At 57.2% G+C, this 282,389-nt stretch overlaps 2 protein-coding genes, 2 long non-coding RNA genes and 1 other non-coding gene across 8 annotated transcripts; 3 read left to right on the forward strand and 2 right to left on the reverse strand.

Annotated features, from left to right (window-relative positions):
- Positions 1-8,724: 8,724 nt before the first annotated feature.
- GPR143 (G protein-coupled receptor 143) lies at positions 8,725-27,974 on the forward strand. Its single transcript, XM_045855802.1, has 9 exons — positions 8,725-9,007; positions 13,274-13,389; positions 13,948-14,042; positions 18,911-19,003; positions 19,932-20,041; positions 21,871-21,979; positions 23,299-23,416; positions 24,578-24,824; positions 27,542-27,974. The coding sequence occupies exons 1-9, from the start codon at positions 8,740-8,742 to the stop codon at positions 27,634-27,636; spliced, it is 1,251 nt and encodes a 416-aa protein (XP_045711758.1). The 5' UTR covers positions 8,725-8,739; the 3' UTR covers positions 27,637-27,974.
- Positions 27,975-57,896: 29,922 nt separating this feature from the next.
- TBL1X (transducin beta like 1 X-linked) lies at positions 57,897-166,630 on the reverse strand. 4 transcript variants are annotated; one of them, XM_045855875.1, is made up of 18 exons: positions 164,725-165,021; positions 145,272-145,384; positions 122,031-122,112; positions 91,151-91,228; positions 88,222-88,329; positions 71,602-71,747; positions 70,987-71,245; positions 69,612-69,744; positions 69,039-69,180; positions 68,443-68,506; positions 68,233-68,330; positions 66,092-66,152; positions 65,512-65,633; positions 62,142-62,216; positions 61,694-61,821; positions 60,458-60,623; positions 59,333-59,434; positions 57,897-58,882 (listed from the first exon to the last, which is right to left on the reverse strand). In XM_045855875.1, the coding sequence occupies exons 5-18, from the start codon at positions 88,277-88,279 to the stop codon at positions 58,856-58,858; spliced, it is 1,581 nt and encodes a 526-aa protein (XP_045711831.1). In that variant the 5' UTR covers positions 88,280-88,329; positions 91,151-91,228; positions 122,031-122,112; positions 145,272-145,384; positions 164,725-165,021; the 3' UTR covers positions 57,897-58,855. The 4 variants fall into 4 exon arrangements, with proteins under 4 accessions (XP_045711831.1, XP_045711832.1, XP_045711830.1 ...); XM_045855876.1 differs by lacking the exons at positions 145,272-145,384; positions 164,725-165,021 and adding an exon at positions 166,499-166,630; XM_045855874.1 differs by lacking the exon at positions 145,272-145,384.
- LOC123830163 lies at positions 69,262-69,395 on the reverse strand. The gene has a single exon (XR_006787721.1). It is a non-coding gene; the product is annotated as a small nucleolar RNA SNORA42/SNORA80 family (small nucleolar RNA).
- Positions 163,775-169,480, forward strand: LOC123829976. Its single transcript, XR_006787674.1, has 3 exons — positions 163,775-164,030; positions 167,116-167,193; positions 168,312-169,480. It is a non-coding gene; the product is annotated as an uncharacterized LOC123829976 (long non-coding RNA).
- A 46,111-nt stretch (positions 169,481-215,591) lies between these two features.
- LOC123829871 lies at positions 215,592-251,451 on the forward strand. Its single transcript, XR_006787671.1, has 3 exons — positions 215,592-215,698; positions 250,577-250,880; positions 251,367-251,451. It is a non-coding gene; the product is annotated as an uncharacterized LOC123829871 (long non-coding RNA).
- The last annotated feature ends 30,938 nt before the right edge of the window (positions 251,452-282,389 follow it).

Raw genomic sequence — 282,389 nt, forward strand, 5'->3', positions numbered from 1 at the left:
AAAGGGACCCGGCCAGCGGACCCTGCTGATGGCGGGCGCTCAGTAAAAGCTCTTTCTTTCCTTCCTTGTCACCCCACAAACCAACCACGGCCCCACACGCCCAGGAGAAGGGACGGTCGGTGCGCCGTCCTGAGAGCTGAAATAATTCAGGGGCTGCAGCAAGGAGGGGCCCTGAGACCCACCGCTTCTGGGCCGCCTGCTGATTTGAATTCAGGAAATTCCTCCCCTGGCCTCTGGCCAAAATATGTGTTTCAATGGATCTATTGGCCTGAACTTCAAGGAATGTAGGAGTGTTTGGCTAGCGGGAGAAATGTCAGGAAGTAGCGGAGGACAACTTTGAAAGGGGGCACAATTTTTACTCCAGGGAACAGATGGCTTCCGGGCACACGTACGAAGTTTGCACAGCCTTCATTGATTGGGATAATTGTTTCTTAAAAAAAATAAAAGATTTTAGTAATGTATTTCTACGGGGGGGCGGGAGGGAAAAAGAGAGGGAGAAAAACATCCATTGGTGGTTGCCTCTCGCACGCCCCCTACTGGGGACCATGGCCCACAACCCAGGCCTGTGGCCTGACTGGGAATCGAACCTGCGACCCTTCGGTTTGCAGGCCTGCACTCCATCCACTGAGCCATGCCAACCCAGGACTGATTGTGAACATTCTTTACTTTTGCAAAATTATACACTGCAGGAAGGGCCATGGCCAATATTGCATGACTGACTTTTTTTTTTTAAATAATCATTAAGTGTTATTTGGGGATTCTTTGAGATTTCCAGGAACGTTGCCAAGGAAATAGAGAGGGGACGTGTATTCCCTTTACCCAGTCTCCCCGAGTGGAAGGTGAACATCTTTCAAAGCTCCGGCGTTTTTTTTTTTGGAAACTAAGAAAGCAACATGAACACGTCGCTAGGAATTAAACTCGCCAGTTCACGTGGACCTGCTCACATTGGGACCCCTGGACGCAGAGGTGTCTGGCGGTCTCGTCTCCTCAGCCTCTTGGCGCTGGGCGTTTCTGTGTCTTACTTTGCCCTTCGTGACCTGGACACTTCGGAAGAGGACCGGCCGGGTCGTGTGTAGAACGGATCCCCCGTCGGGCTCGTCTGGGTCTTTTCCCAGGACGGGACTCGGCCACGGGCTTGAGAAATGGACACACAGACGTGGTGTTAGTGCCTCCCCCCATCATGCGGGAGGCAGTCCCCACACACACAGCCTGTCCGTGGTGACGGACACCTTGATCACCGGAGGAAGGAGTGCGGCCAGGCCCCTCTCTGTGCAGTGACAGGGGAGGTGTCCCCTTTCCGGACTGGCTCTTCTCACCCCGTGGCTTTCACCGTGCACAGGTGTTCTTACGCCACTCACCTGGATTCAGGGGTACCAGCCACGGTGCTAACCGGGCAGGGTATCACTGAGACTGAGTAAGGATGCCGATGCCCGCATCACAGTGTGGATTGTGGCCGGGGGGGGGGGAGTTATGGGGAGACAGGGGGATGCCTGTAGCCCAGGATGCCGGCCGGGGGAAGGGGCCACAGGGCCTCAGGCTCGGATTGCATCACGGGCCTGTCCCCTCGCTCCGTCTCTCTGTCCCACGCTCCCTGCCTTTTCGGAGGATTCCAGTGCCCGCGTCTTCTGGGTGCGTCTCCACAGTCTTTCCGAGACGCGCGCTCCAGCTCGGGTCAGATCGATATTTCTGCCGTGGGCGCTCCCACGCCAGCGTCTGGGTGGGTCCTCTCCCGGCCCGCGGGCGTTCCAACCACGAGCCCAGCCCCTGAGCTCAGCGTGGGTTTCTTTGTCCCTTCCCACGGCCACCCGAGGACCGGCGAAGCGCTCATTTCAAAATTACCCCCCCACCACGTCTGGGGTTCACGAGCGGCGGGCTCTGATGGTTTTCATTAGATGTGATGTGTGTGATTGGTTAGGTGCGTCCGGCGTCGCTGAGCGCTGCCGAGCGCAGAGCCGCCCCAGAAATAGCCTTCATTGCGTTCCCCTGTAGGAGTCCAGGGCGCTGCAGAAGCAGAACAACTGTGAGCCAAGTTCAAAGTCTGTAATACACACACACACACACACACACACACACACACACACACACAATGTGCATCCTAGTCACTTCCCTTCACCCTTCATCCGACACCCTGTCCCCTTCCTGGAACGTACGGTTCCAGTTCCACGCGGCCTCCGACTTCTGCAAACTGGCCGCCTTGTGGCCTCAAGACCCCGGGGGCAGGAAGGCGCATTTCCTCCATCTGACTAGCTACGAATCTCAGGTTCCCCCCTAGGGGAAGTGCTCACGGAGTCCCGGAATCCCGCGCCTGGCCAGCCGCCCCGTGTCCTTGGGCAGGTTTCTGCCCCTCTCGCCCCGCCTCGTGCGTAAACGAGACGCGAAACCATGAGCCACAGGGTGGCGGTGAGACTTACGCAAGACGCGAGCCCCCCCCCCCCCCGAGGCGCTGCCTGCCGTGAGGAGAGTCACGTTGGTTTAGTTTTCTTCCTCCTCTCGGGGCGCACTCCACCCCTCTCCTTCCCACGCCGCGTCTTGTCTTGCCTCCCTCCCGTCTGCCCAGGCGGAGAAGCCTTAGCTCACGGCCCTGGCTGTCTGAAGTGGCCCAGCCGACGTTACCCTCTCCAGCGCGCGGTCTCCATGCCGGAGCTCCTGTTGTTTTTCCCCCGGGAAGGGCGAGGCTGCTTCAGAATCCGCGCGCTCCTGGTTCAGGTGGAGTCAAGGCCAAACACGAGCCCGAATCAGGCTTCTGGGGCCCCTGCTAAGCCTGGATGCCAAACCTGTTCATCCTGGGGAATGTCTGGTGCTCAACTCCCTGGGGGCGGCGGGCACAGAAAGGGGGTCAAGGCCGAACTAGGATGCACAGACCTTCTTCCCCTTTGAAAGGTTTGGCGATGGCCCTGGGCACATGTATACATTTCCTGCGGTCAGGGGAAGCCATCTCTTTGGTCTCCCTCTCCCGGTCACGCTCCTCCACCCTTCCTGGCTCTCCCTGGGAACTTCCACGTAAATGCTTCCCTGGGAATCCCCACGTCTGGTTCTGATGTGGGGGTGGGGGGGGGCAGCCGGCCCCTCGCAGCCGCGCTGAGGACGACTTCAAGTCTTCCTCTGCATCTCGCCCACCCCGTTAGTCCCCGCGCGCCACGATCCACTTCACAAGTGGCGCTTGTTTTTGTGGGTTTTTTTAAAATATTTTATTTATTTATTTTTTAGAGAGGGAAGGGAGGGAGAAAGAAAGAGAGAGAGAGAGAAACATCCATGTGCGGTTGCTGGGGGCCGTGGCCTGCAACCCAGGCATGTGCCCTGACTGGGAATCGCACCTGCGACACTTTAGTTCGCAGCCCGCGCTCCATCCACTGAGCTACGCCAGCCAGGGGTCATGGCCCTCGTTTGAAAGAATAACAGAGCGATGTCTTTAGACATGTCAGTGGAGACGTGATTGCTCCCTACCGCGAAGGAATGTGGAACGACACCAGAAAAGGCACAAAACGTGCATTTACCTGCACAGGTAAATGAAAACACCTTCCTTGACCTGATTTAACTCCTCAGCGAGCTGTACCCTTCACAGGTCATGCTCGCCCATGTATTTGCAGCTTCATTCTCTTGCTCCTTAAATATTTATGCGTTTATATTTTTTTCTCCTCACCCGAGAACACGCTATTTGATTTTAGAGAGAGGGGGACAGAGAGCGAGGGGGAAAGAAACACTGACAGGTTACCTCCCACACAAGCCCCAATAGGCGAATCAAATACACAACTTGGGTATGTGTCTGGAGCAGGAATCGAACCTGTGACCTTTCAGTTTACAGGACCACGTTCCAACCCACTTAGCCACACCGACCAAGTGGAATCAGCTCCCATGATTTACCAAACCTGCGGAAGGTGGCATGGAAGACTCAATTTTCTTACATAAAATATTTAATAGTTTATTTTATTTTATTTTTTAAAGAATGGCATATTTTTCTAAGATTTTATTTATTTATTTTTAAAGAGGGGAAGGGAGGGAGAGAGAGAGAGAGAGAGAGAGAGAGAGAGAAACATCCATGTGTGCTTGCCTCTGCTATGGCCCCCACTGGGGGCCGTGGCCTGCAACCCAGGCATGTGCCCTGACTGGGAATCGAACCTGCGATGCTTTGGTTCGCAGCCCGCGCTCAATCCACTGAGCTACGCCAGCCAGGGCAAATATTTAAAATGTTAAATTAAATATTTAAAAATATTTAAAAAATATTTTATGGAGGAAAACACGTTTTATTTAAACATTAGCACGTGCTCCTCATCTCACAAGGGGCCTTTAGAGAATCTTCAGCTTCCTTTCATGTCCCTGGGTCTGTACCCCATCACCCAGGTCTGTCACAACTTTCTGAGCGGCAGTCTTTGCTACGCCTCCTTCTTCGGCCCGCGCGCTCGGGGTTGCGCTTTACGGGATGGTGCGTTGGGCCGCGATGCCAACCGCGTCTCTGTCCCGCACACCCCGACTAGCCCTCCACTGGAGCCTTATTTCCGCAAGGGCGGTCAGAGAGAAGGCACTGGAAATGGCGCACGAGGAGGTAAGGCGTTGGGGACCAGACGGGCCCATTAGAGGGAACTGAACCGCTCGCCTGTGCGGAGTCCCGGCCTCTGCTTCTAGCTCCACCCAGCGCACTTTCCTTCAAGTGTCCTCCGAGGACTTTGTCAGGACACGCCCTCTTTCTCCACACAGACCCCTTGTTTGTCTGTCCCAGCCCGTATCTGGCTGCTTCTTCTTCCCCCCGCGCTTCCTTTTCCTCCCAGCATCCTGTCCCCAGCGGGTCCCCAGCCTTTCTCCCGGACGCGGCTTCCCACTCAGGAGGATGTTACTCATCTCTGCCGACCTCCCGCCGCCACGCCCTGGCTCGTCCTGTGCGTTTGGAACCCTCTTTGGCCTAGTTGGCCGTTGACCAATTTGTCAGCCTCTTTTTTTGAAAAAAAATGTTTTCAGGATTTTATGCATTTATTTTTATTTATTTCATTTTTTAAAAGATTTTATTTATTTGTTTTTAGAGAGGGAAGGGAGGAAGAAAGAGAGAGAGAGACATCAATGTGCAGTTCCTGGGGGCCGTGGCCTGCAACCCAGGCATGTGCCCTGACTGGGAATCGAACCTGCGATGCTTTGTTTCGCATCCCGCTCTCAGTCCACTGAGCTACACTAGCCGGGGCTCTTTTTTTTTTTTTTTTTAAAGGAGGGAGAGAAACATTAGTGTGTGGTTGCCTCTCGCACGCCCCCTACTGGGGACCTGTCCTGCAACCCAGGCATGTGCCCTGACTGGGAATTGAACCCACAACTCCTTGACTCACAAGCTGGCACTCAACCACCAAGCCACAGCAGCCAGAGCTATTTATTAATTTTTAGAGAGGGGAAGGGAGGGAGAAAGAGAGGGAGAGAAACATCAGTGTGTGGTTGCTTCTTGCACACCCCCTACTGGGGACCTGGCCCACAACCCAGGCATGTGCCCTGACTGGGAATCGAACCTGCGATGCTTTGGTTCGCAGCCCACGCTCCATCCACTGAGCTACGCCAGCCAGGGCTGCAGTTGAATTTTAAATGATACTCAACCCCTAACTCTTCCCACGCTCCCTCCCCGAGGATGAAGAACCCCTTTCCTGGGTGCTGGCCCTGCCGTGGCCTTCCTGTGGACTGCAGTGCACGCCCGAGGCTCTGAACGTGAACTCCAGTTTTGCCGTGGAGACATCTGGATGGCAGGGGACGTCACCCCCTGGGCCTGTCCCAGAGGCTGGTGTCTGTGACCATGTGGGCACGGCAGGCAAACCGTGGGTCGTGGAGCGAAGGGAAACGCAGGATGGAGCCCAGGGGCCCACGTGGGAGGGCGGGTGCGGCAGGGGGTGGATGCAGCAACGGCCCCATGTACCTCAAGCCTCCGACTGTCACTGCGCAGGTATCTCCGCCTGGTGCTCAGCGGCGGCTCTGCAGCGCCGTCTCGTATTGGGCGCCGTGGCCGCAGTACTTCCGGATGGTTCTGCCTGGGCGTGGGTGCTTGCGCGAGCCTGCGTGTGCCTGCGTGTGCCTCCCCTGCCCACCTTGCTGCGTGTGGCCCTTGCACGGAGTCACGAGAAAGTTCCTGTCCTCTCAGCCTTATTGCCCATCCTAATTCCAAGTCCCCTCTTCCTGGTGTGACATTTCGGAAATCTGTTCTTGCTCTTAATTCTTTTTTTTTAAAATATTTTATTTATTTATTTTTAGAGAGGGAAGGGAGGGAGAAAGAGAGAGAGAGAGAAACATCAATGTGCAGTTGCTGGGGGCCGTGGCCTGCAACCCAGGCATGTGCCCTGACTGGGAATCGAACCTGCAATGCTTTGGTTCGCAGCCTGCACTCAATCCACTGAGCTATGCCAGCCAGGGCCTTGCTGTTAATTCTTAAAATCCGATGAGAGAGAGAGAGAGAGAGAGAGAGAGAGAGAGAGAGAGAGAGGATGGCAGTGAGAGGGTGTAAAATTGATGTGTGTGGTTCCACTGACTGATGCATTCATTGGTTGATTCTTGATATGCCCTGCCCGGGGATTGAACCCTGCACCTTGGTGTATATCAGGATGGTGCTCTAACCAACTGACCTACCTGGCCAGAGCTCCAGAAGTCTAGCCTTGTATTCATCCATCGTTCCGCAGCTTTGCTCTGAGGTCCATCTGCACCTTCACCATGTCAGCCGATTCCACCTAGGGCGCTCGTTGGCAAGCCCAGGCGTGGAAAGCTGGGCAGGGGGGCCACGCAGAGCACGCAGCCTGGCCCGTGGGACGCACAGAGGTGGGCACGTGCACCCTGGACATAACGCACAGGCTGCAACGCAGACACTTCGCCATGGGCCGGCCACCCCCGACCCTCCGCAGGAGGGCAGCGGCACAGGAGATCGGTCGCTTTTCACTTTTGTTTCAAAGCGCATTCCACGCGCTCCCCTCCAGAAGCAACCTCGGGCTCTCCGGGAGCGCAGGCCAGAGGAGACGGGCGGGCTGAAGCAGATGGCAGGACTTTGTAAAGATCAAGGCTCGGACAGCACGTCTGCGCGAAAGCAGCCAGGCCTTGGACAAGGTCGGCCTGCCCCGGGCTCCAGCTGCCCGGCTCCCGACGTGCGGGGGCGGACGCTTTTGAAGTGGTGGCCCTCGCAGCCCTTTGTTCCGGGCTCTGCTTCCCATCTGGCCGCGCGAGCCGGTCTGCCGTCCCCGGGGGCCGACAGGAAGCCCGGGGTCGGGGTCTGCAGGAAGCAGGCGCAGCTCTGTGCGCGCGCGCGCGCTGCGCCTCCGCGCTCCAAGCTTGCAAAGCCGGGGCGCCAATGGGGGAGGGGAGCCGCCGGGGTGGGGGCCGCCGCACCCTAAGGCTTTGCATTTGTCTTCGGCGACAGAAGACGGAGGAAAACTCTCGGGACCCTTTACCTTTAGCTGATCCGAGGAAAACCTAGAAAGGGGCCCCTTTCCTGGGGGGAGAGGTGGAAGGGGATCTGCTTCGCGGTTACCAATGCGCCTACTAGGTTTATGGATGGTGAAAAATCGAATAGTTTTTTTCTCTTTTGTAAATAAAGCTTTGGTCACTACAGCAGTCACCCGGAGGTGGTTCTTTTATTTCCAACCAGCTTTTAACTCCTTTCAACCTCACTCCGTATGCTTTCGTATCATGAGTACCGATATGCTTTGGAAACTTGAAAGCATGAAGAATGAAGTAGGAGGCCTGGCTGGTGTGGCTCAGTGGATTGAGCGCTGGCCTGTGAACCAAAGGGTTGCAGGTTCGATTCCCAGTCAGGGCACATACCTGGGTTGCGGGCCAGGCCCCCAGTAGGGGGCCTATGAGAGGCAACCACACACTGATGTTTCTCTCCCTCTCTCTCTCTCCCTTCCACTCTGTAAAAACAAATAAATAAAATATTAAAAAAAAAAGAATCAAGTACGATTTTCTGTGCACAGTGGAATATGTAGAACAATGAGAGCCGTTAAGGAAATCTGAAGAAACTTCAGTAATATATATATATTTTTTTCCTAAACGGAATCTTGAAATGTCATCGGGAACGTTAAAAATGTTGCCCTAGCTCGTTGAGCCGATTGAAACAATGGAACAGGGCTGGACCTTAGGGCACAGTGTGTGTGTGTGTGTGTGTGTGTCTGCCTGGTTAGGCCAACTAGTGTCCCCTTCGTTTAGGATTTGTTGTTGTCGTTGTTGTTGTTGTTGTTGATTTCAAGTGAAAGTCCTGCTTCCGCCGGATCGTTTCCTGGAGGGACAGAGGCCGTAAAAAAACCCACTCTTTTCACCCCGAGCCCACCAGCCACCGCTGACAAACGCGTTCTGGCGCCTGTGACGAGGCATCAGCCTGGGGATGCCCGAGTCCCGCTCGGGAAAGACCTGGCGCGCGAGGCAGGCGTTTCTGGGAGGTCGGTCTGCGCGGGGCTGCGGATTCTGGAGAGATTCTGGAGAGCGAGGCCCCTGGGGAGGCTGGCTGAAGCGGGAGAGAGCTGACCCGCCGGCCTCTGGCGCTTCCCCTCCCCCTCCTCCACCCCCTCCCACCTCCGCTCCCAGCCAGGCATCGCCCTCGTGAGGCCTCGTGGCGTTGCAAAGGGCGCACAGCCCCCGCCGAGCGCGGCGCCTTTGCTGCCAGCTCGGGGCCTGGGGCAGGGGGTGGAGGGAGAGGCCCCGAGCACATGACGCCCCCCCGCCCGGCCCGCCCAGCGCATGACCCAGGCCCGCCCGCGGGGTCCCGGCAGACCTGGGCCCCGTCCTCGAACACAGGTTCTTATGGCCTCCCCGCGCCTCGGGACTTTTTGCTGCCCCACGCGGGACGCCGCCACGCAGCTCATGCTGAGCTTCCAGCCGCGGGCGTTCCACGCGCTGTGCCTGGGCAGCGGGGCGCTCCGCCTGGTGCTCGGCCTCCTGCAGCTGCTGCCGGGGCCTCGGCGCGCAGGCTCCGCGGCGCCCTTGGCCTCCCCGCCCGCTTCGGCCCGCGCCCCGGCGTCCACCCGGATCCTGCGCGTCGCCATCGCCTGCGACGTGCTCGGCTGCCTGGGTAAGAGCGCACGGCCCCGCGCACAGTTAGGGGCGCGCGGCCGGTGTTTGGAGACCTGCTAAGAGCTGCCTCAGGAGGCGCGGCCCGCGGGTGGCGATGTGCTCGGTGCGTGGGTGCGGGCGCGCGGCCCGCGGGTGGGCAGGGCGTCTGGGCGCTCGCAGAACCGAGAAGGGAGCGCCGGTTTCCCAGGGAGTGGGCTGGAGGACTAGGAAGCAGAGTCTGCCAAACGAAAGGTCGATACAAGTGGTGCCCGAGGGACCTTTGTCTCTAAGAAACCAGTTGAGTGTGCGGGTTATCGGAAGTTCACTAGAGAAACTTTGGGGCAGTGAAGGCAAACCCAGACAACAGAATGGATGCGTCATTACATGCCACCGGGGAGAGACGAACCCGTTCCTCGTGTGTGGACTTTTTCCTGTCCCAGGTTTGGGTTTTAGACGCCCTCCCGGGGCAGATGCAGGACAAAATTCTGCCTGCCACCTCTCCTCTCTGGACCTTAAACTGAGAATGGCTTTACACTTTTCAATGCTTTTTAAAAATAGAAAATAAAAAAAAAGAATACTATTTCTCGGCATGTCACTATGCCATGAAATCCCGATGCCAGTGGCCATAAGGGAACTTTCACGGGAATATACCCGGGTGGGCGTGGGCATTGCCCGTGGTCCAGGGCCCTCCTAGGGTCCTACTAGGGCGGAGGTCAAGGTTGACGGAGAAAGTGTAGCCCCCAGACCCTCAAACATGTACGGACTGGCCCGTCCAGACGCCGAACCAATGCTGCTTTAACCTTGGCCTGCGCCTTTATAACACGGCACTTTCTAGAGGCCGTAGGCTGGATGTTGCTGGCTGTTTGGTTTAATTTCTGTTCTTGGGAAATTTCCAGTGGATAGAAACGTGGGGAGACCGTATAATGAACCTCCCCGCATCCTGCTCCCCACTGCGTTGATTGGAAGCAAATCCCAAAATGTCTATCATTTCATTCACACAAATCTCCGAACACCGCTCTAGAAGATAAGATTCCACAAACATAGACAACACGAATATCGTTATCTCCTTAAAATAATCAAAAGCAATTACTTAATACCATTGGTGCATGTTCAGTGGTCTTATAAATGTTGGGGGTTTTTTTAGTTGTTTTTTTAAAAGATTTTATTTATTTATTTTTAGAGAGGGAAGGGAGGCAGAAAGAGAGAGAGAAACATCAATGTGCAGTTGCTGGGGGCCGTGGTCTGCAACCCAGGCATGTGCCCTGACTGGGAATCGAACTTTCGACACTAGTTGTTTTATAAATGTAATTTTACAGTGGACTTGTTTGAATTGGGATTCATATACTTGTCCACCCTTTGCAATTTGGCTCATGGGTCCTGACCATTTTGGAATCGTATTTTTTCAGTCATGTTTGCTCTTAAAAAAAAGTATTTATCTATTTTTAGAGAGAGGGGAAGAGAGGGAGAAAGAGAGGGAGAGAGACATCGATGTGCCACAGAAACATCCATCAGTTGCCTCTTGTACGCCCCGATCGGGGACCGAACCTGCATCCCAGGCATGTGCCCTGACTGGGAATCGAACTGGTGGTCTTTTGGCTTTGCAGGATGACACCACCCAAGTGAGCTATACCGGTCAGGGCAGTCATGTTTATATTAAACTTTTTTTTTAATTGGTTGATTGATTTCAGAGAGAGAGAGGAAGCTGGAGAAAGAGAAACACAGATTTGTTGTTCCACTTATTTTTTGCATTCACTGCTTGAGTCTTGCACGTGTCCTGACTAAGAGTCAAACCCACAACCTTGGCACAGTGGGGTGGCACCGAAACCAACGGAGCTACGTGGCCACAGCTAGTAATGTTTGCTCTTTTTTTTTTTTAAAGATTTTATTTGTTTATTTTTAGAGAGGGAAGGGAGGGAGATAGGGAGAGAGAGAGAAACATCCATGTGCGGTTGCTGGGGGTCATGGCCTGCGACCCAGGCCTGTGCCGTGACTGGAAATCAAACCTGCAACACTTTGGTTCGCAGCCCACGCTCAATCCACTGAGCTATGCCAGCCAGGGCGATGTTTGCTCTTGAAGCAAAGGCGATGGAGGGTATTTGAACTGGCCCCCACCTCCAGGACCTGAGGTGAGGGCCGGGGCTTGTTCTACGCCTTGAAGAGGTACCTGGGCACAGGTGTGCTCATGCCCCAGGCCCCAGGTCCCCCATTCTTGCCCCGGTGATGGGAGGCACTCAAGAATCTGGACCACAAACACGCATCACTTTCTGAGACTAGAAGGAGCAGGACAGGGGGCAACAGTGACTTCCTATTGCAGTCGGTTTGCTGTGGGGATTACATCCCAAATTGGTTTCCTGCCCCATTCTATCTACTAAGCCACTTTGGAAACCTTTCTTACTGGTGATGTCATCCCTGTAATTGGAACCCCATAGAAACCAAGATGCACTCCAAGTTCTTCCGAGGGCCGGCGAAGTGATATTTGCATATTCCTTCATCTCCAGAAAGAACATGTGCGTAGTCTTTCACCCTCCAGAAGGGAGGTGGGAAATGTGGGCGCACGAGCAGAGGCGGCAGTCACAGAAGCTGGGTGACCGGAAGCCGCCACTGAAAAACAAGAAATGTGGACGCCTGTCTCCCAGGGCGTTCACTGGGCGCCGAGGGGCGTTACATGCCGAAAGCACTCTCTTTTTTCCTAGAGAACGCAAGCTTTGTTTTTGGGGAGCAATGTGTTGATCATGAGAAGACCCATTGCCCTTGGGTGTTGGTAGTTGTGCAGTTCACATTTAGCGGTGTGTCCTGTAGGGTGTGTTTAGTGCGTTGCACGATATACGTGCACTAGTGTACTACACCGTCTACTGGTGTTCACGAGTCCCTGGTGTATGCCTTTGTGCCGTGTGACAGTTCCCTTGCAGCAGACTCTCACCGGGTGCATGCCTAAAACCAGGTTTTGTAACCCGTGTATGCGTGAACAAAATACTGTACCTGCCGTAGGCTTTAAGGCAGGTATTGTAGCTAGCGCCTGCTTTAACACATAGTATTGTACCCTCAGTATACTTTAATACAAAGAATTGTAGCTAGCGTCTCCTTTAACCCAAAGAATTTTAGCTAGGGCATGCTTTAACACAAAATATTGTAACTAGCACCCACTTTAACACATAGTATTGTGCCCACTGCATACTTTAATCAAGGAATTGTAGCTAGCACCTCCTTTAACACAAAGAGTTGTAGCTAGGGCATGGTTTAACACGAAGTATTGTAACTAGCACCTGCTTTAACAGAAAGTATTGTAGCTAGGGTATACTTTACCATGATTATTACACCTAGTGTATACTGTAACACAAGTATTATACCTAGTTTATACTTGAACACAAAGTACTGTAGGGCATGTATGCTTAAACACAAGTGTCGTGTTACTGAACCAAGAACCTTGCTCTGTACTTTAAGGGTGTACAGTGTTTTGAGGAGAATTTGAGATCTGGGTTTAACAGGGAAAAAAACTCACAAAAAACAAGCGTCAGAAGGAAATTTTCAACCGCTAATGTGTGAAAAAATCTTAAATGTGTTTTTTCAAAGGACAAATCAAGTGTCTTTTTCAACGTCAAAAGTGTGCTTTTTCACTCATTCTTTTGTGTGTGAATATGAGTTAACGTGGCCCTGGCCAGATGGCTCATCAGTGGGAGGGAGTATCATGCCGCACACTAAAAGGTTGTGGGTTCGATTCCTGGTCAGAGCCTTTACTTGGGTTGCGGGTTCGATCACCTGTCAGAGCACAAATGGAAGGGGACCAACCAAACCTTCTCTCTCACACTGGCGTTTCTCTCTTTCTCCCCACCCCCCTCCTGTCTCTCTCTCTCTCTCTAAAAATCAATGAGCACATCCTCGCTGAGGAGTGAAAGCACTGAGCTAACATGGACACTGAAAATGTCGCTGAGAAGTGCTGGTTGTTCTTTACATAATCACCGCGGAAGGCCCAGCAAACACACAATATCAGGACCCAGTTATGGCCGGTGACGGCTGTACTGCAGATCCCAGTGATGGGCACAGCTTTGCCAGTACACGGGTCATTTTCTGAGTAACTCCCTCTCATTTTTCTCTTTCTGCGCACAGAACAACAAGTGTGTTGCTTCTCCCCCCTCCCTTTTTTCTGTCTCCCTACTAACCAATCCGTTAATCAATCAATGTATCTATGCATCCATGCGTCCTTTTTTTTTACTGAGTAAGAAGTCAGCTTTGGACGTGACTTAGGACCAGATACCAAGGAATTCCCCCGCACCGAATTCTCGCCCAGGTATCGTGGTGCGGGCTGCCGTGTGGTTAGGGTTCCCCGACTTCGTGGGAAACATCTCCAGAGAAAACGGAAACGGGACGGACATTTGGCCAGCCGTCTTCTGCGTGGGGAGCGCGGTGAGTGAGCCCCCCCCAGTGGTTTGCTGGGTCCCCCCTCCCTGTGCGCCTGCTGGGCTCCTCCCAGAGGGGTCCCTCCCATTCCCCATCACAGCCACCAACCACAACCGACGCGCTGGAGTTTGTTAAAAACGCAAATCCCAGACCCAGCTGCCTCTGTAGAACTGAGCATCCGGAGCCCTGGGCGGGGGGCGGGGGCGAAGGCTGGGGGCAATAGTGTGGTTTGTCCCTCCCGCCCTACAGTCCTTACCTTGGAACCAGCCACCCTCAGAAGCAGCTGGCACAAAAAAAAGTATTGGTTTATTGGGTATATTACGCTGTGTGGAACACCCCCTCCCCCCCACGAGCGTGTGCGTAGGGCCCGGACGGACGGACTCACCTGTCTGTCACGGCCACGTGCAGCCCCAGGTCCCGCGGGGCCCACCTGGGTGCGAGGCTGCCGCCCGCGGCCCCCTGACGTCGGAGGGAGGGCCACCCCCAGCGCATCTCACACGGTGGCGTCGGGGCCACCTGCGGCGCGGTCCCAGGAGCTCTGACGCAGCCGCCCCGTGCCCACAGGTGTGGATCCAGGTGCTCTACAGCGCCTGCTTCTGGTGGCTGTTCTGCTACGCGGTGGACGCCTATCTGGTGATCCGGAGGTCGTCGGGGCTGAGGTAGGCACGCGCCGGCGGGGCCTGCTGCTGCCTGGGCTGGCGCCCTGCTCTGTGGGGCCCCGGACACCCCTGTCCGCGGGCCCCTGACCCCAGCGCGGCCAACGCTGTTTAGAAAAGGCCGAAGGCAGAATCCAAATCGTGAGGCTCTTAAACATCCTGAACACACAGGATCCAGTACACGACGTGTTTGGAACTGGACAAATACTGGAAAAGAATGGGCATGAGGGTAGCAAAATGTTGACGGACTCTGAAGGCTCCAGGAAAACAGTGTTTATGCCCAGGATGGACCCCGAGAATGCCGGGGTGCGGGGGCAGCCTGGGGCGGGGCCTCACGGTGGGTAGCGCCTCCCTGCGGGTGGTTGGAGGCCGTGCGCGCTCCCCGCGCGCCGCGGATTCCTATACTCCCTGGGCTGCGTGGCTCTCCGTGGTGAAACTGCGCCCACCTCAGGAGGGTGCCGTGGAGGGAACGTAGTGATGGGGGTGGGGGCCAGTGGTCAATAACGGGGTGCCTGGCAGGCAGCAGGCTCTGGGTAGCCAGGAGCTGTGACCATGGCTGGGGCGCACAAGGGATGATAAGACACAATCGTACACAACAGTGGGGGGTGGAGGGGGGGCGCGTGCAGGTGAGTGTCCGGGGCCTGGTTGCCTGTCCGGGATGCTTTTGACCCTCACCACCTTCACGGCCCATTTCAGTCCCCTTGGTTCAGCCCTGCTTGCCAATATAGCTTTGTAAGGTCCAGCCATCTAAATGTGTAAGATCCATCGCCTTTTCCTGCATACGCAGAATCGTGTGACCACCACTGCCCATGCTCCCCCCTCCTCCGCCTGCGCCGACTATCCCCAGGTTTGCCCATAAATAGAATCCAGCTTCTTAAAGCTTAGCCTCAGTTTCCGAGGTTTACCCGTGGCGTTGCAGCTGTCAGGACTCCATTCCTGTTCATTGCTGAGTAATATTCCACGGAAGGGAATACGGCACATTCTCCATGTGTCAGCTGATGGGCATTTAGGATGTTCCCGCTGTTGGCTCTGAGGGACAAGGCTGCAACAAACATTTGTAACCAAGAGGTTTCATCACAGACTCAGGGATGTGCAGGGGGGACCGGAAGTTCCCGGTCTCACAGTAACTATGTATCACCTTGTAACGTGTGGCCGAACGGCTCTCCAAAGAGCTGTACGACTTCACATTCTCATCAGCAACGTGTGCAGGTTCCACTTTCTCCACACCTGTGCCAACAACGCTTGTTACTTTCTGGGTATTTGTTGGGTGGTGACCATGTTTAACCATCCTGGTGTCCGTGAAGTGGCATCTCATCGTGGTTTTGATTTCCCAGCAGCTAATGACGCTGAGCACCTGCTCATGCCCCGATGGCCACCAGGGGGCCTCCTCTGGAGAAATGTCTGCTCACTTCCTCTGCCCCCTTTCAATCGGGCCGTTGATCTTTTTATTACTGAGTTGTAGAACTACTTTATATATATTCTAGATTCAAGTACCTTATTATACATATGATGCACAAATATTTTCTCTTCTTCAGTGAGGTGTCTTTCTACTTAGTTGATGGTGTCCTTGGAAGCACAAAAGGTTTTAATTTTGATAAGATCCCATTTTGTGTGTGTGTGTGTGATTTTGCTGTCATCGAAGAAACCCAAGGTCCCAAAGATCGATACCTATGTTTCCTTCTAAGGGTTTTATGGTTGGAGCACTTGGAATGAGGCCTGTGACCCATTTTGAATTGATTTTCGTGTGTCGGTGAGGAAGAGTTCACCTTGACTCTTTTTGTGTGTAGCTATCCAGTTGTCTGAGCACAGTTTGTTGAATTCACTTTTTTAAAATATTCTTTTTTAAAATATTTTATTTATTTATTTTTAGAGAGGGAAGGGAGGTAGAAAGAGAGAGAGAAAGAGAAACATCAATGTGTGGTTGCTGGGGGCCATGGCCTGCAACCCAGGTGTGTGCCCTGACTGGGAATCGAACCTGCAATGCTTTGGTTTGCAGCCCACGCTCAATCCACTGAGCTATGCCAGCCAGGGCTTGAATTCACTTTTAAGGTCGATACAGTAATCCGGTACCGGTATGGTCAGGCTACAGGACACACTGGGCAGTCTCAGTGGGTCCCTGCTCTAAGACCTCTGGTCTTCCTTACGTATATGCCATCATTAAGGCGGCCTCACTCGTCTGAAGTTCAAGGCTTACTTCCTTTGTGTGGCTGTTCTTCCTACCTTTTTACTTTAATACTCAAACTGTTCCTCATCTGTGGAGAACCCACCTATCTCTGCTTGTAAAAATTCTCTAGGGAAGACCGTTAAAGGTAACTCACCTGATGGATCTGTGGGGATTAGTTTTTGCTATAGAAAACGATCATGAGTTAGACAAGACAGGAGTTTCTCTATCATGCTAAAAGAGGCCAGAGGTAAGCAGTCCAGGCCTCGTGATGGACATCAGGGACCCAAGCTCCTTCTGTATCCCTGCTCCACCATCCCATTACATGATTTCCATCCTCCACCTCTCATGGCCCAAGATGGCTGCTGAAGCTCCAGCCATCGCATCTGCATTCCAGGCAACAAGAAGGGGGAAGCGAGCAATGCGAAAGGGACCTCCCTCGAGGCAGCCTCCCTGGGAGTGTCACACGCTTCCACTTTCACATCATTGACCAGAACTTAGTGTCATGGTCACACTTCCCTGCCAGAGATAGCGAGAGCAGTTGGTTAGCCAAGTAGGCTGGTGCCCTGGGTGCCATGCAGGCTCTATCACTGAGAGGAGAAGGGAGAATGTTTGTGGGCAGGCAGCTAGCAGCCTGCAAAGTCCTTGTCCCTGAAGCCCCATGAGAGTGTGTGTCTGGTGGCTCTCCCTCACTCCGTTTGTGTGTGGGAGGGGGGATCAGAGCTGTGACACACTAGCGAGCTACAGACCACCAGGTGTGGAGACCAGAGCAGTCTCTGAGCACCGAAAGGAAGCTGGAAGAGGTGTCTGCTCCCTGCTGTTACCGTAGTAACCGTAGTAACCGTAGTTACCGTTGGGGGCACGGCCTCACTCCCGCCCCTGGGGGGAGGGGCTGGGGTCGCACAGGGCAGCCTGGCGCTGTCTGGACCTGCCCAGGGCTTGCCCATCATCATCACGCAGGAGGCAACTATCCAAGGCTGCAAAATGCAAAACCCGCCCGTGCCTCCCAAGGGCAGGAGCGAGGGGGGGGGCAGGGCAGGGCGGAGTCCCCCCTGCAGGTGGCCATTAGGAGCCGGCAGCTGGTGGGGAGGGCTCCCTGAGGAATCCCGGGGCAGGGGGCCAGGCTGCTCGGGGATGGCTGGACTCAAGTCCACACGCCCTTCCAGAGTCTTCCATTCCTTCGCTGTTTTCTTTGGCATGCGACCGTTGGAAGGATTGCTTCTTATAGCCCGGATGCTAGGAAAGGTCGTTAGAAGTTAACGTTTAAACTGCTGCCTTGGTTCCCTGCCTGGGACAGGCAGGTGTAACAACGGAAGGCACTGGAGCCCTGGCCAGGGAGCTCAGGGGGGCTAGAGCGTGGGTCCCCACGCACCAAGGTAGTGAGTTCGATCCCCAGTCAGGGCGCAGGCAAGAGTCAACCGATGAATGCGTCAGTAAGTGGAACCACGGACAGGCCGGGCCCCTGGCTCCGCCCTGCCTGCTGAGGACGCCGTGCAGCGCGCCCGAGGTTCGAGTCTGGGGTGGGGGGAGATGGAGGGCGCTGTGTCGACGCAATTCAGCCCCGGCGGAAAGCCGCCCGCTTTTCTGAGCTGCGCGCAACAGCGACGGGCTTCTGGCCACCCCCCACTCCCAAGCCACGGGCATTTCCAGGCTGCCCCGGAGCTGGTTCCAGCGTGCAGGCAGCATGCGCTGCAGCGTCTCCCGGCGCAGCTCGCCCCCCGAGTGCCGTCTGTGCGTCCCTCCCCTCCCGTCCCCTGGTCGAGGGGGCGCCCTTTCTCTCTGCTCCCTGACCGCTCCCCCGCGTCTCCACGGCTGGCCTTCCGAGGTAACACCCCGAGGAGGCGGGGGCCGCACCCTGGGCCGGCAGCCCGGCCCCCAGAGCCCGTGGTCGCCCGCGGGAGGCGGAGGGGCGGCTGCGTCGGAACCGTTGGGATGCTCCTCCCGGCCCCACCGGGACCAGGCTGGCCGCCTGGACTCCCTGTGGGGGAGCAGGGCGGGGTGGGCGGGGGCACGGAGACGAAGGGTAGGGCCTGCCCCAGAATGCGAGCTATGCGGGGCGGCTGGGGCGCGGTCGGCAGCCCCGGGAGCTCCCTGCGCTCTGGCTGCATCCTCGCCGCCCACTTCTCCGGGGACCTTGTCGGCTGGCCGCTGGGAGCCGGCTTGCAGACACGCGGGCAGGTACGGGGGTGACCCGGGGAGGCCGCGGAGGGGGGCGCCACGCTCCGAGGGCGCGCCAGGTACGCAGGAGGCGCTGACCCCCGCCCCCCGGAAAGGCTCGTTTCAGCCAAAGGAGCCAGACCCAGAGGGACATGCTATGTGACCTCGCTCAGGTGAAATGTCAGAACCGGCAGAGAAACGCGCAGGGACGGAGAGGGGGGTGCGCGCGTGGCCACAGGCTGGGGACGGGGCGGGGAGAGGGGAATGGGGGTGAGAGCTCCGTGTGTCCGGGGCTTCCTGTGGGGCGCGGGGACCACGGTTCGGGGCCGGGTTGAGGTGGCCCCACGTGGCGCCTATACTGGATGCCACGGACTCGCCCACTGTGCCGTGCTCGGTTTTGAGTTCGATGAATTGCACCTCAAAAAACAAACAAACAAAACCCAACAAGAACTCAGAGGCACAAGGAGGCAGCTCTCAGGCTGCCCTCCGACCGTGTCCCGCGCCCCCGCCCCGCGCCCCCTCTCAGCCGGCGCCCTCTGCTGCCCCCCTGTAGCATCTTGGTGCTGTACCACATCCTGGCCTGGGGGCTGGCCGCCCTGCTCTGCGCCGAGGGGCTGCTCGTGCTGTACCACCCGTCCCTGTCCAGGTAAGCCAGCGCCCACCGGCCGGCTCGCCGGGGCCCTGCCCCGCCGGGGGCAGGGGCGGGGGAGGGAATGTCCCGGCTCAGGGGCCGTGGCAGTCGGTGGTCTCCGGCGGTGCCGCGGAGCCCCAGTACCCGGCCCCCTGCGTGCACTGCCCTGCCTTTGCCTTCCTCATCCTTCTCCTCGGCGCGGGTGGCCGCCCGCCCGCGCGGTGTGCCTTGCATTCTCTCTTCCCTTCGCGGTTTCCCCCTCTGGGTTTCTGCACGTCTCACCTAACCAGCTCCCACCTGGGTGCCACGCCTGCGCGCGGCGCTGCAGCAGGTCCCCGTGGCGACCGGCGACGCCCCGGACCCATCTGTGCAAAGCCGGGTCCCTCTGCCTGCCAAGAGCCGGTGGGGTCATGGTGCTCCCTCTAACCAGGAGACACGGTGCCCACCGAAATACAAAGCTGGGGGTCCGTCCCAGTCGCTCCAGGACAGCACCTGCCTCCTCCACGCGTGGGTCGGTCGGGCAAGCCAGGCTCAGCGCAGGGGAGACGCTCAAAACCCACCTCGTCCGTGGGGTCCCTTTCTCTTACCCGAACTGCGGGTCTTTTCCTTGCGCGGAGCCCGTGGGGGAGTCCCCCACGCGGGGCGTCTTTTCCTCTCTCTGCCGCTTCGCAGCGGGGAATTGTCCCCCCAGTCCAGCCCCACAGGTGCCCCCCCACCCCCGGACGAGACACACAGAAGCCAGAGGGGGCTCCCCCTGGCTCTTCCGGGACGCACTGCGCGTGGCGAGGCCGTGCGCTACGACTCACGTGTCCTCGGGCAGAGTCCGCAGCAGCCGACGTGTGCGCGCGTGCACGCCTTCCGCTTTCGTCCTCTGGCCTCGGCCCCCCCGGGGAGTGGGGGGGGCGCAGGCCCTTTCCAGACTCGCCCGGTTGTCCTCCTCCAGGTGCGAGCGGGGCCTGGAGCACGCCGTCCCGCACTACGTCACCACGTACCTGCCGCTGCTGCTCGTCCTGGTGGCCAACCCCATCCTGTTCCGCAAGACCGTGACGGCAGGTGAGCTGGGGGGGGGAGCATGCCCCCCGCGCGCGGCCCCCGCTGTGGCCGTGGGTTCAGACACTGGCGCGCGTTGTCCTTCCGCGGTTCCTGAGGTCCACTCGACGTCCTGCAGCGACAGAAGCCGCGTGCCCTTGCAGAGAGGGAGCGGCTTGCGTCCGTGGCAGTGAGCACGCCGGCTGAGCGGGGGAGCTGCCCGAGTTCACTGGCCGTGGGAGCTCAAGGCCAGCACGCGTGGACTGCTCCGTCCCGGCTGGGCTCCGCCCGGGTGCGCCCGAGGTGTGACGTGGAGGGGCCCAGGAGGGGCTGGCTCTGCAGCACGGTGGAGGTGATACAGGGACAGAAGGAGGACAGGGGTGGGGGAGGGCGTGCAGGGCCGCCTGAGGCGTCGCGGGCCTGGCTGCTCCCAGGGTGTACCTGGCCTCGGTCTCCTGTCTGCCCAGCAGGAAGAGAAAGTAATCCCAGGACACGAGTAAGAACCAGGGAGGGCAATCATGTAACTCAGCAGCATTCAGCGGCAAGACGTCTGGGCCGAGACCCGGGACTTGCGTTGCAGGCAGCCCCTGCCCCGCTCCAGCGGCCGGCATCTCTCCGGTGCGGAATGAGGAGGAGGAGGAGGAAGGCCGCTGAGGGTCTGAGATGGCTGGCGAGCTGTAGCATGTGGGATGCACGCTACCGCTGGGCGCAGGAACTTATTGCGGGAGGTTCTTTGCGTCAGTTTTTTCGTATCTCCATGTACAAAGCGTGTATTAGACATAGCCTTTTTTTTTTAAACAAAGTTGCACGAAAGTAGTGATTCGGTTATATCGCACAAATGAAAATGACAGAATAAGGGAAAGGGATACACTACGACGCTAACAGTGGTGATGGCTAGGTAGGCCTCGGGGCATTCATTCTGGACACTGTTTCATTCTCCCACTTGTCTCTACAAGGAAACACATTCCATCTTTCCACGTCGTAAAATAGCGAGCGTGCGTCGTTTTTATAATAGAAAATAGAAATCTTTAAAAAATAAAATTCCCTGCCCTGGCTGGTGTGGCTCAGTGGACTGAGTGCCAGCCTGTGAACCGAAAGGCCATTGGTTCGATTCCCAGTCAGGGCACATGCCTGGGTTGTGGGCCTGGTCCCCAGTAGGGGGCGCACAAGAGGCAACCGATACAATGTATCTCTTGCACATTGATGTTTCCCTCCCTCTCTTTCTCCGTGTGTCCCCCTCTTTCTAAAAGTAGATACATAAAATATTTTTAAAAGAATGAAGTTCCTGAACTAGTAAAGTCCAAATACCAGTCCAGAGGTTAGCAAATAGCACTGCACCCATGCCATTTCCTTGTGACAGAAGGAACCATGGTCACATAAGCTGTCAGCCCTGGGGGAAGCTGAGTCCAACTGAACAGAAACTTTCTGTGTTACGTGTGCAAATCTTATGTAAATCTAAACTTGTTTCACCGTAAATGCTTTATTATTTTTTTAAAGATTTTATTTATTTATTTTTACAGAGAGGGGACGGGAGGGAGAAAGAGAGGGAGAGACACATCCATGTGTGGTTGCCTCTCACACGCCCCCTACTGGGCACCTGGCCCACAACCCAGGCATGTGCCCTGACTGGGAATCCAACCGGTGACCCTTTGGTTCACAGGCCGGCACTCCATCCACTGAGCCACACCAGCCGGGGCCACAGCAAACGTTTTAAATATCATAGACCCTCATAGACCCTCCCTCGAGTGTATGAGAAGGGCAATGCAGGGGCTGCGAGCAGGCCGAAGCAGTGCCTGCCTCGCTCTCCTCCTGGGCTCATTCGGACCTGGCTTCGCCCCCCCTGTCCCTCCCAGTGTCCTCCTTGCTGAAAGGAAGACAAGGCGTTTACACGGAGAAGGAGCGACGCCTGGCGGCCAGGATCGAGACCCGGTTTTTCAAGATGATGCTGGTTTTCGTCGTTTGGTGGGTGCTCTTCCTCCAGTTCCCCCTCGCTGCCGCTGGGGGGCGGGGCACACGGGTCCCCTGGCTGTACTGCTTCTCTTCGTGGGAACGGAACGCCCCCAAGGGCAGGGTCTTTGGGAAAGCAAGCTTTGAACCAGTGCCAGGGGCCCCCGAGTCGGGTGGGGGGGCAAGCCCCCCAACCTGCGAATCTTCGCAGAGAGTCCAATCTACTGAACTTAGATATAAAGCGCCAGCCGGACGCCTCCGGTGTGGCGCCCCCTGGTGGGGTTAATAAGGAAGCACAGACCCGGCCGCACCTTCTAAACCCGCCCACCTGCGTGTGCCTTGACCCCCCGGATGCCCGAGTCTAGGAAGATCCAAGGGTAAGGGCGCATCCTCGGGGGGGGATGACTCCCAGCTGAGGCCGGCAGGGTGGAGAGCCATTCTGGCCTCCCCAGTCTCCCCACCGCGGGCATTCTGCCTGACCCCCGCGCTCTGCAAGTGAACCCTCCCCGCCCCCCCAGAATCCACCTGGGACCCGTGCAGGGCAGCCCGGGTGCAGAGAACGGTCAGCTGCCACCCTCTGGTAGGGCGACGTCTGGACGGGCTCCCCGGAGAGGCGGAAACCAGCTCGTAACGACGCCGCCAGGGCCTGTTCGGCCTTCCGGGTCCGCCTGCAAGGACCCCCGAGAATTCGGGCCTAACCCCGTGCACACAGGGTTTGCCTTGGGCTCTGTCCAGAGGCTGTGCCCGTCTTCCGAGGAAGGATGGGTTCTGGGCGGTTGCATAGAGGCTGCGTCTGCGTCTGCGTCTGCGCGCGACTGAGAAGCCCTGATCGCTCTCGGTCAGATTCTGCCCACGCCTCGGTGGCCCATCACTGTTTCCCGAGAAGGGGGCACAGGCCTGCAATAGCGTGAAGACAGTCCCTTTAGGAAACGGCGTTGGAAAATATCAGCTATCACACACATGGAGACGTGTCATCAGCCCTGGCTGGCGTAGCTCAGTGGATGGAGCTCGGGCTGCGAACCAAAGTGTCGCAGGTTCGATTCCCAGTCAGGGCACATGCCTGGGTTGCAGGCCACAGCCCCCAGCAATCGCACATTGGTGTTTCTCTCTCTCTCTCTCTCTCTCTCTCTCTCTCCCTTCCCTCTCTAAAAATAAATAAATAAAATCTTTAAAAAAATGTGATCAAATTCTGATGCGCTGGCTCCTTCCTGCTGCCCCCCCCCACCTGCCCCACTCCCCAGGGCTGTTCTGGGCCGACCCCTTCCCGGACGCCCCGCCTTAAAACACATTCCTCGGCCTGTTATCTTATCCGAGGGCCACTTTTTCCCCGACAGCTGGCTGTCCAACATCATCAACGAAAGCCTTTTGTTCTACCTGGAGATGCAGGCAGACATCCACGGAGCCTCCTTGAAATACGTCAGAAACGCGGCAAAGACCACGTGGTTTATAATGGTAGGTCCATCTTCTTTTTACACTTTCTTCTTGGGGGAAAAAAAAAAACAACCCACCGCACTCGGAAGTATGATGTGTTGTGATGGAAACACGCAGGTGGGACAGGTTCCTGGGACGGTGCTCGGTGGGTACGGCTCTCTCCGGGGAGGTCTGTTTGGCCCAGTGCATCGGAGCTCTCTGGGCAGACTGGGGCCTCAGGGGATTTATCTGGAAGAAATGCCCCAGGCTACCAGTGTCACTGGTTTGATTCCCGGTCAGGGCACATGCCTGGGTTGCGGGGTCAGTCTCCCCCAGCCAGGTGTGTGTGGGAGGCAACCAACGGATGCTTCCCTCTCACCTGCAGGTTCCTCTCCCTCTCTTCCTCCCTCCCTCCCCCTCCCTGTAAAAATAAATCAATAAAATCTTTATTTTTTTAAGAGAATAAATTTCTATTTTTTTTTTACTTTTTAAAAAAGATTTTATGTATTTATTTTTAGAGAGGGAAGGGAGGGAGAAAGAGAGAGAGAGAGAGAAACATCCATGTGCGGTTGCTGGGGGCCATGGCCTGCAACCCAGGCATGTGCCCTGGCTGGGAATCGAACCTGCGATGCCTTGGTTCGCAGCCCACGCTCCATCCACTGAGCTACGCCAGCCGGGGCTAAATAAAATCTTCAAAAGCTTAGACTAAACACAACCACGTAATAACACGGCCATGAAAAAAAATAGTGAACAGTGGCCAGAAACACAGGAGGTGATAAGGCGGAAACACCGTGGGCCAGTGCCCCTTCCCTGCGTGTCCACGACGCTGCATTTACAACAAACGCACTGGAGTTGCTCCCGGAGGCAGGCAGGCTGCATGCACATTCAGGTCACTTTGGAGCCGGAGGAACTCGGATTCGCAGGCTTGAAAGTGAGCCCCGTGTTCACGGCTTCCCTCCCTGCGGAGTGTCTGGTGCCTCCCTTGGCTCACGTGACACGCACTCAGCCCACGCCAGTGAGGAGTGCTTCCCGCAGCCGCTGGTTGCCTCAGGAGCCTCTGCTCCGTGCAAACCAGCTGGTCCTGGTGAGGCCGGCCAGCGGGCGGCCCGGGTGGCACCTGTCCCTCACTCCGCTCACGCCCGGGGCTTAGGGAAGCCCGCCCGGGCCCGCTCTCACCGCCGGCCCTTCCTGCGCCCCTCCCAGAGCATGCTGAACCCCGCCCAGGGCTTCCTCCTGTCTCTGGCCTTCTACGGCTGGACCGGCTGCAGCCTGCCCCTGCGCTCTCCCAGGAGCGAGGTCCAGTGGGAGCCCATGATGCCCTCGACCGCGGAGCGGGCCTTCCCCACCCACCAGCACCCCTGCGCGCCCTGCAGCGACAGTGCCACTCCCTGGAAGCTGGTGCGTGTCAACGGGCACACTTCTGACGAGGCCCTGAGCATGCTGTCTGCAGGTAAGGCCCCGCTGCCGGGGCGGGCAGTCCCCGGGGGAACGGCCTGGGGCTCCCCCAAAGTCCTTTCGCAAACACGGTGACGTGGGTCGTCACGCACTTCAGGGTGTGCACGGAACGTTAGGGTGGCTGTGACCCTGATCTTGCATTTCTTCACCCGCCGCACCTTTCACTCTTCTAATGGAGCCATCTGTGCAGTTAATTAAGCACTGCAGCTTTGTATTCATTATAAACGCTCCCCCCTCTGCCCCGGAATGGAAGGCATTTTGAATAGGAGGTACATTGCCCCTTGGGGCCTGCCACTCACACTTGCTGTGCTTCGTAGCAGCAGCAGCAGCAGCACGACCTCTGGAGATTGGAGGGGATTTCACTGAGCGAGGTCACGTGGCGGGGGGCAGGCATTGAAGAAGAGAATCCAGTGGGTTAGTGGGGGCTCTTGGAGTCTGTTCTTTGCACTTAAAGACCAGCGCTGTGATCCTGAAAGTGTGCCCTGCGGAACCCTAGCGTGGTCCTCCCGGTGTGCAGGCAACGATTCCCGTCCCGTCCCAAACTTCCCACGCAGCTCTGAGGAAAAGCCTGCATTTCTCCAACGCCTCGGCAGCCAAACACCAGCTCCCCGGGCCCACCCACCTGCTGACGCGTCCGACCGGGCTGGCTTAGCTAGTGTTCGGAGCTCAGACTAACGCCCGCCCGCCGGCCCTCTCCGGGGAAGTGGGCCGCCCCGGGGTGGCGCGGCCAGCTGCCTCAGACCGCTCTGTGTCAGCTCCTTGGCCACTGAAAACCGCATCTTCTTCGTGTGCTGCCGTCCAATGAAAACCACAGGAAGTGAGGGGGTTCAGACGCGGCAGACTGTTGGGGACCCCCAGGGTTGGGTTGTAGGGTGGCGTGTTGAGTGAAGTCACCGTGATCGCTAGACTTACTATTGTAGTCTCACACTGCAGTCCTCATTGTAACATAAAAGTTGCCAATGGACCCTTCCCTCCTCTCTGTGTAAGAGTTCCTTGTGGGGTTCCGTTGTGGCAGAAACACGTCTTGTGATGAAAACGGGTTTGAAAGGCGCCCCTCGGACGCCCACGAGGTTTTAACGGATGTGGCGACCCGGCGACGGTGAGCAACGTAGAGGCAAGTGGCCCCGCGAGCGAGCAGGTCTTTGGAAGCTCCGGTTCCGTGGTCGCCCACCGGTTATCTAAACAGGAGTGTGGGAGGCCGAGCGTTAGAAGGTTGGAGGACGTCCAGTGGGTCCTGGGTCTCCAGCCTGCTCTTGTTTACTGAGCTGGCGCCGGGGGTTGGGCAGCGATGGCCCTGAGTTCTCTGCTCAACCCCTCGCCTTCAGAGCGGGGTGGCCCCCTCAGCACCGCGGCCACGGAGAGTTGCGGGACGCTCTGTGGTGGGGCTTCCTGGGCGCGGCAGGCTGTGGAGCAGCGCCCCGCCCCGGTAGCCCCACCCACCGGATGCCAGGAGCTCCGTTCCCAGTCTCCCCACGTGCTCCCCACGCGCTCCCCACGCGCCCTCGTGCGTGTCGTATGCCGCGTTCCGTGTGCTTGGCAAGAGCGCCTCCTTCTCCCGGCACTCGGGCGCCCGCACACATTTCCAAGCACGTGCATCTATCACCACAATGTATCTTTCCACGCCTCTCTCCCGTGTCTCTCTTCCCCCTGAAGTGTCCTCCCAAAGCCTGCTGGTTTCTTTTCGAATTCTGCTTGTCCTGCCTTCCTGTATTACTCGTCCGTCTCCATGCTGCAAGGTTGCAGATTAAGGCTGCGTCTCGTGGACGTGAGTCCACCTACCCGACTGTACCGATCCACTCAATATGTGTTTCTTGGGCCCCTACTGTGTGCTGAGTGTCGCTTGAGGCACTCCTGGTAGGACTGTGACGGGCACTGAGATGCTCCATTCTACCGGAATGGACAGAAAAGAAAAAACACAACTGTATTGTATTCCAGGCACTGAGAAGGCCATGAAGAGAAGTGGTCAGGAGGGTGGGTGGCTTTAGGCAGGGTGGCCTGGCCGTGTCACCCTGAGAATGAAGTAACACGGGACGTGAGACCCGAGTCAAGTGTAGGGCAGAGCCATGAGAACATCTGGGGAAGAGTTTTGCAGGCAGAAAACGAGACGTGTAATGGCCCGCGGCAGGGGTCAGCGTGGGGCGGAAGACAGAACAAGGCCAGGGTGCCCAAGGGACACAAGGGGAGGCGGCTGCGGGCAGCCAGGCCCCTGGGTGCAGGGCGTGGGGATGCTGGCGATTTCCACGAAGGGCAGTCACTTGCCCCGGGAGCAGCTGAAAAAGCCACCGTGCATTGTGGCCTGCATCTCTGTGTTCCCAGGCACAGCCCAGGACCTGGCTCCCAGCTGGGTACTTGCGGAATGGAGGAGGAGTCCCCCAGCTTCTGAAGGAGGGTGTGCTCCCGGAGCGATCACACAGCCCTCCAGGATGACTCTTAGCAGGAAGAGCATTTCCTTTTAACCCCCTGATATCCCACGCCCCACCCCCAACTCCTGAAACCATGTGCCATCGTCCTCGAAAAGATGACTGGGAGGTGTCTCACTTCACCAGGGGGCGGTCTTTCTCTCTCTGGGTGTCTCCTGGAGTTGCACGCAGGTGGCCAAACAGCCACGAATGTGCACCATGGTCGCCCTCATGAGTGTGACACTTGGGAGGCGTGTGAAACACCTTCCACACCATGGACACCAGCACAACCCTCTTCTCATTCCCCTTCCAGGTTCCGATGCCAGCACAATTGAAATCCATATTGCCAGTGGATCCCGCAACGTGAATGAGGCCGAATCCGTTCCCCAGATCCAGGGAGACCTGTGAGAGGGGTGTGGCCTGCAAGAGGGGGCCAACCCCGTGTCCTCCAGTCTACATTTTGTATGCTTCAGAATTGTGTCCTCACTTTCCCATCTTTGCTCTCTCGGCACGAAGTTAGAGCATCTCCCCAAGGATCCTCTTTGTGATGAGAAATGACCCAGGAGCGCGCACTTGGGAATGCGAGAATTCCTTCTAGACCAGTGATTTCCAACTGGTGGTGTGCCACGATAATTTTTTTAGCACATGCAATACTTGACTCTTCAGCAAGGGGCACTGACCCCTTTTCCCTTAGACTGTTAAAAAAGAAAGAAAAAAGAAAACAGCCAACACAATAGCTATCTAGTATGAATGAATCAAAATTATGCCTATTTTTGGTCAAATCAGCAAAAATTATATTTTTTGGAGTGCTGCAGAATTTTAGTAATTAGTTTATGGCTGTCATGAGATGAAAAATGTTCAAAATCACTGTTCTGTGGCAAATGCTCAGCAGCTTCCGTAGATGCTGTACTGTAATGCCAGGTCCAGGTCCTTGGGAAAGTTAATAAAGTCGTTGTATCCAAGTTGCGAGTCTGAATTCTGTCTGAACAGCACTCACAGCAAATAATCTCCAGTAAAGTTATTGATGATGCCAAAAGGCAGCAAAGTGTGCTGCATGTTCTGTGTGCACCACTGGAGGGCGCCAAAGAGGCAGCTCCCATCAGGAATTCAGCTTTTGGTTCCCACAGGTGCTGCATGTTATTTGTGAACCACAGGAGGGCGCAAAAGAGGCAGCTTTGACCTGGAATTCAGTGTTTGGTCCCCCGGGCGCTGCATGTTCTTAGTGAACCACTGGAGGGCGCCAAAGAGGCAGCTTTGACCTAGAAATCAGTGTTTGGTCCCCACGGGCGCTGCATGTTCTTAGTGAACCACTGGAGGGCGCCAAAGAGGCAGCTTTGACCTAGAAATCAGAGTTTGGTCCCTATGGGTGCTGCATGTTCTTAGTGAACCACAGGAGGGCGCCAAAGAGGCAGCTTTGACCTGGAATTCAGTGTTTGGTCCCCACAGGTGCTGCATGTTCTTAGTGAACCACTGGAGAGCGACAAAGAAGCAGCTTTGACCTAGAATTCAGCATTTGGTCCCCATGGGCGCTGCATGTTCATCGTCAATGACTGGAAGGCACCAAAGAGGCAGCTCCCATCAGGAATTCAGCCTTTGATCCCCACAGATGCTGCATATTCTTAGTGAAACACTGGAGGGCACCAAAGAGGCAGCTCCCATCAGGAATTCAGCCTTTGGTCCTCACAGATGCTGCATATTCTTGGTGAAACACTGGAGGGCGCCAAAGAGGCAGCTTTGACCTGGAATTCAGTGTTTGGTCCCCACGGGCACTGCATGTTCTTAGTGAACCACAGGACGGCGCCAAAGAGGCGGCTTTGACCTGGAATTCAGCATTTGGTCCCCATGGGTGCTGCATGTTCTTAGTGAACCACAGGGAAGTGTGCCAAAGAGGCAGCTTTCACTTTAGGAATTCAGCCTTTGGTCCCCATGCTGCTGCATATTCTTAGTGAAACCACAGGAGGGCGCCAAAGAGGCAGCTTTGACCTGGAATTTCAGTGTTTGGTCCCCACAGGTGGCTGCATGTTCTCAGTGAACCACTGGAGGGCGACAAAGAGGCGGCTTTGACCTGGAATTCAGCATTTGGTCCCCATGGGCGCTGCATGTTCATAGTCAATGACTGGAAGGCACCAAAGAGGCAGCTCCCATCAGGAATTCAGCCTTTGATCCCCACAGGTGCTGCATATTCTTAGTGAATCACTGGAGGGCGCCAAAGAGGCGGCTTTGACGTGGAATTCAGTGTTTGGTCCCTATGGGTGCTGCATGTTCTTAGTGAACCACAGGGTGGCGCCAAAGAGGCAGCTTTCACTTGGAATTCAGCCTTTGGTCCCCACAGGCGCTGCATATTCTTAGTGAACCACTGGAGGGCACTGAAGAAGCATCTTTGACCTGGAATTCAGCATTTGATCCCCATGGGTGCTGCATGTTCTTAGTGAACCACATGAGGGCGCCAAAGAGGCAGCTTTGACCTGGAATTTAGTGTTTGGTTCCCATGGGCGCTGCATGTTCATAATCAACGACTGAAGGCACCAAAGAGGCAGCTCGCATCAGGAATTCAGCCTTTGGTCCCCACAGGGGCTGCATGTTCTTAGTGAACCACAGGAGGGCGCCAAAGAGGCAGGTTTGACCTGGAATTCAGCATTTGGTCCCCATGGGCGCTGCATGTTTATAGTGAATGACTGGAAGGCCACAAAGAGGCAGCTCCCATCAGGAATTCAGCCTTTGGTCCCCACACGTGCTGCATGTTCTTAGTGAACCACAGGAGGGCGCCAGAGAGGCAGCTTTGACCTGGAATTCAGTGTTTGGTCCCCACGGGCGCTGCATGTTCTTAGTGAACCACAGCGGGCGCCAAAGAGGCGGCTTTGACCTGGAATTCAGCGTTTGGTCCCTATGGGTGCTGCATGTTCGTAGTGAACCACAGGAGGGGGCCAAAGAGGCAGCTTTGACCTGGAATTCAGTGTTTGGTCCCCATGGGTGCTGCATGTTCTTAGTGAACCACAGGAGGGTGCGAAAGGCGGCTTTGACCTGGAATTCATCATTTGGTCCCCATGGGCACTGCATGTTCATAGTCAATGACTGGAAGGCACCAAAGAGGCAGCTCCCATCAGGAATTCAGCCTTTGGTCCCCACAGGTGCTGCATGTTCTTAGTGAACCACTGGAGGGCGCCAAAGAGGCAGCTTTCACCTGGAATTCAGTATTTGGTCCCCACAGGTGCTGCATGTTCTTAGTGAACCACTGGAGGGCGCCAAAGAAGCAGCTTTGAGCTAGAATTCAGCGTTTGGTCCGCATGGGTGCTGCATGTTCTTAGTGAACCACAGGAGGGCGCCAAAGAGGCAGCTTTCACCTGGAATTCAGTGTTTGGTCCCCATGGGTGCTGCATGTTCTTAGTGAACCACAGGAGGGCGCCAAAGAGGCGGCTTTGACCTGGAATTCAGCATTTGGTCCCTATGGGTGCTGCATGTTCTTAGTGAACCACAGGAGTGTGTCAAAGACGCAGCTTTCACTTGGAATTCAGCCTTTGGTCCCCATGCTCGCTGCATATTCTTAATGAACCACAGGAGGGCGCCAAAGAGGCGGCTTTGACCTGAAATTCAGCATTTGGTCCCTATGGGTGCTGCATGTTCTTAGTGAACCACAGGAGGGCGCCAAGGAGGCGGCTTTGACCTGGAATTCAGCATTTGGTCCCCATGGGCGCTGCATGTTCATAGTCAACGACTGGAAGGCACCAAAGAAGCAGCTCCCATCAGGAATTCAGCCTTTGATCCCCACAGGTGCTGCATATTCTTAGTGAAACACTGGAGGGCACCAAAGAGGAAGCTCCCATCAGGAATTCAGCTTTTGTTCCCCACAGATGCTGCATATTCTTGGTGAACCACTGGAGGGCGCCAAAGGGGCAGCTTTGATCTGGAATTCAGCATTTGGTCCCTATGGGTGCTGCATGTTCTTAGTGAACCACAGGAGTGTGCCAAAGAGGCAGCTTTCACTTGGAATTCAGCGTTTGGTCCCCATGCTCGCTGCATATTCTTAATGAACCCCTGGAGGGCGCCAAAGAGGCAGCTTTGACCTGGAATTCAGTGTTTGGTCCCCACAGGTGCTGCATGTTCTTAGTGAACCACTGGAGGGCGCCAAAGAAGCAGCTATTGACCTAGAATTCAGCATTTGGTCCCCATGGAGGCTGCATATTCTTAGTGAACCACAGGAGGGCGCCAAAGAGGCAGCTTTGACCTGGAAATCAGTGTTTGGTCCCCATGGGTGCTGCATGTTCTTAGTGAACCACAGGAGGGCGCCAAAGAGGCGGCTTTCACTTTGGAATTCAGCCTTTGGTCCCCATGGGCGCTGCATATTCTTAGTGAACCGCAGGAGGGCGCCAAAGAGGCAGCTCCCATCAGGAATGCAGCCTTTGATCCCTACAGGTGCTGCATATTCTTAGTGAGCCACTCGAGGGGGCCAAAGAGGCGGCTTTGACCTGGAATTCAGTGTTTGGTCCCTATGGGTGCTGCATGTTCTTAGTGAACCACAGGGTGGCGCCAAAGAGGCAGCTTTCACTTGGAATTCAGCCTTTGGTCCCCACGGGCGCTGCATATTCTTAGTGAACCACCGGAGGGCGCCAAAGAGGCAGCTTTGACCTGAAATTCAGCATTTGGTCCCTATGGGTGCTGCATGTTCTTAGTGAACCACAGGAGGGCGCCAAAGAGGCAGCTTTGACCTGGAATTCAGTGTTTGGTCCCCACAGGTGCTGCATGTTCTTAGTGAACCACAGGAGGGCGCCAAAGAGGCAGCTTTGAACTGGAATTCAGTGTTTGGTCCCCATGGGTGCTGCATGTTCTTAGTGAACCACAGGAGGGCGCCAAAGAGGCGGCTTTGAACGGGAATTGAGCATTTGGTCCCCATGGGCGCTGCATGTTCATAGTCAATGACTGGAAGCCACCAAAGACGCAGCTCCCATTAGGAAATCACCCTTTGATCCCCACAGGTCCTGCATATTCTTGGTGAACCACTGGATGGCGCCAAAGAGACAGCTTTGATCTGGAATTCAGTGTTTGGTCCCCACGGGCGCTGCATGTGCTTCGTGAAGCACAGGAGGGCGCCAAAGAGGCGGCTTTGACCTGGAATTCAGCATTTGGTCCCTATGGGTGCTGCATGTTCTTAGTGAACCACATGAGGGCGCCAAAGAGGCAACTTTGACCTGGAATTCGGGATTTGGTCCCCATGGGCGCTGCATGTTCATAGTCGATGACTGGAAGGCACCAAAGAAGCAGCTCCCATCAGGAATTCAGCCTTTGATCCCCACAGGTGCTGCATATTCTTAGTGAACCACTGGAGGGCGCCAAAGAGGCGGCTTTGACCTGCAATTCAGTGTTTGGTCCCTATGGGGGCTGCATGTTCTTAGTGAACCACAGGGTGGCGCCAAAGAGGCAGCTTTCACTTGCAATTCAGCCTTTGGTCCCCACAGATGCTGCATATTCTTGGTGAACCACTGGAGGGCGCCAAAGAGGCAGCTTTGATCTGGAATTCAGCCTTTGGTCCCTATGGGTGCTGCATGTTCTTAGTGAACCACAGGAGTGTGCCAAAGAGGAAGCTTTCACTGGAATTCAGCCTTTGGTCCCCATGCTCGCTGCATATTCATAATGAACCACTGGAGGGCCCCAAAGAGGCAGCTTTGACCTGGAATTCAGTGTTTAGTCCCCACAGGTGCTGCATGTTCTTAGTGAACCACTGGAGGGCGCCAAAGAAGCAGCTTTGACCTAGAATTCAGCATTTGGTCCCCATGGGTGCTGCTTGTTCTTCGTGAACCACAGGGTGGCGCCAAAGAGGCAGCTTTAACCTGGAAATCAGTGTTTGGTCCCTATGGGTGCTGCATGTTCTTAGTGAACCACAGGAGGGCGCCAAAGAGGCCGCTTTGACCTGGAATTCAGCATTTGGTCCCCATGGGTGCTGCATGTTCTTAGTGAACCACAGGAGGGCGCCAAAGAGGCGGCTCCCATCAGGAATTCAGCCTTTGGTCCCCACAGATGCTGCATATTCTTGGTGAACCACTGGATGGCGCCAAAGAGACAGCTTTGATCTGGAATTCAGTGTTTGGTCCCCACGGGCGCTGCAAGTGCTTCGTGAAGCACAGGAGGGCGCCAAAGAGGCGGCTTTGACCTGCAATTCAGCATTTGGTCCCCATGGGCGCTGCATGTTCATAGTCAATGACTGGAAGGCACCAAAGAGGCAGCTCCCATCAGGAATTCAGCCTTTGGTCCCCACAGGTGCTGCATGTTCTTAGTGAAACACTGGAGGGCACCAAAGAGGCAGCTCCCATCAGGAATTCAGCCTTTGGTCCCCACGGGAGCTGCATATTCTTGGTGAACCACTGGAGGGCGCCAAAGAGGCAACTTTGATCTGGAAAACAGTGTTTGGTCCCCATGGGTGCTGCATGTTCTTAGTGAACCACAGGAGGGCGCCAAAGAGGCGGCTTTGACCTGGAATTCAGCATTTGGTCCCCATGGGCGCTCCATGTTCATAGCCAATGACTGGAAGGCACCAAAGAGGCAGCTCCCATCAGGAAATCACCCTTTGATCCCCACAGGTGCTGCATATTCTTAGTGAACCAGTGGAGGGCGCCAAAGAGGCGGCTTTACTAGGACTTCAGCCTTTGGTCCCCATGGGCGCTGCATATTCTTGGTGAACCACTGGAGGGCGCGAAAGAGGCAGCTTTGATCTGGAATTCAGCATTTGGTCCCTATGGGTGCTGCATGTTCTTAGTGAACCACAGGAGTGTGCCAAAGAGGCAGCTTTCACTTGGAATTCAGCCTTTGGTCCCCATGCTCGCTGCATATTCTTAATGAACCACTGGAGGGCCCCAAAGAGGCAGCTTTGACCTGGAATTCAGTGTTTGGTCCCCACAGGTGCTGCATGTTCTTAGTGAACCACTGGAGGGCGCCAAAGAAGCAGCTTTGACCTAGAATTCAGCATTTGGTCCCCATGGGTGCTGCATGTTCTTCAGTGAACCACAGGAGTGGAGCCAAAGAGGCAGCTTTGACCTGGAAATCAGTCTTTGGTCCCCTATGGGTGCTGCATGTTCTTAGTGAACCACAGGAGTGTGCCAAAGAGGCAGCTTTCACATGGAATTCAGCCTTTGGTTCCCATGCTCGCTGCATATTCTTAATGAACCACAGGAGGGCGCGAAAGAGGCAGCTTTGACCTGGAATTCAGTGTTCGGTCCCCACAGGCGCTGCATGTTCTCAGTGAAACGCTGGAGGGCGACAAAGAGGCGGCTTTGACCTGGAATTCAGCATTTGGTCCCCATGGGCGCTGCATGTTCATAGTCAATGACTGGAAGGCACCAAAGAGGCATTTCCCATCAGGAATTCAGCCTTTGATCCCCACAGGTGCTGCATATTCTTAGTGAGCCACTGGAGGGCGCCAAAGAGGCGGCTTTGACCTGGAATTCAGCATTTGGTCCCTATGGGTGCTGCATGTTCTTAGTGAACCACATGAGGGCGCCAAAGAGGCAGCTTTGACCTGGAATTCGGGATTTGGTCCCCATGGGCGCTGAATGTTCATAGTCAACGACTGGAAGGCACCAAAGAAGCAGCTCCCATCAGGAATTCAGCCTTTGATCCCCACAGGTGCTGCATATTCTTAGTGAACCACTGGAGGGCGCCAAAGAGGCGGCTGTGACCTGCAATTCAGTATTTGGTCCCTATGGGGGCTGCATGTTCTTAGTGAACCACACGGTGGCACCAAAGAGGCAGCTTTCACTTGGAATTCAGCCTTTGGTCCCCACAGATGCTGCATATTCTTGGTGAACCACTGGAGGGCGCCAAAGAGGCAGCTTTGATCTGGAATTCAGCCTTTGGTCCCTATGGGTGCTGCATGTTCTTAGTGAACCACAGGAGTGTGCCAAAGAGGAAGCTTTCACTGGAATTCAGCCTTTGGTCCCCATGCTCGCTGCATATTCATAATGAACCACTGGAGGGCCCCAAAGAGGCAGCTTTGACCTGGAATTCAGTGTTTAGTCCCCACAGGTGCTGCATGTTCTTAGTGAACCACTGGAGGGCGCCAAAGAAGCAGCTTTGACCTAGAATTCAGCATTTGGTCCCCATGGGTGCTGCTTGTTCTTAGTGAACCACAGGAGTGGCGCCAAAGAGGCAGCTTTAACCTGGAAATCAGTGTTTGGTCCCATGGGCGCTGCATGTTCTTAGTGAACCACAGGAGGGCGCCAAAGAGGCAGCTTTGACCTGGAATTCAGCATTTGGCCCCCATGGGTGCTGCATGTTCTTAGTGAACCACAGGAGGGCGCCAAAGAGGCGGCTCCCATCAGGAATTCAGCCTTTGGTCCCCACAGATGCTGCATATTCTTGGTGAACCACTGGATGGCGCCAAAGAGACAGCTTTGATCTGCAATTCAGTGTTTGGTCCCCACGGGCGCTGCATGTGCTTCAGTGAAGCACAGGAGGGCGCCAAAGAGGCGGCTTTGACCTGCAATTCAGCATTTGGTCCCCATGGGCGCTGCATGTTCATAGTCAATGACTGGAAGGCACCAAAGAGGCAGCTCCCATCAGGAATTCAGCCTTTGGTCCCCACAGGTGCTGCACGTTCTTAGTGAACCAGAGGAGGGCGCCAAAGAGGCAGCTTTGACCTGGAATTCAGTGTTTGGTCCCCACAGGTGCTGCATGTTCTCAGTGAACCACAGGAGGGCGCCAAAGAGGCAGCTTTGACCTGGAATTCAGCATTTGGTCCCTATGGGTGCTGCATGTTCTCAGTGAACCACAGGAGGGCGCCAAAGAGGCAGCTTTCACGTGGAATTCAGCCTTTGGTCCCCATGCTCGCTGCATATTGTTAATGAACCACAGGAGGGCGCCAAAGAGGCACCTTTGACCCGGAATTCAGTGTTTGGTCCCCACAGGCACTGCATGTTCTCAGTGAACCACTGGAGGGCGACAAAGAGGCGGCTTTGACCTGCAATTCAGCATTTGGTCCCCATGGGCGCTGCATGTTCATAGTCAATGACTGGAAGGCACGAAAGAGGCAGCTCCCATCAGGAATTCAGCCTTTGATCCCCACAGGTGCTGCATATTCTTAGTGAGCCACTCGAGGGCGCCAAAGAGACGGCTTTCACCTGGAATTCAGTGTTGGTCCCCACAGGTGCTGCATGTTCTTAGTGAACCACTGGAGGGCGCGAAAGAAGCAGCTTGGACCTAGAATTCAGCATTTGGTCCCCACGGGAGCTACATGTTCTTAGTGAAGCACAGGAGGGCGCCAAAGAAGCAGCTTGGACCTAGAATTCAGCATTTGGTCCCCACAGGTGCTGCATGTTCTTAGTGAACCACTGGAGGGCGCCAAAGAAGCACCTTTGACCTAGAATGCAGCCTTTGGTCCCCATGTTCGCTGCATATTCTTAATGAAACACTGGAGGGCGCCAAAGGGGCAGCTTTGACCTGGAATTCAGTGTTTGGTACCCCACAGGTGCTGCATGTTCTCAGTGAACCACTGGAGGGCGCCAAATGAGGCGGCTCTGACCTGCAATTCAGTGTTTGGTCCCAATGGGCGCTACATGTTCATCGTCAATGACTGGAAGGCACCAAAGAGGCAGCTCCCATCAGGAATTCAGCCTTTGATCCCCACAGGTGCTGCATATACTTAGTGAAACACTGGAGGGCACCAAAGAGGCAGCTCCCATCAGGAATTCAGCCTTTGGTCCCCACAGATGCTGCATATTCTTGGTGAACCACTGGAGGGCGCCAAAGACGCAGCTTTGACCTGGAATTCAGTGTTTGGTCCCCACAGGTGCTGCATGTTCTCAGTGAACCACAGGAGGGCGCCAAAGAGGCTGCCCTGACCTGGAATTCAGCATTTGGTCCCTTTGGGTGCTCCATGTTGTAAGTGAACCACAGGAGTGTGTCAAAGAGGCAGCTTTCACTTGGAATTCAGCCTTTGGTCCCCATGCTCGCTGCATATTGTTAATGAACCACAGGAGGGCGCCAAAGAGGCAGTTTTGACCTGGAATTCAGTGTTTGGTCCCCACAGGCGCTGCATGTTCTCAGTGAACCACTGGAGGGCGACAAAGAGGCAGCTTTGACCTGGAATTCAGCATTTGGTCCCCATGGGCGCTGCATGTTCATAGTCAATGACTGGAAGGCACGAAAGAGGCAGCTCCCATCAGGAATTCAGCCTTTGATCCCCACAGGTGCTGCACATTCTAAGTGAGCCACTGAGGGCGCCAAAGAGGCGGCTTTAAATCTGGAATTCAGTGTTTGGTCCCCTATGGGTGCTGCATATTCTTAGTGAACCACCGGAGGGCGCCAAAGAGGCAGCTTTCACCTGAAATTCAGCATTTGGTCCCTATGGGTGCTGCATGTTCTTAGTGAACCACAGGAGGGCGCCAAAGAGGCAGCTTTGACCTGGAATTCAGTGTTTGGTCCCCACAGGTGCTGCATGTTCTTAGTGAACCACTGGAGGGCGCGAAAGAAGCAGCTTTGGACCTAGAATTCAGCATTTGGTCCCCATGGAGCTGCATGTTCTTAGTGAAGCACAGGAGGGCGCCAAAGAGGCAGCTTTGACCTGGAATTCAGTGTTTGGTCCCCACGGGCGCTGCATGTTCTTAGTGAACCACAGGAGGGCGCCAAAGAGGCAGCTTTGACCTGGAATTCAGCATTTGGTCCCCATGGGCGCTACATGTTCATCGTCAATGACTGGAAGGCACCAAAGAGGCAGCTCCCATCAGGAATTCAGCCTTTGATCCCCACAGGTGCTGCATATTCTTAGTGAAACACTGGAGGGCACCAAAGAGGCGGCTGTGACCTGCAATTCAGTGTTTGGTCCCTATGGGGGCTGCATGTTCTTAGTGAACCACACGGTGGCGCCAAAGAGGCAGCTTTCACTTGCAATTCAGCCTTTGGTCCCCACAGATGCTGCATATTCTTGGTGAACCACTGGAGGGCGCCAAAGAGGCAGCTTTGATCTGGAATTCAGCCTTTGGTCCCTATGGGTGCTGCATGTTCTTAGTGAACCACAGGAGTGTGCCAAAGAGGAAGCTTTCACTGGAATTCAGCCTTTGGTCCCCATGCTCGCTGCATATTCATAATGAACCACTGGAGGGCCCCAAAGAGGCAGCTTTGACCTGGAATTCAGTGTTTGGTCCCCACAGGTGCTGCATGTTCTTAGTGAACCACTGGAGGGCGCCAAAGAAGCAGCTTTGACCTAGAATTCAGCATTTGGTCCCCATGGGTGCTGCATGTTCTTAGTGAACCACAGGGTGGCGCCAAAGAGGCAGCTTTGACCTGGAAATCAGTGTTTGGTCCCCTATGGGTGCTGCATGTTCTTAGTGAACCACAGGAGGGCGCCAAAGAGGCAGCTTTGACCTGGAATTCAGCATTTGGTCCCTATGGGTGCTGCATGTTCTCAGTGAACCACAGGAGGGCGCCAAAGAGGCGGCTCCCATCAGGAATTCAGCCTTTGGTCCCCACAGATGCTGCATATTCTTGGTGAACCACTGGATGGCGCCAAAGAGACAGCTTTGATCTGCAATTCAGTGTTTGGTCCCCACGGGCGCTGCATGTGCTTCGTGAAGCACAGGAGGGCGCCAAAGAGGCGGCTTTGACCTGCAATTCAGCATTTGGTCCCCATGGGCGCTGCATGTTCATAGTCAATGACTGGAAGGCACCAAAGAGGCAGCTCCCATCAGGAATTCAGCCTTTGGTCCCCACAGGTGCTGCATGTTCTTAGTGAACCAGAGGAGGGCGCCAAAGAGGCAGCTTTGATCTGGAATTCAGTGTTTGGTCCCCACAGGTGCTGCATGTTCTCAGTGAACCACAGGAGGGCGCCAAAGAGGCGGCTTTGACCTGGAATTCAGCATTTGGTCCCTATGGGTGCTCCATGTTCTTAGTGAACCACAGGAGTGTGTCAAAGAGGCAGCTTTCACTTGGAATTCAGCCTTTGGTCCCCATGCTCGCTGCATATTGTTAATGAACCACAGGAGGGCGCCAAAGAGGCACCTTTGACCCGGAATTCAGTGTTTGGTCCCCACAGGCTGCTGCATGTTCTCAGTGAACCACTGGAGGGCGACAAAGAGGCGGCTTTGACCTGCAATTCAGCATTTGGTCCCCATGGGCGCTGCATGTTCATAGTCAATGACTGGAAGGCACGAAAGAGGCAGCTCCCATCAGGAATTCAGCCTTTGATCCCCACAGGTGCTGCATATTCTTAGTGAGCCACTCGAGGGCGCCAAAGAGACGGCTTTCACCTGGAATTCAGTGTTGGTCCCCACAGGTGCTGCATGTTCTTAGTGAACCACTGGAGGGCGCGAAAGAAGCAGCTTGGACCTAGAATTCAGCATTTGGTCCCCACGGGAGCTACATGTTCTTAGTGAAGCACAGGAGGGCGCCAAAGAAGCAGCTTGGACCTAGAATTCAGCATTTGGTCCCCACAGGTGCTGCATGTTCTTAGTGAACCACTGGAGGGCGCCAAAGAAGCACCTTTGACCTAGAATGCAGCCTTTGGTCCCCATGTTCGCTGCATATTCTTAATGAAACACTGGAGGGCGCCAAAGGGGCAGCTTTGACCTGGAATTCAGTGTTTGGTACCCACAGGTGCTGCATGTTCTCAGTGAACCACTGGAGGGCGACAAAGAGGCGGCTTTGACCTGGAATTCAGCATTTGGTCCCCATGGGCGCTACATGTTCATCGTCAATGACTGGAAGGCACCAAAGAGGCAGCTCCCATCAGGAATTCAGCCTTTGATCCCCAAAGGTGCTGCATATACTTAGTGAAACACTGGAGGGCACCAAAGAGGCAGCTCCCATCAGGAATTCAGCCTTTGGTCCCCACAGATGCTGCATATTCTTGGTGAACCACTGGAGGGCGCCAAAGAGGCAGCTTTGACCTGGAATTCAGTGTTTGGTCCCTCACAGGTGCTGCATGTTCTCAGTGAACCACAGGAGGGCGCCAAAGAGGCTGCCCTGACCTGGAATTCAGCATTTGGTCCCTTTGGGTGCTCCATGTTGTAAGTGAACCACAGGAGGGTGTCAAAGAGGCAGCTTTCACTTGGAATTCAGCCTTTGGTCCCCATGCTCGCTGCATATTGTTAATGAACCACAGGAGGGCGCCAAAGAGGCAGCTTTGACCTGGAATTCAGTGTTTGGTCCCCACAGGGTGCTGCATGTTCTCAGTGAACCACTAGAGGGCGCCAAAGTGGCAGCTTTGACCTGGAATTCAGCATTTGGTCCCCATGGGCGCTGCATGTTCATAGTCAATGACTGGAAGGCACCAAAGAGGCAGCTCCCATCAGGAATTCAGCCTTTGATCCCCACAGGTGCTGCACATTCTAAGTGAGCCACTCGAGGGCGCCAAAGAGGCGGCTTTAATCTGGAATTCAGTGTTTGGTCCCTATGGGCGCTGCATATTCTTAGTGAACCACCGGAGGGCGCCAAAGAGGCGGCTTTCACCTGAAATTCAGCATTTGGTCCCTATGGGTGCTGCATGTTCTTAGTGAACCACAGGAGGGCGCCAAAGAGGCAGCTTTGACCTGGAATTCAGTGTTTGGTCCCCACAGGTGCTGCATGTTCTTAGTGAACCACTGGAGGGCGCGAAAGAAGCAGCTTTGACCTAGAATTCAGCATTTGGTCCCCACGGGAGCTGCATGTTCTTAGTGAAGCACAGGAGGGCGCCAAAGAGGCAGCTTTGACCTGGAATTCAGTGTTTGGTTCCCACGGGCGCTGCATGTTCTTAGTGAACCTCAGGAAGGCGCCAAAGAGGCAGCTTTGACCTGGAATTCAGCATTTGCTCCCCATGGGCGCTACATGTTCATCGTCAATATCTGGAAGGCACCAAAGAGGCAGCTCCCATCAGGAATTCAGCCTTTGATCCCCACAGGTGCTGCATATACTTAGTGAAACACTGGAGGGCACCAAAGAGGCAGCTCCCATCAGGAATTCAGCGTTTGGTCCCCACAGGTGCTGCATGTTCTTAGTGAACCACTGGAGGGCGCAAAAGAAGCAGCTTTGACCTAGAATTCAGCATTTGGTCCCCACGGGAGCTGCATGTTCTTAGTGAAGCTCAGGAGGGCGCCAAAGAGGCAGCTTTCACCTGGAATTCAGTGTTTGGTCCCCACAGGTGCTGCATGTTCTTACTGAACCACAGGAGGGCGCCAAAGAGGCAGCTTTGACCTGGAGTTCAGCGTTTGGTCCCTATGAGTGCTGCATGTTCTTAGTGAACCACAGGAGGGCGACAAAGAGGCAGCTTTGACCTGGAATTCAGGGTTTGGTCCCCACAGGCACTGCATGTTCTCAGTGAACCACTGGAGGGCGACAAAGAGGCGGCTTTGACCTGCAATTCAGCATTTGGTCCCCATGGGCGCTGCATGTTCATAGTCAATGACTGGAAGGCACGCAAAGAGGCAGCTCCCATCTGGAATTCAGCCTTTGATCCCCACAGGTGCTGCATATTCTTAGTGAGCCACTCGAGGGCGCCAAAGAGGCGGCTTTCACCTGGAATTCAGTGTTTGGTCCCCACAGGTGCTGCATGTTCTTAGTGAACCACTGGAGGGCGCGAAAGAAGCAGCTTGGACCTAGAATTCAGCATTTGGTCCCCACGGGAGCTGCATGTTCTTAGTGAAGCACAGGAGGGCGCCAAAGAGGCAGCTTTGACCTGGATTTCAGTGTTTGGTCCCCACGGGCGCTGCATGTTCTTAATGAACCACAGGAAGGCGCCAAAGAGGCAGCTTTGACCTGGAATTCAGCATTTGCTCCCCATGGGCGGTACATGTTCATCGTCAATGACTGGAAGGCACCAAAGAGGCAGCTCCCATCAGGAATTCAGCCTTTGATCCCCACAGATGCTGCATGTACTTAGTGAAACACTGGAGGGCACCAAAGAGGCAGCTCCCATCAGGAATTCAGCCTTTGGTCCCCACAGATGCTGCATATTCTTGGTGAACCACTGGAGGGCGCCAAAGAAGCAGCTTTGATCTGGAATTCAGTGTTTGGTCCCCATGGGTGCTGCATGTTCTTAGTGAACCACAGGAGGGCGCCAAAGAGGCGGCTTTGACCTGGAATTCAGCATTTGGTCCCCATGGGCGCTCCATGTTCATAGCCAATGACTGGAAGGCACCAAAGAGGCAGCTCCCATCAGGAAATCACCCTTTGATCCCCCACAGGTGCTGCATATTCTTAGTGAACCAGTGGAGGGCGCCAAAGAGGCGGCTTTACTAGGACTTCAGCCTTTGGTCCCCATGGGCGCTGCATATTCTTGGTGAACCACTGGAGGGCGCGAAAGAGGCAGCTTTGATCTGGAATTCAGCATTTGGTCCCTATGGGTGCTGCATGTTCTTAGTTAACCACAGGAGTGTGCCAAAGAGGCAGCTTTCACTTGGAATTCAGCCTTTGGTCCCCATGCTCGCTGCATATTCTTAATGAACCACTGGAGGGCCCCAAAGAGGCAGCTTTGACCTGGAATTCAGTGTTTGGTCCCCCACAGGTGCTGCATGTTCTTTAGTGAACCACTGGAGGGCGCCAAAGAAGCAGCTTTGACCTAGAATTCAGCATTTGGTCCCCATGGGTGCTGCATGTTCTTAGTGAACCACAGGGTGGAGCCAAAGAGGCAGCTTTGACCTGGAAATCAGTCTTTGGTCCCCTATGGGTGCTGCATGTTCTTAGTGAACCACAGGAGTGTGTCAAAGAGGCAGCTTTCACTTGGAATTCAGCCTTTGGTTCCCATGCTCGCTGCATATTCTTAATGAACCACAGGAGGGCGCCAAAGAGGCAGCTTTGACCTGGAATTCAGTGTTTCGGTCCCCACAGGCGCTGCATGTTCTCAGTGAAACCGCTGGAGGGCGACAAAGAGGCGGCTTTGACCTGGAATTCAGCATTTGGTCCCCATGGGCGCTGCATGTTCATAGTCAATGACTGGAAGGCACCAAAGAGGCAGCTCCCATCAGGAATTCAGCCTTTGATCCCCACAGGTGCTGCATATTCTTAGTGAGCCACTGGAGGGCGCCAAAGAGGCGGCTTTGACCTGCAATTCAGTGTTTGGTCCCTATGGGTGCTGCATGTTCTTAGTGAACCACAGGGTGGCGCCAAAGAGGCAGCTTTCACGTGGAATTCAGCCTTTGGTCCCCTCGGACGCTGCATATTCTTAGTGAACCACAGGAGGGCGCCAAAGAGGCAGCTTTGACCTGAAATTCAGCATTTGGTCCCTATGGGTGCTGCATGTTCTTAGTGAACCACAGGAGGGCGCCAAAGAGGCAGCTTTGACCTGGAATTCAGTGTTTGGTCCCCACAGGTGCTGCATGTTCTTAGTGAACCACTGGAGGGCGCGAAAGAAGCAGCTTTGACCTAGAATTCAGCATTTGGTCCCCACGGGAGCTGCATGTTCTTAGTGAAGCACAGGAGGGCGCCAAAGAGGCAGCTTTGACCTGGAATTCAGCATTTGGTCCCCATGGGCGCTACATGTTCATCGTCAATGACTGGAAGGCACCAAAGAGGCAGCTCCCATCAGGAATTCAGCCTTTGATCCCCACAGGTGCTGCATATACTTAGTGAAACACTGGAGGGCACCAAAGAGGCAGCTCCCATCAGGAATTCAGCCTTTGGTCCCCACAGATGCTGCATATTCTTGGTGAAACACTGGAGGGCGCCAAAGAGGCAGCTTTGATCTGGAATTCAGTGTTTGGTCCCCACAGGCGCTGCATGTTCTTTGTGAAGCACAGGCGGGCGCCAAAGAGGGGGCTTTGACCTGGAATTCAGCTTTTGGTCCCTATGGCTGCTCCATGTTCTTAGTGAACCACAGGAGGGCGCCAAAGAGGCAGCTTTGAACTGGAATTCAGTGTTTGGTCCCCATGGGTGCTGCATGTTCTTAGTGAACCACAGGAGGGCGCCAAAGAGGCGGCCCCATCAGGAATTCAGCCTTTGGTCCCCACAGATGCTGCTAATTCTTGGTGAACCACTGGAGGGCGCCAAAGAGGCAGCTTTGATCTGGAATTCAGTGTTTGGTCCCCACGGGCGGTGCATGTGCTTCGTGAAGCACAGGAGGGCGCAAAAGAGGCGGCTTTGACCTGGAATTCAGCGTTTGGTCCCGATGGGTGCTGCATGTCCTTAGTGAACCACAGGAGGGCGCCAAAGAGGCGGCTTTGACCTGGAATTCAGCATTTGGTCCCCATGGGCGCTGCATGTTCATAGTCAATGACTGGAAGGCACCAAAGAGGCAGCTCCCATCAGAAATTCAGCCTTTTGTCCCCACAGTTGCTGCATGTTCTTAGTGAACCAGAGGAGTGCGCCAAAGAGGCAGCTTCGACCTGGAATTCAGTGTTTGGTCCCGGCAGGTGCTGCATGTTCTCAGTGAACCACAGGAGGGTGCCAAAGAGGCGTTTTGACCTGGAATTCAGCATTTGGTCCCTATGTGTGCTCCATGTTCTTAGTGACCCACAGGGTGGCGCCAAAGAGGCAGCTTTCACTTGGAATTCTGCCTTTGGTCCCCACGGGCGCTGCATATTCTTAGTGACCCACCGGAGGGCGCCAAAGAGGCGGCTTTCACTGAAATTCAGCATTTGGTCCCCATGGGTGCTGCATGTTCTTAGTGAACCACAGGAGGACGCCAAAGAGGCAGCTTTGACCTGGAATTCAGCGTTTGGTCCCCACAGGTGCTGCATGTTCTTAGTGAACCACTGGAGGGCGCGAAAGAAGCAGCTTTGACCTAGAATTCAGCATTTGGTCCCCACGGGAGCTGCATGTTCTTAGTGAAGCACAGGAGGGCGCCAAAGAGGCAGCTTTCACCTGGAATTCAGTGTTTGGTCCCCACAGGCGCTGCATGTTCTCAGTCAACCACAGGAGGGCGCTAAAGAGGCAGCTTTGACCTGTAATTCAGCGTTTGGTCCCCATGGGCGCTGCATGCTCATCGTCAATGACTGGAAGGCACCAAAGAGGCAGCTCCCATCAGGAATTCAGCCTTTGATCCCCACAGGTGCTGCATATTCTTAGTGAAACACTGGACGGCACCAAAGAGGCAGCTCCCATCCGGCATTCAGCCTTTTGTCCCCACAGATGCTGCATATTCTTGGTGAACCACTGGAGGGCGCCAAAGAGGCAGCTTTGATCTGGAATTCAGTGTTTGGTCCCCACGTGTGCTGCATGTGCTTCGTGAAGCACAGGAGGGCGCCAAAGAGGCGGCTTTGACCTGGAATTCAGCATTTGGTCCCTATGGGTGCTGCATGTTGTTAGTGAACCACAGGAGGGCACCAAAGAGGCGGCTTTGACCTGGAATTCAGCATTTGGTCCCCATGGGCGCTGTATGTTCATAGTCAATGACTGGAAGGCACCAAAGAGGCAGCTCCCATGAGGAATTCAGCCTTTGGTCCCAACAGGTGCTGCACGTTCTTATTGAACCAGAGGAGGGCGCCAAAGAGGCAGCTTTGACCTGGAATTCAGTGTTTGGTCCCCACAGGTGCTGCATGTTCTCAGTGAACCACAGGAGGGCGCCAAAGAGGCTGCTTTGACCTGGAATTCAGCATTTGGTCCCTATGGGTGCTGCATGTTCTTAGTGAACCACAGGAGTGTGTCAAAGAGGCAACTTTTACTTGGATTTCAGCCTTTGGTCCCCATGCTCACTGCATATTGTTCAGTGAACCACAGGAGGGCGCCAAAGAGGCAGCTTTGACCTGGAATTCAGTGTTTGGTCCCCCACAGGCGCTGCATGTTCTCAGTGAACCACTGGAGGGCGACAAAGAGGCGGCCTTGCCCTGGAATTCAGCATTTGGTCCCCATGGGCGCTGCATGTTTATAGTCAATGACTGGAAGGCACGAAAGAGGCAGCTCCCATCAGGAATTCAGCCTTTTATCCCCACAGGTGCTGCATATTCTTAGTGAGCCACTCGAGGGCACCAAAGAGGCGGCTTTGACCTGGAATTCAGTGTTTGGTCCCCACAGGTGCTGCATGGTCTTAGTGAACCACTGGAGGGCGCCAAAGAAGCAGCTTTGACCTAGAATTCAGCCTTTGGTCCCCATGCTCGCTGCATATTCTTAATGAACCACTGGAGGGCGCCAAAGAGGCAGCTTTGACCTGGAATTCAGTGTTTGGTCCCCACAGGCGCTGCATGTTCTTAGTGAACCACAGGAGGGCGCCAAAGAGGCAGCTTTGACCTGGAATTCAGCATTTGGTCCCCATGGGCGCTACATGTTCATCGTCAATGACTGGAAGGCACCAAAGAGGCAGCTCCCATCAGGAATTCAGCCTTTGATCCCCACAGGTGCTGCATATACTTAGTGAAACACTGGAGGGCACCAAAGAGGCAGCTCCCATCAGGAATTCAGCCTTTGGTCCCCACAGATGCTGCATATTCTTGGTGAAACCACTGGAGGGCGCCAAAGAGGCAGCTTTGACCAGGAATTCAGTGTTTGGTCCCCACAGGTGCTGCATGTTCTCAGTGAACCACAGGAGGGCGCCAAAGAGGGCAGCTTTGACCTGGAATTCAGCATTTGGTCCCTATGGGTGCTGCATGTTCTTAGTGAACCACAGGAGTGTGTCAAAGAGGCAGCTTTCACTTGGAATTCAGCCTTTGGTCCCCATGCTCGCTGCATATTCTTAATGAACCACAGGAGGGCGCCAAAGAGGCAGCTTTGACCTGGAATTCAGTGTTTGGTCCCCACAGGGTGCTGCATGTTCTTAGTGAACCACAGGAGGGCGCCAAAGAGGCGGCTTTGACCTGGAATTCAGCATTTGGTCCCCATGGGCGCTGCATGTTCATAGTCAATGACTGGAAGGCACGAAAGAGGCAGCTCCCATCAGGAATTCAGCCTTTGATCCCCACAGGTGCTGCACATTCCTAGTGAGCCACTCGAGGGCGCCAAAGAGGCGGCTTTAATCTGGAATTCAGTGTTTGGTCCCTATGGGTGCTGCATGTTCTTAGTGAACCACAGGGTGGCGCCAAAGAGGCAGCTTTCACTTGGAATTCAGCCTTTGGTCCCCACGGGCGCTGCATATTCTTAGTGAACCACCGGAGGGCGCCAAAGAGGCGGCTTTGACCTGGAATTCAGCATTTGGTCCCTATGGGTGCTGCATGTTCTTAGTGAACCACAGGAGGGCGCCAAAGAGGCAGCTTTGACCTGGAATTCAGTGTTTGGTCCCCATGGGTGCTGCATGTTCTTAGTGAACCACTGGAGGGCGCCAAAGAAGCAGCTTTGACCTAGAATTCAGCATTTGGTCCCCACGGGAGCTGCATGTTCTTAGTGAAGCACAGGAGGGCGCCAAAGAGGCAGCTTTGACCTGGAATTCAGTGTTTGGTCCCCACGGGTGCTGCATGTTCTTAGTGAACCACAGGAGGGCGCCAAAGAGGCAGCTTTGACCTGGAATTCAGCATTTGGTCCCCATGGGCGCTACATGTTCATCGTCAATGACTGGAAGGCACCAAAGAGGCAGCTCCCATCAGGAATTCAGCCTTTGATCCCCACAGGTGCTGCATATACTTAGTGAAACACTGGAGGGCACCAAAGAGGCAGCTCCCATCAGGAATTCAGCCTTTGGTCCCCACAGATGCTGCATATTCTTAGTGAACCACTGGAGGGCGCCAAAGAGGCAGCTTTGATCTGGAATTCAGTGTTTGGTCCCCATGGGTGCTGCATGTTCTTAGTGAACTACAGGAGGGCGCCAAAGAGGCGGCTTTGATTTGGAATTCAGCATTTGGTCCCCATGGGCGCTCCATGTTCATACCCAATGACTGGAAGGCACCAAAGAAGCAGCTCCCATCAGGAATTCAGCCTTTGATCCCCACAGGTGCTGCATATTCTTAGTGAGCCAGTGGAGGGCGCCAAAGAGGCAGCTTTGATCTGGAATTCAGCATTTGGTCCCTATGGGTGCTGCATGTTCTTAGTGAACCACAGGAGTGTGCCAAAGAGGCAGCTTTCACTTGGAATTCAGCCTTTGGTCCCCATGCTCGCTGCATATTCTTAATGAACCACTGGAGGGCGCCCAAAGAGGCAGCTTTGACCTGGAATTCAGTGTTTGGTCCCCACAGGTGCTGCATGTTCTTTAGTGAACCACTGGAGGGCGCCAAAGAAGCAGCTTTGACCTAGAATTCAGCATTTGGTCCCCATGGGTGCTGCATGTTCTTAGTGAACCACAGGGTGGAGCCAAAGAGGCAGCTTTGACCTGGAAATCAGTCTTTGGTCCCCTATGGGTGCTGCATGTTCTTAGTGAACCACAGGAGTGTGCCAAAGAGGCAGCTTTCACTTGGAATTCAGCCTTTGGTCCCCATGCTCGCTGCATATTCTTAATGAACCACAGGAGGGCGCCAAAGAGGCAGCTTTGACCTGGAATTCAGTGTTTGGTCCCCACAGGCGCTGCATGTTCTCAGTGAACCGCTGGAGGGCGACAAAGAGGCGGCTTTGACCTGGAATTCAGCATTTGGTCCCCATGGGCGCTGCATGTTCATAGTCAATGACTGGAAGGCACCAAAGAGGCAGCTCCCATCAGGAATTCAGCCTTTGATCCCCACAGGTGCTGCATATTCTTAGTGAGCCACTGGAGGGCGCCAAAGAGGCGGCTTTAATCTGGAATTCAGTGTTTGGTCTCTATGGGTGCTGCATGTTCTTAGTGAACCACAGGGTGGCGCCAAAGAGGCAGCTTTCACTTGGAATTCAGCCTTTGGTCCCCATGCTCGCTGCATATTCTTAGTGAACCACTGGAGCGCGCCAAAGAGGCGGCTTTGACCTGAAATTCAGCAGTTGGTCCCTATGGGTGCTGCATGTTCTTAGTGACCCACAGGAGGGCGCCAAAGAGGCAGCTTTGACCTGGAATTCAGTGTTTGGTCCACACAGGTGCTGCATGTTCTTAGTGAACCACTGGAGGGCGCGAAAAGAAGCAGCTTTGACCTAGAATTCAGCATTTGGTCCCTCACAGGGAGCTGCATGTTCTTAGTGAAGCACAGGAAGGGCGCCAAAGAGGCAGCTTTGACCTGGAATTCAGCATTTGGTGCCCATGGGCGCTACATGTTCATCGTCAATGACTGGAAGGCACCAAAGAGGCAGCTCCCATCAGGAATTCAGCCTTTGGTCCTCACAGATGCTGCATATTCTTGGTGAACCACTGGAGGGCGCCAAAGACGCAGCTTTGATCTGGAATTCAGTGTTTGGTCCCCACAGGCGCTGCATGTTCTTTGTGAAGCACAGGCGGGCGCCAAAGAGGGGGCTTTGACCTGGAATTCAGCGTTTGGTCCCTATGGGTGCTGCATATTCTTAGTGAACCACAGGAGGGCGCCAAAGAGGCAGCTTTGACCTGGAATTCAGTGTTTGGTCCCCATGGGTGCTGCATGTTCTTAGTGAACCACAGGAGGGCGCCAAAGAGGCGGCTCCCATCAGGAATTCAGCCTTTGGTCCCCACAGATGCTGCATATTCTTGGTGAACCACTGGAGGGCGCCAAAGAGGCAGCTTTGATCTGGAATTCAGTGTTTGGTCCCCACGGGCGCTGCATGTGCTTCGTGAAGCACAGGAGGGCACCAAAGAGGCGGCTTTGACCTGGAATTCAGCGTTTGGTCCCTATGGGTGCTGCATGTTCTTAGTGAACCACAGGAGGGCGCCAAAGAGGCGGCTTTGACCTGGAATTCAGCATTTGGTCCCCATGGGCGCTGCATGTTCATAGTCAATGACTGGAAGGCACCAAAGAGGCAGCTCCCATCAGAAATTCAGCCTTTGGTCCCCACAGTTGCTGCATGTTCTTAGTGAACCAGAGGAGTGCGCCAAAGAGGCAGCTTTGACCTGGAATTCAATGTTTGGTCCCCACAGGTGCTGCATGTTCTCAGTGAACTACAGGAGGGTGCCAAAGAGGCGTTTTGACCTGGAATTCAGCATTTGGTCCCTATGTGTGCTCCATGTTCTTAGTGAACCACAGAGTGGCGCCAAAGAGGCAGCTTTCACTTGGAATTCAGCCTTTGGTCCCCACGGGCGCTGCATATTCTTAGTGAACCACCGGAGGGCGCCAAAGAGGCGGCTTTCACCTGAAATTCAGCATTTGGTCCCTATGGGTGCTGCATGTTCTTAGTGAACCACAGGAGGACGCCAAAGAGGCAGCTTTGACCTGGAATTCAGCGTTTGGTCCCCACAGGTGCTGCATGTTCTTAGTGAACCACTGGAGGGTGCGAAAGAAGCAGCTTGGACCTAGAATTCAGCATTTGGTCCCCACGGGTGCTGCATGTTCTTAGTGAAGCACAGGAGGGCGCCAAAGAGGCAGCTTTCACCTGGAATTCAGTGTTTGGTCCCTACGGGCGCTGCATGTTCTTAGTGAACCACAGGAGGGTGCCAAAGTGGTGGCTTTGAGCTGGAATTCAGCGTTTGGTCCCTATGGGTGCTGCATGTTCTTAGTGAACCACAGGAGGGCGCCAAAGAGGCAGCTTTCACTTGGAATTCAGCCTTTGGTCCCTATGAGTGCTGCATGTTCTCAGTGAACCACAGGAGGGCGCCAAAGAGGCAGCTTTGACCTGGAATTCAGTGTTTGGTCCCTATGTGTGCTGCATGTTCTTAGTGAACCACAGGAGGGCGCCAAAGAGGCGGCTTTGACCTGGAATTCAGCATTTTGTCCCCATGGGCGCTGCATGTTCATAGTCAATGACTGGAAGGCACCAAAGAGGCAGCTCCCATCAGGAATTCAGCCTTTGGTCCCCACAGGTGCTGCATGTTCTTACTGAACCACAGGAGGGCGCCAAAGAGGCAGCTTTGACCTGGAATTCAGCATTTGGTCCCCATGGGGGTACATGTTCATCGTCAATGACTGGAAGGCACCAAAGAGGCAGCTCCCATCAGGAATTCAGCCTTTGATCCCCACAGGTGCTGCATATTCTTAGTGAAACACTGGAGGGCACCAAAGAGGCAGCTCCCATCAGGAATTCAGCCTTTGGTCCCGACAGATGCTGCATATTCTTGGTGAACCCTGGAGGGCGCCAAAGTGGCAGCTTTGACCTGGAATTCAGTGTTTGGTCCCTATGGGTGCTGCATGTTCTTAGTGAACCACCGGAGGGCGCCAAAGAAGCAGCTTTGACCTGGAATTGAGCATTTGGTCCCTATGGGTGCTGCATGTTCTTAGTGAACCACAGGAGTGAGTCAAAGAGGCAACTTTCACTTGGAATTCAGCCTTTGGTCCCCATGCTCACTGCATATTCTTAATGAACCACAGGAGGGCCCCAAAGAGGCAGCTTTGACCTGAAATTCAGTGTTTGGTCCCCACAGGCGCTGCATGTTCTCAGTGAACCACTGAAGGGCGCCAAAGAGGCAGCTTTGATCTGGAATTCAGTGTTTGGTCCCCATGGGCGCTGCATGTTCTCAGTGAACCACAGGAGGGTGCCAAAGAGTCGGCTTTGAGCTGGAATTCAGCATTTGGTCCCTATGGGTGCTGCATGTTCTTAGTGAACCACTGGAGGGCACCAAAGAGGTAGCTCCCATCAGAAATTCTGCCTTTGATTTCCACAGGTGCTGCATATTCTTGGTGAACCACAGGAGGGCACCAAAGAGGCAGCTTGGATCTGGAATTTAGTGTTTTGTCCCCACAGGCGCTGCATGTTCTTAGTGAACCACAGGAGGGCACCAAAGAGGCAGTTTTGACCCTGAATTCAGCATTTGGTCCCCATGGGCGCTGCATGTTCTTAGCAAGCCACACGAGGGCGCCAAAGATGCAGCTTTGATCTGGAATTCAGCATTTGGTCCCCATGGGTGATGCATTTTCTTAGTGAACCACAGGAGGGCGCCAAAGATGCAGTCTCGACCTGGAATTTAGTGTTTGGTCCCATGGGCGCTGCATGTTCTTAGTGAACCACAGGAGGGCAGCAAAGAGGCAGCTTTGACCTGGAATTCAGCATTTGGCCCCCATGGATGCTGCATGTTCTTAGTGAGCCACAGGAGGGCGCCAAAGAGGCAGCTCCCATCAGGAATTAAGCCTTTGGTCTCCAGGGGTGCTGCATGTTCTTAGTGAACCACAAGAGGGCGCCAAAGTGGCAGCTTGGACCTGGAATTAAGTGTTTGGTCCCCATGGGCGCTGCATGTTCTTAGTCAACGACTGGAAGGCGCCAAAGAGGCAGCTCCCATCAGGAATTCAGCCTTTGATCCCCACAGGTGCTGCATGTTCTTCGTGAACCACTGGAAGGCGCCAGAGAGGAAGCTTTTACCTGGAATTCAGCATTTGGTCCCCATGGGCGCTGCATGTTCATAGTGAACCACTGGAGGGCACCAAAGAGGCAGCTCCCATCAGGAATTCAGCCTTTGGTCCCCTCAGATGCTGCATATTCTTGGTGAACCACTGGAGGGCGCCAAAGAGGCAGCTTTGAGTTGGAATTCAGTGTTTCGTCCCCACGGGCGCTGCATGTTTTTAGTGAACCACAGGAGGGCGCCAAAGTGGCGGCTTTGACCTGGAATTCAGCCTTTGGTCCCCATAGGTGCTGCATGTTCTTAGCAAACCACAGGAGGGCGCCAAAGAGGCAATTCTGACCTGGAATTCAGCATTTGGTCTCCATGGGCCCTGCATGTTGTTAGCAAACCACAGGAGGGTTCCAAAGAGGCATCTTTGACCTGGAATTCAGCATTTGGTCCCCATGGGTGCTGCATGTTCTTAGTGAACCACTGGATTGCGCCAAAGAGGCAGCTTTGACTTGGAGTTTAGTGTTTGGTCCCCACGGGCGCTGCATGTTCTCAGGGAACCACAGGAGGGCGTTAAAGAGGCAGCTTTGATCTGGAATTGAGCGTTCCATCCCCATGCTGTGTAGAGCAAAGACAATCTCAGGAATCCTTGGAATCTGGTTTATGCTCACATCGTTGTCTAGGTTTCCATATTTCCATCGGTTGAAAAAATATATATGTCTTGGCAGAGATACTGTACTATGCATTAGAGTTGTAAGCCAGCCCGGCGTCCATAGCAAAGCGGGATACTATTTTCTGAGGATGCTGAAGAAAGCTCCCCCAAGGGACACCTTTTAAGTCAAGGTTAGGACTTCCTTTCCCTCTAGAACGGCTCTGCAGGATGTGTCGGCTTTGTATTTTTGGGGTCCCGCAGCCACAGATGGATCCAGGGCCCTGGGCCTGGGCCTTGTATCTTTGTAAGCTCGGAGCTGATCCCAAAGGGACACGGGTGAGTGCAGGACCATCCTTTTTGCTGCGTGACTTCGGTGTTCTTTATCTCTGGGCTGCCACGCTGTCTGCCTCCAGCATGCAAAGCCCCTGCTCTTTCAGGACTCCCGCTGGCCTCGCCCCCACTCACGAGGCAAAGACTCCAGCTGCATGCTTTCCCAGTGTCCCTTGCAGCTGAAGGCAGGCCCAGAAACTGGCAAAGCCAATCAGATGCGTCCCAAGTCTTTTTAACTTAGAAGCCTTTGCGCAGAGGTGTGCGCCTCGGAGATGCGCCTGTGCAGAGGGCGTGGCCATGGGCGCGTCCCTTTGGATGCAGGGCCACTGTGCTCCAGGGACGCTCAGGGGCCCGGAACCAAGGTGTGGGCGGTGCCCAGTGCTGCCTGTACCCTGTGTGGTCTGCAGGGGGCCCCTCCCGCGGCCTGAGGTTGGCTGCTCCTGTCTGCGTGGCCTGCAATCGTGGGTCTTCAGTTTCCTAACATCCTCGTGAGTCCTCTTAGGCTGCTGCCCGCCAGCGCCAGGTTCGGAAGCTTGCAAACAAGAGCGCTGACCCATGTGGCTGTCAGCTCACACGCCCCCTCCTAGAGGGTGCCAACCACCAGCCAGCTGAGGGCGGGGCTTGGATAAGGGGTGAGCTGAGCGAGAGGGTGAGACAACGACGTTGTCACGGTTGCTCCGTGGGTGGAGCCATCCCCAAGCTCTGCGCATGCCCTGGGGCCTCCCCCGAGCATCAGGAGTGTGGGCCATCCAGTTCACCTGGGGAACAAGAGAGACATAATTGAGCGAACAAACGATTAACTGAGGACGACTGACTTTAGGAGATTTCCGCTGTGCTGCAGGCAGGTTCCCAGTAAGGCTGTCTGCGCGGGCACGTGGAGGGCCAGGGAAACAGCGATGATGGTGGTGATGGCTCGGGGAGAAGGTAACGACGTGGGGAGCCCTTGAAGAGCCGAGGGAACTGTCCCGCACACAGGAGTTGGGTCGGCGGGGTGGGGAGCGGCGTCTCGGGCCGTAGTTCTGGGAGAAAGGGGCTCCTACTGCACAGCGCCCACTGCATTGGAACCCACTGGTCCGTTCCACAGCGTCAGAGACCTCTGAGGGGGTCTGGTCTCGAACTCTCTTGCAAACACAGCCGCCCCGTCGAGCTGGGTTGTGTAGCGAGGGCAGGGCAGTGCCCTGGCCCTTCCCCACCCTCCCCTGCACTTGCCTTCTGTGTGGCGCCGACTGCTGCTCTGAATCCGCCGTTCAGGGCGGGCACTTCAGGCGTCCGTGCCCGCAGCTCTGGGAGGCACCTTGCCCGTGCAACCCCGTCCTCCTGCTGGGCTGACCCTGGTCATGGATGGGACGCTTCAGAGCACAAGGGGCCAGGCGCTGGGGTGGGGCAGGGTGGGGGGGAGCCGCTCGGCCACTTTCCGAGTGCTCCGTGGGAGCATGCCTCAGCCCCTCCTCCCGCCCCCCCCCCCCCCGCTTGCAGCTCGGAGTGACGCCCGGGTTCACCAACGGCCAGCCCCGCGGGTGGGAAGTCCCGGTGAACGGGAGGAGCGTCCCAGCCTCCGTCAGGCCCAGCACGGACGGGTGCAGGGCACGCACGGAAGCTCAGTGCGGGCACAGCGCCCCCAAAGACGGCAGACTAGGCCGAGCTCCGGGGCCCGAGGGCCACGTGTCCGATCGCCGCAGAGAAGGGTGCCAGGTGACGTGAACGTGGAAGCCACGCGGCCCCGGGACACTGTGTGCCCCCCCATCTGCTCTCCCCTGCGGCACACAGAGCAGCCCGCGAACGTCTGTCCACGGGTTCCCAGCGTGGCCGCTGAAGCCACGAGAGCCGCGGCCACACACGCCTCCACGCCCGGGAGCCGTGGGGGTGCGGTCTCCCGGCTGCCCGTGGAGAGCTTGCCCCCCACTCCTCCCGGGGCCTCCCTGCGGCCGTGGCAGCAGGGGCCGGCTGCTCTGAACGTCACCCCACGTCCACCTCGTGGGGAGCGGGCTGGGCCACGTGGGGAGCCACTGGAGGAAGACGGAAGCCCGCAGGCTGCGCCCCAGACAACGCGGGGGCCCCAGGCAGGCAGGGAGGGGGAGCCCTCTCCATGCTCCTGTCCGACCTGAGCGGGAGGGCCCCGGTAGCCCACGGAACGACGGACCCCGCCCCCTGCAGTGACGACCGCGGCGTGGGTGACAGCACCCCGCACAGTGCAGGCCCAGGCAGATGCGGTGCGTGTGCGCCGAACCGGAGTCTGCGTCACGGAGCGGAAGTCGCTGTCCACGGCCCCCGGGTGCTGGGACTGCACGGCCTGCAGACCACGCCGGGGGTCCCCGAGCCCCAAGCCCCAGCCCGACCCCAGCACGGACGGCAGCCTTTCATAACACCCGGCTGCCGCGCCCGCCCCACGGCCATCAGTCCCCAAGGTGGCGGCAGCCGCCTGGGAAGGCGCACTTGCACGGGCCCCCGTGCTCGTGAGAGAACGCGCCGTTTCCACTCCGGGGGTGGGGGAGGGACCCCACGGGCCCGCGCAGGACGAAGGAAGCACGCCCACCACGTCGTCTAATATCAAAATAGAGCAATTTATTCAAGACACGGAATATGATGTGTGGATTCTCTCTGGGAATGAATGAGCTACGACACACGAGGTGGTTCTTTGCGTCCGCGTGTGTGCGCGCGGGGCGTGAGGGGAACGGAACGGGACCTGCGTGGCCGGGGCGGCGTCGGAGGCGGGGACGGGCGAGGACACCTGGCCGGCGCGTCTGACACAGACAATAAAAACCGCAGGAGCCAGGACTCAACGCCTCGGTGAGCGGCGGGAGGGGCATCGTTGCCCTGCACACGGAACACGACTCCAAAAAAAAAGGGGGTGGGGAGAGGCGTGGAACGGGTTTCACATGAGGAACGTAACCGGGACGAAGCAGACCCTTGCGTGGGGCAAAGTGCACTTCTCGCCGCTCCGGGACCTGGGACGGACGGGGGGTCGAGGCCCTGGGGGCGCGCGGGTCGCCTCCCCATGGCCGCCCGCCGCCGGGTGCAGGGCGCGCTCCAGCCGAACCCACGGCGCTGGGAGGCTCGGCCCGCGGCGTCTGCTCCCCGCGTCCAGCGTCTGTTTGGTCGCGTGAGCGCCGGGCACGCAGCGGAGGCGCCGGACACGAGGGCCGTCCCAGTACCCGCGGGCGGCCGCGGGACACAGGCGAGCTGGCTTTCTGGAGACGAGCGTCCCTGGCGCGGCAGGCGGTCCGTGCGCCCGGAACAGGGTCGGCCCGAGTGGCGCGGGCGCGTTCTCCCCCTCGGTCCCCCTGGGGCCAGGCCGGGCTGTCCTCCGGTGGCCAGGCGGTGCGAAAGCTGGGGACGTGGGCCAACATCTGGAGCGCGTGCGCTCGGGGGCCTCCTGCCCTCGGCCCCGCCAGGCCACACGTCTGCAAGGCCCTGGCCCCGGCCTTCACGTGAGGATTGTCCGGTCCTGGCCGCCCCCGCAGCGTGCCGTCCACGGCGGACCGCCGACAGCGGATGCCCCGCGCAGGGGAGCACGTCTCTATCTGGGGAGAGGCCGGGGCGCCGTTCACCCGCTCCTCCGCAGACTGGGTCCCGAACCCACGGTTTCCCGGGGCACGAAATGATCGCCGCAGCCGCAGGGGCGCCTCCAGCTGCCCTTCCAGGTGGGCGTGGCGAGCGCATGGAACCAGGACCTTCGCCGCGAGCCGGGACACGGCCTGCGCACACGTCCGCAGGGTGGGCTCCAGTCCCATCGGGCTAGGGCTCCAGGAACGCGCGTGTGCAAGGGGAGCCCGCAGACGGCTGGTCCCGGCACACCCCACACCGCCAGGCACGCGGACCCACCCCACCATGGGATCTTGCGTGGACAGACGCCGCCCTCTGAGCGACATCCCGTCCGCAGGCTGGGGCGGAGGCCTCTGCGCCCTGCGCCCGGACAGGCCCCCTTCCGGCCCCTTGCTGCGGCCGCAGGACACCGCGGGTCCTTCCCCCACGGCTCGGTGCGGGGCTCTTGACCGGACCGAGGTCCCCTGACCCAAGGAAAGGAACCTCCCGTGGGAACAAAGCCACGTTTAATTGTTTAAAAACAGTAAAAAGATCGTTAGGAGGAGGAAAACCCCGTCGGCTCTCTGCAGGGAAAGGGCAGACGGAGACAGCGGAGGTGAGCGGCGATGTTGTCTCTTCTTCACCCTCAGGATGGAAGGCCCTTCCTTCCCCGCGTGTTTGTCTCTGTCCAGCCAGGCGGACCCCGCAGCCGCCCGTCACCCGTGGAACGAGGTGCCGCCAGCACAGGCCACGGAGCCCAGCTGCGCGCCTGGATGGCTCACTTAGCATCATTTGGTCTGGGGTGTGCCCCTCGGGGCCAGAGGGCAGTGGTCTTCATGTCCCTCCCGCAGCACGAAGGTGGACCGGCTGGGAGACGCCACCCTGTCCCCCAGCCGGGGGCGGGGACCAGTCCCTCCAGCCAGACGGCCCCACCGCTGCCCACGGGGCCTGCCTCCCGCCCAGCGCCTTCCCCACGCCGCCAGCCACGCCGCCGAAGGCAAGATGGGACTCACCCCCTCGCACGCTGCCTGCATCTCCCTAGAATATTTTTAAAATATGAAACCACACAAAGCTATGTCTGATGGCCATTTCAGGATTTTAAAATCGTTTTAACATAAAAATATTTTTTTTTCCAAAAATACTCCAGGCTCTTTCTCTTATAAGTCATTTTTTTTTCTCCTGTAAAAAGTCCCCCTGCCCTGCCTTCTTCCTCGAGTAAAGCACTTGTTTCGCGCGCTGGGAGTGCCCGTGAGACCTCAGATCTGCAGTGACCGTGATAAGGGGCGGAGAGACCGGGAGAGGGGGGAAGGAGGGAGGGAGGGGGCCACCGAGCTGTCTGGCAAAGACTGTCGTCATGTCTGCACATCGAGACCCCACTGGAAGGCGGAGGGAAGGGGAACCGAGCGAAACCCGCCCCGGCGTGGAGGGCGGGACTCCCGCCGGCACTAAGGCCCCGGGACCGAGGCGGCGCTGGGAGCCAGGCCGGGGCAGGACCACGAAGTCGCGCACGTCACCGCCGCAGACTGGTCTTGGGACGTCCTTCTCCACGATAGCAGCACGGCATCCACTTGCTCGGGGGAAACGGCAGAAGCCCCACAGGAGACCTTCTCCATCCCTTCCAGGTTGTTTTTTTCTTTTTTTCCCCTCCCGTTTCGGTTTTTATCACAGCATTTTTTTTTCCTTCTGGGTTTTTTTTTTTTTTGGCACAGCTTTCCGCCCCCCTCCTGCCTCGGCCATCAGCCTGTCCGGTGGGAACCAGACCGCGCCCCACGCGGCTGGTGGCTGCACGCCCCAGGGGGGCCCGAGCTGCCCCTGGGACAGGTGTGTGTGTGTGTGTGTCCAACGTCTGGATGAGGACTACGGGAAAACAGAGGCTCCGTGGCCAGGGATGAGCTGACTTCAAGGTCCACGCCAGCGCGCCTCGGCCGCGCGGGGCTGAGGCCGACAGGGTCGAGTCCGAAGGCTGCGGCCACCCCCCCACGCCGTCCACCGGTCCGCTGGCGTTCTCGCCCGCTCTCCGTGGCAGCACGTCCCGGCTACTTCCGCAGATCCAACACGCACACCTGAGGGGAAGGAGAAGGCCCGTGGGGTCCCCGGAGACTATGCAAAGATGGCTTCAGGGCTCAGGCCGGCAGGTCACACGGCCCACGGACCAAGTCAGACCCACCGACTGTGCTTTACAGATAAAGTTTCATCAGCACAGTCACGCACGTGCACAGCAGCTCTGACTACAGGCTAAAGGTGGAGCATCTGACCGACCCACCCTGCGTAAATAGTACAGTCGGGTCAGGGGCACTGCTGGGAAGTGAGGTGACGGCAGCAGCCACTGGGGTCACAGCGCCCCCTAGTGGCGGGGCCGATGAGAACCCAAGAGCGAACACACGGCCTTTGGGAACCTGAGGGGGCTTCCCCGACACTCGGCCAGCCCTCCCACAGCCCCCGCGCCAGCTGCACCGCGTCCCCCCTTTCCGCCCCGCGCCCTCCACCTCCAGCAAACCATGGGTACTGCTTACAGAGCCGTCGGACGCACTGGCGCCCACTTTGTCCCCGCGGGCGTTCCAGCACACCTCGAAGATGCCGCCAGTGCCTCGGTAGCTGTGCACCAGGCTTCCACTCTGCAAAGCAAAGCAAACGTGTCGTGCACAGTGAGGTGGGCGTGCAGAGCACAGGGAGCCCGGCCGAGAGGAAGGGCCCCCGTCCGCCCCCAACACGCCGTCACGCAGTTCCCAAAGATGCAGGAGGGAAAAGGACTTCCACTCCACACTGCCGGCTGCGGACACGGGGCCCTCGAGCGTCCTGCCCTGAGTGGGGAGCTGCCCGCTGAGCGCACACTCTCCGCTCCTGGCCAAAGGCTGACGGCGGTGAGGGCCGCGAGGTGGCAGGAACAGGGGGGACAAAACCAACAACAGCATGTCTTCTCCTATTCACATGGGGTATCGCCTCGCTGGGGGTTAGCCTGAGCTTCGTTTCCAAGAGGCTTCGGAGTTAGGAACGAGGCGAGGAACAACTGACTGCGCTGTTGACGGCAGGTGGGGCCTCGTGTCGCTTCTGCGCGACGTTGCTGCAGGACTCCCACCACCACCAGTTCCAGAGAGCTGTGCGCCTGCTTCCCGGGGTTCGTGTTTCCCCAGGGGGGCTGGGGGGGGCCTGCTGGCTTGGCGACGGCTGGTACCGGGTCGGGCCTGCCACTGCCTTTCTGTGTCCTCAGGGACGGAGTTTAGTTCGTGGGGGGCGGACCCGGGGAAGGCCCGACTGTCCACACCTCCTCCTGCTCCCCGGCAGTTACCACGGCTCCTGCACCACCCACCCTGGCCACCAGGGGGCGTGCCCTGAAGGCAGCCCACCTGACGGGGCATCGAGAGAGGGCGCTGGAGGAAGAGGGGCAAGGGCAGCCCTTCCACCCACCCGAGATCACACAGAACGGGTCGCCGGCTGTTTGCAGCAGCCCCGACCACCTCTCCCTCCATCGGGGGCTGCATCCTCTCAAACGCCGTCCCGACAGGAGAATGGCCCGACACCGACTCCCCCTTTGCTACCCGGGCGTAAAAGAGGGACTCCTGCCTCAGCCCCCACCGCCCCCGCCCCCACCACCGCCGCCGCTGCTCGGAGCCCGGTCAGCGAGGCGCCCGGGGATTTACCTGTGTGTTCCAGATGTGCACGCACTTGTCGAAGGAGCCGCTGGCCAGGTACTTGCCGTCGGGGCTGAAGGCGACGCTGTAGACGGGCTCCTGGTGCTTGGTGAGCGTGTGCACGCACACGCCGCGCTCCACGTCCCACAGCCGCACCGTGGAGTCGAAGGACGCGCTGGGGAGGCGGGAGGAGGCGTCACCGAGGAATGCGGCGGTTGCTCCCGCCTCCCCGAGAGACGAAGGGGCACGCCCGGGTCTCCCTTCACTGCTCCCGTGTCTCCGGGGACAACGGGCAGACCGGCTGTGCCCCGTCTACTTCGTGACTCGGCGCACTGACAGCAAATCCCTCCTCTCTCCCTCTCTTTCTCGGGCCAGCACTGGGGAGACGCCAATATCACGTTCAAGGGTTTCTGCGTTTCCCACAGACACGGACCCCATGCGTGTCTGGGGAATGTTTGCTGCGTGTTCTAAAACGCTCCCGCGATCTGAAACAGCATTGCTGTCACCGACCACAGTGTTCGGAGACACGGCAAGTTCACCGAATACAGGTATCCGCGCCCTGGGAATTACAATGCAATCACGGGCAAGTAGGCAGCCGCGTTCCTGAGCGCGGCAAGTTCTAGCCCTCTCCCCACGCCAGGGCGAGGACCTGCCATGAAGCTGGGGCCTGGCCTTCTTTCCCCCAGCGCGGACCTGCTGGGCGCTGCTCCGTCCTGTCCGTCCTGTCCACACCTGCTGCCCGCAAGGACAAGGAAGGGATTGGGTGTCTCCCGACACAAAAGCACCTTCCAAGGCATTTACGTGGATTTTCAGATCCCCAGCGCACGCTGACCTCTGCTTTCCTTCCTCTGAGGCAGGGAGAACCTTCACGAAACAGCGTGCCGGCAGCCCAGACACAAGGCCCACCCTCCTACCGGCCTGGTGCGGGTACAGGGTGCTGAGCTTTACTCGGGCGTCACCCGACAGCCCCACCGGGTGGGGTCCTTCCAAAGGGGGCGACTCTTTGTCCAGTGTGGAAGGGCATGAACACGTTCACGACACACCTCGGCGACCATGTCCTTCCCCTGGATACAAGTCATGGCTCGTGGCCAGGTCTCTGCCCCTTCTGGTCAAAGCGGCACTTCCTGGCCGTAACGTGCACAGAACTACTTTTCTGTCCCCTCTGCTACAGCCACATGCGCGGCCACAGCGGGCGAGGCTGCCCTCAGCAGCCGCATGCGCCGGGCCCGGGGCCGCCCCGCTCACCTGGCCAGCATGATGTTGGCGCCGGGGTTGCTGGTGGCCGGCCCGGTGGGGCTCCACTTGATGGTGTAGATCTCCTTGCTGTGGGCCTGCAGGTCGTGCACGCACGCGTCCTGCTTCATGCTCCAGATCTGCAGGGCACACGGGGGACCGCTCCAGCAAACACGGCTTCCCGCCGAGAGGGGCCGCCCAGGCAGAGGGGCGGCCGGCATCCTGCGGGCGCCTGCTGGCGGGGGCTCGGGGGTGGGGGGAGGCTCTCAGCACGCCCCTCAGCTCATCGGCAGTGGCTCGCCAGATGACGGCGCGCCCTGGCGTGGCCGCGGGGCAAACGTGCAGCGGCCGGCAGCGCTGGTGACCAAGTTCTCGGCCGGAGCGGCAGCGAGCTTCCCACCGGCACGGACGGCACAGGCTTGTCCAGGATGCAGCGGCCCGCCCTCCCCCATCCCCTTACCTTCAGCGTCATGTCGTCCGAACAGGACGCCAGCAACATTCCGGAAGGGTCCCACTTGATCGCGTTGACCTCATTCTGAAAGACAGCGGAGGGTTTTAAAAAGAAGCAAAGGCCCACACACAGGGATCTACCGACCGGCACAGACAGCTGGGGTGTATTTTACTGTCGAATAAAAATACCTTTTTAAAAAAAGGATTTTATTTATTTATTTTTAGAGAGGGAAGGGAGGGAAAAAGAGAGAGAGAGAGAGAAACATCAATGCGTGGTTGCTGGGGGCCGTGGTCTGCAACCCAGGCATGGGCCCTGACTGGGAATCGAACCTGCGATGCCTGGTTTGCAGCCTGAGCTCAATCCACTGAGCTACGCCAGCCAGGGCGAATAAAAATACTTTTAAAAGGGGGGGGGGGGGAAGGGGGAAAGAAAAAACCAGCCTGTGAGTAGGTACCAAAACCGTCCAGCAGGGGGCAGGAGCGCACCATCATCTCTGCAGAGTCTACCTGCAGTTACCTTGGGTATATAAGGACCACCACTGCTGGACCCGCTCATGTTCCTTCTTTTCTGACTCTGCTTTTCTCACTCACATAAAAACACGGCCGTACAACACGCAAACCAGCCACCGTCCTCCGCCCTGGTCCAAGAGGACCAGGCCACAACGAGGGAGCCAATGAATGTCCACACAGTGAATGCAGGACACAAAACCAATAGCACTGCAGCTCTGAAACCGACCTTGGCCATCACTTCTAATGACTCGGTGCCTCTAAATGTGCGGAGCGCAGCTGTGTCTAGTGGGGACTGGAGGGAGCAGGGGGACGTCCAGAGATAAGGCCTCCGATGTGTAACACGGGCTACTCAGGCCACAGGCACACACAGGACAACTAGTCCTGGGGGGAGTGGAGGGGGTGGAGCCCGAAACCTGGAGCAAACAGCCCGCTCAGCCAATCGCTGGTGCACAGCGCGGCGGGCAGTGGGCAGTTATGGCGGGCGGGCAGGCGGGGTGTGCTGTGGGGGCGGGGCAGGGGGGCAGGCAGAAAGGAGAAGGCTGCAGGCCGCCGTCCGGGCGCAGCACCCCAGTCACCCCGAGACCAGGTCCTGCAGGAGGAGGAAAGCACACCCATGGGCCTTGGAGAAGGGGCCCATGTTCACGACGGGGCCACGAGGGTGGAAGGTGGGGCCGGCGAGCGAGGAGAAAAGAAGACAGAGCCTTCTCGCAGGGTCCCGTGTGCCCAGGAGAGGCGCACGGATCCCCCGCTCCCTGGGTCTGCGGTCTCGCGGCTGGCTGCGGACACGGGGCTCGGAAGGCTAGGCAGCGGGGAAGGGGTGGGGCCCCGTCTGTGTTCCGGGTGGTACCAGGGGCACGGGCCCGAACACAGGGGAGGAAGGCAGCTGGGAGCCCGGGCTCGAGGCCCCTGGGCGAGTGGGGGCATGGGGAAGGGCTGGGACTGACGGTGGTGTGAGTGTGTGAGTGTGAGTGTGCAGGCCCACGGGCACCAGAACCTGGACCCAGCAGGACACCCCGGATCCGGCCCGACAACATGTGGACAGGGGACAGCCTCAGCCAGGACACGGCCGCTGGGGTGGCTCCGGCTGCCACTGGACAGAGAGGGGCCCAGGAAGGCGGGCGGGCAGCAAGTCCTTCCCGAGAGTGGCCTTCTCTCTCTCTCTCTCCGTCTCTCTGTCTCTCTCTGCAACGCCAGCCAAGCCTCCACTCCCAGAAAGCACCCAGGAACAGCTCGCAGGTCCTGGGGGAAACCCTCAAAGGCACCGGGCTCCCGCCTCGTGCAGAAGGCTGAGCTGCCAACACACCCGTCCCAGAGCCGAGTGGCCGCACGGCAGCAGCCAAGCTGTGCGTGGGACAGCCAGAGGTCCCCAAGGCTGCGTCGTCATCTTTTCCTGGCGTGACCCCTGCCCCTTCCCCACCCAGCCCCGCAGGCCCCCGCAGAGACTTCCAGGGAAAGCACAGGACGTTAACAGGACAGTACATGGCTTCCTCTCAGACGCGGGGTGCCGTGGGGACAGGGCTGGAAAAGGGGGAACAGGCGGGGGCTGGTGATGACGGAACTCACGCCTGTTCTACGCGTGACACGCGGTGCTGCGAGTCTGGAAGGTGGGGACGAGGCCGGTGTGAGGCGCTGGAGCATAGCAGGACCCCCAGGAGTGCTGAGGTTTGGAGGAGGTGGGTCTCAGACATGACAGGGGTCTGCTCTAGAAGGGCCTCGAGGGGCCCGGGTGCCACACCCGGGAAGGGCTGAGAAGTCAGCCGGCGCGTGAACCCCCTGCACTGGGCGCTGACGTCGTCCCCCACCAAACGGAGGAAGACGGGCTATTCCCGGGACCGGCCGTGAGGTCCCCCAGCCTTGTTTCCACACTCCCCGCCACTGTTAACCCGTCCGTGGAGGTCTTCAGTCCAGACACCAACCTCTCAGCTCTTGCACTTCCACTGCACTCCTGGTTAACAACACAGCGACATCCCTTCCTGCGCCGACGTCCCCCATCTGTGCACTCATCACAAACACCCTTTCCTTTACGTCCTCACGCATGGGCCCAAGGGCTCCTCTGAGCGTTTCCTGCAAACCCCACCACCCGGCTCCCCTTGGGGTTTGCGTTTTCTCCACGGCCTCGCCGGCACTGGACCGATCTGACCACCTGAGCCAGCAGTGGCGGGTGGGTGGGCCAGAGTCTGTTACCTTTTTTTTTTTTTGTGAAATAAAAGTCACATTTTCATTTTCCCCAATTAATGTGATTGATTTGGATGTTTTGAGGATGTCGGCTGTCTCCTGATACTGGCTTCTAGTGGGGAGAGGCCAGGGGTGCTGCTGAACGCCTCCCAATGCATGAGACAGCCCCACAGCAAAGGGTTATTTGGCCAAAATGTCAGCAGTACCAAGAAACATCACAAACCACTTCTAACACATTCGATTAGTCACAGCACCTTCTCCACACACTGCACACACCTTTTTTTTTTCATTTCGGTTGCGCTTTTACCCTTCTTGAAATAATAAAGCATAACACGCCAAAGACGTCGTGTATTTTCTTCCACCGCCAACATTAAAACGGCTACACAAAAATTCACTGACTTTGGTAACTTTTTTAAATGCATGCTGATATGACAGCTGTCACCATGCGACCTCACACAACTGTCTTGAATGAAGTTAAAGACGACGAAGCGCAACCGGACCCACTGGACGGGGAACAGCAGAGGGACTGTCTGGCCAGCCCAACACCACAGGCCAGGCTGCAGAGGCTGCCGGAGGGGCGGCTGGTACTCACAGCACCGTGTGACCCCAGGCACCCGGGGGGGCCGGCTGCTCCCGGCCCCCAGCGCACGTGCACGGGTCCGAGCCCCGCCCCGGGCCCGGCCCTCGGCACTCACGGTGTGTCCTTGGAAGGTCTTCACGGGGCGGTCGCAGCTGAGCCGGCACACGTGGATGCACATGTCGGTGCTGCAGGAGGCGAAGGTGGTGTTGTTCTGCCAGTCCACGTCGAGGGCGGGGGCTGCGGGCGGGACACACGCGGGGCGTCAGCGCAGACCGGGGTGCCAGCGCTGACCGGGGCGCACTGAGCTCTCGGGCAGTTCACAGCCACTAAAGGCTGTAAGCCTTATCTCGGCCCTGGCTGGTGTGGCTCCGTGGACTGAGCACCGGACTGTGAACCAAAGGGTCGCCGGTTCGAGTCCCAGTCAGGGCACATGCCTGGGTTTCGGGCCAGGTCCCCAGTAGGGGGTGCACAAGAGGCAACCACACACTGCTGTTTCTCTCCCTCTCTTTCCCCCTCCCGCCCTTCCCTCCTTCCTAGGAGGAAGATGCATGAAAAAGACCGACTGTCCCCAGCGTGAACACAGCCCCCTCCCGTGAGAGACGCCCCCCCGGCCCATTCGGAGGGGTGAGCAGTCTGGAGCGACACCCCTGTGGTGCTGGCGTCTTCACGTCACGGGACGGAAACCGAAGACTCACCGGAGTGAAACGGGAACTGCTGCTTGGCTTCCCCCGTGTGGGCGTCCCAGATGATGGTGGTCTGCGCACGGCACACAAACACAAGCAGTCAGTCCCTGCCCTCCCGCCAGGTTCCCCCGGAAACACCGAGTGGGCTCGGAACAGCAGTGGGCCACCCCTCCCCGGGACCCAGCGAGCGCGTGGACCACACGGGGCATTTTGTTCTGCAGGGCGCCCTCTAGGGGAGAGAACGCGTTACAGCTGCTCTCAGGGCCACGTTTCGGCGGCCCCCAGTCCGGCCGAAGGGGGGGGACTGTTTCTACGTGTGACTGACACCCGTCCGTCACTGAGACCCACGGCATTCTGCTCCAAGTCTGTGGAACCTGCTGTGTTTTACATGTCGCCGTCTCGACGGATACGCATGTGGGTGGCGCTGCCACAGACACGGCAGCCGCCACGGACCGCTGGAAAACCACCAGAACGGCGGGCATCCCCCTCCCTGCTGCAGGCGGGACGACCCGGAATGCAGCCTCCCTGTCCGTGCTCCGGGCGCTGCCCAGACCAGGCGGGCGTGTCTGCACACTCCCCACCCTGCCCACCCCGGCCCCCTGGAACTGGGCAGACAAGGCAGAGCGGGGCTGCCGCGCCGCCCTGCAGGGGGGGTGGGGGGGGCACGCTGAGGTGCATAAACGCGGGGCGAACGGTTGTTTCCCCAGAAAACAAGGGGGCCCCTGAGCTCTCCTGAGCCAGGCACAGCTCAGTGGGTGACGTCTGGGTCAATGGGTACTTTCAGCTGCGTAGGGACCGGTCAGTATACTTCCCGGCCAGTGACAACAGAGCTCCCGTTTCAGGGAGTGGTTATACGCTGGGCCGACCACAGACGACTCCGCACACAACAGGGCGCATCTCTGCCTTTCGGGGCACTCTAGGCCGGGCAACGCCTTCTGTTCGCTTCTTGGGTGGGTCCCACACGTGTCTCAATGTACTAAGGAACGGATCTGACGCTGCAGGGGATTTATAAACTCAAGTCCGGTGCGATCCTACACTACAGTCAGCCACCACACCCTTTTCTGGGTGTTTACCCATTCAACAGGCCCGGACCAAAGACAGCACGAATCACACAAGAGCTTTTAAGAATCTGAGATACATCATCAACACGTAGCCCCACCGGGTCAAGTGCGCCCTGAAGGTGAATGCCAGCGCCCCTGCAAATCACGTTTCCTTCCTGAGCATTAGTTTCTAGAACATTCACATCCCGCTGCTGCAGTTAACCGATAAAGGCAGACGGTGTAATAAGGGGCCAAGACTAACGGAATTCCAGGCGTGCACTTTCACCCACCAAGTGGCTCATCACCGGATGCTCGGAATCGACAGCCACACAGAAAAGCAGAAACAAACAGAACAAGCAGCCCTGGGTGCCCAGGACGTGAGGGCTGCAGGAACTCTCCGGAATGCTGGGCCCGATCCCACCCTCGTCCGCCCCGCACCAGCGTGCCCCTCGGTGGGTTGGCGGGCTCCCTGTCCCCTGGCACCCACATTCTCCGCGCCTGTCTCCTCTCCCAGAGCACGGAAGTGCCCGTTCGAGGTCACTGGCCGCTCGCACCCATCATCTCAGTGACTCCCCGGGCAGCACCGACGCCCGGCCACGCACACGGCAGAGCGCTGGGTGCGTGCGATCCAGACCGCAGCCCTCGGGGACGGCTCCACGGCCCTTCCCCGACAGCCTCCCGGGAGGCGCCTCCGCGGCGTCTCAGCTGTGGGGCTGCCCAGTGTGGGCGCACGCTTTACTGCCGTAAGAGAGTCAGAGAGACCCAGACGCAGGCTTCCCCGACCTAGCGGGCTCCACGGCGGTGTGGGGCCCAGCAAGCACACTGGCGCCGAGGGCCCGGTGCTGAGCATTTCCGACCCCGCGGGCTGGCACTGACCTGCGCACCTCAAGCGCTGGGGGCGCTTTGCACAAAGGTCGGCAGGGCGGTGGGAGGTAACGAGACACGGCGTGCTGTCAATCATGAACAGCAGAACCAACACGCTCCAGGCAAGTCGCTCTGGTTTCTTAAGCAGCAGCAGAAAGTCTCCGAGTTCAGAGAAACCGTGGCGTTCCCCGGAGACTCAACACCCATGAGCACCCACAGACCGAAGAGGTGTTCCCAGGTGACACTCACTTTGTCCACGCCGGCGCTCAAAATGTAGTTCCCCTTCTTGTTCCACTTCAGGGCGAAGATGGGCCCCTTGTGCTGCCCTAGGGTGCTGGCCAGGTTCCCTGCAGTGGGCGATGACAAGCACGGTGAGCGCCGAGTTGCTGGGCGTCCACTCCCTGGCCCCCCGCCCCAGCCCCTCTGCCGCACCCCGGCCCCAGGGGGCGGGCGGCTCACCGTCCTCCGTCCATATCCTCGCGAAGCCGTCGTAGGAGCCTGTGGCCAACAGCGTCCCCTCGCTCTGCGGGCCAGAAAGGAGCCAGCGACACAGCTCAGCAGGGGCGGCGCTGACCAGGCGGAGAGACACGCTCTTCCCCCTGCCCCCCCCGGGCGGGAATATCCTCCCACCCATCCTCGGTCCCTAGTTACGAGACTCATCAAGCCCATCCCGTACACCTCGTAAATTAAAACGCAAGGCGTTACGACCACGGAGACCTGGGAGCAAGCAAAACACGCCGCCGCCCCCATTCGCCGCTCTGCGCCGTAACTAAGACGGCCACACGGAAAGTCCCAACGGGACTGTGGAGCCTCCCCTGAGCCCCCCACGACGCGTGTGCGTCCAAAAGAGAAGCGAGCGTGCGGTGAGATGAAGGAGCACGCACGGACGCTGCGAAGAGTGGGGTGGTCGCCGGAAGGAAGGAAGGAAGGAAGAGAGCGTGGTGGGTCCTCAGCACGCACGGCTGAACCACCGCCGTGCCCAGCCGGCTGTCCTCACCCGCGCTGGACTCGAGGGGCCCCCGGACACCCACCAGCTGTCTGCCCAGCGCACTTACGTTCCAGTCCAGCGAGGTCACATCCTTGTTGCTGGGGACGTCGTGGCCGCCCTCCCGGATGCAGTGCCGCAGCACCAGCTGCGTGGACGCCCCGTTGCTGTTCTCGTTCAGGTTCCAGATGCGCGCCGTTGAGTCCCCGGACCTGCGGGGTGCGGCCCGCCCCCCGCTCAGCCTCTGGCCCCCCCTCCACCAGGTGCGTGCTCTATTGTGTTCTATTGTCCCCCCCTGTGCGGCCTGTCTCAGGGCCTGCGGCCTACGGGCAGAGGCCAGCTCATGCTTCCAGGCCACGGTGTGCTCTGGCACGGGGCACGGGGACAGACCCCGGGGGACGGGCCTGCCATCAGTCTGATCCCATGCACGGCACTGTCCCCCCCACCCCGCCCACCGCCCGAGTCCTCGCTGCACAGTCACGTCCGAGGCTGGTATTGGCCCCCAGCATGGGGGCATCTCCACGGTTTGGTCGCAGCTGGAAACACCCACAAGGGGCAGAACGGGGCGCCCCAGGCCCCCCCCCCACACAGGAGAGAGGGAGCGCGGGCTCCGGGAGGCGGGCCCCCAGCCCGACGTGCTTACCCGGAGGCCAGCAGGTCGCTGACGGGGTTCCAGGCACAGATGAAGACCTCAGACTCGTGGCCCCGGAGCACCGTGGCTTTGCTGGGCGGGATCTCCACGTCCCCGTCTATTTCCATCGGTTTGGAGTGGTTATCTGGGGGCGGGAACAGGGGCAGACCCGTGGTCGGCTGGGCAGCTGGGTGTTACGAACAGCGACCCTGCATCTGGGGCGTCACCGCCTTCCGGTGGGTGCGGCTCTCCCGCGGCTGCTGCAGCCCCGCAGACACGCTCCCTTACACAGTGAGTGCGGGCAGGGGCACGGCCGGTCTGCAGGGGGGACTCCTCAAAACAGCTGCTTCTCGTGCTAGTTTTTATTTGTTGTATCACTGCCCACGCTTAACAACTGTCCACCTGCGCTGCCCCACCCCCGCCCCGTGGGTGATGTTTATTCCCCCTTCGTCAGAGCAACGGAAGTAGTTATGCACTGTCTCCAAGGAGGGGCGGGCCGCCGCCTAACCACCCCCAGGACCAGAGGGGGCCCAGGCGGCGACAGCCACCTCGGCCACCAGCACAACATGAGGCTCCCGTGCCCGCAGCGGGATGAGGCCTTTCACCTGGGAGCCCCTTTCTCAGGCGTCGTGTGCACACAGGCGCACACTCACATGCACACACACACCAGGTGCACCACACACACACCCCCACGGGCACAACACACACACACACAGCAGACGCGCACATTTGCATGATATATGTGTGCGCATGCCACACACACGGGCATGTGTGCACCCACAGGTGACACACGTGCATTTGCACATGTATGCGCGCGCACACACACACACACACGGCACTCAGACCCGAGTCCGTCTCTCTGGATTTACGAGCAGCATGCGACGGGGCAGACGGGTTCTCTGGGCAAACACCCGGGCTCTCCGACCCATCTGCCCGGTGCCTTGGGGCCACCCCCTCCCGGGGACAAAGCTCGCGGCGGGGTTTGCCAAGAGCAAGCACCACAGCGCCCGCTCTCTGGGCCTGGCGTCCGCTCCGCCACCAGGAGCTCGGCTGTGAGGCCAGGACTCGGTGCAGAGCCCTCCCCGCGGAAGGCTGTGTGATGGGCCGGGGCCTCCGCGGCAGGACCCGGAACGTGCAGGGTGATCCCAGGGTGCGTCTCCCTGCCACACGCAGCGAGTTCTCGAGTGGCGTCCCTTCCTAAGACTGGGGGTGGGGCTCGAGGCCAGGATGTCGTGCCTGAAGCTCCAATGAAAGACGAGGAGGCTGAAGCTCCTTCTGGCCGAGGAGGTGGCAGCATGAGGAGGCGACCTGGAAGCACCGTGCAAAGGGCGGGTGCCGGAATCCCACGCCAGCGAGAAGGCACGCCAGGCCCCGGGCCCGCACTCACTTAGGGCGTGGGCTCCGTTCTCGTCCCCGTTGACCGTGGCCTCTCCGTTCTTTGGTGGGTTGGGCTGGGAAACACCTGCAGGCGTCGCTGTGGCTGCTGTGGCTGCTGTGGCCGCCGCTGCCGCCGCCGCCGCCGCGCTGGCCTGCTGCTGAGCGAGCTTCTCCCGGAAAGCCTGCTGCCGCGTCTGCACCACGTCGGGCATCACCGCGTCGATCAGGGACAGGGACTCTATGGGACGGCCGTCAAAGACGGTGCCATCCTGCGGACAGAGCCGGGGCACGGCCGTCAGCCTGCGGCTCCCGGCGGCACGGCACTTCCGCACTGCCGGCGGCCGGGCACGGAGGGGCGGGCGCGCGGGAGCCCCAGGCGGGGCCGGGGGCGTGTGCGGGGGGCGGCGTGGGAGATGCGTCAGTGCACGACGGGTGATGCATGACGGTCCTCCGCGGGGGACCCCGCGATGTGGGGGACTGGGGACGCACAGATGCTCACTCGCTGCTGTAAACCTGGCCCCACTTCCCATTGGGCCCCGGGTACAAAGAGGGAGGGGCTACGAGCGAACCCACGCCGGGGGCCCGGCGTCTCCGCCCACCAGGGCGCGCGCACGCACGCACGCACCTCGTTGATGCTGATCTCGGCCTCCACATACTGCAGCCCCTTCTGCAGGATGGAGATGAGGGCGGCGGGCGGCACGAGCGTCCCGTTGATGTTGGACTGGCTGATGTGGCTCTCGATCCCGAACGTGAACGCCGAGTGGGAAAAACCTGCGGCCGGACAGACAAGGCGGGCGGTGAGGCCCGGGCGGCAGGCGGACGGCGCGGCCGCAGGACACCCGGCTTCGGGGTGCAGCCGTCTCAAGGTCATTAATGGCACACAGAGGGCAGAGCCCACCCCGGCTCCATGCTCCCCACACAGGCCGTGCACGCTGGGTGTTCTCCGGCGCCCCCACCCGTCCTCCGGAAGCTCCGTGCGTGAGCGTCCTGGTGCCCGGGGGCCTGGGCCGCGGGCAGCTGAAAACAGAGGGGCTGCACAGTGCCGGGTACGGGCATCGCACGGCCCAGCGGCCGAGGAAAACGAGGCTGCCCCGCGCCTCTCGGTGTGGCCTGCGCGCGTCTTACTGAAAGAAAAGCTCGGGGGTGCTGCTCCGCCACCCCCGGAGCCCGCGCGCACCTGCACCGATCCCCTGCAGCACGGCAAGCTGCTGATGCAGGCCACGCCTAGCCGTTCCCAGGGCCCGCGCACGGCGGGGATGCACACGCACGCTGGGGGGACGGTGAGTCGCGTCCCCGCCCGGTCCCCGTGTGTATACACAACGCCTGTTTCTGAAACGGAGACAGCCGGAGTGGGGCAGGGGAGGAGGAGCTGAGGGGGGGGTGGGGAGGCGACGCAGGAGGCCCACCGGCAGTGATGGATAGGGAACCTGCAATGCTGTCGCTCAAGGAGCGTGAGGGGGACCCCACAGCTGGAGGTCTGGCCCGAGCGCAAGTCCTCTGCGAACAGGCAGCCCACCCGGCTGGGGGCGCGCCCCCCACCCTGGGGCCTGGGCACAGCCAGGGGTGCACTGGGGCTTGCCCTCCTCTTGGGCGGGGCCCGGGCACTCCCACGGGGGGGGGGGGCTCTGACCCCTCTCACTTTCCGATCGGGCAAAGGGGAGGGGAATGAGCAGCTCTGGGGGCGGCACAGACCAGGGCGACCCCACGGGGCAGGACCCTTCCAGTCTTTCTCGGCACTGCTGGAGCGGCGTGGCACCCCGGGGAGCCCCACCGCCAAGGGGCCTTTCCTACAAGCATGTTCCCATGGGCCCCGGGTCACCCTCCCTGCCGCTGGGCTGCCTGGGGCCCTGCCTCCCCACCCCCGGCCACGTGACCACGTGACCAGACCACCACCTCGGTCAGCCAAACGGGGGCAGCAAACACCCGCCTCCGGGAGATGCAACACCATCACGGGCCTCGGCCTTGGCGATCAAAACACACCCAGGCTCTGCAATAAACGAAAGGCTCACCAGGTGGGGGTGTTCCTCTGCGCAAGGTCTCGGGGCTCCACCAGAACCCTTCCCTCTCCCCCCAGCGCACCCCACTAGTCTTCCGCTGCCTGGTGGTACAGATCGTGTGGAGTAGGTGGCTCACGTCACGGGGAATAAGGTCACGGCTCTTTACCCGACACTCGCCGGCAGAGGCGGCGCCCACTGCCTCACACGAGGGTCACTACCCCACGGAAGGTGGCAGGGGACCCCGGCGAGGCCCTCCCCGCACGGGGCCCCGGTGCCCGGCTCTCCAGGGATGAGAGGAAAGGCCCCTTCTTCCCGTCTTCCCTCTCCACCCCCCTGCCCGGAATCCCCCAGCCCGTGGTCGGCAATGGCCCCGTCCCCAGGTCTCTGCCGCACAACCCCGTGCGTCTCCTGTAACCTTTCGTCACTCAGTGCGGTCAGCTCCTCTGGAGAACCCTTCCCCCTTTGTGGCCGATGTGACCCCATCGCTGGGATGAGTCACCTTTGTCTGGAAACCAATGTTCCTGCTCTTAGGCTGTTGTACCTGTGTCCCAGACTCGGTCCTTGTCCTCGCGGGCTCCCGCCTTCCCTCCCACTCACGTCCTGACAGTCTGAAGGGACAGCCCCCTGGAGCCCCGCGGCCACTCCTCACCCTGCTGGCGTCAGTGGAAGGTCTGGGGGCGGGGACCTGACCTTTGCAGTTGTGATGAAACCCGTACCAGCGGCGCCAGCCAGCGGCCAGGCATTGCTGGAAAAGGTCAGCAATGCAGGCCAGCCCCCTGTTCCCCTCCGCGGGCACTGCCTTGCGGCCTGCGAGCCTTGCACGCACCAGGCCCCAGAGCCCCGAGGGTGCCCAGGGGCATAAACAGGCCCCAGCAACAGACCGTCCCCGAGGGGGCCCTCCGAGCCTCCCATCCCTGCTCCACCCTGGGGCATCATCTCTCACCGCCCCGCGCCCCCAGGCTGCTGGCTCTACGGGCTCCCACCCGCACGGCCTGTAGCTGCCCCTGCAGCCTGCTCTGGCCTCTTAAGTCTGGAAGGGTGGTTCCTGTCCTCATACGAGGGTGATGTCGCCCCCCCCCCAGGAAGGCGTTTGACAACACCTGCAGACGTTTCTGGTTGTCACCGTGGTGTGGGCGCCTGTGTGCGAGTCTCTTGTTTTACTAGTGCTACTGGCCTCCAGTTGGGCAGGGACCTGCCTCCCACCCTTGTGCTAAGCCTGTGGCAACGCCCAGGACAGCCCCCTGGGAGGGAGAAGGACCCCGGGCCACGATCCGATAGTGTGAGACACAGAAGCCCTGTTCTGGGACGCCCCCGGTTCCTCCACCGCTGCCCCCCATCAGTGGCCGGGGACACGGCCCAGCCCCCGCCCTCCACGGAGCCTTCCCCGCTCCGGACAGGCCTCGGCGGCTCTGTCCCGGCCTGCACTCTTTCCGCTGCCAGGCAGGCTGCATTGCCCTCGCTCCTGCGCGTCTCCGAACCTGACACACGCACGTCGGGCGCCGGGATGACGCGGGTCCCCGGAAGGGGAAGGCAGCAGGCCCGCTCTGCGCCCCTGGACGCCACCTGGAGCACCCCTCCTCTGGAGCACCCCTCCCCGGGGTGCACGAGCAGGCTGAGAGCCAATGCTTATGCGTGAGCCGACCCAGGGCCCACCAGAAAGACCGCGGAGGCCAATCTAAGCAAAGGGCGGTGATGACCCATATAATCACACCGAGTCCTCAGCACTGTCCCAGGCACACGCTAGAGACAAGGACAGAGTCTAGGGCATGGGCACAACAGCCTGACAGCAGGAAAGCAGGCCTCAGAGGAAGATGGCTGTCACACAAGGGACACTCTCGGCCACATGCATACACCTGAATAGAGATCTATGACGTTATCTGGTAATAATAACAACACCAAGGTAGTGACACTACTCCGTGCTATGCGTACCAGCCCCCTTCCCACCTTTTACCGTCACTCAGGGATGCCATGATGGACTCAGAGAGAGAGAGAGAAACATTTATGTGAGAGGCAGACATCGCTGTGGGAAAGGCTGCCTCCCATCCACGCCTGACTGGGGATCGGACCCGCAGCCCAGGCACACGCCCTGAGCAGGAATCGAACCTGCAACTTTTTGGTGTAAGGGGCGACAGACACTCCAACAAAGGAAAGCACCTGGCCCCAGCCTTGTAGGGATTTTCCCAGAGAGCTGGCAACCACCTCGGAGTCCGTCTTAACAAATCTACCTTACGGATGGGGGAACCGAGCCCCAGGGCGGTCCAGAGAGAGATTCCCCCGGGGTGCAGGGGGGGTGGGTTCGGGGGGGGGCACACACCCGGTACGGCTCCAGCTGACGCCGTGTTCATGCTCTTAACCCACACACGACGCGACGACGAAGTGGGTTTAGAACTCTCTCAAGGGTTCCGCTGGCACCCTTCCCCAGAAGAGGACGGAAACCGTGACTCAGTAACACACACCCTTTCCAGTTTTCGGCATCGCGTCCGTTTTCAAACGGGGTCCGCGGGAGGAAGCCGAGCCCGGTCCTTCCCCTAATAAAAAACGCAAACCCAGATGGGTCGGGCCGAGCGGTGACGTACGCACAGCGAGAACTGTGTTAAGAATTAAAAGAGACACAAATAGATAAATAGGTAGGGGAGACTGACGCAGGGACCGAGGCGTTGGGAGGGGTTCTTCGTCCCTCCCGAGAGCATTCCTGCAGGGCGCCCCCAAGCCTGGAGCTGCTCTCCTCTGCACCCCCCAAACGGGCGGATGGTCCCCAAAGTCCCGTTCTAACACCTGCATTTCACAAGAGCGCACAAACAGACCTCCTCGTCCCAGTCAAACCCACAGGATGCTAATTTATGGGGGCGACCGTGGGAGGACGGGTAGAGGTTCACGCGCCTGCGCACAGAATCGATCCCTTACCGTTCCCGAGCCCAGAGGCCGCCGCGTCCGCCGCGCAGGTACGGCACCGGGAGCTCCGTCCCCTGCAGGGGACCAGGACGCCGAATGAGAAGAGAAACTCGGGCTACGTCTTTATAAAGACAGCTGAGCGTGAGTCACTGGCGGGGGCTGCCCCCCACCAGACCAGAAGCGGAAGCGCATGTCGGACTGCGCCGCGGGGAGTGCGGGGTTCACCACGTGACTTCCACGCAGCCCCCACAAAGCCGCCTGGGGGAGGAGCGGGGAGGAGCGTGGTCGCGGCCCTGTCGTGGCCGGACTCATGCCACCTCAGTGTCTGCGAGGACTGTGCACCCGCAGGGTCTGTCTGGAAGCCAACGGTGGGCCGCTCCTTGGTACGCGCCACTTCCTTGTGTCTGCAAAGCCGGATGTGCTGGCAACTTCCGGTGCACAGGGGCTCCTGGACCTCCCCACTTCCGGTGCCAGGGCGCAGGGTGTGGCGGGAGGGGGGGAAGGGCAGTGGCTGCGGGGACGTGCAGATAACAATAACGAGGGGAGGGAGGCCAGGGTGCCAGGGTGGAGTTGGACGAAGTAAACCAAACCGGGCAGGTGAAATATGTCCACGCAGACACGCGCGTCAGCAGAAAAGGCAGGCGAAGCAAACCGCGGCCTCGTCTCTGGGGGCTGACGCCCTACCCGCTCACTGTTTTGTTTTGAGAGGAATGGCTGCGCTCACCACACCCCTCCGCGTTCTGCCCGAGAGGCGGTAATTACATGTCACTTGTCGGTGCACCCAGATATGCGGAGCATCCCTTTGCATTCTGCGGCCTAAACCATGCACACGTTCACATTGGCTATATACTTCCAGGTGCTTATCTAAAAACAAAAAAGGGGGGGGGGCTCAAAACCCGGTGCTCGCCTTCTTGGCGGGGGCTCTGCGGCTTTCTGCAGCAGGCAGCGCGCAGGCGCACTGCAGACCCGCTCTGGACAACGCTCCAGAACTTGGCAATGGGTGCCGGTGGAGCGCAGGGGGCGCGCCGTGGGCCTGTTCTAGACGACCCGCCACAACACGGCACTCGGTGCCCTTGGAACTACCTGGTACCCCACCCAAAACAAACAGAAGGCCCTCGTTAAAACGCGGTTTCACTTTAACATCTGGCCCGGAACCCCAAGGGTGGCGGTTGAGCACGGCCCGGCCTCTGATAACGGCAGAGCGACGGTCCTGGCAAGGCTTTCAATGTCTTCTAAACCCGGGACACGTCCAAGAGGGGAAAGAAAGCATTCGTCACGTTACATAAATCAAGGTCGCCACTTCCTCCTGGGCCACCTGACTGGGGGTGAGTCAGCTCCCCGGGGGGCTGGCGGAGGCGCTGATTTCTTGGAAATGCTTGGACAGCCAGAGAAGAACCCTGGGCTCCAGCAGCTGGGGGCCACTCAGAAAAGCAAGGCTCCTCCTGCCGCCCCGCCCCGCCGAGTTTGGAACCCTCGCAAAGGTCGGATTTGACCTCTGGAAATGGGGACTCCCGACTGGAGATGCACAGTGCAAAGCACCATGAAAAAGCAGCCAGAATCGACACAGGGCTTTGGGAGAACAGAGAAAATGACCCATAATATTATAGGCTTGACACAACTCTCCTACCAGGGGGTGGTTTCCTCCACTCCCCTTTCTCTACTCAGACGAATTTTGAACAAATAACTCTGGGGTCCTAGGAATTCGGGTCCCTGATCTTTTTGAGCTAACATAATACAAGCATTTATTTGTTCGTTGGTCTCCATAGCCACCACGCTGGGTGGCTGTCAATGGCCGCTGCTTGGGTACCTCCTCCTGGACTCACGTTACCTCCACATTTACTTGCAAAAACTAATCCTGGCTTCTAGGTGGACGTTGGAACTTTCTGGGTCCTGGTGTGAATCTGCTGCCAACCCAACTTCCCGGTCCCGTCTCCTCCGCCACCCCCTTCCTCTCCATGAACACACAGGTTTCTGCCATGCCTCAGGGCCCAACGCAGGTTCTGGATTTTGAAACACTAAGACTTCCTCCTCGAATCCCTGCTTCTGACCCCAGCGCCTAGGGCAGTACCGCCAGTTCAATGCTAGCCATGGGCAGACATGTCTCAGACGAAAGGTCGTGATGACTGCTTCATTCTCAGACCTCAAGGATCCCCAGACCTCCGATGGTATCCAAAACAATCTCTGGTAGCACAGGGGCAGAGATTTCAACATCGAACCGGGTTTTCAGTTTCACGTGCACCATGCACATACAGCTCATGGATATCCTGGTGCGTGAAAGGGCACCTAACTGTTCCAGTATAAGGAAAAAAAGTATTCATCAGCACGAATAAAATAGTCCCAGGTGTAGGCACACAGGGCGGAGAGGATGCAGGTGGTGCACAGAGAAGTGAGGATGTGAAGTCCAAGTTCAGACAGTGTGGGGACTGGAAATGTCCGCGGAGGGAGAGAGGAGCAATGAACCCTCACCACACACACACACACGGGCCCCAGGTTCCCTGTGGGGCGGGGGGCGGGGGCAGGCTCCCACATTCTAGGAACAGTCTTCTTGGACAGGGGTGTGCAGACCGTATGTACGTCCCGTGTGCCGAAGCCACGCACTGCCTGTACGTGATGTCCCACTGGAACACAGTTCCAGGGTCATTGTTCTATGTATTTAAAAAAAAAAGTTCTCACCTGAGGGTGTGTTCACTGATTCAGAGAGAGGGGGAGGGAGAGACAGACAGAAACATCCTTAGGAGAGAGAACCACCCATCGGTTGCTTCCCACACTCATCCTTTGGGTGACTGGGAATCAAACCCGCAACCTTGTGGTGTATGGGACGATGCTCCAACCACCTGAGCCATGAGGCCAGGGTTCTGCGCATTCTCAGTGGCTGCTTCGGTGCCCCAAAGATGAGTGGTTGTGATGGGGACTAAACTATCGACCGTCTGGCCTTGTACAGCAGGTTTCCTCCCCAAGGGCGAGGGGAGAGACCGGAGCTGGCACAGACGGGGGCCCCCAGTGTGTTTTCTGACCCCCAAACCTGACATCCCAGAAGGAACATCCCGGCCCAGTCCGTGCTGGAGCGAACGTGAACTTGGCCTTGCACACAGCCCTGACACACCAAACTCAGCAATCCAGAAAAGGACACGCTGTCCGACCCGAGCGCGGTTTATCTCAGGAACACAGGGCTTCCTGTCCGCAAACAAACCAGCCGTCTCACCACAGTAACGGGGACGAGAGAAAAAGCATCTACCACAGGAAGGTTCTGGAAGCAGATGGCCCGCTCCGAATCCTGGCTCGATAACGCCCTGGCAGGGTGACCAGGGCAGGCTGGCACCTCCTCCTGGTTTTGGGTTGCTGTCCCTCCTTCCGAGGGGTGACAATTTGACCTGCCAAGCGCTGGGAATCATGCCTGGCACACGGCAAGTCCTCCCTTAACCGTGGTCGGTGCATTCTGTGACTTCCAGCACGGCGCCACACCACAAAACGGATTTCGCCGTAATAGGCTCATCGGTGGGAGAAGTTAGGAAGCTCGGGCGGCACGTCACCCGTGTTAGGGGGAAACCACCCCGTTCCACACCCCGTTGTGTCCCCAACAAAGTCCTGGGGAAGGGGCCCGAAGGGACAGGACTTGGGGGGACACCTGGCCGGCGGAAGCACGAGAATGAGAAGCCTCAAAATACAGTGTGCTGAAGAAACGCCACAGAAGAGAAGCGCTGGAATGTGGCCCTGATATTTTCACACAGAAGATGAAAGAACCCAGCAAGCTTTTCTCTGGAGGGAGGAGCCGTGTTTCCCAGGCGGCGATGGTGGTTAAGTGCAGGCTCCTATTAAGGACGATTGGGAAATACGCCCCCAAAATGGGGGCGTGCAGAGGGTGAAGGGGGGGCACAGGGTGAAGGACAGGCAGGGATGCCCCATGCTGATCGCGCAGACACGGGGGGGGAGGGCAAGAAGAGGACATCTCCTTGGGGATGGTGGCCTATAAGAAGGGGACACCAGGCATGTGATACACAGGCACTTGGGAGGGGGGACAGTGCAGAGCCTGCCCACCTAGACGACAGGGAGAGGAGCAAACTGGCAGGAACTGGGCCTGGCTGGCGTAGCTCCGTGGATGGAGCGCGGGCTGGGAACCAAAGCATCGCAGGTTCGATTCCCAGTCAGGGCACATGCCTGGGTTGCAGGCCACGGCCCCCAGCAACTGCACATTGATGTTTCTCTCTCTTTCTCTCTTTCTCCCTCCCTTCCCTCTCTAAAAATAAACAAATGAAATCTTAAAAAAAAAAAACTGGCAGGAACTGAAACACTCAAGGCCACGTCTGCCAGAGACGTGAAAGGCCCCATTCCACTTTCAGAGCCGGCTGGTCTTAAGTGGACATGGTGTATAATCTTCAGAAACTGTGGTGAGTGGCTGTCTCCTCTGAGCTAAGCAACGAAGCCCCCGGCCATCTCGGAGGATGTCTCATCGCCAGCTTTTAAAGTTGCAGGCGGCCGCAGAACCCTTCCAAGGACCTCCGGCAGAATCAGACCTTTTTTCTTTTCTTTTTTTTTTTTTTTTTGGACGTTCACGCCAATGGAGATAACTCGGCTCTGCTGCCCAAGGGCCATATTGCAACAATGGCAACTTAGACACACTCCCGTGAGCTTCCTCCCCCTCCTCCGATCACAACTGAGCACGCACAGGAGCGGTACACCTGGATTCTCAGCTTACACACACACAGAAAAGAGAACAGAGAAGATTGCAAGAGCCGGGGAGTCCAGGCGGGGCGGGGAGGGGGGCTGGCTGGGACTTGTCGCATGTAGGACACAGAGCAGCGTCTCCTCCGAGGTTCCCTTTTATCACTCGCAATGGTTCTGACGAAACCAAGGGACGCTTTAGAAGGATGCTCGTTTTCTTTTTAAATCCTCACCCAAGGATAGGTTTACTGATTTCAGGAAAGGAGGAAGGGTGGCCGGGGGGAGAAGGGAGAGGGGGGGAGAGAGAGAGAGAGAGAGAGAGAGGGAGAGAGACACAGCGATATGAGACAGAAACATTAATTGGCTGCTTTCCTGACCGGGGAATCGAACCCAGAACGTTTTGTATCCAGGACAACGCTCCAGCTAACCAAGCCACGTGGCCAAGGCAAGAACCCCCTTTTTCCATGGAGAGCTGGTTTGCAACGGCACCCGAACAAGGGCACTGGTGCTGCCACATGTCACACTGATCACAGGTGTGCCCCTAACACCATGTAGGGGAGCCAGAGCCGAGGCCCCGGCCGCCCACAGGCTGCACTCTGCGGTGGGAACGCGACACGCCCGCTTGGTGCAGGTGCGTGAATTATGGATGCCCCGAGGCTAGCGAGGGGGCGTTTTCGTCTGTCTGCGGGAAGGCCCAGGCACCTCGCTCTCCAGCTACCTACAGACCCCTACACTTTTTTAAGTTTCCTTAAAATGAATTTTTATCCTCACCCAAGGACATTTTTCCACGGTTTTTAGAGACAGGGGAAGAGAGAGAAACATCAATGTGAGACAGAAGCATTGATGGGTTGCCTCCCACAGGTGCCCAGACCAATGATCAACCCTACCATCTAGGTATGCAGCCCTGACTGGGAATCGAACCTGCAACCTTTAGGTATCGGGAGGACAAGCCAAGCCACTGAGCCACACTGGCCAGGGCTCAAGTTATTTTTCAGACACTGAAATATACAAGATGCACACAAATGCACAACCACAACCCAGAGGGACACCGGGGCGGCCCCTGCACAGTGAGGACAGCCACGTCCTCCCCTGGGTGTCCTTCTGCCCCTCAGCAGGTGCCGCAGGCCCCGTGACTGACCCCCAATAAAATACCGGGACACCAGAGCTCGGGTGCTTAGCAACACTGCACACGGTACAAGGAGCAACCATTTGCAGGTAACATCACTGGGAGGGGACACCTGTGAGTGCCTGGGTGCTTTCTCCAGCACGGTCCCCTAAGCACCTTTCCCTCTTGCTGATTCTAACCTGCATCTCCCACCGCACCCCACCCCCGCCCTGCTTTACTGAGAAACAGTCGACATATGACCCTGTGTATGTGGAGCTGGACTGGCTGATTTGATGCATGTCCCTGCTGCTGAACGCCCGCCACAATAAGGCGAGTTAACGCCCCATCACCTCACAATTTCTAGTGGTGGGAACATTTAAGATCTGCTCTCTTTGCAACTTTCAGGTATACCTCGCTATAGTCAAGGGCTGTCCGTTACAACATAGTATCTTCTTGCTGTGACCAACTGTGACTGTAACAGCTGCTGAGCCCCGGGAGTCTTTCTCTAGCAAATGGTAGACCCTCAGGGTAGGGAACCTCCCCCCGCCCCCCCAGCCCCCACTGCAACACCACCAAAAACACACGGCTTACAGCTACTGGAAACTATTAGAACACGAGATGTTACTGTTTCCAAGCTTTGAAAGGTACCTCTGCCCTCTGGTCATACGGACAGACTAGGCAGGTCTGCCCGACTGGTTATTTACTGACACTAACATCTCCCTGTATTATCTCCCCAGCGGAGGCTGCCCGTGACGTCGGAGAACCGCACGCCTCACCGTTTCATAACCACCGTCTTCTGAAACAGGGACAGCCATTAGCAATGGAAAAGAGGCTTGTGCCGCCGGAGTGTTATTTTTAGAGCCTCGGCTGGAACAATAAGCCCTGAACTTTTGTATAAATTAAAGAGAGCTGAACCATGAAAATGACTTCCCGGAGCCGAGGAATCGTGTCTCGCATGAGAAGGCGTTCCGCGGTCCCAGGAAACACAGCGGAGCCCGCTGGGTCGTTTTTTTCAGCCGCAGTGAGCAAAGCCGCCTAATTATTTTTGGAGGATGCAACGACTCTCAACTATTAAGAGTCACACCCATTTCCTGGTTCTCTAATCTTCTTGCTGGAAGGAAAAAAAAACCCAACAGATTAAAAATCTGCGACTCCCAGCTATTTCACGATCTGCCCGAGAATGCTTGGGCACACGGCCGCCTTCCTGGAGGGGGCCAGAGCACCCGGCAACATTCCGTAAAAGCAGGGGCTGCAGTGTGCTCGCCGTTCAGGTTGGTCGGAGGTCTGCGGCACCAGAAGACGAAAGGTGAAGGAACGAGGAGGCCGTCACAACGTCCCGTAGCAGGAAAAAGTGCCGTAGCTGGCTTTCTGCTGGCTGACCTCCTTCGGGCCGGCGGGAACCCACAGAAATGTCCGTGGCTGTGCTTCTATGTTTAGGGGAATGAAAACGACGGAAGGTTCTAAAACAACCATGAAGAGATGCCCAGGAACTCCTCTTGGCTGATGTGAGGAAGTGGGGGGAGGGGGAAACAAACAAACAAACCAACCCCCAAAACAGCTTGGCAGTGACGGTGGCTTTTGGAAAACACGGATCAACCCCCCGGCCCCTTTCCCCAGCCTCAGGGGATGTTGGCCCTTCACCCACCGCAGCCTGGCTGTCTGCAAGCCAAACAGGCCTCCCTGGCCGGGCCCCAGTGGCGGCTGAGCGGGCGTGTCGGCCTTGTGCACCGCTGGGCCATCTTTCCAGAAAGTCAAAGCTCGGTGCATTGACCGTACAGAACAGCCCTGTAGCTCTGTGCGCGGGCATGGCCGTGGACACAAAAGGCCTCCCAAGTCTCATTCCAACACCCCGGCTACACTGGACACTCAGAGGCGTGGCAGAGGCTGCAGGCGGTGCCAATGGGCGAAGGAGTCTCTGTGGCTTTTTTTTTTTTTTTTTTTGGTCACTGAGGCTCCTCACAATGAATGAGAGGTGCCTACTAAGCCCCGCTTTAGATCTGGAAGGGCTGGGTGCGTGCTGTTTGCTATGCCTCCTTCTCGGAAGGATGATACCACAGCCCAGAGCTGGAACCGGGTCCCCATTCTGTGCATCAAAGGACACGTAATTCCACGTGCCTATGCAGGTTCAGAGAAACAGCCCCCGTCGGAGGGGACACGGGGAAGACGGTCAGTCAGTGCCGAAAACCGCCGACGCTCCCGTGTCCACGAGGCACACATGGGGATGTTCATGGAAGCAATTAAATGCGTGCAATATGCCTGGCTGGTGTAGCTCAGTGGATTGAGCACGGGCTGCGAACCAAAGCATCGCAGGTTCGATTCCCAGTCGGGGCACGTGCCTGGGTTGCAGGCCATGGCCCCCAGCAACCGCACATGGATGTTTCTCTCTCTCTCTCTTTCTCCCTCCCTTCCCTCTCTAAGAATAGATAAATAAAATCTTAAAAAGAGAAAGAAAAGCAGGATCTAAACATCAAAGAAAACAAATAATAACGGCATGCAAGATGCTGGCCACTCCACCACGCATCGTCGTACGCGTCAGGAAATCAGTCCCGGCTGGGAGGAGCTTTCCGTTGCGCCCGAAGGTCTTTCAGCGCTCACGGGGAAGGAGGAAAGGCGTGGGGCGCCCTGACCGTCGGTGACCCGGGGCGCGTGCGTCTTCACCGTCCACGGCTGGGGTGGGCCCCTCCTGTCTGCTGCGTTTCAAAGGGCAGGCTTGCAGGCAGGTGGAAGTCTCTCTCTCCCCTGCCTTTGCTTTTGCCGTGCAACCAGCACCGCTCGCGGTCACGTGGGATCGGTTCGGTGCCTGCCTGTGGGTCGAGGTGGGCGGAAGGCGGCCACAGAACCTGGGGCGGGGAAAGGCCCGACTCCAGTGCCTGGGTGTGTAGGCCAAGGCTCCGAGACTTGGCATCTGCCCTACGGCCCAGTGACCTGTGACCCGGGCGGGCCCAGCGAGGCTCACGGTAAAAGCAGAGGTCCAGCGGTCCAGCGAGGCTCATGGGAAAGACACGGAGGCAGGGAGCTCCATCAGCACGCTGCAGCCATGCCTGCCGGGGCCCGTGCGTGTTCACCTCCTTCCCTCACGCCGTGGGCTGCGAGCAGAAACCAGCCCAGCCTCCCGAGCCGTACCCAGAGGAGCACCAAAGGAGTGGGGGGACGCAGCACAGCGGAAAGGGGTGGGGGGTGGTAAGTGGCGATGAAAGACTTGAGTTGGGCCGGTGGACACACAATACACAGAGGACCGGCTGCAGAACCGCACACCTGAAACCTATATGCCTTCATTAGCCAGCGTGACCCAATACAGTCCGTTCCACGAACCCTAGACAAGCAACGATGTGTAGGAGGCGCCCTGCGGCCCTGTGACAAGGGCAAGCATGCGGTTGGTGGCTTCTGATAAAGGGGGACCCCACCGACACACGTCCCAGCAACCCTGCGTCCGGATCCCAACCCAAAACACGAACCTGCGTGCACACAAAAGCCCGTGCACGCAAACGTTCCTGATACCTTTAGCTGGAATCCTCAACACCTGGAAATCACTCCAATGCTCTTCGACAGGAAAACAGCCAGCCAACTGCTCCGTACCCTCCCTGCCCCCCACGTATCCTTCAAGTGCAGTTTGAGCAGCAAAGAACGAACTACCGCCCCCAGCTGGAGTGGCTCAGTGGATTAAGCGCCCGCCTGTGAACCAAAGGGTCACCAGTTCGATTCCCAGTCAGGGCACATGCTTGGGTTGCGGGCCAGGTCCCTAGCTGGGGCGTGTGCAAGAGGCAACCGCACATGGGTGTTTCCCCCCCTCCCTTTCTCTGTAAAAATATACAAATAAAATCTTAAAAAGAATGAACGACAGCCATCCCTCCTTCTCCCTCCCTCCCTCCCCTCCATTATTTGCTACCCAGAATGCAAAGTCAGGGCCGAGACTTGGCCACACAGAACCCGCCAGCCCTTCCGGGAGACAGGGCCAGCCTGGCGGCAGTCAGGAATGCGTCGCCAGCTGCAGTGTGGGGCTCTGAGTTTGCATGACTGACACGTTGGTGAAGAGGAGGAGGCAACACAGGGGCCGGAGGGGGACCGTGACCGAGAGACCAGTTTGCATTTCCTGAGCTGGAAAAGAGAGTAACAGTGACAGGCTCAGGAGAAGGTGCCTCGTGCACTTTGACCTCTCAATGCCCTCTCACCTCCTGGGACTGCACCTCCCCCAGCGAGCGCTCGGGCCCACCGACCACCAGCCTCGGAAGGGAGGCCTGCTACAGACACGGGCCTTGGGGAAATTCTGTGCCTTGCTGCCTCTCCCCCAGCTGCCAGGTCACGGGAACGATCAACAAAAGGAGATGAAAGGCACCCAATAGGGAAGTCTGGGCTTCCCGGGGGAGAGAGGAGGTTCTTCTGACGATTCAAAGAGGCTACTAGTAGCATCCCTGCCGTCCTGGGACCCTGGGACCTGGCACCTGCCGCACCCCCCACAGAGACGTTCGCCCTTGCCCTTCACGTGTCCCCATGTCCACGAACTCGGGAACCACAGTCTCACGAGCCATGTGCTCGCACGGGGGAGCAGGTCTGGTGCGTGGGGTCTTCCTCCGCAGACATGGGGCAGGGACGAGGTCCGAGACAGGAAGGGGCACCCCTGTGGTCTAGATGAGCCACTCCCGCCAGGTCCCAGGTTCTGGGCTCCGAGCGGCGGGAGTCATTTCCCCAGTTTACCCTTTGCTTTGTGTATCAGTTTCTCCCACTACGCTCTGGCCAGAGCTCCCTGCAACGCTCGCATCTCTCTGCAGAGAGGGTATGCACCCTCCATGGATGACGCCCACCGGGGGCCCTGGTGACAGGGATCCAGGCTGGGGCAAGCATGGGGGTTTACTCACAACATGCCACGTGCCTGGAGGGCCTTACCCCTTAGCCTGGGAAAACCACTTTCGGCAAAGGTTAGGTTCCGAGGGACTTGTCCAAGGCTTGGAGCTGGAGCCATTGGTCTGGCCACCACGCTGCCCCCCACCTCCCCCTCCAGGGACGCAGAGAGAGCCGGAGCTCAGGGCTAATGCTGCTCCACCCCCGCCCCCCCCAGTCCCAGCACCTGCGCCTTTGGGAAGCGGGACCTGGAAACTGGTTTCCTTGTTGCAAAATCAAGTTGCAGAACGTAGACACTATGATACCAGGTATCTAGACACTATGATACCAGGTATCTAAAGTGTAAGCTCGCGGAGAAGCCACTGCTCTGGGTCGGACTGTGTCCCCCACCCTCAAATACGTGTGGATGGAGTGCTCTCCTGGGCGCCCTCAGGATGTGACTTTTTATTTATTGAAAAAGTGTCACTGCAGATACAATTAGTTACCGCGGTCACACTGGAGTACAGGGAGAACCCACTAAGAGTATCTTCTGCGAAGAGGAAACCTGATACCTGTGGGCAGGTGCCCACACACAGGGAGAATGCCACAGGAAGGCAAAGGCGGAGGTGGGAAGGGGGCGGGGGACCCACCTCTATGCCAATGGAACTGACGAGGCTGGGGCGAGGGGCCTGGGACAGACCCCTCAGAGCCCTCAGCAAGGACCAGGCCTGCTCCACCTTGATGTCGGACTTCTGTCCTCGAGAACTAGGGGACAGGGAAGCTCTGTAACCAGCCCAGCCCGGGCCTCTTGGTGCCAGGACTCCGGGTGGCTCAGGGCAACACCCTTGTGGGGTACGTCCATGGCGATGAGACCCACCGTGCCCAGGAGGCGGGCCCCGCTGCGGGGAGACAGCAGGGGCAGCTGGACTCGGGGACCCCACTGCACCGGACACAGGTGACTTAAGTCAGGTGATGCCGTTTTGACGTGGCCAGTGAAATCTCGTCAAGTTTTACAAGGGACAAAAGGCGTATTCCCTTTCGAAAGTCATCAAGAGATTAATAAAAAGCACCGACACGCCGCTCTGTAAAGTGGGGTGAGTCTCCACTGTGGGGGGCAGCCCCGATGTTGCATAAAGGGGAAACCACGGCTCCTCACTCGATGTCCAGGGGGAACTCGCGTGAGGAATCCTGCTCACCTGTGACAAAGCCGGGCCCCAGCCCGGCACACCCCTCAGCCCCCTTCGCTGCCCCCCGAGGCCAGCACCTGCTCAACACCAGGTGCACTCTGAGCGCAGGGCACGTGCCCTTGGCCCGGATCTTCCTCAGCAGAAAGGACACTCTCGGTCATCACAGCCGTGCGCTCAGAGACTTGCGTGGAGCGCCCCTTTTAGGGGGCGTGTGGAAGCTGAGTCGGTCACAGGTCCCCCGTCCAAGGGGTTCGTGCCTACGCAGCGACCCATCGACACTCCCAGGACGCCCGAGCCCCAGGGCACCACCACCTCCCCGTGGCCAAGTGCACCTCCAGCACAGCCGCCCCGGTCTCCCTTCCCAAGGAGACCGCTCCGGTCCGGTCCGAACTGTTGGGGGAAGAGAGACTACACCCCTTCACGCCGCCCCGGGAACGGGGCGGTCCCCGAACCTGCTGGGGTCCCCTCGAACACTCCAGGCCTTCCGCCGCCGCCAGCCTGACCCCCCCTACCCACGCGCAGTGGCCGTGTCCTGTGCACACGGCCGGCCGGCGACCCGGCCGCAGACAGACACGCGCCCCCCCTCTTACCTGACTCCTGGAGGTACCGATACACCAGGAAGTTCACCTCGTCGCTCGTTATGCTCATCTTAGCCTCACCTCGAGGTGACGAGGCCTTCAGGAAGCAGGAGGCACCCTCTGCGGGAAGGGCGGGGGGGGGAATAACGGAGAGAGCTTCAGACACGGCCCGCTACGTAGCGCGTTCTTCTGCGTTCTTTTGCAGACGATGAGACACACACACACACACACACACACACACACACACAAACAAAAATCCCCACCCAGGATGTTATTCCCATGCAGCGAACACACGTCTGATTCGTGTCCTACTGTGGGATCGCGTGTCACGTAAACATTTCCTAATGATTTACGTAAAACACCAAATATCCTGGGGAAGCGATGTTAAGATAAGAAACGCTAGTGCGTTTTGTGAGGCCGGCGTGGGGTCGGGTCACACACCAGGTCACCCACGCAGACAAACTCGGGGGCGAGAGCAAAGGAAAGCAAGCCGACTTGTTGTTCGGTAAAAGCCACGTGTGCGTTACGCCGGCCGTGAACTTGAGCACGGCCACGAGTGGAATCCCGCTGCCCGAGACAGACGCACTTGGCTTTGACTCTCGGCGCCCTTCCGGACAGCAGGGGGGGTTCCTGAGTAGACCGGCAGGCTGGTGAACTTGACACCCTCCCCTCACAAGAGTGTAACTGGCAAGCTCACGGTCATGCGTACCCAGCGCGGAGGAGAAATGAAAACTCGTGAGCGGCTAGGCAACTATGTATCGGGGTGGCCAAAAAGTTCGTTTGGTTTTCCCCGTAAGATGGGCTAGGCAGGCTGAGTTGTCTTTAACTTCCTTTGAAACAATTTTGTTCAATTGTATTGTCACCGCTGTCCCATCAGTGTGCATTAAACAAAAAAATACTTATCAGGATCGGTGAGTTTTTGTGTAGCCATTCTAAGATGGAAGAGGGAAGGAAATTTGCAACATTCTCAGCATTATGTTGCTTTATAATTTCCAGAAAGTTAAAAAAACGCACCTGAAGTGCAAAGAAAAAAGATTTGCGCTGTGTTCGGAGAAGGCGCTGTGACTGATGGAACATGGCACGAGTGGTTTGCGAAGTTCCGTGCTGGATGTCTCGCTGGACAGTGAGTCTCCGCAGTCGGGTCGACCAGCTGCCCCGGGCGGCAATCCAGTCGAGACACTCATGGAGAACAACCAAAGTTCCAACCTCACGGGAGGCAGCCAACATACTCCAAATAGCCCAGTCAATGAAGCTATCAGTGCCAATGGACAACGTGCCTTTTCCTCGACCGCAGACGGCCGGCCCCCTGGCCCACATGCACCCGAGCTGGTGCCCTCAGGCAGCTGGCCAGGCAGGTGGCACATGCAGAGGCCTGGAAGGAAAGCACGAGCCCCAGAGGCTGAAAGTGTCTTCCTTGGGACACCCGGGGGCCCAGTGCTCAGCCTGACACCTCACTGGGTTCTGGAAATAAAATGGGGGTGCTCCTCTACATTGGGGTGCACAGGCTGGTTCCCACCCTCGGCTTCCTCGTGTGGGCCCTCGAGCTGCGAGGGGCACTGACCGTTTTAAGTGACAGGGAAGAAAGCCAAAACACGCGTATGTTGCGACCCACCACGTGGCCGTCCCGTTCCAGGGTGCGCGAATAAAGCTTTATTGGCAGAGACGGGCCGGCCCACGACGCCTCAGGGTGCCATTCCCCAGCGTGACCCAAAGGGACCGTGCGCACGGATGCACTGCACGGTGACCTTCCCAAGGCGCTCACCCAACCCAACAGCACGGAGAAAGCGAGACCCCAGTGCTCTCCTACACACAGTGGCTCCTCACTCGATGTGTCCTTACGGCCCACAGTTCACCCCCCGCCCCGCCCTGAGCCAGGGGTACACGCAGGAGAAATGAAGACAGAGGAGCTCACCAACACGCCCCTCACACACACACACACACACACTCACAGCAGCAGCGCTGGAACCACCGGAAAGGTAACCACACGCCCACGTGCGCCAGCGGATGGACACGTCACAGAATATTATTTGCACATCCAAAAAAAGGCCGATGCAACAGCATGGATGCACCGTGAAAAGATGAGGCCACGAGAGAGGCAGGCAAAGCAGGCTTCACGTGCCACGCACTTTTGTTTTTATTAACACACTCGACCGTTCCAATATCCACGTCAAGCCATCACACTTCTTAAGGCACAGCCTGGAAACAGTGTTTTGCCTTTGTTAAGAACACTGTTACAGATTGTTTTTTAAACAACAACAGAAAAGAAGACCTGAGATTGTTTCTTTCAGGAATATGTAGGTCCATTGTCTTAGTTCTGATTGGGTTTCTGACAACAGTAAAGTAAAAAAAGTCCCCCAAATGTTCACCTTTATCTTGTAAAAATTATAAACATTCTGTGGGAGATGGTTTTATTTAAAAAAATAATTAAACTACCATAAAATACAAAAAGAAAGAATAAAATCAAACCCTAAAATCCTGTCCACCACAAGATAAGAACGTTTATGGAGTGTATATATAATTTTTTTTCGTGGGGGTCGAGTATCCATTCTAATTTGGGGTGTGGGTAACCCCCCTTGACAGTTGGGTACCTAGGGTTGCCTAGGGTTCACGCTTCTGGAAACCTCACCTGCTCACTAGATCAGTATAGGCTATTCTATGTTTTCCTAACAGTCTCAAGGTTAACTAGCAAATCAAAACAGACACGCAGGGTATTAAGAAACCGAGAAGGCATAACATTAGGAAAGAGGAGCCAAATACAATCTGTACGCATAGGCTCCACGGCAATGGATTTTTTTTGGTTTAATTTTAACCCTGAAGAAGAAGAAAAGAAAAACAAAACGTTTTCAGACAGAAGGTACTGAAGGGTGGCAACACGCACGTCTGCTTCCGAAGCAGGTTTCCGGTGGACAAGCACTGAGGGGCGAGCCAGGCGGGCGCTTACCTTTACGGGGACTTCATCTGCGGACCCGCGGACCAGTGGGCTCCCCGGCATGCGCGCGTGCCACCGCGAAGGGCCTGCCTGCCGAGAGACGGAGAGACTGGGTCACACAGAGTCCGTGCTTTTCTTTGCAAAGGGGAAACCTCCAAGTGTCTCGGGGTATCTGGATGGGACTGACTATATCGTATCCAAAGCACACACAGCTCCCCGCCTGCCCCCGGACAAGAAATCATGCTACAGAGTAACGTTACAGATTTACAGATCGCTCTGGGAGGTGTTCGTAACAGTAACGACCGCTTGTTTGTGTGTTTCGGCCCGCCCGCCCGGTACCCACCGCGCTCAGAGCAACCACACGCACCGCAACCGAGTCCCTGCTCTTCCCTCCGGCGCGGCAGGAGGAGGCACTCACGCGCACATCTCGACTTTCCAGTCTCTGACTCACACGGTCGCATTCCACAGGGCTCCCGTCCGCCCCGACCTGACCTGCGGGGAGGGCAGGCTCGCACCTCGCCGCCGCGGCCCTGCCCGCCGGAGACTTGTGTTTCCTTTTCACGCGGTGGTGGGCGCACCGCGGCGGAGTCCGTCAGCACGGCCGCAAACCTGCGGCCCTTCCTCCGCACACGCCTTTGGTTGGGAGGGACACTCCAGCCCCCTGAAGTGCCCGTCATCTATGATTATCTGCAAGCCTAACAACTTCATCGTGTCCTGGCCGCATGGTTCCGTTGGCCAGAGCGTCGCCCCCGATACGCCGGGGCTGTGGGTTCGATCCCTGGTCCCGGCACATACAAGGGGCAACCTACGGTGCATCGGTAAGAGCAGCAACACATGGGGATTTCTGTCTTCCCTCTTCCCCTCGTTGTAAAATCAACAAATTTTTTTAAAAAAGAAGTAAAACGCCCACCATGTTCTCCAAATTCTTGTTTCACAGTTTTACGTGATTAAAAAAAGAAAGAAAGAGTTACGAGGGTTGACTATGATTCCAATCCACGGGCAACGCTGCGAGTGCAGATGTCTCTTGTGCGTGTAAGTACACGGCACGCCGTGACACCCTTGCCGGTGTTGCAGCTTACTCCCCCTGAGCCGCGCAGCTTAAAGAAAAAGGAGGCGAAAGGGTTCCGCCCCGGGCAGGCTCAGGGCAGTAACTGGACATAAACACAGCATAACGGTATGTAACGGTAAAAGGAACAACCAGCGTTATGTAAAGGAAACGAACAAACAAAAATCTACCCTTCTGGGCGGGGGCGGGGGGGAATGATATTTAAACAACATCTGTCTACCACTCTTGGAGTGAAAACAAAAAGGAACCACAGTAAAAGCAGGCACGAGGGAACATTGATTTTGCTCATAAAACACAAAGACGTTTCACTGGGAGAAAAGTTCTGCCGTGGAGCTGGAGCAGGACCAGACTCCTTCGAGGCACCTGAAGCAGGCACGGCGAGTGAGTGCCTGGTCGCAGGGCCGGGCTGGGAAATGCCGGAGGGGTGGGGGTGGGGGGGCGGGGGCGGGGCGGGCGGGCGGGTGGAGACCTGGCCTCCCGCCGGAATTGCTAAATCCCGTCAACTGTCAAAATATCAGCAGCTGTCACCACAATGAGCTCCAAATTGCTCGAAAATTAAAACATTAAAATCCATAATAATCCAATAAGTAATTAATATAGAAACAGCTCTTACTACAAGCTGTTCACCAAAAAAAAAAAAAAGCTTTAGAATCAAATTCTTATTCTTTGGTCCAGAAACAGATGGCAACCCACAACTAAAGAGTCTTGGAATGGAAGATTATCTTTTCTATATGTTGTCAAACTCAGTAAGTGTAATTAACATCATCTATGTGTTATCAATGCCAAAAAAAGACGGAGAAATGTGACTTTGGTTAATAACATTCTTCTGGTTATGCAACATGTCAACATTCATTAGTTTATTACTAGAAACAAGGAATTAAAATGAGAGTCCCCGGCTGGGTGGCTCACTGGGTTGGAGTGTCGCCTGGGACACCGAAAGGTTTGTGGGTTTGATTCCCACTCAGGGTGCATACCTAGGTTGTGGGATTGATCCCTAACCAGCATGTTTATGGGAGGCAAAATGATCAATCTCTCCCCCCCACCCTCCTTCTTTCTCTCTGTAAAACCAATTTTTAAAAAATTCTTGGGTGAGGATTAAAAAACAAGAATAGCCCTGGCTAGCGTGGCTCAGTAGACTGAGTGCCAGCCTGCGAACCAAAGGGTCACCAGTTCGATTCCCAGTCAGGGCACAGGCCTGGGTTGTGGGCCAGGTCCCCAGTAGGGGGTGCTCCAGAGGCAACCACACATTGACGCTTTTCTCCCTCTCTTTCTCCCTCCTCTCCCCTCTCTAAAAATAAATAAAATCTTAAAAAAATAAATTAACTGACTAATTTAAATGAGCAATCTGACCTTCCAGCCATCACCGATTTCCCTGTTATGACCACCCAAAGAGAACCATTATCCACAAACAGCACTGGCAAAAAGTTTACAGGCTACACATTGCTTGTAGGACAGGCAAATAAGTTTAATGAACTGGACACATTCTTTACTCTTTTTTTTTTTAAGATTTTATTTATTTATTTTTAGAGAGGGGAAGGGAGGGAGAAAGAGAGAGAGAGAAACATCAATGTGCGGTTGCTGGGGGCCATGGCCTGCAACCCAGGCATGTGCCCTGACTGGGAATTGAACCTGCGATGCTTTGGTTCACAGCCCGAGTTCAATCCACTGAGCTACGCCAGCCAGGGCTTCGATATGCATTTTTTTTAAAAAGATTTATTTATTTATTTTTAGAGGGAGGGAAAGGGAGGGAGAGAGAAACATCCATGTGTGGTTGCCTCTCATGTGGCCCCCACGGGGGACCTGGCCCACAACCCAGGCATGTGCCCTGACTGGGAGTTGAACTGGCGACCCTTTGGTTCACAGTCCGTGCTCCATCCACTGAGCTATACCAGCCAGGGCACATTCTTTATTCTTAAAAAGACATGGCACACCGACAGGCCCCGTGTTCTGGTGGCTGTCAGCCTGAGGGATGGCGTGGCGCCGACGTACCCTGGCAGTCCTTCCACCACCTTTGGGCGCCTCCGGCCCGCACTGGGAGAAGAGTTGTCGTCTTGGGCCACCCGTTAAATACGCTCCCACTCACAAACACTGATGAGCCCCACACACGTTCTGAGAGAATTAACAATTTAGTGTCGGGCTGCCTTCCTAGCCACGCTGGACCACAGGGTGGACGCCCCCGGGAGGGAGGACCCCCCCCCTGAGACATGGCCAGGGTTGTGCAGTCACCCACCCGCCTCCACCCTGTCTAGCAAAAGCAGCCGCGTCCCTCCACGGGAAACCTGCGCCCATCCGCCCGGGCACCGGGACGGCACCAGGCCATTCTCCATCCCTCGGGGCGGCAGCTCCCGGGGGAAACTCCTTTGCTTGCCTTTGTCCTCCTGCCCTGGACTCCGAGACGCAGACCGCAGATGGGACAGGAGCAGGCAGGCGTGGCTGGAAAAAGCTGCTGCGACCCGGGAAGGCCGGGGAGCCGGGGACCGAGGGCAGGGAGGCGGGGACCGGCCAGCGACGGAAAGGACGCTGGAGACGATGACGCCTCCCGCACTACTGGTGGGGCAGACGCTCACTCTCCCGCTCAGCACCTTGTCCAAGCGCCACACGCCAGCCAACCAGGCGCACAGGAATATTATTATGATTATTACGTTTTGTCTTCAGCCCTGGTGGTCACCCCAACCCCCAACCTCCGGCGGTCTTAGCCCCCACTGCGAGTTTGCAGGGGCTGGTTAGATTCATGATGTCCTCAGGAGTCCACAGTGGTTGCCCACGCACCTCTGACACCGGAATCTGATCATGACTCACACGTATGTAACCCCTGATAAAAGCTCTGGATTTTCACGGCACGTCCCTATTCAAACACAGTGGGTCCCCACCGGGGACCACAGTGCCCTCCATCCGCCCCAGGGGACGTTCCGTAACGCCTGCAGACGTTTGGGGTGGTGACGCCAGAGTGGGGGATCCTCCTCCCCTTGTGTGTGCAGTGACGGGGAATGCCAGTGACCAGCTGACCACACACCCGATCGGCCCCCAAATGCCGATAACGCCGACGCGGAGAAACCGCAACAGAGCAGAGCTTGCAGTCCCCGGGTTCACCTCTTCCCGCCTCTCGCACCCCACTTTCACAGGGAAGCATCAGGAGGTGAGAGGACACTTCACACACCCCTTAGCCCCAGGAAGAAGAACTGCGTGAGGGACACACTGGTACAGTGTCCTACCACGCCCCCCGCCCCCGTCCGGGCTGCCCCAGTGTTAGAAAACAAGGCACAGAGCGTTCACGAACCACCAAGTCAAAAGGATGAACGTGGACTTTTATCAATTGTCTATCAATCGAATGCCCAAGGTGACATGGCTACAATGTATCAAGGCCCAAGGTGACATGGCTACAATGTATCAAGGCCCAAGGTGACATAGCTACAATGTATCAAGGCCCAAGGTGACACAGCTACAATGTATCAAGGCCCAAGGTGACATGGCTACCATGTATCACATGAAATCCACGCAGTAAAGCCGCCGCCTTGTTGCAGGCGAGCCCCAGCCTCTGCAGACCCTTGCCAAAGCACGGTGTCCAAATGCTGAACGCACAGCAGAGCTGAAGGAACAGCGTTTTCACCGCCGCCAGCTTCTTCCTGTTCGAAAAGGCCCGACAACGGGATCGCAAAGGAGGGCGCCCTTCCCTTGGTTGAATCCATCTGATCAGCTCAAAAAATGCATCGCTGAAACCTTTCTTTAACATTTTCACCCTCACCTGAGAATGTGTTTATTTTTTATTTTAGAGAGGGAGAAAGTGAGGGGGGAGGGAGAGAGGGAAAGAAGGAAAGAGAGAAACGTCGATTGCTTGACCCCTGTCCGCACCCCGCCTGGGGATCGAACCCACGACCTGTGAGTGTACCCTGACCAGAGATCGAACCTCCAAGCTTTCTTGTGCCCGGGACAGCACTTTAAACAGCTGGGCCACCCGGCCAGGGCGCAACCTTTGTTTCAACACAGGGGCCTGGGGCGTGACCGGTTTTTAAAAATTGCGTCCTGCCAATCTTTTGTCTGTAGTCCGTTCTCCCCTTTCCTTCTGCACCTTGCAGGAGCTGCGCAAACTCACGGCCGAGCCTTCCCGACCGCCTGGAGGGGCGGGGTCTCCTCATCGTCTCTTGGGCTGCCCGCCGAGGAAGGAACTGTCACGGAAGAACCCATGTCCTCGGGCCGAGGTGCGGTCTTCACACCTCTGCAGCCCCCGCCAAGTGCAAGACCAAAGAATCCTTCCATTTACCTTTGTCCTCCAGGGGTTGCCAACTGAGGGGCGATACTGCCCCCCCCCATCCCCCGGAGTGTGGCTGGCAATACCTGGCGGTTCTAACTGCTGGGCGGGGGGCAGGGGTGCCGCTCACCATCCCACAGTGGACCCGGATCCCAGGTTCAGCACGTACTTGGGGCCGGTGGCCTGCCCGGCTCTGTCTGTACCCAGTCCTCACGGTCCACACCAGTGTGACCACACTTTCTTTCCCCCCTGTTCCGCTGTCTGCAACGCACCTTCCTTCCGCCCGCAGGAGCCGGAGCTTGCTCGTTCCTTTCCCTGATGCAAAGACTCTTCTACATTGTTCCTGTATCCCTGCAGGAAGCATGACTCACAGCAGGGGGGCAACCCAGAAAGGTTTCCCGGCTCTCTCTTCTACGATTACTGCCCTAAAAATAACTCTCCCACTGCCTGACCGTTGGTTGGGCATCGGCCCTCAAAGCTAAAGGTCGTGGGTTCGATTCCCGGGTCGGGCACGTGCCTGGTTTGAGGGTTTGGTCCCCTGGTTGGGGTGCATCTGAGAGGCCACTGATCTGTGTGTTTCTCTCCCTCTCTTTCTCCACCTTGTGCCCTCGCTCTGAAAATAAATAGCAAAGCTCAAAAACCAAAACCAAAACCACAACACCTCCCACACCCCTCCCACTCCCTTGGTCTCTCCACTGATAACTCCCATGGGGAACCAATATATTCTCCCAGAACCCAGCAGACCACAATACCTCAGATGTGCCACTGAAGTTTTATTAACCACACGCCCGCGCACACTCCTGATGCACCGTAATTACCACAAAAACAGCCCAAGGACGGTCTGAGTCTCGTGGGTACCAATGCACCTGACCTTGCACTCCACCTGCAGGGCACTGCACGTGGGCCTCGGGATGCTCCCGCAGGTACGTTCTCCCAGCGGGTGCTGTGGAGGGATGGAGGGGCGGGGAGGGAAGGTAGAAAAAGGGCCACCTGCCCAGACGGCCTCAGACGGGACGTGGAACTACAAGACAGCTGTCTCCAAGGCAGTGGGCCGGTCACCACTGGCACGATTTCCCCACCACGCCCGCCGCAGGCGGCAGTGCCTGCCACACACGGCAGCACAGGTCACATCAGCCAAACGTTCGTTCTTCCAGTTAGAAACACGGTATCTTATGCCTGCTCTCCGGCACCCCCATGCACCCTTACCTCTGAGTTTTTTTTTTTAATTTTTAAATTTCATTTATTTATTTTTAGAGAGGGGAGGGAGGGAGAAAGAGAGAGAGAGAGAAACATGAATGTGCGGTTGCTGGGGCCCGTGGCCTGCAACCCAGGCATGTGCCCTGACTGGGAATTGAACCTGTGACACTTTGGTTCTCAGCCGCGCTCAATCCACTGAGCTATGCCAGCCAGGGCTCCTGAGGTTTTTGTTTTTTTTTTTAATCCTCACCTGAGGATGTGTTTACTGGTTTTAGAGAGAGAGGACAGGCAGGGAGAGAAACACTGATTGGCTGCCTCCCGTAGGCACCCGGACCCAGGATCCGAACCCACAACCTAGGTATGTGCCCTGACCAGGAAACAAACCCTCCACCTTTCGGTGTATGGGACGACGCTCCACCCAACTGAGACACACCAGCCAGGGCTGTACGAGATTTTAATAGCTCGAATGCCCACAATAGTGTCATACAGATAAAGTCCACGCCGCAGTGCTCGTCCTAAGCAGTTCTGCTGACAAGCACCTCCCCAGGGGTGCAAAGTTCATTCTAAATGGGAGGCAGTAGCTCCCCTCACCATACACGGGGCCCTGACACAACGCGGTCTGTCTGCATGTATGTCCTCCTGATCTCCAGAAGGCAGAAACCTCCATGCAACAGTATCATTGTCACTGGATGGAAATGTAACACGACCCGCGGGGTCAGAACCGATACACTGGGTGAAAATAACCACGATCATTTACAAAAGCTCCCTGGAAAGCAGCAGCAGGCCGGGCTTAGTAATATAACCAAAGTGTTCTATGAGCATAAATTGTAACAGCACTGCCACAGGAAGAAAACCGCCCAAGTTTTCCGCACAGGGGTCAGAACACATTATTCAACAAAAACAAAAAACAAAATCGGGGCCTTCTCAGGAATCAGCCGAGCGGCTCCGGAATGACTATTAGAAACATTCAGTACTTGCAACGCAAGCACGCCCAGGGAAAAGCATTGCATTTGCTAATTCCTACCCGACGCCCAGAAGGAATCAATTTCTCCTTATCATCTTTCTCATTACCAATGGAACAAGACGCTGTTTTGTTTTGTTTTTTTCAACCAAGTGCGATTGCTTAAAGGGAAATGGTGTTTTCCATCTCTCTCAAAAACAAACAAGCATTTAAATGGATTTTAGCTTTCTAATGGCGTGGCTCAAGATTATAAAATAATTCAAAGACACCACAATAACACATGAAAATATTCAATCGATATTTTAACGCTTTTATGAGACTCCTCTTTGGTGGGCAGAGGAAGGGGGTGTACAAGACTGTTAGTGTCTGGTCTCTGGTAAATAATGCCCAACTTTAGAGCCCTGGATGGTGTAGCTCAGTGGACTGAGTTTGGGCTGCGAACCAAAGCGTCGCAGGTTCGATTCCCAGTCAGGGCACATGCCTGGGTTGCAGGCCACAGCCCCCAGCAACCGCACATGGATGTTTTTCTCCTCTCTCTCTCTCTCTCTCTCTCTCTCTCCCCCCCTTCCTTCCCTCTCTAAAAATAAATTAATAAAATCTTTAAAAAAAAAGGGGGAATGCCTCATTTTGCAGGACAGAAAATTGTGCATTCCCAGAGTGCTTTTTTTGTTGCTCTCTGCATCCGGCCCTCAGCAGCGCCAAAAGAACGCCGAGTCTGTGGTGGGTGGGGGGAAGCATCTGAATCCTGACAAGATAGATGCCCGCCAGGAAAGGAATATGGTTATTCCTCCCCCGGGGGGGGGCTCCTGGATGCACACCCAGTTGGAAATCCTTCCTTCCAGCCCAGGCTAGACGTCCACCTCCTCCACGTAACTTCTGAGCAAAAACACACACCCGTCACTAGGAAGCCACTACATCTGTTCTGTTGGAAAACAGCAAGACACTCCGCCCCAACACTATCACAGCACTGCTTTCCACCCACCATCAGTCATGTCTGAATCACCTTCTCCCTCCCTTTTCCCTTCAAAGCTGGGGGCACTTTCTTAGGAGCATAGACAAAAAAAAAATGACACCGAGACACTCTGAAACGAGGACCCGGAAAGGGTGTTCGCAGAGCTTCCTGCGTGACGTCATGACACGGAGGAGGGAGTGGGAACGGCTCACGCGAAGTGCCAGCAGCCGAGGAAACAGACGATTCTCTCCTCGCCAGGCAGCAGCCCCGTGCTTCAGAGACAGCCCGCAGCTTACTACACGAGAGGTCGCCAGTGAACTTGTCTGCGCAGTAAAACACGTTCACGCGGACCCTGGGCGGGTGGCTCAGTTGGCTGGAGCGTCACCCCGTGCATCGAGAGGTCGCAGGTTCGATCCCCGGTCAGGAGGCAACCAACTGATAACTTCTCTCTCACGTACACGCCTGTGTCTCTCTCTCTGTCCCCACCCACTCTCTCAGAAAGCAACGGAAAAACAATGCCCTTGGGAGAGGAGGAAAACACCCAAAACACGTATGTCGGGCACGCACACCCATGGACGCAGACACAGACACCCACAGGAAACATGGAACTCTGGCTCATGACAGGCAGTGACAAACAGGCCTGCCCATGTGCAGTTCTGTTTTGAAAACATCCTTTATTGGCCAACAAGGGCATCCGTGTCTTCTACAATGGCCATCCTACAACAGCGCCAGCCTCTGACACGCATCCTGGGAGACAGGAGATGGAGACATCCACGCAGCCTCGAGACATTCAAACACACCTACTCTTTTTTAAAAAAAAAATTTTTATTTATTTATTTTTAGAGAGGGAAAGGAGGGAGGGAGAGAGACAGAGAGAGAAACATCCATGTGCGGTTGCTGGGGGTCGTGGCCTGCAACCCAGGCATGTGCCCTGAACTGGGAATCGAACCTGGGACACTTTGGTTCGCAGCCTGGGCTCCATCCACTGAGCTACGCCAGCCAGGGCTCAAACACACCCACTTTTGTTAACAGGTGGTGGTCACGACTCTCACACCCGAGGCACCTTTAGGGAAAGGGGGTCAAAGGGTTCATGGCACATAACACATGACACGCGTGTGCATGTCACCTTAGTAGTGACACAGCTACCGCACCTCCCTGTTTCTGGGCCTGGTCCTCCGTGGCTACGGAGCCCAGACACGCAGACCCCGGGTCTGGAGAACAGCAGCAGACCCACGCACCGGGGGGCATCAGACACGGCCCGTGTAGAGCAAACGCCAACACATCGCCATCTTTAAAACAACACGCATTTCGCCCTGGCCGGTGTGGCTCAGGGGACTCAGTGCCAGCCCAGGAACCGAAAGGTCGCCGGTTCGATTCCCGGTCAGGGCATCTGCCTGGGGTTGCAGGCCAGGTCTCCAGTAGGGGGCGTGCAAGAGGCAACGGATTGATGTATCTCTTGCATGTCGATGTTTCTCTCCATCCCTTTCTCCCTCTCTCTAAAAATAAGTAAAATATAAAACAAACCAACAAAAAACAGGCATTTCAGTGAAAGCTACAAAGTGTAATGTTCAAACAAGGATATGAGACACGCCTTTTAGTGTGGAGGGCGTCCGATTCACAGAAAGACACACGCGAATGACTGACAAGTGAGAGAAAGTGTGCCGCCTCATTTAATAAGCCAAGAACTGGCAGAAAGAGGGAAGAAAAAGAACAAAGGAGCCTTGGTATATCTCAGCGCAGTGGACCTCGACCACCGGGGCTGTTTGTGGGGGCTGGCGGTACCCCACCCCACGCGGCAACACCAGACAACCGGCACCACCGTTGGGTCTCCGCCTGGGCTTGCTCCAGGGCAGCCTCGGGCACACACTGGAAGCCACCGGAGCCTCCACCGGGGTGCCATGCAAGGTCCGGGACAGACCCACACCATCCACGCTGGTGCGTGATGACATGGGATCGGGAACATGCCTGGGACAAAGCTGAACACACTACACACGCCTGCATGCATGCACAGGCACGTACACCAAAACACACCGACACTCTGGTGGGGAACAGCTTTTCTGGCTGGCTTCGGGGGGGGGTCCCCGTGTTCGCACGCTCAATTGTGCTTTTTCAAACTGCTCACGGCGCACTCTTTTTAAAAATCAGCGGAGTTATCCAAACCCCGGCAAGCCGAGAATCCTCGCTCATCCCTCAGCTGCTGAGTGTTGATAAGATAAACAGGAAAGCTGCTGGGCGACTCCCTCGTGTTCCAAGCACACTCACGGTGGCGTGCCTTCCTTCCCCAGCGCGCCGTGCGTGCGGAGAAATCCTCCCCTCCTCGAGGTCGGCAGACACTCTCCCCCACTCCCCGCCCCCCTCTGTGCAGTTTTCCGAGGCCGCCGTCTAGAGACACCCCATGAAATATGCATGGTTGATATCTGCCGCTTCTAACCCTGCGGCGAGGGGGAGAGCTCTTCACCAGGCCTGCTCTTGACCTTCCCGCTGAATTAACCGAGACGGACTGTTCTGGAAACTGGCTGGCTCCGCCTGCCTTCCCTGCGGGACTCAGGGCCTTTGTGCTCCATCCGCTCCATCCGGTTCCCCGCCTTCTGCGGACACCCCAGGTGTGCCCTGGCCCCCAAACCTGCTTCTGTTCTTGTGCCGTGGCCCCTAAGGTGGGCTTTGCCTTCCCTGTGCCAATGTGCACACAGCTTCTCCGACACCAACCCTGGGGACTGCAGAGGGTGCACCATGGGTGCAGCACCTGAGCGGGGCTGGCCCTGGGCCACCATGACCGCGTCCACACTCCAAGAAAAAGCTCTCGGTCAGCCCCCCTGCACGCGGATACCCTGGACCTTGGAATAAAAGCAGCCAGCGACGCCCGCTGCCTCGCCGGACGGAAGCCACGCCGGCAGTCCGGGCCCCGACGGGTGATGGGGCCCGAGCACCCTGCACCTGTGGGGGGTGTCTGCCCCGAGACGCGTCTGCCCCTGTCCAATCACGCCAAAGCCTCAGCCCCAAGTGAGGGGCAGGCTGCAGAACTCACAGCGGGGATTCCGGCCCTCGCTCAGGGCCAGGACGCACACGAGCGGCTGAGACACCAGCTAGCCCCCAGGACACGAGGAGGCAGGCCCAGTGACAAACCCCACAGTGTGTCCCACATGGGCGATTCTGGCTCAGCACAAGGGTTTCCTGGGTACAACAGACGACATCGAACCCGGCTGGCGTCGCTCAGTGGATGGAGCGCGGGCTGCGAACCAAAGCGTCGCAGGTTCGATTCCCAGTCAGGGCACATGCCTGGGTTGCAGGCCACGGCTGCCAGCAACCGCACATTGGTGCTGCCAGAAACCCGGCGCGGGGCAGGGCGGCGGTGGGACCCGAGAGCCCGGTGGTCACTCCCTCCCCTGACCCTGCGCCGTCGGGGACCTGCACACGGAGAAAAACAAACCGACCCCATGTGGCTCCGCAGCTGTTGCTGTAACCAAGCCGCCCGTAATGAGTTTGTCTGGCTGCAAATCTTCCGCCAGCCAGGAATCATGAGGCTTGGAGGCCTGGAAACACACACACACACACACACACACACTCTCTCTCTCTCTCTCACACACACACACACACACTCTCTCTCTCTCTCTCACACACACACACACACACTCTCTCTCTCTCTCTCTCTCTCACACACACACACACACACACACAGTCACACACCTCCCCGTTCTAGCAAGTCGCAGCCTTTCTGAAGCAAGCTTGCAAAGACGAGCCAGCAAACGCAACGCATCTATCTCACCATGGCGACAGCGGTCTCTTTTCGCACAGCCTGGGGGCCTGGCCGGTACAGCCTTCACCCCGCTGGGCTCACGGGCTCACGCGGCTTCAGAGACCAGACTGACCGGTCTTTCCCCCGACCGAGCCCTCAGCCAATAACCCGCTCCCCCTCCGGCTACACATTTCCTCGTCCGTCCGCGGTGTTTTTGTAAAATTAGATTAGCAGAGAGTTCCTGCTGAAAGTTGTTGACTCGCCAGGAGGTAAATCCTACAGCGATTTAGTTCAGCAAATATTTGAGGTAAGGATGCAAGACGGTGTGCCCTATTTTCCACCCCCGGGGAAGAGGCGTACGGTGGGGGGAGGGGGGCAAAAGAGCCCCTTTGTGGCTACGGGCTACTCATGCGACCTCACGGAACAGGGTTTGGAGTTGGCTTCCCCCGAGGCGCAAGTCCGGTGTCGGTCTGGCTGGCTCCCTGAGCGGGGCATGGCGCCCAGGTGCCAGCCCCGACGCACTCAGGCACGCTTGGGCTTGGGCTAAATTGGAAGCTGGTCCTGTTGGGGGCCGTCATGAGAATGGACAGTCACCCATCCTCCTGCTGCTCTGGGAGGTGCCCCTCCAGGACACCACGCCTGTCCCTAAGGGGTGAACTCGGTGGCAGGACACCCTTCTTTCCCCCTGTTTACCTTAGAGAGAGAGAGAAAGAGAGAGAGAGAAACCCCAAGATCACTGACCTTTTATGGAAGGCTGCTCTGGGAGCCTTGGTGCATTTACCTGCAAATTTTATTAAAAACAAGGCATGTGCCTGCCTGGCTGGCGTAGCTCAGTGGATGGAGCGCGGGCTGCACACCAAAGCATCGCAGGTTCGATTCCCAGTCAGGGCACATGCCTGGGTTGCAGGCCAGGTCCCCAGTGGGGGCCATGCGAGAGGCAACCACACATTGATATATTCTCTTTCTCTTTCTCTCTCTCTCTCTCTCTCTCTCTCTCTCTCTCTCTCTCTCTCTCTCCCCCCCCTTCCCCTCTTTAAAAATAAATAAATAAAATCTAAAAAAATAAAAAATAAAAACAAGGCGTGTGGACTGTCGGCATTTTCTCAGCCACCTGGTAGAAATGTGTGACGGCCAGGAAAATGTGTCGTGTGGGGCGGGTAGCCCCCTGGGGGTGCCCTGGGTCGGGGGGGGTGTTACAGGAGATGACCGCTATGAGGGATTGAACCGAGTCCCCTAAACAAGCCACGTCCACACCCCCAGCCCCCAGCCCCCCCGCACGGGACCTGGTCTGGAAACGGGGTCCCCGCAGGTGGAAGTCGCCCAGAGGAAGTCACGGTGGACTCGGGCGGACCCCGAAGCCGAGAGGAGCAGAGCCCTGAGGCAGGGCTGGGGCGACAGGCCACACGCCCAGCAACGGCGGCGAGCAGCCTTGACCGGCAGCGGAGTCTCGGGGGCAGGCCACGGGAGCCCTCCCTAGGTGGGGGGGGGGCCAGCTTTCTGGCATCCCCGGGCCACACTGGGGGAGGAAGCGTTGTCCTGGGCCACCCGTTACATACACGGTGACGCGTCACGACAAAGCCATCTCACGACGTTTCCGGTCAACTTAGGACGTTGTGTTGGGCTGCGTGCAACTGGGTCAGGGCACCTACGGGAAGTCACAGGCCAAATGTTTCTCTCCCTGTGTCCCCCTCCCTCCGCCTCCCTCTGCAAATAAACAAAACCTCGAAAGGAGAAAGGTGGGCTTCCTGAGAAGGGGCTGGAACCCGTGCTGGCGCCGAAACACCAGCCCCTTCAGCACGCTTGGAACTCAAAGGAGCCTTCCTGCGCCCTGACATTTCTCGGGCGCGTGGCTCCCTGAGGGACGCTGTGTGGTGTCACGGCCCCCAGGGCGCTGAGGCCGCACAGACTGATGACAAGTGCTTCCAGGTTTCATCGGGACCTAGGCTGGCTTTGTCACAACTGCCGGATTCCGTGACTCATGTCTGCGTCGGCCAGGACCGGCGATCAGAAAAAACACGCAGCTGGGAAAAGCCCTGCGGACTCTCCCGACATTTGTATAAAACTCGGGAAACCGAGTCTGTGATCCTTTAGGCAGGATAATGAGGCGCTCACATGCGCTGAGTTGGCACACGAGGAAAAAAAAAACAAACCATCAGGAAGTTCAGTCAACGCTGCCCAGGGCTTGGCAGCCCCTCGGTGTGAGAGAAATCACGTCCTCACTTTATCTCAGGAATCAACCACCGGCTAAAAATACACTGGCGGCCAGCTGCCAAGGGTCCCTCCAAGCGTCCAGCAGCCCCGCGGCTGCTTGGGCTTCCTGGCCCGGCCCGCGAGCCAGGACTTCTGGGAACGGAGAGGACGCCGTGCCGACCGTGACTCGCCGGCGTCGGGGACCCGGGGCGCTGGCCCCGAGGGCGGCTGCAAGGCCAGGGCTCGCTGTGCACACACACAGACGAGGAACCTGCCGCCAGCCAGCCTCCCGGGCCCCAGCCTGAGCCGCCCTGCACGTGGCCCCGTGCGTCGAGCATGTGCATCAGGCCCTACGGAGGAGGAGAAAAGGGACCTCACGGGGTCATCCTTTATCCGACGCCCCAGAGACATCTGCACTGTTTCCACGGAACGCCAGCACGCCATTAACGGCTGGGACCTCGGATCCAATGTGGCGGCGCTCGCTGGGGGTGCCCCCTGCCCCCTGAGACCTGACACCTCCCCACCCACCGCGGGCAGGCGGTGCAAGGAGGGCCCTCCTAGAGCACGGCGGGGGGCGGGGGGTCCCGGGGGATACCAGCCCTCAGGCACGCCCCGGTCCTGAACGCCAGCAGACGCCAGCCAGGGGCTGGCGGAGAGGAAAGGGGTTTGTTTGCAGGTGCCAGCCGCCTGGATGACGGCGGGCCCCCGTCTCTGAGCTCAGGCCCCGTCTCCGTGGCAGCAGAGCCTTCCACCAGGAAGCGGAGGGGACACAGAACGAGGAGGTCGAGGGAGACGTGAGCACGGCTCTCTACGTGCCGACGGGCCCAGTCCCCTCCCAGGAGGCCAGGGACGGTGAGCCGTGCGTCATCCCCGCCCCGCGGAGGAAGGTCAGCCCCGCTCTGGGAGCGGGAACGCCTGAAGGTCAGCGTCTCTCTCTCTTGCAGGGAGTTGCTAGGATGCTCCTGCAAACACGCTGTTTTATCTGCCGGGTACACGTGAGTCAGAGCGGCGCTCACGGAAACACGGCCCGAAGGGCGGGAGGGGCGGGTTCCCGTTCCCCCCGGCCGCGGGCGCGTCCAGAGGCCACGCACACACACACACACACACACGGCCACCAGGGTCTCAGGGCCATCGGACCGGGGCATCCCCACTGGGGAGGACACACATAGGCTGGGGAGGGCAGGTGGTGGCCACCATCCAGACTCTGACCCCTCCCCCACCCCTGCCAGACTCCTGCCCCAGTGTCGCTGGTCTGCTCACCCCCGACTGTACCCCAGCAAAGGTAACGCCGGATGACGTTCCTCTGCACTCAGCTAACCTCCAGGGGTCCCCGGGCCCGTGTCCCTGGGTCCTCGTGCCCTCTGCCAAGGACACCCCCCGCCTTCCCCTCTGGACCAACTCCCACTTCTCCTTCAAGGCCCCCGGCCCTCGGCCTCCCTCAGCCCTAGGGCAGGACCACACCCTCCTTTCGGCTCCCACGACGCCCAAGGGCCTGGCCGTGCTTGGGGGACCAAACAACAAAAAGTGTCCTTTATAGGGACCCCGCTCCGCGCCCGGCACGGTGCCCGGTCCACGGGACACACTCAGCACCCACGTGCAGGCCGTGCCGAGTCAACTCCAGACACGATGCCATACCGCCACCCTGTGAACGGCGCAGCTTTGCAGGGGTCTAGGCCAAATGCAGGCCCACGCTGATGCGTTTGCAGACACGTATTTCTGATGGGTCAGGTGGGGTCACAAAGGTGCAAGATTTTTCCGGTCTACGTCTCCTCCGAGGCGGAGGGCTGGCTCACGTCACAACTCACTACAGATGTGTGTTACCTTCCCTATGCGCCGTGAGCATGTGAGGGAAGGAGCTGTGTTACAGCCTTCTTTTTAAAAAAAATTTATTTATTTATTTTTAGAGAGGGAAGGGAGAGAGAGAGAGAGAGAGAGAGAAACATCAATGTGCGGTTGCTGGGGGCCATGGCCCACAACCCAGGCATGTGTCCTGGCTGGGAATCGAACCTGCGACGCTTTGGTTTGCAGCCCGCGCTCCATCCACTGAGCGACACCAGCCAGGGCTCCGTTATAGCCCTCTTGACGACAGCATTTTCAGACACTGAAAATAAAACCATGTCTACTATTCAAACACCGCTCACGAACTTTACCGCCTCTCCCAGGTGGTGTGTTAGAAAAAGACCAAAAAGAGGGGGGAAAAAAGGAACGAAAAGAAAAGGAAAAAACACACCTGTTATTCACGGACGAAGCCCAACATTGGCCCATGACATTCACCCACAGTGGCTAATGCAAGTCTGACCCCCTACGTGGGCTGGGCAGCCCGCCTCCGCCCGACTGCATTCACAAAACCAGTTTGTTCATCCTGGGCTGCGTGGTGAGCTGTCACCAAGGTCAGAGAGGACACAGCCCAGAGGGGCCAGCTTCCCGAGCATCTGGTTTTTTATTTATTTATTTTTTAAGATTTTACTTACTTACTTACTTATTTATTTATTTTTAGAGAGGGAAGGGAGGAGGGAAGAGAGAGAGAGGGAGAGAGAAAGAGAGAGAGAGAGAGAGAGACACACACACACACACATCCATGTGCGGTTGCTGGGGGCTGTGGCCTGCAACCCAGGCATGTGCCCCGACTGGGAATCGAACCTGCGATGCCTGGTTCGCAGCCCACGCTCCATCCGCCCTGAGCATCTGATTTCGCAGCTCTCCTTACGTTCAGGAGACCGACGTGCTGCAAACAACCAGAAAACGAAAACGGACACGACCCAGAACTTCAGGAACGATGCCTCTGACGCTTCCTGAACGACTTCCCGGGACCATCATCACCTCGAGTGCCACGGAGGGTGTCGCCCACCGGGCCGCTGGCCGTGGGCAGCTGAGTGGCGTCATATGACCCAGCGTCCCTGTCCAAACCCGGCTCCGTTTCCAACTCCTGCCGGCGACCTAGCTGTTCGGGCCGCCGGGACGAACACGCCGCACGAACTTCAGCGTGTAAAGAAAGAACCTTGACTTCCAGCCTGCGAGCACCCAACCCCTTTCCAGCCTCGAACGGTGGTGCCAGGGATGCTCGCGCCGGTTACACATTCGCTCCCGGCGGCGCCTGCCAGGTTCTCCCGCAGGCCGACGCGGCACGGAAGGCAGCCCGCCCCCCATGCCCCTCTGAGGGCCACGCCACCGGCGCCTCCACGCAGGGAACCATGTGTCAGCCAAACCGTCTGAAGCAAGGTGGACGCTGGGACAGCAAGGTGTGCGCATTTCCAGCGGGACACTATGGAGGGCCTTCTTGCCAGCGGGGCGGCCAGCCACCGCGCTGTCACCGAAGAGGATGGATCGGGGCTCCCTAGGGCGAGGTAACCCGATCACCGGCCAGGTGGCCGGGCTGCTGCCCAGCGGCCGCGGCCTTGGGCCAGCCGTGGACTTGACGGTGTCCCAGCAGGACAAGCAGTGAGTGGGTGTGTCTCGGACAGGGCAGGGAAGGGGGGGAGGCGGTGCACCTCACAGCCTGGGGGCGGCTTCCCCGCCCGCCTGCACACGCCCCCACTGAGGCACGCCGAAGCCACCTCGCTGTGCTCCAGGCTGCTGAAGTGACTCTCACGCTAAACTTGGTTCCTGTAAACTCACGACAAGCTAAGCCCGGCGGTGCCCCCAGCAAAGGTGGGCGGGAACTCATCTCCGTGGGGAGAGCCTTAGCTAAGCGGGCAGTTCACCCAACCCGGGCTAGGCACCGCAGAATCAGGAGACTCCTTGCACTTGACCGTGAGTTTGCTGGGAAGCCTCTGACACCGTGACACAGCGGCGAGAATGAAATGCGAGCGTGGAAGCCGCAGATTCCCGGGTTGCCACCGAGAACGAAATGCACGTTAGGGCACTTGGAGGGATGGGGGGAGGAGGACAGGGCTGGGAGGACCCTGGACGAGGCAACTGTTTCGTGAAGGGGAAACAAAATAAGCCGGGAGCGATGACGACAAAGCGATTCTGGGGAACGATGCACTCTCTCCCGAGTCCCAGGGGCGAGGAAGAGGCGTCAAACAAACCATCGCCTCCACCAGCACCCCATCGACACGTACTGGGGTCTCAAGAGCCGTGCTGCCAGACGCTCTTACCTCAGAGACCCTGAGCAGATTCCTGGAGGCTCACACCGATTTCGTGTGGACTCTTGGCGGCCAGGACAGGCAGATGCGCAGGCGCAGAGGGTAGAGCAGAGGTTACCAGGGGCCAGGCGGGGGGCCGTGGACGGGCGACTTACGGATGACCGGGTGCAACGTTTCAGGGGCGACGGCAAACAAGTGTTCAGTATAGACAGTTGTTTGTACGACACTGGACCGTGCGTTTACACATGGCTACCTTAACACTACGTACACGTCACCACAACGCTATTTAAAACAGAGATGAACTGCTGAGGACATGCAAACACTGTCACGACTCCTGGGTCGTCTCTGTGACCTGCGATAGAAATAAGGACCCAGCCCTGGCCGGCGTAGCTCAGTGGATTGAGCGCAGGCTGGGAACCAAAGCATCGCAGGTTCGATTCCCAGTCAGGGCACATGCCTGGGTTGCAGGCCACGGCCCCCATGGATGTTTCTCCCTCTCTCTTTCTCCCTCCCTTCCCTCTCTAAAAATAAATAAATAAAATCTTAAAAAAAAAAAGAAATGAGGTCCCCGGGGGTGGGGGGGTTTCTCTAACGGCCACCACGGGCGTGTGGGCCGGAAGCCCCTCCAGCAAAAAGTGGCGGCCACAGGAAGGATGCGTGAGGTGTCGCTGCTGCCTTCTAACGCCAGCAGGGGGCACTGGGCACATGGTCCACGGCGCGGGCGGGTGCGGAGGGGATGCGTGGAAACCGAGGAAGGAAGGAAGGAAGGAAGGAAGGAAGGAAGGAAGGAAGGAAGGAAGGAAGGAAGGGAAGGAAGGGAGGGAGGAAGGAAGGAAGGAAGGAAGGAAGGAATGCGGGAGCCCAGAGCCGACGCCGCGAGGAACGAACATCTACCAGTGCGTGCAGGACGGCTCCTGAGAGGGCGGAGACAGGACCCAGCCACCACCCAGGACACGACCTCAAAACCAACGCGAAAATCCAACAGACGTCTCAGAGTGTGAGCAGTGGAGAAACCCAACCGTCCGGGAAGGAAGCTGCAAGCATGCTTGCTATTTACTCTCTGGGGCATTCAGGATCTCGCTCCGTGGGATGCGTCCTCCGTTGGGCGCCCAGGAACTCTTGCAAAAATTCAGAAGCAAACCAACAAACCCAAGTCCAAATGCCTCTGCCTCTCATGCAACGTTTCCTGCCATGCCCCCAGTCCAAAGGGTGTGAATGAAGGAACATGAAATCACAGCGGCACGGCGCTCAGGTGACCCAGGGACCTGATCTGAGTCGTGAAACAGACCTGGCTGGCTCTCGGGCCCTGCTCTGCCGCGCCAGCCCTGTCCCCCTGGGCATTCATTCGCTGTCCCTTGTCCCGGCGGCGCCAGAAGGCCCACGCCCCAGACACGTCCTTGGAGGAAGTCACACTCTCAGCCAAGCACGACTTGTTCGGAACTCCAGAAACCCCCCTGGGTCATCGAGCGCCGGCTCAGCTGCCACGTTCCTGACGCGCCTGCAGGCGGCAGGTACGCCCCACCAATCCATCAGCACCCTGCAGGAGGGAGCTGGGGCCCTCCTCCCCGGGGGGGAAGGGACGGGGCCTTGCATCCTCTCCAGCAACGGCTGGTTCTGTGCACCCCCTACCCCTGGCACTGCGATAACCCCCCGCACACAGCCGGCAGGGAGCAATTCGCGCAGGAACCAACGCACTCGCGTCAGAACCACAAGGCTTCACCTCCTCGTTAAAATATTCAGACACAGGGTCCGGCAGACGTAGCGCCTGCCCGAGTGTGGTGGGCAGGGCACCCGTATGGGTGCCGTCGTGTACGGTGTTCACTCGAACACTTCCCCTCAGCTTGTACAAAGGCTGTGCTTCGGCGCGATACTGGGATGCTACAGAATCACGTGTATGGTTCTGCAATAGAAAGGGGGCGTTATTTGAGCAGACCCTGTATTCTGACATGGCTGGGGGTGGGGTGGGGTGGGTGGGTGGGGGGATGCCCCTTCAACTCCTCGCTGGTGAGCGGAATCCCTGGAGTGCCCTGGGGCGGAATGGGACCTTTGCCTGCTTCTGACTCAACCTGGAGGACAGGACATGGTCGGCCGCATCAGCTACCTGTGTGTGGGACCCCCAGAAAGCAATGTGCAGCCCTGCCTGGGGGGGCTCAGCGGGTTGGAGCGTCGTCCCACAGACTGACAGGCCGCAGGTTCAGTTCCCGGTCAGGGCACATGCCCAGCTTGCGGGTTCAATCTCCAGTTGGGGCGTGTACCAGAGGGCAGCCTACTGATGCTTCTCTGTCAGTTTTATGTTTGTGGGTGTGTCTCTCTGTTAAAAAAAAAAGCTATAAAAAACCATCCTTGGGTGAGGGTAAAGACAAAAGGAATGTAGACACATACGAGTCCGCAAGTTTAACCGGCCTCTCTCGGGCGGCCTCAAAGGGCGGTGACAAAGACACTCTTTCTGAGGAACTGTGACAGGACAGAGCTGAGCAGTAGCCATCCTTAGGCAGGAGCGGACCAGCAGCCGTTCCCAGATAAGCCGTTATCTCAAGGTCGTACGCTAACCCCCGTTCTAGCAGCTGTACTCCTTCCTCTCCTCCTTCTGCCTGTGTAACGAGCATATAAGGAAACTCCAGCTTGAGCTCAAGGCCCAGAACTTGGATTTATTTTATCTCCTCTGGGTCCACAAGCGTGAATAAACCCCACTCCGCAAACTCCGAGGCCGTCTGAGTCGTCTTTTCCATGACATTAACTGCAGCGCTGGGCCTCATGGGAGAGGGGAGGTTTACACTCTGCACGGCGAACCTGCCTGGGCTGCCACGTGCAGGCCCTCAGGAGGGCCGGTGTGACCCCTGTCTGCCCTTGCTCCCACCTGGCGGAGAAGGCTGCCTCTGGGAGCCCTCTGCCTCTGGGGGCCCTCTGCTGGGGCGCTGCCCCGGGAGGGCAGGGCCAAGGAGGGGAGCAACCAGGCAGGAATGACCACAGCCTTCGTGCTGGGAGAGTGAGGCTCTGAAACAGCCCTCTACCCCCTACTGGGGAGCGTGGGCACCTGGCACCTGGCCTGCTGGACGCGGAGTGAAGAACAGGACGACGGTGCCTTCTCGGTCACGGGTCCTCCCTTACGTACGACATCCGTGCAGCCAATGTCACTATCCTGGTTCCAGGTTCCACTTTGATCAGTGAGCACTGATACAAACGACGTGCAGGCCGCCCCCGCCCCCCGCCCCCCAGGGGATGCTGAAATCCTCCAAGCTGTGCATTGGCACCCCCACCCACCACCCAGGGGCCTGACACCGCCCCCACACCCAGTTCAACAGCCGTGCTGGCCAGAGAGGGCTCCCGGCACCACCCAGCTGCACTGCCCTGTTGCGAATTCCACACGATGTTGCGATTTCACATGTGTTACTGCTTTTTGCATCATATTGTTGTGGAGACGCAGTCTGCCAGGGCACGCTGCTGCTGCTGCTGCTGCTGCTGCTGCTGCTGCAACGCTCTGCTGAAAACAAATGTATCCGACACCGCCCTCCCCTTCCCCGTGGTTGTATTTTCCAGGGCAATTCACACATTCACAACTATTTGGGGGGCGGGGGTGGGGTGGGAACCAGTAAACAAAATGTCTTTGCTTCCAGGAATGTTACACATGAAGTAAGATCTGAAATCCCCCCCCCCCCACCCCGGGCTTTGGGTCTGCCAGGAAGCTTATTTCGGGGAACCACTTCAATTTCCCTCCTTAGCGGACAGCCGTCTCGCTACGTTGCGGCCACATCTGTCCTACTCAAGTCCACGGTTTCTGCCAGCAGGATAAAAACAAAACAAAACAGGCGTGGCGGCGTCCTTTTCCCAGCCTCATCAGTATCGGCCCTTTCGCCAGCTGTCTGCACACCCTGAGGATACGTCCGGGGAAGAGTCAGTCTCCCTAAAAGAATCGGCCGATGCAATCCCATTATTCAGTTCCACCCGGCACCCCCCGCCCCCGAGGGCCTCCAGGGCAGCCCCCCCCCCACTCTGGGGGTCCTTTCTGCGCCTGTCCGGTGTGGCTGAATCTGAACCCCACCCAGATGTGTGGGCGGGGCTAATTAGAGGACACTGACGATTTGCACTTCTCAGCATCAGGGCCATTGGTTGCGGGGGGCGGGGGGGGGGGCTCGGGGACTGGGAAGTAGGGGGGACCATCTGCAACTCAAGCACTGTGGTTTGGGGGCATCTGGGGGGCTGGGAAACGAGCAGACACCCCTCACTCCACCGCTTTGGTTTGGGGGGCCGGGAAGTGGGCGCAGGTTCAGCGCTCAGTGTGAAGAACGCCATCCCGTGATCCCACAGGCAGGCTCTTCCACCGAGTCCTGGGAAGCGCCCCCCCAGCCCCGCCACTGCCAACCCGACCTTTGGGGTCCACGCTGCAGGCTCGCTCACTCCGCTCTGCGCTCAGACCACCAGCTCAAGTCCGAGGCCTGGTTTCCAAAGGCGTCGATTTTGCCGCCGTGTCCGCACGGCTTGAGGGCCGGGTGTCCTCCCCACAGTCCGCAGGTAGGAGGCCCTGCCCTGTCTACTGGGCCTCTCCCGTCCCCCTACCTGCTGCCCCAGGGCCCCCTGGGAAGAAAGGGCAGACTCGCCTCAACCTCCACAGACTGAGTAGACCTGAGGCCTTGCTTCTGCGGCTGGGGACCTGGAGAGGTGCCCAGGCCCGGCCTACTGAGGCATCTCAGGTCTCATTCCTCTGTCAAAGGGGGTCCGTGTTGCAGGCTCTGAGCACAGAGCTCACACACCGGAGCAGAGAGACACAGGGCAAATATGTGCCTGGCAGGGTGATGCATTGGGGAGCTCATGTGGCCACCCTTGCAAGGCACAGTGCGCAATTTCTTTATTGTTTTTTTTTAAAGATTTTATTTATTTATTTTTAGAGACGGAAGGGAGGGAGAAAGAGAGAAACATCCATGTGCGGTTGCTGGGGGCCGTGGCCTGCAACCCAGGCATGTGTCCTGACTGGGAATCGAACCTGCGACACTTTGGTTTGCAGCCCGCGCACAATCCACTGAGCTATGCCAGCCAGGGCTCTTTATTGTTTTCTTTTTTTTAAAGATTATGTATTTATTTTTAGAGAGAGGAAGGGAGGGAGAAAGGGAGGGAGAGAAACATGCACGTGTGCTTGCCTCTTGAACATTCCCCCGCCGGGACCCAGCCTGCAACCCAGGCACGTGCCCTGACTGGGAATCGAACTGGTGGCCCTTTGCTCCAGAGGGAGGCCTTCGATCGGCGGAGCCACACCAGCCGGAACCAGCCTGTCTTTCCTCGGAGCCCAACCCCTCAGCACAGCCTCCGCCGCGTGCCGAGGTCCTCAGAGCCTTCGCCCATCTGCTCCCCGCCGACCTGAATTGCACGCGAGATGAATAGTCCATCCACCTCCGCGGACAGACACAAAGGGTTCCAGGGCGCAACACGACAGACACCCTCCGTCCGTAAACACGGTGAAAGGAGCGCGGCTGAAACCACGGCATTTGCGGCTGAGAGATGCCGCGCGGGGGTGGAATGTATATTCTGCAAGCAAACGGGGTGGGATCGACCGCCAAGAAAAATGCCTTTGAGGGAGACGTAAAAAAAGCCTTTTAAAGGTCAGCACACACCCCGCCTTTCAGCGCTGCGGAGCGCAGGGCCTCCACTGCGGGGGCGGGGGGGTGCGGTCTGGAAGGAAAGTGCCCGGCGTGCAATGAGTCTGAAAAGAAACGACCAAGACTGCAGTCACCCTTCAACGAAGCAGCCACCGAAAGGTCCCAGGCAGCCTCGCTGTCCGCCAGGAAGTCCTCTTGCCCCCAGCCCTGGCCCGACCCCGGAGTCTTTGCTTCCGGGTCGCACAGCCCAGAGGGGAGGGCAGAGCCTCCGTGAGTGGGGCGTTAGTAATGGCAAGGTAGCTGGGTGGTTGGAAGGCCTGGAGAGTGTCGCCAGGGACAGCACCTGCAGGGCCACAGGTAATAATAACCCAGATAAGAACCGCTCCATAACGGGGTCTGAACGGTCTTGAACTTGACAATCCAGGTCTGCCCCCAAGGCATCCCAGCCCCATCCACAAGCGAACCCAAGCTGGGTGTGCGGCGGCCACCCGCCACGCCACAGGCGCTCCCGGGCTGCGCAGTCCGCACAGGAGAGGCCCCGGTTCTCCGCCACACCGGGAACAGGCCAACCCACTCCCACTCCCACTCCCACTCCGTGTCTCGCTTCCCGCCAACGTGTCCGGCGCGTGCACTCCGTGGAGTCTTCTGCTGAGTCAAGTCACAAGGTCATCAGACTTGGAAAGACGCCCTGGCGGGTATGTGAGGTTGGTTCAGGATTCAGTGCAGTGCTAGCGATGATGATGATGAAGATGATGATGATGCTGAAGTAGCCGACGCCCACGACAACACCACCACCCCACGCCAGGGCGACGTCAGATCCCACCTCTGACTTTTGTGGGTCCAAAAACCCAAGTCACATGTCGGGACCATTGACGATGGTCCTTTCCCACAAAGAGAAGACTGTACGGTGTTGATTGCAAAGGGTCTCCGAGGGCTACACGCTCCAGGAGTCAAGACCCAGGAGGGGGAACGAGGAAGGCACACTCAAGCACAGGGAGGGGGCTGTTCCGTGCGCCCGTCACAGGGGTGCGTGGCCATACGCAAAGGAGGGGGCAGTGGCGGGCAGAGAGCTCACTGCGGGAGACGCTGAGGGGAGGGGGCCGCACGAGGAGCCGTTCTGGAACCTGCAGCTCCCCTTTCCCTGTTTCTCCTCCCACTGCGCTCTCCCTGGGATGCCCACGGGACCAGAGCCGCAGGTGGGAGGCACGGGGAGCTCTCACCGCCGTCCCAGGGTGCCGAGTTCACGGCACGGCAGGGCGTGTACCCTGTACGACGGAATGGCTGTGCAATTCGAGGGCGGACACGACGCGAGCCCAGCCACGCCCACGGGAACCACGGGCCACGTCGACACCGCGGTCACAAGCCAGGCACGCGCGGGGTCCAACTCCCACGTGTGCCTCTGCAAACCCCACAGCTCCCTGCTAGGGGGCGAGGGCAGGCACAAACTGGCGCATCCACACGCCACGGAACAGTGCCGGGCCTGAAACAGGAAGGAGGTTCTGAGACGGACGACTCGGGAAGACAGGGGGCCCCAAAGCACAAACGCTGAACAGCTGCTTCTATAAGGCCCCTGGGGCGGGCCGACTCTCACCGTGGACATCAAAGGCGGTGGTGGCCAGGGCGCGGGAGGGGGGAACCGGGAGCGGTGTCCTGGGGACGCAGTGGCAGTGTGGGGACATGAGGAAGTTCTGGAGACTGTGCACCGTGAATGTCCTCACGGCCCCCTTGAAAAACTATGTCACAACTCTGTGCTCTTCAGAACCATCAAGATGCCACATTGTATGCGATGTGAGTTTTATCTCTCTCTCTCTCTCTCTCTCTCTCTCTCTCACACACACACACACACACACACACACAGAGTCCTCTGTAAACCTGACTTCGATGGGCATTCACGAAAGTCACGATGTTGCAGATGCAGCCTTTTGTTTGGGGACTATTGTCCTGCTGTGGCTCCCATGAAAAACTGGCTGCTTATTCCTATAAGTGTCTCCTCTGGGCGGTAACTTTGAGGAACTCCCTAATTACGGTAAGTAATTAAATTCAGAATTGCTACTGACCACGTAACACCCAAGTTCCACGCATTGTTTCCCTTCTTAATGGACATTTAATACAAATACATGAGCTCATTTACATTAAATGAATAAGCTATTATTCGTTTATTATGCAAGTTTTGCAATAAATTCAGTAATTTATGAAGTTAATGATTTGATGAAGTTAAATCCCATCAAAACAACTTGTTTAACCTCATAGAAGTTTAATCAATGTAAATTGAATAAAGTTAAACTCAACTGATGCCTATGAATTACACATCTAATCACGTCAAAAACAGACCATATTTTATCGTGTACAATGAGCACTTTTGCCCAAATTTCTGAGGGGAAAAATAAGGATGCACATTATACACGGGCGGTACCTGAAATACCTTGTATCTACGCTTGTGCTTTGTGATTATTTGTCACATAAAACTTCTCGTACCGTAGCACGTTCAAAAATAAATGCCGAAATCCCTTCATCATACAAAAAACCAAGTATCTAAATATAAATACAAACTGAATTAAAACATTAAAGCAAAAGATTTTTTTCCCCCCTGAAAGTTTGGGCCAAAAAACATTGGTGCGTATTATACACAGCAAAATGCGACATTTCTTGATGCAGAAAGAAAGAAAGAAAGAAAGCCAGCCAAGTTAGGAGCGAAATGCAGGTCTATGCCCTTACTCTTTCCTAAATTTCTAGTTATTTTCGGCACTGAAGCCAGTGTGTTAGGACCCAAAGTATGTCATTCCTTACTGTGGCACTTGCTCTCCCACAGCCGCTAAACAACTACGAAAGGGAAGGGTGGGAAATCTTTTATAAAAGCGACATTTTGGGGCATCGCCAACCAGCTCCCCCCACCGCACGACTGAGGTATAGGCAAGAGAATTTCGTGCCGGGGAAGGGTGGCGGAGTCTGGCTGGGGCACCGCAGGGCACCCAGCTCCGAGGCACCCCGGGTCCCCACCCTCGGGGTCCCCACCCTCTGGGCCTCGGACTCTCGTCCTCCCCCCACCCCCCACCCGACAATCAGACACGTCTCTCGGAGGAGACACGAACCCAGCTGGGAACTACCGCCCAAGATCGAGACTGGGGTATTTTCGGGAACCTCCCAGCACGGTGGGCACCGGAGAGAGAAGTGAGGCACCCACACACACCGTGGGAAAGCAAAGAGCAGCGGACAAGCCTGACCCCCAGAGTGGACGGGAAGGACACGGAGCTGACTCGTGTGAGCAGACAAACAGCACCTCCTCAGGGGCGTCTCATCAGCGGGCGACCACGAGAAGCCACCGTCCCCTCTCCCTCGAAGCGACCGGTCCATCCAGTTATCCACGTGGAGTTCACGTCTCCGAATCAGCAAGCTTACGGTGCCCCGAGCTCACAGGAAGCGACACTGCTTTGGATAAGTCAGACCAGCAACGCCCCACTTACCCCCACCGCCCCCAGGACTGCTGCACCACCGCTCTGGGGCGCCACCTTAAGGCGCAACCCCGCGCCCCACACGTGGTTTCGTCTTTAACGCGGCACGCGGTCCAGCTGAGACCCGCATGTTCCAGTTGGTCCCCATCACACGATGCAGTTTGCTGACGGATTCTGATGGGAAGCCCTCCAGGCGCCAGGCACGAGCCCCCCTCGGGGTCACGGCACCGTTTGAGGACAACGACCCGAATCCGTTGTGCCCTGCGGGGGACTTGACGAAGACAAAGCAATACTAGGAGAACGTTGGAAAACTCACAGCGGAGAATTTCCATGTGTTCACCCAACGGTTCGAAGGAGTGTGCTGTTTTAATTAGCGGAGCCTGCTCGGGATACGGGATATGGCTAAAGTGAAACAGAGCGCTAATGTAACAATTACAACTGAGACAAGCAGTGAGCACTGGCCACCCTGGCCGGGAGACAACTGCAAGCACAGACGAGTTAGAGTGCAGAAGGCCGGTGCTCAGAGTCTGCGGCACCCACACCACACCCGGGGTCTCGGGGGTTCTCGGGCTCTTCCAGGGAGAGCGCCCACCACGGACGGGCAGCACACAGGTGGGGGCTGTCCCAGGGGACCCCCCCAGGGGGCTCTGCACCTCTCAGCACCACAGTTTCCCAGGCTGGACGGCGGAGGCGAAAACAGCAGCAGCCTCCGCAGGCTGGGTGAGGAACCCGTGGAGACTCAAACCAGCACGCGGTCCCACGGGAACCTGTGCACGCACCCGCACCGTGGCCCACACGCAGAGACCCCCGACGACGCCCTTCCCACAGGACGGGGATAATATACTCTGCCACTGCTCAGCACTGAAAAGTCATGAGCTGGTGCGCTCCACACACCCTGGTTGGATCGCAAGGGCCTCAGGGTCACGGCAGAGAGGCCTTCACCCCCCAGCGGCCGCACGCCGCAGGAACGCCCTCGTGGAACACTCCCGAAAAAAAAAGAGGAAGTTGAGAGACAGGGGGAGTCCCAGTGGTTGGCAGGACAGGGTGACCCTGACCGGGAATCGCATCGCGGACCTTTCTTTTCGGGTCGCCGGCTAGCGCTCGACCCCCCGAGCCACCCGGGCCGGGGTCAGCATCCTCCTCCGGAAAACGCGGTCTGCTCCATGAGATGTGACCGCCGGCGGACGAAGGCGGGCAGGGTTCTCTGGGGCTCACGGGACTCCTGCTTTTTTGGTGACCCACGTTTGGTGGGTCTCCCATGACCTCACCACGGAAGCCTCAGACGCAAGAGTGTCCCACAGACGGACAGGAGAGCAAAACGCAGCGTGTTCACACAGCAGGTAGGACCGGGCAACACGAAGGAAGGAAGGAAGGAGCGTGCCTCGAGCAACTAACCACGTGCGTGGACCCCGAAACCGGGACGCTCCGTAGAAGGAGTCAGCCCCGAAGAACATCGTTCCGCGCTTTCGGAAACACCCGGAACGGGCAGATCCACACACAGGCCACTGGCTGCCGGCCGGGCGCCGAGAGCCAAGACGGGCAGGGGTGGCCGATGGCTGCGGGACGATTTGGGGGGAGTGATGAAGTGGTTCAGAATCGCCTGCGGTGACGGCTGCACAACTCAGCCAACACGCCAAAAAAAAAAAAAAGGAAGGAAGGAAGGAAGGAAGGAAGGAAGGAAGAAAGAGAAAGAAAGAAAGAAAGAAAGAAAGAAAGAAAGAAAGAAAGAAAGAAAGAAAGAAAGAAAGAAAGAAAGAAAGAAAGAGAAAGTATCCTTCCAATGGGTGAGCTGTTCTGTTGCTATGTGGGTTGCATCTCAGTCGACATTATCAAAACACGGCAATGTGTCGTATCTCACGCTACGTATTTTGTCTCGATTTACCCAGTTCTTCCCCTGTGGGGGATGGCTATGAGTCACCTTCGGTTCTCCTTCAACATACACTCGGCCCCTGCGTTACTGATGGGCTGTACCTGTCAGGTGCGTCCAGGCGGACCCAGGGGGGGGCGGCCCTCGGGCTGAGAGTCAGGCGGGAGTCTCCTTTGGGCAGGTTTTAAGAAAGCCCTTGACCCTTTCGGCAGGGTCAAGGGTAAAGAAAGCCCTCCCCTTTTGTTAATGTCGTTTCTGTTTCCCTGTCATTCCCCTCTACGCCACTAACCTGGTTTATCCACTTTTCCCGGAAAAAAAAAAAGAAAGAAAAAGAATGCTCTCTGACTTCTGGTTCTTCACCTTTGCCCTCTGGAACACCCTTCTCCCATACGTGTCAAAGTGCCACCCCAGCAACCAACACTCAAGTCCCCCTTCCTGGAGGAGGCTCTGCCTTTCCTGGTGGCTCCGGCACATGCTGGCGTGTCCATCCTCTGAGTCCCCACGGCAGAGCAAGTCCACACTATCCCCAGCATGGCCGTCCAGACAGGGGGCACCCGTCCGCGCCACAGCCCGGTGTCCCCACCCCTTCACGCACGCAGCTGCCATGCCTCACCCCCCCTGCGAGGACCTGCCCTGCTCATCGCCCTCTGCCCCCCAGCGCCCCAGGAGCAGCCGGTTCCCAGAACAGCCCCATGGAAGACCCTCCCCGCACCACGCTCTCAAAAGGCTCAGCGAGAACCGGCCTCGTCGCCAGTGGCGTGAACGAGAGCCGCAGACAACCATGGCGGCCGCACCCCCCGGAGCCCCGTCCTGGGACTCTCCTTGAGACGCTGTCCCCCGCAGGGCTCCCACGACAGAGGGGGCCGCCTCCCAGGCCCCACTGCCTCAGGAGGGCCGCAAGCGGGCTTTGCGAGCACCGTGCTGGCGGGTGCCCGAGCAGCCACGCTGCTGCCTGTCCTGTCCCCACACGCCTTCCGAGAGCAGCTCCCAAGACAGGAGGAGCCTGTCGTGGAGGAAGCCTTGGATGCTTCCTAGGAATCGGCCTCCTGAGGGCAAGCCAGGACCTCAGGGGGAGGTGGGAAGGAAACGAGAAACAGCCCTTTTCTAGGACGCGGACGCCCCGTCGCCATCCCCTGCATTGTCTCTTCCCAAACTTCTGACTTCCAGAAGCTACATGAAAAGTTTGCAGCCCTGGCTGGCGTAGCTCAGGGCATGGAGCGCGGGCTGCGAACCAAAGCGTCGCAGGTTCGATTCCCAGCCAGGGCACATGCCTGGGTTGCAGGCCACGGCCCCCAGCAACTGCACATGGATGTTTCTCTCTCTCTCTCTCTCTCTTTCTCCCTCCCTTCCCTCTCTAAAAATAAATAAATAAAATCTTAAAAAAAAAGTTCGCGACGGCCCGTGGAAGCCGGCAAAAGCACCCAGTGGGAGAAACCTGGACCCGTCCCCGATGCCGGGGGCTCCCGGCCCTGGCGGCACTATTCCGCGCCCGGACACGGGAAGGGGTCGCTGGAACACGCAGGACGCCGGGGGGCACCCCTTCCACAACTTCACTTACTCAGAGACACGCGGGGCTGGGGGGGGCGGTCCCTCCTTCCTTCCAGGGGGCGAGTTCACGCCGCCTTCCCGCCTTCCGCTACCTGTGAAGGGAAAACACCCAGAGTGAGGCTCGCCCGTCGGCACGCACACACACACACACACACACACACGCACACGCAGGTGTGTCCCCGACAGTGTTCCCCAGGACGGAAGCCACCCGTGTTGGCGCCCCAGGAGCCAAAACACAACGCCGTCGGCAGGCGGGGCAGCCGTCACTGGCGAACTCCAGGCTCACGTCTGTTTGCAGAGCCCGGTGACGCCGTGCACACACACATCCGCGCGACACGCTCACGAGCGCGGGACCGGTCCCGGCATGGCGCCGGCACGAAACTCTGCTCTCACGGCGGCAGGCGCGTTTCTCTCCCCCGGCCCGAAGCGCGCCGAGTGCACACGGGCGTCTGCAGGGTCGGCAGGCACACGCTCACCGGCGCCCAGCCTCCCCCCCCAACCCCGTCGTCTCCTGGACAACGGGCACAGAGCTCGGGGCTGCTCGGGGGGGCCCCCCTGGGCTGCACCCACGAGATGCTCATAGCGATCCACAGGTGCTGCCTCTGGGACCGTCACCACGGAGCCCAGACGTGGCCACGTGCGCCCTGCAGGGCACAGCTGCCCTGCTGAGTACAGGATGGGACCCCAAGAGAAGGACCTGGCCCATGACACAGACAGGAAGTGTGTGGGAGGGAGGCGGCAGTCCAGCATGGTGGCAGTGTCCCCGGCAGAATCTAGCACCAAGACTCTGTCTCAGAAATCATAAAGAGACGTGCAAGTGACCACCGTGAGAGGACTCACAAGGACCAAGGAGGACACACAAAGAGGACTGCAAGGAACCCCACGGTCTCCTTTTCCTATGTTCGCCGTGTGGGAGAAATCTAGAGGGGCTTCTGGGAGGCGGCGGCACTCCCATTGGCGCCTAGAGTCAGGCGAGGAGGAAGAGAAAGGGGCTGCATCTTGCGTGGTGCTGGAGGCAACTCACAGGGACAAGAAGAGAGAATTCTGGAATTTCTAACCATGTCGGGTCACGCCCTAGAAGGCTGGTGGGTGGACAGAGTGGGGCTGCCCCGTCCAGTGGGGGGACAAAGGGGCTGCCTAGACAACACCGCCCTGTAGATGGCACAGTCCCAGGGGTGGGGGGTGACTCCCCGATGCTGGACAACCTGTGGAGTCCCACCCAAGCAGCAGCCAGGCCCCCCCACCAAAGCAGGGCCGGCCACTCAGGAGGCAGGACCTCCGCACTGGGGGGCTTCACTATTTCCATCCCCAGTGTCCACAGCTGCAGAGGCCCCAGCCAGACCTTTCTGTGTTGCACCGCCCGGGCCCAGCCTCTACCCCCCAGAACGGTCCCCTCGGGACCAGCAGGAGCTGGGCCAAAGGGGTACCTCATGGGAAGATTAGAGCCACGACCTTCCTGCCGCCTTTCCTTTCCTTTTCTCTCAGCTTACGAGAGCTCACAGCCCCCACCCGCCCCCCGACCATGCACCACGCTCAGAACCCTCCACTGGGGTGCAAAGCCTCGCTGTGCACGGACATTGCATTCAAAAGCAAAAGCACCGAGGAACGGGCCTCACGTTGCTCCTCGTTAATTGGAAGAAACTCTCTCTGGACAGAGACTCCTCAGCTGTGAAATGAGGGTCTTCCATCACGGATGAGCTTCCTGCGCATCCCAAAACCCAAGGAGCCGTTTTCCTGCCGACTGCTCTCGAAAATGAAAGGCCACACAACTCGCCAAGGGCGGAACCAAGAACTCGCAGAAGCACGGGGCCTGAGGAGGGAGGGAGGGAGGGAGGGAGAGATCAGGGGCGCATGGCTGTCTGTCTGTCTGTCCCGCAGGGACAGGGCATAGAACTACACCCAAAGGGGGCACGATTCTCCCCCACCCCCCGTTGCTATGACGATGACGCGCATTTCCACCCCGGTGGAATTCAAGCTGTACTGTCATGGAAATGACGAGCAAGAACCTAAAGCGTGTTTTTCAGAACCACCGGCGGGACAGAGAGAAGCTGCGGTTCCCTCCTGAGTCCTCCTCCGCGTGGGGTGCACCCTGGGGCTGAGCTGGGCACTGCATGGGGGGTGGGATGGGGCATCGGGACGCAGAGACCCTGAACCCCTCCCCTGGCTCAGCTTCCAGACGTTCGCCACGCAGCTGCCATCTCCTCCGGGACCACCCACAGCCGGAACGCGAGTCTGGGATGACGCCCTCGACGGCAGGGTGTAAACCCTTCACATCAGCGGTTCTCCGAGGGAACCACCAGGAGCCAATGTCTGCAGACATTTTTAGCAGTCAGGACGGTGGGAAGAACTCTGCACTTCCCATGAGACACAGGGACCCCTCCCCCCCACGCCCCGCAAACAAAGAACTGTCTGACCCAAATATCAGTCATCGCCAAGGTTCGCCACACTAAAAGTTCTGCTATTTTACAGGAAACATATATATCCTACGTAGTTTCACCCTCCAAATCATCTGGTTCTTTTCCAAGCAACGCGTGTACCTGGTTTTCAAAAGCAAAATACAGGCGAGGCAAAAGGCTCCTCCTTTTACTTATACGCTTTTCAGCACCATGCACCCCCATCTCTCCTTCCCAAAGCAACCCCTCTCACGCCGTACAGGTGGTTCTAGTACGGGCAGGGCTCCCTGGTACAGACTCGCACATCCGCAAAGGACCGGGTCACAATACTCCCCCCTCCCACTGGAGGTGCAACGGATTTGACATTCCCGCACACAGATGATGACTTTCGGTTTTTAAAGCTCATTACCCAATGATGTGACTCCCTCATTTTCCAATGGTGTGACTGTTGGGGGTTGTTCTGGCAATGCAGTGGACACTAGGGGTGCAGTATGATGGCAAATGACAATGACTCCATTCCTACACAGCTTTTGGGTTTCCCTGGATTAGTAGTTGCCTCTGTTTTTACTCCGTCGTCTTCTTTGGCGACTCTCCCAACCATCTCCACAATCTTTCCATTCTGCTCTTTCATGTGACCAATCTTCCCATTCCACTCTTTCATGTGATCAAACCTCTTGGATAACCTGTCAATGCCATCCATGCCTTTCTGCCCAAATCCACACACACCCCCCAGAAATTTCTCGTCTCTGCTGCCCCGCTCCGTACTGGCCAGCTTTCGGGCTGCTGACGAGCCCGAAACCACTCAAGTGTCCTGAGGGTTCCTTCTGTCTCTTTCTGTTTCTGGGGTCCCGGATGCCCCCTTGCTTGGGTTACTCTCTCACTTTGGTGGGACAGATTCTGTAGGAGTCTCCTGAGAGGTAATGTATGAAAAGCTCAGTTTTACCGATCTCCTTAACACAGGGTGCGGCCAAAGTACGTTTACAGCTGCTCATGGGGAAGTACAATAATCGGTAAGTAGCAATACAACAATGAACTCTGTGTTTCATGGACTCACACTGTAAACCTACTACTTCTGCCCCACCTCGTACATACAAATGACTCAGTTGTATTTTAATTCACAGCTGGTAAAGGAATCACTTTCAGATTCGGAGTGGAAATTATTTTCAGACTTCTAGGCTCAGGCTGTTTTCCAGCCTCCAGTGTTGCTGTTAAGACATTTCACATCATTCTGCCCTGACTGGTGTGGCTCGGTGGATTGAGCGCCAGCCAATGTGAACTGTGCAAAGGGTCGCCGGTTCGATTCCCAGTCAGGGCACATGCCTGGGTTGTGGGCTGAGTCCCCAGCAGAGGGCGCTCGAGAAGCAAGCACACATGGATGTCTCTCTCCCTCTCTTTTTCCTCCCCTTCCCTCTTCTCTAAAAATAAATAAAATCTTTAAAAAGAGAGAAATTTGATATTCTGATTCTAGATACTTCTTACGACTTTTTTTTAAAATCCAGGAAAGTGCTTAGATACTGCCTTTAGTCCTAGTACTCTAAAATGATGTGATTATGAACCTTTGTGTAATTAAGTGTTTGTGATGGGCTTAATTTTCATTCACTGATCCAGTCACCTGATGAGCAGTTTCTGCCCCCTTTGGAGTTAAGACCACTCCCTCCCTTCCTTGGAATGAGCATTCGGGGACCATCTGAGTGACGACCTCCCATTCGTCTGATAAAACCATCGTACCCTCACGGTCCAGGGAGCTCCCGGGCCCTGGAGATGGGACTCACTCATACCACCGAGGAAATGACTTTTAGGTCTGCGCTGGATTTTCACCGATTTAAGTTTAAACAGTTACACGTTGGCCAGTGGCTGCCATTAAGCAGCACAAGCCCACAGTTCTGACAAAACAAGAAAACGGGATATAAAAAGGAAAAGCAGTGGCTTTCGCTCCGACCCGAAGACGACAGTCAGTATACATGGTGCAGAAGAAAGCGTCGAGTGCACTCCCCCGCCATTACTACTTTCAATACGAGGCGCTGCGATTTACCTGCTGTGGCCACTTCCCCTGTAAGAACTCGGGCACTTTTTATGTAGGTATGTATGTATTTGTTTTTTAATATACTCTTTTTAAAAAGATTTTATTTATTTATTTTTAGAGAGGGAAGGGAGGGAGAAAGAGAGAGAGAGAGAGAAACATGAATGTGCGGTTGCTGGGGGTCATGGCCTACAACCCAGGCATAGGCCCTGACTGGGAATCGAACTTGCGACACTTTGGTTCGCAGCCCGCACTCAATCCACTCAGCTACGCCAGCCAGGGCTCTGTATTTGTTTTTTTTTTATCCTCACCCAAGGACATAACTTCATTGCTTTGAGAGAGACAGGAATGGAGAAAGAGAGAGAGAAACATCGATGCAAGTCAGAAACATGGGTTGGCTGCCTGTGGTACACACGCCAACCGGAGATCGAACCCACGACCTAGGCGTGTGCCCTGAGTGGGGATCGAACCCTCAACCTGTGGTCTATGGGAGGAAGCTCCAAGCCGTGGAGCCACAGCAGGCCAGGGCAAGAACTCGAGGACTTTTTACAGTGGCGTGACACAAGCACAAATACCCCTCTGTCCCTGAGGACGGGCTGTATTACACTCGGCGTGTAAATGGGGCCACCGAGGGCCCTGCCCTCTCGTGGGGGTGGAGAGGGGGGGTCCCACACAAAGCAGGAATCTGTGACACAGTACTGTCCACATTCACGGCATGAACCAGAAACAGAGGGTTGAAAAGGTGAAGCCCCCACCCCCAGAACGGCATTGAGAAGGCCGGCAGGGGGGGCCCCCCCAGCACTCACTTCTTCCCACGTCTTCCTGCAGGTGTGGGAGCACAGACCCCGAGGCAGCGGGGCGGGCGCTCCAGGGGACAGAAACTAGAAAGGCGTGGGGCCCTCCCTGTGCTTCGGCTCATTCACTCACCCACTCACTCACTCATTCATTCATTCCTGCGGCAACGACCACAAGCCTGCACCCTGCACAGCAGGGGCCCGAGCCCCTGTGAGCTTAGTACTTTCACTCCCGCGTGCAGCCCCCGCCCACGGCAGGAGCTCCACAGGGGAGCATTCACAAAGAGTAAAACTAGCAGTCTGTGAACTGAGAGAAAGTCGCCACCTGTCTTTCCGCCCGGAAGGGGACTCAGCCTGCTGGCAGGGAAGGCACAAACAAGAAGACACCTTTTCTTCCTCTGTTCTTCAGGTAAGTCCATTCATTCCCATTGGCTCCTGCAGATTATGTGTTTTGATCGTGCTTGTCAGTTTTATGGTTCAGTGGACAAGGAGGAGCTACTCAGATGAACAGAAAATGAGCCACGAAAGCAGACATTCATAGGAGCTTGAGTTCTCCTGGAATGGGTCACGAGGCTGGAGAACAAGGATTTCATGCCTGCGGTGAGATCCTTAGACATGGGGGTGGATGCATCCGTGTGCACAGCACACACGCGTGCAGCCTTTCCCCACAGCCCACGCCAGCAGAGTCACCGGGCCCCACGCCACGAATAAAAGTCACTTGCCAACATGCACCTCGAAAAACATCAAATGAACTCTGCCTAACGAGACCAAGGCAGAATTCGTCGCGTGGAAATCGGGTATGAGATAAGGCAGTCACACGAGCCAATCGGGCTTCAAATGACAGAATCCATCTCGAGCGGAAAGGAATGGGAATAAAAAACACCAAACCGGCCCTGGCTGGCGCAGCTCAGTGGATGGAGCGCGGGCTGCGAACCAAAGCGTCGCAGGTTCGATTCCCAGTCAGGGCACATGCCTGGCTTGCAGGCCACGGCCCCCAGCAACCGCACATGGATGTTTCTCTCTCTCTCTCCCTCCCTTCCCTCTTTAAAAATGAATAAATAAAATCTTAAAAAAGAAGATATTTCTATTAAAAAAAGAATAAAATGAGAACCAAAATATCTGGTGTACACCCTGAGAACACTCAGAGAATTGTAACTACTTTCACACCACAGACTGATGCACTAGCTTCTGAAAGACAATATCAAACACCCCGCTAGTTTTACGCTGTCCTCTTTTTATTTTTATTTAAATTTTTTTTGAGAAAACCAATGATGTTGTATTACTTAGATATGCACATTTTCTATATTAGCGATCACAAGCTTGAGAGCTGCTGGATGATTTTCAAAGATTGTCGAAAGGGCTGCCGCATTATCAGGAAGATTATGTGAGGACATGTTTGCTGATCCGTGGTGGCGGATTATTACGAAAATGACGCACGGATCTTTTTGTTTTTCCACATCAGTTCTCGTTTAACATGGGGCCGAAGACGACAACTCTTCTTCCTGCGAGTGGCCCTGAGACGCCAGACGCTTGGACACCCAGGCTCCAGACGAAGCCCCATGACCGCAGTGCCCCCTGGTGAGAACACTGACGCATTGCCGCTGCCCCGCCCACGCCCCCACGTGGGAGCATTCCTTTTCCATCACGGAGCAATCTCACGCTCCACGCGGAGCGCGCCCGCTCTGGCTCTTCCTGCCCTCGCAGAGGAGCACAGTGAGCCGCCCGAACGCTAAACGTTCCCAGATGAGGGAAAAAAAAAAAACGAAGAAAAAAAAAGAAAAAAATTTTGTTTTGCTCCTCGCGCTTCATTTTCAGGAAGCGGCATTGCTCCCTGCACTTGATTGAAGGAGACGCCGCCTCAAGAGCTTTCTGCGTGGGAGTTAGGAGCCCCAAAGCTGTGACAAGGGCATGTGGCCATCCATTTTTGTATCGCAATTTTGCATTTGTGGGGAATTTTCCATTTCTCCACGCACACCTGGCACCTAGGAGACTGCAGAAAAGTTCAACCGAACAGGTCACTGAAAAATCAGACTCGCGCCCTGGCCGGCGCGGTACCAGGGGTCGCAGCATCATCCCGTGCACCACAAGGTTGCAAGGTCGATTCCTGGCCTGGGCTCTGTCCCTGGTCCGGGGCGCGTGCAGGAGGCAAGCGATTGATGTTCTGTTTTCTCTGTCTCTCTCTCCCCCCTCCTCCCTCCATCTCCCTTTCTCTCTTAAAAACAAAATCAATAAACACCCTCGGGTGAGGATTAAAAACAATCGGATTCAATGCCGAGTCTGCACACCTGTCGTTGATCACCGCTGACACGCCGCGAGAACCGCGGAGGCACCCGGGCCTCAGCCGCCTCCCTCTCCGGCCTCCCGGGGTTGGCTTTCCGTCTGCCGGGTGGGTGCGAACAGCCCTTCCCGGCTGTGGGCAGGCCGGGAAAAGCAGGAGGAAGAGGAGGAAGAGGGAGCTGAGCTCACCTGCAGGAAAACACCAGTGGGTGGGTGTCCACACCACCCAGCGAGCGTACTTGCTGCCCTCAGAAGGGACGTAAGCGGAGGGCCTCCCACGCGGGCCACGAGTGGATGGTTGTGGCCGCCAGGTTCCAGCTGACGTCCTGCTGCGTCCTCCACAGCCTGGTGTAGCCTGGAGATGGGCTCACAGTCCTCTCTCTCTCTCTCTCTCTCTCTCTCTCTGTCTCTCTATCTCCCGTCTCTCTAAATCAATAAAACATCCTCAGTTGAGGATTTTTGTTTTAACAAGCGATAGGAACTCCATCTTTACACACTTTAATTGGCAATGAGAGAGACACACACACACGCACAAAATACCGCGTGTCAGAGTGGCTACTGGTAACACGCCGTGGGCCCCGTCCCTGGATGCAGGTTTCCCCGAAGCAGCCCGGGCGGCGGGGCATGCAGACACACGCTCCCTCCTCCCGGTCTCCTTCTCGACAAGACACGGCGGGAAGACGCCCTGCTCCACCGCCAGAAACGCAGCTTCTCTGCCGCGTGCCTCCCCCACGACACGCTCTCTCCCCAACAGCACACGGAACAAACTCCGACCCCGGTGTGCGGGCCTCAGGGAGCCGGGCTGCCTGTCCGGCTCTGACCCTGACCCTGACCCTGACCGCCGTGACCCGGCTGCAGAGTGCCTCCGTCCTGTGACTCGGCGGCCACCGGAGGGTGCGTTTTGGGAGCCTGCTCTCCACGCCTGACTCTGTGTGGTCACTCGCCGAGCACACGAGTGACCCCGGCAAACCCGAATGCGGACCGGCACGCGACAAGTGCACGAGGAAGCATCAGCTCTGAGGGCGGGACGGGGGGTGGGGGGGCGGGGCTCTGGCCTCCGCGTGCCCAGGCCCCGCGACGGCACGGCGAACTGTCTCCCCTTCCTGAGCCGTATGGGGCCCCTGCCGTACACAGACACGCCCTCCGGACGGTCCACTCTGTGGGCAGCGGAGGAAGTCTCCCAGCACCCACGCAGAACAGCCCTGTCTGTGCCCTGGCACCTTCCCGAGCCCCCCACGCCCGCCTACTTCTACCTCCAGCCCCCGTCCCCGGGAAGTGTCTGTGATGGATGGTGCCCACCCTTCCGGTGACTTGGTGACTCGGGGGAGGACGGGAAGCTGGGACGACCTGGTGCTCACCCCCATCTGCCTGAGCACACGCCACCGGCAGGGCTGCAGGACGACCGTCCCCTGGCCCAGACACCACACAGACAGGACCTTTTGGTGAGGACAGAGATGCATCCGAGGACGATGACAAAACCACCCAGAAGCGCTCCAACAGACTGCCCCTGGCAGAGGGCAGACCACCGACGGGACACAGAGGCTTCCCCGGGCTTGGGGACCCACGAACCACGAGCTAAGGCACGAGCGTGGGGTCAGTCACCAGGAGAAAAGGGGTGTGAGTCGGGACCACCTCAAAGCCCCCACATGGGTGGGGGGCAGGAACCTTTCCCAAGTGCCCACGCATGAAGATCGTCGCCTGGCTGGTGTGTCACGGAATTGGAACCCGTGCAACTGGAAAGGGACACTGCCACATGTCACCGGCCCGCCTGTTGTTTAGCGCTGGTTCGTACGTGCTCTGGTTCACTCATTCATTCATTCAACAGAAATGCATTCATTCATTCATTCAACAGAAATCAGGACGGCATGCAAGTCCCCACTGCTGTCTTGGGACTTGGCTCCTCTGCCCGCCCCCTTCGCGCTGCCCTGAGGCCCCTGCGGGGTCGCCCCTGTCCGCTCCTCCACCCCGCTGCTCGCTGTCTGCACCCAGGGCCCCCGGCCACCGTCCCACGGAAAGATTTCGCCAACGTGGTTCCCGGACTCCCGCCTGTTCTGGGCCCCAGTGTCTCCGCTCCATGCTCTAGTCTTGCCCCCACCCCAGCCCCGTCCGGCTAATCCCGCTCCGCGGTCTCCCCTCGGTCTGCACAACGTGTCTCTTGCTCGTCCGGCGGCCCTCACGACCTCGATGCGCCCTGCTCACGTCCCGGACTGCCCCGGCTGCACCCGCAAATGTCTCCGATGCCGGCGCTGCGCCCCTGTCTCAGCTCCCGGGATGCGATCTCCTCCACCACAGCTCCCGGCCCACAGCCACCCCCCAGGGCCGACGCCACCACTAGGGCTCCCAAGCCTTGGTCCGCAGGGACCGCGACCGTCCTGTACACACACACACGGACCCGAGCCTCCCTCCGCTGCAGCCGAAGGCGGCGACGGCGGGGGAGTGCCGCTGGGCGCGCTGCAGCTGGTCCACGAAGGTTTCCTCCACGGACCAGAACTCCGGCTGCGCACGCGGCGTCGGAGGCAGAGGATGCACGAGGGTCCTCCCCGCCTCGCTCACCAGCCTTCGCCGCCACGGCGGGTCTGCAAAGACGCACGTTGGAGCCGGGACTCGGGGAACCAGCTCTGTGTCTCCCGGGCTGGTCTCCCCGGAGACGGCGTGCCCATCCCCAGATCCCTCCGCGGGACGCTCACAGACGACGTGACGGCCTTGGGAGGTGGGGGGGTCTTCGGGAGGTGCCTGGGTCATGGGGGCGGAGCTCTGATGAACGGAATCGGTGCCCTTCGCGCGGAGACCGCGCAGAGCGCCCCAGTCCCTTCCAGCGCGTGGGGGCGCCGCGAAAAGTTGGCCAGCCCCAGCCCAGAAACCCGGCCCTGGCCAGGCACCGCATCTGCGCGCATGGACTCGGCCTGGACGCGCACCTTCCAGAACCGTGAGAAAGAAACGTCGTTTCCTAGCCACACGGTGGACGGTCTTTTCGTCTCAGCCGCCAGAGCGGACCAAGACGACGACCCTGGAAGACACTCAAAACTCGCAGGGGTCTGGGCAACCGCCAGCGTCACCAGCAGCGTCCAGGAAGCGTGAAGGGAGGTGGAGGGTGTCCCACCTGAATACAGACGGCGGGTGGGTCCCGGTGACCCCTCCGCATACTCCTCACCTGTCACGGCAAATTCTTCGAGACGCGCCACCAAGAATGCCGGCACCTTGAGGTTGCTACCACGGGCAGGCGGACTCGTGAAGACAGTCCGTGTCTGCATGGAAAGAACCAGGGTCCCTTCGCCTGCCCGCCCGGCCGCCGCACGGCGCTTGGACCAGAGCAGGTGCTCCAGGAATCCACAAATCCACTGCCCCAGGGCGGCTGGAAACTTGTCCGGGAACTCCAGGAGGAATGCGTGGACTGACCTGCCCGCAACGGCTTCCAGACCGAAAACGGACGAGCACTACCCAGCGGAATATTCCAAGTCGGAGAAGGTCTTTGGCAAAGCAGTGTCTGCACCCCAGGTCTCTGGCAGGGAGGGGGTCCTCGTCCCAGCCGCAGAAGAGACACCAAAGTCACTCTCGGGGGAAATGTCTTTATCGTGAGGCTCCCGCCGGCGGACGCTGCCCAGCGCCTCACGGCAGGCCCTGCACCCCCGAGCTCCGCTCCCTGTCCAGGGCGGGCAAAGGCACCCGGTGGTCGGAGACAGAGCGCCTGGTTGGGAAGAACCACCTCTGTCCTCGCCGCTCCAGAGGTGGCTGTGCTTTCACCTCGCAGCGCAGCGGACCAGGCTGCTGGGTCAGCGTTTATCACCCTCGGGTCCCACGGAAATCGCTTCCTCACCATCCCCTGTGCGTAAGCACTGGCACGTTTTCAGCTGGACACAGCATTGCCAACACGATGCTCATCTCCCAGGACGAAACGGCTCGATCCTGACGCCTCTCCAAACAAGGTTCGTCCGTCCGAGACACTGAAATGCCCCCAGCTGCGTGGACCGGCCTCCTGCCTACCGTAATGCAGGCTTTATGAGGGACTTTGAAAAACGTAAAGCGTGCGTGCAGAAGGCACCACAGCACACGACGCCTGCTAGTGAGTACTTCGAGGCGTCGCAGGTCATTACAACGCACGGGGCCACCGTGCGTTTCTCTGGTCGGACGTGCAGCCAAAGCCCCGGCCGTCTCATTCAGCCTCCGCTCGGGGACAGAGCCACTCACCCACGAAAGCTCGGGGGACACAGCTGCACCCACCTTCATCACCGACCCTCAGCTGGACTCCCACGACATCACTGTGTCACCCTGTGCGCCTAGTTCCGTGCACATGACTCACCCTACCTACTCTTTCCACAGCAACATTGCAGACGCTTCCAGATAACGCGGCTTCAGAGACAGATATACGTATATATCCCCAAGCAAATAATATAAAGCAACTGGGTTTGATAAAGAGACTTCTCTCTCCCCCTACTCAACACGCCCCCGCCCCAGCTCTCTCTCTAGCCTGCAGCTGCACTCTCATCAGTATTATTTCTTACCCGGGAAACAGAACAGGAAGGAGAGATCAGGCAAGAAAGCGCCTGTGCCCAACCTCACCGAGAACCTCCTGAGCCTTGCACCCTCTCTCAGCCTAAAAAGCAGAAAAGTCCATCATCTAAGCCCTCTCTCCCTGCCCACATTGTTGCAGCCCAGATCTCTCGGGGAAACATTCTCCTCTCGGTGCAAACGAGGAAAACCACGGCGAACAGCGTGCACGCCGGGAGACGTGACCGATGGGAGGCTGTCCACGCGGGCCAAGTCGGGGCCGTCTGGTGTGTCATCCTTGAAACGCGAGCGTGTGTTTGCTGCAGGCGAGACGGGCTGTCTTTCTCCTGCTCACGACAGGGGCAGAAGGGAATGCAGAACACCACTCTGGAGACAATGTTCCCATGGCCCATGCAGAGAATGTCTTTTTCAAAAAGCAAAGCGTGACAATGTAAACCTCGGAAAAAAACCCGCCTCCTCATTAAGCAATTATGTAGCATTTGGATACTCGCAGCTGGCTCAGAGTTGCAACGCCGTTGCAAATGTTCTAGTTACATTTCCACCGGATTTCTGAGGAATTGGTCCAAACATCTACGCACACACGGGAGCCAAATAAATAAATAAAAGCATACGTGCATTTCAGCAATTAGGAATAATGTTGAAAATATTCGAAGCGCTTAGTATCTGACCTCAAGTCTGCGGGGGTACACTGATTGCTACACTTACGAGAGAAACAGCGGTGTGTGCAAGTGAGGGGTCATGCAGGGGGAGGGGAGGAAAGTCTCTCACGGCTGGTGGCACTCAAGAAACCCAGCGAATCCCAGGCCTGCCCTGGCCAGTGTGGCTCGGTTGGCTGGGCACGGTACCACAAAGTGGACGGTCCCTGGTTCCAATCCCTGTCAGGGCATATGCCTGGGCTGTGGGTTCAGTCCCCTCTCTTGAGCCCATTCAAGAGAAAACCAGCCAATGTTTCTTTTACTCTTTTTGTCTCTCCCTTCCCCCTCTCTTAGAGAAAAAAAAAATCCAGCCCTGGCTGGTGTAGCTCAGTGGATTGAGCGCAGGCTGCAAACCAAAGCATCGTAGGTTCGATTCCCAGTCAGGGCACGTGCCTGGGTTGCAGGCCACGGCCCCCAGCAACCGCACATGGATGTTTCTCTGTCTCTCTCTTTCTCCCTCCCTTCCCTCTCTGAAAATAAATAAATTAAATCTTTAAAAAAAAAACATGTCTTAAAAAAAAATCCCAGTCCCGCCTGTCACGGACACCCTCTGCTCCACATCCGGGACCACGCCCGGGTGCAAGGCCCCACAGCTCTGGAATGTTCCAGCAGGTGCCCACCGTCAGCCCCCTTGTCGACTCCCCGCACGGCGTTCTCCACGGAGCCGCCAGAGCCCGCCTCCAGGTGCGCACCCGGCCGTTCCGTCCACCGGGGCTGCTGCCCGAGACCCTCAGGAGATGAGCCGCCTTCTTAACGCCGCTCAGAGACAGGGACTCCCTCTGCTCGTTTGCTCCTTGGGGACACGCGGCTCCCGGGCCAGGCACCCCCGCCCCCCGCCAATGCCCAGGTCCCTTGTGGCGTGTGTGTCCTCGCCCTCAGTGACTGCCCCCCGCCACAGGCTTCTATCTCTGGGCCGCCCGCCTCTCCCCGGGAAACGCATCCCCGCGGAAACCCAGTCATCTCCTCGGGCGTGTCTCTCTGACCCTTCCCCTCCCGCCCGCGCCCTGCTCGCCATGGCAACGCCGGCCTCCTCCGTGCCGTTCCCCAGTGCCCAGGGCCGCCCGGAGCAGGCAGCGCTGAGCAAATATTTGCCGGGCGGACGCACGCACGGGCAGGTGGGGAGGGAAGAGAAGCCACCGACGAACAGAGCCGTTTCCGTGGGCGGGGTTTTCGTGGACGGTCACAGAGGAAGGAAGGGGGGGACAGGGTCCCCACCTGCGACAGAGGCCAGAAGCTCCCTACGTGCGCTCTGGCACGCCGGTCTCCTCACGTGGCTGGAAGGTGCGGGCGGACCCAAGTTCACGGGGAGGCAGGGTCAGTGACCTTGGCTGGGGCTGGGGCTGGGGGTGAGAGGGCAGAGACCAGCAGCCTCACATTCACTAAAGCTGTCACCAAATTCCACTGGGAACGTAGGCAACAAACCTGTGCAGTGGGCAGAGGGGTAAGGGCAGGGGCTGAGGGGTAGGGGAGAGAGTCTGGGGTCCCGCGGTCAGGCACAAGTTCATGGGCCTGCGGGCTGCGGAGCCGGCCTTGGAGGAGGTCCCACCAGCAGCAGCAGCAGCAACAGAAGGCAATGAGAGCAGTGAGCTGCCCCATCACAGAGCACAGGGTCCTGAAGATTCGGGGCAAGGCTTTGCCTCCGTTCTCCGTGCTAGAGTAGAGGCAGGCGTCTGCAGGCACAGAGAGGACAGCAAGCGCGCCTGGCTCTCCCAAACCTTCAGTTCTTCAGAGATCCCCGCCCCGTGAATCCTTGCGGAACTCACCCAGGGGAGCCCACGCTGTGCCCCCGTTCAGGACGCCTCGCCCACGGAGGGACATGGTGGTCTCCTCCTTCCCCGAGGCGCGAGTCAGCGGAGCCGGTGGGGGGCTTGGTAAGAGGGCTCGTCAGAGCTGCAGCGGAGGGTGGGGACACAATAGAGAGCTGGACGGACAAGGAGGGGGAGTCCTCTCGCCCCCCCCCCCGAGCCCAGCCCCCGAGACGGGGGAGGGACGGATGCGCGAGGACCACAGGGCGGCTGGGGCGGACGAATGTCCCAGGCACAGGTGGTGGGGGCTTGGTCCCCAGCCACTGTCATCACTCAGGGATCGAACATAGACGTGGATGCCTCTCCAGGGAGCCCCGCTCTGCGTCCAGGGTGCTGTGAGAACCTGGGCTTTTCTGCGCCCTCACCTGCCTCGGCCACCGCCCCCGGGGCCACCTCTGGCCCCACCGGGCCGCGGCACGTGCAGACTCTGCCCACAGACCCGGCTGCTCAGGTGGGCCACGTCGCCTCCCCCCGCCTTCTCGTGAGACACCAAACTGACGCGTTGTAATACCCTGTAGACCAAAGGAGGGCCACTAAGGAGCAGTGGCGACCAGGGAGGGGGGGCAGTGGGAGGAAGGGCCGTTGCCCATGGCAACCAGGCTCCCCTCCCAATCACACGTGCTATCACCCCGGGGAGTCTCAAAGCCCAGGGGGGAGCAGGTCTCCCGCATCCTGGGGAGCTGTCTCTGAGTCAGAATTCCCTGCCTCCTGAGGGAGCCGAGACGGCCACACTTAGCCCTTTCCTGTGAATCTCTTCAGAAGAATCCTCTCGCCCTGGCTGGCGTAGCTCAGCGGATGGAGCGCGGGCTGCGAACCAAAGCATCGCAGGTTCGATTCCCAGTCAGGGCACATGCCTGGGTTGCAGGCCACGGCCCCCAGCAACCGCACATGGATGTTTCTCTCTCTCTCTCTTTCTCCCTCCATGCCCTCGCTAAAAATAAATAAATAAAATGTTTAAAAAATTTTAAAAAAAGAGAATCCTCTCCCTTTCTGCTTCTGAGAGGTCTACCTGCTTTCCCGACTTTGCACCTGTGAGAACAGATGTCCCTCCTCATCCTCTCCCAAGACAAAATGCTCCTCGTCTGAGAACCCGCCCCCAGGCCTGGGCCTGACCTCCGGAAACCCTCCCTCCCATTGTCTTCGCCGGACCACCAAGCGTGCCCTGCTCTCTGTGCAAAGGCCTTCAGCCACGCCAACCTCCCTGCCTGCCCCCAGCGGCGCGCCTCGTGCCCGGCCTTCAGAGCTGCACTGTCCACTAATGATCCCACCCTTGACCCACCTCAGACATCCCGCGTCCTCGCCCCAACCCAAACGTGGGTTCTCCAGCTGTCCGCTGCCAGCCCGCCTGTGCGCGGCTCTGACAACCCCTGTCCGGGGTCCCCTAGCCCCTCTCCTGACGACCGCCTGGGCTCCTGGGGACACACCCTGCGTGCCTCTCGGGCTGGGAGGCCTCCTCTGGCCCCTCCTCTTTTTTCCCCTCCTCCTGGCCCCTCCTCCATCTCCAGCTCTAGCCCCGCCCCCCCAGCATGCACAGGGATCAGCCTTCAGCCAGCGATGTACAGTTTCATCTCCACAGACAGGAAACCCAGGGCTGCCGTCACAACGCCCACCCAAACCCCCGTGCCTCTTGCAGTGCAAGACTTTTTTCCTACTTATCCTAGAACAGGAGGCTCCCGATAAATCCCTCCCAAATCCAGCCCACTTTAGACAAAGCTCGCTGTCAAGGTGCGATTCGTGTTGCATAAAGGTGGTCCGCAGCGACACTCCACTTTGCGGTTACACGCCGGGAAGGCGTGGGGGAGAGACTGTTTACAGACGCGAGACATGAAAGCCAGGAACCGATGAAACAAAATGACGGGAACGGCCCCACCCACCCACTCCAGGGCCTCGGCACCCATGGAGGCCCCCAAGTCCCCGAGGGCCTGCACGCCCACCGAGACACCCCCCGCCCAGGAGACCCCCGGGGTTCTCCACGCCACACGTGTGCCGGCAGCTTCGGAAGTGGGGTCGAGTGACCCTCAAAACGACAGGCTGCTTTTCTTTCTTTTTTTTTTTTTAGATTTTATTTTTTATTTATTTTTAGAGAGAGAAGGGAGGGAGAAAGAGAGAGAGAGAGAAACACCCATGTGCGGTTGCCGGGGGCCGTGGCCTGCAAGCCAGGCATGTGCCCTGACTGGGAATCGAACCTGTGACGCTTTGGTTCGCAGCCCTCGCTCCATCCACTAAGCTACGCCAGCCAGGGTTTGACTGGCTGCTTTTCAATGCTGGCTCACCTGCGCCCCTCCTCCTCCTCCCGGCCCCCTGTCCCCACCTCGCCCCCCCAAGGGGCGGGCACCTCCAGCATCTTTGCACGAAGCTGTCAGAAGCCACGGAAGCAGCAAGAAGGAGCGCGCCCGCCCCAAGCAAGGCCCACAGGCAGAGCAACCCTCTGCCATAGGACCACGGGCACCAGAACAGCCCGAGTCCCCAGGACAGGCCTGGAAATCCAAGCGGCCTCCAAAGGACTGCGGATGCGGGAGGCGGCCCAGGTCTCCACCAGCATCCCACTCGGAAATGTCCCCCCGGAGCAGGACAACACCACAGAAACACAGGCACGCCCCACCCCCCCACCCCCGCTGGCCCAGGAGAGCCTCGCGAAGCCGCCACCGGGGCCAGAGTGTCCATCAGTCACGACAGACTTACAAGAAGGTTGCTCTCACAGGCCCACCATTCCCTGTTCACTGTTTCACTGTAATGCTGTTTCTGGGGGGTGGGGGGGACTGCAGTTTTCCCTGTATATGGGGGGGCAGGGACTGCAACCCAGAGACGCGCCCCCCCCCCACGCCTCACCCCCGCCCGAGCTTCGGCAGACGCCACCGTTATAAATAGCAGCGGTGCAGGCAGACACGGGTCGTGACCCCCGGCAGGTTCAGGACGCATTCCGCAGAAGGCGCCGGGGCGCAGATAAGCTCCCAGGGATGGCGGGAGGAGGGCTGGGCGCACCAGTCCCCCTCTGCCGCCACGGGCTGCAGGTCCGCTCAGACCTGTCCCGTCACCTCCTCCCTCCCGTGGTGGGGCCGGGGCGTCTGCAGCCCTGGTGGCCGCACTGGGGAGCCCACAATTCCCTGGGAAGAGCTGAGCTGTGGACTTTACCCAGCAGCACTTGCAGGTCCGGGGGCGACGCAGGGCATGGAAGAGCAAACAAACAAAGGTTCCTTGTGGGTCACCCCACCTCCCCTTTCGTCCGGCCACACACAGGGGTGCCCCACCATGCCCCCTCCTGGTAGGCAGCCGCCCCGTTCTGCTCCGACAACGCCGGCACCCACCCCTTCCAACACTGTGGCAGGGACCACTGCTAAGCCTCCTCCGACCACCTGCCTGGGCCGGTCCGCAGGTTACCTGGGACGAAGGTCACGTCCAAGAAGGAACTCTCTAAGAGTGCAGAGCAAGCCGGAAGGTGACCGGGGGAGCAGGGTGCAGACCAAGAAGGGACAGGACAGAGGACGAGGCAGTGCAAGCCACGCCTGGCAGGGGGCTTTGTGCCTCGCAGCCGGCGGGGACGGGGCTCCTTGTCTGCCAAGAGCTGGAGAGGACACAGTGTTGGCTTCCCGGGGCTACATTCTCCGCACGGAGCAAGACCGCACGGGTGGGCGTGGCCGTCCCAGTAAAGCGTCTCGGGCACCAGCATTTGAATCCCGTTCCCTTTCCCTGTGTCACAAAACTGCCTTCTCTCTCTCTTTTTTAAAGATTTTATTTATTTATTGTTAGAGGGAAGGGAGGGAGAAAGAGAGAGAGAGAGAAACATCCATGTGCAGTTGCTGGGGGCCGTGGCCTGCAAGCCAGGCATGTGCCCTGACTGGGAATCGAACCTGCGACGCTTTGGTTCGCAGCCCGTGCTCAATCCACTGAGCTACACCAGCCAGGGCAACAGTCTTCTCTTCCTTGGCCAGCTGTTCAAGACCAGAAAACCGGTCTTAGTGTGCAGGCCACGCACGCACACGGCGGGCGGGCCTCCCAGGCAGCCAGGCGGCAGCTCTGGCTCACGGCGGGTTTGGGGACCAGGCACCGCCAGTGTCCCAGGGTTCCCGGGCATGCTCCCCGGGTCCGGAGGAATCCTATGGCTGAATGGTGCCACCCATTGGAGGGGCGTGGGGGAGTGGGGTGGGGGGCGGATTTGCTGGCCAGCATTTGTACGGACAGTGGTGCCCTGGGGAAAAACACAGGGGCTTTCCAGGCGGCTACACTCAGCACACAGCTGAGCACCTGTGTTTCCCGCCCAGGCTGCAGCCTCTCCACCTGCAGAGCAGGAAGGGCCTTTGCCATGGGCTCAAACGTCCCGTGCAGCCTCCAAAGCTCTGCACGGAGCACCGAGCACACTGCCCTGCGGAGAGCAGAGAGTGGACACCCCCAAATGGGCCGGCCGCCGTCCTTCCGATTTTCATCCTCCTCTCCCCCTGCAGGCAAAGGTCCCGTCCTACCCGTGCCCCCGAAGTTCAGGTGCGGTGTTGACTCTAGGGCTGTGACCCCGGCAGGGAGGATGAGCCAGGGCCCTGTGAATGAGTCCACAGTGCAGGCGGAAAGGTCAACGGCGGGACAGGCCACTCGGGTTTCAGCGCAGGAAGTCACAAACAAGTCCCCTGCCCGCAGCTCCCGCAGCTCCAACTCCAGCACACGAAAGGGAGGCAGGTTGGAGGGGGGTGCGGTTCAGTCCTTCCCACCGCTCTCTCGTGCTCTCGGGGCCTCTTCCTGGGACACTGCACTGTATCAACTCTGCACCCCACCCCCCCTTCCTCTGTCTTCCTCACAACTATGTAGCATTTACAGCCTTCCTCTGTCCTCCTCGAAACTATGTAGCATTCACAGCCGATAACAAGATAACAAATACACCGTTACCGCGTGCAGTCACAAAGTAGCAAGAGTCCTGGTTAGACAACTTTTTCTTTTTTCTTTTTCACGTGGAAACTAACCCGTGATGGTTTGTAACAAGCAGTGCCGTTTCAGCCCGCGTTCTTAGTTTATCTACGCACCAGGCCCGTCCCATAGACACTCAGGGCGAAACTTGCTGAGGGGGAGCACAGCATCCACGCCCACCTGGATGTTGGCAGTTTAAGAAGAAAAAACAAACAAAAGAAACACTTCTTCAGCAGGCGTGTGCTTTTTATTTCGCTACGTTGAGGAATTGGGGAGAGGCTCGCGTTACTGAGAACGTCGGACCTCTGACTATGGGCAAGCAGGACTCACAGGCGGGGTGCGCAGACAGGTTAGCACGGAGCACGCAGGAGCGCTCTGCATGTCCCTTGCCCCCTCCCCTGACGCCCTTGCTGCTTCCGCAGGCCCACCCACCACGCCCTCTGCACGGAGTCCCCAGGCCTCCCCTACCCGTCCCACAGGCTCCTGGCCCCGAGGACAGGGAGCTCCACCTTCCAGCCTCGCCGCATCTCACGGTGCAAGACCGGAACCGAGCCCGGCTCTGTGCGGCCGCGTCCCCCTCCCCCCACACCTCCCTGCACGGGGCCACGCCACCGTGAGGCAGCGGGTCTCCCATCAGCACCCAATGGTCCCGGGTGACACGTGAACCACCTTGAGCCATTGCAATGCACAACTGCAAGCACGAGGGACCAAGAACTCCTTCGGTGACGTTTTTCCTTTTTGCCACGTGTTCCCAATACGGAAGCACACATCCAAGCCATCGGCCACCCTTCCCTTCTGCCAATGACACGGGGAGGACGCCCCAGCGGCTGGTGGCTCTGCTGGTGGGAGACTCGTCCCGGGCAGCCCAGGGGTCGTGGGCGGCGACTCTGGGGAGCGTTTCAGGAACCGGGCGCTCGTATGAGTCGGAGGGCTCTGGAACGGCTCCCGCTTCCACAGGACGCCGCCGCAGCCTCCCTGGGAGGGACGGGCGGGCACGCTCCCAGTGGCTCACAGATGGCTTTTCCCTCTTTCAGTGAGATAGATACACAGCCAGACAGACAGAGAGAGAGACAGCATCCTCACCTGAGGCTATGTTTACTCAGTTTAGCGAGAGGAGAGGGGAAGGGGGAGAGAGAGAGAGAGAGGGAGGGAGGGAGAAAGGAAGGGAGGGAGGAAGAGAAGTCGACCTAAAAGATCTCCTCCAACACCAGACGTGGAAACGTTTCCCAAGACAGCATGAGCAACAACAAGGGCTACAGCGACACACTTCTCTCGCACCCCGAGTGACCCTAACACCGGCGAACACGCCTGCCTTCCTGCCGAACGACTGTAACCCACACGAAAAACCCACCGAGTGCGTCTGGCAGGAGGGAAGGGACTTTCTGAAGAGGCCCCGAGGCCTAAGGAAATTCACAAAGGATGGCCAACGTTCAGTAAAGAATCTTAGGCTACACAGTGTCCCAAAGCAAAAAAAAAAATTAACTGTTTTTTGTTTTGCCTTCTTTTTTTTTTTTAATAGGCTAAATAGCCTCTGAGTGGATTCTCCAGGGACTTTGACGGGGTGGAAACATCCTCTGTCTGTGGTGTGTGCTGCCTGCACATCTCCCAAAGAGAACTCACTGAGGCCGTGAGAGATCGCAAAGCTAGCCGTATCCCTCACCTCTGCTCAGGCGAAGTGTCTGAACTTCCTTTCCCAACACGGCGCCAATCAGCCTGCTGCTCTGTCGCATGCAATCAAGAAACGTGCTCAAGCCCTGGCTGGCATAGCTCAGTGGATGGAGCTCGGGCTGCGAACCACAGTGCCGCAGGTTCGATCCCCAGTCAGGGCACATGCCTGGGTGGCAGGCCACGGCCCCCAGCAACCGCACATGGATGTTTCTCTCTCTCTCTTTCTCCCTCCCTTCCCTCTCTAAAAATAAATAAATAAAATCTTTATAAAAAATAATAATGTAATTAAAATATTTGGGGGGGGGAGAAAGAAGGGTCCTCAGACCTCACGAGACAACCCTGCCGGGTGGAACTGGCGAGAAGGCCGGCCCTTCCTGGCCTCTGTTTGTTCAATGCAGTTCAGGCACGCGAAGCTGCCGTGGACACATGTATTCTAGAGAATTCCCTGCATGGCGAGGACCCCAGACACAGCGTACCACGCACTGGACAGTGCCCTGCGCCATTTTTACCCCCGTGTCCCCCCACGCATTTGAACGAGGGGCCGTGGACCCTCTTGAAAGCCGATGGAGCACGTCGGGCTGGAACGACCTGGGAGCAGGTGGCTGGAGGTCCCCGTTGCCGGGAGAAACGGGACCACCCTTTTCTTCTCTCGGGGCCACCGTCACACGCGTGCCTAGAGACAGCCTGAGGACGCACGCTCGGTAATTCTGCTCCCGTTCATTGCCCCTGTCCGGAAAAGCCCCGGTCTGCATCCTCGACCCCAAAAGACGGTTGATTACCCGCAATGACGCGGGTCTAGTTTGATGCAATCCAGTCAATCACAGATGCACCAACTTCTTCCACAGGCTCAAAGGACCCCCAGCCTCCAAACCAGGGGAATCAGCGTATCCCCAAAAGCCCCCATTTCCTGCTGTACCTGGCACGCAGGTGAAGGGGGCAGGCGAGGGCAGGCACCCTGCAGAGACGTCGGAGCCGGCAGGCAAATGCCGGAACCCTGAGCGCGGACAACACACCTCGCCACCGTCCAGGGGGCCGGGAGACCGCTCATCCCGTCACGCCGGCTCCCACTTTCCGAAAACCCAGCCAAGCCAGAAGAACAGTCGCGTCTCGGCTGAGCAGAAAGAGTGTCCAGGGACCGGGCGGTCAAGTGGAGCCGAGACACGGCCCCGTGGCAGGGGGCAGGCAAGGGGCACTCGGACCTCTCTCTGTCACACCGTCGGAGTCACGGGTCGCCAGCCCGGCCGATGCCCCGGCTGCTCCTGTTTGTCCTCAAAAGCACATCTTCCGTCCCCAGCCCCGCATGGCCGAGGGGCTTGTCCATCCGTCCCTCCTCCCGACCTCGGTGACCTTCCCCTCTCCATGGGACAGGGCAACAGGGAGCCCCTTCTGCTGTGGGAGAGACATCGGTACTCAGGGCATCCGTTCACTGTGAACGACTCTTGTAAACACATTTTTAAAAAAATATTGTATTATTTTTATTTTTATTTATTGTTTTAGATTTTATTTATTTATTTTTAGAGAGGGAAGGGAGGGAGAAAGAGAGAGAGAGAGATAGAGAGAAACATCCATGTGCGGTTGCTGGGGGCCGTGGCCTGCCACCCAGGCATGTGCCCTGACTGGGAATCGAACCTGCGACACTTGGGTAAAAACATTGTATTCATTTATTTTTAGAGAAAGGGGAAGGCAGGGAGAGAAACATCAATGGGAGAAACATCAATCGGTTGCCTCCTGGACGTGCCCGGACAGGGGGACTGGACCTGCAACCCATGCACGAGACCTGCCCGGGAATCGAACTGGAGACCTTTCCCTCTGCAGGACACCCTCCAACCAGCGGAGCCACCCTGACTCAGAACACCCTGACACAGGCCAGCAGAACAGGGTGAGAAGTCTGATGTCTTCCCACGTGGCGTCCAGCTCCAGTCCCTGGGCGCCAGGGACATTCCACACGCCTTCAGGAGGAACAGACATGCAAAGCATGGGTTCCTTCCCCTCGAACGGGCCCTGGTTTCACTCGCGACAAACACAGGGTTGGAAATGACCTTGCCGGGAGCATAACCCACCCCTGCCATGGCCACACCTGCACGCGGCACGGCGGCGGTTCATATCCCTCCGCGCACGGGGCCTCCCCGCGGTGCCGACTGACGCCAAGCCCGCCCCTGCACGTAACTAGTTCACATGCTTCTGTTTCCACCGCCTCTCTTACCTCACGTGCGTTTTCTAGGTCGTCTGCTGGTCGGACAGGCTAGTGCGGTGTCCAGACTGGCAGGGAGGTGTCGGGAGAGGCAAGGTGTTGGGAAAGAACCGCGGAGCTTGTAGCTGCAGAGGAGAGACAGGTGCATGCAGAGGCGGCGTGGGGGCGGCAGAACGGGGGAGGGGTTCAAAAAGAACAAACTTGCGGTTACAAGAGGAGCCAGTCCCCGAGATCCAATCCAATGCAGAGCATGGGGACTACAGTTTCCCAACACTGTTGCACATCTCAGTGCTGTGCAGAGTACGCCTTGAAAGTTCTCATTAAAAATAAAACAAGTAGCAACACTGTGTGCTGGGCTATCATTTTGTAATGAATACACGTATCCAATCATTCTGTTCTACACTTGAAACTAATACATTATGTGTCAATTACATCTCAAAAGCTTTTTTTTTTTTTTTAGGTTTTATTTATTTACTTTTAGAGGGGAAGGCAGGGAGGAAGAGAAACAGCAATGTGGGGGTTGCCTCTCACGCACCCCCTACTGGGGACCTGGCCTGCAACCCAGGCACGTGCCCGGACTGGGAACCGAACTTGCGACCTTTTGGTTCATAGGCCTGTGCTCCATCCACTGAGCTACACCAGCCAGGGCTCTCCGTGAAACGCTTTTTTAAGGAAGTGACAACCCAAGGGTGGGAAAGTCCTCTGTGAGCACACCTTCTCCCTGCATCCCAGCAGCCGGAACCCCCACAGGTGGGTTCCGGACGGACAAGAGCCGTGTGCTCACGACTACCGTACGCACCCTAGAGAACCCGTTCAGTTAGTCACGACTAACCTGGAAAAAGGAAGTTTTTTATGACAAAATTATTTCCATCCCTGGCAAGCAAGCCCCAACCCAAGCAAGTCCCAAGGGACCAAGCAGGCTTGAGAACAGCGATGTTCAACCTTTGACCTCTCTCGGCACACACGAGGGGAAAAGTCACCACAAAAGTCCTGAGGCAGACCAGAAAGTTTATTTTCTGCCGATCTGACCCCCCCCAAAAGGTGTAATTGTGATTCATTCACACCAGACAGCTATGCTTGTGCTGGCTGTTGCCATTTTTCTTTTTTTTTTTTCTTAAATAAGATTTTATTTATTGATTTTAGAGAGGGAAGGGAGGGAAAGAGAGAGAGAGAGAAATATCCATGTGCGGTTGCTGGGGGCTGTGGCCTGCAACCCAGGCATGTGCCCTGGCTGGGAATCGAACCTGCGACACTTTGGTTCTTCGCAGCCCAAGCTCAATCCACTGAGCCACACCAGCCAGGTCATTTTTCCATTTGGCAATCGCCAGGGAACAGAGGTCGATGCCCCTGACTGAACAATCAAGTAGGGCATGTCTTTAAAATTCTTGCGGCACCCCCGTTAAGTCGCTGCGTGAGATCCATGCTCCCCCCATTACATGTTCAAAGGAAAGTTATCTGTGGTCCGTGAAGGGGAGGCACAGAGCCTCACCTGGCCACATTGTTCTCCGGTCATCCAGCCAGCAAGCGGCCCCCCGATTGTTCTCATACTTCCAACGTCGCAATCCCCCAAACCAAGCACAGCGCGCCTGGGAGGAGGACTGAGCCTGCGAGGGCCTCTCCGTGGCACGGTGCCCTTCCTCCACGCAGCTTGAAGCTTTCTGTTTGCCACTCGGGCACCGAGCCCCAACCTGCCATGCACTGGCCCGGAAGACCGGAAGCGTGATTCACAGCAAGGTGTAGAAGGCTGGTGCGTGGCACGCTGGTACGTGAGATGACCCGTCAGCACGGACGGCGGTGGACACCACTCGCAGCCGACGGACAACGACCACAGGCGCACCCTCGCGGCACGAACCTCGAGGCGTGATCTTTGCTGTCAAGAACGCTGATCTTGGCCCCGGCTGCTGTGGCTCAGTGGACTGAGCACGGGCCTGTGAATCAAAGGGTCACCGGTTCGATTCCCAGTCAGGGTGCTTGCCTGGGTTGCGGGCCAGGTCCCCAGTAGGGGGCGTGTGAGCAGCAACCACACATTGATGTTTCTCTTCCTCTCTTTCTCCCTCCCTTCCCTCTCTCTCTAAAAAAATAAATAAAATCTTCAAAAAAAAAAAAAAAGAAGGACGATGACCTTGCTCATGGGCAGAAAGAAAATACGCACTTGAAAGAAAGAGTTGGCAAAGGGCCACCTGGAGCAGGAAAAAAAAAAACCACCCAACACTAAGCTCGTAATGGAAATATAACAAAAAACACATTTTTCAACACCAAGTAAATGGTCCATTTACGAGGCCGAGCAGGAGTACAGCATGAATAAAAACGTAAAGAACGAACACTGTGCAAAGCCAACGACACAGAGCACAGACATCCCGGGGTGGCACGCCCAGACCGCTGCGTTGTCGCCTGCGTCTGCAAAGGCACCCACGGGACCCCGTGTGGTGGGCGCCCTTCTCCTCGGCCGCCGGCGTGTCTGTGCGTGGGAAGGAGCGCCAGGTCCCCCTGCCTGGCTGGGGCCGTCCCACGAGACGTGGCCCGGCAACTTAAAAGTGCGTGAGAATCCTCTGGACCTGGCCCGCGTGCCCGGCCGGACGCTTCCCTGGGGGCGGGGCTGCCCCATGCACTCCGCGATTCGGGGCCGCACCCCTAGTCTCCGCCCCCTGCCGGCCAGGAGCTCCCTCCCTCTCCGCTGGTGGGTTGGGACCGCCAAACACGCCTCCAGGCATTGCCAGCGGCCCCCTGCCAAACGCCACCCCCCCACGCCCACCCTAGGTGCGAACCACCATTCTGAGGCGGAACCGAGGCGGCCACACATCGGACCAGCACCTGTGCCCCCAACACACACCTGCACGGCTCATTTTGCTGGATGCAGCCGGGTGAACCCAGTCCCACGCTCTGGGTCATTGTCCCTCCCAATCTCCTCCCTACAAAACAAATGAACACTTGCTCCCTTAGCCGTGCAACTGTGGGGGACCTCCCTGCGCACCCCTCGCCGCCCGGTGGATGTTGGATCTGTTCCTTGCTTCAGTCCACGGCCTGCTAGGGAGAGTGTCCAGCAGCTTTTCACTGAGCCTGCCTGGTTTAACGTGGCTTCTCCTCACGCCAGATGGGACAAGGCACGTCCCGGGAACCCGCTGGCCTCTGCATGAACGCGGTTCACCCCTAAAGCCAGTCCAGACCCCAACGTGGCCTTCCTCAGCCCACCCAGCTGAGCCCTGGGGAGCCAGAGCAAACTAGTAAAAGCAAGAAATGCACGCCTGTTTCTGTGAGCCTCTGAATCAGAGGGCTGTTTGTTACGCACCAGCACAGCAGCAGAAAGCTGACTGATACACTCCTACAGTATGTTTGAACCAAAACGCTCGTGAACGAGTGGGCACGACGATGATTCTTGGGTGTCTGTGCCCACCCACCTTCGTCCACTCTTTCATGACGTCACGAGCCCTCGTCCATTGATTCAGGCCCCATGAAGGAGGAACACAGGGCATGTTCCAAGTCCTGGGTGCGGGGTGCACCCCACCCGCCACCTGCCTGTGCCCCAGGGATGCTGCAGTCCCCACAGCTGACTCAGTCTAGGACACACTATGCCCAGGGTCCCCAAGACACCCCCCAAGCTGAGGGTACCTGAGAGAGAAGAGAGAACCCGCACATGCAATGGCATTGTCCACAAGTGGCCCCGACATTCCCGTCCTCTCCGAGACGGAAAGCAGCTCCAGGAGGCGCTTGGGGTGCGGCAGACTCCGTGAGGGGCTGCACCCCTGGGAAAGGCAGGCCCCCGTATCCAATGGTCCCAGAGCACCGAACTGTCCACGGAGTAGACAGCGACCATTCACTGAACACCCAAGGCCCGCAGGCCTCAGAGGAAGGAGCAAAGACTCAGACACAAAGGAAACGCATCTCTCCTTGTAGAGTCATATATACATAGCCCCTGGGACGGTGAAATGGGACCTTCTGTGGCAGAGAGACTGCGGTGAAGGCTCCGGAGATGCAGAGGTGACCCTGTGCCATCTGGGGGGGGTGGGTCCGCTGTCACCCCAGGAGCCCTCGGAAGGGGGGCAGCTTTCCAGGCCGCGGCCACAGGGGGCTGCCACTTTGGAGGGACAGTCGAGGAGAAGCTACACTGTGCGGGCTTTGAGGACGGGAGAAGGGACCGCAAACCAGGGAGCACAGGCAGAAACTGAGTCACAACGACAAGGCAAACAAACCCCAGGAAACGGGTCCTCCCTGAGAGCCTCGGGAACAGAACGTGGCGGCCCAGCCAACACGGGGACACCCATTTGCGACCTCTGTGCTCGACGACTGTAGGATAGTCAATGGGAAGAGAGATCCCTCGGGTCCCTCTGGGGTCAGCTGTGGCAGCAGGGACAGGAGAGCGACCCTCGATGACAAGAAAAACGCCGACCGAGAAAACGCCCGTGACGCCAGCCTTCCCAGCCAGCCCTTCACGATGACAGGCTCAGATGCGTCAGAAGGTGGGGGACCCGTGGGTGACGAGAGACATGAACACAGGCTTCTATAAATCCAGCGATGGTGGAAGCCGGGGCTGTGGCGTCTGGTGGGAACCCCACGACCTCCAGGCTGGAAGGCGCATCATCACATGGGACCCCTTAGGGGAATCCGAACCGTCCCAGGCCTGGTCCCGGGAAAGGCCATCCAGAAACCTCACCCAGAAAGGCAGCAGGAGGCCGCAGGTGCAGCCGCCACGGGCCCCAGCTGTCCCCTCCGCTCCTCTCTGCGGGGGAGGCTGAAAAAACTCAAGATTGCGGTCACCCCCGAGTCCCACATGGAGCTGAACGGACACCAGCGTTCGAAGCAACGCTGTATCTGCGCAGCATTCTCCACCTTCTGTGTCCCCGGAGAGGGGCGGCCGGGTCCGGTTTCCTCGGCCCACGACATCCTTCCGCCTCAACTCCAGGGGCCTGACCCCAAGCCTCACCCTCCGACCCCCAGTGTCCCCAGGAGGGCAGCCAGAAGCGGCCCCGGGCACTGCCGCCGCGGAGAGCGTCAACAATGCCCCGCGGAAGACGCCAGGTGCTGCCCGGGTCCCTGAACATGAAACCGTCAGGGAAGGCGAATCCAGAGGGGTGGGGGAGGGGTGGGCCACAGTGGGGGCTGGGGGCACCGGGGGCTGGGCAGGGATGGCTTCCAGAGCACGGGGTCTCTCTGGAGGTGACACGATGTCGTAGAATGAGAGTGCGCTCGCTCCCTGCTGCACAACTCCCTGTGGAAGCACCAGGCAGGGACGTGCTCGACGACGCCCCCCCTCCCCCGACGGGTGGGCTGCGTGCCGCGCGAATTACGTCTCCATCATGCTGTCACGTTAAAGACACGGGAGAGGAAGGGATGAGAGCGCCAGCCAACGACGCCGTCACCACAGACCCGTGAGCGTCTCCGCACGCCGAGGAGGGGGCCAGGCTGTGAGGGGAGCCTGGGTGCTGCCCAGCCGGGCACGGCCCACCGTCCCGGGTCGGGATGCTGCAGCACACGCCCCATGAGGTCAGGGGCATGGGGTGAGAGGCCGTGACCCAGGCAGTCCGACAGGGCGCACTCGCGGGCAACAGTGAAAAGCCCGGAGTTCACGGCCAAGTGCAGCACGACGCTTTGGCCAAACGACAGCGGGCACTCCAGTTCCGGTCCAAAGTCAAAGCAGCAACGCTTTCCCCTCAAATTAAACTCACAATAATGACAATAATCAAGCCCTGGCTGGCGTAGCTCAGTGGATGGAGCACGGGCTGCGAACCAAAGCGTCGCAGTTTCGATTCCCAGCCAGGGCACATGCCTGGGTTGCAGGCCATGGCCCCTAGCAACCGCACATGGATGTTTCTCTCTCTCTCTCTCTCTCCCTCCCTTCCCTCTCTAAAAATAAATAAAATCTTTAAAGAAAATAATGACAACAGTCATAACGAACGCACCACTCACGGCAGAAAACATCTGTGGGTAACTCGTGGCTGCCCCAGCGCAGAGGACAGGCTCGACCAGCGGCCCCAGGAACCCTTGAGAAATGCAGTGTCCTGGGGGCCCCACACCGGCTTCTGGCAGCACAGACACTGTGGGGACAGGACCTGCAGCCTGCGGCGCCAACAAGCTCCCCCAGGGCTCTGCACACGAGGGGGTTTGGGAACCGCCGCCCCGGCCACAGAACCGTCTGTCACGGCGCGACACAGGACGGCCCCATAGTGGAGGCAACCCATGTGGCCTCCAACACCCTCACCGACGGACCTCGGAGCAGTCCCACCCAGCCAGACAGAGGGGACGGAGCAGAGGCACAGACCACCCCTCGGGTGCAGCCACAAACCGTCAAGGGCGACGGAAGTAGCCAGGCCGACAACGCGTAATAGCGTGGGGCTTCCCCAGCCGAATGCTGGAAAACAGTGGTGCCCCAGTCTCGCCACAGCAGGGGGCCAGCGCTTGGCCGTGGGGAGGGTGCAGGGGGGCAGAGGGGCTGCAGAAAGGCACGAGCCAGTTTCTCGTGCGTGGACACACTTGGCATCCTGATAGGTGTGTTTGGGAAACCAGCAGCACCGTCCAGAGAACAAGGGAAAGACAAGAGACGAAACAGCACACTACACTACAGCCCCGGCTGGTGTGGCTCAGCGGGTTGGGCACAGGCCTGCAAACCAAAGGGTCGCCGGTTCGACTCCCAGTCAGGGCACATGCCTGGGTTGCAGGACAGGTCCCTAGTAGGGGGCGTGCGAGAGGCAACCACCCATGGATGTTTCTCTCCCTCTCTTCTCCCTCCCTTCCCCTCTCTAAAAATAAACAAAATCTTTATTTAAAAGTATCTTAAGAATAAACAAAATAGGTGACTTTCATGGTACATAACTTATACATCCATTGATACATAAGCGGCAGCCGACAGCACCCCAAAAGCAAAGCAAACATCCGTGACAGGTGCCCGTGAAACCGAGGGGCGCACAGCTCAGAGATGCCTGGCCCGAGCCTACAAGGCGTCCACCCCAACCCCAGGAGCAGTCTCCACTGAGTGCTGGCCGCCGCGTCCCACACCGAAAGCAACCCCGCCCCAGCGCACGTCGGGGCCGTGAGAAAGCCGTACAGAAAAACCCATTCGCTGTCCGAACACAGAGCGGTCCGTGCAAAAACAAACACGACAAGAAATTGTAGAAGGCTGAACATTTACTTGCAGACGGGGAGCTAGGTGACAAGCCATGCCTTCAAGCAGGAAAAGCCACGCAGGAAAAGGGGGACCCTAGCTCCCCTGTCGGGGATGGCAGACAGGTAATAAATGATACTGTGTGGGTCTCCCAGATAACACGCATCCGGAGAAAATGAAAACCCACCGAAGACGGTTTCTCCTGTGCGCCATTGGCGAGCTACCCACGAATTGGGGGAATAATGAAAACATCATCGCGTTTCAACTCCCTTTTCCTGGAAAACGCATCCAGGGCGGCAGAGATGACAAAACGCAGCTAGAAATATGAGCTGCGCTAACTGAGATAAAAGGGAACTATTTCCATGAGCTAATCTCGTTCTATATTTAGCCCGAGTCGACTACTGTAATTAACCAGGGTTATATCGTTTTGCCAGCTTCGCGCTTCCAATTACAAAGCCTCACGTACCCTTGTTGGAACGGCAATTGGTTTTTTTAGTGGTGTGGGGAGGGGGGAAAAAAAATGAAGACGGCTCATTTTAAAAGCCCCATCTTCCTAACGAGACGGAACTGCCTTCCCGGATGTAAATTATGCAGACGGCGCGTCGACGATGCTGCAAACGTGTCTGTGTTTCTCTTCTCTCTGGAAGCCGAGTGCAGTCACAGACGGGTGACCCCGCCGGCTTCGCTGTGGGTCCTGCGGGTCCCTCCCCGCCCCCGCGGCGTGCAGCCAGGCCAAGCCCGCAGAAACGCCACACACCTCGCTGCGCCACACACCTCGCTGCGCTGGGTGCGCACCGGGCAGGCAGGTGCGACACCTAACTGGCTTTTGTGAGGGCTCCCGGGGACGGTCCCCGTGCGGGGCCGTTCTTGGACACACAGCTCTGCCACCTCCACCCAGGGCCCGTCCGCCGGCTAATCCGTCCGCGGGAATGATGAGGGCTGTGATGACGTGAAGGCTTCCGGTGCGGGCGGGCAGCGGCTCACGGGCGTCTGGCTGACCCGCCGGGAATGTGAGGTCGAGAAGACCTGAGCCAGGCTCCGGCACCGAGGCCAAGTACCGCGTGGAACTTCCCTTTCCTCTCCCGGGGCAGGGCTGGGGCAGGGCTGGGGCAGGTCGGCACCCCCTAAAGGCACTCCTCGCAACTCAGTGTGCTCCTGGAGCCCCCTGGTCTCTGGAGAGTGGACAACGGTGCAGGACAGAAAGACCAACACATCGGACCCTCCGCCCTGGCCACGGGGGGCTCAGCTGCTTGGAGCCAAAACAAAACCAAAAAAAGTTTCAGGTTCGATCCCTGGTCAGGGTGCATGCAGGAGGCAACCGATCAATATTTCTCCCTCAAATCCATAAACATATCCTCACGTTAGGATTAAAAAAACAAACAAACAAAAAACCCCTTTGACTTCCTGCTTCTGCTCTATCTCCACAGGAAGTGCCGTCTCAATACCACCCTAAAGAGAAGCAATTTACTTTGGATCAGGAGATAAATACGCCAGTTTACCAAAGGACACACGGCGAGTGTGCGGGGAGATCGTGACCAGCATGAATGATGCCGGACACTGGGAGTCTCACGCTCCTTAGAAACGTACCGCTGTTACCTTCCTTTTGCATGCAAAGTCGCCCTGCAAACTCTACAGCCACAAAGGGAACCACAGGGGCGGACACCCAGAGGGATGCACAAAACCCAAAGCCAGCAATGTATCAACTAGGGTCAAGTGAAACAAACAAGTGAAATGAACAAGCAGTGAGGGCATGCCGGAAACCAGGTTGAGATTGGAGTCTCAGGGAATCCAAACCTCCCGCAAAGGGCTCAGCCCAGAGCCCTCCCCTCCCAGGTGGAGGGGAAGAGAGCCCTCCGCCCCCAGGTGGAGGGGAAGAGAGCCCTCCCTCTCACGCCCACAGCCGGCAGCCCATGGTCCTTGTCACAAAGACGACGATCGTTGCGTTCAGGTACTGTAACACCAGGAACAGAGTACCAACTCAAGTGACAGGCGTCCCTCTTCTTCAGAGCCTCTCAGGCACGATGCAGGAGGAAAAAAATAAACCAGTAACCACCACGGTGAAGGAAGCCGGTCTCTGCAAAAAAAGGCATCCCGTACCCCGGCAGACGGAAGGGCCCCAGAGACTCGTGGGACAGCCCAGCTCCCACACGCTCTGGCCTCGCCGTCTTTTCAAGTTGCCGTTGCTTCTTCTGCCAAAAAGCCAGTTCTGAGAGCCCCGAGGGCGCACATCCAGGGAGGCGGCTGACGCACACCCAGAATGGGGCGATGATGAAAACCCCGTGGACACGAGACGCTTGAAAAGCGCAGCACTGGGTGGGTGGCAAAGCTCCTTCACACGTGTTTTCTCCACGCTCAAAACAGGCCGAGGGCACGTGTGGACACGCATGGACGCGGCCCGGCCGCTGAAGCAGGGGACAGGGAATCTGTCCGTGTCCCACTTCACATTCCGGGACTTGCACATGACCCCGACGCCCTCCCAGATCCCCACGATCGATGCTCTCTAACCGATCCACTCGTCGCAAAACTAGGCATGTCGTCAGCATGAGATAAAAACCGAGGGGACGGTGCGATAGTGTCTCCCTGGGCTCCCGTGAATGCCGCTGAGGACCGGCCACAGACTCACATCTGCTTGGGTCTGAGGCCGCTGTGGGGAGTGGAACCTTCGACAACTTTCCTGTCTACAAATTTCCCAATACAACCTTTCGCTGTGGATCACGGGCACCCATGTCTTGGGCCCAAACTTTCAGGAACAAAAAATTTTGTTTTACTTTTTGATTCAATTTTTTGTTTTTTGTTTTTTTTTAGATTTTATTTATTTCTTTAGGGAAGGGAGGGGGAGAGAGAGAAACATCCATGTGCGGTTGCTGGGGGTTATGGCCTGCAACCCAGGCATGTGCCCTGACTGGGAATCGAACCTGCGACAGTTTGGTTCGCAGCCCGCGCTCCATCCACTGAGCTACGCCAATCCAGCCAGCTGGGTTTTTATACCCAGCATACTGCACATCCTTATGTTTCCCTCCAAAATTTGGGGTGGAAACAGCGTGTGTTATAGACGGCAAGACACGGAATTCTCCCCCTGAAAGGGCACACGCACACACACACAAGAGGCAGAGACCCCTGTGCAGTGGGGGCCCGAGAAAAATGTTCACAGCCACTCTACCCCTCGTCGGCCTCTCCCCTTGTGCTCAGGGGGTCTCCGGTCACGTCTGTCATGCAGTGGACAGGTGACGTCACGCATTCTCAGGTCTCGAACCGCTGCGCTGGGCGCATCTCTAGCGCCGCCCCTGCGGCTGGGCCCTTTGAGCCTCGCCCTTCCCCGTGCCTGGAAATCGTCGGCTCGGGCACGGAGTCTGCCGTGTAGATGACGAACGTGAACCCAACGTGGTCGCCCCTCACGGCCAGAGTAGGAGTTACGCCGAACCGTGTCTCGTGGACCCACCCGCGACCGCCAGCGACGGGCCACCGCGGTTTTCACGCTGGTGACTGCGGACCCCGAGTCCTGCCCCCCCCCCACGCTGGCACTCGAGTTGTGGGGGATTCAAACGCCCGGTCAAAGTTCTGTCAGAAGAACCACCTCAGGCAGGGACCCGTGTTGAATGTGCGCCCACCCACCCCCGAAGGCACCACAGGGTAGGGACCCCGATTCTCTGCCCAGCTGCTTCTGCCAAGGACGACAGAAAACTCCGCCACCCCCGGCGAGGGCGCTGTCGCTCTCCATCACACCTGCACGCCGCCCGCAGACCCCACTCCTCCGGCGTGTCTGACCTGCCCGCCCTTCACAGGTGACGCCCCGAGGGCCGCACCTGACCGGGTTCACGCCAAGCATCTCCCACGCGGGGGCTCTCCAAGTGCGTCCTGCCCGGCTCCCAGCCACGCCGAGTCTCCCTCCAGCTCTTCCGATGACGTCATGAGGTCCGCGGGCTGACCGCAGGACCGCATTGGCTGCTGGCAATTTCGGAGATAAATCGGCCTTGCGAGCAAGAAGTGTCTTGTGGCCCCAAAGCAGGACATGTTGGGGTACCGCCCACCGGCACAGACTGGACGGCCTCTCGGGGCACGTCGATTATACTAGAAGGGGGCCGTGTATGCCCCCCACGCTGCAGCACCGGTGACGCTGGCACCAGCCCTCGGTGCACCGGAGGGCGTCTCTGAGTCCTGGGGAGCGGGGTGCTGACCCGGCTGCCCCTGCCCCTGTCTGCTGCCCGGGGCTGGAGGCACGCGGTCCAGGACGGCCATGCTGCAGGCTAGGCAAGGGGAGCAAGCAAGCAAGCAAGCAAGCAAGCAAGAACGCTGGTGTGTCCTTTTAAGCTTTCCAGCCACACCCGCCTCATAGGACCCGAGACACGGCTCCAAGGCACAGGCCGTCTTGGAGAATAAGCCCTGTGGTCCTGGGTAGGCAGCTCAGTGGGTGAGAGTGTTGTCCCCCATACACCAAGGCTGTGGGTTCGAGCCCCAGCCAGAGCCCACACGAGACTCAACCGGAGAGCGCACCAATGAGCGGAACCACAGTTCAACGTTTCTCTAGCTGTCCATCTCCCGTCCCCTCTCTCGATTTTAAAGACATCAGCAGCAGCCCTGTGAACTTGGCCTTGGGCACCGTTTCTAATCATTTGACAAGGTCTCGTGAGATCAGGAGGCTGCCACGCACACAGGAAGGAATCCCAAGCCCCCAATAGCCTACGTGTCTTCTCAATTGTTGGCTCGTTTTTTTTTTACACTAAACTATGCAATTAACTTACCCATGATAAGTTAAACATTGTATTGCATATTTTATCTTATGTAATATTTTATTTCTTTGAGACAGAAGAGAGGAAGAGGAGGAGAAAGAGGGAGAGAAACATCCATGTGTGGTTGCCTCTCATGCGCCCCCTACTGGAGACCTGGCCCACAACTCAGGCATGTGCCCTGACTGGGAATCGAACCTGCGACCCTTTAGTTTGCAGGCCGGTGCTCAGTCCACTGAGCCACACCAGCCAGGGCTGCACTGCGTATTTTAATCACAGGGAATACACTAGCCAGAGCAGGGGGCACGAGAACCTGCTCGTGTACGTACACTTGAGCTCACGGGAAACCGCCAGAAACTTTCGCCGACATCTCAGCAGTACCTACTTCTTTTCTAACCGAAACCTTTGCACTCAAGAGGCAGGGGCAGCTGTGAGAGCTCAGCTCACCGACGACCCTTCGGGGCACGCCTGGGGACACGCACATGAGAAAGGCGTCACACAAGCAGGCAGCACCCCCTCCACCACGCCCCTGCCGCGAGCCACACTGCGGGGTCACGGACTCTTCCAGAAAATGGGCCGCTCCTCAGGAGATGGTGGCAAGCAGAAATGGCGGCCCAACGCGGAACTCGGGCCCACAACCCAGAAGACGCCCAGGCCCCGGGAATCCGTGTCCCGTCCACACAGCGAACTCACGCGAAAACCACTTTGTTTCCCAGCCTGTCTGATACGCAAGGCACCGCCCAGATGTGAGTCTCGCCTACCGCCTGCCCATCCGTTTCATATACTAAGCGTCTTGAAAGGTTTGGGGAACGTTCCCTGCAAGGGCGTGGAGACACATCCCGCCTCAGCTAACCTGGCGACCCCTGACAGCTCCCTGCCAGGCAGCTGCCGTCTGCCCACGCGGCTTCTTGCAGACACGAGGAAGGGACCCGTTCAGCTTTCTCTTGCTTTTTGCCACAGCCACAACGCACATGCGATCCGAGGAAAGCCCCTGCGGTGCCCGTGCGCCCAAGGGGGACGCCCACGTGTGCAGGAAGGTTCTGGAAGAGTGGTGGAGAGGACTCACCGCCAGGAGTTCCTCCTGAGGTCGGATGCGACCTCCAGGACAGGCGGGCAGAGATGATAGGTGTTGCAGGTGTCCAAATTCATGACTGATCACACAGCCATTTAGAAAATTTGCATATCCACGCATGCCAGCCCTGAAGTGTAACTTTACAGGGGGAAAAAAGATACAAAGGAAAAAGCAACAGGCCTCAGACCGTCCCTCCTGACTACTAATGAAGACCCATTTCCACGCCCCATGCCCAGCTGCACAGCAGAGGGAACACGCAAGCACTCCGAGCACGGTTCCAGCCCCGTCTCCTGGAATCCCAGCCCGAGAGATGAATCTTATTACGTGTCTCTCTCTCTCTCTCGGTGAGGAAACTAACTCGAGGGAAGAGAAGGTCGTGGACTCGCCCCACATTGTAGCCAGTGCTCGGGCAGCTGCTGCCAACATGGTGACCAGACCATGGCCCCGGGGAGCCAAAAGGTGCCAGCCAGCCAGGGCCTATGCCCGGCACTGCTCTGGGGGCCATCAGGACTTGGGGCCACCGGCAGATTCAGGGGGACCCCAGCTCCCAGCAGGACCAGCCCTGCCGACCCCCGGTGCACCTCACGCCCAGCTGTCACCCCGACATAGGAAGACGTTGAGACTCCTTGTCAACAGCACAAACTCCCCTCAGCTGCCTGCACCCTTCCCCGCCCCCCCCCCCACAGCATGCTGGTGGGGCGACCCCAAATCCAGGTTAAGCGCCACACGTCTGGGGACAGAGAGGAGCCCATTTCGCTGGGGCTTTTGTCCCCTGATACATCCCAGCGGCACCCGGATGCTGACCCACAGGAAGACACCTGCAGTGACACCGACAGAACCAAAAGGGAGCCGTCCAGAAACTCGCGTTCACGGTGCACGGGTGCCTGGGCTCTGCACTGCGGCGTGTGTCGACACAGAGTTTTAGGCCCCTCCCTCCTCCCCCGGCCCCTCCTGGCCTGGTTTCTAACTGGTCTTCCAAGTTCGTTCACTACACCCCACCTTCCAGGAGCACCCCAAACTCTGCCTGGACCCCCCCATAACACGCCGGTGCCTGCAGAACTACACACCTTGAGATATACACATATATACACATGTATTCTTTTTCCGCCTTGGGACCTGTCGGCCTTACCGAAAAGAGCCTGCAGAGTTGACCGTGCCATCAGGCGTCGTGGCTGGTCCATGTGGACGCCGCCTGCCCTTGGTCATTCTCTGTGGCAGGGCCTGTCCCGTGCCTGGCAGCAGGTGGAGGAGCCCCGAAAAGGCCAGGGGCACCCCCCTCCCCCACCCCCAGCCTACAACCACCAAAAATGTCTCGATACACTGCCATATGCTCTTTAACAGCAGGAACCCGAACTGCCCACCCAGCATCCATCGCTGACGGCCAAACTCCAGAGTTCAACACGGAGAGTACGGTCCCGATGCTCACCCATCTCCTCCACCTTGCCCTTCTAAGACACACCCCTGCCTTTCAAGGCTTGCGCTGGGCGCTGCGTCTCCACCTGCTATGAACCACGCAAAGCAAAGGAACCGAGACGCAGGCAAACTGCCTCTCCCGCCGGAACGCTACATTTGTTGCAACCTAGCGTTTTCACGGCTGCCAGTGCAGCCGGATTCTGCATCAATATTTGAACACAGCGATGAGGCCGCCGCCTTCCTGAACACCCGGGTCTTCAGTCACAGCAGCCGCCCGGAGAGAGCACAACCTCCATGGCTGCCTGCCCCTCTGGGGACGGCAAACTCTTTCTCACGCTGGGCCCTCCCTGTGCATCACAAACATGCGGACTGTGGGCGTCCCTTCCCACACCCAGCTCTCGATTGGGTCTCGGTGGCTCCCCTCCGGCCGCCGTGGCCAGCGCGCTGCCCTCAGTCAACCCCAGGGAAAGCAGGGCGAGGACAAGACGGACGAGGGGGGGCAGGACCTGAGGGGACAGTCACATCCAGTCTCCGCTCCCAGGCCAGGGACCTCCTTCCCGCTAAAATTAGTTACGGAAAAAAAAAAGTTTATCTCTCTCACTTAAAAAAAAAAATGGGTTTACAAAACGGACCGGAGTCTTGCTTCCGGATTGAAACTATTTTTAACATGTCTTTGGGGGTGAAATGTTCACTTCTCTCGGATGGAGTGTCTTTTTTTTTTTTTCCCTGCGAATTCCTGACGCTCCTTAGGGAACCTTCGAGACAGGGTCCCTCCCGGCCTGACCGCCCTCGGCAGGGACCCTCCCCCACCCCCGGAGCGGAACCGCCTGCAGCCCAGGGGTTCCCACCCTTCAGCCCAAGGTCCCCCGCCGTCCCAAGGGGCAGCAAAAGGAGGCACAAACGGCCCAGGAGCCGTCTGGGAAGTCGCCCCGAGAACAGACACGGAAGGGGGTCGTTCCCTCTTCTTCCTCGTGGACAAAGACAATCTGTCACCTGTCGCCCAAAAAACAAAACCAGGGCAAAGGTAATAAAAAATAACGCCCTGACTCGGGCTCCCAGTAGATGGGAAACAGAGAGCGCTCAGCCATTTAAGAAAAACAAAAAACAGCCCTGGCTGGTGTAGCTCAGTGGACGGAGCGCGGGCTGCAAACCAAAGTGTAGCAGGTTCGATTCCCAGTCGGGACACATGCCTGGGTTGCAGGCCACGACCCCCAGCAACCGCACACTGATGTTTCTCTCTCTCTTTTTCCCTCCCTTCCCTCTCTAAAAATATATATAAATAAAATCTTGAAAAAGAAAAACACAAACAAACAAAAAAACAAAAAAACCCCTGTGACTCTTGGGAAGTCTCGCTTTGTCGGAAGGACGCCTCGTCAGCAGTTGTGCACAAAAGACTTGGACTCCCAGTGACTGAACCGTAATACGTTGAACCTAAACTTCCAGGGCGGAGGGGAGCCCTGGGGGGGGTCCACGACAAGCAAGGACCAAAACGCAGCAGCGGCCTGAGCCTCCCGGCCCCCTGCACGGGCCTCAAGGATGGGGACTGCCGGGGCTCTGACCCTCCCAAGCCACACTCACCACCTGCTCAGGCAGGCACTCGGGGACCGACGGCGCCATTTTCCAGGTGGGGGAAACCGAGGCACGGAGACACGAAAGGCCTTGCCCGAGGAGAAGCGGTCAGTGGCGGACTCCAGCAGAGAGGTCTGGTTTTGGGATTCAACATTACGGCAAAGCACCTCGCCCACCCTGCCCACACGACCACAGCCGACCACTTCGGGTGACAAGTTCCTTCACTGAAATCGCTTTCCAGGGTAAAGTCACTGGCTGAAATTCAGGGTGCTTGTGATTTTTTTTTTCAGGTCCACCTGTACAGTATTTCAATCTTTGATGACCTGCCCCTGCCCCCATCAAAACTGTTTTCTTTTTATTTTTTTAGTCATCACCTGAGAACATGTTTACAGATTTTTAGAGAGGAAGAGAGAAACATGGACTGACTGTGTTGCCACAGACGCGCTGAGCAGGGATCGAACCCGCAGCCTTCCGGTGTACGGGACAGCGCTCCAACCAACCGAGCCACCCACGGGGCCAGGGCTGCTACATTGTATCCCTTCAGCAATGTACGTATCCCTGCAGCGCCAACAGAGTAGCACCCGCCCACAGCGCTTTCTGTAAGTTCTGTGCTACCCCACACTGCACCGTGCAACGCGGGCGTTACAGCTCCAACCACCGGAAGGACGGAATGGTTCGTGTTGCTGAATCTCAGACAACTTCAATCCAAAGACACGCCCGCGGTCAGTGGCTCCCACGCAGGGCGACCACGCCAGACGGGGACACAACCACTCGGCTGTGGGAAGCACTTCCCAACTGTGTTCAGAGGCGTCTGCATGCACACGCAGACTTCAACGGACATGCGCGTGTACTTTAATAAAGAGCTTTGGCCTCCAGACGGGAAAATTCACACTGGGGCGTCGGGCGGGCGAGATAAGGCCGGGCTGAAGAGCCGGGCTCCGGGAGGGAGAAGATCCTCCGGCCACTCCGGCTGGCCGCTGTGGCTGTGCAGGCACCAGCAGGCCGCTTAGGCACCTTTCGGCACCCGGCAGACCCGCTGCAGAGAGGAAACCATCCTTGTTTCCCACAGGGCGTCCGTGCCCGTCAATTCCTCGGGGCGCGGCATTGCAGTGCCCACGAGAGCGACAACAGCGAAAACGGACAGGCGCCTCTGTAGTTTTCCGAAACTTTCCCGGACACTCACGGCCTCCTCACGGCGCCCCAGTGGGGACCTCGCCTTCGGCTGTCTCCCCTTGCCTTTTCGCAGACGCAGAACACGGCCCTCGGAAAGGGGCGGGACTTCAAGGTCAAAGTGGAGGATGGATGAGCAGTCTGTCTTCCGCCGGCTCAGGTCCAAGGCGGGAGGGCGCAGGCTGGTTGGCTGGCCCAGTGTCACCTGGCAAAATGGACTTGGACTCGGGGGACCCTACTGGCCACCCAGGGCGGGAGGGGGGTTCCCTAAAACTCTCCCGACAACCCTGGGGACAGACTCAGGATGGTATCACCCAGGTGTCGACGGAACAGCAGCTCCCGCAGACGGAGCTCCACAAAGACACCAGGCCCGCAAAGACGCTACCCACACGCGCACAACCCCTATCCAAACGCCCAGACTTCCCGCAGGGATCAGGTTCGGGAGAATTACCAACGCACTTGTGATATTTAAGCGGCGGTGCTCGTCACACGTGGATAAACGCACAGCGCCAGCCCGCCTCAGCGCAGTGAGACGCGCCCTGCTCTTGGGGGCGGGGCCCCGCCCCGGGCCCCACCGGCCCTTCCCTGAGCGAGCCCCGCTTCCCACCTGGTGTCCTGCGGGCCCGGCCGAGTCCCTGGGTGTGTTTGTTCCCCAATATCTACCTACCCGTCCCGAGAAAACGCAAGGGACTGCCTCCCTGAGCCGCCGACGTATGCCATCATGCCACCAAAACGACGGACGAAACGACCCAAAATTCTGAGATATTCGCTTTCCGGCATCTGCATAAGGCAGATGCGAGCGTCACTATTAGTATCTCTTCTTTGCCGCGACTGGCAGCAGAAACCGCTGAGCCCGCCGAGGGGGGCCAAACCCGCACCACCGGATAGAAGACACCAAAGCTCTCCCTTTCTGCCACAGGCGGTGTGCGTGCGCGCACCAGCTGCGATCCCCTCGAGGGGCCGGTTTTCGTAACTGGGTCACGGGCTGAACTTCCAGTTCTCTCCTGATGAGCTTACCCAGCGAGGTGGTTTTCCACTAAAATCTGCAGCTCATTTGACACATGAACGTCTTTCAAAATTAAAACAAAACAAAACAAAACATCATCTTAAGGTCTTCATGGCTCCATACTCCACATTCTTTGTTTTTTTTTATTTTCCCCCCTCCCTCATCGCATCTTTTCGAGGAATGACTCAATGGTAAACTTTTCATAAAATCCTCACTGGCATTCATGCCCCGAGGCCAAGGCTTGGGACCCCCCCAGCCCAGCGCCCCCCTCCCTCTGAGTCCCGAGTCCCGCCTCCGGGTTAAACCAGGGATTCGCGCGCGGGGCGCGTCAGGAGAGAAAAGCACCCACAAGTCAGGTCAAGTCACATGGGACCATGCAAAGCAGCCACAGTTGCAGCTGCGAGAGGGGGCTGCGTTTTTTTTGTTTCTTTGGGGGGTTCTGCTCCACTGGGGGCGGGGGGAGGCACCTCCGACTTGAATTCAACTTTCTGGAACTTCCAGTGCACTTGGGTGAGAGACACAACGCGAGGCCGTGCAGGGAGCGAGCCCGGGCCGGGGGCAGACCTAGCACAGGCGAAGCACGTGAAGCAGCGCAGGCCCCATCCCAGCGCGGGCGGGCCTCTGCCGACCCCCAAGTGTCACACACCCCGCGGCCACAGACACCCCCGAAGACGCACCCCCTGCCAGCTCCGAGCACTGGGCCCCAGCGCTTGAAGTCCCCGAGGTAGGAGGGGCCCGGGAAACGGATCTGGGGGTCACCCCTCCCCCGAGCCCGCGAGCAACAGGTCCGCACCCTGCGCGGCCGCGCCAGAACAGGGGCGCCCCCCCCCCATGCGCCAAGGTCGCGCCCCGCCCGGTCCCTGCGCTCGGGCACGGGGGCTCCCGACTTCCTTGACAGTTTCTGCGCCCCGGAAACAGAGCAGCCGCCGGGCCTCGCTCTGCGCTCCACCGCGCGCGGCCGCGCAGCAGCGGCCGCTGGGTCCGGGGCGGGCCGGCCGGCGCCCAGGGATGAATGGGGCTCCCCTCCCCCACGGGGGCGCCCGCGGCGCAGCCGATTCGCCCCACCAGCCCCAGGGGCGGCAGACAAAGAAGACCGGGGGGGGCAGATCCAGGGCCTCCCCAAACTTACCAGCCGCCTCCCCTCCCCAAAACAAAGGAGCGCCCCCCCCCCAGCCTCCGCCCGCGCCCCTCGCGCCGGCACTTTGGGGAGCGGCCACATTGGGGTATTGTTCAGCTCGCAGGGAGCGCGCCGCACCCCCGCCCAAGCCCCGGCGACAGTTGGGGACCTGCCCCTCCAGAGCCCCGGCGGCGGGCGGAGCGTTCGCGCGCCCTCCGCCGCCGGCCGGGCCCCCCCACCGCCCGAGAAGTTTGCGCCCCCGGCCCCGCGCCCTCCCGCCCACCCGGCCCCTCGCACTCACCTCGCCGCAGGCAGGGCAACTTGTGGGGCGCCGCCGCGCCCGAGCCTCCCTCCGGTCGGCCGTCGCCGAGCCGGGCCGAGCCGCGGCCGAGGAGGGCCCGGCGCCCCGGAGCAGCAGCAGCGTGCTGCCCCTGGGCCGCCCCCGCCCCGCCGCCGCCGAGTCCCGAGAGGCGCGGGCGCTGGAAAGTTTCGGTGCCGAATGGCGGCCGAGGCGCTGCGGCGGCGGCGGCGGCGGCGGCGGGGCGGGGGCGCTGGCGGCTTCTCGCTCCCGAGCGCGGAGAGTGTGGCGGGGGGGGCCGGGGCGGGAGCAGCGGCAGCGGCGACAGAGGGCGGGACGGCGGGCGGGAGGGACGGGCACCGGCAGTGACCTCCGGGGGGAGCGGCCGCCGCCAGAGCGCCGACCCCGGCCGGGAGGACTGCCGAGGGGGCGGCCTCGGCCGCCCCGGCCCGCCCCTCCCCCACCCCCCCCCTCGGAGAGGGGCCCCCTGCGTCCCAGTCGGCCCCTCCCCTGCGCCCCGGGGGACCATGTCCCAAATCAGCCACTCCCCCACGGAGGATAGGGACCCCCAGGCCTGCCCCTCCCCCCCCAGCGACAGGGAAGGGAATCCGCGCCCCAGCACGGCCCCTCCCCCAAGGCCTGTGGGGAGGATCCGGGTCCCAATCCAGCCCCTCTCCAAACCTAGGGAACCTGCGACCCTGCCCAGCCCCTCACCCCACGCTCGCTCCTGCCCCCCGCCGCCTAGGATGGGTGCGGGGAAGGCTGTCCCTTCCCGTGGTCTCCGGGGGGCAGGAAGGCAACGTGGGCCTACCCCCACCCAGTCCCAAACCCAGCCTTTTCCCCCCCACTTTCCCGAGGGGACCGGAACCCGGGCCGCCCCCTCCCCCAAGGTTCCCATAGGACCCGGGAACGCGGGCCAGCCCTGGAGTGTTAGCCCCCCTCCCCCACCTCAAAGAAAAAGCCGCCCCAGTGCCCTAACAAACCCCCCGAAACCCGGCCTGGGGGGCAGGGGGGGTGGGGGGGACGCCTTCCCAATCGGCGGCCTTGAGGACACCCCGATGGCCTCTCCCCCTCCCCCTGAAGTGGGGGCCCCCACGTTTGCAAAACACCTCCTGGTTGGAGCCAGCAGTGCTTGTGGAGACGGAAACTGAGGCACGACGCAGGCGGGTGGAGGCGAGGAGCTGGGGTTTGGGGGCTGCCGGGGATTGGGGGGAACCTCCCCCCGCCCTCTTGCCCCCCGCCACCCCCCCACAGGTTTCAGACCTCGGGCGTTTCGAAAGCGTGTTTGTGTTGCAATGGCCGACTCGGCCCAGCCCTGGAGCGCCCGGGTCCCCAGCGTCCCTTCCTCCCTTCCAGCACCGGGACAACGACCCCCCCCCAGGTGGCCTCGGCTCAATGAAACAGATATCCGCGCCCCCGCCCCCACCACCTTTGGAGTCGGCTTTGTTGCATATTTTAGAGAAGTGGGCCCCCCTCCCCTGGGTGTAGAATAAGCTTCGCGTTCAGAGCCCAGGACACTCAGCATTTCAGACTGTAACCTCACTTGCTCTTTTTTTTTTCTGGGACACTGAAGCATTTGTTGTTCTTGGGGCTCGGCTTGGGGGGGGGGGTCCCGAGGTGAGTTTGCGAAGGGGCTGGCCCTCCCTCAGAAAGGCCGACCTGACAACTCCCCTGCCACAGGCGGCTGTACGACGTCAAGGCTGCAGCGCGACGGTCGCCACACCAGGATGATAGAGCACATCCATAAACACACACACACACACACACACACACTTACACAGTCTCCATACTTGTGAATCAGCAGAATAGATTGTGTCTTATCACCTATCGGTTGCCATTCGAGGCCCCCCCCCCCAGAGGACGTGGCGGGGGGCCTTCCCCGGAGCCTGCCCTTCGTCGCTCCCAGGCTCCCTGCGCTGGAGCGGGCGGACGCCGAGAGGTAGGCCAGGCCACCGAAAAAACCGAGGGTGCAACGGAAAGCCCGAGCGAGCTCATGATGCAACCCTGCCCCGGTTACACGTGCTTCCCTTCCCCCCCACCCCACCCCCCCACCGCCGGCTGAGGGCAGCGCCGCGTTTTTTCCGCCTGTAGGGTCACATTGTGGTTGATTGATTCTCCTTTCGCCTTGCTCAGTCATTCAGATTTGGAAAGTAAATAACAAGTTGACAGCAATACAGCTTTCGGCTTTACCCGGACGCGGCTCTCTGCTACCGCACACTCTCGAGTAGCCGCGCAGCTAAAAAAATTAAAACACACACACACACACACACACACACACACACACACACACAACTGGCCCAGTGGGCCTGCCAGCCCTGCTCAACGTTAAGAGGCTTGGAAATTGCGAAGTGTACTTGCTTTAAGGCCTCTTTGTTTGTTTTGATTACTTGGCAGACGCAGGTGACTTAAAGGGTGGGAAAATGATGGAACTCGTCCCTCCAGATTGCGGCTGTTCGTCAAGGAACTGAGCAGGTGAGCTCCGACTCTGTCTGGCCTGTTTGAAAATGTCCCGAGAATCCCGCGGGTCTTCTCGCCCATTAGGGGAACACGGGCTCACCCACACCGTGTCCTGGAGCTTCCAGCCTCGGGGATTGTGAGGACGTCGGTTTCTGTCGTTTAAACCGCCCACTGGGTGGTGCTTTGCCGAGGCAGCCTCCACCCAGGAGACTAAGGCAGGGGGAGTTGTTCCTGTGCTTTTCCCTTTGGAATGTCCTGTTCCCTTCACATCAGTGGACACTGCAGGCACCTTGCAGGTGGCATGCGGGTGTTCAGGCACAGCGTTGACCTTGACCCCCCCAGTAATACGGGAGGGCAGGCGCTTTCACCTCCGATACTCAGAGCAGACTGGCCCCAAGTGCTTACAAATAGTGAGGGACGGGCTTTGTGGCCATCGCTGGGCCTAACACCTTCTTGGGCAATGTAGGGGCTCTTGTCTCTAAATGCATAAAAAGATGCTCCCCCCCCAAATCCCTCCCCACCAATATGTAAAATAATACACAGGATCCCACCAAACCCCAGCAGTGTCTACATAGTCATCCCCGTGTTCCCAGAAGTCCAGTGGGGTGAAGGCTGTGCTTCCCTTTCGGCACCTCCTGCGCTGAGCTCCGGAGGTGATTCTGGTAACTCCTGCCTCTGCGGAGGGAGGACGCGCGGCCGGCACAGGGCCCGCTGCAGCTGTGACCTGCTCTGAACAGCGCGTCCCACTTCTGCCGGGGACCCACTGGTAACAAAGTAAAGAGACCGTGAGTGCCGCCGCCTGTCATTCTCCGTGTGCGTGGTTGTCCCAAACGCCGCTTTCCAGTTAGGGGTTCGTGGCCGCACAGCTGCGGGGTCTCCCCAAGCACGTTCACGCACCTCCGCCCCCTGCCCCCCCAATCCCTGCTGGGGGGCGCGGAGACCTTCCTGCTGAGGGGGCTGGAACCCGTGGTCCTTCACTGGTGACCGCCGTGTCACAGCAGTGAGGTGGCTGAGGCAGCGAGCTTCCCCAGATCATCACTCCCGGTCCCTCTGCGGCCTCTTGCAGACAGACAGTGCGCTGGCCCGGGTTTCTAGGGGATGGCTGCTCACGTAGGTCGTTCACTTCGTCCTAGGACACTTTGGGGGCTCCCAGGGCAGAGATGCCTGGGCACTCCGGCCATCACCCGCTCAGGGAGGGTCCAGGCCACCAGGAGACTGTTCTGACGGGAGCAGACGCTGCTGAGCCAAGGCCGAAGTGAAGGGATAGTAACTACGTGCCTCCTCTGCAGCACAGTTTCCTGCCGGTCGCCTACACGTTCGCCAAGATGACCTCCCCTGTCGTCATAGCAACCTCGGAAGGGGTGGAGGAGATGCAGGGTGATCATCCTCGTTTTGCACAGGAGGGAGGTTGAGCCCCAGAGAGTCTGGACTGTGGGGGGGCCCCAGATGACCGCAAGCTCACTGATGATGCTCCAGACCATGCCTTCTCTGCCCGCTCCGAGGTCAGAGCTCCCACGGGGTCTCGCAGGACTTCGATGAGTCGGGCCTGCGTTCCCTGGCAGTGGTTGGTCCATTCCCACAGCCCCCTATTCCTGCCTGCTCCTCTCCCGCCCGCTTCTTCCGCTCTCCCGCGGTTACACTGGGCCGACCGTGCGGTCCGGTACCATCTCCCCACCGCAAGGTTCAGAATCTAGTCACGACTTCGAAGTCCCTGCCGCCACCGGGGAAGGTGGCCTCGCAGCTTCCAGGGCACCCAGCTGTGGGTGTGTGCAGGGGCTGCATGCTGCCCCCGGCACGGGCCTGGTAGGGTGCCTGATCCCCGAAGGGGGCACGTGCCACGCAAATCCAGCTGGGAAAACCGTGCGCTTCCAGCAGGACATCATTGCTCTGCCCGGGGAAATAATCTCAGAGTTCGTCCGCCCCGCAGCACCCCAAAACACGGCAGCAAATGCTGCCTGCCTTCACCCCAAGTGCAGGGAGGGGGGGAAGAGTCCCAGTTTCCCCCGAATAACACACGGCTGTCTAGCTACAAAATAACAGGAGGTTACAATTTTCACAGGCCGTCCCTTCCCCTCTCTCTTCGGACACGAACTGTATTTCACACTGCGAGAAGTGAAGTGATTTTTTTCTCCTCCCTTTGCGTTCTGCTTGTGCATTTCGTGCTTAAGGCTCACCTTCCGGAGGGAGCCAGGAGAAGGGGAATGATCTTCACGAAGCGTTGTTGCACAAGGTCGTCTCTCACATGGGCGGCTCCCTGCCGCCGTGACAGAGAGAGAATCCAGCAGGTTCGAGAGAAGCACAGGTGAGCCCTGGCCGGGCAGCTCACTTGGTGAGAGCGCAGTCTTGATGCGCCCAGGTTTCGGGTTCGATCCCCAGTCCGGGCACATGCACAAATCAGCCAGTGGGTGCATGAACAGGTGGGACAACAAATGATCCCTCTCTCTCTTTCTCTCTCTCCCTCCCTTCCCTCCTAAAAAAGAAAAATGCAGATGAACGTTTGCATTTTCCTCTGATGCCCATGTCCTAAAGCCTTTTTGATGCCGTTGTTACGAAATGAGCAGCCCCCGTAAGGTCACATGTATGTCGTGGGCAAATCCACCCCAGCAATCCCCTTCCTACGTACACGCCCGAGAGAAATGAGAGGAGAGGCCCACGCAAGCATCTGTCAGCACACGGCTTTATTCCCGCTCCACAGAACCCGGGCACACCGCAGGGGACACGGAGGCGGGGCAGGTGAAGGCACCCCGGTCAGTGCAGACAGCGGGGCTCGGACAGCCCCCACAAGGAGCAGGCCTGCGACCTGGGCAGAGTCAGGGATGGACCTCCAAGGTCAACCGCAAAGTCAGAGCAGCTGACTCAAGGCGCAGCCTGCTCTGGGGTTCCATGTACCTGGGTGTGCTGAAAACGGCCAGACTTCCGGGGCCCAACGCGGATCCCTGGATGCCGGGGCTGGGCGTCAGGTGCGAGTTTGACTGTAGAGGGGGCATTTTTTGGGGTGATCGCACTGTTCCATGCCCTGACTCGGGGCCTCTGAACGTTGGGCAGAACCTGTGGAAGTCAACTCCAAAAAAGTGAACATTACCGTGTGTAAATTATACCTCAATAAATGTGACTTAAAAAAAATAAAAATGAGCCCTGGCTGGCGTAGCTCAGTGATTGAGCGCGGGCTGCAAACCAAAGCATTGCAGGTTCGACTCCCAGTCAGGGCACATGCCTGGGTTGCAGGCCACGGCCCCCAGCAACCGCACATGGATGTTTCTCTCTCTCTTTCTCCCTCCCCTCTCTAGAAATAAATAAATAAAATCTTTTAAAAAAAGGAAAAGCTAGCAGATTCGGGGCACACACTGGGATACGGAAAGGAATTCCCTCTGCAAGGACTTCCTTTATTGGCTGTCATTTTTACAAGACCACAGCCGTCTGCTATAAGATCAGTTATGTGGGCAGGTCATGTACAAATCTTAAAAAGTCTCTGAGAGCCTTAGCTAGTGTGGCTCAGTGGACTGAGCATGGGCCTGCAAACCAAAAGGTCGCAGGTTCAATTCCCAGTCAGCAGACACATGCCTGGGTTGTGGGCCAGGTCCCCGGTGGGGGGTACAGGAGAGGCGACCACACATGGATGTTTCTCTCCCTCTCTTTCTCCCTCCCTCCCCCTCTCTCTAAAAGTAAATAAATAAAATCTTTAAAAGTAATAGCCATAATGTCACTGTCACAGGTACCGGGGCTCAGGGACTCAATATCTTTTTTTTGTTCCGTACGGGGGCGGGGAGACCCAGTTCAACCCACCGCACACACACGTTGATCTAGGTGTGGCCGAGAAGGCATTCTGCAGACTCGATAATCAGTGGGCCTGGAGCAAGGGAGGGGAGCCCGCGCCCTCTGGGCGGGCCTCGGGAGGTCAGGGAGAGGGCCTTCCGAGCAGGGCTGAGATGCCCTGGAAAATGAAGAAACTTCTCCAGCGCCGGCATTTTCAGCCTTTACATTCCACACACTTCATCCTTGCCTCAATACAGCACCAGCCGGTTCCTTAGAGTAAATCTCTTAGTGTGCGTCTTCCCCCGGACGGACCCCAACTGCCTCATCACAACTGGGGAACAGCCTTGCTTTGGAGCTCACACACACACACACACACACACATGTGCGTGTGCATGGGATCCCAAAGCAGAATTTCTTGTCTCTGTGTAACACGGAATTGCGTGACAGTGTTCATGCTCTGCCTTAAATATCACTCAAAATATGGTCACGAAAATACCAAGTCATTTATAAAGAGAATTACAAATAAATTATGTTCAAAGCTTAATGATGAAAGGGGTAGGGATCATGCACACGGATTGTAGGGGGAGAGGAGGAAGGTATAAGGGGGTGAAATGGTAATGGAAAAAATAAAATAAAATAAAATAAAAACTGGTAGGGGGCCCTGGCTGGTATAGCTCAGTGGATTGAGCACCAGCCTGTGAACCAAAGGGTCGCCGGTTCGATTCCCAGTCAGGGCACATGCCTGGGTTTCAGACCAGGTCCCCAGTAGGGGGCGCTCCAGAGGCAACCACACATTGATGTTTTTCTCCTCTTTCCCCCTGCCTTCCGCTCTGTCTAAAAATAAATAAATCAAATCCTTAACAAAAGCAAATAAAAAGGGGGTACGGGAATGCGTGTGCCCATGCCATAGCTCACGTTTCTGAGCCACTAGGGGCCACACTTCTGAGCCACACTTCTTCTGACCTCACATTGTACACATCCCTGGACGGTAGTTTAGAGTGTCCCTCCAGGTGCCCCAGGAGCAACTCACAGTCGCCTGATTTGGGGCCTCACAGACATGCGCAAAAACTCCTTCACCGTTACCGTATCCCATGGGCTAGAAGCACACAGGGGCCCCGCCCACACTCTAGTGGAGGGACCCCACAAGGCCAGGCTTTCTGGGGGCTACCTGGGGGGGTGTCCCCCACACCCACGGCACTGGCTCCGAGGGCTTCTCTGTCCCCGACACGCCCATGGTGCAGCTGCTCATCCCGGAGGGAGATGGAAACCACCTCTGTCTGGGCTCCCTAGGGCAACACGAGCTTGATCGGGTGACCTCTCCAAGCCTGCAGCGTCCCTGCAGCTGGGCCAAAGGGGACTGGCCTGGCTGGGGGCAGCAGGAACTGGGGAGGCTCGGGAGCCCTTGGGGGGGGTGGACGCCGCCCCCCACTCCCACCCTGTCAGGCATGACTGGCGTTCAGTGCCCAGACCCCAGGGACCCGTGCCCGGCAGTGAAGCTGTGCCGGCTCTGAAAGCAGCGCAGAGCGGAAGAGGGGCCGCAGGTGGCGGTCCCAAAGGTCCGGCCTCTGCCCCTCCTGGCCGCAGCCCCATGCGTGGACTCGGGAGCCGCCCCGCCGAGCGAGCGCGGAGGTTCAGAGGGCCCCACGCCAGGCTGGGCAGGCACCCCACACGCGGTCGGGCCAGGCTGGGCAGGCACCCCACACGCGGTCGGGCCAAAGTCACCCGAGCCGGGTCTGAGTGTACCCAGGACCAACTCAATTATTTACAAGGAGGAAATCGGCCATCAGGTGCCGGCTGTTGCCCGTTGGGCAGGGCTGGTCAGCGGCCTCTTCCCTGGGCGGAGCGGGGCACGGACCGTCCAGCGTGAGGGCCTCCAAGGGGAGGGGTCACCCGGGCCGGGGCAGCTGCGCAGCCTGGCCACGGAGGGCGGGGGCGGAGGTTTCCGCGCCTCTGCCCTCTCCCCTCTCTCTCCCTTCTGGTTGCCTGCCTTCCCTCTGCCTCTCCTCTCCTCTCTGCTGCCTTTCACTCCTCTCTTCCTCCTTCCTCCCTCTCTTGGACTTTCTCTTTGTGTCACTTTCCCTTTCCTCCCCCTTCTTCCTCTCTTTTCCCCTTCCCCCTGCCTTCCTCCTCTTCCTCTTTCCTCCTCTTGTTCTTCCTCCTTCTGTCTTCTCTCTCCACCCCGAGGCCATTCTGTGTGGGTTGCAAACATGATTTCACATGCAATGCGCCCAGTTGCACGGGGGGCACCGTACATCAGTCCTGGACCGCCCGGGGCCGCACCTGAAGGCTGGGATGTGCCCACACTCCCCGGGGACACCCGCTGCAGGCAGGCTCAGAGGGCCCCAGCGGGCGTGGATCTCAGAGCGGCCCTGCCTGGCTCTGGCTGGCTGCACACCGGCCCCCATGCTCCAGGGGCCAGTCCTTGCAGGGAGGCAGGGCGGGGCGGCAGGGGGAACCTGGGTGGCCACAGCACCCTGATGGCCTAGCGGAGCCTCAGCACCACGGGCGGGGCTACTACTCCAGCCCCTGGCAGCCTGTGAAGGTCACACAGTTAGTTACTTTGTCCAAGAAGCTGGAGAAAGAACGTATCTTTCTGGAAGAGGTCAGTGAGACTGCACAAATGCTTTCAGGCAGACCTGTGTGCTGCTGCTGCTGCTGCTGCTGCTGCTGCTGGGGGCCGAGGGGGCCCATGGTGTGTGGCCACCTTGGCTGGCGCCCCTGCCAGCTCCGGTGGGGACGGAGGAGTGGAAGGACCAGCAGGGAACTCCGGGACTAGGAACTGGGCTCTGGCGGCCCATTGGGAAGGAGGGGACCAGTTGCCTGTCCCCAAGCACCCCAGTGCCACCCTCCTCTTCTTCGGCCCCTCCCTTCGTGGGTGCCCTAGGTGTGTGCACAGCAGGAAGACAGCCCGAGGTCGCCTGCACGGAGGCGCACCTCCTGGTTCTCGGCGTCCTGCTGGGGCCCAGCACAGGCGTGGTGGGGCGCCTGACTCCCGGTCCCAGAAGAACACTCAGCAAAGGGAAGCAGAGACTCCCAGTTCCACAGCAGGGCCTGGGAAGGGGAGGCGGTGCATCGGAAGGGAAGATTATATACAGCTGCAAAAGGACAAGAGGCGAGCTCCCTCTGTTTCATGCCAGCTCTTGCACACGTGGGACAAACGACAAAGGGTGTGGACAGAAAGACGGAAAGGGGGGTGAAGGCATTCCGAGGGAGTGCCCTGGCCAAGACCCTTGGGCTGGCGAACGGGGATACTATGCCTCCCACGGTCACTCACGAGGCAGGACTGGTGTTCGCCAAGTGGGCCCTGCAGGCCCTCACCCACGTCCACGCTCGGGGGCCGGCCGCACCGTCCCCCTCCCTCGAAGGTGACCGTCGAATCGGTCCCAGGTAGAACGGTGTTCTCATCCGGTCCTTCCCGCCCTCAGCCTGCTCCCTAAAGCACGTGCCGGCCTGTGAAGGATGCAGGTTCCCTATTTTACACCGGACCTCGGAGACTGGCCCCAGATGATCCTGGGACCCTGGGGGGCAGGACCAGCCACGGAGACCCCTTTGCCAAGAGAGAGGGGGAAGAATCTCAGCAGCCATAGCACCTCGCTGCGCCTGTGTGACCCCATGCACGCAACCATTGCATTGGCCACGATACATGAAATCACGTTGCTCGAACACAGGCACCTGTCCACCCACCCTTATCCCTGTACACGACGTGTTTCCGTCAGGATGGAGGCCCACGGGCAGGACTGGGGTTTTGCTCCTTCACGAGGTCTCCGCTGCCGTCTCGACCTGCGCTTCCGGTGCAGACAGTTCAGAGTCTTGGAACCGCCCGTCAGGGGTCCTGGACAAACAGCCTCCAGAGGACTTCCGCGCACAGTTTGGACGCTGTGCGTAAACCTGGTAGGAACACGGCGGCAGGAGCCCGGCCTTGTATAGTTTATTTGCCCCGAGAAAACGCTTGAGGAAGGAAACACCAGACGGATACATCCATGTGAAAGGCAGGTACAATTCTGGGAGGGAACGTTTATAACTCAAATCGTCGGACACGGAAACTTGGACAAAGAGAAAGACCCCGTCCTTCCGTGCAAATCGCATCTGTTATTACTCCTTAATGGATCTGACACTTTTAGAGAATTTCTTTTCCCACTGAAAACCGTTGTAGCTTCCTAAGGAACGGAGGCACTCTTAAAATAGCCATTCCGTGCGTCCGCTGGCGAAAATAAACGGGAAACAAACACTTGTTAAATCATCTAAATTTCATGTTGTTCTCACAAACATTTTCTGGCTGCCTTTTGCGTGGATCTGTCGGAGAAAAGGAAACGTGGAGAGATGCAGCCCTACTGGCTGCGTCAGTCTCACGTCTGAGACGCTGGCGTGCAGGCGGGGCCCCGGGGTGCTCCTGTCCTACGACTCCCCGGCCAGGCTCACGTGGGAAACAGCACCCACTCTGACATCACGCTGGACGCAGTACAGTGCCCTGCGCCTAGTAGGCGCTCCATCAGCAAAGAGCTCCGCGGCCCACGGCGTGCCTGAAAGGATGATTATTCCTGAACGCTGTTTTCATTGAAACATAAGTGGAATGAATTTCTGGCAGCGGCTGTAAAACGTGGATGGACCTCAAGAGCACGCCGCCGCGCGGAGACTCCGGAGACCCAAGGTCGAGTGTCACGTGATTGCATTCCTGGGGAAAGGGCCGGAACAGGTCTGTCCGTAGAAACAGAAGGGATGCAGATTAGGGGTGGCCCGTGGCTGGAGCTGAGTGGCAACAGAATCAGCTGTGGCTGCCTAATGGGGACCAGGTCACCACCCCCCCCTTGGCCCCCGCCCCGGGGAGTCACGAAAAGGCTTCAGACGCAGAGAGACACAGGCGAAGCTGGCGCGGCTCTGGGAACAGGCTGAATGCTCTCCCCGCCACCCCCCCCGCCCCCCGGTTGTACAGGTGAAGGGGGCTCATTTGACGAAATGGGAATCTCATCGTGTCCCAAGGGAAAAGGCAGGGGCAAAAGTCCTCCGAGTTACCAGGATACACACAACGTTCTTTTTATTTTTTAATAAAAAGAATACAATTTATTTTTTTTAAGATTTTACTTATTTATTTTTAGAGAGGGAAGGGAGGGGGGAGAGAGAGAGGAGAGGAGAAAAACATCCATGTGCGGTTGCTGGGGGCCGTGGCCTGCAACCCAGACATGTGCCCTGACTGGGAATCGAACCTGCGACACTTTGGTTTGCAGCCTGCGCTCAATCTACTGAGCTACGCCAGCCAGGGCTAGGAATACAATTTATTTGATCTCCGAAAAGTAACCAAAAGTCATCCCCCCACTAAACTGCAGAATCACAGACGCCTGTGGCCCCGGAAATCAGGCTGGGGCTCCATTTCAGGGCCGGGGAAGGGGCCCCCCCAGAACAGGCCCACTCGCGAGCAGAGGTTCCGATCCCAGCAGACGCTGGCCGCTGTCCCCTCCAGCACCCAGAGAGAACACGGTTGGCGGAGGACGTCTGAGCTTCTTGGGGCAAAGAGCTGGGTTTGTTTCCCTTAGTGGGGGCAGTAAATAATAACAACTTCACTAATAGAAAAGGGGATACACACATGGCCGGACTGTGTTTGCAGCAACTGAAAAGGCACAAGAAATCCTGCCGGTACTCTTCCCCGAAGTGTGGGTCAGCAACTGGAGAGAGGGAGAGAGAGAGAGAAACATAGACTGGTTGCCTCCCACACGTGTCCCAACCAGGAATCGAACCCACAACCTTTGGGTGCCCAGGGCAAGGCGCCAACCCACCGGGCCACCCGGGCAGGGCGAGAGATGCATTTTGTACTTGTCCCTCCACATGTAAGGACGGAAGCACAACGCATTCAGGGCCCCGGCCGGGTAGCTCAGCTGGTTAGAGAATGCACTGCAGATGCCTCAACGATGTGGGTTCGATCCCCCGCTGAGCCACAGGCAGGACTCAACCCATGCACCCTCGAATGGGTGGGGCAAGGAGTCCATGTTTCTCTCTCTCTGAAAAAAAAAGAGAACACCTTCAAGAGGGGAAGAGGAGTAACCTGATATTAAGCTCTTAAAATGCTACCTCTCTGTGCCAGCTTCTGGGTGAAGAACGCAGGAACAGGTAACAAAAGGCGAGGAGAGGAAGGTGCGGTGGGGGAGGGGAGGACCAGGAAGCGGGAGGTCAGACGGAAGAGCGCAGGCCCTGGTGTGAATGACCTTTGTTGACCTTGGTAGTCACCAGGTTTCCACCTGCTGCGCTGTTTTCTCCACCAGCCTGGGCTCGCGCTGCGCTTTGACCTTTCACCTCTGAGGTGGGACCCGCGCACAGCGAGCGCACCCTCAAGGTGTGTGTTTTACCTGCATACACATGTACACGACTGCCCGCCCCCTCGGGACACGGCGCGTTTCTAGAACGTTCCCCCGCGTTCCGCGTCGCAGCGCACGTGTCCACGGCACCCTCGGACTCCCGTCGGACAAGTTTCCTCCCTTCTATTTCGGGTTTGACCGAGGGCGTCCGGCCTCCCGCGAGGCTGCGGCCCAGCCTTCCTCCTCCTCACCGCGGCGGGGCGGGCAGCCGGGAGAATCACACGCGCGCGCGGCCTCTCCGACTCTTACAGACTCGCCCTGCCGGCTCCCGGACGGGTCCTTTCCAGCGCGCGTCTTTGCAAGCGCCGGGTGCCTTGTTGGGAAACAAACGCACGCGAAAAGGACCTGTGGGCGGAAGAAAGAAGGCAGGAGCAGGGAGGGTTTGTAGGTGTCTTTTCCCAACGGGGGGGGGGGTGGGCATGGGGGGGGTGTTACCTTCCTGCCGGCTTCTCTGCGTCAACAGCTCCACATCAATAGGGGAAGAAAAGGAAAAAAAAAAAAGTCCAGTCCAAGCGCACTTTGCGTGGGTGGCTTTTCCTCTCCCTTGCAGAACATTTTTTGCTAGCGATGGAAAAACATCAGCTCCGAGATGCGTCACGCATTGGTTCCCAGCCCAAAATAGCGCGGTGGCGGGCTTCACGAGCCTGTGAGACCGTCACGCGGTGGAAACACGTAGCCACCCAGGGAGCGGCGCCTGACGAGGCTCTGGCTGCAGCGCCGTTGCGTGCGGAGCCCAGAACGGCCCGGGGACCAGCCGGGCGTCGCCTCCGCTCCCAGCGCAGAGGAAGACAGAGTTCTTCTCCTCCACAGGGATGAAGAGAGCCACACACACAAATACGAGCTCTCGCTACAGGGTCTCAGTGGGCTCCAGTGGGGGCTTCAGAAGGGGTTGCACGTGCGCACCAGCCAGGTGGTTGAAAACAGAGCACAAAGGCAGCTCATCCCGGGACGGGTTTTCGGAGTCAGGCTGGGGCTGGAGCTCACCGGTGGGGGAGACCAACTGAGGACTACGAAAACAGCATCTTTCCCTCGAGCTTGCTTCCTGCGGCCCTGATCGGAAGCGCTTAGAAAATACGTATTGCTCCGTGTGTTGGGATGGAAGGTGGAAGGAAAGACCTCTGAGGTTTGGGGGAGTGGACTGGGGCGGATGAGGGCTGCTCTTCCCTCGCGCCCCCCTCCCCACCTGAAGGCGCATCGCACAGACTGCAGAGCGCCACCCCCCCCACCCCCGAGATTCCCGACCCCCCACGGTTCATGCCGCCCTGGAAACCGAGCGGGAACATTCAGAGCGAAAGGGGCCAGTGTCTGCTCAGCTGTCGGTGTTACCTCACGAGTCCTGGCCTGTGGGCGTTATCACCGCGGGCCACACATGCATTGCCAATGTCATCCTGACCTCGGTGATCCATCGGAGGCCGGGCCGCGGGAGGGAGTGGAGGTGTGGAATCAATAAGCCATTACCGAGCCACTTAAGAAAGCGACGCTCCTGGCAATACACTTTCTGAGGGGGGGAAAAAACAAAACAAGGAAAAAAAAAAACAGGCACAGCCGGCACTGTTTGAGATCCGGGTACCGGTTCCGTGGGCCGTGGAGGAGATTTGCCTGGCCGTCTTTGTCCTTGGCCTCCGGAGGCAATGCAACGAGAAACCATTCTCCTCCATCACAGACACAAAGAGAGAAACATCTCTGGGACTCAGTGCTCTCACAGGGGCCCCTGTCGCCCCACGACACCCAGCCTCCATCCCACACCTGTGTGTCAGTCCGGTCCCGCGGAGGCTGTGGACATGGTTGAAGATAGATCCCCACAACTTTTCCACCTCGCAAAAGGGGAGCGCCCCACAACCACAGGAATCCCCTTCCCCCTCCCCAAGCCCCTGGGAACCCCGTTCTACGTTCCTTCCCTGGGAACGGGAGTATGGCCCACGTTTCACGCCAGGAGAACCTCACAGCGCCTGCCTCTTTGTGACTGGCACGCACCCCTGGCCTCCCGGCCTCCAGGTTCATCCAGGTGGTGGCATGAGATAGGATTTCCTCGTCTTTGAACGCCAAGAAGCAATTCTTTTAATTTTTTTTTAAGATTTTATTTATTTATTTTCAGAGAGGGAAGGGAGGGAGAGAGAGAGAGAGAGAGAGAAACAGCCATGTGTGGTTGCTGGGGGCCGTGGCCTGCAACCCAGGCATGTGCCCTGACTGGGAATCGAACGTGCGATGCTTTGGTTCGCAGCCCACGCTCAGTCCACTGAGCTATGCCAGCCAGGGCTGCCAAGGAGCATTGCATCGTGCGGGCAGACCGCCTTTTGTTTGTGGATGGACGGACGCCAGGTTCCTTTGCCTCCGAACTTCCTCGCCCTGCTAAGCCCATCCTGAAGGGGAGAGACGGCTGGGTGTCCCCTTACGCAGGTACATAACGTGCCGATGAAGGGGTCTCAGCCAGGCCTCCGTGTCCGGGCCAGGCTGAGGCGCATGGAAGCACAGGGCTCTGCTTGGGGTTCCTGTCCTCTGTGACTGTCACCCACCGAGGGCCACCTCTGAGGGCCTCTCAAGGCTATAGCCCAGTCACCGAACAGAATGCCCCCTTCCCTTCCCCCCCTTCCCTGTGCACGCTGAGAATTTCCCTCCCGCACGCTGGCTGCGCTGACCCCGCTGGGTGCTCAGCAACCTGCGTCTCTCAAGAGCGTGCTCCTCCCACCGACGTCCGAGCAAGGCTAGCGTCAGGACACGAAAGGGAAGAAACCGGTGCCGGCGAGGGTGTGGACGGTGAAACGGTGCTGCGGCTGCTGTGGGAAAAGTGGAACTCGGGATCGCCGTGGGATGCCCTGACTCAGCCTCGAGGGGTGGACCCCCGAGCACCGAACGTGGGGCCCCAGATGGACGCCAGTGCGCATCGTGGCGGCGCTCACAAGAGCCAAGAGTTGGAAGCCGCCCACACGTCCAGCAGCAGCTGAGCGTGGACCGCCGATACCGTGCACGGCCCTGCAGCCTAAGAAAGGGATGGAGGTCTCACCCAGGCTGCCACCCAGGAGGGCATGGACAGGATTAGGCCGGGGAACTCAGCCACACACAGACGGGCAGATTCCACTCATGCGGACGGTCTGCCACGGGCAGACTCGGCGCGGGGGGAGGGGGACTGGAAATAGGTGAGAGGTCCCCAGGCGCTAGCGGGTGGGGGGAGGAGAAAACGGGCAGCCATCGCTTCGTTGGGAAGCTGGACACTTTCGGTTTGGGAAGACCAGGTTGGGTCCTGGACGCGGGTGTGGGTCGGGTGTGCACAAAAATGGGACCATTCCCAGTGCCACACAAGGGCTGTTACAGACAGTTAAAGGGGGGAATTTCATGCATAACATTCCCGCAGTTAAATATTTGTAGCGGCTGATCGATGCTTAGGGGGAGAGAGAAACATTGATCTGTGGGTCCACCCATCGATGCCTTCACGGGTTGGTGCTTGTACGTGCCCTGACCGGGGATCAAACCTGCAACCTCGGCACATGGGATCCTTGCGTGGGACGCTCTAGCCAACTGAGCTCCCCACCAGGGCCAATAGAAACATATTTTTTTTCTTAAGAAGAGCCGGTGATGAGAACAGTGAGAGGTCAAGAGGGCAGGGGTGAAAGGCACCCGGACCGAAGGGGACGCAATGAAGGGGCCCCCAAGGGAAGAAAGACTGAGACCCTTATTCCTCACTTGCTGGGTCTGACTGAATTCCCTGCGCCCCACAGTGGCCCAGGGGATGCCGGGGTGGGGTGGGCAGCAGGGGCAGTGAAGTCAGGGCAACCGCCCACGCCCCGGAGCCCTCTCTGCTGCCCCAGGATCCATGGCCGAAGTGCAGTCCCCCTGCATTGCCTTTGTCTGCCGGTAACTCACAATCCTCAGCCTGAGTGGCTGCAAGCAACAGGCGTTGATGCTCCCAGGTCAGGAGGTCAGCCGTCCCAACAGGGCCCCAGGGCTGTGCCCCTCTGGAGGCTCCCGGGGAGAGGCCGTTTTCTTACCCCTTCCAGCTTCCGGAGGCGCCTGCGCTCCTCTGTACCTGGCCCCTCCCCCATCGCAAAGCCAGCGGCTCTCACTCCGACCTCTGTCCTCCGCTGGCTTCCATCCTCACTGCTCATTCTCTTCTTCTGACTCCTACGGCCCCTCTTCCAAGGATGAAGGGGTGCCCCTGGGCCCGCTCAGCTAATCCCGCATCCCCCTCCCACCTCAAGATCTGCAGGGAACTCTCCTCGGCAAAGCCCCTGAGGCTGGCTGGGGCAGCACAGACTCACGGCCTCTGAGGATTTCAACAGGGGCATCTCTGGGGGGCATTTGGGGGGCCTGCCACACTCTTCCCCCCCCCCTTTGAGCGTGTCTTTGTTATCATGCAAACTCGGAACTTCCAGGCTCGCTGCTGAGGGTTCACCTGGATATCCACCCGTGCCATGAGGCAGAAGCTCCTGGCCCTCCATTGCACCCAGTAGGGAATTACGGCGCAGCACGCAGCACCCACTGAAGGCGTTTCTCTGGGAAGACACAGAGGGCCCTGGCTGGCGTAGCTCAGTGGATGGAGCTGGGCTGCGAACCAAAGCATCACAGGTTCGATTCCCAGTCAGGGCACATGCCTGGGTTGCAGGCCACGGCCCCATCAATGGCACATTGATGTTTCTCTCTCTTTCTCCCCTCTTCCCTTTCTAAAAAATAAATAAATAAAATTTAAAAAAAGAAAAGAAAACACAGGGACAAGTCCAGACTGCTCCTGCTACACTCCCCCAGGGAGTGCATGAGGGTACAGGGCTTTGTCTTCTGGTCTGGGAGGGCCCTGCCTTGGAAGACATTCATTCCATGCAAAAACACGTGTCTATGTTTGCAAATCACTTACAGAACGTGGTGCTGGACGCCAGCCGGGGAGCGTAAGAACGCCCTGCAGACGGTTGGTATCATCCGCCTAAGCGTGGGAGGCTACTCACGTCACCGCGGAGGTATACATTGTAACAGGAAGACGGGACTAAGAGTGTGCACAGGGCGGACGGGACTGCAGCACCGTACCCCAGGCCGGAGAAGAAGTGCAGGCCGTCTCACCGGCCGTCTGGGCAGACGCCACACTCCCCCCGAGGTGACGGTGGGCCGTCCCTTCCCCCCAGCAGCCTCCCCACACTGAGGTCTCCTCTCACCAGAACAGTTATTGAGGCACAACAATGTGCTTTTTCGAGGTGCCCACCGTTGCTTTCTGGGCAACTGGCTTCTCCCTGGGGCTCAGGTCTCCACGTCCTGGTCTCCGCAGGCTGGGAGTTGTTCTGTGCTGGGCCTGCTCTGTCCGATCACGTAGTTTCCTGTGTTGCAGAACCTTCTGACACCTTTCCCCTGCATCCCCAGAACTCACCTGCTCCGGTCCCAGGCCAGTGGACAGAAAAAATCCGTGCAACACAGGGTCCCTCTGGGCAGGAAACAGAGCGTTCATCCCCTTGGGCGACTTGAGGTGAGTACTGTGACAGAAGGGTTGCCTGGTGTCCCCCCGAGAGGCTCACACGATCGCCCTCGGCCCTACCGACACTCCGGACACGGTCCTTTATCGTCGTGGGGTTGTTCTGTGCATCGTGACATCATTAGCAGCACCCCTGGGTAAACTTGGGATGCCCCAGCCCCTGGAGACCTTTGCATTGTGAGGATCGGTAGAATGAATGTTTTGAGTGACGTGTGTTTGACCCCAAGCTCTACCTTCTGGGTAGAGGAGAGGGGTCGTCATCCAGCCACGCCGTTGCTGCGTCTTTGTCCCGGCCCCCACTGCGGGCTGGGCGCCAGGCTGGCTTGGGTCCAACCTGACCAGGGGGGTGTAAGAAGCACGCTGGGAGGTCACCTCTTGCTGGGAGGGTTCATTCCATGCACCGTGGTCCCGCACGGGATGGCTTTGTCCTGCTCGTCCGTGCTGATGCGAAGAGGACACGCCTGCCCTGGCCGGTGTGGCTCCGTGGGTGGAGCAGCGTTCTACCAACCAGAAGGTGGCGGGTGTGATTCCCAGTCAGGGCGCAGGCCTGGGTGCCGGCCGGGCCCCTGGTTGGGGGCATGCGAGAGGCAACCACACACGGATGTTTCTCTCCCTCTCTCTTTCTCCCTCCCCTCCCCTCTCTCTAAAAATAAGTAAATAAAATCTTTAAGAAAAATCTGTTTGGGCCATGTTTTTTTAAAGAAAAGAAAAATTCTATCAATGGAAAACCTATTGGAGTTTCTCTGCCTATCTCTCTCCCTCCCTTCCCCTCCCTCTAAAAGGGAAAATAAATACAATATTTTAAATTAAAAATAAAAAATAAAAAGCAGGAGTCCAGAATCGGGATAAAATGACAACACCTCAGGTTATTTGGGAGATAGCTGTGAATGCATAGAAAAGTTGTGAATGGATAATATTTTTAAAACAATAATGCTTTTACCACAGTTAACAATGTATAATAACCCAGTTTCCATTCACAACTTGTCACCTTAAGGATGTCCTCTGAGGCCTTGCTTTATTGAAGAACTGAGAATATTTCATAATTAGTGTGGCACTTTTTTGGAAGCTTCAGGGGAAAAAAACACTGCAGCGAAATGAGACACTAATGACCGTGTTCCAATGCAGGAATATATTTGGAATATCTAATGTCACTTTTTTAGAGGGGCGCTAAAACTATCAGCACCACAATGAGGGAAAAACCAATTTCCAGTTATCTAATACTTATTAGATGCATGAAAAACAATTTAGTTGTTCTGTGAGAAGTAGAATTGAGAAGATTCTGTGTTGCTTCAATAGACCTCTGCAGAGTCTTGCCCCCGAATGAGTTAATTATCTGTAGGCAGTGACTGAAAATCATATGCAAACTCGAAAGCCACATTCCGGACGCTCGCTCACTTCCTGACACTCAGTTCCAAGGTCACGGGCCCGTGTGGCCGGCGGACAGGCCACTCACAGCTTTCACTGAGACTGAGTTCTCTTTCTTGGACTTGACTCTCTTTCTTGGATTTCTCCCTGCCCGCTCGCCATCTCCACAAACTGGGGCTTTCTCTGGCATGTCCCTGCTCTCCCGAGTTTGGGAAATGATGGATTCCAGAGGGAGAGGGGGAGAGAAGGTCAACAAACCATTGGCATGAGAGAAAATCATCGGCGCCTCCAGCAGGCATGGAACCTGCGACCTTTTGGCACAGGGGACGGTGCTCTGACCAGCCGAGCCACCCAGCCAGGGCGAGACAGGTCGGATTGAAGGAGGTGGCAATGCCCTGACCCACTCCCAGAAGCTCAGGGGACACCATGACCAGGCAAACAGACGCATAAATAAGAGCACCCTTGCCCCAGCACCCCAGGCTGTGGCAGCTAAGCCCGGAACAGGAAAAAGATCGGATGCGATCGCACGTACGAGAGTGTGTGTGAAGCGGTGAGTGCTGTTGATATACAGTATAACATTGCTCTCAGCTCCAACAACCCAAAAGTGGATTTCTGTCGTCCCTGCAGTATTTCTTCCATGACAACGATTCCACCAGACCCTACCCCCCTCACCCAGCTTCTGCCGAGACCTTCACGTCATGCAAATCGGCGCAGGCCAGAATCGTCAGGCCTTACCAGTTCTGAGCTCGCTGGGTCCTAGGCCGACACAGATGCGGGGGTGGGGTGGGGGGTGGTTGAGGTTCGCCATCTCGGGGGAGGTGGAAGACATGGAGTGAGTGTCCACAGTTCACACACGGCCTGCACTGCCTGGGAGCCCGGATGGGATGAGGTGGGGGTTTCGTGTTCCTGGGGGTTGCTGGGCGGGCGGCAGGCCCCGCCCTCTCGGCTTCCGTGGGCTTCCCGGGGGGGGGGGTCCTCAGTGCCAGCTCCTGGCCAGGATGGGACCCCCCCCACCCCCAAGGAGCATTCGGAGCTCCAGACTCAGGCTGGGCTCTGGATTTAAAACCACTCCGTAAAGTTCAGTCCCAGGCCCGTGGGCTTTATTTTCCGAGGAGGCTGTTGGATTACAAAACACCCAAACGTTTCCAGCTCCCCGGCTGACCGTGCGTTAACCCCACAGAGACAGAGGCCGCCCCGAAAGGCTGAGGGCATGGGGTGTGCGGACACCCCACGGCATGCACTGGCGCCATGCTCTGGACCTCCGTATTCTCACCTGCCCTGCGGCGGGTCGGGGGGTGGGGGGGTTGCTGGGGCAGCCAGCACCTCCTTCGGGCCTGTGATGGGGGTTCCCTGAGGTCCTGTTTGCAGGGGGGCCGACAGGAGACACTGTGTGAACGTTTGCGCACAGGTAAGGAGGCCTGCTCTCGCCTGTGCTCGGGAAAGGCCACGCACGCATGGTGAGAACCGTTTGCCCACCTGAGTGAGCGGGGTTGGGGGGGGGAGGGAGAGAGAGACAGAGAGACAGAGAGAGAGACAGAGAGAGAGACAGACAGAGACAGAGCTAGAGACAGAGAGAGAGACAGAGACAGAGAGACAGAGAGACAGAGAGACAGAGACAGAGACAGAGAGAGACAGAGAGACAGAGAGACAGAGAGAGACAGAGAGAGAGAGAGAGACAGAGAGAGAGAGAGCGCGCGCCGCGGAAGGAGACCGACTATGCCCTCTGCTCCGCGCCCTTGCCCTCTGCCCCTCCCCCTCCCCCAGCCCGGGCTCCGTCTGGGCGGGGTGCTGCTAGCGCTGGCTCACACCCCCGGTTCCTTCTGGCCTGTTACCCAACACGGCCCGAGGAACCCACTCCTTCCAGGAACTGTCCGTGCCTTCCCAGGAAACGTCGGAAACCTGAAGACTCCCCCCGGATTCCAAGAAGGCGCCTGGATCCTCAGCCCACGTGGCCGGGGCGGGCGGGCAGGCGAAATCCCAGGGCAGCAACGGGACCCAGGGACGCTGCGTGACAAAGACACTCGTTCTCTGGCCAAACGCGTGAGCGTGGGCTCTCCGAGTTGCAGTTCCGAGCAGGCGTGGGGGCATCCAGGCTGTGGAAACAAGACTCAGAACGTCTGTTCCGGGCAGAGGCTCCGCTGGCTGGAGTACTGCACTGTACACCAAATGGTTATGGGTTCGATCCCCAGGGCAGGCGCGTTAGGGAAGCAAGCGATCGGTGTTTCAGTGTTTCTCTCTCCCCTCCCCCCTCCCCCGCCCTCCCTCTCTCTCTAAATCAATAAACACACCCTCGACTGAGGATTAAAAAACAACTCAACATCTCAGCTGAGGGGATTCAGAGAGGTGAAGTGGGGTAGTTAGTTACCCAGCAAAATCTTCAACTACCATAATAGACGTTGACGAAATGACTAAAATTAGTAAATCAAGAAATACCCCTGGCTGGTGTGGCTCAGTGGATTGAGTGCGGGCTCCAACCAAAGTGTCGCAGGTTCGATTCCCAGCCAGGGCACATGCCTGGGTTGCAGGCCACGGCCCCCAGCAACCGCACATGGATGTTTCTCTCTCTCTCTCTCTCTCTCTTTCTCCCTCCCTTCCCTCTCTAAAAATAAAGAAATAAATCTTAAAAAAAAGAAATACCGGTATGCACATATGATTTAGAAATACGGAGGCGACTTCTGGAAGAAACGAAGAGGGGAACCTCGTGGCTTTGGGGTGGGGTGAGGAGACAGAGAGAACAGGACATGGAGAGTTGATACTTTTTGATTTGATTTTGGGCATTGCTTTAGTTTTCTTTCCCAAGTAACTTTTTTTGAAAATGCACAGTGATTCCTCTGCAGGTCAGCTCCCTTGTATGAAAAAATAAACTCTCACCAGAGTTTGGGCCTCATTTAATGTCTGCGTTTCCTGGAACACCACGAGGAAGCAAGTTTCAAAAAACAATACTGCTCTTGCAAGCTCATTGCCAAGTCCGTGGGTCAAGGGCCTGCTCTGGGAGGCCCCTGTGGTCTCCACTCACACCTGGCCTCTCTGCCTGGGGGCTGACACCACGCCCCTCCCCCCTCCCCTCCCCCCCCCAGCCAGTTCCTCCTTTCGCTTCCCCTCCCATCCTCCCCCGCCAGTCCCCCGCTATTCAGGTCACCGAAGATGAGTTAGAGGCGGACGAGGCTGCATACTTGGGAGAGCATTTGTTAAAAATAAAATCTGTGAGTGCATATTTTTTTTTTCCAGGACTCCGTGGGGATCCAAAAATACTCTGGGAGATAAGGAGGCCCCACAAGGGGTCTCTCTCCTCTCCTACTCCTTTGCCAACTCAAGGAAACTTGTTTTGGAGGCGGCTATTTCTCCACCTCATTGCATCATTCCCCCCCCACCCCAACTACATTTTTCAGAGAAAGCATTCTCTTGTCTGGGATTTCACAACTGAAGAGTATTTGCCCTGTGTTCCCTCTGAGGCAAAAAAAAAAAAAAGTCTTCTGTAGAGATGTGAGCACAAGGAAAAAGCCAGATTCTTACAGCGTGGTAGATTTTTAGAATCACCATTTTTTTAATGGCTAAAATTAAGGTCTCCTATTTATAGCTCCTCTCTCTCTCTCTCTCTCCCCCTCATTTGCAAGCTCATGTCGCCTTGTGCAATTAAATCACAACCCTGCAGATGCTGCAGAACCGAAGGTGCCTCGGGAACTAAATGCAGCCAGAATGGGGACCCCGTGGCAACATACATCAAGGGCTCATGGATACAATTTTGAAACAGTTTGCTGGTTCTTCCCGTGCACGCAGAAAGCAAATGTTTAATGAATGTAAAGGCCACAAAATGAAACAGCTTTGTCTAGCGCACATTTGTCTTGTGTGCGCCACTGATGGAACTCATCTGAATGTTAATTAAAAGCAAGCGCAGGACGACTCAGAACTGGCCACAGGAGAGAAGCAATGCAGCCGCCCCCTTGGGCAGAGGCGCTGGTTTTGCAGGGGAACTCCTCGTCACGCTCACCCAGGGAATGCTTTTGCTGAGGAGGAAAAGCTCTTTATTCACAATGTCCCTGCTTTTCCATTTTTATGTAGCAATGCCACGAAACTGTTTCCACCCCGTAGAGTCAGCATGGCTGGTGGTTCTACATCACTGCAAGCGTGCGTGCATGCTTCCTTCTTTGCAACGGTGCTGTGGGATGGTGCAACTCACTCCTCTCTCTCTCTCTCTCTCTCTCTGTCTCTCTCTCGCTCTCGCTCTAGCTCTCTCTGGTCTCAGCAGGTGCTGGACACTTCAGGTATTTCCTGGCTTTTGTGACTCAAGCCGTTCTGTGGAGACTGTCCCGGGTACCCACTGCACATCAGCCGTGCAGCAGGAGAATTCTGGAAGGGGCAGCCTTGGGAAAGAAAAGCAAACGCCCTCACAGATATTGCAAATATGTTCCCTATTTTGTACCCTTGACGATTATCTTGCCCCTGGGTTTTGTTTTTTTCTCTTCCACTAATACTGTTGCCACTTCTTTTTTTAAAAGATTTTATTTACTTATTTGTTTATTTTTTAGAGAGGGAAGGGAGGGGGGAGAGAGAGAGAGAGAAACATCCATGTGCGGTTGCTGGGGGCCGTGGCCTGCAACCCAGGCATGTGCCCTGACTGGGAATCGAACCTGTGACACTTTGGTTCACAGTCTGTGCTCAATCCCCTGAGCTACGCCAGCCAGGGCCCGTTGCCACTTCTTTCCAGAGAGTTTGTGTCCCTCTCTGCTGCCCCCTCCACAGAAAAGCTTATTTCCGATGATTTCTAATCTAGATTTCTTCCCGCAACGGAAGAGGTTGCCGGGGCTCAGTCACTGAGGCCAGAGCACTCCGTGACATTGAGGGCTCATGGTAGATTAGTCCACTGAGGACCTGAGTAGCTGGGTACAAAGCTGGCCGGCCGTCTTTGGAACTGGGAGAAGGGGACAAATGCCATGAAAGGTTTGTGGGGTGCCCTGTGGAAACTCGGAAAACAGCCCTCGGTCCTGGTCCTGTACCGCAGAGGTGTGGAAACGTAGAGTCTCACACACCCCTGCCCACAGCAGCCGAATTTGTCATGGCCGGAAGGTGGCTGTAAGCCTCCCCTGAGAATGGACTTACTGATTTGAGGGACGAAGGAGGGGTAAAGGGAGAGAGAGAGATGTGATTTACAAACATTGATTGATTGCCTCCTGTAAGCGCCCCAAGCAGGGATCGAACTTGTGCCTTTTGGAAGATGCTCCAACCAACTCAGCCGCCCGGCCGGGACTGCCCATTTAATTTTTTTTATTTTTTATTTTAAAAAATACTTTATTTATTTTTAGAGAGGGAAGGGAAGGAGACGGAGAGAGAGAGAGAGAGAGAAACATCAATATGCGGTTGCTGGGGGCTGTGGCCTGCAACCCAGGCATGTGCCCTGACTAGGAATTGAACCTGCGACACTTTGGTTCACAGCCCATGCTCAACCCACTGAGCTACGCCAGCCAGGGCCCCATTTAATTTTTTTTTTAAGTTTGTTTTCAAGGATCACAATTTTTTTTAAGCACTGAAAATGTTCCTTTTTTGAGTAGTGGGGCACAATTCTCTGACCATTACTCTTGTATGCTCATTAGAGGAAAAACATTTAGAATCTTCTAAAGTATTTGTGTGGCTCAGCGTTTGTTGTTTGAACAAGTGGCTGCAGGATCAATGGCTTAAAACCAGCACCATTTGTTGCGCTCTGGGTTCTCGGGCCAGCAGCTTGGGTGGGGGCTGTGACCGTTGGTGGTTGCTGGTCCTGGCTGGGCTCTGTTGTGCATTAGATCAGTCATCTTCTTCCTTGCACATGGGGTCACCCAAGCTCCCCTTAGCTGCAGCTCGAACACCCGATGAAAGGCCAAGGTTGTAGATTATCCTTCGCAGAGGGATGCCAAGTGCATTAGGGTCCACCATAGACATCATGGGGACTCAGAAACTGAGAAGTGGATTTCACTTCCGGCCCAGTCCACACTTCCTGTTTTGGAAAAAAAAAAAAGAGGCCCCTTGTTCATTGCATGGCTTCTCTGAAGCAGAATTGGAAACTGTAGCCGTAGGAAAGGCTAACTTCTTATCCTCTGCACCTCTCCGTGTAGCAGAAAAGCAAGGTTGATACATTTCTGCAACTGCGCGAGCAAATATCCCCGTGCAGATGCATGCCCGGAGCTGAGGCTGGTGCGGGAAGCATAGGTGGACGGGAAGCATAGGTGGACGCTGGAGCCCCAGCCTCAGCGCAAAAAAAACAAACAACCCGCTATGTGTTTTTAGCACACACATGCCTTCGGGTTGGGTAGTTACCGAGTGGGAAAGGATACAAAGTTTCAAGTGGCTGCAATGAACTATCGTAACTCAGATCCCAGTTGGCAAAGTCCTACCAAGACCTTGGTATGCTTCCTGGTTAAGAACGGGCGTGATTGACCTGAGCACTAGGAAGAGAAGGAAGGAGAGAAGCAGATTTCCGAAGTCTCCTTTTTGAAGTCCAGTTGGTTTGCTTTGGTCATTTATCCATGGCGCGGAACACTGACTTCCCCATCCGTTAGAATAGAAGCCAGTGATGTTTTAAAAGAGTCCATCTGAGGTCGTGGGAGACAGCAAAAGAACCACGTCGACCTGGGCGTGTGCGTTAACTTCTCGCGCTGACATCCGCTTTGCGCTTGAACGTCTGCAAAGACATATTTTCTCAGCGGGGGTGTGTGGAGGGGTGGGCATTATCATTTCTTCAGTGACAATTATGGGCGATGATCTCGGATAAGGTGGCTCTGCCACAAACCACGACCCCTAGACAAGCTGGGATCTTGTCATGGGCTCGGAGTGGGGTGGGAGCGTTCTCCCTGCCCCGGGGGGCAAAGACGGCTCCCTCCCCGCCCCCAACGAGGATCAATATTTAATCTTTTCTGCTTGAGAGCGCGGGCGCAGTCAGTCAAGCGGCTGGTCCCCGGGGGGTGTCCTCCTCGCCTTCCTTCTCTGTGGCTCGCTTCTTTTCCCACGGAGATATGATTGTCTGTGTGCACGGTCAGATTTCCGTCTGGGAGAGCAATTGATCTCGCTTTCACATGTGCCGCGGACGAACAAAATGGGGAAAAAAAATTAAACCTTAGTGGTCTCGAACTGGGTTTCTGCGTGCTGGTCACAGCGGTGCCCTTAGAAACAGGGCCGGCGGCTGCCTGTGACATCCTCGGGCGTGCGTGTCAGGGCCCAGGGCTGTCTTGGTGCGTTGCTGTGATTTTAAAATCATTGATGCAAGTTTTTTTCCCCCCCTGCAAAAAGCTTTATTGTTTCCATTTGGTCCAGTGCACGGGAGAGGCTCCGGGGTGGTGAAAAGGACGCCCAGCGCTTGCAGGGAGAAACTCAGACAAAAGCCAGACAGGAGCCCCTCGAAGGCCTCTGGGCTCCAAAGGCTGGTTGGTGGTCGTGCTTGAGCCTTTCAAAGACACACTCACCCAGCCCAGCGTGGGGGCCGCCGGCCTGGGAGGTGAGCCAGGCACGGCTCATCTTCCTGGTGAGCCCCACCTGCTCACCCAGGACGAGCTTCTGCCGGGAGTCAGGGAGGTGAGGGGCTTTGCAGGCCGAACCAGGGCCCGCAGGTCCACCACCTGGAGGTCAGGTTCCGCACCAGGGCCCAGGCGGCTTCCGCGGCAGCCTGAGTTCGACCCCGCTCATCCCGGGAAGGCGTCGGCACGTCCTGGAAGCGGATGCGGCCACCGCGCTGGTTTTGCAGCTTTACGAGCCCCTCGGCCAAGTCTCTGAAGAAGTAGGGCCCAGGCCCTGCAGAGAGAGCCCCGCCCTCGCGGTGGAAGTGGGAGCCCAGAGGGAGGGAGGTGTGGGGGGCTGTGGGTGCAGGGCGGCCAGGCGGTGGGTGGGCCCTCACCTGGGTGGAGTCACCCTGACAACTCTGGGCGCTCACAGCTGTCGGGGCAAGGAGGCGTCAAGGTCGGCACACAGCGTTGGCTGGGCTCGGGGGCCGAGGGTGGCCGAGATGGTTGCATAAGTCGCCCCCGGAGAAGAGGTTGGAGGGGGGTCAGAAGCTGGAAGAAGGGGTGTCCCTAGGTCTCTTCCGTGCAAACCCCGTAGAAGCAGGAGACAGATCTCGGGGACCACCGAGAGTGCTGGGGCAAGGTTTCTGAAACCTGGCTCCACCTTACCTAAGGGTCTCGACGTAGGTTTCCCCCCAAGCAGACCCTGAGTCAGGGTTTGAGCTCAGGCAGCTGCTGTGGGAGGGAGCCCCAGAAGGCACCCGCAGGGGAGGGGGTGCTGAGACGGGGGAGGTCCCAGTGCAGGGCGCGTCCCCAAGCCTACGGACCGCCTGGACCGCTGGAGCCCACAGAGCGCGGGAGGGCGCGGGGAGTGCACGTACTGACACCCCACCCCGTCAGTAGTGCAGGGCCGCTCCCGGCGGCAGCCTCGGCTGTCCGCCCTGGCTCGTCTGGCACGCAGGCTGAGCGTGCTCCTTGGTCCGTGGAGACTGGCCCGGAGACTGGGACAGAATCCCGTGCCTGTGGCTGCAGCACAGCGCCACCGTGCTGGTCCCATGGGGGCCCTACGAAAGGAGCACTTCTTCGAGGTTCTCCCAGCCCCAAGATGACAGACTGGGCCAGGGTGGAGGGGGCGGGGCAAAGCTGGAGCTCCATTCTGTAACCCCGACGAGACAAGGAGTGCTCCTGGGAAAAACTGTCCCATAGTTGCAAGATGCCAACTGCAGGGCCTCCGATGGAGAGGCGGGAAAAAGGGCTGGGTCCCGGGGGGAGAGGGTGAGCAGAGTGGCCCGCCCCGCGCCCCTGCCCACGTCGCCCATCGACTGAGCCCTGATGCTGCCGTCCTCGGAGGGGGGCGGCCACCCCTGTGCCTGGCCCCAGAGCTCCGGCCCAACGTGGGCCCGCTGTGATGGCGGGTGGGGTGCGGATGGGCCAGGCAGGGCATGAGGCCCCAGGGGGCCGGGTGAGGGGTGGGCGGGCCAGAGCCCACCTGGGGCCTCGGGTGATTTCTTTAAACCCTTCAGACAGTGACATAAACGTCACTGGTGCGGCACAAAAGTAGGAGCCGGGCTGGGGCTGCGTGTGGCTCCCCTCTGGCGTCCGGCACGCTCAGTGTTTGTGGATTTCACAGCACAGGAGGCAGCATCCGGGTGCGGCTGAGCTGTCGTGTGTGCAGAGGCAGGACTCAGGGTGCGGGTACCACTGTCCCTCGCCTCGAAAGCGGGTCCTGGTCCCGTTGCCCGGCAGACCCTGCCTTCTCGCTGAAGGGCAATCATGGAGGGTGTGCTTTGCAAGGGGTGTCGGCAGCCCGCTGCTGACCGGGGCTGTTTCGTGGTGCTCCGCCGCTGTCTCTGACCTCCTCAGCTCCGAGTCTGAAGAATGACTTGTTATTCTTTTTTTTTTAAGATTTTATTTATTTATTTTTAGAGAGGGAAGGGAGGGAGAGAGAGAGAGAGAGAGAGAGAGAGAGAGAAACATGCATGTGCAGTTGCTGGGGGTTATGGCCTGCAACCCAGGCATGTACCCTAGCTGGGAATCGAACCTGGGACACTACGACTTGTTATTCTTGAATACGCTCGCTTCCCGGCGACACTCGCCCAAGTGAAGCCGTACTGTTTACACCGAAGGAGCCAGATGTACACAATCGTCCTCGTTCAGATTCACCCGTGATCCCCCCTTGAAGGTGGCGGCCTTGGCTCCTCGGGGCAGGAAGCCAGGCACACAGCCGAGGAAGAGCTCGCCGAGGAATGGAGAAGACACCAGCTCCTCACCCTGCACCCCCCAAAGATAAGAAAATCCCCACAGTAGCCCTTTTGCAATTCGTTAAGATAGCCAACCAACCAATGCCCGCCTGGCGACCCTCCGCATGGAACCCAGACAGCCCGGGAGGCGGCCACCCTACATCACCGTGACTTTAAAAAGCACGCGTCACTCACAGCGCTCTCCGGCCGCGTAGCAGTCCTCCCATCTCCCAGGGATCTTCCGATGCGTTGTGTTGGGCGCAGCCCATTGGAAGGGCTACTCTGTTGACACGGCAGGAAAAGTGTGCCCTTGAAACGTGGCTGGCGAGCTGGGATGGCCAAGAGCTCCAGGGCCAAGGTGAAGGGCGATTTCCTTGATTCAAGGCACCAGAATGGGGGAACCATCCCTCGTGGCCCCGGGATCCGTAGACAAGGCAGAAGCTTGAGAGTTTCAGTGAGACTCAGTTCCAACCAGCAAGCGCTCCTTGGCCTCTGAGAGACGACCTGTGCGTCTCTCCTTTTCACGGAAGAGGAAGGAAACTACGAGTCCACGGGCCGCGAGAGGTACACACGCATCGCACGCACATATGGTTAGGAAGTTCCCTGTGTTTTAGATACCCATCGCCGTGATGAACGCTGACCACACTTCCGAGTTAGCCTAGGACACTGCCGAGAGTCCCAAGGTCCGTGCGGGAGCCCCCCCGCCCCACGTCACGGGGGAGAAAACCAAACGTAAGACGTTCAGACCTGCATGATTTGAAGACAGGTGCATAACCGTATGTGTATCCATGGGTGTAACATTTTGCTATCCCTCCCACCCCGTTGCAAACGGCGCGCTTCAGATGACTAAGAATTGGCACCGTACTTGTGTGTTGCAAACACACTTGAGTCTCCGGGATTTTTGCATCTGGCTTCCTTATTCCACTTAATGCCGCGGCGATCCTCCAGGCGGAGCGACTTCTAACTCCCAAAGCCTCCTTCTCACATCCCTTCCTCCCAACCTCCACCCGAGGTTGCTCATCGGACCGACTTTGCCTGCCGAGTGTCTGTCTCCCGAGCTGAGGCTGCTGGCCAAGGACGGAGTCCTTAGCCAAAGCCCATAATTCTCCCTGTAATCCTCCTTGTTCCCTCTGTCCACACCCTCCTTGTCTTCAGAGTGTCCTCTCCCCCATGCACCAGCCTCTCCCCATACGCCACCTCCTGCTTTCCCCACACACCCCGGCTGTGGTCGTAACCCGCCACACCTCCCCACTGCGTACAAACCGCAACCTACGAAATAGCGCCCCCACCCTGCAGCCCGCCTGCAGGAAACGTCACTGTCTGGCTCCAGGCTGCCTTTTCCAACTCGTCTTCCCGTTCCTGCTCCCCCAGGAGCTCAACTCCAGCCGCGTGTGCACCTTGTGTGGTTTTCGAAAGGTGGTGTTTCTCCCGAACTCGGCGTCTGGGCCCTGGCTGGGCGCTCTGTGCCAACGTCGCTCTTGCTGCCTGTCTGGGAGGCTTCCCCACCGCCAGCACCGCGTCTGGATAGATCTCCGCAGGCGCCCTCCTGTGTTCCCTGAGCCTGTCCTCTCTGTTCACACCCGGCTGTCCACCCCCACCCCTCGCCCCCTGGCCTGTGGTCATGCGCACTTGTCCCCCTATGTGTCTTCCATCCCCACGGTCAGCATGGCGCCGCAGGGAGCCGTGTTAGAAGAGGAACAGAAAGAACCTTTTTTCAAGAACAGTGGGAATGTTGTTCCGATCCCTTTCCTCACCTGGGCTTTATACCGTGGATCCGTGGTGTTTGCGTGTGTCCCTGCCCACGGGCTGCTGGGAAGCTGGGACCAAAGGTAGGGTCGGTCTCCAAAAGAGGGCCCCCAGGGGAATTCTCTCAGCTCACGTTACTCCTGGCGGCACCTCGGGCTTCCTCAATACCCACCGTCTTGTCCGTTCGCATCTTGTGGGTGGGCACTGCTGTGTTCCTGCTCGTTGCAGGCCCTCCGCTGATTTGGGCTCTAAAAGAACTCATCGGTGTGTTGGAATCAAAACAATACGAAAAGATCTTCAAGGGCAGATGGATGTCCGTGTGAGTCCACCTCACGCCCAGCCCCCAGCCCCTCGCACAGACCCTGGGAGCTAGTACAGACTCGAGACGTGTTACGATTCATTGAATTAAAAGAAAAAAAGAGAGAGAGGGAGGGCACGGAGAGCCCAGACCACCAGTCAATGGTCGTAGTGAAACCCCTGCAAACCTGTTTTTTCTCTCCCAGGATGAGTATAAAATCACGGGCGCTGAACTAACATGGGGAGGAGGAGAGGCCGCTCTCGGAGTTTCAGGAGCTCTGTCCTGTGGCGAGTGTTGCTGAGCCTGGCACCCCAAAAATACAAAAAAATCTTCAAATAAGTCCCATCTGTGGCACACCAAGGAAACGCCCGAACTGGGTCTTCCTTCCTTCCTTCCTTCCCCATGCAGCAGAGCAGACCTGGCCGAACCCTCTCTCCTTCCGTCTCTCTCTTCCTGCTCGTCTGGCACACGACAGTGTGCTCCGAGTCTGCCCCACCCCTGCACCCTCCCCAGCTGGCTCCCCAGCGTGGCACTCCTGTCTGTCCCCCCGCCCTGCTTCCTGTCCTGTCCTGTCTTCCTGTTCTTTCCCCAGGTGCTCCGGGCACCCAACCCACGGACGCTCCAGGCAGGCAGCAGGCCAGGGGACAGGTGCTGCTTCCCCGGGGAGGGAGGTGAGGGCGACCATGTGAGGACCTAGTCACCCGGCTTCCAGTCTGAGCTCGAAAGTGCTCCTGAGGCGCCTGGGCTGCCCAGGATAGAAACTTTCCGAGAACGTGCTCTCCGCTGCCCTACTTCCCGACCCGCGCCGCGTCGGTGACCTCTGGACGTCGGTGACCTCCGGACGGCTTTTGTTATCTCTATCCCAAATCCCTGCAGGCTGGTCGGCCTCCAGCCACACCTGCCTGGGGCCTCCGGGTCTAAGGTCAGAGGCCTCGGCCGGGCGTGGCTGCGTGTAAGCCCAGCGGCCCCCAGCTGCGGCCGTGGAGGCGTGGGCGTGGCCAGGACTCTGGGGCCGGGGCTCCTCCCCGGGGGCTGCAGCAGAGACAGTCGCAGCACTGACGCCCCTGTCTGGCTGGCCCTCAGCGGGAGGTGGCTTCCAGCTCCCTGAAGGCCCCCTGCCTTCCCTGGGCCCTGGGCCCCGGGTCCCTCCCTCTTCAAATCCCTCCGCAGAGAAGCGGGTGCATCCTGTTCCCTCTGCAGTCTCTGTGTCCAGCAAAAACGCCCTCTTGCCTAAGGTCTTGCCCAATTGGCTCAGACCCACCGAACTGTCCCCTGGGATTTCATCACACCTGCAACCCCCCGGGGTTAAGGTCTGATGGGTGAATCCCAGGAGGTGGGAGCGTGCCTGGGGCAGGGCTGTGAGGGGCCCTGCTTAGAGTCTGGCCCCTGCCACCTCTGCTGGGGAAACGATCATTGGTATTCTTGGGGCAGAACATTCTGGAGAGGTAACTGAGCTCCTTCCACAAGTATTTATCGACTACCCACCATGGTCCAGACCCTGTTCACGCCGTAGAAGGCGCCGTGAGGGATTGTCACACAAGAGTCGTGCCATTGTGGGAGACGGAAGGAAGACACCTGTGACACTTAGCCGACCGCTGGGCCCTTGCCGCCCTCACTTGTCTTGGAAGCAAACCTTACTGGTTGCTGGCTTCTCGTGACAAGCCTGAACGCCCAATCATTCACGCCTTAAGAAAAAGGAAAAGAGCCCCGGCTGGTGTGGCTCGGTGGATTCAGCGCCGGCCTGTAAACCAAGGAGTCGCGGGTTCGATTCCCAGTCAAGGCACAAGCCTGGGTGGCAGGCCAGGTGCCCAGTAGGGGGCGCAGGAGAGGCAACCACACCTGGATGTTTCTCTCCCTGTCTCTCTCCCTCCTTTCCCTTCTCTCTAAAAATAAATAAATAAAATACAAAAAAATAAAAAAGAAAAAGAGTTGCTCAAGGCAACGGACGAGACAGACAGGTGGGCCCATGTGTCTGCTTGCAGACTGCTCTGCTCTGCTATCCTCAGGTCACGGGAAGAGGCCGGAGATGCTGACTCCCGTGCCTCGATGCTGTGCCGGGTGGGGGGGGGGGGAGGGAGCAGGCTGGTGTGGCTAGGGCGGTGCTTGGTGAGGCTCTCGGGTCCCGGGGCTGCTTGATGAGCACGTCCTGCTCTGGGAGACCCCGGAGTAGGGGCGGGGGGCCTGGAAGAGGCAGCTGAGTGGGAGGCTCAGTGCGTTTCGCAAGGGCTTCAGACGCAGGCCCCCCTAGGCAGGACGGGGTGAGAATCCAGGCACCGGGCTGTGGGAAAGATCGGCTGTCTCGTGAGGTGCGGCTGTTCCATTGCTGTCCTTGGGCAGGTGGGGTCGGCCCTGGGGCAGGTGGGGTCGGCCCTGGGGTGGGCTGGGGGGGCTGGCTGAGCTCGAAGATGCCATCTGCCTGGGCGGGGGACTTCATCCTCGTCTCTACGCCCAGTGGTTCTCGCCGGGGAGTGGTTTTGTCTCCACGCCCCCTCTGGGCACACTTGGCCCCGTGTGGACACATTTCGGTTGTCCCAGCGGAGTGAGGGTGCATTCCAGCTTCTCCTGGGCGGGGGCCAGCGGTGCTGCTTGCCGTTCCAGGGGGTCCCACGTGGCCCCCCGCAATCAAGAACGGCCGGGCCCCAAATGTCGGGGGCTGCGAAGGGGAGGGACTCACCAGCGCTGCGTGTTGGGGGCCCACGGCCAATGACGTCATCGAGGACTCTAAGGCCGTTCCATTCAACCAAGCAGGTGGCCGCTGTCACTCCGCCAGCGACCGGTGCCACAGCCTCAGGCGCAAATGGTAGCCCTGTGGGCTGTCCTGGCTGTGCTGGTGGGGGGCCGGGGGGCGGTACCCCAGTCCCACCACGGTAAACAGAAATGACACAAGACTTTGGGGCTCCCCTGTGGCCCGTGACGATTCCTGTCAGCTATCACTTGGAACATCTAACTTAACACCGCACCAGCCAGGGGTGTATTTTGTGGTTGTCATTCGGAGCCACCTGGACGGCGGAGAAAGCTCGTTTTAGATTTCAGAGCTCCGTGAAACCTCGGGGAATGGGCGAGGGGCCTCCGTTTCCCAGTTTCCTCGAGGGTTAGGAAAAGACGCTCAGAGTCTGCCTTGGTGCAGCAAAGCCTCCTGCGGGGAGCTCAGAACTCTGGGCCTCTTTTGAGTTCCCTGGGACTCGGGTGTGACTGAGGGGCCGGCATGCCCCCCAGGCTATCACCCCCCCACCCCCCACTGCTGCCCTGGGATGACCCGCCCTGCCCTAACCTGTAAGGACTGATCCTTATCTCCTGCTCCCAGGTCACGCTCTGCAAGTCGGATTTGGAGTGTCTCCAGGGACTTCCCCTTCCCTTCCCCACTGGCTTCCCCGCCCCACCCCCGAAATCGGTGTTTTGGGAAACACCGTTCTGATCGGGGTTGTGTTCTGGCGCGTGGAGCCTACACACCGTGTTTGAAAAACTTTTCGGGTTTGGGGGCCAGTGTTATCTTTTTATTTTTACGGAGATGATGGAAATCACCTGCAGATGCCCAGCCGGCCGGGGGAGACGTCACTGAGGTGGAGACACAAAGGGTTCCAGCCCTGGAGAGTCCAGGGTTGCAAACAGAGCCGGCGACGGTGTGATTCTGTGACCGTCCGCATGTTTCCTAAGTCAGCCTCCGTCTGAGCCTGGGTACCCCAGAGGGGGTCGGCAACGGGGATTCCGGGTGCAGACGGACGGACGGAAGGTCGCGCGGTCCCTCCCGCCTGGCTGTGGCGGCGGGTGTTCCATTCTGGAGGCTGCGCGGCAGGAGCGGATGGATACACCTCGGGGCCCCAAAGGTGATGTTTTTTTCCATAGGAAAAAAAGGTGGGGGGTGGGGTGGGGGCTGCTGGTAAACACTCTCCTTTTTCCTCCCCTCCCCCTCCTTCTTCTCCTTATCTTCTTCCTTCTTCTTCCCCTCCCTCCTCCTCCTCTTTTCTTCCTCCTCCTCCTCCTCCTCCTCCTCCTTTCGTCCTTGGTCTACTTGGCAGTGACCCAGAGCACAAGATTCCACAGCCCTTTCTGTTGACTAAGCTGGCGCCGACACGGGCGAAGTACGCTGCTCGCAGCCCGGCCTGCGGGGCGTCCTTAGGGCGAGCAGACAGCACGCAGACGCTTCGCCGTTTTTACAGAAATAAATTCCCCGTGCACCCCTCCCTACGGCCCGAGCACGCACGGGTTGCCTCAGGTGAGGGCGCCAGCGCCGGCTGCTATCCTTCGTCCAAGGAGCCAAGGGCCCAGTTTTTCGGATTACACGGAGGGTTTCGTCTTTTGCTTTGAGCCCTCATGTCCACACCGGCCTGTTCCCCAAGGCGACATGAGTGTCACTGATGGAAGAGTGAAGGCATTTAACACTGTCGGTGGCATCTGCGTGCGTGTGCCCTGCCGGACAGCTGGTGTTGGAAGCGACAGGACTTCCTTAGTGTCCTGATGGACGTTTCCTCAGGCTGCGGCACCGGGTTGTTCAAAAACTTTTTCCCCCTGGCTGGCGTAGCTCGGTGGATTGAGCGTGGGCTGCAAACCAAAGCATCGCAGGTTCCATTCCCAGGCAGGGCACATGCCTGGGTTGCAGGCCATGGCCCCCAGCAACTGCACATTGATGTTTCTCTCTCTCTCTCTCTGTCTCCCTCCCTTCCCCCTCTGGAAATAAATAAATAAAATCTTTTTTTTTAAAGACCTAAATGTGAAAAGCAAAAGTAAAAAATAAAAGTGTTTCTCCCGTGAGACGGCTCTAGTAGCACTTAGTTGTCTTTAACTTCGTTCAAAACAATTTGGTGAGATTGTATTGAGGCAGCTGTCCTACCTGCATGCATTAAAAAAAAAAAAAAACTTATCAAAGTCGGTGAGTTTTTGTGTAGCCATTTTAGTATTGGAGGCAGAAGGAAAAACAACATTTTCAGCCTACGTATTATTGTGCTTTATGATTTCAAGAAAGGTACATACGCAACTGAAATGCAAAAAAAAAAAAAAAAGGTTTGTGCCGTGTATGCAGAAGGTGCTGTGACTGATGGAACGTGTCAGAAGCGGTTTGCGATGTTTCCAGCTGGAGATTTCCCACTGGAGGACACTCCAGGGTTGGGTAGACAGACCAGCTGAGGTTATCGCGATCCAATCGAGACGTTCATTGAGAACCATCAACATGCCACCCCCCGGGAGACAGCCGGCACGCCCACAATATCCAAGGCAATAAAGGTCGTGGTGGAAATGAAAAAAAAAAAAAAATGTGTCTTTTATGTTATGGAAACGGCTCCAGGGGACTTTTTGGCCAACCCACTCCACTCGCGTTCCGGCGGGGAAACGTAGCCGGGCTGTTCGCGAGCACAGAAGCCCGGGGTAAGCGGCTGCGGGTGCTAACAAAAGCCCTACATTGCGGGGCCTCAGGCCTGCCTTCTTCCTCCCTCCCGCCCTGCACCCCCTTTTTTTTTTCTCTTTGGTGTTTTATTTAAGAATCCCCAGACTTACAGCCCTGCTTGCACCCGCGTGATTCCGAGACGGAAGGGATGAGAGGGGCCTCTTGCCAGCGCGGGGCTCTCGGCTTTGCACCAGAATCACGCCGGTTTATGAAGCCCCGCCGGCGCCCCCGGCCACGGCCTGCACTCAAGCGTCATGGCCACGCCCTGGGCTCCTTCTCCACCGTGTTCGTGGAAGCGGGGCCACGCTCACACGGTCCGAACGCTTTCACTCGCTTTTCCACCAATGCACCCCCCGTGCAGAAAACTGCGCGTGGGCGCAGGCGGTGGCATAGCTCCCGCACTTGCGCGGACGCAGCGCTGTCATGGAAACGGCCCGGGATGAGGAAGCAGACTCCCCCCCTCCCCCCCTCTCTCCCTTCCCCCCTCCCACCAGCTCCCGGGGCGTCATTTCTGACCCTCCGACTCGGCGTCTTTCAGACCTCAGCAGCTGTCTCTCCTCCGTGTCGCCCCGGAAGCCCCACCTCCTGCCTGGACCTGTGCTCACGGGTGTCAGTCCCCACACGGGCCCCTCCCCCTAGTGCCAACTCCCACGTCCAGCCTCAGGCTGCAGCACCGCCGGGGCACGTCTGTCCCCTGCCCAGAAGCTCGCTGTTGCGGCCCGGCGCAGCCGTGTGAAAACTCTGTCTCCTCTCCCAGAACGCAAGGTCCTTGGGACCTGCCTTGAGCCTGTCTGTGCAGCTCCACGCCCCACGATCTTGCCTCACACCATCTTACGATGGGGCCAGACGGAGCGACAGCCGACGTTTCAAGTACGTGTCGGGCGCAGACGCGTCTCTTGGCAAAGGCTCTGGACGCAGACGTCACCGATGTTAGTCCTCACAGCGAGCTCAGGAGACACACGCCAGGATCAGCCCCTTCCACCGGAGACACGCAGGGACGCACCCGAGGGCGGGCAGCCTGGCTGTCGTGTGTCACGGAGCCGCCTTCACATTTGGAGGGTCTGAGCGAGGGACTCAGCACCGCGCCCTGGGGTTTTCCACCGCTGATTTTGCGCTGGCTGCCCCCCGCCCCGCCCCTGCAGCGCATGCACAACCAGCCTTGTTTACCCACCTCGGGTGCGCGCTCCCCGCCCCCGCCCACTGCAGGACTCGGCTCCCGTCGCCTCCTCCCACTAGAAGTCGTCTCCGCACGTCTGCAGCACGCTCGTGTCTCTTGGGACTCTCTTGCCTTCAGCAAGTACAGCCGATTCCCAGGATGCTCTGCAACGCCACTGCCAACACGGAGTGAGTGAATACCCAATGCTCCTACGGGAAATACAGGGTACAGGGTGAGGTTTCCGGAAGCCCCTGGTCACAACCCATCAGTGCCTCACCAGCCTCCTTTCCTATGTGCTCCTGTTCAAGGACACCCTGTTCATTTATTTAAACGATTTTATTTATTTTTAGAAAGAGGGGAAAGGAAGAAGAAAGACAGGGAGAGAAATATCCATGTGTGGCCGCCTCTCCTGCACCCCCTACTGGGCACCTGGCCTGCATCCCAAGCATTGTGCCCTGACTGGGAATCGAACCGGCGACCTTTTGGTTCACAGGCCGGCACTGAATCCACTGAGCCACACCAGCCAGGGCAAAGACACCCTATGTGAGACAGAACTGATTCATTCACATGGAACTCAGGGCCGACAGCACGGGAAGTCAGGCCTGAACAAAACTCCCCCAACTCATGATATTCTCCGTGAGACACAGCACCGCTTTCTCGTACTTACGGACAGTACGCAGCACCTCACGATCAGAGGGTCATTGAAACAGTGACATCGCCGACAAAAAGCCCCCAAGCGCACAAACCGTGGCAGGGCACCGACTGCGAAAACGACCCTGTTTACAATCTGAGAGCTGAAGCAAGCAGCCCCCTTGTCTGACCTCAGCTGGGAAGGCACCCATCGAGGACAAGCCACCATGGCCATCGCTGTGCACGGACCCTTAAACGTGGGGCTGCGAAAGCCCCGCGAGTATTGATTTCCCGGTTACACGTACATTTCAGGGAGTAGGCAAATTTGCAAGTGCAGAATCTGCAAACAGTGAGGATTCACTGTATCGCTTCCAGCCTTGTCTGACTGTTATTTAGTATGCGCCTCTCTTTCTGATAAATGACAGCCTCGGCAGAAAGAGCTGGTTTTATCTCCGTACACCGCCCCCCTGCCCCCCCCCCCGGCCTGCCAAACCAGCGCAACACCTTGTTCCTATTAAGCACTCAAATCACTTGCTAGATCCATGGAAAAGGAGGAGGTACCGGCAGCTTCGGCGACCCTGAAGGCCTTTCCGCACGGCGCCTGGCTCTCCTCCAGCGATTCTTAGTCCTCTCCGTGGGCTGCACCTTTGAGATACGCCCAGGAATGCAGAAGGAGGCCCCCACCTCCAAAAGCATTTCTGCTTATTGTAACACCAAAAGATATTGGGGACGAGGGAGTGGACATTTTTATCTCTTGCGAATGGGCTCCACATAGAAGCAGCCCGGTAAGGCGGGCGTTTTGGGGTGGGTCTCCCAGCTCCCTGGGGTATTTTAGAACAGCACATCACGTGTACATGGTGGGTCCTCGCTCCTGGGAGGTAGGGGGTGTGAAGAGAGTGGGGACACGTGTTGGACAATAGGCCGTTTGTGGCAGGACGCTGGTTTGCACCAGGGAACATATGGCTGATTTTCTTTCTTTTCTTTTTTTTTTTTAAGATTTTATTTATCTATTTTAGAGAGGGAAGGGAGGGAGAAAGAGAGAGAGAAACGTCCATGTGCAGTTGCTGGGGGCCGTGGCCTGCAACCCAGGCATGTGCCCTGACTGGGAATCGAACCTGCGACGCTTTGGTTCGCAGCCCGCGCTCCATCCACTGAGCTACGCCAGCCAGGGCTTCTTTTTCTCTTTTATAAAAATAAAATTGTTAGCCATGGCTGCTGTGACTTGGTGGATTGAACCCTGGCCTGTGAACCAAAAGGTGGTCGGTTTGAGTCCCTGCCAGGGCACGTGCCGGGGTTGGGGGCCAGGCCCCCAGTCAAGGGCATGCGAGAAGCAGCCGATAGCTGTTTCTCTCACTCATCAGGGTTTCTCTCCCTCTCTTTCTTCCTCCCTTCTCCTCTCTCTGAAAAATCAATAAAAGTTAAAAAATTTATGTATTGATTTTGGAGAGTGGGGACGGAGGGGGAAGAGAGACACACACACAGAGCCAGAGATTTGTTGTTTCACTTATATGGATGCATTCATGGGTTGACTCTCACATGTGCTCCGACTGGGGGTTGAACCCACAACCCTGGCACCTGGGGATGACGCCCCAACCAGCTGAACTGCCCATCCAGGGCTGACTTTCTTTTTCATTATTCTTGGTGAGTGCCTCCTACTTATGAACAAGAGTTGAATGATCCTCTCCTCTGTGTTTTCTTCATTTTTTCTGTTTAATAAGATTCACTCCCCCTCCCCATCCCCCAGCCCCCTTTGCATTTTGCATGGAATGCAGGAACAGTGAGGCTGTGTTGTGCAACATCAATGAGCTTCAGCTATGGAGATCTTGGATGGAATTAGAGTTTTCTTCTTCTTTTTTTTTTGTAAGATTTTATTTATTTATTTTTAGAGAGGGAAGGGAAGGAGATAGAGAGAGAGAGAGAAACATCAATGTGCAGTTGCTGGGGGCCGTGGCCTGCAACCCAGGCATGTACCCCCTGACCGGGAATCGAACCTGCGACACTTTGGTTTGCAGCCCATGCTCAATCCACTGAGCTATGCCAGCCAGGGCCGAGTTTTCTTCTTATGGCCGTAACACCACTATCTGTACAAGGACCGCAGGGGTCTCCCACTGGGGCGGGAGACAGGCCATTCTTTCCCCCCAGCAACAAAACAGTAGCTTCAGCAGTCACTGTAGAATCTCGTGGTCAAGGTGGTGTTTTGAGGACCGATATTTAGCTAGACGTTGTACAGCTTCAAAACAACAGCCATGCAGGCACGAAAGTTTGTGTCTAGTGGGAATCCAATGGCAACTGCTGGTGTTCAACCCTTTTGCTCATTCCTCACGATGGGGTTGAATGTCTAAAACCACGAGGTAAGAAAATGACATTAGGGGAACAGAAACCAATGTTATTGCAGAGTGCCATCTGCTCTGGCCTGGTGACTCACTGTGGCCAGGAGAATGTGACGGTGGGGACACTGCTGAAGGCCTTGATGTCAAGAGGTCTGAGGCGCCCACCTCTCTCACAACTGCGCCCGGGCTGCCGGAGGGTGGTGGACCCCACGAGGCAGAGAGGAGCCGTCCGTGACGGGCACCCAGCCTCCGCACCACCTGAGGGCTCACTGCACGCCCCTGACTGAGTCCAGCCAGGACCGGAAGAGCCACTCCCCAGAGACCAGATCAAATTTTTGACCCACGGAATCATGAGCTAAATGAATCGTGGTGAAGGGATGAAGCTTTGGGGATGTTTGTTAGGCAGAGGAAGTGGACGGATACTTGTAAAAGATCTAACATGTTAATCTTCTGAACATACAAGAATAATGACCCATAGTTGACTTATTAACTGTTGGGAATGGCCCTGCCTGGTTTCAGAAGCTGTAACTCCCCAGGGCCAAGACTGAGTGAGAGACCTTGGGACCCTAAGCCACTAAGGAGACAAAGCTTACCTCCCTGGCAGGGGCACTGCCTCTGCCCCCTTCACTTCACCCTGCTTGGCCCTGAGCCAGACCGGTTAGCCAATGACGGGTAAGATTCCTCAAGGGAGGGACGACCTAAGACAGGCATGGTCATGAAGGGACCCCCAGGGAAGGACTTGGGGGGCTATAGAAAAAGGGGATGATGAGCCCTCACCCCTTGGGTTTGACACAGCCCGAGTCCTCATTCTGTCTGCAAGAAGTCTCCTAATCTCTTGGCTGCCTTACTTCCCCTGCCTGATTTAAGCCTGAAACAATGCCTGAGGCAGGTGCAGCCCTGTGCTGGAAAGGATGGATTCCCTGGAGCTATCGGGCCTAAGAAAGAATGCATACAATCTTGTAAAACCTGCTTCGCTGATACCCTCAATTCAAATGATAAGGGTCGAAGCTTGAAGGGAGTTTGTTCCGCAGAGTTTTATGGCCCTTTTACTACCTGACCCTGACTCAGAATAAGCCCTCAGAGCTCTCTCTATGTTATCGCTTGTTTAATCATTTCTGCCTGACAATGATTGATGAGCTTTACGTGTACACCCTGTATTCCTGTGCAAATTAAACCCAATAAAAGTGTGTCAAGGCAAGTGTGGGGGTGCTCTCCCCTTGAGAGAGTGGCTGTGCCATCATCCTTTTTCCTCCACGGGACTTGGGTAGTCTGTGTGCATTTGTCTTGTCTCACCCATAAGGCCTCGGACACTGGTGGCCAGTGTCTGCATCAACTAACCATTCCGAAACAACAGTATTTTCAGGGATTTGAAGACTTAAAATATATATATATATCTGACTTAAGAAATATTTTGCCTTTGGCAATTTTTAAAAGTAATTTTTAAAAAAGATTTTATTTATTTTTAGGGAGGGAAGGGAGGGAGATAGAGAGAGAGAGAGAGAGAGAGAGAAACATCCATGTGCGGTTGCTGGGGGCCGTGGCCTGCAACCCAGGCATGTGCCCTGACTGGGAATCGAACCTGCGATGTTTTGGTTCTTAGCCCGAGCTCAATCCACTGAGCTACGCCAGCCAGGGCCTTTGGCAATTTCCATAGTCTCTTTGGTGGAGCAGTCAGAACTGTTAACTTTTGTTCTGTGACAACGAAAGCCTATGCACTTCTGCTTTGTAGCCAGCAATTAGATTGGATTGGAGATATTTGGGCAGGGAGGGGAGGCCCTGGCAAGAATGGTGATCATCAGGGAATACAGAGAAATGAGACGCAAGAACCCACTCCAACACCTCTGCCTTTTTGTAGGGTTTCCATTCTGCAGCCAAAAGGGGAAAAACAGCCAATGTGAAAGTTCTGGGCGGCGGGGGGGGGGGGGGGTTTCCTTGAGTCAGAATTGTGAACCTTTAGCCCTGGCTGGTGTGGCTCAGTGGATTGCATGCTGGTTTGTGAACCAAAGGGTCGCCGGTTCGATTCCCAGTCCAGACACATGCCTGGGTTGCAGGCCAGGTCCCCAGCAGAGGGCGCGCAATTAGCAACCACACATGAATATTTTTCTCCCTCCCTTCTCCCCTCTCTAAAAATAAATAAATAACATCTTTAAAAAACAGGAATTGTGAACTTCTAATACGAACCTGTCTGTACTGATTATCTGTTTGTGAGCACCGGCCAATAATGTTCACCCATCCTGAAGAAAATGGACATTATGATAGCTCCTTTCAAACCAGAGAAGAGGACACACTTATGACATCGCTTAAATCCCGCGTTGCATTAAATGCATTCGGTGCTGTTGTAATGCCAGGTTTTCACGGGGACACCTTTTTTTCCCCCTAAAATTTGCTACATTCTCTTTGAATCTTTTTATGGTTTCCATTTTTTGGTAAAGATTTTATTTATTTATTTTTAGAGAGGGAGGGGTCGGGGCGGAGAGAGAGAGAGAAACATCAGTGCGCGGTTGCTGGGGGCCGTGGCCTGCAACCCAGGCATGTGCCCTGACTGGGAATCGAACCTGCGATGCTTTGGTTCGCAGCCCGCGCTCAATCCACTGAGCCACGCCAGCCAGGGCGCAAAATGCCTTCTTTTTAAGCATGTATAGAGACGGCATCAAGTTCCCAACGTCCCAACGGTGGAAAGAGAGTCTCCTGCCCGCTGCCTCCTTGTCTGTCATCTCTGCAGCCCTGGGAGCTGGGCTGTGCCTACGAGACCTGTGCAGAAGCGCGCCGTTATCCCCCACCCTGGGGCGACCGCCGTTTCCAGTTCGGGCCCCTTCCCTGCGTGGAGGGGGAGGGGCCGGACAGAAAGCGTGCGTCTGCGGTGGAGACCCGGGCTTCCTCCTCAGACCCCGCCCTTCTGCTGTCTGTGGGCTCCTGACCCAGCCGGCCAGTAGTCAGGGGCAGGGTGAGCGCTGTCCGTGGCTCCAGGACCCTGCTCGGGAGGGTCCCCCCCGCCCCCCGCACCGGAGCTGTCTCTCCTCTTACCTGTGGGAGAGCAGCACGCAGAGCTGGGGGGGCGGCAGCACCCAGGATGGGGGAGGGGGGCTGGGTCTCTCCACCACTGTGTGCAGCAGAACTGCCCCCTTCACCCCACCCCCACCCCCGGCACCCACTGACTCCGACGGGGCTGTTCCGGGACCGGAACCCGGCTGGTTGCGGTACCAGTGTCCTTCCGCCGGCGGTTCTCCCCGGGCAGTCGTGCATCTGCGCGTGCAGGGGACGTTTGGCGGCGTCTCGACGGCTCCAGGCATTCCTGTGCTCACACCCGGGGGGATGGGTGGTGGTCTTGAGGTCTGGCAGGGACGCTGCCGAACACCCTACGACCCTGCAGGCCCCTCCCCCCAGGGGCCAGTTCCTCGTGCGCCAGGTGGGCACGCACACGGGGCTCGCCTGATGTGTACCCACGTTCCTTCTCTGTCCTTCCTACGCTAGCATGTTTGCCACTTCTGCTAGGAAGCCACACTGTCCGCCGCCCTCTCAGCAGGCCCCTGCTCACCCCCCCCCCCCAAACAGCACTGCACCTGCCAGTCCTCACCTGTCTCTCTTTACCTGCCTCCCGGCTGCATTGAGTCTTGACATCCTGGCTGGGGTCTCCATCTCTGGGGCAGGGCGTCGTGGGGGCGGTAGCATGAGGGCCACTAAGGGGATGAAGTTTCACAGGGGTCCCTTTGGTCTGGACTTGCGCCCCAGGCTCTGAGGGGCCCCTTCACCCCTGATGCCAACGGAATTTGAGTCCCCTTTGGCCAGACACCAGCACTGGTCAATGGGAGGGAATGGGGTGCATCCTCTGGCCTGGCTTGTTCCTTTGCACGGAGCACGTGGTGGTGCTGCCCTACTGTGGGTCTTGCCACCAGCTGTATCTTCCCCAGGCCCCCTCCCTCCCTACCTAGGGTAGCCTTTGGCCACCGGGTGATGACTCAGTCACACAGAAGGCGAACATCTCGCGGAAGGACACCCATGGCGGGGGGGGGCCTGGCGTCATTCTGAACGGCCTTAGGTCACCAACACCTGCTTGGCGTGCTAGGGTTTTCTCATCTCTCGAACGCACGTCTTGTGGTTTCGGCGACGCCACCATAAGGATAATGATTCACTGCTCAGGTTGCTTTCGTTGGTGTAGCGATCTCCGTCTGCTCCCCCGGGGCCCGGGAGCCCGGGAAGCTGGGGACAGTGTGAGGAGCACACTTTCTCGGACCCCGGACACTCGGCAGGGCTGACAATGCAGACACCGTGCTGGCCTGGTGGGGCCACAGAGTTCCCAAGTTTCTTCTGTGTGTACCCTTCCCAACCGGCGTGCCTAGTGTGTAACCAAAAGTAGCCCACGGTTTGGCATGGATGGGGTCACTGGGTGTGCAATTTCTGGCCTTGCAATTTCTCTGCCCCGGGTCTGGCCGTTTCTCTGCGGCCCTGCAGGTGGGCTATTTTTGGCTACCGTCCTTGGCCCATGCTCCCCTGCACCTGCAGACCCTCACGAGAAATGCCCACCTGTGCAGGGAGGTCCCTACTGCCCTCAAGGGCTTTCTGGAGAGCACGGGGGGGGCTGCGCTGCAAAACCAACGCCAACAAAGGCGCTGCCCGACCTTGAATCGGTTCACTATGTGTCTCTTTCCTCCCTGGAGACGCTCTCCAAGGAGTCCTTGCCTTTCAACAGTGTATCCTCCGACGCAACAAAGATCTCTTCACAGAGAGAACAGGCGAGATGTTGCCGTTTGCTTACTCACCTTATCGGGACTGTTCCTCTTTGCTAATAAAGGAGAATTTGAAGCCCGCAGGGCCGGAGCGAAAAGAGAGAAAGACAGACAGGGGTTTCCCTTGCCCCTCCCCCACCCTTTTTGTTGTTTCCAAGGGAGGTCAGTCCCGTGACACCTGCAGAGCAGTCTCCAGTGGAGGGTGGGAGAGAGGCAGGTGGAGGGCGGGAGAGAGGCAGCCGGGCACCTGCGCGGTGAAGCGTGGAGGTGACGCGGGGCTCTGAGGGCCGAGAGGCCATGGGACAGGGCGCTGTGCATTATTACCGGGGGGCCCGTGGGCAGGCAGCGGGTTTCACTTCCCGTGCGTTTCTCTGAAACTCTTGCCCGGGTCCGGACCGTTATCACCATCTTGCAGAATTTACGGAAGCATGGAAGCCGTCATCTGTGCAACCTTTTTATTTTCATCCCTTTGGCTCTAAAACTCCTCCTCCCCTCCTTCACGTAGGACTCCTTTGCTCTTGTATTTCTTTTTTTTTTTTTTTTTAAAGAATGTATTCATAGTTTAAGTTATACAACTAACACACCTCTTGTGGCAAAATGAAAGTCTCAGGGAAGACAGGCGAAGCTTTGCCAGAGGGGATCCTCCAAAACCCCCCCAACCCCCCTCCCCCATGCTCAAAAAACAAGGAGCAGGCCCCTCCTCAAGCCTCCTGGAGCTAGCAACTCACTGTGCATGCAGGCTCGATAAACAGAAGTTACAGGAAGGGGGGATTTTAGACACCGAGACATGGACGCCGATGTCCCCAGTGTCTAATGCAAGTCAATTACTCCCCCGCCCCCCCACAAGATATTTGTAACTACAGTGAAAGACCTATGTTGAAAACCAAACTGGAACCACATTCGCGGAGCCCAGCTCAACAATGTAACGGCCACATTTTGCATGTGGAGGAGTTTTTAAGGTTTGAAACAATGCCGCCCTCTATAAAAGACAGGAGCATGCTTGCCCAGCGGAGAGAGAGGAGTTACAGCGGGAGGTTTTGCCCCTGCCCGGCCAGGCAGGAGGGATTTGCAGAGCGTGGAAGCAGAACTGAAGGGCCTGTGTCTGCCGCAGCGCCTGCCTGAGCAGCGTGGAGGAGGGAGGACAGTGTGTCATTACTTCCCAGGTGCACACCTGGGGATCAGTGTGCCGCGAGAGGTGAGGCTAGGCCGCCAGCCCCTCAGGATTTCACTGCCTGGGTCCACCTGTCTGTCCGGGGGTGATGGACACCCAGACAACATGCCTCATATCACTTAGGCCACTTCCAAACTCGCTGGCCAGTGATTTCATTATATTTTTCATAAGGGGCTACCTGATTTTGTCAATCGTATATTTTTTGGCCACGACATAAGTTACAATGACTTACTTCTTTCTTGGCTGTTTTACGAGCAAGACATGTAAATCACAAACAACAACAACAAAAAAAGGGAAGTTCATTAAAAATATACACTTATATATAGCTTTAAATATATAAATATATATTTGCTATATGAATATATACACAAATATATTTATATATACAGCGCCTGTTTTCATTGTGTAGCTACAAAGTAAGAAAAAAAAAAAAGGAAAATGTTGGCAACCAAGAAAAGCCAAAGAGCTTGAAATGTTCATTCCATGCCCCGAAGAGTGAATTCTTGGTGTGACTGTTCTTGCCCACAGAAGCTCAGGTCTCTGGGGGTGACCCTCCCCCCCATAGGATCTTCTAAAGCTTCTTGAGCGCCCCCCACGTGGGGCCAGGCGGGAGCCCCAGGGGACACAGCAGAGCAGGGAGGAAGAAGCAGAGGTACAGCGTGCAGACCAGGAGCAGCGCTCCAAAGCAGCAGAAGGCAGGGCAGGGCGGGGCAGCTGCGTGGGGGGGGGGGGCAGGGCGCAGGCAGATAGATGCAGGAGGAGAGAGCCCAGGCGCAAGGGGGTGGGCGGCTGAGGCACGGCCAGGCTGGGCGGGGCCAGGAGGACTGAGTGACAGCCGAGGAGGAGTGTGGTGTGGGCAGAGGTGGCTCCATCTCAGAGCCGTTTCAACCGACAGCCGCAGCAGGTGGCAAGCCCAGGCTGCACCAGGACGCCTGACCCACCACACACTCTCCTGGGGCTCAGCCTTGGAGGGGGGCTGGCTCCAAGCAGGGGAGACTGAGGCGGGGTCCTGGGGGAGGTTCAACCCGGTTGCAGCCTGTATCAGTAACCCATTCCTTTTCTTGGGAGAGAGTCAAGCCAGTTAATATAAAGAGACTGGTTTGCGCAACCCTGATGTAACCTGGCAGCCAAGGCGAGCGGCCTGGAATGCACGTGCGTGAACGATGACACCTTCACTGTACTAGTCAGCGGGGGCGGTAGACGCTGTTCAGTGAGCATGTGTCCTGTGTGGCCTTCACATTGAATATGGCTGAGCAAGTGGACCAATGCATCTGCATCCGATTTTGCAGTCAGCTTGACCATCCCTCCGTGGAAACTACTCAGATGACTCAGAAGGCCGCAGCTGGGGGCAGCTGGTGAGCGGCAGCTTCCTCACGACCACGTGCCTGCTCGTGCACCACGTCTCGTGCAGAGATTTATGCTGAAACATCCAATCACCCAGGTGACTCAGCCCCCCCTACAGCCCAGATTTGGAGCCGTGCACCTTCTGGCTTTTCCCAGAACGGAAATCACCTTTGAAAGGGGAGCGATTTCAGACCGTGGGTGAGACTGAGGAAAATACGGCGGGGAAGCTGATGGGTGATGGGGTGAACTTGGGTGACTAGGCCCCAAGGTCCCTCCTTTGAAGGGGACTGAGGCATCATTGTCCTACGTACAATGTTTCTTGCGTCTTCTTCAATGAACGTCTCTATTTTTCATATTCCATGGATGGATACTTCCTGGATAGACCTCATACGGCTGAACCATATTCTATGTTACGATGGACCACACTTTGGGTCTCTGTTTATGTGTTGGTGGGCATCTGGGTCATGTTCACTCTTGGCTGGCAGCGTCAGCGGCGGACCAACAGCACCTGCGGCGAACCTGGGCGCGGCCAGCTCGGTTCTGGAGTTCCGGCTACAAGAAGCATCCCGGGCCAGGACTCAGATGACGAAGAACGTTTATTTAGAAAGTCACAGAGGCAGAAGGGATCGGTAGAGCCGGGCTTGGGAAACAAGTGACAGCAAAAGGAAAGCCCTTGGAGCTTGGGGGGGGGGGAGGCAGGGACTGGGGGAGAAAGAGAGAGAGAGAGAGAGGTGGGGGGGAGACCTTGAGAGAACAGGGGGGAGGTCAAGCCCAGCTCTGCTGCATACAGAGCGCCTCTCTGCGTCCTCCATCCACCGGGCTTTTGCCCGAGGTTTCAGGGGGCGATCCCCATAGCACCCGCACCAGCTTTCCTGGTGGGCTCTGCAGGGTCACGGCGTCCACGGATGGGTCAGCAGCAGGGGAGGGGTCACTCGTTGTGACAGCCCGTCCTGAGGTCAGCCACTGCATCATTAGACCCATTTGGTTTTGCTGCTTTTTCTGGGCCTGGAGCTGAAACCCAGGAGAGGCCTCCATGTCACCTCCAGGGGTTCAACCTCAAGGGCGCGGTCTGCAGGGGCCTGTGGTTCTGCCTGTCACCGGGCGCCCCAGGTGCTCGTCCTGGTGACCCTCTGCCCCTGGCACTGGTCCCTACCCTCCTCATCCCACCCCCAGTCTGACCAAACCGCCCCCGTGTTAGGAATGGTGCTGGTGCGGCCATGAACAGTCATCCCGGGCGGGGGGGCAGTGTTTCCTTTTCTCTTGGGGAGCCACGTATCCGTGGTCCCATTTTAATGCATAAGTTATCCATGAAAAGAGAGTGTTCCGAAGAGGCCCAAGAACGGCTCTGGCGTTAGTTCCCGTTCGCTACACGCACGCAGGAGTGGAGGGGGACAAAGGTGTGTCCTCCTTACGCTTCTTCGTCCACATTCAGCGCTGAAGGGGCGGGGAGGAGGAAGAGCCACTCCGGGAAGGGGTTTGCGGGTGGTGGGCACAGGCGGGGGGCGGATCATGAAGCCCTCTGGCAAAGGTCGCAGCAGCTGCCCACTGCTGACTGTCCCTCTGAGGTCCGCAGGCCATCCCAGCCCACACCCCGAGACGGCTGCCCACGGTGCAGAGTCACTCAATTTGTATGTCACTGCTGATACCCACCCTCCCACCCCCCCAAAATGGGCATACGCATATAAATGCAAAATAGCAGGTACTCAGCACAGAACATGTCACACTGGAAAATTTCCACTGCTCGCCAGAGCGCCTAGGCCTCGCCCGATATGCGATATCCGAGGTGGGGGCGAGTTTCTCATCCCAGCTCCTCCCACGACCCGGATGTTCCCATACCTGCAACACCCTCCAGGCACCCGGGGGGGGGGGGCATCCTTTGCTCCCTTCCGGCCCCTCTCTCCTCTGACCCGAGTTCCCGAAGGTCAAGAAGCAGCTCTTGGCTCGGAAACTGGGTCCCACGTTCTCTGCCTCTGACCCTGCCAAGTTTCAAACAGGAATTCCGAACCAACCCAAAGCCACACAGTGGCCCACCCACGGCGGAAGGAAATTGTATTTATTCCTTCCACCAAGGCCTGCGGGGCTGGGGCGTGGGGGGGGCGGGAAGGTTACTGGTGAAACTTCGCCAGGGGCGACAGTATAGGACATGCTTCCTGAGGGTTAAACACGAGGAATGTTCTGCAATAGGGAATGACGAACAATTTCTGGCCTATGAGAGTCCATCGGTGGAATTGTAAGCCATCATATTAAAAGCGTGCCTTTGAAAGCTACCGAGTGACCCAGAAAAAGAGTTTTAAGACTAGGTAACGGAATGAAAAGGCCCAGCTACTCCGAGCACGCCCGAGCCGAGGGCACCCCTCCCCTCCCCTGTCCCCTCCACGCCCGACCGTTCACGGGTGGAAAAGTCGTTGCGCAGAGAAAAACGCGAGGCGCCCGAACGTCACCACCGGTCTTTCCCCGGGGACTGGTCCTTTCCCGGACCACAAACTGTCCATGTTTTCCACTAGGGAGAGTGGCCCTTCTTCCACCCCTGAGCGGGGAAGCCACGGCGAAGACAGGACTTCATCAGGGGCCTTAGGAAGAAACCCCGAGCATCTCGTAACTGGGCGGACTCGCCCTTCGAGCAGGACGCACCACGGGAAGCTTCGGAGGTTTCATCTACGGGGCATCCCATCCTGGGCGCACAACCGTCAACAGGGACCAGCGTGGCGTGGTTTGGGGGGGCTTTCACCATGTAGGTGGGGGCAAGGGTGAGACTTCAGGGCAAGTCAGGGCAGCACGGAGAGCCCCAGGAGTGTGGGCGTCATCTTCCCTTAGCTCTCCATGGGCCACCCTCTCTCTCCAGGAGTGCCCGGCGCACGCTCGTCCCCCAATGCCCGAGCCCCAGCCCCTCCGCGGGGTCCCCGCTGCACAACCCTTCTGCCACCCCTTTCCTGTTTCTTCCTCAGCGCCCTCCGCACCGGGGCCGAGGGTCCCCAAGGAGCCGAAAGCCCAGCACGTGCGCAGAGCCGGCGCGCAGGCGTGGGCCGCGGGTGCGCGCGCGCGCGCGCGCGGTGGTGCGCCGCTCTTCCAAGGTCGTCGGTACCGCCCTCCCCGCGAAGCCGGGCGCCGGCGTTGACCTCTTAACAAAGAACAGGTTCGGCCGCTGCCCCTCCTCCGCCCCCGGGGCCGAGGGGACACGTGACCTTTGCCAGGCTCGCCCCCGCCCCCGCCGAGGGGGCTGGGCGACCGGGGCCCAGCTGGGGGGAAGGGCGGGGTGTGGGGAGTGGGGGAGGGAGGCGGAGGCTACGGCGGGAAGGCGGGAAGGCGGGAGGGGGTGGGGTGGGAGGGGGAAGGGCGCGGAGGAAGGTGGGGGATGGGAGATGAAAGGGGGGACGGGAGCGGAGGGGGGTGGGGGCGGGGAGCAAGGAGGGGCGCGCGAGATGCCAGAGGAAGGGGGATGGGAGATGAAAGCGGAGGGGGGAGGGGAGGGCGCGGAGGAAGAGGGGGGATGGGAGATGCAAAGGGGGGGATGGGAAACGAAACAGCAGGGCGGGGACGCGCGGGGGAGGAGGACGCTAGCCGGGGGAGGGAAAGGCGAGGGGTGGGGCGTGGTGGGGAGGGGAAGGCCGGGGAAGGGGGATGGGCCAAGCAGGAGGTGGGGCGGGCCCCCCCCCCGGCCCCCCCCTCCGCGCTAAGGGTTTGGGGCCCCGCCCAGCCCCAGGCCCGAGACTCAATGAAATGCCAAGTGCCCATTTCTTTCTCTCTCTTTTTTTTTTTAAGCCAGACTAAAAATTTAGAGTTTCCTCTGCAGCCCAAGCAGAACCTGGGAATGCGCATTAGATTTTTCTGTTTCGGAATGCCAGTGAGGCCTAGGCCAGCTCCGTCCGGCTTTGGGGACCGGCTTCGGGGCCGGCTTCGGGTTCCACGCCGCAGGCCCGAGGGCGCGGGGCCCTGGCCAGCAGCCTCTTTGGGGCCAACCCCGAGAGAACATCGCTTCCTAGTGAAACGGCCCAGGCCTTCCTCCCGCCTAACAGGAAGTCACGCTTTAAAAAGTTGTGTTTTTTTTTTTCTTTTTTACAACAACCACTTGTCCAGGGTCCACCGATCGGGAGGGGCTGGGTTCGAAGTGGAGGCTGGGTGTCCCCGAGGCCCAGGGTCCCAGGGACCCCCTGAGCCTGCGGACGCTGCAGCCCTGAAAATTTGGAATCCGGGCCTCCGCCAGCCTCCCGCGGCCAGCCTGCACGTGGTCGGCAGCCTGCTAGGACTGGGTTCCTTCAGTGCCCTCCTCCCTGCCCGCAGCCCTGCCGCCAAGGGCGCACCGGAGCAGCCCCCTCCCCAAACAGAACACACGGAGGGCGCGCGCCGCAGAGGGCGTCAGCTGTGTGTGCTCCCATTATGGGAGCTTCGTGGGCTGTTTCCTACCCTTTCCCGTCCCTCGGGAGGTATGGAAGGCCTTCATTTGAATGCCATTCTGTGCTTCCAGAATTGAGACGCGGCCCTGCATAAGGGAACCCTTGGGTCAAGCGCGGGGCACGATCTGCGATCGTCCGGGAAGGCCAGGTTCAGGCAGGGCGCCCCGGGGCTGTGCCGAGCCAGGGCCAGCAGTGGCTGGAAAGACTTGTCCGTGGGAGGGAGAGGGGACCCGCAGGAGGAAGACAGGATGGGGGTGGGGGCTGCTGCGGTGTGTCCTTGGGCGGGCGGGGGTGGGGTCAGGTTGCAGGTCGCCGCACATGCCAGTCTCCGGCGGCGGCGCGCGTTCTAGCTGCGCGGGCTTTCCAACTTGGCACCCGAGGGAGGAGGGCCTCCGCATCCTGACGCCGGACTGGGTGGGTGGGTGGGGGGCGTTGGGTCTCTGTTCGTTTCTAGCGCTGTCCTACCCAAGTAGCACAGACTGGGGGCTGCACCCACAGAAACCTGTTTAGTCCCCGTCCTGGGGGCTGGAAGTCAAGACCCGAGTGTGGGCGGGGCTGGTTTCTCCAGAGGAGGCCTGTCTGGTGCGCTCCGAGACCCGGGCTGCCTCCCTGTGTCCTCCCGTGGCCGCGCACACCAGTCTTGTTTGGCGAGCACCCACCTTGAGGCCTGCGTTTTAATGCAATCACCTCGTTAAAGAGGCTGTTTCCTTCCTAGGTGCTGGCCGACGGGGGCGGGGCCAGGGGGGACCTCAAGGGCACTGCAAACTGCCAATGGCATTTCTGATTCTCATTTCTGGGAGACGGGAGATTTTAAAAAGAGATTATTTCTATATTCCGTCTTCCCTAACAGCCGGAGGGTCATCTGAAAACGCTCCTCGGGGCGAATTATCCCGGAGTGATGTCTTCTTGGCAGGAGCTGTGTCTCCTTAAGACTTGTGTCCCCAGAGCTGGTGGCACCTGCGGGGGTGGGGGATGCGGTGGTTGGGGGGGGTGAAACCATAGGTATGGCTGGAGCAAGAATCAGGGGGGGTTCCAAGATGCTAATTGACTCCTCATTGATTCTGCAGCCGTGAAACCACCAATCCGTTTGTAGTGATGAAAAAGAGACAGTGTTTTCTTTTTTGTTTTCTTTTGGTCACTGGACTGGGGGGAGGGGGGAGGGGAGGGGAGGGGGGAGTAGCCAGCCTCTGTGTGTTCTGCGGGAGCGGATTTCCTGCAGCCGGTCCTGGCCAGCACGTGTCCAGAGGCAGTGGCCGCGGCCTGTATGAGCATTCAATCTCCGTGGAAGGTGGCTGGAGAGAGGGGCCTGGGTGCCGCCTCAGGACACTTTCCAGCGTGTGCAGACCCGCCCAGAAGCCCGGGCTGGACGGCGTCAGCAGACACCATGAAGGAGACACTGTAGCTTGTGATGATCTTGGAGCCCGGGGCCGGGGCCGACTGGGTTTCCATAAGCAACGTCTGTCCTTTCCCCGGCGTGGGGGAGGGGGGATCCCTCTCTGCTGTCCTGGACTCTGCCCGGGGAGGCCTTCAGGGTCTTCCCCCTGGTTCGCTGGGCGGAGCAGGCTCCTTGGCCTGTCCCCTGAGGCCGTGGGACAGCAGTTCCTGGGCGCTGGGCACGGGCTGAGGAACGCGGGAATGTCACCGTCTGTCCCCTGCTCTGCGCCAGCAGGGGGGTCTAGCCTTCCTTCCCGTGTCCCGGCTGGCCCAGACTTCTCGGCGACCCACGGGAGGCCACAGGTCGCAGAGAACGGGACCCTTCACGCATCCTTTGAGTCCGTCTGCATCCTTTTTAGCGCTTGGGTCTTTTTTGTGTCTGTGGTTGATTTTGTCTGACTCTGCTCTTTATTGCACAGAGGGCTGGGCAGGAAGGGAGGTGTTGGAGAGGCAGGAAATTAAACCATGGCTCGGTGATAGCACCAGGAAATGTGGAAATAACTGGTGTTGGGCGTCAGTGGGTTTTGTCTCTCCCTGGGTCCACCCTCTCTGTCTTTTGGTTGAAAAAGTCAAGTTTTATTTATTTACTGAGAGAGGGAGAGTGAGAAACGTTGATTCGTCATTCCGCTTATTGATGCATTCATTGGTTGATTCTCGCATGTGTCCCGATCAGGGATCGAACCCACAACCTTGGCGAATGGAGTCGATGCTCTGAGCACCTGAGCTACCCGGCCAGGACCAAGGGACATTTTCCTCAGGGAACACCTGGCCACCATTCGCAGGCTGTGTGGTACCCAGCTCCAGGCAGAGCCTTGGGGAGCAGGCCTGGGCTTCAGGGACCTGTTAGGAAAGAGTGTGTGACCCGTATGGTCAGACACAGCCAGCTGTGGGCTTCTGGGATTCCAGCTGCTGGAATCCCTGACAGTGGTGAGTGTGTGTTTATGTGCTTGCTGGGGTTGCTAAGCCCGTAGCGTATACACCTAGTGATGATACAATCCGACGTTATCACTGCTTCAGATCGAAGACAGCACAGAGGCACCAAGAAAGCTGCGGAGTGCAGAGAGACAGATCCACTACGAAGTATTTGAGCACCTGGATCCAGCCAAGCCTGAAGCCTGCACATGAACTATTATTCTGTTATATGAACCATTATTCAGTTATATGAACCAATGTGTGTATGTGTGTGTGTGTGTGTGTGTGTGTGTGTGTGTTTTGCCAGATGGGCTGCTAATACTTGCCCCTGAGAAAAATTTCCTGACATATCACAATACCAACTTCCGTTTTGCAGAGAATTAAAGTCATCATCAAATGCTACTAAAGCCATAGCCAATCTCCCTCCTTTCCCTTCATCTTTGGTTCCAACCTGTGACCAGTGGACATAAAAACGCATTCAAGATAAACACGTTTTAATGAATAATTGGAAAGGAACCCCCGGTAACCCCCCAAGTCAGGAAGGAGAGCATTGTCCCCTTGATCACCACCCACCTCTCCCCACGAGGATTTTGAGTTTTGTGGGGAATCATCTTTTTTTCCTTTTCTCTGTAGTGTTACTTGCCGCCCCGCCCCTTCCAGAGAGTGAATTTTGCGTGAGTGGAATCACACTGCGTGGGTCCCTGGGTGACAGTCCTCTCTGCCGTCCCTGTAGCGTGTGCGTTCTGGACGCGCCCGCGGCCCGTGACGGCCTCACACTGCATTTGTCCGTCCGGGAGTGTTTTTCTGCTCGCGGCGTTGACAGGAGGGAACGTACTGAAGTCCGTCCGCCCAGAGCGCCTTCGGAAGCAGAGGGCAAGGCTCTGCGCCGCCCTTTGCGGAAGCCCCGTGTGGGATCAGCGCGGCCATCTGGCGCCCTTGGTCCCCATCCAGGCTGCCCGGGGCTCCCGGGGAAAGTTGTGTAATCGAGAGCATTCCCTCCCGGGCGTCCTGGGCGTCCTGCTCTTCCGTCCCTGCGAGCAGGTCCCCCTCAGTGCTCTGCCACCCCCCACACATCCCCAACTGTGTGAGCCCCAGGCTCCCTCCCAGCCCCTCGCCTGCACGGATGACGTTGTCTGAGGGGGGTCACCAGGCAGAAGGTCATCCACGGCCGGCCGCACTTGGCGCAGAAGCAGCTTATCTGGACCCACACCCTGTCCCTGGCTGTCCCGGGGGCGCAGCTGGGATCTCTCACAGTTCAAGCCGTTTTTTTTTCCCCCGCTGCAGGAGCCAGAATGATGTTTGTGGGATGCAAATGTGATCCCCGTGTGAATGTGCCTTAGTCCCCTGGGCCTGCCGGAACCTCAGAATGGGGTGGGGGATGCGGGGGGGCGGGCGGTGAGGGGAGAGCTCACACCACCAGAAAGGCCTTCCCTCGAAGTCCTGGAGGCCACAAAGCCTGAGAGGAAGGCTGGTCCCTTCGCAGTTTCCGGGGAGGTTGCGTCCCCTGTCCGGCCCCGGCTCCTGGTGGCTGCCAGCCGCCCTGGGCCTGTAGACTCGCCGCTCTGATCTCCGCCACCCTCTTCCCCTGGCCATTTATTTGGCTCTGCGCCTCCAGTCGTCCTCTCTCCGGGAAGGACGCCCGTGGTTGGGTGCAGGGCCCGCCTGGAAGCTGGGACAATCTCCTCCTGGGAGATGCTCGCCTGAATCCCACCCGCAAATGCCCTTCCTTCAAAGGTCGCATTCGGGCGTGAAGCACGTGTGTTTGGGGGCTGCTCCGTGACCCACCGCGTGCCCCTTTGCTTAGAACCTGCCAGTGGCGCCCCGTTTCCCTTCAGGGGGTGACCCCGCACCCCTAAGTCCGTGGCAGTCTCTGCAACCTGGAGTCTGTGGCCCCACGCCCTGCGCTGTGGTGGGCCCCATGCTTCCCTGGGGAATGATGTCACTCCTGGACCCCCACATCATACCTTGTCCTTTCTTTAGAAAGTGTTTATTTAATTCCTTTTAGACACAGAAAGAGAGGGAGAGAAACATTAATGTGTGGTTGCCTCTCTTGCGCCCCCTACTGGGGGCCTGGCCCACAACTCAGGCATGTGCCCTGACTGAGAATCGAACTGGTGACCCTTTGGTTTGCAGGCCGGCGCTCAATCCACTGAGCCACGCCAGCCAGGGCTCAGCCTAGATTTTTAAAAGTAATCTTCATTTTCTCCTGCGTTCCTTTCCTGCACAAGGGCACTGAAGATTATTGTCATCAATTCATATGGAAAACCATCCTTCTTTCCTGTTATTCCAGGGACTGTTTCTTTCCGTTGGCTCATCCCCAGTGGGACGCAAAGGCCCTCCCCCCCACCCCCCACGCGCACGCTTCACCAGCTGAGCCTGGATTTATTGCAGTGATTTAAGGCAGCTTGCACGAGGCACAATCTCCGGTCTAACCTCAGGCTTAGAGGTGGGATAAACACGGATCTGGAAAAAATCAGGAGTCTTGGCTTGTGCGGTGTTCTCCCGTGAGGCTGGGGGCGGCGGCGGGGCGCACCGGCTGGGCGCTGTGTCACGGAGACGTGGCCTTGTCTGTGCTCCACGATGACGCCAGCGCTGCCACTCCGGCACGGTGTCGGCTGTGCTGGCAGCGTGACGGCGTCTCACCCAGCCAAGATCCAACATCCCCCCCCCCCCCCCCGCAGCCGGCTTGTTCATCATGCTCTAAAGCACTAGAACCTTTGGCTCCGTGAGTGAAAAATCAAGGAGAATAATTACAGGGTGTAAAAATAGCCAGAGAATAGAACAGGAGGTCAGGTCGCTCCAAGACGTTTTGCAAGACCGTACTCACCATGTCTGTCTTCTCTCCAGAAGTCTGCACGGCGGCTTCTCCAGGATTCTTGCCGTACCTGTGAGGACAGCCATGTGATGCCGCGTAACACACGGCCCCACGGTCTCCCAGCTCACGTGGTTTCTTGGTCTTTTTTTTTAAAAAATTATTTATTTATTTATTTTTTTTTAGAGAGGGAAGGGAGGGAGAAAGAGAGAGAGAAACATCAATGTGCGGTTGCTGGATGTGTGGTTGCTGGGGGCCGGGACCTGCAACCCAGGCATGTGCCCTGACTGGGAATCGAACCTGCGACGCTTTGGTTCGCAGCCCTCACTCCATCCACTGAGCTACGCCAGCCAGGGCTGGTTTCTCGGTCTTGATTCATGCCCCTGTACATGCCTCATGGCCTCTGCTGATATGATGGGCACTGGAGCACTGAGGGTGATGGGGATGGGAGGACAACGACAGCCACGTCGTTCAGCGTCCCCTGGAATGTCCTTGTTTCTCACCTTCGCTGGGGAAGCAGGTCCCCTGGCCACAGCCGAGGAGAGCTTGCTCGTGGCTCTCCGTAGCTCACAGGTGCGTGGCTGGTCACACGGACGCCTCCCCCTTGTGTGTGTCCACGTTGTCTTTCTTCTGTCTGCATCTGTCCTGGTGTCCACACGTCCCTTTTTCCTAAGGACCCACTCATGTTGGGTCAGGGTCCACCTGAAGGACCTCCATTCAACTCAGTGAAAGTCCTACTTCCGTATATCATTTTTTTGGGGGGCGGGGAACATGATTCAACCCATAAGAAGCTGAAGATACGGTTTTTTGAAAAGATTTTATTTATTTATTTTTAGAAAGAAGGAATGGAAGGAGAAGGAGAGGGAGAGAAACATCAGTGTGTGGTTGCCTCTTGGGCGCCCCCTACTGGGGACCCTAACCCTAACCCAGGCATGTGCCCTGGCTGGGAATCGAACCAGCAACCCTGTGGTTCACAGGCTGGCATTCAATCCACTGAGCCAGGGCTGAAGGTATGACTTAAAAAAAAAAAAAACAACAACCCTCAGCAATGTGTTTATGTATCTATTACGTGACTGATTGCTTCTTTCAGTGATGATGATGAGCGTGGATTGCTTTCAATGTTAATCAGTTCCCTTCTGCTTCGTCCTTTATAACTGTCGCACAGTTCCTGCAGCCTGGCTCTCTCAGAGTCTGTTTGATGTATGGTCTCAGGAAAATGGAGTATTTTTAAAAAATATTTTACTTATTTATTTTTAGAGAAGGAAAGGAGGGAGAAAGAGAGAGAGAGAGAAACATCAATTTGCAGTTGCTGGGGGCTATGGCCTGCAACCCAGGCATGTGCCCTGACTGGGAATCGAACCCGAAAAGCTTTGCTTCGCGGCCTGTGCTCAATCCACTGAGCTACGCCAGCCAGGGCACAGTGAGTATTTTATTAGGGCGGCCCTCGAGAGTATTCATCGTGGGGCCAGAGGTCACGCGTATTTGAAATGTGGAGAGATGTTGCTGGTGGCCATTCAACATGCCCTTGCGTGGCGGGGAGGGAAGAGAACCTTGTGTCTTTTCTAAGCGTTGACACCACTGTTCAACGTGCCAACGTGTCAGTCCCTGCCACTCCGGAGTGCTATGTCCTCGGTCTCCTAATGTCTCCGGGGGCCAGTTGGGTGGAGCACCTTTCCAGGTCCTTGTGAGTTCGGGATGCTTCCTGGTCTCTCAAGGGGCCACTGGCGTCCACGCTCTCCCGTGTCTGCCCTGTTCACCGGCGTTCCTGCCGAGCGCGAGAGTTCTTCAGATGGGGAACCGCGTCGTCCCGCTGTAGCCATTTTGCAATGCTTTTCCCTTTTGATTTTAAATGTAAAAAACGTTAGATGGAATATAGTTAACATCTGTAGGTATTTCCTCTGTGGTTTCTTCTATGGCAATGTTTTTCCTTTTTGATTTTAAATTTAAAGAATGTTAAAAACGTTAAATGGGCCCTGGCTGGCGTAGCTCAGGGGATTGAGCGCGGGCTGCGAACCAAAGTGTCGCAGGTTCGATTCCCGGTCAGGGCACATGCCTGGGTTGCAGGCCACGGCCCCCAGCAACCACACATTGATGTTTCTCTGTCTCTCTCTCTATCTTCTTCCCTTCCCTCTCTAAAAATAAATAAATAAAATCTTAAACCCCCCCCCCAAAACCATTAAATGGAATATAGTAACATCTGTAGGTATTTCCTCTGTGATTTCTTCTATTGCAATGTTTTTCCTTTTTGATTTTAAAATAAAAAAATGTTAAGTGGGATATAGTAACATTTGTAGGTATTTGCTCTGTGATTTCTTCTACTGCTTTCAGGCACAGCAGTTCTGCCCACGTGTGTCTGGGTTTGGGCAGTCTCTCTACCCACATCCGGCGTGTTCCTGCCTGGACGTGTTGTGGCTGAGTGCTCACTGGGGTACGGCTGGCTTGCCCAAGATCAGGGGTGGGCCCACTTCTCCTGCAGAGGGCCCGGCGGTCGACATGTTAGGTTTCGAGGGCCCTGCGGTCTCGGCGGTGACTCCTGAACTCTGCCGTTGTCTCCGGAATGCGGCCACGGGACGCACCTAAATGAATAGGCATGTCTCTGTGCCAAGAGGACTTTCCTTGTTTGCAAAAACAGGCAGCCCGCTGTGATTTGTCAACCACATCTCCCAGTCAGCCAGCTTAGCCCAGGCACCCGTGTCCTTTCCCCGAGATGCGCAATGAGCTCACGGTGGAACAGTCGCTGGAGAATCGAACGGGCCACGGTCGGTTCATGGTTGGCGGCAGGAGAGGATTTTGTGCACCTGAACTCAACGCATAAGATGGTTCTAGAACGGTGTGTGAGTGCTGTTTCCCTCCAGGCGTTTGGGCCCGAGAATCCTTCCTTTGTCAAAAGACACATGGCTAGCCCCGGCTGGCGTAGCTCAGTGGATTGAGTGCTGGCTGCGAACCAAAGCATCGCAGGTTCGATTCCCAGTCAGGGCACATGCCTGGGTTGCAGGCCACGCCCCCCAGCAACCACACATTGATGTTTCTCTCTCTCTCTTCCCTCTCTAGAAATAAATAAATAAATCTTAAAAAAAACCACATGCATGGCTAACTCCGGTGAGGGGGGCTCCTGTCCGTGCCTCACCCTGGACGGGAGACCGAGTTTCTCAAAGAAAGGAGACGCTGAGGTGTAGTTATTCTGCTGACCAGGGAACACTGGTAGCTGCCGATAAATAGGATTAACTGTCATTTAAGGAACTAGACATCGTCGTGACGTGATGAATGGGAAAGCAACCAGTGACTTGACGAAATATAATGATGAACACACCCTCCTCTTTTAAAATGTTTACGTGCTGATTTTAGAGACACATAGGAAGGGAGAGAGAAACACAGATCCGTTGTCTCACCCATTCATGAAGTCATGGGTCGGGATTGAACCTGCCACTCTTGATGTGTCGGGCCGATGCCGTAACCAGCTGGGCTACCCAGCTCGTTCTCATGTGCTCATTGAATGGTTACAAATGGGCCAGACAGCGGCCCGTCCCCTCCGCTGTGTACGGCAGACCTGGGTCCATCTCGAATTCTCCTTGGCGTCTGAGAGGCAGCCCTGAAAAGCTAGCGGCGGAGAGCTCTGGGGACTTCGGGCTACGTGTCACCTGCAGCCCCGGGGTAGCCATGCAGGCCCCTCCTGGCTACAGGAGGAGTGCAATCAAGTTCTCAGAGTGGACGCGAGAATTCCCGGGCCCTTGACAGTGTCCTGAAGCAAACGGAACGAAATGGTCTGGGGTCTATGCCTCAATCGGCATTGAGACAAGATCCCTTTGTGGTCCTTCTTAAAAAAAAAAGATTTTATTTATTTTTAGAGGGAGAAGAAGGGAGGGAGAAAGAGGAGAGAGAAACATCAGTGTGTGGTTGCCTCTCTTGCGCCCCCTACTGGGGACCTGGCCCACAACCCAGGCGTGTGCCCCGAGTAGGAGTGGAACCACCAGTGACCTTTTGATTCACAGGCCTGTGCTCAGTCCACTGAGCCACGCCAGCCACGGCCTCCGTGGACCCTTCACAGTGTGAGGACCTCACATCCCGACGTGAACTCGCACTGAGTCTGATGCGCTCAGTACGAACTCTCCTCCGCTTGCCCGTTTGTATCTCCCAGGCAGAGTCGTGGGGAGATTTACGCCTGCCGGTCGGAAATGACTCATGGAAAAAGTGACTCTGTGCGTTCCACTCGAGTTCACCTCCTGGTTGTTTAAAGCGCATTGCAACTGTGTCTTCAAAGCGTTCTGGTGGTCACTAAGATCTGCATTGTTACAGAAATGAACTCGGATGGTCTGTTTAACCTTTATTTGACTCTTCATTCCTCTTACTGATGTTAAACTCAAATTATTTAGTGAAAACAAAACACACACACACACACAGAGCAGAAATAAACATTCCCTTGATTGGTATTTTTAAAAATATATATTTTATTGATCATGCGATTACAGTTGTCCCATTATCCCCTCTTCATGATTGGCATTTTTTAAGACAGAAAATTCCGGCTGTGGCTGGTAGGACTCTCTGTGTTGGAGCGTCATCCTGTAAACCTAAAGGTCGTAGGTTCGGTTCCCAGCCAGGGCACAAGGCTGGGTTGTGGGTTTGGACCCTGGTTGGGGCACGAAGGAGAGGCAACTGATCGATATTTCTCTCACACATCGATGCCTCTCTCCCTCTCTCTGTCTCTGTCTCCCTGTCTCTCTGTCTGTCTCTCTCTCTCTCCCTGTCTCTCTCCCTCTCTCTCTCCCCCCTTCTCTAAAATCAATAGGGATATCTTCAGGTGAGTATTTTTGGGGAAAAAAAAAGGATAGAAAATTGTGCGCCCCTCTTGGTGGTAATACAAGACTTAGGAGAGGGGAAAGGGAACCGTGTGGGTATTTTTTCGCTCCCACGACTCTTCCAATTACGGTTTCTGAGGAGCTTTGCTTCAAAGGGCATGACCTTGCCCCCACATTCCACGCCTCCTCACACCAGTGAAATCGCCCGCAGTGGTTGAGGGCTTCACGGCCACCAGGATAACACGACACATTTTCTTCATATTCGTGGGCACCTGCGTCTTGCTCGCTGGGCCGGCCGCTGTGCAAGGGCAGCTCACGTCTTGCTTTTCTTTCTGGAGCCCCGCCTAGCACGACAGTCGCCCCCCTGTGCACGCGGCCGGAGGGATGCCTGTGTGCACGGGAAAGAGCTTCTCCGCGGAAAATTCTGCCGATCCGCTCACTGGCTCCCTGTGACCGGGGGGTGGGGGGGTGGGGGTGGTGTGTGTTTCTCCCCCTGGAAGGTCAGAGGAACGTGGTGCTTCGCGATGGAGTCTCGACGCGGTGGAACATGCACACGCTCCAGGCTGCCGGCGTGTCTTTCCCACGACCCGCATTTCTGCACGGACGGCGCCCCTCACCCCCGGCCCCCCCGTCCCTTTGCCCGCATCCGGTTCGGGTGCTTGAATGCCAGCTGATGAGCGCTGATTTGGAACCATCCTGATGTGCAACTTTTTTTTTTTTTTTTTTTTTTGCTTTTCCTTGAGAGTGTTCATTTTCTCATTCCCAAGAGTTTGATTTCTCTTTCAATTCTGGTGGCTTCACAGCCTCAGAGATGCTTTGTTTGAGCCATTATTATATTAAAAGTTTTTGTATCGCAGGCCCTGGCTGGCGTAGCTCAGTGGATTGAGCGTGGGCTGTGAAGCAAAGTGTCACAGGTTCGATTCCCAGCCAGGGTACATGCCTGGGTTGCAGGCCACGGCCCCCAGCAACCGCACATTGATGTTTCTCTCTCTCTCTCTTTCTCCCTCCCTTCCCTCTCTAAAAATAAATAAATAAATAATTAAAAAAATTTTTTGTGTTGCATTTTAGAGAGAGAAGAAGAGGGGGAAGAGAGAGAGAGAGAGAGAGAGAGAGAGAGAGGGAGAGAGACATTGCTTTGTTGTTCCACTTACTGATGCATTCACTGGTTGCTTCTTGAATGTGCCCTGACCGGGGATCAAACCTGAAACCTTGATGTATCGAGGATAATGCTCTCGCTCACTGATCTACCTGGCCAGGGCTTGTCTGCACCATTATTTTTATTTTTTTTTTAAGATTTTATTCTTAGAGAGGGAAGGGAGGGAGAAAGAGAGACAGAGAGAGAGAAACATCAATGTGTGGTTGCTGGGGGCTGTGGTCTGCAACCCAGGCATGTGCCCTGGCTGGGAATCGAACCCTGGATGGGTTCGCAGCCCACGCTCAATCCACTGAGCTACGCCAGCCGGCCAGGGCAAATTCATTCTTTCTTAAGTGTGTAGTTCAGAGCACCCAGAGCTCACGCTGTAATCACTCTGCGTGGTGACGTGCAGTGATGACACTTCCCGGGGAGATACTGTGTACAGTATGTAAATGTCTCATCACTACGCCGTACCCCTGAGACTAACACACGGTTGTATGTCGATGTAATTAAAATAAAGGAAAAAGAAAAACACAAAAGGAAGGGAAAAAAAAAACCCCGACATGCAGCTCACGGGTCCAGTCTGGCCCCCTACTTGTTTTTGTCAATAAAGTTTTATCGGAACACAGCTGCTCCCATTCATGGACGCGTTGTGGCTGCTTTCATGAAACCGCAGCAGCCGGGAGCAGCTGCAACAGTCTCGGTGTGCGAAGTCAGACAGCCGTTACTATGTAGCCTTCCTGTCCGAGCTGCGCGCCAGGGGCTCTCATTCGAGGACGTCTGACCGATGAAAACCGCGCTCTCACCAGCCCCGCGCCCAGCATAGCAACGACTTCCATGGCCCTTAAAAGTTGAGGAGTGTACCATTCGGGGTAAGAAATGGTTTCGGAGCGGTAAAACGCTATCGTTGACGTTGACTTGAGCTTGGGAGCGTTTTAAATCAGTTAGGTGAGGGCAGTGCGTCGGGCTCTGGTGCTCTGTGTCTCCGCAGAGGAGGGAGATCCCATTTCTCCACAGGACCGAGCCCCGGCTTGCTGTCAAGGAATTTAACCTTCACCGTGTTTTTGTGTGTGTGTGTGTCTGGCGTGTGGGTGGGTGGGCTGGATCCCTGCCGAGGTTCCTGGCATCCCCGTGAGCTCCTAGGGGGGCTCCTAGGGGGGCCCCAAGGGGCTGAGGCCAGGGCTCCCGGGACAGGGACGCCCTTCCGGTCCCCACGTGCTGCCAGGAAATACTCTCTGCTGTCGGCGTGGAATGAGGAGGCAGCCGGGACGGCGGACACCCGTCGGGGCCCGCGAGGGGCACTTGGTGTGGAAGTGACACCCAGGCCAGTGGGCAGGGTGGAGGCGGAGGGCCCATCCCGACGGCCCGTCACGGTGGTGGTTCGGGCCCTGATTCCCCTGGTCTCTCCTGAGCCTGGCTTCCCGGGCGCTCCAGTGTGCGTGCTGGCCGCAGGGGGGTTCTGTTCTCCCCGACGAAATGCACTTCTGACTGACGCCTGTTGCGGGGTGCCCAGAGAAGAATGACCAAAACACGGGAGACCTGCGTTTGGGCCACCGTTGAGGGTTTTATGAGATGACATAGCTCTGTGGGAAACAGGGCCTGCTTTGTAATTCCTGAGTCTGTGCGTCAAATTCTCACTCTTCTTTCTTTCTTTCTTTCTTTCTTTCTTTCTTTCTTTCTTTCTTTCTTTCTTTCTTTCTTTCTTTCTTTCTTTCTTTCTTTCTTTCTTTCTTTTTCTTCCTTCCTTCCTTTCCTTCTTTCTTTCTTTCTTCTCTTTCTTTCTTTCCTTTTCCTCCCTCCCTCCCTTCTTCCCTTCTTCCTTCCTTCCTTCCTTCCTTCCTCCCTCCCTCCCTCCCTCCATCCCTTCCTTTCTTCCTTCCTTTCTTTCTTTCTTTTTCACCTGATAGTGTTGGGGGACCTGAGGTGGGGATGAAGAAAACCACACCTACCAGCATTCCTTTCTATGCCCCGCCCCTGGCGCCCACCCAGTTACTTTCTGCCCCTAGATTCGCTTATTCTGCATATCTCGTGCAAACCCACCTGCACGATAGGTGGCATTTGTGTTTGGCATCTCCCCCTTAACGTGGTGTTTCCCAGGCTCATCCAGGCAGCACCGTGACTGTTTCTGCAAGATCGTTGACCCCAAGGGTGAAGAATGTTGTGGGTTGTACCCAGTGCAGAGTCACACGTGTGATCCTAACGCACGGGACCCTACAGAGCTCTAGCCACAATGGTTCCTGGGTTTCGTGCATTCTGTATGTGTGGCGCGCATGCGTGGTTCTGGGGAAATTCGACAAGGGTCTTCCTTTACCCTTGGATTTCCTGGGGTCGCTTTGGGGAATGGAATGATATAGGTCTCAGGGGTGTGACTCTGTAAGACAGCGTCTGAATGTTGTGTTGGTGCATGCTCCGTGATCTCTTTTATTCTCCCCTTGCTCTGCACATGTGTAAATACGTCCAACTACACCTCCAGCCCCATGGCAGGGTCTTCCCCGTGACACGGAAAAGGAGGGGCCTGCTGGCAACTGTTTGTGTACAGCAGGAAGGCCAGCAGGTCCTTTGGAGAACGTTTTGGGAGGCGCTTCTGTTTGTGGCAACCGTTGGGATGGAAGGACAGGGCACATGGGGGACAAGGCTGAAAAAATGAGCTGCCCACCCGTGGCTTGAAATCGGCAGTGTGTGCGGGCAGAACCCCTTGCTGTGTCCTGGCGAACCCCTTGCTGTCTCTGCAGAATGACTGTGCCGTGTAAGGGCTAAGTCGACGCACGGCGGCGCACTCGGCTGGTGCTCTGTTCGAGTCCCGTCTGAGCGAGGGAGCGAGGAAGCACACTCACTAGTCAACGGTCGTCCGGGAACTCCCAAACGCAGCATTTACCGTGAATTTTCAAAGTCTGGGTCTGGGGCCGCCGGCCAGCTCTTCATGCCTCTCCCCACGTCTCCGGGGAGTCTTTTCTCCCCTCCTTGGCGATTTCCGACGCCTTGGTCCCGCCGCCCGCCCCGCAGGGACCTGAGGGCAATGTGGTGACATCATCGCTCCTGCGTGGGGCTGTGGCTGGGAATTCCATTAAGAGAAGGTTCCACCTCGGACGCCGTGTAGCAACAGCTGCCTGGACGGAACATTCCAGACAGAGCCCTTTTCGTCGCAATGTTTTCCATTTTTATACGTGCGAGGGAATGTGCTCTTAACGGAACTCAGCTGTTTGGAAATTCACAGACAGTATGAGATAATACCTCTCTTTGCCATGTAAGCCGTTGTAAGCAATAGCGGGAGGGATGTGCTTGCTTTCACAGCGTTTACGAAATACATATTTTGTGCCAGCCACCAAGGGAGCTTTCACAAGGGCAGCGTTTCAATTCTGACTGATACAATAAAACGTATGTGCCTAAAATAATATGAGGGTTTTTTTTTTTTTTTAAAGAATGAGAAAATGAAAGGTCGCTGTAAGATACATGGTTCACGGAAGTGGTGAGTTTTGAGCTGTACGATCGAGGATGGAGTTTTAAGATAAATGCGGAAGGGTACATCCAGGAGGGGTGTGCATGCATCTTCAGTGTGGGGTTTGGTGACTCCCCCGCCCTTGAAGCCACACCTGGGGAGATATTTATTGCAAAGGGAAAGAGAGAGAGAGAGAAACGTCAATGTGAGAGAGAAACATTGATCCGTTGCCGTCCATATGCGCCCGGACTAGAAACTGAGCCCACCACCTTGGTATGCGCCCTGACCAGGAATCGAACCCACAACCTTTTGGTGCCGCGTGGGACGTTGCTCTAACCAACGGAGCCGGTCAGGCAGGGCTGCAGCTTGCTGACTTTTCACAACGGAGCACAGCCACCCCGTGCGCACCCAGACGGAGAAAGGAACATTCCCAGCCTGCCCGGGGCCCCTCCTTCTCCCTCCCCTTCAAGCCCCCTTCCAGTTCCCACCCTCCGCCACCTGTCGGAGCGGCGCGGATTAACGGCGCCTCTGCCGGGCTGGCTATGTGTGGAATGAAGACGCAGACCGCAAGAAGCACGTCTCTGCTGTCAGAGGAGGGACGGATGCTCTTTTGCGCAGCTGCTGTAGCCCATCTGGCTGTCAGATGCGAGTCCAGGCGCTCGCAGACCGTCCATTCGCATCGCTGCGTGCTACCCCGGCGTAGGCATCTACCACTCTTGCATTGCTGTGGCGATCTCCAGCGCTAGGGGGCTTGCAACACTGTTGCCCTGGTCGTTGAGATGCGTGTCTTTTTTTTTTTTTTTTTAAGATTTTATGTATTTATTTTTATAGAGGGAAGGGAGGGAGACAGAGAGAGAGAGAGAGAGAAAAACATCCATGTGCGGTTGCTGGGGGTTATGGCCTGCAACCCAGGCATGTACCCTGGCTGGGAATCGAACCTGGGACACTTTGGTTCCCAGCCCGCACTCAATCCACTGAGCTACGCCAGCCAGGGCTGAGATGCGTGTCTTTTGATGCATCTGTATTTACCCAGGAGCGGGAGGGCTCAGTGGAGCAGGGTCCGCGTCCCTTTTCCCAAGTGGTCGTGTCAGTTCACACTCCCGCCAGCAGAGGGCGATGTTCCGGAGGGGGGCCCGCCTGGACAGTCTGATGGGGGCGCTGTTCAGTGAGCAGGGGGAAGCCGTGCTGTAAAGAAAGCGCTGTGCTGACCTGACGTCTCCCTCAGGGACTGTCCCAGGGCGCTGCTGTGCTCCAGCTCCACCTCCTTGGCAAGTGCAGCGGCACTTCTAGGCCGCCCTGGGCTGCCTGGGCCGCCCTACCTCGTCCCGAGGGCTCACGCCGCCGGTGGCCCCTGATGTGGAGGGACCCAAGTGTCCTTCTCGGATTGGACGGGGACTTCGGTGGGACCCCGCGGGTGGGCTTGCTTCTTCGCTCTTCCTCCTCTCACCTTCCTCCTCCCACGTCTCCCAGTGAGACGCGACCCTGAGAAACTCCAGAAGGCAGTGCAATAGTGGGGTTTCCTGGCCGTCGTTGGAAGTAGCGAGAGGCTCTTCAGTGTTGCGTTGCTCGCTCCCTACCTTTGTCCAACATGCAGTAATTCTTCACAGCCTGCATTGAGGTAACTCACTCCAGACTCCGGGGGGGCCAGTTTCAGCTCGGTGTTGCCCCGTACCACAGCTGCTGGCCACATGTGGTGGTGTACGCTTGCATGAATCCAAGTTCATGTAATAGGTTAATGATGCGTTCATAAAGAACATGAGCCCTGGCTGGCGTGGCTCAGTGGACTGCGTGCCGGCCTGCAAACAAACCAAAGGGCTGCAGGTTCGAATCCCAGTCCGGGCCCATGCCTGGGCTGCGGGCCAGGTCCCCAGGAGGGGGCGCTCAAGAGGCAACCACACACGGATGTTTCTCTCCCTCTCTTTCTCCCTCCCTTCCCCTCTCTCTGGAAATAAATAAATAAAATCTTAAAAAAAAACACGAAAGGAAATGAAATGAAAAATCCCACTATGGGTCATGCCCGCCCCCTTTCCAGGGCCGAGTATGCCCATGTGGCCCATGGCTATCGTGTTAGACATTTCCGTCCCTGCAGAAAGTTCCAGCGGGCGGCGCTGCATGAGATGACACACGCGCAGGAAAGAAGCGAGGGTCGGGGTAGGCGTGCCCACGTGACATCGCACCCCGTTTTGGATAATAGCGCCCGGTCTTCCATCGAAGCGGCCCGGCCGTGGCTACGCTGCCTGTGCGGTGCGTTTCTCACTGCAGTCGCGTCTCCTCGCTGCTGCCCGCGGTCCGTGCCCCTCGCCCACGGTGGCTTTCTTTCCCCCTGGCTGCGCAACACAGTCCGGGTGGGGAGGCATTCCCCACAAACTCAGACCCCGCTGCGGCTCGGGACGGCGTGTGGATCTGCTGTTCGTGTGTGCACCACAGCTCTCCCAGAAAAGTGACGTCATGGGGCGGCTCCAGATCCGCCGCGGCAGCCGGGGGCGGGGCGAGGCCAGGGGCGCGGTGAGGTCAGCGGCCAGCACGGCCACTCCGGTCTCGCGGCCCGCTGCCCGCGGCCTCTGGGCGGCTGGTCTGGAACAGGCAGCCAGAGCACTCGCTGAGGACCGGACGAGAAGCTTTGGCTTAGAAAAATGTCCTTACAGTGACCGGTTTTGTTTTTGTTTTTCCACGTTGCTAAAAACCAATAACATATTCAGCTCTGCAAAGTTTTATTTTTTAAATTTTATTTATTTATTTTTAGAGAGGGAAGGGAGGAAGATAGAGAGGGAGAGAAACATCCATGTGCGGTTGCTGGGGGTCGTGGCCTGCAACCCAGGCATGTGCCCTGACTGGGAATCCAACCTGCGACGCTTTGGTTCACAGCCCGTGAAGTTTAATTTTTTTAAGAAATCAGAATAAAGAGGTTGCTATTGATCCGACCTTTGGGAGAGCTCAGATCAATAGAGACTGGAAGTCCAGCAGAAACTGTTTCTCCTTCGCTGAGCAAAAGGTGAGAATCCAGTCCCAAGGAGACACTACATGGATCATATGTGTATATTTATCCAGAAGCATTTGTTGAGTACTTACTCCCTCCTGCACACTGAATTGGGTCCCGGGGATGCAAAGGTGACCGGAACCAGTCTAGCTCCTGTGCTTACAGCCCTTATAATCTCGGAGGGCAGGCCGGTGTTTCAGGAACGCACAAAGTACCATAAGCAGCCCCGGCTGGTGTGGCTCCGTGGATTGAGTGCCGGCCTGTGAACTAAAGTGTCCCCGGTTTGATTCCCAGCCAGCGCCATGTGCCTGGGTTGTGGGCCAGGTCCCCAGTAGGGGGCGCTCGAGAGGCACTCACACATGGATGTCCTTCCCTTCCACGCTCTCTAAAAATAAATGAAGTACTTAAAAAAAAAAACTAAAAAAAAAAAAAGAAGTGTAAATAGGCCCAGAAGAAGCTGACCTCATTGGCAAAGACTGAGCTGGCGGTTAGGAAAATGTCACTTGGGTGGGCCAAGACATTTTGATGTTTGTACAAGGAGGGACGGAAAAAGAAGGGATGGGCGGGAACAGGGGTCAAGACCTCTGTATTTCATTTCCCGGCGTCTTAGTCACCCATTGCTTCGGAGCAAAGCACCGCCCAGCACCTCAGAACAACCAGCACTTACCCCCTCACGGCTTCCAGCGTAGGGATTTGCGAGCAGCGTGGCGGAGGTGGCGCCGACCCCAGGGCGGGCTCACCAGCCCGCCCTGAAAGACTTCAGCCCTGGCTCGAGCCCCCTGAGGCCTCCCCGGAGGCTGGGGGGTGGGCCTCAAGGACAGCTCCCTCCTCCCTCGGGGGGCTTTCGGCAGGTGGCCTTGATTCTTCTCCTCTGGCTTTCAGCAGAACGCCTCTCCCTCACCAGCGGGGCCTGGCCAATGTCCGCTGGAGCCCCTACAGACAGGGCGGTGGACTTCCCCCAGAGTGAGTGGCCCAGCACCGAACCCGGGGCCCACAGTGCCTCCTGAGGCTTCCTCCCGAAAGTCACGCACCTGCACGTCACCTGTCTTCTACGTGTTGGAAGCAAATCGCGCCGTCACAGGAGGGGACTCGGGTCCGGCCTTTTGAAAGGGAGATGTATCCAAGAATCCGTGGGCATGTTTTAAAACCACTGTGGCTACGCCGGTTCTTTTCTATCTGTGGGGTGGAGGGACAGTTTCTGTACGTCCCTGTGAGCTTCAGTGTCCTCGTGGGACAAGCGTGGGTCACGAGAACCTGTGTCACAGGCTGCTCAGAGGGGTAGGTGAGATGCCGCATAGGAAGAAAGCTTTGCAAATGGTAAGGAGTCACGCGGAGGTTAGTCGCTTCGGAAAGCGCGCAGAGAAACGTGGTTCCTCGACACTTAAAAAGTTCCCGTGTGTTAGCTTGTGCCCTGTGTCTGCGAGCCTGAGGGTGTCTACCAGCCTGTTTTAGGCTTCCGTGCAGGGATGTCATCCACACCCCCCACCCACGCAGCAGCTTGATCCCTGGTAACAGCTCCCAAGCAGCCTGTCGCCTGAACTGCCGACACTCACCCCACTTCTTGGCTCGGTGTGGCGCGTTTCCTTCGCCTCCCCGGCAGCCGACCGCAGGGTCCCTCCCTGGCCAGCGCTCGGAGTTCCAGTCTGCCCTTACGCGCGTAGGCGGGTCTTCCGCGCGCCAGGGAGGGAGGCAGGCTCCCTCTCCAAAGCGCAAACTGCTCCTTGTCCCCTCGCCACCGGTTTGCTGTCTGTCCCCACAGATGAACTCACGGTTCAGGGACTGACTCCGAATTTGAATCGGGCGCCGAGGGCCTGCCACCGGAAGACGCAGCAAGGACGCGCACGACGATGTAGTAGCACATGGCGCCGGGACGCACGGGGCTGGGACGGTGACGCACTCGGTCACGGTGCTGCTCCGTGTCCTGCCCTTGCGTCCACCCTCGTCCCTGGTGGCAGGAACGGTGCTGCTTTTTGGAGTGTCTTGCAGCCCTTGGATCAGACAAGCATCGGGGCTGTCAATCACAGTGTTGCCTGTCGGGAAAACCCCTTGAAGTGTTTCTCTGTGGATGTGTCCTGGGTGGCAGGGACACCGCCAGGCTCGTGAGGTTCCTGGAATGTCCGACGGGCTCCGTAGAATACATAAAACACCTGTGCAGGGACTTCCCAGTTCCCTGGGAATTTCGCTCTGTTCTGACTGATGGGACAGCTGATAAAACAGCTTGTCCTGGCTGGCGTAGCTCAGTGGATGGACTCGGGCTGCAAACCAAAGTGTTGCAGGTTTGATTCCCAGTCAGGGCACATACCTGGGTTGCAGGCCATAACTCCCAGCAATCGCACATGGATGTTTCTCTCTCTCTCCCTCCCCTCTCTCTAATATATATATATTTATTTATATATATATATATATAAAATTCTTTAAAAAAAACCCTCAGCTTGTGTTAAAGCCACTGAGGACAGGTGCCTTTGGGGGACAGGTCTTCTTCCTTGGAATGACTGGGGATGAAGGCTGGTGGCTAAGGGTGTCGGCTACGGTGTCACAGGGCACAGTCTCAAATCCCTGCATCGGCGTCCCATTGGACACACCTCCTCACTCCCTCTGAGCCTCAGTGTCTCCACCGTGAGAGGGGAGGACCCGGTGGCTGTTGGGGTTACAGCAGAAATGCCGGTCGGACCGTGGGATGCTTAGCTGAGCTCTCCGGGTCTACAAAGGGTGCAATAAGCACGAAACGAAAAGGCAGACAGAAAAGCAAATGCTTGCCATTTCTTTTCCCTGGATGCAAAGAGTAAAAATGAAAACACCTGCAAACGCAAGCATGCAGGGTAGTCACTGACGGGGGTTTCTTCCTTATTTTTTTAAAGATTTTATTTATGTATTTTTAGAGAGGGAAGGGGAGGGAGACAGAGAGAGAGAGAGAGAGAGAGAGAGAGAGAGAGAGAGAGAGAAAAGTCCATGTGCGGTTGCTGGGGGCCATGGCCTGCAACCCAGGCATGTGCCCTGACTGGGAATCGAACCTGCGACACTTTGGTTCGCAGCCCGAGCTCAGTCCACTGAGCTATGCCAGCCAGGGCATTCTTCCTTATTTTTAACAAGATCTTCCTTGTGGAATTAGAGTGTGGCCCTTGGAACGAGAGGTGGGGACTGTGGGTATGAAAATGTCCGGCATAAGAAAGGGCATTTTCCAGGAGGCGCTTTGCTGTGCTTGGGAACCTCCCTGCTGTAGAGGGGGACCCTTCTTAACAAGTTCTGTTTTCAAATTTCGTTGCTGATGCCAGACTGTGCTCTTGGTAGAGGTCTCCTGAATATTGGATGTGCTCATACAGTTTCATGACCTGAGTTATTCCGGTTACCTGTGAGCTCTGATACATTTGATCCCATGAATACAATTTGATGCACGCAGCTGGGCGAGAGGTGGGCTAACACCGTAAGATTTTCAACTCGTCATCGATGTAGCAAGATTGGAAGCACGTACCCGGTTACAGCTAGTCAGGTTCATAGGACTCTCTATCTACAGAAAAATAATTTCTTTTTTTTAACAATTCACAGGGTTTGGCATATTCAGTATAGACTTGTTTCTTGTTTCTTTTTTTAAAAAAGATTTTATTTATTTATTTTTAGAGAGGGAAGGGAGGGAGGAAGAGAGAGAGAGAGAGAGAGAAACATCAATGTGCAGTTGCTGGGGGCCGTGGCCTGCAACCCAGGCATGTGCCCTGACTGGGAATCGAACCTGCGACGCTTTGATTCGCAGCCCGTGCTCAACCCACTGAGCTATACCATCCAGGGCTTACACTTGTTTCTAATGTAGCTCTGAATATCCAGTCCCTTACATGCATAGACAGAAGAAAAACCAGGACTTTAACCCTTCCCCAATGCAAATATTTGCTGGGCAACTTAAAAATTTATCTCTCCCTCCCAACTCAATTAAGTTATTATGCTTTCTTTTGTAGTCAAAATTAAATCATGCTCAGCAGAGTCTCCATTTGATTTATGTTTCTTGGCAATTACATTATATGCAGTTTCAGAACCCACACGGGTTGCCTGAACACCTGTCCGCGGTGGCAGCCTTGGAAGGAGACTGTGGGTGTCGTGTAACGGAGCGGGGCAGCCCACCTGCCCGCTCCCGAGTGTCAGGGGACGCCCCTCATCCGACCTTGTGAGAGTGGCTTCAGCATCTGGGGGAAGGCTTCTCCACGACACGAAGCGTTGCCTGGCGCCTCCCTGCGGTCATCCTTGGAATGGCACCCCTGTGCTTCTCGTGTGGACAGAACACAGGGGCGGGCGGGAGAAGGAGGCTCTTCCTAGCTGGGGTGCAACGCCCAGGTTCAGGACTCCGCAGCCTCTCCACTGGGGCTGTGGGGAGCTGTTTACCGCCCCCCCCCAGGACTGCTGTGAAACCCTCCAGCTTCGCAAAACTCAGCCCAGACGGATCCTTGTAGGTGTTCTGTTTTCTCGTTGCTTCTGCTGGATTTTCCATCTTCATTGAAACTGGCCTGAGCAGCTGAGTTAGAAATACGGACTGATGGTTTTGCTAACGGAAAACAACTTTGCCCAAAATAAAACCAAAGAGGCACTCCCCAGCCCCCCCCACCCTCCATTGACCACTGTAACAAAAAACTACAAGGAGAGAGGGAGTAACGTTGGGACATTTCCTTTAAAAAATTTAATGATCATCTGTCTCTTAGGTAGCCAAACTAAGATGTGCAAGTGAGATAATATATATTTTTAATGAGGTTTTCTTGGGACGGATTCTCGTCCACGCTCCATTTGCCAGAGGCTTATTTTTATCTGGGTTCGGACTTTTCTGCAACACTAGGAGGCAATGATTTTCTCAGCACATCGGATTCTTGGCTCACGCCATACCCAGACAGGCTGCAGCATTTTTTTTTTTAAAGTATCTTTTCCCTTCTTGTTTCTCATCTTTTATTTCTCAAAATACACATGCTTTTTATAGATATGGGAGCCATTTCCCAACTGGGCTCTCCAAAAATAGCCTGAATTAGAACCTATTAGGGGGGAAATCATAATTTCCCCACAGAAGCACATCGTGTTTCATTTTTATTAAAAGCAGCGCTGAGCGGCTGCAGACGGGTGAAACACGGAGTGGAGATTTTTTTTTTTCTCTTGGCTGTGATTGAAGCCGTGGCTTTGTTTATACGCATCGTGTTGAATGGGCATGTTCATTAGAGATACATTTAAGCGCGGCGAGTTTCTTTTCTGCTTTGCTGTGTTTATATTTCTCCCCGAATACCCTCCCGGGGGTTGAAGAAGCGCAGAGGGCCCTATTTTACAAGGCTGCCCGTTTCCCGCTGTGGAATGAACTCTGTGAAAAGATTCCGGAGCACTCAGCCCCCTGGGTCCCTTTTTGCTGCCTGCACCCACAGACCCCCGACTGGTTCACATGCTCCGTTTTTCTAGTCAGCGTGACGGCGGCGGCCCAGACTCCTTATGTCCAAGTTATGGATGTGACAGTCTCTATGCTGCATGAAATCGGCACTTTAAAATTTTTTTTAAAGGATTTTACTTATTTATTTTTAGAGAGGGAAGGGAGGGAGAAAGAGAGAGAGAGAGGAACATCCATGTGCGGTTGCTGGTGGCCGTGGCCGGCAACCCAGGCATGTGCCCTGACTGGGAATCGAACCTGCGACGCTTTGGTTCGCAGCCCGTGCTCAATCCACTGAGCTACGCCAGCCAGGGCATTAGAGCATGTTTTAAGAATTAAAAAAAAAAGCAATGCCGGTGTCCGAAATTCCTCCCCGCTGTCACCGCCCACGAAGATCAGCGCTGGTGCGGACCTCCGAGCCCTGAGGCCCGCGTCCCGGGTCAGACACGGGATGAGAGGCCGTGGACCCCCCGACATCCGGGATGCCGGCTCCGGTCGCGCCTCAGCCGCGTGTGGGTAAGAGTCCCGAGGCGGCACCGTTTAGTTCCCGGGACGCGAACCCTCGCAGCACGTGCGAACAGCTGGAAAGAGGTCCGCAAGCACACGGCCTGGGAAGTCAAAAGCGGTCATTTTTGTAAACAAACAAACGCATTCGCCGACTGCAGGCTCCGCCTGCACCCCTGGGGCGGCTTCGGGCCTCCGACCCGGCGCGTCTGCTGCTCCTTGTCCCTGGGTCGCTTCCTCCACGGGGCTGATGGAAGGGGGACTTCCATCCGGGAAAGCGCGCCTGCTCTAGGGTCCGTGGCGGTGATATTGGACACGTGCGTGTGTAAGCATGCCCTCGCCCTCGCCCTCGCTCTGGGGCGCGGCATGGTTACCTGCAAAACGTCCCGAGGGCTGAGCCCCTTGGCCGCACTAAGGAATCAGCTTTTCACCCGCGGGCCGTGGGGAATCTTTGAGGATGTGAGGGTGGGCTGGTCGGGGTTAGGTCTGCCGTGGGGAGACGCAAACGGGGCAGCCCACGGCCGCTGGAACTATTTCGCCCGCGTCCTGCGGACCGCGTCTGCAGTGTGAGCTGCACCCCATGAAGGAGAGGGATTCCTGCGGTTTGAGACGAGGTGGAGGGGCGCGTGTGCCCTCGCCTGCAGGGGTGGGTGACCGCGCCCCGCCTGGCGGCGTCTCTGTGGGGCCGAAACGAGGCCCCCGAACTCCCTGCGTGAACAGGGTCCGAGACCCGGGAGTCCCGCCCTATGTCCCTGGATCGGACCTGGATGCTTTTCCTGGGCCGCCGGTCGTTCTGTGACGTGCCCGGAGGAATCCCGTTTCCTCCCACTTCTCCTGTTTCCTCTTCGCAGCCAGTAACGGCCACAGTTCCCCGCAGGGGCACACATGCGTCCCGACTACAGCACTCCTGCTAAACATAGGCACACGAGCCCGGGAAGTGTGAACACCGCCCCCCCCGCCCCCCCACACACACACAGAGCGGGAGAGCGCGTCCCGGGAGACCGGCACCTCCAGCCACGGCGCTGACGGTCGGGATGGACATACCCCAGCGCAGGGCGCGCAGAGGCCCCCGGGACCACGGTCCTGCCTGCCCCCAGAGGGAGGGGCGCCAGGCCAGCGAGGAGAGTGGTGCGTCCCGTGCTGTGCGCGCGTGCGCGGGGTGGGAGGGCCCTGGCGCGTTTCTGCGCAGCGTCTGTGGAGTCAGGGCCCCTGTTTGACTGCGGCGCCGTGGTCCAGGCCAGGACGCGGACGCTGTGATGGAGATGAAGGGGTGGGCCATGATGAGACAGGGAACTGGACCGCCTCCCCGCCCAGGAGCCGCCTCCATGCAGCCTTAGCTTCTGCAGCCAAGATGACTCCTGACCTCGGGGTGATGTCCCACTGCCCTTGGTGGGGGCGCGGGGTGTGGGGGAGGTGACCCAGAGATACTGGTGATTGCAGCCAGGAACCCTGATCAATACCTCTTGTACCAGAACTGACTGCACCCGCCCTAATCCGATAGCTCCATTGATCTTTTGTTTCCTTGTTTGTAAGAGTGTCTTCACGCGGTACATTTCCATCCTGCACAGAAGATTCTGTGTTTGTTTGTTTTTTTCCTTTCTTTCTCGGAACTGCCTCTGTCCTGTTACTTGCACCTTGAATCTTATTGAGGAGAGAGACAGCTCACTCGTCAAGGTGTATGTTATGACCTGGGTTGACCCCTCCCCCCCCACCCCGCTGCCCCACCCCCCAACATTAATTTCCAGAATGTAAGACCGGCTCTGTTGGGCAAAGCAGTTTTCATCTGACACAACACGTGGTGACCGAAAATTTTTGTTCTCACTGGCAGAGTTGCGTCTTGCAATGCCCTGAGACATGCAGGGCATTCTCATGTTCTTCTCATGTTCAGAGTTTGAATGGCAACTTCTTCTCCTTGCAAAGCGAGTGACTGCATTAGGACAAACACTGCCTGAGCTCAACTCCTCTGCTGCCTGCACAGAGCGTGAGTGGGGGTAATCGAGCCTTTTGTTAATCTGCTGTGGCCGATAGGCTGTGTGCTAGGAAGAACCCCCATGCTTCTGCCTGCCTTTCGTTCTGTGACTAGCACGGGGCTGGCCCGTGGGCTGGGGTTTGCGGCCCGTTCTTGGCGAAGATGATGAGCAACAAGATAAGCTGTCCGCGAAAAGCCAGAATTTCGGAATCGAGCACGACAGGTTGTGCGTCCCCATTACTTACTGTGGGACCGTGGGCAGAAATCAACCTCTCCGTGTCTCAGTTTGCATTCGCCCGTCGCTAACAGACAGAACACGATGCTGGTTTCACCAGGTTCTCTGAGGACGAAGGGTTATAATCTATGGAAGGCAGGCCTCCTGGTTCCTGGGATATCGTGAATGATGGCGATGATACAGAATAATTATGGTAAATGGGTTAGAACTTCAAAATTTAAATATGAATTATTAAAGCCTACTTCCTGTCCTGGCTGGTGTAGCTCAGTGGATTGAACTCGGGCTGTGAGCCAAAGCATGGCAGGTTCGATTCCCAGTCAGGGCACATGCCTGGGTTGCAGGCCACGGCCCCCAGCAACTGCACATTGATGTTTCTCTCTCTCTCTTTCTCCCTCCCTTCCCTCTCTAAAAATAAATAAATCAAATCTTAAAAAAGCCTACTTCCTTACTTTCCAGTATCTTTTTATGAAAAACATTTTATTTATCTATTTTTAGAGAGTGGGAAGGAGAGAAACATCAATTGGCTGCCTCTTGCACGCCTGTCTCCCGGGCCTGTGCCCTGACTGGGAATCAAACCTGCAGCCTTCTGGTTTGCAGGCTGGTGCTCAACCCACTGAGCCACACCAGCCGGGACTACAACATGTTACTGTTCTTGGAACTTGTCTCTGGATCCTGAGATCGACAGACAGGCAAAGAAGGAACACACACACTTCTGGCCTGTCCCCTCCCACGGGGAGGAGGCCTGCTGTTTCAGATGGGACAGGCTGTCACTGGAGGCCGCTCAGGGCAGAAACAAAGTGACACAAACGTGAATACAGTTGCAGTTTACAGTCCCTGATTGTCAAGAAGAGTGTCTGCAGCAGTTCTCAAGGCCCTCTGCTCCTGCCACCGTTTCACCGTGTGCAGCGCGTAGCCCCAGGTGCGGCGGCTTCACCCTCCCCTCGACCTGATACCATCTAGTCCTGGGGCTGACGGCAAGGAAGCACCTCACGGATCTACATGGTTTCAATCGTGTGTAAGGGCCAGAGACAATTCCACACGGTGCTTAGAGCATTACTAAAGTCTGTAGCTAAGTCTCTGTCAGCGGGGGGGTGGGGGGTGGGGGGCTGGGTCTTTGCTTTTAACAGCACCGCAGGACAGAGCTCTGCAAAGATCTCTGAGGTTCATATCAGACAAATGTCTTTGGGTGCTGTTTGCACACAAAAGTGTTTTTTCCCAGCCAGCATGCAAAGTCAATTCTAGTTTCCCCAGAACAGGCATCTTCAAAGTCTTCGGCTCTGTTCCAGCTATCATTCTTTGATTGCATGCATCCGTTTCTGTCGACCTTAGGAAAAGCAATTAATTTCAAATATTTCAGAACAGTTGTGGGCCTGAACATTTTATATCGTGTCGTTCAATTAAATGTCAAGTGAGTTCGGATTTACAGCTTGGTTTTTATTTTTATTCTTAACAATGTTTATAGCAACATTATTTATACATCTTTAATATATATATTTATTTACTTTTAGAGAGAGGGGAAGCGAGGGAGAGAAACATCAATGCACAAAGATACATCGATCGTTGCCTCTCCCATGCCCCCAACTGCCCTCAACCCAGGCATGTGCCCTGATGGGGAATCGAACCTCCGACCTTGCCATTCACAAGGCAATACTCAGTACACTGAGCCACACCAGCCAGGACTACAGTTCAATGTTTAAAAATTCTAGCTGGTCTGAGCAACTCTTGGACTGGATGAGTGTTTGCTGTGTGTGACCTTTGATGGACACTAAAAAAAAAAAAAGGAATGCGTTCTTGATCGGCATTCAGCAAATGAGTTTGACTAGTATTATTAATTTTTTTTTGTTCATGGAGATACTGGATTCAATATTGGAACGGAGCTGATGGGCAATTAGTTTTCATGTCACATAAGACGGTGTGTGTACACCATCTCAGGAGAACTGTGGAAGAAGAAATCTATCTCTTTCTTTTTTTTTAAGATTTTATTTATTTATTTTATTTTCAGAGAGGGAAGGGAAGGGAGGGAGAGAGAGAGAGAAACATCCATGTGCGGTTGCTGGGGGTCATGGCCTGCAACCCAGGCATGTGCCCTGACTGGGAATCGAACCTGCGATGCTTTGGTTTGCAGCCCGCGCTCAATCCACTGAGCCACGCCAGCCAGGGCTTATCTCATTCTTTAATGTCAGTGAAAACAACAGTCGCGAAGAACAGCCCCCAGCAGGAAGACAGTGTTTATGGAGTGAGACGCAGACACATTATTTGGAGCACGCACCTTGCAGTGTCAGTGGGCAAAGACCCACGTGGGTGAGTGTGTGGCGTGGGCTGGAATGAACACGGGGAGGGAGACCATCCCCACGGTGTGGGCAGGAATTCTCTCCCCTCTTGGGTCCCAGGAGTCGCTGCCACCACAGGAACCCCAGGCCCTCTTCAAGGCAAGGCAGGGTTCCGTGCCAGCTTTGTTTGGCGATGATGCTCCGTGCTGCTATTTTTGGCAGGCAGGCAGCAGCCTCCTGCGGCTGCTCACACGCGGCTCTGCATAGTTGACGTAAACGCACAGTCTGTCAATTCCTGAGCCTGCACACTCTGCAAAAATCTCATGCACCGGCATCTTCGTGCTCGTTTGGGGTGGCGTCAGGAAAATGGCCTTGGCTCCAGAGCAGCTTTGAGGGAGGCTCGGATGCTCCGGGAGGTGGGCTCGGTTCCAGCCCCCTTGGCCTTGGCCCCTTCCAGGTGCGGATGGAGATCTGTGGGCTTCGGCAGGGACTTCAAAGGCCTAGGCCTGTCCAGAAACAAAGCTACATTTTTTTTTTTTTTTTGCATGCTGCCTGGCCCTGAGCCTTTTGCACAGAGATGCGTTGTCTGAGAGTCACGTGACCGAGTCAGACGTGAACGTCAAGAAAAACGTAGTGAGGAAAAAAACAAAACAAAACACGCGCCTCGCCTCCAGAGACTGCGCCCTCTGCCAAGGTTCGCAGCCCCGCCCACTGCTGCTTCGGGGTTGCCTTGGGGTTTCGGAACTCTGTGCACTGCCGAGATAAGACCGGAAGCTGTCTTTCCTGGGGTTTCTGCAAGTTGCCGTGCAGCCCTGCCCGAGAATTTCACCTGAGTCTTCTTCCAGAGATGCTACCTACGTGCATGCGCATCCGGCGGCCAGGGCGCCCCCTGGCCTGCTGGCCCCCAGGGATGCCCATCCCCGGCTCTCCAAGAGCACGCAGCGTGCTGTGCTCGCCGCGCCTCGGGCTCGCACGCTCGGCCCAGGCCGCAGCCTTTGCACGCTGACCTCTGTCCTCGGAGGAGAGCTTTCCCGACCGCCGGAGCTCAGGGAGCCCTTGCTGTGGTTGCTCTCCCCCGGCCCCCCGCCACCCGACTGTGCTTCCCTTGAATTCCTCTAGCACTCCCCTGGCCTTAAACCGCAACGCGTGTTTTCTTTATTGCGCTGTCTTCTCCATTCGGATGTAATCCCAGGGAGGGCGGGGAACAGGGGTGTTGCTTTGGTCCTTGCTTTTGGCCGGGGCAGTAGCGGGGGGTCAGGTCCTCCCTGTAGCCGACCAGCTGCATGCGTCCCTGACCCGTGTGTCCTTTGCGCACGAGAACAAATCCGTAAGTGTCACCTTGTATCCCCATCTTTCGGACACGAAGGATAGCACCCTATGGCTACGGCTCCGCCCTTTGTTTTTGGCTGAACAGGATATTCTGGAAACACTGTATCAGTTCACAGAGATCCACGCTTTTTTTTTTTTTTTGCACATGTGGTTTTTTTTTCTTTTTTTTTTTCTAATTTTATTTTAATTATTGTTCCAGTACAGTTTTCTGTCGAGATCCACGCCCTTTACTTCCCCAGCAGGGGGTGGCATCATACATGCATTAAGAACACAGACCTCAAGTGTGTGGTTTGTGGGGGTTTTCATATGCTGACACGTGACCACGTGGGACACGTTCGGCACCCCGCTACAGCACCTCCTGCCGTTTTTCCAGCTGTCCCCCGCAAACCCAGGGTAACCAACCGAGGCTGTGATTCCGTCACCACCGGCCAGTGCTGCGTGCCCTTGACCCACACCCACTCTGAGTCACACAGCAGAGGCTCCTCCTCCTGGTTGGGTGGGTTCCCCATCATGTCTCACCCCCGTTTCACGGGGCACCGCCCCGCTGCGGGCTCGGGATCCGACAGCTTCGTCCTCTGCGTCATGCATGCACCTCGTGCAGGCCTGCTCCTGGCGTGGCGCGAGGCAGCGTCTGCTGACAAAGTTCCTGTGCCCGAGCGGGGTTTCAAACCGGACCTCGCTCCAGCAGTCTCGGGGTCTTTCCACCGAAACCAGCTTGAAAGCGAATCCCGCCCAACAGCTTGAGAACAACACGTCGCCCGTGGGTGGGGAATAAATATCCGCAGACTGGATCTCTCTGTCCACCAACACTGTTCAGTGGAACCTGTGGCATCCTGCTGAGAGGTCTGAGCTCCGTGAGGCGCCGGGGCTGGGGGGGATAGGATGCGCATGCCCTTCGCCACCGCGTCCTGGTCCGCAGCTGGTGAGCGCGGGAGTGATTCCGGACCAACGGCCAAGCAATAAAAACAGGCGCACAGCAGCGGCGATCGCCGGTTCGTTCCTTATTCCTTACTCATTCACGAGGCTTTCCTTCTCGTGTCTATCAGGTGGCGCCTGGAGACGTGGGCGGGGTCTCGCTGCAGGGCGCGGTCCCCACCCTCCGGGCTGCCCATCCGGTGCCAATCAATGCATTGGCTTGGTTTCCCGCCTTCCCTTCATTCTGCCCCGCCCCCCCTCTTTCCCTCCCGGGAATGGACTGACTCCCAGCGGATGCAGACCTCGGGGGTTTGAGAGTGCGCCGCGCGTGGCGGTGGGGGCTGCAAACACGCACGCCAAGTTTTCCCCCGCCGGCTGAGGCTGTCTGACGTCCCCTTCCCCCGCCACCACCCATGGGGCCATCCGGCAGCGCAGCTGAGCGCCCGGGGCGGGGAGAACACCTGGGGGCGGAGAACGGTTGTAGGCTGAACAACCCCCAAGACCCACGGGCCGAGTGGCCCGTCTCGGGAGTGAACACACTGTGATTCCCCCGACCCCCCGCCTTGGCTGGCTCTCCGCGGGGTCTGCCGCGGACAGACAGCCGGGAAAACAAAGCCGCCGGCGTCCTCAGCCTGAGCTGGTGCTGCGGGACAGAGAGGGTCATCGCACGCCGGGAAACGGACATTCCCACGGGGCTCCTGTGCACGTCGCTCTCGTGAACGCTCCCACCGAACACAGGGTGACTCTCCACGTAGTCATAGACGGGTTTCCAGTTTCTTTTTTTTAAGATTTTATTTATTTATTTTTAGAGAGGGAAGGGAGGGGGGGAGAGAGAGAGAGAGAGAGAGAGAGAGAGAGAGAGAGAGAGAGAAACATCAATGTGCAGTTGCTGGGGGCCGTGGCCTGCAACCCAGGCATGTGCCCTGACTGGGAATCGAACCTGCGACACTTTGGTTCACAGCCCACGCTCCATCCACTGAGCTACGCCAGCCAGGGCTCCAGTTTTTGTTTTTTTAAAGATTTTGTTGATTTATTTTTAGAGAGGAAAGGGAGGGAGAAAGAGAGAGAGAGAGAGAGAGAGAGACGTCAATGTGTGGTTGCTGGAGGCCGTGGCCGTGGCCTGTAACCCAGGCATGTACTGTGACTGGGAATCGAACCTGCGACACTTTGGTTTGCAGCCCGCGCCCAATCCATGGGTTTCCAGTTTTGATTCTACCTGCACACTCCCCTCCCCCACCCCCCGCTGGCCCCCACTCCGCCCCACAACTCCCCTCTGGGAACTGGCCTCACGTGCGGAAGGAAATTCCGCAGCGCAGCGGTGATAACCTCTTGCAGGCGACCTCCACTGGTTACGGGGAGAAATGTCCCAACTTACAAGGGAAAACACAGTCACCTTGAGAATAATTAATTTCTGCGACCAAGAACACACACACATTAGTGTGGTCGCCTCCGAGAATGAATCTCCTCGTCCTGGACGGTGTGTCTTTCTTCCTGGAATGCTGCTGACTCGGAAAAACATAATGAACACACGAGGCACAAAACCGATCCAGAATCGTTGCGCTGCTGTTTCAGAGCCAGCCCGCGAGAGGAAGGAAGTACTGGTTTGTAAACACACTGCCATAGCTCATGTTAACTTCTTTTTTTGTGCGGGACGTTAGAGGCACATTCTGAGACACTAGTACAGCAATGCCTAGGAGACATCGGGGGCCTGGTCGTGGACCCCGCAATGCAGGGAATATTGCCCCGAAGCGCGTCATGATCTCTTTGCTGGTGGGGGGTCTTGCCTTCCACTTACCAAAAAACAGAAATCGCGATGCCCGTGAAGTGCGCTAGAGGGAAAGTCAGTGGAACGAGGGATGAGGGATGCCTTGTGTGTGTTTTCTGGCGGACTCGAGACTGAGCGGCCCAGTCCTCCTGCTGGGCAGGAGGATAACGAAATAGTGGCCGAGCCTTCCCCTCCTGCGGCCGTCCTCTGTGGGCGCTGAGGGGGCTCTGGGCGCTTGCTCGCCTCTCTCGCTGTTCCCACAACCGTCTGAAGCATGCGCCTCGAGGGGGCGCAGTGGAGGCGTCGTAGGTGACCACCCTGTGAACGGGCAAGCCAGGGGCCGCTGGATTCGAGCGAGCTCTCCTCTGCCACCACCGGCTCCTTTGCAACCTCGCCGCTCCGCAAGGAGGCGGAGCCTCTTTCCTCCGCCCCGGAGGTGAGTGGGACACTGGGGTCACCTCGCAGCGGTGCTGTGGGTGGCGCTGGGGAACTTCCACAGCAAGCGAGGTCACGGGGATTCAACGGTGCCTCCCCTTTTCCCTGAACGTTTGCTCTGGGGACCCAGCCACCCTGCTGGGGGCAGGCCCACATCCCTGGAAGGGGGCCCTGTGTGAGTTCGGCCAACCTCGTGGGGCAGAGACCTCAGCCACCCACCAGCATCTGCCTCCAAACCCCGGAGTGGGACCCCTTGCGTGTTCCTGACGGCCCTGGAGCTGCTCCAAGGTCAGGAGCAGGGGCTGGGTCTCCTGCCCCCGAGAGCAGAGAGAGAGAGAGCGAGCAGCAAACTCAAGTCCTCGGAGGAGCCCACCTCTCATGACCTTGGGCTGTTCCAGGCGCTTTCCGCGGGCTTTGCAGAGAGCTTCCTGTGGCGACCTGCATTTGGGCCAGAGGACTGCAAGGAGGAGCTGGACAGCTGACCGGTTCAAGGTGAAGGACCACGGGAGGAGATCCTTCCCAGGCCGTGGGCCAGCAGTTGGTGAAACGTCTCTGCTGGGGCTCCCCGGCTCTGAGTGCACGGGGCGTTTCGAAACGACGCAGAAGACAACGTGTTCTGAAATGTGACCATCAGATTAGACGGGTTTCCGGAAGCAGGTTCTGTGGCGGGCTCGGAAATGCGGCCCAGGGGAGTGTTTGGGAGCACACTGTGCTCGCTTGGCGGTGCGGAGGCCAGCTCCCAGCCATCTCAAGGTCATGGGTCAGATAAAGATTCAGTGAGCTTTGTCCCCGCTCAGGAAGCAAGTTTCTGAGGGTAGAAGCTGAATCGCATTGTTTGGAATCCTTTGGAACTTGGGAAATGTGCATCCGCGTATGCACAGAAACATTATCTGTGTCCATAAAATGATACAGAAGATACAAAATACATGGAATGTGTTCTGTGTATATCCATATACAGTGTCACAAAATTCCATATATATACCATCCAGTTACATTCTGATAACCAGATAACGTGTGTGATCTATGTTTTCAACCAGATATATACTGTTTACAATGTATAAACATGTATCAAAGTATATCTATTCAGTATAGCAGATGGAACAGATACATCATGAGGATATATTTATGCTAAGTATCTCCCCAGTTTGTTTTGGAAAAGTCTTTTTTTTCCCTTTTTTGTAAAGCTGAGTAGGGCACTGAAGTTTAATGGGTTTCTGGAAAAGAGTTGCAATTTGAATAAAAAAATAAACAGACTTCGCCACTGAGGTTGAAATGTCATGTGCAATGTAAATTCTTGAGAAAGGGTTATTTTTCTTTTCCAGGGACCTAAGCGATGGATGTTTTGGAAGGGCTCCGTGTTCCCTTTGGGAAGCGGAGAGAGAGAAGGCAGCCCTTCAAAGGGAAGATGCGTTCAAAACCAGCCAGTCTCCGTGATGAAAGCACCCCCAGAGGGGGCAGACGGCAGGGGAGGGCCGGCGGAACAGCGAGCTCTCTCTCTCTCTGGTGCCTTTGTGCCCGCAGCAGAGGGCAGCGAGCCCCGCTGGTGGGCTGTGCTCTGGGCCCAGGATCGGAATTTGAAGCCGGTTGACAGCATCGCTGACGCAGGAGACCTCTCCTTTCCCCTCCGTAAGTCCTGTTTGGGTACCACACCCAGGAGGCCCAGGGTTAACAATGTCCATGGAGCAGACAGAGGAAACGGCCTTGGTTCCCTTCCCATTGCTGCCTAGGAGACCCGTCCGAAAACATCACCAGCTCCTTGGTAGTTCTTACCTCCGTATTCGTGTCATTCTCCCGTATTCGTGTCATTCTCCCCAAGTTCCTGGGCCCGGTCCTTCCTGGGGAGCTCGGTCCCTGTCCCTGCCTGCCCACAGGGTGACGATGTCGCAGCCGGGCCAGCCCCTCCCTGTGACCCCCTGTTCTCAGTCTGGGGGAGTTCGCCCGCCACGCAGGGCTTCTCCCGGCCCAGTCCACCGCATGTCCCATGGGCACCGTCACCCCATCCGTGGAGAGACGTGCCCCCTCCCGCGTGAGTGACGCAGCCCTCCGTGCCTGAGGTCACTGGGCTCTCAGGGCCTTGAACTCAAATGGTTTGGGCCCCTCTCCTCTGCACAGTCCAGGATTTGCCGAAGCGACAGAGTGGGCATTGACGAGGCAGAGGGGGAGAGGAAGAGACCCCTTCCCTGTGCGGGGGAGCCAGGTGGGTGATCAGGGATCTGCCTTCCCGCTTTCCTTCTGTTTGCACATCCGCTCTGGGGTCCTGGCACCTTTGGGGGAGGGAGAACAGAAGCCACGCAGGCCTTGGGGTGCGGCTGGCGTGGCCCAGAGCACCTCCAGGGGGCTGGTGGAGGGGGGGACCTAGCAGCTCACCTTGTCTCCGTGCCGTGTCTGCGGGGACACCTGACAAGACGGGCAGCCCTCAGAAAGACCTGACTTGTGCAGCTCGAGGCTTGTTTATCTGACCCACAAGGAAATGCTGCAGCCCACCCCCAGGAGGAAAAAGCCTCCATGCGCGCACCAGCCAGAGCGCTGGGTTCGAGGGTGGGCGGGCAGTCTCTGCTCAGCCGGTGCAGACATCCTGGGTGCTGCTTTGGGGCAGCCCGCCCTGCGTCTGTCTCTCCCGTCCCTGACAGGGCATCTTCCGGGGGGCGTGGGCACCCTCTTCCCTCGCTCCCAGCACCTCTGCAACCTCCCTCGTTTCCTCCTGCAGTTCCTCCGAGGTACGTTCAGTCCCCTCTCCTCTCTCCGGTTCTTTCTCAGCCTGGGAACAGCCTTTATCGGGCGTGTCCTGTTAGCAGGACAAAGATGGAACTGCGCAGAACAGGACAGGCCGTGGTCCCCGGTCCCTGCGTGGCCTTGGCTTTGAGTTTCATCTCCTTGACTGAGATGTGGACCATCCCTGAATGCAAGCCTTGGGAAAGTGCTCATCGCTGACACCCTGTCCCCCGCGCCCCCCCCCCGCCCCCGGCAGCTCCTACTTTTGCATCTTCCGGCCTGCTTGCTCTGCGCTTAGTCAGGAGCACAGAGATTGCATTTGCATTCCCTCGCTTTTGATCTTTGAATGTGGGTGGGAGAGGGGGTGCAGGGTGGAGGGGAGTGAAGGGGGGAAGAGGGGACCACTGTCATAGTATAATCAATAAAATAGATTTAAAAAAACGTAACTCACATTTGCGGCTTGGATTTCGGGACACTCGTATGACGGGCCTGACGCGAGAAGCCCAGGCTGGCGTTACCTTCGGGCTGGCGTGGGCCCCTCCCTGGGTTTGTGCAGTTCCGGGGTCAGAGTGCACAGGGCAACGTGAGCGGCCAATCAGGATTGAGGTGCACAGGGCAAAGACCTGCGCTGATGGGGAAAATCATTTTCCTACCTACGGACCTGGGTTCCACCCAGAGCTTTCGTGCCTGCCGAGGGTGCCGTGCATGGCATTCAGAGGTGACTTCTGGCATGCTCTGGAGACAGGACCCTCAATGAAAATCCCGCCCCCCCCCCCCCAGAAGGGGTCTGGTGACCACGCCGTTCTGCGGGGCCAGGGACCCCGCAGAGACCCCTAGCCAGTGGGGTTTGGAAGAAGCTCTCAGAGCTCGCCGGCCAGGAGTCAAGGTGTGTGAGTCCCATTTCCTCTTTCACTTTTGGTTTTATTGCATCTCATTGGCAAAACGACGGCAGGCAGGGACTTGCGGTGAGGCACGTGTTTGGGGTTCCCTGTCTCCCCGTGGAGTTGGGCTCTGACAGGGAGTCACGCCCCACCTTGGACCTGTGTGTGCCCGCATCTCATTTCCACGTGTCCTGACAGGGTCGTGTTGGTCGCCGTCCATACGGCCTGGCCCCTCCTTGTCGCCGCCCTCCAGGGTTCAAGCAGCGAGGTTATATCGTGACCTCATCGCCCCCGTGCTCGGGGCAGAAATTTCGGGAGGGCTGCTTCTCGGCTTGGCTGTCCGGGAGCCCGGGGTCCCCGGCACAAAGCAACATTCCTGCCTTGCTCGTCTCCTCCGTAGCATATCACTCTGCTCTGCGTTCTCTCGCTTCCCGCAACAAACTTAAATCGCATTCCCCCAGGATCTGTGTTACGGCTCCTTTGCCCCTGAAGTTAGTGTCCCTACACGTTTAGAAGTTAGTGTCCCTTGGTTGGAATCGCTTTGTGTGCTACTTCCCACAGCTCCGGGTCCCATGGTTTCCCGGCAGACGTTAAAAAATGGTGTTTACGAGCTCGCCGCCCACGCTGTTTGTCCCCGAGGCCCCTGTCCTGCGGAATGCGGGCTCCGTTCTCAGCGAGGGGCGCTGTCCCGAGGGGACCCTGGGGGGCCGGGTTCTGAGAGCAAAGTGTGGGGAGGGTGCTGGGCTCACTGGCTACGGAGTGGCGCAGAGCCTTCCCCTGTCCTCAGATGCGCCCTCCGTGGTGGCCAGGGCCAGCCCGCCGGCTGTGAGGGCTCCTTCTGTCCCTGGGTCCGCCAGGGTCTCGGTCGAGGGCCCCCCACAGCCCCCACACCCACCCTGGGTCTCAGGCCTTGCCCTCGGGGCCCGCGCATCACGCTGTCACTGCAGTGTCCGCGAATGTGGCCCATGCCTCTCTCGGCCTTTCTCTTGGGTGGTTCTGCGTCCCTTCATGTGGGTATTTCGGGGCGTTCAGTAATTACGCCACTGCCACCCCAGCTGTGTCTTCCCCAAGGCTCACTGGGGTCTGTAATGACACAGGGACCACCCGTGAAGCTCCTGACCGCAGACGCGGAGACGGTGTTTGAATGCGATGCGTCCGAGCCTCATTCCCAGACGGGCCTCGCTGTCCACTGTGACAGCCCGGAGCTGCGGGAGGCCCTGGGCTCAGGCAGCGCAGACAGCAGGCCTGAAGCGCCGCGGTGGGTGGTGACGGCAGGGTGCGTGGTTCTCTTTGGAAGGGACGCCCTCCCTGGAGCTGTGTGCTGTGGTCCTTCTCTCTGTGGGAGGACAGGGCAGGACCTGAGGGCCCAGCAAGAGACCCCTGTATATCTCTGGTGCGTCCAAAGAGGTGGGGAGGGATGGCGCTGAGCCCTGTGAGTAAGGACTAAGAGCAGCTCCTGAGAGCCCTGACCAGTGTGGCTCAGTGGGTTGGACGTCTTCCTGTACACCCAAAGGTTGCAGGTTCGAGTCCCAGTCAGGGCACATGCCTAGGCTGTGGGTTTGATCCCCGGCCAGGGCCCTTGGCGAGAGGCAACCGATCAAGGATGTTTCTCTCACATCCATGTTTCTCTGTCTCTCTCTCCCTCCCTCCCTTCCCCTCTTTCTGAAAAATAATGTGGGCACAAAGCTATCACTGATAAATGGTCCTTCTGCTCATCATTGGTCAGACCCCTTGTTTCAGGACATGACATACACTGTGTAGGTGTGTGGCACACACCTGTGCGTGTGTTTGGGCAGGGGGTATCTGGTGCCACCGCCGATAATGATGCATTGAAAACTCAGGGCGGGGGGGCTAAGTACCCCTGGCCGTGCCCCACGGCGACAGGGGGACTGAGGGTCCCAGGCCGCCCTTAGCTACGTATGTCACGCAGAGATGGAATGAACTAGAGACTCGGTCTAGCTAGAGGGTGGGCCTGCGGCCGTCTCAGAGAGGACCTGGGGAGAATCCGGGTGACTCTTCTCCCCTGGGGTGCCCTGTGCGTGACTGGGGCTCAGGGGGCCGAGGCGCGGAGGGTGGAGAAACCTTCTGATTGGATGCCTGCGGTGGGGTGGTCCCCCAGAGCCCACCCTCTCTGCTGTGGAAGGACACAGCAGTGAGCACGAGCACGCCCCCACGAGCTGGCCAGGCGGCGGGGGGCGGTTGGTGCACTACAGTCGCCAACGCTCAGGCCCTCGGATGGGGAGTTGCTCATTCTTGCCTGTCTCCTGCTTTCTCCCGTCCTCGCCTGCGTGCGTCCGGGCGGAGGAACACAGGCACGAGAGCAGAAGCGGGTGAGAGAAAACGGGGAAATGACCCGCTTCGGGATGTGAAGGGGGGGTCTCGACACTCTCCCTTTTATGGCTGCTTTTCAGTCACACACACAAGGCTGACTCAGAAGACAGTTTTGTTTGGGGAACACGATGCTCTGTGTCACGTAACTCGCCAGGTCCTACGGCATCAGTTTTGGGGAGCCCAGTGGCAGTGACAACCGGCTAGTTTTTTTTTTTTTAAGATTTTATTTATTTATTTTTAGAGAGGGAAGAGAGAGACAGAAAGAGAGAGAGAGAGAGAAACATCCATGTGCAGTTGCTGAGGGCCGTGGCCTGCAACCCAGGCATGTGCCCTGACTGGGAATCGAACCTTCGATGCTTTGGTTCGCAGCCCGCGCTCAATCCACTGAGCTATACCAGCCAGGCAGCTAGTTGTTTTTTAAAACACTTTTAAACCCGTTTCTAGGGGGACACACATGAGAAGGACACGTCCAGGGAGAACACGGCTTTTCTGCACACGAGACGCCTTTGGGTGCCCGTGTGCACCAGCGCACAGGTGAGGCCCACTGGGTGTGCACTGGGGTGAGCACCCACCGGTGCTGCAACCAGCGTGGGACCCCGCCAGGCAGGTCTCGCGACGTTTGGATGAGGAAGGTTGACGTGCTGGGCCCGGGGCAGACTCAGATCCACACAGGGGCTCGCGTGAAGCTCAGTGCTCTCACCACACACCCCTGCCGCCTTCTGCATGCGTCTCCTGGAACCGTTAGCCAAACCATAAGGCCGTTTCCTGGCGGTGCGGGTCAAGCTCAGCCCCTTCTCTTGTGCTGCCGGCATCTTCTGAGACGGCCTCAGGAGATGCAGGACAGGCGGGGAAGATCGCCTGAGTCTGCAGAGAGAGGAGGACAGAGCTTCAGGGGACTGGCCTGCTGGCCGGGCCCACGGGCACCGGGAGGACGGAGCCTGGCGGGCGGCCTCTGGCTCGGAGCTCTGCTGCCCCCGGCCGGCCCGAAGCCCCCCGGCAACAGCCCCAGAGGAGAGGAGGGGAAAAGCCGGCTGGGCGGGGGAAAGGCCTGGTTTGGGCTGCCCCACCCGCCGATCGAGGCCTGGCCACGCGACCTGTGTTGTTCCGTGTGATTGTACAAAACATGACCCCCGCTGTGGGCAGGGGCGTCTCTGCTCCTCGCACGCTGACTCTGCATTCAAGAGGTGGCGCGCGGACTGAGAAATGGTCCGGGTCACAAGCGGTGCGGCCGGGGCACGAACCCACAGGCCCTGGGGGTGGGGACAGAGGGCGTCTTGGCCGGTGAGGGGCAGTCGGGCAGGGTGGCCCTGGGTGGCCCACCGCTGTGGGGCCCCAGGCACGTGCCGGGGGGCGGGTCGGAGACCGGACGGCAGCCCCGGAGGAACGGGGAGACACGTCCCAGAGGAACTGCCGTGAGGCCCGGCCTTCACGGGGCTGTCTGGGAGCGAAGGCGCGTGGGGGCCCCTTGGGGTGGACGGTGTCCTGTCCCCGGCCACCAAGGCAGGGTCCACGTCCCAGAAAAGGGACAGTTTCGATGAGTGAAACAGTCCAACAGCCTTCATAGGATCGAAATCCCCCCGAATCTGCGGGGAGGGGACGATGACGCCTCCTTGGAGCGGAAGCCGGCAGGCCAGGTGCAGGGAGCACAGGTGTGGGGGCCGGTGTCCAGGCCCCTCTCACCGGGCTGCGCTCCGGACCCCGCCTCCTCGAGGAACGAACCGCTTGGCTCTGTTCTCTCTGTGTCTCGCGCTCAAACTAAGGCCTCCCTCTGCTGCCGATGTTACTGGGGAAGCAAGGCTGCCCCAGGCAGGGTCACGGAGCGTTAACCGCAGCATCACAGGGCGGTCCCCGAAGGCTAGCTCTCCCAGAGGCGGCACCAAGGACAGCCGCGGGTCCGGCTCCTGAGTCTCAGCTTCCAAAGGGCGGGCCGGGCACACGCAGCCCACCCCAGGCTCCCCCGATGGGATTCAAGGCGTCACGACTCGCGTGCAGGAGTCATCTCCTCGGTTCCATAAATTGCACAGCAACGCAGCAACACAATCACACCTATTCAGCAGCAAGGCTTTGAGAAGCCTCGCGCCATGTAAATGAAAGCACGGACACATAACACTCTACGTAAATGCCAAGCACAGTTGGTTGAGACATTTTCCAAAGTCCACCGTATACGAACAGTGTGAATGCAGATACGGATGGGAAATTTATCTGAGGGTCGTTCCTCAAATGTCACTGGATGTCCTTGACATTTTGAGGCCGTACACTCACGTTTATGTCTTTTTTCAAAGATTTCATTTATTTATTTTTAGAGAAGGAATGGAGAGAGAAAGAGAGAGAGAGAGAGACAGAGAGACAGAGAGAGAGAGAGAGAGAGAGAGAGAGAGAGAGAGAGAGGGGGGGGGAGAGAGAAAGAGAGAGAGAGAGAGAGAAACATCAATGTGCGGTTGCTGGGGGTCGTGGCCTGCAACCCAGGCATGTGCCCGGACTGGGAATCGAACCTGCGATGCCTGGTTTGCAGCCTGTGCTCAACCCACTGAGCTATGCCAGCCAGGGCTACGTTTATGTCTTAATGTTGTCTTCTGTGATCAGCCGTCTAATAACTCTTATTCAGACGTCTCTGGCTAATTGCCACCGAGTGACCTAAATGCACTGGTTTCCATCAGCCACTGTGTCTTCTTTGCCAAAAAGAGAAAAACATTCCTCACCGTTCAGAAGGCTATTTAAACTCTGATTCAAGTCTAGCAGCCAGCCAAGAAACTCACCAACTTTTTTTTCAAGGGGTTCAAATAAAGTATTATGAATTTGCATTTTCATCATTGGCAATACATTATTAAAAACTGGGAGTTCAAGCCCTGGCTGGTGTAGCTCAGTGGATTGAGTGCAGGCTGCGAACCAAAGTGTCGCAGGTTCGATTCCCAGTCAGGGCACATGCCTGGGTTGCAGGCCACGGCTCCCAACAACCACACATTGATGTTTCTCTCTCTCTCTCTTTCTCCCTGTCTTCCCTTTCTAAAAATAAATAAATAAGAAATCTTTAAAAAAAAAGAAAAACAAACTTTTCAAAAAAAAGAATCTTTATATCTTTAGTGATGAAACATGCCATAGAGATCATTTCACGCAATACCCCATTTAGAAATTATTTTTAAACTCAGTCCCGGGAAAACCTACTCTTTGTGGGGTATGATAGTCTGTGTTGTGACAAATGCATGGAGGCATGTATCCATCACTGCGGTCCCGAGACAGAGCAGGTTCCATTGACCGTCCCCTCCCCAAATTCCTATGCTTCCCCTTTCGGCCACCTTCTCCCGCTACTTGAACTCCTGGCGACCACTGACCTGTGCTCCACACCCTCGGGTTTGCCTTTTGCAAAGAGTCACACTGATAGAATCCTGCAGCATGCGGCCTTTGGAGACGGGCCGCTGTCATTCAATATGACACCTCTGCCATCCATCCAGATTGTTGATGGACCAACAGTTTGTTCCTTTTTTTATGGCCGCGTACTAGTCATCGTGCGGGTGTCCAGCAGCTGAAACACACTGGGCGTGTTCTATACCTTTTTGTTTATGAATAAGGGCACTGTAAACAGTTATGCACAGGTTTTGTGTCAATGGTGTTTTAAGTTTTGCCATTGTAAAAGGTGCACAGGGGTATCTCACTGTGATTTTTTTTTAAGATGTTATTTATTTTTTAAAGATGTTATTTGTTTATTTTTAGATAGAGGGGGAAGGGAGGGAGAAAGAGAAGGAGAGAAACATCAGCGTGTGGTTGCCTCTCATGTGCCCCCTGCTGGGCACCCGGCCCACACTCCACGTATGTGCCCTGACTGGGAATTGAACCGGTGACTCTTTGGTTCACAGGCCAGAGTACAGTCCACTGAGGCACACCAGCCGGGGCTGTCCCTGTGATTTTAATTGGCTATTTCCATGATGGCTAAGGTAGTAGCCTTCTTTTCAGGAGCTTTGTTGTTTTTCTGACTGAATTTTGAGTCTTCTTTCCCCATTCTGCATCCAAGTCCTTTGTCACTCAAGTGATTGCCAAATATTTCCTCCCAGTCTCTGTGGCTTACATTTTTATCTCTTTGTGGCAGCGTTCACATCTTAAATGAGAAGAAAGTGACACGTGGGCAGCTTGTGTTGGCTCTGCCGCCCACGGACTGCGCATGACCATGGCTGAGCCATGTACGTGACCCCGGGCTGCTGTGTGCTACCCTATAGGACGGAGGGAGGGGTGAGAGCGTTTCTCAGACGCTGTGCAGCCGGAACCCTCGCTGATTCTGAGCTCACACAGGTGATCGGCCGCAGAGGGTGGAACAAGGATTCAGCTGCCCCCACTCTGCTCCCTTCGCTTGCGATGGAATTCGCTTCGTTTTTTTAAAATGCCATATTTTTATGAGGTAGTGCATTTTACAACGGTAACAATTCAAAAAGTATGAAAGGGCCTACTGGGGGAAAAACGTCCCTGTCACTCTGATGAAGCAATGCACGTGATTATTTCTTACGCTGCTTTCTGTGTAGAAAATATGGACAGACACATTTTTGTAAGTGGTGTTGTGTATATATATATTATATATATACAAATGTGTGCCTTCTTCCTCTCCTTTAAAAAGTGAATTATACACTCTACAGCTTTCTTTTTCTGCATCTGGTAGAAATGTAAATTAAAACCACACAGAGATGCATTTTTTTCAATTATAATGTTTGACGTTGAGGATATTTTATTGGGCCCCAAACCATTTGTCTTTCCTTTTCTATGAATTCTCTGTTTTTATTGTTTCCCTGTGGGCTTTTTTTCCTATGGAGTTGCTGATGTATCTAGGAGCTACTTATTATTAGAGGAATTAACTTGGTGATCTATTATAATTTCCCCCCCAGTTTGTCATATGGGTTTTTTTGTACTTGCTTATTGTAATGTTGCCTCAAGAGTTCTAGCTTTTGTGTGGTCGAATTCATCAGTATTTTTATTGCTTTTGGCATTTGCTCATAATTGGAAAGAAATTCTCCCTGTTTGAGTTAAATGAAGCATTATTCTAAAGGTTTCTTTAGCTGATTATTCCTTCTCCGTTTTATACATATTTAAGTGTTATTTGGAAGTTATCCTGGCACAAGGTGTGAGAGGCAGTTCCAAACGTATTATTCCAGAAGGTGGCCATTTGCTTCAATGCTACACTTCTTTATTGCAGTAAGGATCCATCCTCCTAATAAATTTGTAAAAGTATGGTCTATCATTAACTAAGGCACAATATTGTATAACAGGTCTTTAGAACTTATTCATCTTTTTAAAAAATATCTTTGTGATTCATTCTTTTTTTTAAAAGATTTTATTTATTCATTTTTAGAGAGGGAAGGGAGGGAGAGAGAGAGAGAGGGATAGAGAGAGAGAGAAAGACATCAATGTGCGGTTGCTGGGGGCCATGGCCTGCAACCCAGGCATGTGCCCTGACTGGGAATCGAACCTGTGACGCTTTGGTTTGCAGCCCGCGCTCCATCCACTGAGCTACGCCAGCCGGGGCTGCCTTCATTCTCTTTATCGGCGCCCGTGTTGCACGCCGCCTTGTGACAGGCGGTAATTGTGCGGGATGGAATCGTAGGCAATCCACGTGAGGTTACCGGAGAGTTAATGTGATAAAACGCCCCTCGTCTGAGGAGATGGCATCCCTGTGTTTATCATGCGCACTAGAATCTCATGCGCTCCTTGGAAACATCCCCACGAAACCTTTACATAAAAATAACCTGACCACGGATACACCTTTAGAGGAAAAATAACGGGGGAGTGCGTCCTCTGCGGTGACACTCGCATCGCTCCCGGGCCCCGTGAGCTTGGGCCCAGGAAACGTCACGGATGGGAATCGGCGTGAGGGGGCCCCCGGCTCCGGGAAATGCCACGTGCAGGATGCAGCCGGAGGAACCGCTGTACACACTTCTCCAGCAGTGACGTCTCCAAACCACCACCTTCCTCCCATCTCTCCGCTGCGGCCGTGTGGCAGACAGGCACCGGGGCGTTTTGCGTACTGGGTAGAAGCCACGGCGATCTCTGCTTTGGATGGCTTGGGAGGTGGTCCGTTTCCTTAGGAGCCTTCGTCATTTCTTCATGACAAACCAGGATTGTTTCCATCTCTCCTCCCACCCTCCCCGCGCCTGCACCCTCAGAGCACTGGAGGCTGCGTTCTGTTTTACCAGACACAGGTGGATTCTGTGTCTTCCACCAAAACTTTGATGAACCTTGTCTTATAGCTTTATAACTTAAATGGGTCCCATGAGCCGTAACGCGCTTGGAGGGGACAGAGATTTCTCGCTGTTCATAACCCCTCAACAGGGTCCGACTTCCTCTAGAAATCGGAAGCTAAGTTTCGCCATCATTCTTCTAACTTTGGATTTAATTGAGCAATCTCTCAGCTACGGGAGAGCGTTTAATAACAGAGATAATAGGATTGTTTGCATTCTCGGTGATCGATCGACTGTCCCGCGTAGTGCAATGACTCATTAATCAAACCCACTGCACAGATAACAAAGTCCTGTTAAAAACTGCGACCCTACTTACGCGTGTCGGTGGGGGGAATTTGATTTCTCCGTCCGCCGAGAACCACGTCACCTCTAAGTGGTGTGATTTGCTACACACAGGCAGTGACTGCTCAGTACATGCAGGCACTGAAATCATGGTCTGCGCAGCGAATACTCCAACACTAATGATTCTCGGCATCAACGGTGTGTTCTGCTTCGGACGTTTTTCTTGCATGGAGAGTAACAGCTGTCTTCCCCCTTTTGTGAAATAAAGGCCTCTCTGGTGAGAAAAGAACACGGTTCAAGAACAGTGTTTGAGTTGGGTTTCACGGGGAGGGGCGGCCGGAGGGACCTCCCCAGAACAGGTCCCGCATTCTGCAGCCCACCGCGGGCACACGGGAGCTGGAGTTCCCCTCGAGGGTTACGGAGGACGGGGGGCAGGTGAGCTGTGCAGAGGGGCCTCGAGGGTGCCCAGGCGCCTCCCTGCAGCCGTGCCTATGTGTGCAGTCCGTCCGTCCACAGGGGTCCCTGTCACTCCCTCCGGGACGCCTCCCCATGTGGCCTGCAGCCCAGCTCACCCCCCCTCACTCATCTTGTAGTCATTGCTGACAGTGTCTGGGGGTCTCCGTGGGGACATCTGCCTTTATGTTCACGATCGGTCACCGTGTCCGTGCTGCCATGAGGATGGCACTGGTCCATAGGCTTTGATGGCTACCCCCTAGCTGGTCGCTAGGTCTCGGACCCACAGATTTGGGACCTTCTGCGGCGGGAGCCCAGGACTCTGCCCTCTAGGCCAGCACACGGCAGGGGACTTTGCCACTCCGAAATCTGAGGCCCAGCCCCGGCCGGGTGGCTCTGTCCTTTGGAGCCTTGCGTCGTACACCAACACGTTGCGGGTTCGATCCCCAGTCAGCGCACTGACGCAGGATGCGGGTTCGATCACTGCTTGGGGAGCACATGCGAGGCGACGGGTGGATGTTGCCTTTCTGTTATTTTGTGGGTGAGTCACAAGCTTCCTAGTGGGAGGAAGAAGAGTCGAATAAGCTAGTGATGTGTGTGATGCACCAACCAGCCATTTCGTTCCCTCCAGAACATGAGACGCGAGCACATCGATATTCGAGCAAGATTGACGCTTTTGTTTGTGCCTTTGAGGTCTCCTTTCTTCGGCCTTGCGCTGCAAGGCCAGCGAGGGCAGCGTTATTGAGTCGCACTAACTCCTGCCGCCCACTGCCCGTCTCCACGGTGTCCAGAGTCATACCATGATAAGCGCTGCGATTTGGTAACCTGCGTATAAATATCAGTGCCTTCCTGGTAACCTGTACTAGTCAGTGTAGTTTAGGGAGAGGAGGAAAGGTCAGCCGTGGCTTTTGCTGATGACGGCGCCGTCTCGCGGGGCCGATCGTGAGTCGCGTCCGGGCCCACACAGAACGTCTGAGGGGAAGCGTTTCCGCTCCCGTTGTTTGCGGTGGAATCGGGACGCGGCATTTCTGTGGTTCTCTGCCATGCCCTTGCCTGCCCCCGTTGTTCGAGACTACAAGCCGATGCTGTCAGCTCACGGAGACTGAAGGCGTGGCCGGTACCCAACCTGCGGGCTCGCAGAATCAGAGACGCCGCACCTCTGTCAGCACGGGCGTGAGGACGCCGGGCAGACACCATGCACTGAACACCCACCGCGTAGGACCCTTGGCGGTCCATTCTCTGTCTGTAGTGGGTAGGCCGAAAGGTTCATGGGGTTTTTTCTGTACTACGACTCTGGTTGTGCTGAGCTGTCTCTAAGCTCACGCAGACAATTTTGTTAGAGCGAATGGTGACAGCTGTCCTATCAGCGTGCATTAAAAAAAAAAACAAAACCTTATCGTGTTTGGGAGAACACCCAAACGCTGTCTCGGGCTGCTCGGAACTCCCCGTCCTGGGGAGAGAGCTGTGCGGTACTAACAGTGTCGCGGGCGTGGACTCCTACTTTCCAAGGGCGGTAATTACGGGATCAGGCACTTGAGACCGAAGCTGAGGCGCGAACGTGATTTTTTCCCTGGCTGGCTGCTTGGAAAGGTCACCTCCGGCCACGGAAATTCCGAGGCTGTGGAATGGAAGCGCGTTGTGTCACAAAGACATTGGTGAGTGGCCCCGAGGGGAGGATTCCCGGGGAGAAGAAAGCCCAGCTGTCTTTGGAAATGGATTTCTCTCCCCAAACGAGGCTGGAACGAGTCAAAGTTATAAATAAAGGCAGCCCGTGGGGGGCGGGGGGCAGTGTGCTGCCCGCCACACTCAGCTCCCTTGGGTCGCCATGTCTGTTGGGCAGCCTTGGACTTACTGACCGCCCGAGGAGTTGGTGGGTGGCTCGCCAGCGTGTCCTGGACGGTCCCGCGGCCCCGTTCCCACTGTCCAACCAACACGCTCTTCTCATGGGTCCTGTGCAGGCCTACAGAGCAGAGGGGGAGGGAACAGCAGCTTTGCGGATGCGACTTCCCGTAAGGACAACCTTCTGCTGCTAAACACCAGCGAGAATATACGATCAGGCGATTGTCCCAGAATGACGAACATGTGGCGTGGGTCACAGTGGGCGAGTGGCCCAACACGCCTGCCCTCTCCCGGGCTCATTAGCACCTTGAATCACTCACGCAGCAGCTCTGAGGCTCCGTGTCCACCCCCCCACCTTGAAATGCCGGCCGTGACATGCACCACACCTGGACGGGGCGGGGCACTTGGGTGGCGTGGTGTGAGCTGGGCGGCAGCGCCAGCGGTCCCCGAAGAGAGGAGGTGTCACAGGAGCACGTGTAGAAGGGGACCTCGTGAGGAGCCTGCAAGGTCACAGGCAGGCGGGAGTTCCGGAGAAGTGGATGCCATGGTAAACAGACTCAAGAAAAGTCTGCGATCCATTGATTGTCACCGGACGCTTGCGATTCTATACCAGGGTGTCCCACCTCTCAGGGTGGGTCCCAGACACTGCTCACACCACCCCCACCTCCATGTCCACCTTCACCTCTGGAAGTTCAATGCTCTCTACGTGCACGAGAGAATTCCTTGCTATCATGCCCTTGAAGAAAAAAGGCTTCAACCCCATGCAGTAACATGAGAAGTTCACCTCGTGGGGGTTCTCCGGTCCCTGCACATTCTTGCCGCCCAACCCCATATTGTAGGGTATGCCACCTCACCCCTGTCTTCCAAGGTCATGGAAAATGCCCCCCCACCCAAGGGCAAAAGCAGCCGTTGCTCCTGAAGACCCCCTCATTATTTGCCTGCAAGAAATATTCCACCCTCCACGGTGGGATGTGGTTGCTTAGGTAACCATTCACTTTAATTAGACCCCATCACTGCCTTCGAACGTGGTTTTGCATGCTGAGTTTTTCTTTTTCTTTTTTTTTTGCTATAGAAGCCAGTCATTGATCTTTCTATATTTGAGCTTCTGGGCGTTTCTGTTAGGGCTGTCTCCTTTGGCAGAAAATGGAAGATCTCCAGGTGAGGGAGGAAAACAGTATCTACAAAATTTCATGTGCAATTTGGAAGTTAATTTTAATCAACTTAGGGAACAGTAGGGAGAAGTATCTGTGAATTCCAAGGTGTGTCGGTTTGTCTCGGAACCCAAAGGCTGTCTGTCAGCCTTCTTCGGAGTCCTTTCAGTGCTCTCTTCTGGCGAGAGGATTGGGCGTCTTGGCTTGCAAAAATTGTACGTGGTGTCCACAAGGGGCGGCCTTGTGGGAGGTCAGATCTGCACAAAGACACTCCTGCCTGTGGATCGCCTGTGTCTGAGTTTTCAGTAGGTGTTGTCGGTCTCAAGTTCAAGATCCCCGGAGCGTCTGTCCGCACACAAGGTGCCTCGGTTTTGTCTGCGTGCGAGCAGAACAGAGCCCCGTGGACAAGCCCCCAGCAGCCCCGTCACGGTGTCAGCGCGAGGCCACGCTCTGCTGGGACGGGAGTCACTTTCTTTTCTTTTCTCAGCCCCGAGACTGACTGCGGCACCAGCAGAGCCCCGATGCTAAAACAGCAGGAGGAAGACACGGCGGTATATACATCATGGTGTCTGACTGGCCATCAGGATGCCCTGTGGTGACTACGGGGCCTCGCCAGAAGCGGCGGCGTACAAAGGAATCTGTGTCCGCGTGGGGTGCCTTTGGGTTTTCTCGCGATGGCGGTTTCCTGAGGGCACGTGGGTCATCTGCTGCCGGACTTGCCAATGAGCGTCAGCGTCGCGGTGAGAACAGTCCCTGGTCAGCTGCTCACCACGCAGGAGACTACATACCGCCACGAGACGAACGGACTCTGCTCGCGGAGATGTCTCGTATACAATAAGTACCGGGCCCCGTGAAAAGACCATGCCAGCAGGGCCGTTTCTTGGGGAGGGAAACGGAGAATCGTTTTGTCAATCAGGAAGAAAAAGAGCTGCCGTTTTCAGCTCGTTGTTCGATGGATTCTGGCTTCTCTCGCCGCCTGTCTGGGCGATGCCTGCTCACTCTGGCTGCAGTCCTCGCCAGGAGGAGAGGAGGGGGGCCAGCGTGACCCCTTCCTTCACAGGGAACTCGCCTCCGTTGGAATTCGGCCGCTACGGTGAATCGCTGCCCATGCGCTCACTCACTTCCAGTCTCAGGATAAAGACGCTTTGCCCTGAGGAAGTTCCTGAGAGGCCGCTAGCACCAGCCCTTGACCTTGGAGCCACTGACTTTGACGTGCGATGGAAGGTTTCTGCAGACGACGATGACTCGTGGCGTTTAACGTCTGTTTCTGGCGCGACGGCCGATTTCCATTCATGGCGCTGCCTGGAGGGCTACGTACGGAGAGTTTTCTTCCCGCCTCCCGCTGCCCCCTGGATTTCCACGCCATGGCTCCATGCCGTCCAAATGACTCTGCAACCAACGATTTGTGGATCTGTAGCTCTGCCGTTGACACCTGTATTGCACGTTCCTTTGACACCTTTATCCCAAGTTCCCTTGACACCTTTATCCCAAGTTCCTTTGACACCGTTATTTCAAAGTCAGACACACAGCAGCACCACGGGGCAGGTCCGGGTGTGGAATTCCAACATTATCCCGTTCGTGAGGGCCTGCTCTGTCAAACCAAGGAGCTCACCACATCCCAGCCATGTTTTCCGAGGTCTGCACTGGAGTCTTCAAGGACTTGGAATTCCTCGCAGAGTGGATTCATTCCATGAGCGTCTCCTGAATGCTGGGTGTGTGACGTGTGCGGGGCCCTGAAGGGGACCCAACGCTCGAGGGTTGCCCTCCGGGAACCTGTCACTTACAGGTTTGACTGTGGATTCTTTCCCAGGAGAAGAAGGGGACAGAAAGTATGTTGAGGATGGAGGATCAGATTACATTGCTTATTTTTCTTAAATGCTTTTTTTTTTAGATTTTATGTCTTTTTAGAGAGGGGAGGGAGGGAGAAAGAGAGAGAGAGAGGGAGAGAGACTACAATGTGCGGTTGCTGGGGGCCGTGGCCTGCAACCCAGGCATGTGCCCTGGCTGGGAATCGAACCTGCGACGCTTTGGTTCGCAGCCCGCGCTCAGTCCACTGAGCTACGCCAGCCAGGGCAGGTTGCATTTCTTATGGCTGGAACGAAGTCACAAGAGTCCCCGGTGGGTCCAACCCGGGAATACTTTATTGCCGGCCCTTGGGTGGGGATCCGTTTCCTTCCCAGGGTTTTGCACGGCGTTGCCTGTTGAGCTGCCAAATGAAAGGACGGGGCGGGGGGCTTTTTTAGGGACGGCTCATTCCTCCCCACCCCCCTCGTGTCCCGAGAGGAACATCAGAGGCCCTTGGAGGGATCATCCGAGGAAGCCGGAGGGATTGGGGGCGCGTGGGAGCCACTGTTTTCTGATTCACGGCGCACGCCGTGCTGCGGCAAACAGCTCCTCGGAGAGCAGAGGCTATTCAAGGACACGGGGGACCGGTGTCTGCTGGCTGCTCTCCCGTTCCTCAGGGAGTGCGTGTGCCAGGCCTGTGTTTGCACACTGCCGCCGCCGCCGCCCCGAGCAGACGCGGTCTCCAGACAGTCAGGGGGAAAAAAAAGCCCTGTTTTACTTAAAAAGCAATTTTGAGAAGGCACTCTGTTCTCTGCCAAACATCAAATGCCATGTACATGTACGGCAACATATATACACACATATATATTTTTTTAAGATTTTATTTATTTATTTTTAGAGAGGGAAGGGAGGGAGAAAGAGAGAGAGAGCGAAACATCCATGTGCGGTTGTTGGGAGCCATGGCCTGCAACCCAGGCATGTGCCCGGACTGGGAATCGAACCTGGGACACTTTGGTTCACAGCCCGCGCTCCATCCACTGAGCTACACCAGCCAGGGCTATATATATATCTATATATTTTTTTTTTTCAAAGATGATAGCTAAGTGTATTTCGGCCTATTCCGTGGCATTGCTCATCACAGCTGGGTCTTCCTTAATTGCTTTAATTGTGCGGTGGCTGGGCAAAGGTCACTTCGTTTCCATCCCTTTTATGAATCACCCGCGTGTCCCCCTCATGAACATGTCTCCCGTGTTCATGCAGCTGAGCCCCTCCGCGATCCCACTGGAGCTAGGAAGACGCTCGCGTCCAGTCCGAGGGCAGGAAAGGGCGTGCTCGGGGAGGGAAGGCGGGGGAAGCTGGGCCGCTTCTCCTAGACTGTGTTTGCTTTCCCTCGGCGGCGCGCGTGGCGATGATCTCAGCCGGGAGCAGCCAGGGGTGTCATGGGGCACCGCTGGCTGGCCCCCTGGGAGAGGGAGGAAGGCATCCTTTTCCCTTCCGGGGGAGCTGCCTGCTGAGGGACGCTGCCTGCTCTCCAGCACACCGCAGGGTTCCTCTGGATGCTTCTGCAGCTCCCGCGCACCTGGGTCACTGACCAACACGCGTCCTTTTTGGAGGGGCTCCCAAGGCTGTGTCTGCAGCCACTCTGAGCTCTGCGTCAAAGTACTGATCGGGTTTCTTTAACGTGAAGCCGTGCCCATGATGTATCCATACAAAGAACCGAGGTGACTCGTTAGGTGTCCCTGCAGGCTGGCTCTGTAGTTACTGGAGACACACACACACACACACACACACACACACACACACACACACACAGTGCGGGGGCTGCTAGTAACACGGCAGCCTCTGGTGACCCCTCTGTCTTCGCAGACACAAATGCACGGCGCACTCGTTACCGTGGCAGAGAGGATTTTATATGGGACTATTGCGATAGTGGGGGGGGGGACATGGAACCAACCCCATTGAACAAAATGGGGGAGTCAGGGGAAAGTGTTGGGGGCCGTTGGGGAGGGGGTGGCGTGTGGGATCAGGAGCCAGCGCCGGCTGATGGGGGGGGCGTCAGGCTCCTCCCCTCCCGCAGACTGGGGGGCAGGGTCCCGCTCCCTGGATGACTGCCGTGCAAAGGGAGGCCTCCTGCGTCCTCCACAGAGACTTTCCTGGGCTGTAAGACTGGCCCGAGGCTGGGGCAGGGGCCGCATCTCCAGGAGGCAGAGAGAGGAGCTGCAATGACAATGACCTAACTTCCTTAGTGTCCCAAGAAACGGGGAGGGCGGGGGTAGGGGAGGCCAGGGGCCTGGAGTCAGGAGGGAATCTAATCTAAGGTCAGTGGAACTGAAGGGAACGAGGGGTTTGGGGTCAGATTTGTCCCCCCCCCCAATAATCTCTTCCCCTGGAGTGCGGCACAGAAGCAGCTGGTCGTGCTAACAAAGACAACATGGCAAAAGCGATGGGCCGTCACTTCAAGACAGGGACACAGGAGACTGTGGCTTCTGCCTTGCATGCGCTTCTTCCCTTGACTTGGGCTTTTCTTGCAGGCTTGCAAGAACCCAGGAGGACCGGCCCCACTGCTCCGTCTCCTCACCTGCGTCCACACCTGTGTGTCTGCGGTGTGTGTCTGCTCACCTCCCCAGTCTTCCGAGCTTCTCCCCTTGAGAATAAGGCGACGCTCTCTCTTTATAAATCCAGGTGACCCGCGGGGGTATTCGTGTTTCCAAAATGAAAACTCCATCTCCCGTCAAAAACAAAAACAAAAACAAGGAGACCGCCTCTCCCGCTGGAATAAGAAACACGGGCGACACTGGTGTGCCCGGGTGTCACCTTTCAAACTCACGGGAACCTTGGCGGCTGGCCTCAGGGAGAAAGATGTCCCCCTTTGTCATTGCCCCTGGGAGAGCCTAGCATCGGCGTGGGGTGGGATTTCAGCGCACCCTGGACGCAGTCATCACGCAGGCCCGTCGGGAAGGGAATGGGGCAGTCGGGGCCGGGGTGGGCGGTGGGGGTGACACACTGCCGTAGCTCTGCCTACGGCTCCCTTGGGCTGCGTCCCCAAGATCCCCACGGTCCCCAGGCTGATGCCCCGACCCGGGCCTGGCCCCGCTGTCCATCTGCTCGACCTACTCCCACGCTCCCCTTCCGATCCGTGCCGAACCGTCCGACGCAAATCTGTGATTTCTCCTCCTGCCTCTGCCGGACACCGGTTTCTCTTCTCCATGTGCGGGGCCCCGGCGCGGGCTCTGAGCCCCATTCTTCCTGCTGCCCCCAAACGTCTTCGTTTCTCTCTGAACAGCAACAACAACAATAAAATCCTCCCACAGAGCTCTCTTTTCGACAGGGAGGCCTCCAGCGCTCACCAGGACTAGTTCTCGCCTGTGGTGCCGGCCATCTGCCACACATCCCGTCGCTAGAAATTGCTGGGCTGCATTACACCCAAATGGCCTGGCGTTCCAGGCAACTGACTAGTCTGGACTTATCTCCAGGGTCACTGCTGTGCTTCAGAACCGGCAGCCCACTGATGGGACCCGCGGACTGTCTCCTGGTCGGGTATTGTGCCCGGCTTTGCTCCACAACCATGCATGTGCGTGTCCATCCTTGCACCTGGAATTGTGTCTTTTCTCCGAGACGGGGACGCCACCGTGCCATGATCCTGGGCCTCCCCTCCCCACTGCACACAGCAGGGGTTTCCACAATTTTGTTCTCTCGTGGTCTGTCTCGTGCATCATTTCCACTCACTGCCTTGTGTTCTCACTCACTGGACTCTCCCACGAGACAGGCACCACCACCACCACCTGTGAAAGCTCCTTGGAAAAAGCAGACTCCCAACCTTGCCCCAGACCTGTTGAGTGCAAAATGCTGGGGCTGGGGCCTGGCAACCAGTATTTTAACAAGCCCAGCCCGTGGTTCTGATGCGCCACTCAAGTTTTGAACATGCTGACCGAGATTATATGCTAAGGAAGAGACTTATTTTTTCTCTTGACACAGCAGTAGTGAATGCAGGTGGTCGTTTTGTAGCAGAAGCTAGATCACTGGGTCACTCCTTTCCCCTTCTTTTGTCTTCTCTTTTATTGGTGAGTGCAGCCTTTCCAGTAGCTGCCTCGGGGGGTCCTCTACCTGGGCCGGGATGGGGGTGCCAGAGAGGGCTCATCCTCTTGCAGGAGGAATTTGAACTTCATGTTTGGGTTCTCACAGCAAACGGGACTTTGCGAGGAGAAGGTAGACTCGAGAGCCAGGCTGCGTGGTGCTGACTACGAACGGCCAGGGCCCTCATGCACATGGCCGGTATTTCCAGAGCAGGGCAAAGTTGAGCGGGTGTGAGCCAGGGCTCCTTGTCTCTGAAACGGAGATAAGGATACATTCTTTGTGGAACCGTTGTGAAAATGAAAGGAGGAGATTAGAAGTATCATCACCACACTTATCATGTTGCTATATCATCATCATAATCATAACCATCATCATCACCATCACCACCATCGTCATCACCACCACCATCACCATCATCACCATCGCCATCATCATCACCATCACCACCATCACCGCCATCATCATCTTCATCGTAATTATCATGATGGTTATCGTCACCATCATCACCATCATCATCACCATCACCACCATCATCACCATCATCATTACCATCACCACCATCATCATCACCACCATTATCACCATCATCACCATCGCCACCATCACCACCATCACCACCATCACCACCGCCATCATCATCTTCATCGTAATCATCATGATGGTTATCGTCACCATCACCATCATCATCACTATCACCATCACCACCATCATCACCATCACCACCATCATCACCATCATCATCACCATCACCACCATCGTCACTATCACCACCATTACCATCATCACCATCACCACCATCATCATCACCACCATCATCACCATCACCACCATCATCATCACCACCATCATCACCATGACCACCATCACCACCATCATCATCACCATCACCACCATCATCATCACCACCATCATCACCATGACCACCATCATCACCATCATCACCACCATCATCACCATGACCACCATCATCACCATCATCACCACCATCATCACCATGACCACCATCATCATCATCACCATCACCATCATCATCTCCTGTTGCAATAACAGAACAATTTGCTGACTTGCACTTTATTGGAGACAGACACTCTAACCTGTCTCTAGCTCCATATCCCAACCATTTTTTTGACTCAACCGCCTCATACACTGTGTGATTGTTGCCTTAGATCCACACATCACATCAGTCCTTCCCACTCTTTTGTAGAAAACGTCGGTCCTGTCCTCTAGAACTTTCGGCCGGGGCGGCACCACGCTGACCTTTGCAAAGAGTCTGGGAACGACTCACAGTGCCCTCCTGGGAGACCGTTCCAACCATCCCGTCTCTGCAGTCTCTCTGGGTGATCCTTGGGCACCACCCAGCAGCTCTGCTTCTGGAAGGCGGCCCGACAAGTATTTTTCCTCCCGAGTGCCAGCCAGCAATGCGAACCTGTCATCTGGGTGGAATTTAAAATGCTTTGGGGGCTGACTCACATCGTGTCGTGGTGTGTTCTGCAGCGCCAGGACTTGGGGTTCTGAGCCCGTGTGTGCAGAGGCATTCTCGGGGGGGGGGACAGTGGGTTCGTACCCATGCAAACAGGTGAATGTGTGCGGTGGCCACCGTTGGTCCCGTGACCAACCTTTCCTGGTTTCTAAGCCCCCGTGTGGCCCAGGGAAACCAGGACAGTCAGTCGCCCTCCCTGTTGGAAGTGCATTAAACCGTTTCCGACTTTAAGGTCTGTGATACCGCAGAAGCCGGGGTCAGGAAAAGCAAAAGACATGGAGTTTGGACCCCTAGTCTGTCCCAGCTACATTATCTTCTGGGGCGAGGGGAAGACTTTTTTATAATCCTCCAGGGAACGGCAGGGTTTTTTTTTTCCGTGTTTTAAAATGGAGCATGTGTGCACACCATTAAATTTCATGAGGCGGCTATTTGCATTTTCCCAAACTCTCACTTTGTGTCGGGTTGACAGGTATGCAAATGGGGAAAATGACAGGAAAAAACTTCAAGGGGTTGCTAAATCTTTGCATCGCCCTGGGCTCAGCGAACGGTACAGTACGCCGTGTAGAGGAAGTGAGCTGTCTCCTTGCCGAGAGCGTCGTCATCCGGGTGAGCAGGGTGCTGGCCCGCGTTCTGGGCAGTGCCGTGGGAGGCGTCCTTCGCGATGTTGTACCGTTCCCATTTCTCTGCAAAGAGCTTCCTTAGGCTCTTCCTCACAGAGCTGCGTGGAGACATGTAGTGTAGGGAACAGAGGAGACATTCCAGAGTATACCCACGTCGAGCACCATGGAATGCAACGTCCAGAGGGTATACGCACGGCACCTCAACACCACATTCTCTGTCCCAGACCGCATCGTCTGCCTTTGCTTTATGAGTGCCAGGGAGCCCCCTCATGGACAGTTGGCTTGGTCAGGATATCTGAGGGACACCGGGGCGGACAAGAAACCTGTTTCCATGGGTGTTGTCAAGACTAGCCCCCTTCTCTACCTGAGACGTTTTCTGGCCTGCAGTTTTCTTTGAAAGAACAATTATCTAGGGAGGTCACAGCGGTGTACAGTGGTGTGTTTCTGGTTGCCACGAAAGGCAGCGATGCACCCCTGAGCTCTGTTTCCGTGGGAGTGGCCTGGTCTTCGGGAGGTGCTGCTATTCGGGTAGGGCTGGCTCCCGTGAGGAGCGCAGCACGGAGATAAGGAAGAGCTTGCGTGACCAGCTGAGTGGGGACATGGCAGAGACTGGGACAGAGCGGTCGTCCAGGCAAACGTAGCCAACTCCATCATTTGGACGGAGGGGCTAGGAGAACCCGGCATCGCCTGGTACCTGTCACCCTGGCAGGGTCGCGACTTGTAACTGAAACCATGGAAAAGGCACCCAGTTGCACCCACATTGCAAATGCAACATAGTGTTCTGTGTTTTCAGGAGGGAACCGGGGCGGGGGGAAGCCACTCATTTGTGTACGGCTCTCCCATCTGGTACATCGGCTACGACACCTCAGAGCAGAATGGCTGTGACGCGAGCGCTCACACATTTAAATGTACTACGCGATACCAGACCTGTCTCTCAGGCGTCCTGACTCCCACCAGAAATGCGTGAGAGTTCCGTAGCTCCATCTCCACGTCCCCGCTGTGTCCTCACACTCTTGTCCCTGGCCCGCCACCCTGCTCTTGCGGTCAGGACCAGAGCCCTAATGTTCAGTTGTGCATTGAGTCCTGGGTACATCTCCTGCCTCCCCTTATGTCCCTGTCCCCACCACATGCCACCTAACAATCTCCCTCCTGCTGGTATGCAAATGCTGTGCCTGGGGGCTCCATGGGTCCTTGTTTTGGGGTTCCTTGCATAACACCTGTGTATCATCTGCATGGAGGTCAGCTCCCCGATGGTAAAGCTGACATCTGGTTCAGTGCATGGGTGTGCCTGCGGCATTAAGAGCACGTTTTGGTGAGTTGAGAAGTGAAGGAAACACTAAGCGCAGAGCATTCTGGGTGTTCATTGGGTTCCCTGCGCCTGTCTTTCTTTCCTTTCAAACGGGATGCTGTTCTCTTCTTGTTTAACATTCTGGTGGGTTCCTTCTCTCTGTGAGCATTAGGATGGTGCCATCTTTCCCCTGTCTCTTGAGTTTGAACAAAATTAAGCAATAAACAATGCATACCAAAATCTGAATCTTCAGGGCACAGACAAAAAAAAAAGACACTTGGAAATTCACGCTTGAGTAAAACCCATCAATATTCATAGCAGGGGAATGTCACATAGGAAAAGCTTAAATTAACTTCAGATAAATATCAAAAGTGTGAAATCCATTAAAATAATTGAAAATCATCAAAGTCCACATTGTTACGAGATCGTGGCTCTGAGTCCCTGGGAAAAAAAAATCTTTGTCCATAAAGGCAAGACGGATTCGACTGGGGGCCCTGTTTTGGCATGCTACCTTATTATCTGTAATGATTCAATTTGCTGATGATCATTAATATGTATTGACCTCCTCTGATGCCTGAAGCTGGGTGTTTGCTCAGAGGATAATGAACTGCTCCGCGCGTACATGTGATGAATGAGTCGAGCCATGGTGAGGATCAGCCCGTGCAGGGAAACAGTGCGTGAGCCAGTGGGAGAGCCGCTCACGGCCGCACAGCTTCCATGCAGATCAATTTACAGTCAATGACATGGCAACTCCGTCCTTAGCGTGCACCAGGCACCTTTCAGGGGCTCAGCTGCCACGTGGGGCTGGTGGTGGCTGCTGTCCACGACCGGCCAGACAAGGGGTTTTCCGGGAACACAGAAAGTGCTGTGAGACAAGGCCTCTCAAGGGGACTTTGTTCACTGCATCCTCATGGTAAACGGGAGTATGCCTCCTTCTTTTTTTTTTTTTTAAGATTTTATTTATTTATTTTTAGAGAGGGAAGGGAGGGAGAAAGAAAGAGAGAGAGAGAGAGAGAGAGAGAAATATCCATGTGCAGTTGCTGGGGGCCGTGGCCTGCAACCCAGGCATGACCCCTGGCTGGGAATCGAACCTGCGACGCTTTGGTTTGCAGCCCGCGCTCCATCCACTGAGCTACGCCAGCCAGGGCTGCCTCCTGCTTTTTAAAAACGAGTTCAACTGGACTGGAGAAGGTGGAGGAGGCAGAGAAGGGCAGTGAGTGTCAGGGTGCTGGGCTGCGTCTGAGTTGTTTACACGAGGCATCACCAAAGTGCCCACATCTGCTCGAGCCCAACTCTAGTTTTTGAAAAGGCGGTTACATTAGGACCCCACTGTCCTCATTCACGGACATCCTCTGAGTTCATCTGCCTGTGTGCAGCCGCGGCCGAGTTGGGTGGTTGTGGGAGAGGCCCGGCGGCTTGCCAAGCCGAACACCCTCCCTCTTTGGAGAGCCTGTTTGATGAGCCCTGATCTCGGTCCTGGCACCCCGCTCCACCCGGGGTCTCGGGGTGTAGCTGAGCCACCGCAGAGTGAACCGTGAGGGGTGTCCAAACACAGGGGCCCTTCCTCTGCAGAAGGAAGGCTCGGCTGTTCGAGGTGTCTTCCAGTGGTTTGGAGAGCTTTGCGCTAGAGAGGAGAAGACGACACCAGGGCAGCTGGCTGGCTAGCTAGCGTTTGCGCCGAGACACAATTATGGTCAACACTTGAGGACAGGCTTCTGAGAGCCGGACCGTCTCGTGGGTGAGGAAGTGATCCCTTAACACCGCTGGGAGCCTCCGTACTGCAAAGGTTGACGTCCAGGTGGAGTACGGAGCTGGTGGCCGTTTGCCCAGAAGACTCCAGCCCGCGTGGACACGGATGACGTCCTCTCCTAGGGGGACCTTTGTCCTCACAGACGCACCAAAAACCCTTGATGACAGCCCCTTGGCGGGAAAAATTTCAGTTCATGGGTGTGCAAAATCTCCATCTAGAAATATTCACGATCACTCCTAATTTTCCATCCCGTTGTACATGGTGCAAAGTTTGGGCCCATTTGGACCAGCAGGCAAGCGCCTAGGAAAGCACTGTCTGTGGGACGGTGAGGCCAGAGGCAGTGCCAGGCCACTGCGAGCATTGCAGTCCCCGAGCGACGGACCGCACGGGGAACACCCACATGCATGCAGCATTTTCTTACATTCGCAGCCGTTACCTTTCATCTAGGGCTACCCTAGCGACTGACTTCACACCCGGCTTCGAAGCTCTTATCTCTTTCGAAACGTCTCCCGGCTCCCCCAGGAGGGATGTGGGATAATACTCAGTCGTTCCTTTCAAAGCATTGTGAAAACACTTGGATCGCCTGTGCGGCTTCGATGCAAACCTAGACATTTGAAGAAGGCCAGTTCGAGGAGTAGGAAAAATCCATACGGGAAAAATCCATACGGGAAAAATCCATACGGGTCTTCATATTGTTACGGGCATTTATGACACAGCCCTGGCATATCATATCATCAGAAGCTGTAATAACACCATGATCCTCCGCAATTACAGGCTCCGTGGCAACCCAGTCTGCGTTTACTGTAATTACGCCATTTGACTAATTCCCGCAATTGTGCCACTTAGTGGCTGGAATCGGAGCTCTGGACCCCATCGATTGGGCAGATTGACTTTCTCCCTCCCTCCAGGAGGTCTGTGCCCGGAACTTGTTGAGAGTCATAGGTGTTGCCCGTCTTTCTCCGCTTCCCGGGGTGATGTTATATTTCGGGGGCAAAGGCGTCATTTACATTTTTCTTAGCGCGTTGAAATGTCTCAAGGAGGGCAGACTGTCCTTCACCTGCCCGAGCATGAGGGCAGCTGCTCTGTTGCAACAATAAGCCCTTGTCTGCAAGGGACTCCTGTCTGTGTCCTTCCGGGAGCCAGAGGGGTGGGCTGAACCGACAGGCTGCTCAATGAAACGGTAGTGGGGTCGGTCACTTAGTAAAAAAGACTGTCCGTCCGTGTGATGCTCTCTCCTTCCTCTGGCCCCTTGTTAAGCTAAATGGATTAAATAGATTTTTGGTTTTTTGTTTTGCATTGCACAGCTAGAGTTCCAAGGAGGGCCGTCACCGAGGATTCACACCTCCTGCACACAGACATTCAGGTGCACGCACGCTCAGCCACTGGTGTTTCATCCCACCCTGTTTCACTCGAGGCACGGGGCCCGCTTCTGAGGGGCGATGGCGGATATTTAGGATGGAGGCCCCAAGTTCAAAGATGATTCGGTCCTCACCTCAGGTCTGCGGGGACAAATGAGACTTCCAATGGAGTCACATGAAACACGTTTGCAATTCCGTAAATCCACTCCGGTGTCGTCACTGCTGTTCACCTTCGGGGAGAAACAAAGTCCTCGTGGGGTTGGGTCCTGCCTCCCACCTCTTCTGTCGCAGCGCCAGCCCGCGGGGGAGGGGGGTCGGCATGGAGGGGCCCTGGCCATTACTCGGAGGGTCTGGAAGCCATTGGAAAGCTGTTAGATTTTAGCCAACTCATGAAAGTTCCAAACCTCAGCTTTCTCCTCTGTAAGAAGGGAAGGAAAAATAGCAGCCTCTTAGGACTTCTGTAACAGTTGACAATGGGAAAGCTCTTTGTGAGGTATGTCGTGTACAAATATACAGAACTTTTGCCTCCTTGTTTCCAGACGAAACACGCACTCTGAAGAAATTCACGCTCTTTTCCCGAAGGGTCAGCGGTCTTAGGTAGGATGCGAGGGGTTGCATGACATGAGCGTCTAGAATGTCTTAGAACATCTCCCCATCTGTTTCATATATTGAAATAAGAAGCTGTGTGGCATTGAGTCTCTTTTTCAAAATCAGAATACCAGGAATCAGAGGGCCCCACGCAATGCGCTGGGACTTGAAAATACATCTGAGGAAAAGCATCAAATATTTACCAGTCATCAAACTTTCATAGACAACCCGAGAACGCCACAGAATGTCACCCCGCAGTGACTTTGGTATCTGGCATTTAGGTTGCCATTTCTAGCTCCACATTGCCGGCAATCATTAATTAGTGATGAAGCAATGAAGGATTTTTGCTAAGATGACAGAAACCGGAGTAGCGTAGAGCACACTCATGCGTCTTCCTTTCAATTTGATGGCGCGGTGTCAGCCGTGAATACTCGTTGGCATTCATGGGTAGTCACGAAATACTTATTATTTCAGGGTACTTCGAGTGATGACGTATCATGGAACCCATCCGATTACTCTGTGTTTCTAATTCGCCAGCGGCGTGCCGGAGGAGACTGTGTCCTGCATATTTATTGGTTTCTTTTGGCTGCTCTTATCCTCTTAAGAGTTCGTCTTTATTGGGTCGAGCTTACTCAGCTGTTGTGAGTATCTGGACCCCTTGCAGAGTCATTCAAAGTGGCTTTGGGAGTTCTTGGTAGACTGTGGTCTTTCTTTTCCGCCAAGCCCGTAAAACAATCCTTCCCAAGGGACAATAATGGTGGAAATGGGCCTAGTGACTGTACAAGCCGCGGATCTGGGAAATACACAAACAACCAAACCAACCAACCAACCGTGAAATGGTCTTTCCTCTAATATGTCTGGCAAAACCTGTTCTCATCATCCAGGAGGTCATCTGGACAGTGTCTGCCTAACCACGTGGAGGAAGGATGGCACCTGGCTCGGCTGAGGAAGAGCCAAGGCCAAGTTCGGTTTGAGGAGGGAGTTCCCGGAAGGTCGACCTTCCAAGGCAGCTCCTAGCATGCTGTGCTGCCACCCCTGGCGGTTTCCTTCTTGGGTTCAAGGCAGCGTTGGCCTGCACGCCCCCCCCCCGGGGGAAGATGCCATGCCTGTGTGCTCAGGTGGCTGTCTTGCATGCTATGTGAGGGCTCCTTTCATGGAGGTCCCGAGAAACGACTCCCAGAACGGGACCCTCGTCTGCTTGCGCAGCACCACGGGTGAGGCCTGAACGTGCACCCAGCGCCTCAGGGCAGGATGGGTGCTCAGGGTGCCTGAAGTCCCCTCCCCACAGGCATGCGTTGGGTCTTCGTTTTGCTGCACATGACCCAGTGCTCGGGCATGGAGAGTATTCCTCGTTTCTTTTTTTTAATATTTCTTTTTTTAAGGTTTTTATTTATTTATTTTTAGAGAGGGAAGGGAGGGAGAAAGAGAGAGAGAGAGAAACATCAATGTGCGGTTGCTGGGGCCGTGGCCTGCAACCCAGGCATGTGCCCTGACTGGGAATCGAACCTGCGACGCTTTGGTTCGCAGCCTGCATTCAATCCACTGAGCTACGCCAGCCAGGGCGATGGAGCTTCTTGAACATCCCCCGCATCCCTCTGGTGGAGACTGGGGTGTCTGCCTGGAGCCTGGAACTCCAGCCACCCCCCACCACGCTCAGATCTGGTGGTGGTGGTTCTGCGTCTTCACGTGCGTCTTCTCCAGACGTGGGCCGGGAGCTGGCCGGCATGGGCGTCCTGTATGTGAAAAACAATCGAGGACTCTCTTGGGCTTGCTCCTGGGGGATTTTGATTTCCAGCAAATCACGTGTCTCCACCCACTCGGGAGACTTGTCAGCTGCACACTTAAGACACGGGGACACAGGGCTCGGAGGCGCCTCTCCGCCTCACCGCGCACCGTTTCATCTGCCCCGAGTGCTGGCCCTCTCCCGCCATTGCTGCACGGCCTGCTTCAAGTGTAACTTTCAAGAGCATTGCCCTCTTGGAATTTTGGCCGAACCTGTGAAGTGATTCCTTGGATGTATCATCAGGTGTATTTTGGGGAGTGAGAAGTGAAAAGAAAAGAAGAGAAGAGAAGAGAAAAGAAAAGAAAAGAAAAGAAAAGGAAAGAGAAAAGAGAAAGAGAAAAGAGAAAGAGAAAGAGAGAAAGAAAAGAAGAGAAAGAGAAAAGAAAAAAGAGAAAGAGAAGAGAAAAGAAAAGAGAAGAGAAAAGAAAAGAGAAGAGAAAGAGAAAAGAAAAAGGAAAGAGAAAAGAAAAAGGAAAGAAAAGAAAAAGAAAAGAGAAAGAAAAAAGAAAAGAAAAGAAAAGAGAAAAGAAAAGAGAAAGAGAAAAGAGAAGAGAAGAGAAGAGAAAAGAGAAAGAGAAGAGAAAAGAAAAGAGAAGAGATAAGAAAAGAAAAAAGAAAAGAACAAGAACATTGTGAAACTGTGCGACCTGGCCATGACTCAGGCAGATAGGCCACATGCCCTTTGTGTTTCTGCCGTTCCCACTGACCTGCGATCCCCTTCACGGCGTTTCTTCTGGGGGGAAGCCCTCAGCCCCTGATGGCGACAGCGACAGGGGAGAAGGCCCCTCGTCTTCCAGGCTCTCCCCCAGCCACAGGAGCAGGCGGCTCACGCTCTCAAACCAGCTCTGGTGCTTTGCCGGGAGTTAAAGCAGGCTTATCTAGAAGCCGGTGAGTCTGTACATCACTTCAAAGAACTTGGTTTGGGGGAACAGCGTAGGAATTTGCATGTGAATGGCGTTGACTCCAGGGGGCCGTCCGGCCCTGTGGAGAAAGGGGGCTTTGCAGCCCATGGGGAAGAAAAGTCTCCAGTCGGAATGTGCAACTCTGAGCAAGGGGTCTTTACTGCGTCTGAAGGAATATCTCCGGTGTGTGGCTCTCACCCTCCACACGCCATGTGCGGTGGGGTTGGCCAGTGAGTGGGAAGGAGAGGACAGCCGCCATCGAGAATGTCTTTGCCATGTGTCCTTGCCACCTGGGCGGGGGCCCCGTCCCTGAGAGCACGCGTGAGCCCACCTGTGCCGGCAGATGGGAAGGGAAGTCTGAGCCGGAGAATAAGAAACATCGTGACCACGTGGCCTGCTTAAAGCAATAAGAAACATTGTAACCACGCGGCCTGCTTAAAGCACAACTTGAGTTCTCTGGGGAAAGCTTTGCCCTTTTCTCCAGCATTCCCAACCTTCCCAAGCACTGACAGCACCATGCCGTTTTGCCAGTCTCGTCACAGCTGAACAAAGAATGCTTATTGCAGGGTGGACTCTAGTTCCCACGGGCGCAAAGCTTCGTGGTCCTTACAACCCCCCAGGTGACGCCTGCACAGTTGGCAGGAGTCAGCCGTCCGGGCCCGGGTGTGCCGGGCCCTCTGCCTGCGTCTCCGCAGGGAGGAACCCTGGCGATGACCAGGCTGCCGTCCATTCCCTGGTGCATGGTCCTCCTCCCGGTCCGGGAGGCTGTCTGAGCGGCTGGCTCCCTGCTGGACATGTCTGTCCATCGCTGGCCTTCAGCCCAGGCCACTCTCGGGTTCTGGGAGCTGCCCTCTGTTCCTTGCCACGTGGGTCCTGAGGGCAGCCTCTGCTGCTGCTTGGGTCACTTGCTCCACCACGTGGGTCAGGCCGGCTCAGAAGACGTCCCTTTAGATCCAGTCCAAGTCAGCTGACCCGCGAGCTGATCTCTGGACCGACAGCTGCTGTATTCAGGGGCCCTGCCCGCCCTCAAGGGCCAGGGCTTAGCTGGGGTGCACACGCTGGGTGAGGGGGGGACCCTTGGGGTCCGTCTTGTCCTTCTGCCCAACACAGACGGGAGACAAGGGGGTGGGGGAAGGCCACAAGTCTCTGAGCGACAAGCCAACTGGGGTCTCGTGCGCGCCCACTAGTGGCCACCCGGAGGAGTGCCGGGCCGTGGCGCAACCAGCGCTGGAGCGCGGCATCCGCACGCTCGCCCTTGCCTTTTGGGGTTGCTCGCAGCACGTGCAAACCCCTAGATCCTGGGTCTAGAGGGGCCCGAGGCGTCGTGGGGCGGGGGGTGGGATCTGCACACACGCGTGCACTCCGAGAGCGTAGCTCAAATGAACAACAGATTCCGCCCTACATTCGGCTGTCAGCTTTCCAACCGCACTCGGTAGTGCGTTCGCCTGCCACGGCAGCCGTGGCGAAGGACCTCAGACCTGGCGGCTGACGGCAACAACGCAGATGGGTGACGTCACAGCCCCGGAGGTCCGAGGTCTGAAGTGGGCCTCAGACTGAAAGCCAGGTGTTAGCCGGGCTCCTTCTTCTTGCTCTGGGGAGAGCCGGACTTCGAGAGCTCAGGCACCTGCATCCGCCAGCTCCTG

This window comes from Phyllostomus hastatus, unplaced genomic scaffold, assembly GCF_019186645.2.
Source record: "Phyllostomus hastatus isolate PE091 unplaced genomic scaffold, TTU_PhHast_1.1 phas_scaffold_12, whole genome shotgun sequence".
Classification (NCBI taxonomy): Eukaryota; Metazoa; Chordata; class Mammalia; order Chiroptera; family Phyllostomidae; genus Phyllostomus; species Phyllostomus hastatus.

Excerpts from the sequence above, each read along its gene's own strand:
- GPR143 (XM_045855802.1), top strand. The coding sequence starts at position 8,740 with ATGGCCTCCCCGCGCCTCGGGACTTTTTGCTGCCCCACGCGGGACGCC. Across the intron at positions 14,043-18,910 it reads CGGAGGTCGTCGGGGCTGAG|CATCTTGGTGCTGTACCACA; the intron begins GTAGGCACGCGC and ends GCCCCCCTGTAG. Across the intron at positions 21,980-23,298 it reads ATGCTGGTTTTCGTCGTTTG|CTGGCTGTCCAACATCATCA; the intron begins GTGGGTGCTCTT and ends TTTCCCCGACAG.
- TBL1X (XM_045855876.1), bottom strand. The coding sequence starts at position 88,279 with ATGAGCATAACGAGCGACGAGGTGAACTTCCTGGTGTATCGGTACCTC. Across the intron at positions 68,331-68,442 it reads GAGGATATGGACGGAGGACG|GGAACCTGGCCAGCACCCTA; the intron begins GTGAGCCGCCCG and ends CGCCCACTGCAG. Across the intron at positions 61,822-62,141 it reads CGGACGACATGACGCTGAAG|ATCTGGAGCATGAAGCAGGA; the intron begins GTAAGGGGATGG and ends TGTGCCCTGCAG.